The sequence below is a fragment of the Paramisgurnus dabryanus genome, chromosome 8, assembly GCF_030506205.2.
Source record: "Paramisgurnus dabryanus chromosome 8, PD_genome_1.1, whole genome shotgun sequence".
NCBI lineage: Eukaryota > Metazoa > Chordata > Actinopteri > Cypriniformes > Cobitidae > Paramisgurnus > Paramisgurnus dabryanus.
Genome location: NC_133344.1, coordinates 35,585,848 through 35,874,205, shown reverse-complemented (window position 1 = coordinate 35,874,205; position 288,358 = coordinate 35,585,848). Strand labels below are relative to the sequence as shown.

Here is a 288,358-nt window from a genome sequence, read left to right as displayed (position 1 = left end):
AATTGCAGGTAACATATATAGCTCATTAATGCACCAACCCCGTTCACTTTGTCTGAAGGTGCTGCTGCTCAGCTCACTCAAATACATTTATTTTTGTACAGTGATTTATTTTATTGAAGACCATTTATTTACATCCCACCATAAATGCAAACCATCGCGGAATCAGGCAGCTTACCGCATGCACGATTATGCCGTCTGGATGCAGAGAGATGAACAACATCTCCTGGCCTGACTGCAGCTGGGAGAGACTCTGCTCTGCTGCGCGAGGACTAGACCGCCTGTGAGTGCTTTGGGATGGGGGTGGAGCCCACAGAAGCAGCAGTAGCTGCTCGTTGAGAAGAGGGAATGATACGTGCTTTCAAGTCAAAAAGTCGCTAGATTTGTCGCTAGTCGCTTTTTTGAAAATAAGTAGTTAAAGGGGTCTGAAAAGTCGCTAAATCTAGCGACAAAGTCGCCAAGTTGGCAACACTGTTCACTAGTTTAGCATTTAAACTAAATGTCTATTACAATTTCAAGAATGTCTTTACTCAACTTCAGCAAAACAACTACGATTTTACAAACAACAGACTTTGGAGAGCTCGCACGGCCAATAGTTAAACATGAAAGGTGGTAACTGAAAACAAGAAGGTACTATATGGTTCTTCCAGTGGTGTTAACAATAAAAACTTCGCCATCAACAAAACAACAGAGCCATTATTTTCCACAACACTGCGCACCGCCTGAGGAAATCTTGAGTTTCGTTGAGCGGAACCAAAAAGTCAGCCGCGACAGTTAGTAACATGCCTACTAAAAATCTAAAGAGACATTGAGACTCCTGTTACTGAACAAACACTGTAAACAAAGGAACGTATATTTAAAAAAACATATGTACAGTAAAATTTTGTTGATCACTACACTATCACTGCAAGGTCTTTTTCCATTGGCCAGGTGGTTACATGACTAATATCTATTTCATCCATAGATGCATACATAATTGACAAATAAAACATAACAATTCATGGCACTACTTCTTTAAAGCATCATGAAGCACTAACCAACACTTTTTTTTTTTGATGTTAACAAAGTTAGTTATGTTGCACATCATAGAAGACAATGTTAGTATCTGTTAATTTTAACATTAGGAGAAAACTAGTTAATTTTTAGCTTTTTTGTTTTCTTGTTTCCATCAGCACCACCACCACCAAAGATGTTGACGACCACCCCACCAAAGATGTTAATGACCCTAATGCTGAGAGTGACATCTCAGGTGAAACGTCACTTTGCACACCTAGCAGACCTTCGAAAGTATTTATTAATTGGTAAATTTCAAATAAACATTAGAACTTAAAGCAGTTTCTGCATTCTATGGCTTGTGGTGAATTTCCTTGTTTATTTGTTTGTTTGTTTACAAAAGGTGCAAATTGGAAATCTCGTCACATTGTTGGGAGACTGCAAAAGCTTGTACCACCCCCAATGGGATGGCAAGGGTGCTACTGATGGGGCTCTTCAGTGTGGATGTCCTCCTTAAGTCCAATATGAAAGGAGGGGTCAGCAAGCTGGATCCAACTGCTGATCGTCGACAAGCTCTAGAGTCTAGACCCAAGGAAACTTCAAGCTTTACAAGGTACATCGTTTTCAAAACTGTTGCTTTCCAGTTTTAATTGCATCTCTGCCAGGAGAGATTTTCGTGAACCAAAGGGGTAAGAGAAGGAGTGATGAGGGAAATAGTTATCATTGTTGTTTTACTCTACAGATGCTGTTGTAAACCATTTTCCGACAGCCAAGGGAGCTGATGTGAGAAAGCCCATAAACAATAAAATATGTCAGCTAAGGCACCAGTTGAAGGGCAAAAGTAAGGTTATATAAGTCGTTTCAATAAGTGAAAAACCAAGATGGAACCAAGACTGTTCTTTTGGCCATTTATTTCCTTAAAAGTTTGTTTATTATTTATTATTATCTGTGCATTTAGTTTATATCTTATGTATATTGTATAACAGCACAGCTATATTTTTAAATAGACATTGGTAATTTTGCTTTAATTTATATTTTGTAACTTTTCTGTTAAATGGCATACTGTAAAAATGTAATTTATGTGATTCGATTAAAATAAAATAAAGTTGATAGCTTGATACATTACCCATTATTCTGTTTTAATATGTGGTATTGCAGGTTGCAGATTTATGAAGATTTAGATGCATATATGTACTGTATATCACTGTATATGTGCATACATTGTATCTTCATGTTCTCATATATGTACTGTTACAGCCACTGCCAAAACACAAAGGCTCGGTCTATTATGGGTATTAAAATAATACAATGTAGGAGAAAATAATCAGGAAAACAATAGGAGAAACAAAAAAGAGCATAAGTCCATGTTGGGGATGGCCGCTCAACTTGGGTTGTTATATACACAGCAGCTTAATGGCCCACAGGTGTAGCAAATCTGCTTAAAAACAGAGCACAAAAACACATTTTCCTGCCCCCTAGAGGGCAGACAAATAAACATACATGGCACATGTACACATATATTGTTAATACATTTTCCCATATACATACATATATTTCACATATATTTCCATCTAATTTTACATATATTTTTACATATAATTTACATATATTTTACATATAAACAATCAGTAAGCTTTACCTTCTTTTATTCTCTATTATTGTCTAAAATGCATCTTTAAGGCATGAAGTAATATTTTTCTTCTCTGTTTTACAGAGTATCCAAGCATCTAGCAGTGCTGCTGATGGCTAATTTTCAGCTGAAGCCATACAGTCAACGGTCAAAGTGGCTTTCCAACGTCAGGCTGCATATGGACTGATGATATTTTGCAATTTAATAATTTAAAGCACAAAAGTTGACTGCTTTTGCAGTTTGGACTTTATTTTGTTTGAATCTGATTGGTTCTGTTTACATATTTCAACTGGGTATTGTTTTATTTATATCATTTTAACAAGTTTAAGTTATTAAGCCTTTTACTTAAACTATAACAATGGCCGTTGCTCATCTTAACAACTTGTTTTTGTAATGCATTTCAACACTGTGGTAATACCATCTACCGTAATAAAACCTTCATAAATCACCGCAACATAAAAATTTAACACCGGCACAAGCCTAGTGTGGTCATAAAGATTGGGCTTATTCAGAGATGGGACCAAGTCACACATGTGCAAGTCTCAAGTAAGTCTCAAGTCTGAACCTTCAAGTCTCAAGTAAGTCCCAAGTATTTTTTTTCTTGGGCAAGTCAAGTCAAGTCCTGTAGTAGGTCAAGTCCAAGTCAAGTCACCTTATTATTGTAATTTTACCTGCAGAATCTGATCTTAATAAAGTGACAAGATATACAGTAAGTAACTATCAGTAAATTACAATAATTTGGATTTGCATTGTAAATACTCATGTTCAGTAAAATACATCATGGAATCAAACAAAATTGTTCCTTCATAAATTATTTATTTTTCACTTCTGCCAACCGTGTTTGAAATTTTCCACATTGAGTCCATAAAACAAATAACAGCTTAACATCCAACAGACCCCTCTCTGAACACCTCCCTCTCTCTCAAACACAGTTTACGTACAACATTAAACTTTGTTACATTTCTCTCCCCCCTCTCTCTCTCTCTCTCACACACACACTCTCCCTCTCTCTCTCTCAAACATGCGCCAAGAAAAAACGAGCGCGTCGCATCTCTTCCGTTAGCGCGCCTACATTTGAAATAATGAACTTGAGCGCGCAAAAGACGCGACATGTGAACCGCCCCTAACATTGTAGAATTAAGTAATTTTTCTCTGTGTGTGTGTGTGTTCAGGTGGCAAACTTGAAAAAGAAGTATTCAAAAATAAAAATAAGTATTTAAAAAAATAAATCACAATTATTTTGCCCACATTTGTCCCCAACACAGTATGATGAGGGCTACATTAGCTATTATTACATTAGCTAACTACCAACTAACCAGATATTAACAAATTGACAAGCACTTACTGGGCATAATGGCTCTTCAAATGATGAACGAAATTGGAGGTTGCCGTCTGGCTGCCTATGATTTTAATGTTGCATATCTTGCAACGCACTGTTCGTCTTTTGCCATCTTGTTGAAGCCGAAAGCGATGATCCTCGGTACCCCTCCGGCTGACATGTTGATATCTGATCTAAGTGGGCGTGGTGTGCGTGTGCTTACGAGAGGGCATGACGAATGATAGTGTCCTGATTCAGTCATGACAACACCATTCTCAGCCTGCACTCCAGCTGGGTCAACTTTTTTTTTAAATAATTTATATATTTTATATTTAAACTGAAAACATGATGTGATTAACAATCAAGTCATTCAAGTCATCGTGTCTCAAGTCAAGTCAAGTCCCGAGTCTTTAACTTCCAAGTCCGAGTCAAGTCTCAAGTATTTTATTTTTTGTCAAGTCAAGTCACAAGTCACAAAAATAGCGACTCGAGTCGACTCGAGTCCAAGTCACCAAGTCACAAGTCCCCATGTCTGGGCTTATTTCATGCGATTAATAATGAGAAATGATCGCAATTCGCAAATCCAAAGATCGCAATCCGATTCGCAAACTGACTCCTTTGAACAGATTCGTTTGAATAAACAGTTGAAACAACAGATCTGTCCAACACTGAACCCACAAGATGTCACTGTCAGCACAATCAGTCTCTCATAGCGCCTCATAACGTGTTTAAAAAGATTTTCCCTTAATAACAGTCTAAACTTAAAAAACTTAGATGTTTACTTTTACTATGTTAACTTTATGATGATTAAATAACTCATCAGGTCTACCAAAGAAGGATTTTATCCCACAAAGCAATAAAAGCCATGGTAAAACACTGATCAAAGAACAAGAAATTATCACAGCAGAGTGTCAGTTAATATCTGTGTCTGATAAATGCATGGTGCGGAGGAGGTTTTAAAACGCTTCAGAAATACCATTCATAATTTTTTTACATACTTTGGCTTAAATAGTGACATTTTTGCATTTGGAATATCTGCTTATAATGAGGACATTTTGATTATAATATACAAATAGAAAAACGGCCAAACATATCGGCCAAGAAAATCGGCATCATGTAACGGCAAAAATTCAGGAGTTATAATAAGACTGTTGAAAGCACTTATGTTGAATTTGCAAGGGAAAAGGAAAATCTGTTTGATCATTGGTGTACTTCCATGAAAATTACAACTATAGAGTTTATAAAAGAGATCGCCTTTTGCCTAATTCTTGGGATACATCTATTGATTAGTGTGTAACTGCCTCTGTTGATTATACGCCCTTAATAATAATAATAATAATAATAATACATTCAGTTTAAAAAGAAAAGCGCTTTTCTAAGTACTCAAAGACGCTTTACAGAGAAAAAAAACCTAAACATGAAAAGCTGTTTTAAAAAGATGGGTTTTTATCATGATTTTGAATTTGGGAAATTCAGTGCAGTCTCGTATTTTTGGGGGTAAAGAGTTCCAGAGGGAAGGGGCAGCAACAGAGAAGGCTCTATCACCCCAGGTTCGGCGCTTGGTCCTGGGAGGTAGAGTCAAGAGGTTTGCATCAGAAGAGCGGAGGCAGTGTGATGGATTGAGACGATGAACCAGGTCGGTAAGGTAGGAAGGGGCTTGGTTATGAAGAGCTTTATGTGTGAGGAGAAGGATTTTGAATTGAATTTGTTGTGGAACCGAGTGCCAATGGAGGTTCTTTAGGACTGAAGTGATGCGGTCACGGGTGCGGGTGTTGGTGAGTAGACGAGCAGCAAAATTTTGAATGTATTGGAGTTTGTTTAAGCTTTTTGATGTTATGCTGTAGAGGATGCTGTTACATTAGTCAATTCTGGAGATGATGAAGGCATGGATGAGGGTTTCAGCAGCGGAGAAGGAAAGAAAAGGACGGAGTCAAGCAATATTTTTAAGTGAAAAAAGGCAGTTTTGGTGATTTGTTTTATGTAAGGAGAAGTTGTTGTCAAAGGTGACTCCAAGGTTGGGACTGTCAGTGGTTTTGGTGATGGATTTGGGACCGATGATGATCATGTCTGATTTTTCACAGTTGAGCTGATGTAAATTGGTGTGCATCCAGGATTTAATGTCAGTGAGGCAGTTGGAGATAGTGGAGTGGGTGGCGGAGGTGATGGATGTGGTAGAGATGTAAAGCTGAACATCATCGGGATAACAGTGAAAGTTGAGACCATGATGGCGGATGATGTTACCAAGAGAAAGTAGATATAATATGAAGAGAAGAGGACTAAGCACCGAACCCTGGGGGACACCTTGGGACAGTGGAACAGTAGAGGAGTGCAATTGTTAATATGGATGAACTGTTTTCTATCTGTGAGATACGATTGGGGCCAGGAGAGGGCAGTGCCAGTGATGTTGAGGGAAGTTTTAATGCGTGGTAGAAGAATGAAGTGGTTTATCACAGAAGGAACTGTATCATTGCTGGGTGTGAATGACACTGTGCTACTGGAACCAATGTATGCCTTTGCACAGAATCCATCTTTCCTCTGCAATCATATCTGGTGATGTTGTAGTTGGTGTCCCTTCTGCACTTCCAGTTCTTGGGATTAAGTTTTTTCTTGGAAAATATTTAACTGGGTGTAATGTTTGGGGGAGGAGTAGTGTGACCACTCCGCCCATGGTTGTATCTGTACCCAGAAAATCTGATGTTGGAAACTTTAAAGAATTCCCTGTTTTGTTTTCAGCTTGTGCAGTTGTTACCTAACCCATCAGTTGTTAAGGTTCCACTTTATGACACTTTGTTTTACACGGTAACTACAGGTGAACACAGATCGGGTGTGTCTTAATTTCCTAAACAAACAGACCTGAAGACCTGCTCTTCGCTGTCTTCTGACCAGAAGGATTCTACAATACTGGGATCGGTTCTGTCAGATGAGGTTCTTTCCACTCCTGAGAAAACTTATGTTACTTTCTCTGATGTTGATGACTGTTCTCTAACTTCCCTGTTACAGATCTCTCGAGAGGACTTAATAAGAGCCCAGCAAAGCGATGACACTCTTAGACCTTTATTTTCTGCAGCAAGGTCTAAGAAGTATTCTGATCATCTTTCTTCCTTGTACATCCTTGACAATGGTCTGCTTTGTCAGACGGGGGTCATGCATAAATATGCTTCTTTGGAACCTAAAACCCAGATTGTAATTCCTCTTCCAGTGAGAGAAGCTGTGTTAAATTGCCTTATCAAGGACTTGCTGGTCATACCGGAGTCTGGAAAACATATGATCGTGTTATGCAACAGTTTTATCGACCTAAAGTAAAATTAGATGGGGCTAAGCTATACGATCTTGTCATACATGTCAGATTACCAGTAAGCCAAACCAAAAAGTGCCTGTTGCTCTGTTGCAGCCTATTCCTGTTGTTTCCACCCCTTTTGAACATTTGATTATTGACACTGTTGGTCCTCTGCCCTGTTCTAAGACTGGTCATTAATATCTTCTCACTCTTATGTGTCAAACTATCTGTTATCCTGCGGCTTATCCATTGAGATCTATAACTACAAAGTCCTTACTAATCAGCCCTCACTAATTTGATGTCAACCTTTGGAATTCCCAAAGTGATTAAATCCAATTGGGTTCAAATTTTATGTCGAAACAGTTATTAAAAGCCCTGCGTCAGCTTCGAGTAAGCCACAGTATTTCTAGTGCTTATCATTCACGTCAAGGAAGAGTCATGGAGCTCTTGAAAGGTTTTATCAAACCTTACATCTCTTTTAAGGTCATATTGTGTGGAACTCGATGTGGATTGGGAGAAAGATCTGCCATGGATCTCACTGGCTATACACAGTGTTGGGCAGTAGCATTGCTACCATTAGTGAAGCTACTAGTTTTACTACATTTTTCAGTAGCTTGGCGGTAGCTTTGCTGCTTTCTAAATCAAATATCTTTTCAGTAGCGAAGCTCTTTTTTTTGACCAAGTTGTGGGGAAGCTTCCATACAAGCTACAATTTCCCAAAGATTTTTTGAAGTCGTCCTGAATTTGAGAATAAGCGCGTCCCGTTTTTAATCAATACAGTACGTCCTTTATCCTGTATTTTCGAGTTGTGCAGCATTCATTCATAAAAACCATTCCCTGCCGCATTCTACAAAGACTATACCTCTGATTGGGTAATGTCACTGCCATCATCAGTTTGATTAGTTGTTTAATACAGTCAGGATCAGGTTAGGGCCAATCAGGGTCAAAGGGAGCGCGGGTGTCTTGGCAGAGTTGTGTCTGTCGATTTTAAATGATAACCGAGACAGCTCCAGATCCGTGTCCAACTTACAAAACTTTCAGAGCTGAAACTAAGCTAATGCAAAAGTACCGACAAAATTAAACCAACAGCACTATTTGTCGTCGAGTAACAGTTACTGTCTGAGGCGCTTGCTGGTTTTCAGATGCGCAACAGCAATCACATGATGCATCAGAAGAGCAACAATCCTGCAATACTTTAACAGAAGCACCGTCTCACAATTCAAGCATCTCCAGAGGTACAGTATAATAACAGTTTTCTCCTTTTCACATTAGTCATTTTCTGTTTTTTTACATAACATTTCAAGTGCTGCCTATTTGTTAAGAAATAATGTTAAAAATGTACATGAACCACATCCCCACCTTATGATATGTCTTTATGAATGCTGAGATGTAGCCTTTATAGTCAGACACATAAGCATTAATTTAATAAGAGTTAAAAGAGATATGATTTTAATACTGATTTAATAAAATCTAAGGGCTGTTTTCAGTTCAAGGTTTAGATGAATCCAGGACTAGGCCTTAGTTATATTAGGTAATTTAAGTGTTTTTTACAAGCATATCTTACAAAAACAATACTGGTGTGCATCTTGAGACAACCCTTATGAAAATTAACCATGGTTTTACTACAGTTAAAAAAAACATGGTAACCGCAAAATAACCATGGTTTTGGCAATCATGGTTTAAAAAAACATAGTTTAACCATGGTTAGTGTAGTAAAACCATGGTTTTGCTGATAGTAATCAAAACACCAAAAAACATTGTTACTATAATTTTCCACAATAAAACCATGGTTAATTTTCGTAAGGGAAAACAATGGCACTGATATATGTTATGATATGTCAGTGCATGGTGTTTTTAAATAAAGGCAACTTAAACATGCATATTATTCTGGGAGTGGGATAAGACCTGTCCAGAAAACCACCCTGTAATGTGAAGTACCTATAGGCCTATGCTTTACTTGCCTATAATTACCAAAATGCCATATGGAAAATGAAATAAATAATTACATAATAAAACTGGTTAAAATAAATAAAAAATCTGGCAAGATCTAGCAAGCTACTATTGATGTAGCTTAGCTTGCTACATTTCCCAGGGGTTTAGCTTCAGTGTAGTGAAGCTTCATTCAATGTGAAGTAACTAGCGTAGCTCACTACATTTTCCAAGGTGCTTGCCCAAAACTGGCTATACATGAGATTGTCCAAGAAAACATTGGTTTCAGTCCAAATGAACTAGTGTTTGGAGGTACAGTAAGATGACCTATTGCTGTTTAGCTGATGAGTGGTGTACTTCTAAGCCTTCTGAAAATGTTTTAGACTATGTGAGTGGATTTCAGTGTAGACTTTATGAGGCACCAGCTATTGCTAAAAAGAAGCTGAGTAAGTCTCAGACAAAGGTGCGAAATTTTTTTGACAGGAACGCTAAGCTGAGAAATTTTCATTAAACAAAATGGTTATAGGGTTGATCCTTTGAAACGAGATTATCAAAAAACTTATTGCTATGACAAACCCAGACTGTTTCCCTTTACCTTGTGTTGATGATTGTGTCGATCATGTTGGCTCTGCCTGATACGTCAGTAAGTTTGACCTTCTAAAGGGGAACTGGCAGGGGCCTTTGACTACTCGTGCAAAAGAGTTATCCTTTGTTATGCCTGATACTTTTACTACAGTACACAGTAATGCCTTTCGGAGTTTGTAATGCACCCGCAACTTTCCAATGATTGGTGGATTGGTCTGGATGTGAGGCGTATCTTGATAATTTTGTCCTTTATAGTTCTTTCTGGTCTGAGCATCTTAACCAGATAAAGAACTCTTCTCCCACTTAGCTAAGGCCAATCTCACTATCAATTTTGCCAAATCTGAATTTGGAAAGGTTACTGTCACGTATTTAGGTAAGGAAGTGAAATATTGATGTGTGAAACCTATTGGGACTAACGTAGAAGACCTTTGTAGCTTTCCAATTCCCACCACTTGTTGTGAATTGTGTTGATTTCTAGGCATAGTGGATTATCATAAGGAGTTTTTGCAAGAATTTCGTTAGTGTAGTTTCACCTCTAACCGATCTATTGAGTCAGAAAATAACTTTCAGTGGTCTAAGATATGTCAGCAGGCTTTTAAATTTGTAAAGCTTTACTGGCATGTGCCCCTGTTTTGAATTTTAAAAAGTCTTTCAGCCTTGCAATTGATGCTCCTGCTTGCGGTGCAGACACAGTACTTTTGCAAGAAGGTTCAAATGGGATTCAACAACCTGTTAGTTACTTTTCAAAGAAGTTAAACTGGCATCAACCGGTCTACTCAACTATTGAGAAGGAACCTCTCACCCTGGTGTTGGCTGTACAACATTTTGAGGTATATTTGGAGTCAATTGCTGCGTCAATCATTGTTTATACGGATCACAGCGGTTTTCTTAAATCGGATGAGAAATCAAAATCAACGACTTTTGTGATGTAGTCTCATATTACAATCTTTCCACTTAGACATCAAGCTTGTAAGAGGAAATGACAATGTAATAGCTGACACTCTTTCTAGAGTGTAACATTTGTGTTGTGTGTTTTCCTCTTCTCTGTGTTTTTTTTTTATTTCTTGGGCCCAGAGGTGTTCAAGGTGAAGGACAAAGTGGAGTGAATAAGCTTCCTGGACTTCTAGATTACTTGTCCTTTTGGGTGGTGCTTGATCTTTTTCTTTTTTTTGATTTGTTGCCGAATATTTTTTTTAGGAGGGAGGTGTTATGACTCTGCGCTCCCTTTTCTTCAATGTTGTGGGGGCAGAATGACCTGGGAGGGTGTGGTTGATTGTACACCCCTACTGACTGACTACAGTGATTGTTAGTGATGGAAATTTTAATTCATCTAACTTGTTAATTTTCAGCTTATTCACCAAAATGATTTATTTAGATTCGTTCAATGACCATTTCTTTATTTTACATAAATACAACAGTAGGTGGCGAAGATGTTTGTCTTATGTGCTACAAGACAATGAAGTAGACTTTTTACAAAAACTCATTAGGCTATAATAAAGCTCAAATTGTGAAATACTAAGGACAATTTTATCAAGCTACAGTATATAATAAAACACACATACAATTATATTACATCTAATCTGGATTTGTTGTAATAAAGACTGTACTGAGTAATTAGCATGCCTCCTTTGGTTCAGTTGGTCATTAGATCCTCGTTCACAAATCATGTAATTTCATTCATGTAGTTAATGTATTCGGTCATCAGATCAATAGTCGATCATCAGATCCTTGTTCACGAATTATGTAATTTTGTTCATGTCATTCATTACGTTCAGCCGCAGATGACTGTTTAACGTTCAGTGAAAGGGTGGATTTGTTCAGCAGCTCAAACCAATTATATTCTTCCTAATAGCCCACACTCAGAGACAAATGGCATATGCTATCCTCTGTCTTTAACAACAAAAGCCACACATTTACTTTGTTTTTACTACAGTAAACAGAGTGACCAAAATAGTAAAACTATATTAAACAGAATTACCATGTTTTACAACAGTAGTTACCTTAATAGTAAAAAATTTGTATTAAGGATTAATTTTCATAAAATTGTTTGCATTGCACCTGCTTTCTGTACGTTATTACCTCTCATTTATTAGGTTGTACCAGTCATTCAGTTTGTTTCCAAACGCGATCTCTCTCTCGTTCAGACTTAAAACAGCAATCAGTCAGTAAGGGGCCTATTTGTTCAGCACGTTGAGCCAATCATATGCTTGGGCATAGCTCATATTTGATCGCCATTGGCTCGCACTTTTGTCACTCTTTGAAGACAGAAGTAAGGCCGTGCTTTATTTGTCTGTGCTCCTCAAGAGGGGAGGGAGATTTCTGTGGAGAAGAGATATGAGTCAATGGATTGCATGAACAAAATCGTTTTGTTCACCTAAAAGATTTGTTCAAAAAGAACGATTCGTTTACAAATGTAAAATCACTACTGATTTTAGAGAGAATAAATAGTGAACTAATTCATCTCACGTTACGTCCTTTGGGGAACGGCAATCTTCAGAGAAGTCATTTGTTTTCCAGCATTTTCTTCTGATTTGATCATTTTTTCAACATTCCTTCAGCCTGGTGCACACTGTGAGATTTCAGCCACGATTTAGCTGTCTGGGACAAATTTTTAAATCCTAAAAGATTTCTGGAATCCCAGGCTAAAATCTGCCATCTTAGATCTCTAGTTTGACATGTTCACAAACAGCCGATTAATGACCGTTGAGATCAAAATTATCCTCCGACAAAATTCTGGCAGTGTCAGAAATTTTGAGACACAATCCTGCTGTGTGACATCTCCCTACAACAACCGGCAGCTCAATAACCAATAGAAGCACAGAACCAGATGACGCAATTAGTGCGACAACAACAATCAACGCAGACAAATGTAAAAAAGAGCCATGTAGACTGTACAGCAGTAGTAGAAACTTGTGGAGTTAGGGAAAGAAAAAGAGTGTTTTCGCCACGTACCATGATACGATAAAAATGAAGCAGCCTGGAGAGAAATCGCGCTGGGAATTCAAATGCCAGGTACTCGTTTCCTTCGTTTATTCTTCTTTTTATGCTCGAGAAAAGTCATGATTAAAATGAACAGTACATGTTGTTTCGGTTTGCTAGCCTTCACTTCAGCATGTGTTTATCCAGCAGTCGTCGATCGATGGAGAAAAACTGCGGACGCGTTTGTTTGCATGTGTCTAATTTTTAAAAGTCTTTAAACTCGTAGAGTCTGACATTGATGGAAACTGAGATCAAACAGTGTGACATGGACTTAACTACAATCTTGATCGCACAGTGTGGCAAGCAACAATCCTAAAGGACTATTTAAAATCGCACAGTGTATACCGGGCTTTACCCTTTGAAGTATTATTTCTTTTTACTCCCCTAGTTTGTCTATTATATAGCATGGAAGTAGACAGTTTCTGACAGGGTATTAGAGTTTTTACGGTTTGGTCTTTCTTTTACTTTCTGGGAAAAAAATTGTGAATCAATCTGCAGTCTTTAAAACTCATGTCAAACATTTAAAGGTCACCTTATATTAGAAACTTACTAGCCTCCTAGTTTTCATTAAAAATATCATAAAAAATGTGTTCTGAAGATAATCGGAGGACTTGGCGATTTAGAACGACACGGTGATTTATAATAAAATTGTTGGGGTAAACCAGGGGTGTCCACTCCTGCTCCTGGAGGGCCTGTGTCTCTGCAGAGTTTTATTCCAACCCTAATCAAACACACCTGATCCAGCTAATCAAGGTCTTACTAGGCAGACTAGATACTTTGAGGCAGGTGTGTTGAGGGAAGTTTTAGCTAAACTCTGCAGGACACAGGCCCTCCAGGACCGACTTTGGACACCCCTGGGGTAAACTAACCCCTTAAAATTGTGTAACTAAAGCAGTTAGTATGCAATCAATTTCTCTTTCAAGCTCATGTCAAACATTTAAAGTCACCTAATATGAGAAACTTACTTTTATGTTGTTTCACCCTTAAAGGTAGGGTAACACATTTTGAAAAATGCTAACGGTAGCCGCCTAGCAATGAAATCCCGATCCCACCCTCAAGTCAAATCGCCATCCAAAGTCACGCCTCTTTCCAAACACATGAACACGCACAGATCAGACGGTCACGTCTCATGTCTCATTCACCAGTGAGAAAACTTTGCAGTACAAAGTGAATAACACTTCCAAAATAACCAACATAAACAACTGGTTTACATCAGAATTAGTTTAAGCACACGTTCGATTGTGTAGACGTAGTAACTATATATCGTTATGCTAATCCGGAAAACAAACACAAATTTCATAAGCAACACAACGTTTCATCAAAGTAGAATATCTGAATCCATCTCAATACAAACATATCGCGTACCTACCTTAACAAAATAAACAGTGCAACGACCCTTTCAGACCCTTTGCCTCCTGTAGCTGTTTGCATCTCGCGGTAAAACAGTAAAGTTACCGATGTTAATTTGGGTTTTTGCTCTTGCTGATCCAGGCAGTTTTTGCTGTTGTTGTTATAAAAGATGCATTTAGTTTTGTTGCTCCTGTGTAGGTTGTCAATTCAGCAGAAAAGTTTGGTGTTCTCGCTGTTTACAGCCAGAGCGCACGTGAACGCGCCGATGACGTATGGTATCTGCGTGGACTCGCTGCGCGGTGGGAATTCAAATTACGCTTACGTATGAGGGACATAAAAGGAAACGTCCGTTCGGAACGAAATCTATGATTTGTTGAACATTTTTTGGTCCTACGCCTTTCACAGATGACATAAATTTTTACAAATACATTTAAACAACTTAACACAGTGATTGCTATCAGAATGTGAGGAGACTTTTAACCAGCATCTAAAAATGTTTCAGGATCAAATCTGTTACCCTACCTCAGTGTTGGGGAAGTTACTTTAAAAAAGTAGTGTTTGCTCGTTACTCGTTACTTTTTAAAAAAGTAATCCATTACTTTACTTAGTTACCCCCTTTGGAAAGTAACTTTTTACGTTACTCGTTACTTTTACGTTACTTTTATGTTGCCTGTATTTTGAAAATATTTTGGAAACACACACAAACACACGAACACATACACACAATACCCTGTTACTCAGGCATTTGATCTTGACATTGTTAAAATCTTGTCTTTTTTACATGTTTTAACACTGTACATTTAACTTAAAATATTTAATTTTGTACAAGAAAACAGCTCTTATTAATGAATTATTAGTAGCATGTTGTAGTGTCTCGGGAGATTGTGCTCATTGTTAAATAGCTTTGTGGCTATACTGCACTGGAGCGGCAGTTTAAAATATAAACCCAGAATTCAGCGAACACAAGAACAAGAAAAAAAACAATAAGGCCAAGACGCGGGATTTAAATTACGTTACATGGACCATGTATACATTTCAATGTTTCTGGACAGAAATACCAACTTTGTCTGGTATTAATAAGCTGCACATTGGAGTGCTGGCTGCTCCCCGCGGTGCTGAAGATGCGTGATGGCACATATACACAGATATCTACGTGCAATCTATTGGAAAGTGGAGGAGTCATTAGTTGGGTCAGTAAAATAACGAAATTACAGCTTTTAAATAGAAGAAAAAAAGTTTTTTTTGTAAAGAGATATATTTTTTAAAGTTTAAAAGTGCAGAACTCTTCTCAAGGGGAAGAAAGCTATACTTTTCCCCTTACGTGCAACCTATCGGAAAGCCCAGATGAGTTAGTTGGGTTAGTAAAATAATGAAATTATAGATTTAAGTACAAAATAGTATTTATATAAAGAGAAATATTGAAATAAAAAGTGCAGAACTCTTCTTAAGTAGAAGTAATAAAGTAAAATAACGAATAATAATTATGCTATGCTAAGATACAATTAATATAAAACGAAATTCACTTCAAACGGAGTGGGTAGACATGATTTTGACCACTTTATTAAGTTTGTTTTTGTAGAAACCTTTCTCTAAAGTGAATTTCGTTTTGTATTAATTGTATCTTAATTTCAATCAATGTTTTATCAACCAATTGCTTGAATTTAATAAATAAGAAATAAATAAAAGAAAACGATTTAGTTTTATATTTATGTTTAAAAAAAATTATTTCATTTAAACATAAATATGAAGCTGAATCGTTTTCTTTCATTTATTTCTTATTTATTAAAATCAGGCAATTGGTTGATAAAACATTGATTAAAATTAAGATGCCTCCATCCCTCAAAAGTTAGCGTCAGCTGCTTCTTGCTTGCCTTGATTTCTTTGCAGACTGATACGAGCCTCTGTCGTGTGTGGATCTTGTGACTATTGTGCATTGCACAGATGGCAGTGTCGCTGTCAAATCTAACCAAAAGTAACGTTTTGCTGAATTGGAAAATGAACTACTTTCCCCTACCAAATTTTCAGTAGTAACGCGTTACACTTTTTTCTCAAAAAAGTAGTTACGTTACTGTAACACGTTACTTTGTAACGCGTTACACACAACACTGCCCTACCTTTAAGAGATCCTTAAAAAACGTATGTATTTGTCCCTAAAAATGTACATGTATATGCCAAAAAATGACACCTTTACAAAATCTGCTCTAAAAACATTATACATTAATATTTTAATTCACTTTAAATGATTGAGTCTTTAAAATTGCTTCTGCCTGAAACATACATATCAAATATTTGTGTAAAAATGTTAACCCTTTATATGCAGGGCTGCATTGATGCATGGGCTTACCTGTGCATAAGCCCAGGGTCCCAGGTTTGGAGGGCAGTGATGCTAAAAAAAAGAATTGCATTTTATAAGAAGTTAATAGTCCCTTTAAAATGCATTTTTTTGCTTTGAATGTTTATGCGTGAATGCAGTCCTGCACAAGAAAATCTCTCACTTACTGAACCCTACAATAATCAGTGAGCTTTATTTAAATTTCCGTCTGAAATCCAATAAAAAATCCACTATTGTTTAACATTTCTGAAGGGGTCCAAGAATTGGCCTGTATCGAAACTTACACGTGATGAACTTATGTTGAATTCTTAATAAGCAAACTGCTGAAAGGTCATTGAAGTTTCAAGACATTGTCTGCAATCCCTGCATAGGACGCCAAAGCCTGGGTTTGACACATTTCCAACAGTTTGGTAACGCAAGCACAACGGTTAAGCAAGGTATGGTTCAGTCAGAAATCCAGGCTCAAGAGGAACAGAGGCTGTTGTCAGGAGCAGTGGAACAAGCTTCCCAGGGAGCATGGACAAAATGGGATCTGCCTAAGCTTAAGATCACATGGGCAGAATTGAGGAAATTGGAGCCATACAGTATCTCCTTCCTGCTGCGCTCTGTGTATGACACCTTTCCTTCACCATCTTATCTGCACACATGGGTTCTGAGAGACGATCCGTACTGTAAGCTTTGCGGTCAAAGGGGGGCACTGGCACACATACTGTCAGGGTGTAAAACGTCTTTAACCCAAGGGCGCTATAGGTGGTGCCACGACAAGGTACTCTTGCCCCTTGCTGATACAATAGAGCGAGAGAGGTGCAAGAAGAGGCCAAAATGCATAGGTGACAAAGCTTTTACCTTCATTAAGGAGGGATCTAGGTCTATCTCAACTAATGCGTCAGCAAAATCCAACCTGCTGCAGGCCACAAACTCTTGGATAATGAGAGTTGATGTTGGAAGGAGGCTGCAGTTCCCGGAAGTGGTCCACACAGCTCTTCGCCTAGATATCGTTCTGTGGTCAGACAAAGATAGCAAAATCATCCTAGTCAGACCTGCCAACCTGTACGCATTTTGCGTAGCAGGTACTCATTTTGACCTCAAAGTACGGTGGTACGATTTGTCACTCTAAACTACGCAAAAACCTGATGACGCCCTTTGCCGCGCGAAGTACTCAAAAGAAGCAACAGAAAAAAGAAAAATGTGTCCAATCATAGCACTGGGCTCATCCACCACATAGAAAGTGGAGATGATTGACAAGTCTTATGGCCAATCAGTAACAAGAGTCTGCTATCGATGGAATCACAAAATCCAGCGTGATGATCTCCTTCCTCCACCCGCAATTTCTGACCATCTTTTTCAACGGAGAGTCAAGACGTCTGACCCGCTAAGGTAAACTGGTCAGCGTGGATGTGCAAATAATGAAATAATGCATTAGCTTAATCCTTTGAAGTCGACTGTCGCGCGGGCTCCGTTTCATAACGTGCACTTGACCGCAAGATGCGCTAACATTACTTCTGATTTGTAAATGAGCATCATTTATAATTGAGCGCTTACGAAAAAGTACCATGATTTTACCATGGGGAGAGCATCCAGTTTTAGTCAAATAAAAACGGAAAGTTCACTCTCAGTGAAGGGAATCCACCTGACATCCGAATGAAGCGGATTAAATGCGTTCTGAAATAACGCGCTCTTATTAATTGTCAATAAAATAAAACGTCATATACAAACCACATCAAATAAAGTTTTATAAATGGAGAATATCTCGTGTCTCGAGCGCCCACGTGATAGGTGCCTATGCCGTACTGTACTGCACTGTAAACAAAGCTACAATAAATTAGAGACAGACACACAGTTAACAGCACTACTGTCACTTATGGTTGAATTTAAAGCAGTGTTAACTCTAAAATACTGACTTAAAGGTATAGTTAACTTAAAACATGTAATTCAGTCATAGTTTACATAACTGAACAGACCATCCAAACATTTATGAGTTTCTTTATTGTGTGATACACAAATTATTTTAAAGAGTGTTGATAACCACAGTGTCTGGTGCCCACTCCATTGTATTTTTTGCTAGTCAGGGAAAAACAACAAAGTTTTTCTCAATTTGTGTTGTGTGTGTTTCACTCAAGAAAGAAATCATGAAGGTTGGACACAATATGAGGTTGAGTAAATGATAACAGAATGTAATTTGTGGGTTAACCATCTCCCACTATTTAACAGTAATATCACTTTTAACAGTGTTTGTGCAGACATGCTAAACTTTAGAGAATACAGTATTTAACATTAATAATGTTATTAATCACCATGTAAGGCAAATTTAGTTAAACATGATTTTATTTACATTTATAATTATTTTTAAAGCAGATTATGGCAGGATGGGGAAAAAAGTGAGTGCAATGTGCAGCATGTTACCTTGAAAGTTACCAAATGGTGTGTGTGCGTGCATGTGCATGTGTTAAATTATATGTTAAAAACCCGTGTTCTGTCCTTTCGGCCGATGCTACTGTACTCAAAAAAAAATTCCAAGGTTGGCAGGTCTGCCTAGTTGACGTGCCATCGGAGGAGACTGTGAGGTGGCAAATGAGAGAAAAGCCTTGAAATATCAGCCATTAATCCAAGAGTGCAAAAACAAGGGGTGGAAATAGGATGTAAAGGTTTTCCTGCCAAATCAGCATGATGGTTGCTATCAGCTTTAACCATGGATGACAGGAGTAAGAAGCATGCAACTCATAGTATGGGTTAAGAGGCTGAACGAGCCTCATGTTGGATATGGAGTAAGAGAGAGGAAGAAAGCTGGAAGCCGGGAGCAGGTGGGCAATGATTTGGCCACCACTGCCGACCCACCAACTGGATAGCGTTATGGTTAAGGGTTAAAACACTCAAGGAAGGTTGGGTAACACCTGATGACATCTCCTGCTGGCAGAAGGCTACGGTTACCTAAATTGGCAACTGAAGAAAGCACCTAATAGGTTTATTTAAAATGTAAATATAAGGATATGATAAAGAGGAGGCCGATATCAGGAATCCAATACTGCATTTGAGTTTGCAGGAGTTAGGGTAAATAGCTGCTTTATTCTCTATCAAAAGGATGTGCATTTTGTTTCGTGTGCTTCTTGTTTTCTGAGAAGAAAGATTCCCCATTTTCCTCCTGCGGCTTTAATGACTGGAAGCATGCACAACAGTGTGTGGCTGAGCATGAGAGGTCTAAGTCACATCACAGATGTATGTATGGTTGGGCATGTTGAACAGCACAGAAAGGAAAGATTGACAATGATTTTCGAGAACAGTTTCAGACAGAATGCCACTACTGGGTTAGTGTACTCCAAAGGGTTGTGGATCTTGTGAAGTTCCTAGCTGAGCGTGGACTCGCATTAAGAGTGGAGACGCATGTTTTTGGTCAGTAAAACAATGAAAATTACTTAGGATTGCTTGAATTGATAAGTCAATTTGATCCATTTCTCTGTGATCACATTGCTTGCTTTGGAAATGCTGGCAAAGGCACGCCGTCATACTTGTCAACCACAACTTGTGAATAATTGTAAAAATAAATGGGAGAAAAGGTTTACTCAGAAATAATTAACAGAGTCTGAACTAGCTAAGTATTTTGATGTAAGTGTTGACTCAACCCCTTCTTACCTGAGGGTATGGTTCAAGAAGGGTTTGTAACCTTTTTGCCAAAAAAAAGTCACACTGGTGAATCCATTTTTAATTCAGCAATTGAAGTTCTGAATAAATACAGTATACTGTTGCCTAGAGACAAATGTTTTTTTGTTGCTTTTATTCAGAATCTTTTCAACTTTTTCTCAAAGTCTACTTGGCGTTGGCAAAATCGAATTGCTGGACTACAGTGCTTTGACAAAAGCAGAATGGAGACACTTAAATCTTTATCAGAGACAAGATGGCCAGTACATTCCCAGGCAGTACATGTCATGATCCTGTCAGCACTGTATGTATTTTCCCTTGTTTCATGTGACAGGATCATGGCAGCCCTTATTACTGTTAGGTGTGTTCGACATCGGCTGTGGCTGGATGTAACCGATCGGCGAGATTAGCCGCGTGCAGGCGGGGAGGAGCTGAAAACGGAGACGTGAAGTCGGACGCGCTGTGGTTCCCGTAGTTTGCGGCATTTACGTCAAGCATGGCTGATCACGTGCCTTTTGCTTGCTTAATCGTATTAAACATGATTGAAAAATGTAAACTACATAAAAAAGTGAATTATACTGTTTTGAATGTCCGTGTATGAGCATGAGTGGAACTGAAGAGGCTTACAGCATCTGTTTTTACAAGAATAAAGTTCAAAATAAGCATAAATTATTTAAATACCAATGTAGTTGGGTCTACGTTTTTTATCCATTTTATTTTGATGAAGATGAAACAATATAACATCGCGACTACATGAAAATAGCTTTAACTGTTATGAAAATACAGATTTGTGAGCATTTGTGGAACTGAGGGCGTGAAAATAAGCACGAAACACACGTGATTGTTGTCATGTGGTGAATCTGACCAATGGTGAAACAGCTGTGTCGTCATTACAGCCCGTGCAGCTCCTCTTCGCAAACTGCGCTGGCTGACTCGGGCGGCTGATCTCGAATCGCTCTCGCGGTACTTAAAAACCACATGACACAGTCACGTGTCTGCAGCGCCAGCTTAAGTCGGACAAAAGTACTAACCGGAATGCACTGCTTTAAGTCAGCCGCCGATCGGTCTGCGCAGCGCTGCATGAAGTCGAACACACCTGTTGTCTTGTTTTGTGTGGAGTCACGTGGCCTGTGTTTGTGTTTTGTGTGCCTCGTGCTCTCCTGTCTTAAGTCTTGACCCCGCCCCCTCGTTCCCTTGTTAATTATTCATTATTAGTTAACGCCCTTCACCTGTGTGTCCTCGTTCCCTAGTTTAGTTCTCCCCTATTTAATGCCCTTGTGTCTGCTGTCTCGTGCTGGATCATTGTTCATCTATGATGATGTTGTGTGGTCTTGTTTGTCTCATCCTGCCTTTTTAGTGTCATGTTATTCATTTGGATTATTGTCTTTGTTTTACCCCCTCGAGGGTGTTTTTGTTATATAATAAAAGTCTTTTGGTTGAGAGCTGTCTGCACTTGGGTTCTGTCTTCCCACTCATGACAGAATGATCCAGCCATTCTAGAACCCAGCAGACAGCTCTGTTTTTTGTTTTGTTCACCAAGTTTAGTTTCGGGTCCGTCAAGTGTGTTCCTGTCATCTGGTGTCGTCTTGTTTGGTGTCCGTGTCCCGGTATGGTGAGCCATGGCTGCATTCCCGGGCAGCGAAACGTGAGGCCCGTGTTCCTGGTCGGTGAGCCGCGGGTCCCTGGAGGGAGGACTGCAAGAAGGCGTTCCTGTTCAAGGAGTCGTAAGATCCTGGGCGATGAGAAAGCGGGCACGCGTCCCGGGACTGTTAGCCGTGGGTTCCTGTTTCGGGATGGCTGTTTTGGTGCCGGTTCTGGTTGGGGAGCTAAGGAGGAGTTCCTGCATCCCAGACGGCATGCCGCGAGTGCCGGCTTTTTGGAGGGAGAGTTCCGGGTGCCTGTTCCCGGCCGGCGAGCTCCGTGAGAGTGTTCCCGGTCTGCAAGCCCCGCAGGTGCGTGCCTGTTCGGCGAGCTCTGCGGGCGTGTTTCTGGTTGGCGAGCCCCGCGTGGGCGTGGCTGGCCGGTGAGCCTAGAGCGGCGTGGGATCCCAAGCCCACCTCCTTGCGGTGACAGGTGTCCCGCTTCTTGTCTTGGGGGTCCGGATCCCTGGCACTGTTTTGCCCCATGGACTTTGTCTTTATGTCATGTCATGCCTTGTGTTATGTACTGTTTCCTGGGGACGCCAGGAGGCGTCCCTTAAGAGGGGCGTACTGTCATGATCCTGTATGGATTTTCCCTTGTTTCATGTGACAGGATCATGGCAGCCCTTATTACTGTTGTCTTGTTTTGTGTGGAGTCACGTGGCCTGTGTTTGTGTTTTGTGTGCCTCGTGCTCTCCTGTCTTAAGTCTTGACACCGCCCCCTCGTTCCCTTGTTAATTATTCATTATTAGTTAACGCCCTTCACCTGTTTGTCCTCTTTCCCTAGTTTAGTTCTCCCCTATTTAATGCCCTTGTGTCTGCTGTCTCGTGCTGGATCATTGTTCATCTATGATGATGTTGTGTTGTCTTGTTTGTCTCATCCTGCCTTTTTAGTGTCATGTTATTCATTTGGATTATTGTCTTTGTTTTACCCCCTCGAGGGTGTTTTTGTTATATAATAAAAGTCTTTTGGTTGAGAGCTGTCTGCACTTGGGTTCTGTCTTCCCACTCATGACAGTACATGCACTGTAAATAAACTATGAATGCATTAATGGCACTCTTAAAACATTTCCAGAAAACGAAAACCAAAATATGACAACATGATACAAGTATCAGAATGCAGCATATTGGAATAGCCTTTATGCCCAGCTGCACTACTTCCTGAACTTCAGCCAGCTCCCTGTTTCCTGTCTGCCATTACTGGACAAACTGATTAATCCAGGTGTGTCTGATTATTGTTGTTGTGACTACTGAGGTCAGGCTGATCTGGCTGAAGTTCAGGAAGTAGTGCCACCAGCGACATAAAGCCTATTGTATCTGATTTAAACCACATTTGAAAGTGACTAGGGGTGTGCAAAAATATCGATACAGCTAACTAGTATAGTTAGCTGTATCGATATTTCAATCTCTACTATCGATATTAAAATAAAAAAAAAACATAAAATCCCTTTGTGTGCGTCAAACGACCTTCTCCCCTGCTGCTGTAGTTGTCACTGTCCAGTTGTCTGCCATATACGGCCATTCGGCCAATGTCTCAGAAGTTAGAGGGAGTGAGAAAATGACAGAAAATTTAAAAACACCTGCAGCTTTCAAAGAGCTGCAGCTCTATTTTCATATATTCAGCTCTACTTTTTTTTACATTTTTGATATAAAAAAGAAAAAGTATTGCAATTTATCGCAAATATTATTTCCTTATTTCAAATGTATTTAAAAATCAAAGCATTAACATTTATCAAGTCTGCCTTGTTCTTTTAAGGGAAGCAATGAAAATGAATTAAGCTTTCAGCAGTGTCAACATTTTTCTCTGTGGACACTTACAACTGAAGAAATTTCTTAAGATTTAACTTCAGCTAAAACTATTGAATTACTAAAATTTAGTTGCATAACCATTGTTGTTGATAACTGCTGCTCATCCGTGTCAAATCATTGCGTCAACCAACCTCTGGCACATAGAAACAGATATTTCAGGTTTTGCTTCAGAAACTGCCATTTTAGGCCCTGTTTACACGGGAACGCTCGAGGGTGAAAACGTAAAAATATTTTATCGGATGTGCCTTTCGTTTACACGGCGACGGCGTTTTTGGGGCTTAAAAACGCAAAAAAGTGAAACCACCCTCCAGAGTGGAATTCTTAAAAACGATCTACCCTCGCATTCTCGTCTAAAGGGTAAAAACGCAAAAGTCTGCTCACGGTGGCTCTCGTCGCGTACGCGTTTACGTCACAGACAAGCGCCAGTTCAAAAAAAATAACAACAAACATGTCGGATTACTTCCATACGTCGGACCTTCAAGTTACCATAGCAGCTCTGATGAATATACAAGAGTCTTTACAGCAGTTGTACGAAATATTCACAACTAGAATTACTGATCAGAGAAGGCGCATTAATTACCTCCATCAAATTGTTGATGCGCCGACTCGTCGGAGGCAAATCAGGCGGCTTTGGACGAGACCTGGGAGAACCAGTAAATGGTGGGACAACATTGTGGAAGGAGTAGTTGATGACCATGCATGGCGTGAAAACTTCCGTATGTCCAAAGATTGTGTTGTCGCCTTAAGTGAAGAACTAAGCCCTTACATCAAGGGTGAAACAACGAACATGAGAACACCTGTTGGAGTACTCAAAAAGGTAGCTTGCACGTTGTATTATTTAAGCGACGAGGGGCGGCTACAAAAAACCGCGAACGCCTTCGGCTTATCACGGTCCACTGTGTCGGTCATCATCAGACAAACATGCAAAGCTATAACGGTCCACCTCAGTCCGAAATACATACATTTGCCATTCACTGTGCCCGAGGCAGAGGAGCTCGTTTGCGGATTTCTGCAGGATCATGGAATGCCTCAATGTTTGGGAGCTGTAGACGGGACCCACATTGAAATAAAACAGCCAGCCGTCAACGCCATGGATTACATAAACAGAAAGGGCAAGTTTTCCCTAAACGTCCAAGCTGTGTGCGACCACAAATACAGGTAGGCCTAATCAAGGTGTTTAAGCACTCTTGTGCTCTTTCTATATCTCATTTACAGTACAGGCCAAAAGTTTGGACACATTTACTCGATCTTTATTTACGTTAACGTTATATATTTGTACACATAACAGAATAATAATAAACTTCTTCAAACTATGTCATAACACAAATGTAACTGTGAGAATTATGTTGGTGACTAAAAGCATCCAAAATAAATCAAATCTCTGTTAAATTTTATCATCTGAAGTGCAGTCATCCTTTGCCTAGAAATTGCAAAACCATACTCGTGTCATTTTATACTAGTGTCATTTTATCAAGAAATTTTTATAGTTTTACTTAAGATGAATTTTAAATAATATAGAAGGACTTCACATTTAATCTGGGCTCTTTTTGACAGCTTTTTCTTCAATATTTGGTGTAAGTAATCTATTTAAAAAATATTATTTTAAAATTAACAGAAATTAATGTTTTGCACATGTATATGTTTGTCTTTAAATGTAATTTCAAGCATTTAACCATACACCTTCAGATTAAATGATTTTTAATATCATCATAGTTAACATTTTAGTCAAGTGTGTCCAAACTTTTGGCCTGTACTGTATTAACAATGCTGTGCAACACTGTATTGTCATTGTCTAAAATTGTAAAGCACTTGGGATGAAAATATGCTATTTGCTTGCCTTACAGATTCATGGATGTGGTCATAAAATGGCCTGGAAGTGTCCACGATGCGCGTGTCTTCGCCAATTCCAAAGTGAACACCTACTTCAAGACTGGGAAGATACCTTCACTCGAAAAGCAGATTGTGGATGGAGAGCAGCCCATACCTATCTTTATTTTGGGTGATCCTGCCTACCCCCTTCTCCCTTACCTTATGAAAGAGTACTCAAATGGAGGCTCTACCCCATCAGAACAGTACTTTGGACTTTGTTTGTGTAAGGCCCGTATGGTGATCGAATGTGCATTTGGTCGGCTAAAGGCCAGGTTTGCAGCCCTGAGGCGGCCCATGGACATAAATCTCCTTGACCTGCCAAGTGTTATTTACGCTTGCTTTGTGCTCCACAACTACTGTGAGGCCTGTAACGACACTGTGGATCACCATGTTGAGCAGGAAGCCATAGAGCATGACAGGGATGTGCAGCCTCCCACCCAGACAAACAGCTATCTGACTGACTGTAATGAGGGAAGTGGAAAGAGAGTGCGGAGAATCCTCACCAAATACCTTGACCCTTAATAGCTTATGGACTAGCACGTGTGGACAGTGACCAAGGTAGCTGACTATTGGCTGTACGTTCTCTACAGCAAGGTGATCAGTATACCTACAGTGTATTCACATACAGCACAGCATTGTTTAAATGACTATGATTCTAACAAGCCAATTGTATTCCTTCAGTTATTAGTCAACATGAACAGTGTTTAATCTCAGGTGTGTTTAAGATATGCTTGTTCAAGCTGCAAACTTGTCCTTTACTATTGCAATAGACAAAAAAAAAAAACAATGCAAAGAATAATAAAGTGCCATGTCAACTAAAGCATGGGGTCTCTTTTATTTTACTCCATAACTGCAACACAACAGCCTGGTAAATATTGTTAACAGAATTAACACCTCTGATGATACTGTAAACATTAATTATTTTTGTACAGTTATCCTTACACATTTTGTGTACATTTAACTTTGTGGCTCATATCACTTTGTGATTGAGAAATAATGAACTTAAGTGCTTAAACAGTAGGCAGGTACTGCACAGTTTAACAAAATGTAAACAAGTTTAATTTAACTCTACGAACTCAAAGTTTTCCTAAAGAGACACAGGTTAAGTCTCTTCCTCATCGGAGTGTTCCCCCAGCAGGAATTGTCTGTAGGAGGATGGAAGTGCAGGGCCCATCGGCTGTGTTGCGTACGAATGTGCAGGGCCCATGGGTGCTGGTGTGTATGAATGTGCAGGGCCCATCGGTGGTGGTGTGTACGAATGTGCGGGGGCCATGGGCTGAGCTGTGTATGAATGTGCAGGGCCCATGGGTGATGGTGTGTATGGATGTGCAGGGGCCATGTGCTGTGCTGTGTTGTAGTGGTCAGGTGGGGCACGATTTGCTTGTGGCTGAGATGTCATGTGTCTCACAAGGGCATCAAAACTATGGCTTATTCTAATTTGAGCCTCTGCAATTGTGTCCAGCCTATTGCTGTTGCTTTTTTCAGCCTTCTCCAAAATATCTACAATCTTCTTCTTTATGTCGAGGTCAGTCTGCACTGGATCCACCCGAAGTTTCTTCTGGAGCCTTTCACCTTTATGGCCATCAAGCCTTGCCTTTAAAAAGAACAGAGGGAAAGTATTAACGTTCATTAGCTAATGATATCTTTGGTATTGACAATGATAAATAGTATGGCATGGTCAGTGGTGCAGTGTAATGTATTGTAGTGGGTATACTGTACTGTATATATGTATATGTTTGTCTTCAAATTAGAATAAGCCCATTGTGTATATATGTATATATATATATATATATATATATATATGGGGGGTCTGGGTGTCCTCCCCCAGGAAAATGTTCACCGTCAAAAACTTCATTTCCAGCATTCTGACACACATTTTTTTAATAAATTTTTATGGAGTTGTATCTTTATTAACGAGGGAAATATCTTTTTATTTAGCCTAGGTGATGACAAAAATAACACAGATGACAAATTTATAATTAAAAGTATGTTGTTACATGTTATTGGACGGAAATCCTGGAGCTTAGTGGGTATCCTGCGTATAACTGCGTATTACGTCGTAGACTTACGTTACACCACTGGGCATGGTTTGTGTAATAAACAAAAACATACCTGAAGTAGATTTCTCCGCTTCTGGGCTGAGGTATGGGGGCTGACAATTGATTCTTCTGTGTTCGGCAGATCAGACAATGTAATGCTCGCGTTTGACTCACTACTAGTGTCCACGGTTTCGTTCACCTCTGATGTTTCAACACCGGCCTCTATTGCTGTGGTTGCTGGCGACCCACCCCATATTTCGTTACATAAATCAAAATATAGAGTGATTACTCGCCCATGGCCACTCCGCCGTTGGGTATCCACAGCCTGCCTATACTTGATCCGGATGGCTTTCAGCTTTGATGTTATCTGACTTTTGCTAATAGCGTCTTTCTCGTGTGGATATGAGGTCCCTCCAGGTATAGGATACTGCTGAAGAAATTCGGTCCATATGTCTGTATATTTTGCCTGGCAGGACTCCCAGTCCACGCCCTGATGTGCCTTTGTTGTTTTGTAATTTAAGGTTGTTTGCAGCAATAACTCCACCTCTTCGTCTGTCCAGACAAAATTGTCAGCTTTTGCTGTTCGCTTCGCCATGTTGTATTTCGCGCTACTAGGGAGAGAAGTAGTAAGAAGTTTGTACGCAGGCGCGCAGACTTGGTGTTGTTGTGTGTCAGTGCTTCACATTGCCACCTAGCCGTCTGGAGTGCACACTACATAGAATATCACACACTTTTGCGTCACCGTGTGCACGCAGATTTCCACCCCCAAAACCCTCGTATAAACGCGAAATAAAAAGTGATAACGCAACGCCACTTTTGCGTTTTCTCTTCAGATAGTTTCCATGTAAACGTAGCCTTAGTTTTCAATGGGGTAGAGATCAGGGGACCCCAATCCTTTCTTTCTGGAACGAAGATTTGGCCCTCCTGCTTGTGTTTGAGGTTGTTGTCTTGTAGAAACACCCATTTTAGGGGCATTTCCTCTTCTGCATTCGGCAACATAATCTCTTCAACTATTCTGATGAATTTAAACTGATCCAGGTTCCCTTGCATACGATAAATAGACCCAACACGGTAGTGTGAAAAACATCCCCATACCATGATTTTTGCGCTACCATGTTTAACTGCCTTTACAGTGTACTGTGTCTTGAATTCAGTACCCAGGGGGCACCTGAGGTTCTTTCGATAACCAATAGACCCCAAAAGACTAATTTTACTCCCATCAGGCCACAGAATGTTACACCATTTTTCTTTGGGCCAGTTGATGTGATTCTGCACATGCCATTTTGTCTACAATGCTGCTTTACAGGGGATTCTTGCAAACAGCTTAACTTCAACCTGACGTCTTCTGACTGTCACAGTACACTCAAAAAAACTGGGTTATTTTCAATTTGGGCAAATTTTCCCCCCAAAGACAATTCTAAGTAAAGTCTTGATCGTCTAAGTGGTTGCACAGATTATCTTATTAGATTTTCCTGTGGTGTGCGGTATGTTAAGAAAGCCTGAATCTCTCGTTATGTTTGTGGTGTCTTACATTTTTTAAATCTGATAAGTTTTGGTGTGGTCCTAGCTTTAGTTGCTAGAGAACTGTCTGGGTGACCTGGTAAGTTGGTAGAGAGTAGGGGTGTGCATTGGCACGGCCCTCACAATTCGATTCAATTACGATTCACCAGGTAACGATTCAATTCAATTCTACGATGCATTGCGATGCATCAGAATTCTACTGTACACAACAAGGCAAATTTTTTATCAGTCAAGTAGTAAAGTCAAGTGCAACTATTCTCAACAAAAATGGAAGCTTAGCAGCTTTAAGACAATGACAATTATATACTGTACCTGAGATGAGAATTTTACACACAGGGTAAGTCTTGTCTAGTTTCCCATTAACTTCATAGAATCCGAAATGTGCCCATATGTCCACTTTCCATGGAAAAGGGTGCGTTTTTATATACCAGTCTATCACTGTCATCTCTCTCCGCCTCAGCCATCTTGATTGGCGTTGTTGTTATCCCCCGGAAGTAATTGAAACTTAACAACTTTATTGTCCACTCGAGGCCAGAAAATAAACAGTGACATAATCGATTATGGCACTTTGCTGCATTGATGCTGAATCGTGCATGCGCACATTGCAATGCATTGCCGAATCGATTATTGTTGACACCCCTAGTAGAGAGCTGGTAGGGTGCTCTGCGTGTGTGTTTGAGGTTGTTGTCTTGTAGAAACACCCATTTTAGGGGCATTTCCTCTTCTGCAATCGGCAACATAATCTCTTCAAGTATTCTGATGTATTTAAACTGATCCAGGTTCCCTTGCATATGAGTGTGCTGGTTGGGTGCTCTGTTTTGGTTAATGGAAAAGTACATATTAATAAGGGACAGATACTGTATGATGGGAACAGGGATGAAACTACACAAGTCACCTCTCACTGGTCATGTGCAGTTCCTGTCATAAATCGGAACTTTTGTTTTAAAGGGACACAAGGCAGCATTTTTATGTTAATAAACCATCTTCGTAAGTCGGTATATGGTTAAATGACTCATTACCATACGAATGAAGACTCTCTCGCCCGCCCCTACCGTCTGTAGGAAGAATACCCCACTTGCAAGTTTGCTATATCCGAACTGGCGTCCTTCAGTCTCGCAAAGTCTCAGATATCGCGAGAAGCAGGATCACTTTACGGCAAACAACAGAGAGGCAGGTGAGCGAAACACGGCTAGCGATTGTTGCAAATGGCAGAGCTGGGGAAGAAGCATCGATAACCCTTGACGGAAGATTCCAAGAAAAAAAGAGCCTCAGACCTAATATATATATATATATATATATATATATATATTAGGGTGACCGTGCCATTCTTCCCGGAAGCGTTGTGGCCAGGATTTTGGGTGCGTCTTCCGGAAGTCATATTTGTCGACTGCATACGTCATAGAGGATTATTATTATTATTACAGAAAAGAAAGTTACATTTTAAGGTAAGAAACGAAACTACGATTGCATGTCTTATGTTTTCTCATGAAAATACGTATCTATTTGTACGTAAAATGTGTCTATTGCAAACATATGCGTGAAACGTTTAAATAGATGCCTATACGTACAACATACACGTATTAAGGCTTCAAAAACGTACAATTCCTACGTTTTTTCACAATAATTACGTGTAAATGCTTACGTATAGAGAATGTGAGATGACGGCAGGCCGTGTCGCATTTTGTTGCTGCAGCGCTGCTATGCCAGGAGGATTTTTTTGTCTGAACGTTGAAATCTTTATGTACACTTAATTAAATAGAGAGTGATCCCTACTGGGAAAAGCTGTTATCGCAAAACAACAGTTTTTAGACAAATTAAAGACTAGCGACACGTACACGAGTTGGCAGCCTAATAGATAACAGACTTGACGTACCGCTTCCAACGTTACTGGCATACTCGGACATTTCGTTTTTGGGCTACACACATTACGAGTTTAAATGTTGCCAATCCCTGTATTCGTATGAACAAATTTGCTTTTACTGGGTGCAAGAAGTTGCAACACACGTCAATAAACTATAAGAGCACCAGTTTTACTTACAAATGTAAAGTGTCAAGGGTGACCATACGTGCCATTCTTTTCGGACGCCTCCTGGCCAGGATTTCGGGTTCGTCTTCCGGAAGTCGTATTTGTTGACATCATACATCATAGAGGATTATTATTTTTATTACAGAAAAGCAACCGTTACATTTTAAGGTAAGAATGAAACTACGATTGTATGTCTTATGTTTTTAACTGAATGGCGTATGTGTTCAACAAATACAACTTCCGGAAGACGCACCGAAATCCTGGCCAGGACGCGTCTGGGACGTACGGTCACCCTAAGTGCCTCTGTTGCTACTCAATACCCAATAAAAAACTTTTCTGGTGTCTGTTCTACTCCGAGACCGGTGTTTTTATTTGAGATGTGTTGATATAATTCTCCTTATCACTATTTTAACGCTTTAAGCAAACAATAAAATAAATAGATTCTTTCAGGTTTAAAGGGTTAGTTAAGGTTCGTTATGGAACTTTAGTAGAAAAATCTGCATGTATTTTTGGGGGTTGTATAATATTTAACTTGCTATGTTATCAGGTACACATTTTTCCCCCTTCGCTTTGCTTGGACAACTTCCGGTCACGGTATTTTTCCTTTTGCATCTCCCGCGCATCTCCGTGTGCTGTGCAAAGAAATATAGCTGTACAGGTAAGCAATTCATCCATCCATCCAACCGTTTTCTTATTTATATTATTTGTTAGCTGATATTGTATTCAAAGTAAACTATAATTTTAGTATGTGTATAGTTGCATGGTCCTCAAATGTAGTTTCTCGTTTAATGCGGAAATCTTTCAAATTTTATAATGATTTAAAGTGTCTGCGGCATGTGCTAATGTTATTCCTTACACTAAGTACTGTGCTGTGCTTTAACATGTTTAATTTAAGTAATTGAAGTAACCTTAACACATCACCCCACCAGCAACGTTAACCAGCATGAAAATTGTATTGATCTATGCTATTTTGTAGAAGCATATGATTGAATGATTTTTGTTCTCATGCGTGTGTCACAGGATGCCTGGATCAACTTTCAAAAAATGTAAATCATACAATGTCCAAATTTCTGTGGCTTGCAAAACCTGCAAACACTGCGGACAAAAGCAAGAAATGAAAAAAGCAATACAAGTTGCCAAACAAAAAATAAATGAGCAATGGAAAGTTGCAAATAATTTCTGTAAACTTGTAAATTCTGGGTGTACATGTTCTGGTAGGTCATTATTTAATACATTCCATGTTGAAGTTGCCCTTTATTGTGTCTGAATGTTTATATGTGTGTGATAGTGTGTCTATACGTTAGCATGTGTGTTTGGCCTCTGATAAAGCTGAAATGTGAAGTAACCACTGTTTGTTTTTAAAATGATTCCAGAAATCTTTCCTGTCACATACATTACCTATTTCACAGCAGAAGACTCCAGTTCTGATGTACAAACCTCTTCTGCTGTAGCCAATGTCCCTCATCTGTCTGTCTCACAATCACTTAAAGGTAACACTTATACTACAAACTCTCTATCTGTCCGACCTCCCATCCATCCATGCATACGTCCAACGTAGACCTGTCCGTCTGTCTGTCCATTCATCATCACTTTACACTTTCTTTAGGTCCAAAAGACTCCAGTGCTGCTGTACAAACCTCTTCTGCAGCAGCCAATGTCACTCAATGTCACACAATCACTTAAAGGTAACACTTACGCCGGTTTAACACCACAAGCATGAGTATGCGTATCGTGAGCAGCGCGTATGCGTAGCGTGAGCAGCGCGTGAGGAGAGCGTTTGCTGCACATGTCCATTTTGCTTTCACAACGGCTGCGTTTGCAGCACATACTGTGCAGTTTAATAACAGTATAAAAATCTCAAGTTCTCATTACTTTATTTTACATGCATTAATGAGCAAAACCTCTTCAAGACGCTTTTTGACGGTCAGTGGAATTGATATAACTGTGATTTGTTCAACCCACATTGTTTTCGTGCTGTTCTGGTCCGTGTAATGACAGAAATAGACACAATACACAATTATAGCCATAAAAAGCCCATGGCACATTATTAAATCTGTTTCTCTGAAGTTTTACGATAAAATAAAAAAAATCACTCGGTGATTGACAGCATGAAGTAGTCGATCGTGTTTCCCTTCAACAGTTTAAAGAGCACCAATTATGCTAATTAATTAGCACGTTATTGTAATATCCCATAGTACATACATTTTATTAAAACTTGAACTAATGCATTGTGAGTCTTATAAATTGCTTAGATACCTCACCGATTTTTGCCTGTCTGGGAAACGCTCGGATTTAGTTCCTGTCTCCTCCTCCCAAAATGTCTAGTGTACTCGGATTGGTCAGACGACCTACTCAGCTGTTATTGGTCAACTGGGTTCAGTGTGTGTTTGAAAGGCCGTTACGATATAAACGATGTCCGTCAATGAACGCGATTGGATTTAACTTTTGTAGGTGTCTTTAGCTCTGCCAGAATGCTAAACGAAGACGAAAATGTGTTGCAAAGACATCCAAAAGGTAATTATAATGTACTACATTACTGTGCAAACTATATGGAAACACCAAATGTAGCACATTGAAAGTATTCGTTGAAATGATTATAAAACTATTTCATTTGTTATTTTATTTGTAAACATTATTTTACTATAGTAAACTTTATTATAAAAGATTGCTTACATACTAGATTACTGTGCAAACTATATAGAAAGTATTCATTGAAATGAATGTTAGTTCTACATTATTTCACTATGGTAAACTTTATTATGAAATATTGCTTACTTATAAGTGCTATGTTATTACTTATTAGGTTTTAAGGAGAATCCAAAGGGTTCCAGGGCCTCTTACCTGCGTGATTCATCATCCAGGTTTTGCACAAATTGTTTAAATCCCAACACAGAACATTTCTTATAAAGACTATGGGCCTTATAAAGACTACGGGCCTGAGGCGCAGGACACTAGAGTAAGTGTTTATATGTTGCATTACATTTTTAAACTAATAACACTAAAGTAGCATTACAGTAACAAAGTCCCCAAAAGAACAAAAGATGTAACCAAAAAAATATAGTACTCAGTCAAAACAATTTTTTATTTATTACAAATATATATTTAAATGTTAAACAATATACAAATAAACATACTTTAACCATATTGTGCTCTTCTTTCAAAAATTGTTCAATTCACTTCTTACAGCTATCTATTCAGATAAATGGCATATCAAAGCTTTGTCAGCTGGTGCTATCTAAGACGTGTGGGATTTTTATGTTGTTTTATTAATCAGTATGTTATGTTATAATTCATATGTGCCATTAGGTTTTCTGTGCTGAGATATGTGAGTAAATGTCTGTGTGTAAAGTTGAGAGGCTGTGGTTTCGGTTGGGGGAGAGACCAGCAAACGCTGATAACAAAGCCCTGAAGAGAAAACACGCAGAACAGATGGTTTCAATAAACAAGTTGTTTGCTTTATAACTATGTTATATTTAGAGAAAGTGAAAATTAGTATGTTTAACTAATGAATGCATTTAACCAATTCATGAACAATGGAGTACTGTTGTGTTGTTGAATAATTATGTTTTACATATTTACTGCCTACATTTCATGCTGATTGCTAAAAGTGTTAAAGTTACAAAGATGTCCAAATAAGGACTGTGGAAATTGATTTTGTTTCATGTTATATTTCTTTAATTAATCATTTTATTCTATAAACATTGTGTGTTTTATATATGCACTGAGCTATTATGTAGAAATGAGGTGTTTATGTTTGAGAGTGGAGAGTTACCAGTTTTTGTGTGTGTGCTGCAAGGAGGAATTTAGGAATTTACGCCTGGCATTGATCAAGATAAGAGAGAGGCCTGAGGGGGAAAGCAAACAGGCGACTATGTCATTAACTAATGCCTTAATGTTCACAGGATAAAATATGCAATGTATTTCTTACTTAATCAGTATTAATCATTGAATAATTGATGTAATAAATATAAGATGTTGTCTTTGATAAATTTGTATTAACCAATGAAATGAAGGTTGCATATAGAATAACCTAATGGGGGCAGGGCAGCTCATGAAGAACAGAATCTCCTGTGTGTCTGTGTGTTTGTGTTTTCTTTCCTAACAGATGGTTTTTAATAATGATTAAAGTGTTTGCTTAGAAGTAGTATTGCAGTAAAAGATTTAATATGTGTTTATCTATCTAAAGAAGTTAATGTGTGCCTTATTTATATAACCAATTTTACAAATAATGAAATGATGTCATGATATTGAAATATGTTTTACATAATAATCACTTTCATCTTACAGCTTATGTTTTTTATAAATGAATGTTTTATTAATGATTTGTTTTTAAGAAAGCATTATAACATGCTATTCAAAGTGGAGGAGTACAAGAGAGGAACTGCAGGGCTCCCAGGGATGAGAGGAGAACAGTTTGTTCTTCTTTGTCTATGTGTGTCCATCTTTGCCTACAGGCTAAAATTGGGTGTGGTGATGGAGTCAGATGGACGAGGGGAACGGCCTTTGTGGGTGGAGATTTTCTGAAGAAAGATCGACGTCACATATTTTATAAATAAGCATGTTACTTCCTGAGCTGGTTGTTCGCTACTTGAGAGGACCCAGCGCTGTTAAACTTTTTCAATCTGATCAATAAATATTTGAACTTAGATATTCGTATCTTGTGCCTTTCCTCTAAATTATGAACATGCAAATGGACGCCTTAAAGTCCAACAGACGACAATATAGGTTTATCATCCTGTTGTGTGTTGTTCTCCAGATACGCTTGGAGCTTCCTGATCAGACTGGTCAGTATGTTGGCATCCGACGACCCCTACACTGAATCGCGTGAGATGGCATGCAATCACGTCCTCCTTTGAAGGTCTCTCAAACTCTGATGCCAGGTCCATTGGAATCGGGGTTTCCTTCAGCTTATCTTCAAATACCTCATCAAACACAAGCCTGATCACATCATCCACATAACTGTAAAAATATTGCAGTCAATAAATCTTTTGTTTTGATCATTTATTTCCCTGCTTTATACATTAAGTTTTACTTATGAATATATTTGAAATAATAACATTCCTGCTTACAGTATGTCGCTTGTGTTTTTTGGGAACATAACCTTGTACTTTCCCTCTCCTGCTTTTGTTACGGCTTGGTGACATTGTAATGGATGGCTGCAAGGTACAACCTGTAAAAAAATAAACAAGCAATACATTTATTGTAAAAGTAAATACTACTTTATTTAACATAGTTACTAAAATACTTAAATACCTGCACAGCATTCCAATAAATGGGAAAATCACATTTTTTGATGCAAATCTGAAATCTCAGGCTACGGACGGCAAAGGCATCCACTGATGATGGTGATGGAAACATTGTGAAACGATGCTACTGTCTGGGTTCCTATGATTATGCAGAGGAAAAAACTTTGTCATCATCAGTTATACATTTAAGACTGGTAGTGAGTATCACTAGCTAAATACATCATATGTGTTACATACCTTTGCTCCTCATATGCCAGTCCGACTCCTTGTTCTCTGTGCCCACTGTCATGTTGCATGTTTGGCAATTTACATCACGTGTACTGCTGCATACACTGTAAAAGAGTGTGTCCTGCTGCGATTCTAGGATATAGACAAATAAAACAAACATGTATTCAGTCAAAAAGTCATATTATAATAACAGGGTACAACAACTATAAATTGTTAGACTATTCATTAAAACGTTCATGTATTACATATTACATGCCTCAACATTAGCAGCACACATGACGTGTTTACTTTGTTTCAAAATCTAAGAAAGCTTCAAATAAAAACAACAGTAAAATACATAAACAAATCATCTGTACTTAGAGTTTCTTAACTTTGATCATGAGAACAAACTTTACCGATAACAGTTTAGCTGATAACTTAGCAAGTTTGTAAACACGTCTAAATCAACATTTAAAAACAAGTAAAAAAAACGATAGTCTGCATAATTCAACATACACGTGGGTAAATATGGTACGTGGTTTATGAAATACAGTATTAAAATACAAAAACATCACCTTGCAAGCTCGCTCTACACGCACACAGGGTTAAGCTCCAGTAACCGGTAACGTAAAAGGCACATAATAAACATGAATACTTACAGCCTGTGATCCAGAAGTGCACAGTAATCCAACTTTCAGGAGGAAACGTCGCAAATCCAGCTTCAAATTCGTTACGGTTCATGAAGCAGTCATTGTGAAAACTCTGTGAACATATAAACAACGTCTGACTGGATTGTCCCGCAACCGTATTAAACATGATGTCCTCTGTGGAAGGCCATAAAGTGCTATTTTGCCCTCGCATCTAAAGAGACAGCGTCTACTCGAGAGATTTAATCGCTTAACACTTCCGAAACAGATGGACTCCAAACCTCCGCCATTTCAGCTCTGTCTTCGGAGCTCTCCACCCCCGTCTATGAGGGCGTACCCTAGCAAAGCAGAAAGGGCCGAACTATGATAATGTTAGTCTTGTCTACGTCACCAATCCCAGGAAGTAAACTGTTACCTACAATCCGATGTTTTTTTTGTAGTCCTAGAACGTTAGAGACGATAACTCGCGTCATCGTTTTCTTTGAGGTATGTGTTTTTAAGTATTTCATTGCTTTATTTTAAATTGCTCAAAGTCATGACTGTTTGAAACACACTTGGCATCACATTTATGATTTTATGGTAAAATTACATTTTTTCGCGTCAATCCACGACCATTTAAAACATTAACAATGCACTGTCACTTTAATTGAGCGTGAGCAGCGCGGCAAAAATACAGTAGACGCCGAAATGATTGCTTCAGTGACGCTCCTGCCACGCGACCACGGGCTGCTCACGCGTGTGGTGTACATGCTTTAAGTTGTTAACATGGGCGCCGAAAAAAACATGTGCCGCTTACGCGCTGCTCACGCTTGCGGTGTGAAACCGGCGTTATACTGCCAACTCTCAGGTAATTCCCTGAATGTAATTTTTAGGGCGTTTTCACATTAGCACTTTTGGTGCGCAACCGGGTTCGATTGACATCAGAGTTCGGTACATTTGGATGATGTGAACGCTGTCTTCCGAACTCGGGTGCGCACCCGCGAAACAAACCGAGTCCGCTTAAAAAGGGTGGTCTGGGGTCCGTTTCATGTGAACTCCAGATCGGTTCGCTGCTAATGTGAGCGCAATCGTACCAAATCGCGGAAGTGAACCACTGTTAATTACGTATTATATGGAATGTCCCACCAAACAGACGTGTGTGTTTGTGTGCCTGCACTTACCTTGACAACAAAATGCATAGAATGGTTGCTTGACTTTTGTTCTTATTTTTTAAACCTTTGGTTTTGTTTTCAAAGAAATAATACAGAAACGCACTTTTGTCTGTCTGCCGCAAACATACTAAAGTCGTTTCGATGACAACGGTCTGTCCGCCGACGTCAATTTTTGCGGAGGCATTCAGAAATCATCTCTCTGCTTGCAGTTCGTCAATCACGCTTGTCGTCTTCTCGTTTACAGTGGTTGTCAAGCAACATGAGAACGCGCTGGCTGCAGCTTGATGATGCAAGCGTACCGCGGTTCGAATGCAAAAATAATATGTGAACACAGTGCAAGGGGGGCATGGGGAGGGGGGAGCAATCGAACTCGGGTTCGGACCAGGCAATCGCACCAAATGTGAAACCGTCCTTACTTGCTTATTACAATATTTAACACATTCATGTTTACTGAATCTATAGACACATCAAATAATCTATGAACACATCAGGCAAAAAGAATGTGGTCTGCAAAATGAAAAACATTTAGTTGTAACCAATTAAAATAGTTTGGCCATATGTACACTGAATAAGATTATAAGATTGTTTTGGTCTTTTCAACTATTTATAAAAATAAGAGATGTGACGTGTGAATTTTATTGTGGACTTGCTGGCATCATATCAGCATTCAAAGCCAACACATACTAGTTTTAGTAGCTATCATCCTATGTTAGTACCAACATGCAAATCAGGCTTATGCTGGTGAACAGGAGTGTTAGATTTTTTTAGTAGGAAAATAGATCCATTGTCATCATTCTGCATCTACACTGTATATGCCTTTTTATTTTCTATCCTACATCCGGCATTGTGTTGTTTAAAGCCTCAGTCCTTCTCAAATAGTAATATGATTGTTTATGCTCTCTTCCTATTAGACTGTCCTGTGCATTTACTCAAAGAACACTTTCCATTTGTAAAAACCATGCGAACGAGAATAACAAAAAATGTAAGTAACATTGAGTTTTTATTTGGCTTGAATTTTAATTTCTTTGCAGGATCAGAGAGCTTTGTGATATAATTTCTTGGTTAAAAGAAATAGTTAAAATGTCGAAAATAAAACATATTATTTGCTTATTTTCAGGGAAATAAAGAAACAAAGGTTTCGCTGGCAGCCTTGCTCTGGCTGGTATGTACTTTTTATATTAGTTAGTAGATTTACACAAGTTTGTGTAATTTTTATTCTCTCTGTCTTCTAATATTTTGCCACTTAAATGCTACAGTTTTACTTGCATCTTTTTTTAATAAATGTCAGTTAGGGTGAAAAAACAATGTACTTTTTTATATTTAAAATTTATATTGTTTTTCAGTGGAGTAAAGTGAAAGGAGCTTCATTCGGATAAATAATGTTTTTTTTTCAAAAGCTTACTGCACTAAACCCTTAAATGTCTATTAACCATTTATATTTTATATTGTTTTATGTTTTTCTATACAGACATTTGAAAACATATTACTATGTTGATTGATCTGTGTATCGTCTGTGTATCAAACGTCTGAATACAAAACAAGGGACCGCGGGTTTTGATTCACGGAAGAGAATCATCAGATGTCACATCACTAGTTATACCAACGCACTCTAACTCTTCTTATTAAGGAAAGTTATGCTTCTTACCTCACATTTTTTGCAGCGAAAGCGTTAAGAAACAGTGTAGATCGCTGATGCAACTCTTTTTTTCCCGCATAGCTGCTAATGCGTGAGCATTTTCCATCTCACACTCAACACAAAGTTTGGGCTGTTCGTTTACCCGGAGTGGTTTACCTTCGCACTCAAACTTGCTTGGAAAGGAAAGTTGTTTGGCTAATTGTTGCCATCAGTGTTTGCACAGTGGCGTAGATTTCATAGCGGCCACGTCAGTTGGTTTGTTTACTCCGCGTTTTCTTTGTCTTCCGTAGTACAAACTCAATCAGCTGTTTTCCCGTCTCCGTGGATTCCGTACGGGCACATCGCTGCAGACCAACAATGCATACCGTACATCTCCTGCTTCGCATTGTTCTCTTACTTATGACTGTTAAAAGTACTACATTTTATTCTGTTTCATTTGACCAAGTCCCTGAGGATAAAAATGACTTTCACCCTGAACTCTCTTATATTACATTTATGCATTTTTCGTGCACTGCATTTTATCAACCAGTCACTAATTATCATTTCTTTCCCTGTGACATATATTTTTGTGTTTTTAGTAAAACTGTCACAGAAAGTTTTGATGTTTTAATATCAACTGGCCAGCCTCATAATCATGATTCTCACAGTTCCAAAGCTGTCAGATTAAAATATCGTTTGTTAATAATTTTACTTCTTTTGATGTCAGGTAACATTAAGCCGAATCCTGGGCCTACACCCCCATGTATTAATTTACCTACCCCATCCGATTTTAAAGTACGAAATGGTCTTGGCTTCCTCCATATGAATGTTAGAAGTCTTGTCCCAAAAATGGACTTAGTTAGGGTTTGGGTGCAGGCCCGGTACTAGGCTTGCTGGACTGGGGGGGCAGTCAGGATTTTTGGGTGGGCAGCCATTTCTCGACTAAAATGATTCGTACACTAAAATTATGGATGTTTCAATCCAATATTACTTTGCATGTCGGCAATTTATATGTCATTTTGCACTTTCAAATTTTAAAAGTAGATGCAATTAGATTAATGATTTATAATGTTATAATGATTACACTAGTTGGACACATTTAGTCACAGTTAATGAAATCAGGCAAGCAGGTGATATAAATATAAAGCTGTACATATAGCTATATTTTATTAATGTTTACACTGCATTTAATCTATTATTTCACTTATAGATAAATTAAAGCCATTCTTATACCTACCCTACCCAACATATGCCTTTATTCTAAATAAACACTTGTTAGGAACTTTATTTCCACTTCTCAAACATTTTCTTCATGTAAAATAATGTATTTTCAATGTGATAAGCTGTATTGTCATTAATTCCTGACCCTATCATGCTGCTGCAGCAACCTCAAATATCACAACAAAGCACAATAATAATATATTATTAATTGTTGCATCATGTAAGCAATTTGACATGCATGACAAATTCGTCAAAGGTTATCCTGTTTGCCTATATCAGCACCAGACAAAAGCACAAGCCCTAAAATACTGTAAGTGTGATTTGCGACGAGACCAAAGATAAATCACACTGCTTTGTTCATAACACAGCAAATTAGATATTATAATACAACGCAACATTATAAAATACAACGTTTTACCTTACGATGACCTTGCGGAGTGAAAGCTCCTCTTGAACTTAAAAGTCTGTAGATTTTTGCGTGTGCAGTTTTTCTCAAACGCGAGCTGAATGAGCTGATGAATGACGATGAAAAAACCGCTAAAATTTGATTTTAAAACTGCACTGCATGTGATGCTCAGCTGTTACAACACTGTATATTTACTGTATAACCATCTTATATCATTTATATCTACTATATAGTATGCCACAACCAAACTGCATATTCTAATTTTAATAAACAGAACTACGTCTAAAACAAACACATTAAATGCTGCTGGAGACTTGCCATTGGCTGTTGTATTTGCATGAATAAATAATGAGGTGAGTCTAAGAAAGGATAAGCAGAGGTGTAAAGAGTAGCTGAAAGCCATACTTGAGTAAAAGTACAAATTCCTTACTGTAAAAATTACTCCACTACAAGTTACAAGTCACCAATTTAAATATGACTTGAGTAAAAGTATTAAAGTAACCCAATTTAAAAGTACTCAAGTATTTTTACTCGTACTGAATGTTGGCTCAAAGATGCACTAGTCCTCAACACAAAGAGACATTGTAGGTCTGGGCAGTGAAAACTAAGAAAGTTTATTTATGAGGTTTTATTTCCTAATATAGAAAAGAAATCAAACACCTCAAAATTTTGACCTGGCAGAACAAACACAGATTAAACATAGTCATAGTCTTTTGACTAAAATGTAATTTAGTTTAAGTCATGTTGTAACACAGAATTGATTTAGCTTTAGTCTAATTTTATTCAACTAAATGCCATGAGATTTTGGTCTAGAAATCTACATAAAATTTAAATGTGCCATGCTGAAAAATATATAGCCTAACTTTGTGAGATAAATATATGGTAACACTTTACAATAAGGTTCATAAGTTAACATTAGTTAGCTACATTAGTTAACATGAACTAATAATGAACTTCACTTATACAGCATTTATTCATCTTTGTTAATGTTAATTTCAACAATTACTAATACTTTATTTAAATCTTGTTAACATTAGTTAATGCACTCTGAACTAACATGAACAAACAATTAAAGCTTAAATTTTTATTAACTAACATTAACAAAGATTAATAAATAATGTAACAAATGTATTGCTCATGGTTTGTTCAAGTTGATTAATACATTAACTACTGTTAACTAATGAACCTTATTGTAAAGTGTTACCAAATATTCTTATATAGGCCTATCCTAAAAAATATATAATTTTAATATTTTTAAAAAATCCAGTAAACTAAAATTACACCAACAGATATATGATAATGCATATTAAAAACGTGAAGTTGTTCATTTGAAAGATTAATTGTAAACACATGTAGTACGTAACACCACTCTCTCACATTAAGTGCACTACATTTGAAGACAGTGAAATTAACTTATTATCAATCTTATAATGTACTTAAGTTACTCGGGCAATCAGTACAGGACCTCGCTGGTTTATTTTGGCTTATATAGTAAGTTATATCAAGTAATGTAACTCAGGTTAGCTGATAAAGTAGCATCAGAGTATACAAACATTTGTGCTTGCCTTTGAGTTGCGGGATGACCCTCCTGCAATCGCGCATCACTTTTGTTTTGATTGTAGCATCACATGTTTAACAAAGGGTCCCTTGACTGAAGCAAATGTGATATGCATCCATATGTTTGCTCTTTATCTCTTCTTTCAGTCCAGACGCGAACTTTTCTCTACAGTTTATGACATACGCAGCACGCAGATGTCCCGCTACGGTGGCTCAACGCAAGCCATTCAGCGTTTGACATCAAAGTACCGCGAGACCAGACTTCTCCATATGCATTTGATTCGCTGTCGCAGTACTTTGATTTCATACGATTGCTCTGCGCAGCGCCAAATGAAGTCCCTCAGTTGTGTGTGTGCGTGTAACGCCTCGCGACCACAGATTCTATCCATCATCACCCTCTGACACTTTCGTCTCGTTTTTATTTGACGAATAAACAATGTAGCGAGTAACGTTAAGTGTCATTTCAAATGTAGTGGAGTAAAGAGTACAAATACCCAATCAAAAATGTAATTGAGTAGAGAGTAAAAGTTGCCTATATTTTTGATACTCAGTACAAGTACAAAGTAGCCCAAAAAATACTTAAGTACAGTAACGAAGTACATTTACTCGAGTACTTTACACCTCTGAGGATAAGGGGCTATTTTGGGCATGTTTTACAATAAAAAAAGTTTTAATTTAATATGTGTTGGGCTATTACGTTTATGTAATACTAAATTGCATTGGTTTTGATATATATTTTAAAGATGCGTTTTTTTAGTTACCGTCATAGAAAACAGTAGTACTTTTTCTGTGACTTAAATACTGCTGAAAATGCCTCAAAGGTTTGAATAAACTAATCAGCCGATAGTGGGTGGGAGCTGTAAATGCGCTTGCCTAAAAATGACATTTTTTGTGTAAAGACAAGAGACTCCGTTATTTTAAGGTTGGCTGGACATTTTTGGGGGGGCAGAAGGAAAATCTGGGGGGGCAATGCCCCTCCCAGCCCCCCTGTAGACCCGGCCCTGTTTGGGTGTCAACTTCAGACCCTGATGTTTTGGTTTTATCTGAGACTTGGTTGAAGAAATCTGTTTCTGATTCTTCTATCCATATTACTGGTTATAATTTATTTCGTAGTGATCGTCAAAATAAGGGTGGTGGTGTTGCTATTTACATTAAAGCCAGGTTTAATTGCAGAGTAACTAGATCTATATCTCGTCCTAAAATGTTTGAGTTTTTGTCTATTGATATCTCTTTCTCCTCCACATCACTCCTTACTCATCACTCTGCTGTTAAGGAGGCCTTAAATTCTTTGGCTGATATATTAGCTGAATTACGGGATCGGGAAATTGTGCTTATGGGAGATCTCAACTGGGACTGGCTCTCTGCTAATTCTGGCTGCCTAAAAGATATATGTAATGAGCTAAATCTTACTCAGCTTGTTTCCTCTCCTACCCGTCCTAATAGAAAATTTCCAGATAAGTCAACCTTAATAGATTTAATCTTCACTAACTCTCCCCAGAAATATAAAGCAATAGGGGTATTCTGTAATGATATCAGTGACCATTGCGCCATTGCATGTGTCAGGGACACCAAGCTCCCTAAATCCAAGCCTCGTATTATCATGAAAAGAAATTTTAAAAGGTTTGTAGAACAAGCCTTTTTACATCTGTGATTTTTCTAGAATTAGTCTTATACCAGATATCAATGTGGCATGGAACTACTTTCACTCACTTTTTCTCTCGATAACTGATAAACATGCCCCCTTAACATGCTATAGAATTAAAGGGCGTGATAACCCCTGGTTTACCAATGAACTGTCTTCGCTGATTCATGAGAGAAATGCAGCCTGGGTCTTAGCAAAGACCACAAACCTCCAATCTGACTGGACTAACTATAGGTATCTAAGGAACAAGTGTACTTACCTTATAAGAAAGTGCAAATCTGACTTTTACCTTAAATCAATTTCCTCAAACCTAAATAATACATCTAAATTTTGGAAGACGATAAAATCCATTGAACTAGCACCCAGTGACTCTGTTCTCCCTAAGCATATAGTTAAAGACACCCAACAGATCTCAAACAAAAATGATATTGTTAATGCTTTTAATGATCATTTCATTAAGAATGGGGACATATTCGAACAATCATATCCTGAAGAAGTCTCTAACAGACAGGTTTTTTCACCCCTCCAACACAATTCACCTGTTTCTGTAGTCAGTGATGGATATGACTTTGAACCCATTACTTTATCTGCAGTGCTTAAGGCTCTTCAGGACATTGACACTAGGAAATCAGCTGGCCCTGATGGCCTAGACCCTGCTTTATTGAAACTATCTGCACATATTATAGTGGAGCCTATTACATACATTTTTAATTTGTCCCTGTCTTCAAATGTCCTACCAGATGTTTGGAAATCAGCACATGTGCTGCCTTTGCTGAAAGGGGGGACCCCTCCATTCTCGATAATTACCGCCCAATTTCTAAATTGTCAGTACTTGCAAAAGTCCTAGAGTCTTTAGTGAACAACCAACTTAAGGGCTTTTTACAAAATCATAACATACTTAGCCTGGCACAATCAGGCTTCAGGGCCAAGCATAGCACCATTACTGCAGCCGTCAAGGTGCTTAATGATATCATCTGTGACCTTGACAATAAGATGAGCTGTGCAGCCCTGTTTATCGACTTGTCAAAGGCATTTGACACAGTTGATCACTGTATACTGCTTAAGAGACTCCATGATATTGGTTTGGGCACTAAGGCAGTGGATTGGTTTAGAAACTATCTTGCCAACAGAACTCAAACTGTTGTTGTCGATGGGCATAGTTCTGCCCCACTGGGGGTCCGGCGAGGTGTCCCTCAAGGATCTATCCTTGGTCCGGTCCTATTTACCATCTACATAAATACCATTGCCTCTATAGTAGACAATGGCAAAATACACCTTTATGCAGATGACACAGTATTATATTGTTCCGCCCCTACCCTAGCTCAAGCTTATCAATCACTACAGCAGTCATTTAATTTGTTACAAGCAACTTTTATTGGACTTAGACTTGTATTAAATGCTGGTAAAACTAAGGTGATGCAGTTTACAAAGTCTCGCACAGCACCCTCATCAACCGCCCTATCCATTTTCACATTGGATGGGAAGTGTGTAGAAAATGTTTCAACTTATAAATATCTTGGTTTGTGGATTGATGAAAAGCTAACTTTTAAAGTTCATATTGAGAAATTAGTGAGGAAGTTGAGATTAAAGCTTGGTTTTTATTATAGAAATAAATCCTGCTTTACTTATCAAGCTAGGAGGAAGTTGATTAGTGCCACTTTTTTACCAGTGTTGGACTACGGGGATGTTATTTATATGCATGCTGCTTCTACATTACTGCATACACTTGACACAGTTTACCATGGTGCATTACGGTTCATTACTAACGCCAAGTCATGTACTCATCATTGTCGTCTCTTTGAGGCAACTGGTTTTAGCTCTTTAGGTTTGCGTAGATGGTTCCATTGGCATATTTTTATTTACAAAGCTATTAACGGTAATTTACCCAGTTATCTTAACAGTCTGTTGACCTGGAATCATTCCGTTTACAATCTCCGCTCCATTAATATTCTGGCGTTAAAAATCCCACATAAAACAACTGAACTTGGTAAGACTGCTTTTAGTTATGCTGCTTCTTGGTGTTGGAATTTGCTCCAAAAAGATTTAAAGCTTTCTGATTTTATTTCACTTGAACATTTTAAACAATTGCTTAAATGTTATCAATTTGAACAATGTACATGTTTTTAATGACCCCTTTGTGTTTTAAATTGTTTTATATGTAGGCTGTAAATTTGTATTGTCTGTTGTGTCTGTTTCGGTGATTCTGTGTAATTTGTGTAATTGTTGCTCCAGGGCTCCCTTGCAAAAGAGATTTGAATATCTCAATGGGACATCACCTGGTAAAATAAAGGGTAAATAAAATAAAAAAAAATCTATTGGCCAGGTACAGTTATGTTTATCTTGACTACACCCTCTTATAGTATTTGTTAATTTGTCCCGCCACTCTATTCTCTGTTACCCTTTTGTTTTCCTATGTTTCTCATTTTGTCACACTGCATGAGTCCTTGCCTCATCTGTACCCAACTCTAATGCATATTTTTCAAAGAACTGAGCTAGTTAAAAATAAGTGTAGCAGTTTATACATGTTATACACAGACAGGGTATATACAATAGTGATGAGAAGTTCGGATCATTTTTCTGATTCGGATCTTTGAATCTCGTTCATCAAAATGAACGAATCTTTTTTTGAGTCATTTCGTTCTTTTCGTTCATTTAAAATATGATTACCTATAATTTCACAAATTACCCCAAAATAACTTCTTATGCAAACAAATATGACATTTCTAACAAGTTATGAGAAATAAAAATCCTTATTTCATTATTTCTTGACACAAGCTCTGAAACATACACAAGAGATAGAAATTATTAGCTTACTCCTAAGTCAGTCCTCGTGTACAAGTCATGGTAATGCAGCCAAAGCCAAAATTTAAGAAACGGAACTCCATATTTATCACATTTGTACGCCTCCTCTCGTGTCTAACTTACAGATGTTAGTTGTCAACTCGTCACTGTCTTACTGACTCTCTGTGTTCGGCCAGGCTGTGCCGTATGATATACAGCACAGGACCGGAAAGAGAAATGATTAGTTCATCATTCTCTCGAGTTCGGGACGACTTCGAGTCTTTCGTTCTTCCTGTCAGCCTCATAGAGGCTATGCTGTCAGTACCGGAAAGATAAATGATTAGTTCATTCAAGTCTTGAGATCGGGTTCGGCCGGGTCCGAGTCCTTATGTCACATGACCGCTGGTATATCACATTAAATACAACATTAGATTCGTATTATTGATTGCGTCTGAATGTATCCTATATTGTTTTATATTTAGTAAATTAAATACAAAATATGTGCAAAAACATTATTTGAAAAATAAAAGTTCCATCTTATTGAAGAACGAAAGACTCGGACCCGACCGAACCCGAACTCGAAAGGTGAACTAATCATTTCTCTTTCCGGTACTGGTAGTGTGTAGCCTCTATGGCACCTATTCTTAACCATAGGGCCGCGGCCCACACTTGGTCCGCGAGCGCCACCTGGAGGGCCGCAAAAAACTTTACGTTTTTCACCTGTGGGCCGTGAGGGCCGCGGGACCAAATAAGTTATCAATTGAAGCCACCAGAATGACCACTGTTATAAATGAGACAGTTACAATACACCATCCCACCGCTAGTGGCAGTAATGCCTCAGTGGTTTAACAAGCACTAATAACCAGAAGAAGACAGTCAAGCGTAGCATGTAGCAAAAGTTATGGAGAAGTTTTTAAAGCGTAAAAGGAGAGACCAAAGTTGCACGAACCCGCCTCAAAAGTCAAGATTTTGCCGCAAATACAATCCTGACTTCATTAAATACGGATTTGTGAATGGAGGTGACGAGGCAGAGCCGAGAGCCCAGTGTGTGGAGTGTGGGCTAATGCTATCCAACGAAGCACTGAAGCCTTCAAAACTAAAGCGGCATCTAGAAACCAAACATCCATCGCTTGTGGGAAAGTTGGTGGAATTTTTCAAGAGAAAAGAAAATGGGCTTCAGATGCAGAAAAGGTCTGTCGTGTCACTGACTGGAAATTTTAAATGCGCTTTGAAAGCCAGCTACCTCGTAGCCAGACGAGTGGCACAGACTAAGAAAGCATTCACAATAGTGGAGGAGTTGGTTTTACCTGCCGCTGTAGATATGTGCCGTGAGATGATCGGAGAGGCTGCTGCCAAAAAACTGCTAACCATCCCACTCTCAAACGACACTGTTAGTCACCGTATCACGGACATGGCCACAGACATACAGAATCAGTTGCTAGAAAGAATAAAAAGCAGCCCATTTTTCTCTTTACAACTAGACGAGTCAACTGACGTCACAAATGCCGCACTGCTACTGGTTTTTGTTCGCTATCGCTGGGACAGTAGTTTGCACGAAGACATACTGTTTTGTGGAGAGCTACCCACACGGACTACGGCTCAGGAATGTTTCCGCTACATGGATAACTACTTCAAAGAGAACAGCCTAGACTGGCAGAACTGTGTTGGGGTGTGCAGCGATGGTGCAGCGTCAATGACAGGCAGGCATCACGGTGTCGTCAGGCAGATACTTGATCGTGCACCAGAAGCTAAATGGACACACTGTTTTCTTCACCGTGAAAGCCTTGCGGCAAAAAAATGTCACCAGAGTTACACGAGGTGATGGATGTAAGTGTAAAAACCATAAACTTCATTAAAAATAATGCTGTGAACTCCAGATGTTTTGCCAAACTTTGTGAAGGCTTGGAAGCAGATCATGTCCAGCTGCTCTATCACAGTGAGGTGAGATGGCTCTCAAGAGGACTGGTCCTCAAGCGTTTGTTTGAACTGAGGAATGAGGTCCTATCTTTTCTCACTGAGAGAAAATCTCCTTTTGCACATTATTATGCCAATGCACAGTTCACAGCTAAACTTGCCTACCTCTGTGACATTTTTTCACTGTTGAACCAGCTGAATGTCTCACTTCAAGGGAGAAATAGCAACATATTTTTTGTTGCAGATAAAGTTGAAGCTTTTAAGAGGAAACTTGCTTTGTGGATTAAGAGGACTCAGGAAAAAAGGATGGACATGTTTCCTCTTTTGTCTGACATTTTGGAAAACTCCCCCCAGGTGAAGATTAGTGACTTAGTCTCACAGCACCTCTCACAACTGGCAGTAAAATTTGATGACTACTTTCCTGAGGATCCCAGAGAGGGACACATGTGGATTGCGGACCCATTTTCTGTGGATCCCACTAAAAATGATGTTGCTTTGCCCTCACATCTGGAATCCCAGCTTCTGGAAGTAGCCACTGACAGTACTTTAAAATTGCAGTGGGGCAAACAGGATCTGGGCTCCTTCTGGATTGCTGTCTCAAAAGAGTACCCATGTCTAGCACTGAGGGCTGTGAAACTACTCCTCCCATTCACAACTACATACCTGTGTGAATCAGGATTCTCCATTGTGGCCACAACTAAGACCAAGGCCCGAAACAGACTCAAAGCAACACTGGAGGCTACTCTGAGAGTAAGCCTTTCCCCCATTCCACCCAGGCTGGATCTGATAATGTCTGTAAAGCAGGCCCAAGTGTCTCATTAAGAGGGGAACATAAATAGGGAGTTGTAGCTTGTTCATATTGGACTGTTGTGACTGTTATTGTTCATTTATAACCTATATGAAGAGCAACTTCAGGTTCAGTTTCAGGTTCTGCCATGCAAAAATGTAGTCTGCTGAAACAATTATTTTTTATTATTTTGCAGATTATAAAGTTATATTTTTTTCATTTGCACTTTATTTCAATTTTCATTTACAACTTATTTATTTAATTTGAAAAATATTATTTAGAATTTATTTATTTTAGCAACACATTTTATTGTTTTTATTTATTTTATTTACATTTTCTATTTTTTGTAAGTAAAATTTGTCAATTCTAACTGATTTTTGTGTTAATATGGCTGACATGAGCCTTTAAATTTGTTCTTGATACAGATTGATTTGTTCCATGAATTGTTGTGTGTTTGGCATCTTGTTGTATATGCAGGTTTGCATACAAACGAATAATAAACAGCAAACTGCAAGTGGATTTCATTTATTTATTGAATACAAATCAAACCAAGGGTGAGATCAATAAACCAATACAGTGCTAATATTTGAATGGGCCCTGGGCCACTTTGTACTGTAAAATTTGGGCCCCGACATCAAAAAGGTTAAGAACCCCTGCTCTATGGGACTGACAGGAAGAACAAAAGACTCGAACCTGTCCCGAACTCGAGACTCAAGAGAACGATGAACTAATCATTTCTGTTTCAGATTCAGAGCCCATATGTTGCGCAATGCGCATGCGCGGTCAACACAAAATGAACGAATCACTCTCTGTGACAACTCGGTAGTCCCGAGTCATATTAAAGATTCGTTCAAAATGAACGAATCGTTCATGAACGACACACCACTAATATACAACATATTGTGATAACTATAGTTATAAAATTGATCATTATTTGTTTCCTTTTACATATTATTTTTATATTTACAATATTGCATTCAATAGTTATTATTAAATGTACTATTTTACTATTGTTTTTATAAAGGTATCTCATAAATTGTAAATAACAAATAACATTAACAGCATGACCATTTAGTAGCGCTACAATCAGTAACGTTTGTACATAGTTAAGAAAAAAGTTTTTTTTGTGGTAATTAGACCAAAACTGTAGTCTTTTGCAGACATTCTGTTACATTCACCTTCTGTATTTCTGTATCATCATCAGAATTCAAATCGTTATCAAATTAAATTTTATTTAATTGTTATTTAAGGTCATTTCTTACTGACAATAAGTTAAGATTCAGGTTTACAAAGTAGTGTTGTTGGGGCTAGGGGACATCTTACATGAGCATTTTAGTATATGCACAGTTTTACCACTGGAAGGTCCACAACAGAGGATGTGTATCATATAGACCATAAGGGCATTCAAGATGGTAAATTTCTCTGATATAAATGTCCAAAACTCTTTAACAGTTTGTATAAATAACAGCATGCAATGGTTTACCTGTAAAAGCCTGTAACTATTCCTAATCCTTAGTCCAAGTATTTATGTCAAGAAACATTTCTGTTCTTACAGAAACAGAAAGTAACACTGTTCCAACAGGACATTTGGTCCTTGAATTTGGGTAAACCTTGATACCTACATAAAGTGAAGGAATGTGTGACATGCTTGTCAAGTATGCAACACAAACCTGAAATGTGACCCCTGCATTTAACCCATCCCAGTGAGTAATGAAAAGATGCACTGCAAGTCCTGAACACACACCCCCGGAGCAGTAGGCACCCCAGGAGCCAACACAGGTGCCTTGCTCGAGGGTACCACAGTCGCAACCTGCCAGCTCTGAGATTTAAACCAGCAACTCTCATGGGGGTTACAAGCCCAACTCTCTAATCACTAGGCTATGACTGCCCGTGCACACGTATCAATCGCACACATGTCTCCAAATGTCTTTTAAAAAGCCTGTACAGTGCACAAAGATGTGGTAAACTACTTCTTTATAAAGTCAGAGTTACTTACAGTCTCTGGGTCCAAATATGCACTTCTATAGACCAATTTAGAGTAGACATCACAGTTACGTCACTGCAAGCTGCGTGCGCAATGCCGTTGCAGAAAAACAGTGGAAATGAATTAGACACGAGTGAAAAGAGCAAGATAACTCACTAGAAAATGTCCTGTTGTGCTGTTAAGTGTCAGAATAAGAATGCCAAAAAAGATGGCGTTCATTTTTATAGAATACCATCGTCAAAAACATCATTTGAAGATAAACGTAGGTGTTATGATTACAATAAGCCCTTAAACGGACAGAATGGAGCCAGGAAATCATCTGGGAATCTTTTAATAATTAGAATAGAAAATAAGTAGAGAAGATGTCCAGTGTTCTGTCGAAGTCCGTTCCCTAGCGTTTTTATCACGTTACAATTATAATTTATTCAGAATAAATGTTTTTTTTATACTGAAAAAGCAATAATATCAAATTTTTTTTTAATATTTCATCATTTTTTCATTTTCTATTATTTCTTTTTATTTCCTTATATCTTAGCTCATGTCTTCCTGTTTGTTCTAAAATTATTATGTTTACATACTTAATAAATATATAAATAAAGCACACACACACACACATGATGTAAAGTGTTATTAATATATAAACAGGCCTTTTTAATGTATGTTTAAACATAATACTTTTATAATAGTTTAGAACAAACACGTAAGATAAATATAAGAAAGAAATAATAGAAAACAGGAAAATTATGAAATATTTAATAAACGCTATTATATATAATACATGATAGTATTGCTTTTATATGTACTTTAGCGATTCAGACTGTAAAAATAAATGATTTAGCAAAAAAGAACAATACATATACATTACATACATGCATATCAGTAGCCAAGCCATTTAAACTTTTTATCTATCTAAAAAATAAACGTAACGTGATTAAAACCCTATAAGAAACATTGCACTAAAGGGAAACATAGGGGAATCAAACTTCGACAGAAAAACGGATCCATAAAAATCACGGTTTAATGCTAAAACACTTCACAACCCTACTGCGGAGCAGTCACTTTCTGCAACCAGTTTGGCTCCGCCCACAAAAAACGTCATCTCGGTTTGCAAACAAGAAATTGGTCTATAGAGAAACATCATAACCTTTATGGCTGGCCACAGCTCCAGGGGTGGCTTGAAGTGTGTGTGTGTGTACCTGGAATTTATCACGTTGTGAATTGTCCCTACAAAGATAGGAAAGGCAGTATTGTTTTGACCTTGTGGGGACATTTTGAGGTCCTCATGAGGAAACAAGCATATCAATCAAAAAGAATGATGTTTCTTGAAAATCAAAGGTAGCAGAACATTTTCTCTGGTGTTAGGGTTAGGGTTTGGGAGTAGAATATACAGTTTGTACAGTATAAAAACCATTAGGCTACGTCTATGGAATTTCCCCACAAAACATGGAAACCAAAATGCGTGTGTGTGTTAACTACTTTGCATTTAATCCATCCAGTTGCTGTACACAGAGGACACAAATGGGTTACCATATTTGTCCTTAACATGTCACCTTCGTGTCAATTTTTGACCAAGATTTTAGACATTGCAAGAGGTGAGCACTGGAATGTCTAATGGAGATGCTTTACAAAGACTTTCACTGAGGCTAATGTCAGAAATCAGCTTTATTATTTCATGTGTGAAAATGTTTCTCCCCAAGCATGCTTGTTTAAGTTATACACCATTGTTTAGGATAAATGGTATGCGTTTTTGGCGTGCTGTCCGAAGAGAGGGCTCCGAGCTTGATATTTGACCCGAACCCGGAGCACAGCACACACGCCCCAAGGAAAGGGCTCCGAGCTCGGTATTTCGCCCAAACCGTGAGCACCCAAGCCCCGATGAGGGGACATCGAGCTCGGTATTTGACCCGAACCCAAAGCACTCCCCTCATATTCTGGTTAGGCAAGTAACCAGACGAGTGTAACAGTTTTTGGAGGGATGCTGAAAACTATCAAGGCACGTAATTAGGGTCGACTGCAGCCGTTTCCTAATCCGAAGGCTGAACCCTCCGGAGGTCACATTTGCAGGCTTTTACTTCTTATTTTACAATATTACCAATTATAAAGTTGACTGTTATTCTTGATTAATCGTAAAATGTGGTAATATGCCTTTACTCAGAAATGTCAAATATGAAATACAAGTATATAACACAAAGTGTATTAACAATAAAGTTACATCTAGTCATCTGAACAGATGGAAGAGAAGAGCAAAAAGAAGGAAAAACCAAAACAAGCAGGCAAAAATCAAAACGGTAGCCTACATGAAAGGTCTCATCGTATTTCTAAAAAAATAAATACAATGCGAATGTAATAGTATACTTAAACCAGGCTTGATGACGTATGCAGCCTGAATATGCGAGCTCCGGAGGCTGCGTATCTATTCATGCTGGTCAGTGGAAACACGCAATACATGATGATTTAGATTTATTTAAACGTGTTCATCCAAAACTTTGTTATTAAAACTATAAGTACTGTAATGGTGACCTAAGTATTTGCCCATCAAAAACTAAATCCTTGTTTGTAATTTATTTATTAATGTCACAAAGAATTGAACATTGTAATATATATTTCCCAATTTACACTTTAGGAATAGTGTACACGCATGCATGTAGATTATATGAATTTACAATTTAAAGCAATTTTCTTAAAGAATACAGCAAGTAACAACGAGTAAATATAATTACTTTTTATTTATCATTGTTTAGATTTTGAAATAAATTTCTGTTGCACACAAAATAGAAACATTTCTCAAAACTACTCTTACAGCCCCCAATCCCAGCAATCCACTGTAGGACATGTCTGTAAAAAACGCACAGGATATATGTCTGTAAAAGTAAATCCCATCAGAAACACCCAAATTAACATTTTAATCCATCCCTTATTAAAAAGTTAATCTTTCATCTCCCATTGTATAAGGCAAGCACACATGCAATCAGAGGGGAAAAAAGAGAAGACTGATGAAGAAAGAAGAGGAATAGATAAAGTGAAAGAAAAAAACTGCAACGTATTTAGTAAATAACTACAGCAGACATGTATCATCTTCATCAGAGCTCAGATCAGTACTGCTTGAATAAAGGGCTTCTGAGTCTTCTGGCCAGCTGGGATATTTACATTCTTTAACAGTGATATGTTCGTTTATGGTGTCCATTGCCTGATAACTTTTTTTACAGTGTCCTGGTGAGCTCTTAACTGATATAATTTTCTCTTCAACACACATTGAAGTCCTTGAATCCCATAATCTGGAAGATTCCAGGGGTTAACTGTAAAACAAACACAAATGAAAATTAGGGTTAATTTCATGTAGCATCAGGTGAATATGAAAACATGGTTACATATATGAATACATAACAGGTTATAAATACTTACTTACCACCTGAAATGATGGTATCACGCAAACTGTTCAGTTTGTGTTCCTGATTTCCTAGATAAAGCCAATGCTGCTTTGCCTCTTGAACAAGAACAGTCTGTTCTTCTTCTAGGCGTTGAATCAGCATTACCTTGTCAAATACTTTTTTCTTTGTCAAGAGATTGACATCTACATAATACAGGTATGACACGTAAATCAGATTAAGACAGTGACTGAAAATTTCAATGTAAATATCTATGTTATGCATAACTGACCTTGCTCCGTTAGTTGCCAGGGGAAAACGAAGTCATTTTGAAGGACCTCTTCAACAGATGCTACCTTAAGGGCGAGGTCAACAAGGGCATTGTGCTGTTCAATAGCAAAAGCCAGCTTCTTTTTCTCCTCATTGATTTTTCTTCTTATTTTATTCCGTCCTTTGTTTGTGGCTGAAACATAATGAATTAAAATTGGGATTTTTTTGCAGTAACAGCAGCAGGAGTAATAATGCAGAAGACAACAAACAAGTAGTTCTTTACTAAATATTTAACATACCAGTGTGTGTCTATAAAGACGATGCTGCCGTTGTTTAATGCACGAAGATAATTCTTCTATTGTGTTCCTTGTTGTCTGAATTGCAACATCACTGTCTCCTACAGTTGCTGTAAAAAGTGTCAAAAATTGCAATCAATGAAAAAAATAGCATTTTCAAGTTGTAGCACACTTGTTTTTGCAAATGTATATGAAAAGACATGTTATAGCTTTTACATACTAGTGTGAGCCCACTCCTGAACATCTGTGAACCACTGATGGAGTACACCATCATCTACAACCAGTTCATTTTTCAAGTCTTGTAGGCTTTCGGTCTCTTTCTTTAGATTCAGCTGAGTCTAAAACATACAAACCAATAAACCAGTGATATGGTTAGTTACAATGGCAAAAGTATGTGAGTGAGTTTGTGCGAGTAAGTGAGTGAGTTTGTGCGAGTGAGTGAGTGAGTTTGTGCGATTGAGTGAGTGAGTGAGTTTGTGTGAGTGTGTGAGTGTGAGTGTGTGAGTTTGTGTGAGTGTGTGAGTTTGTGTCAGTGAGTGAGTGAGTGAGTAAGTGTGTGTGAGTAAGTGTGTGTGTGTGTGTGTGTGTGTGTGTGTGTGTGTGTGTGTGTGTGTGTGTGTGTGTGTGTGTGGGTTGGTCTATGTGGTTTACGAGGACATGAATAGTGTATAATGACATGTTTATTATGCTATAAAGGTGGTTTACGGGGACACAGAGAGTGTCCTCATAAACGGAAAAGCTAAAAAAACATACTAAATGATAGTTTTTCATAGATTAAAGACTGGCAACAGGTTTTTGTGACATTGGGGTTAGGGATTGGGGTAGGTAAGGGGAATAGAATATAACAGTTTGGACAGTATAAAATGCATTGCGTCTATGGAGATGTCCCCGTAAACCACATACACCAACATGTGTGTGTGTGTGTGTGTGTGTGTGTGAGAGTGAGTGAGTGAGTGAGTGAGTTTGTAAGAGAGAGATAAAGAGATGGAGAGAGAGATATATACAGTATATATAAAGAGATAGAGAGATGAAGGTGAAGATGAGATGACATTTTGTAAGAAATGCCTGAAAATAAACTAATTAAAACACTTTAGTAATTCAAACACTTTCAAAAGCTTGATGCTTTAACATTTAACAGAAATAAGAAAGATTAATCTAAATAAGGATTGCCTTTTGATATCGTGTGCAAATAGTTTGGCACATATTTTGAGTCTTTACCCCCCCCCATACACTGCAATGTGAGCAAATCTGTGCCACCTGTCAATCAAAACAAATGAACAGAACACACACACACACACACACGAGCACACACACACCTTACTTTTGGGAAGTTTTACTTAATAACTTATCTAAATTATTTAATTTTGAAATTTTGAGGCCAAAATGACAAATAAACATACTAACCTGCTTTAGACATGAACTTCGTGCTTATACCAATTCTTGATAAAAAGCTATTTGTTTGTTCTACTTCTTCCCCCATGGTATATGCAGCACCCGTTTGAAAGCTACCACTCCATTTGATCTACAAATTGAGGAAAAGTTTAATTTATGCAGGCTTTATCTGAATATACAATATCATTTTGATATTTGGTAGAAATATCCCTTTAAACAAAACATTAAAACAGTCATAAAAATATTATCATGGACCTAATTGTTCAACCAAAATAGCACAACGCCCATTCAACAATGCTGTTCTGTTTACAATTTTACAAAACAGTTATGAAAGCTGTCAGACTGGTTCAAATTTACAAAGTCTGTTATTCTGTCATTAAGGTGTTTTTCCTCACAGAACAGCTTCGCAGAATTATATTTGGTCACCATTCTGGGTAATTGAGTGCGTTTTCATACACAGTCGTACGCCGATTATGCTTAATAAACTGATAACACGTGGGGTCATGAAAACGCATAAAACGGTTTTCTTTAATCGGGGAAAGCCCATAAACAGCGTAAGCAAAAACCGATGCACAGGTAGTTTTTTGCTCATTACCCCGATTTTGCATAGCATGTAAACACCTTAACCCGCTTTCTCACAGTTTTGTCCATGTGCGCATGTCTCCGCGTGTGAAGTTCCTATAGATCTCATATTTATTGAAACCATAGAGATCTTCTTTCATTGAAAAGTAAAGAAGAGGAAGCTTGTGATAATGAGGTTAATAACTCAGTGGAACATGATGATCTGGAAGAAGAGTTTTCTAGGACTGATTTGGTAGACATTATTAACTGCTAACTTTGTGCAGTAAATCATCTGTTCTATCTAAAACACAATCTTTGTCTCTTAATTTTGAAATTAAGAGAAAAGCATTGTATTGCTGCCACAGTTCAATTCAGTATTGTGGAGAACCTAAAAGTCATCTTTGAGGAGTTCACTGCTCATTACACTGATAAACTAAGATTCCATCTTCGGCAACAACATAAAATTGACACTGATGATGATGATGACCTATCTGAACTGCTTAATCAGCTAAATGTTTTTGGGCCTTTTTACACCTGGTCACTTCATGTGTTTTCTCTGATCGGATAGCTATCTGATTTGTTAAACCTGTTCCATTTACATTTGGCCACATAAATGCGTCTTGGCAAAACGAATATGAATCTGATCTTTTACCCCCGCCCAAAATGCAAATACACTATTTATTACTCCTCCTTAAAAAACTTAAGATGACGTTTACGCAACAATATGCAGCACTTACTGTATGTTGTACTGAATGTTGGGCAGGGGACACGCGTCTCCTTGCTCGGCATGAGCTGAAGCTCGCAGTACAGCGCAGCAGGAGAGTGACAACGCGATGATTTAATGCAGGTCCATGACGGGAAAAGCATTCACAAAACTCTCTCTTAACGTTATATTTCTTTGTTAAATATCATTTGAATTTGTCATTAGACTCTTTTAATGAATCTAGGAAGCTTTTTACCCGCTGTCATCTCTCCATAAAGCAATAGGCGTGTCAGCTTTGTTTGTTTGGCGCTCTTCCAGCTTACTTGCGAGTGACGTGCTGACGTTTGGGAGGAGTCAAGCGCGACTTATGTGGTTTCATCAACCAGATGCATTTACACTTCTCTGAAATGCGTCCCAGACCACCTCCTGAAGTGGTTTGAGCGATCGGATTTAAATCCGTCTCGAAATCGTTTCAGAGGGCATTTACACCTGGTCTTTTTACGATCAGATAGCTATCCGATCAGAGAAAACGCATGAAGTGACCAGGTGTAAAAAGCCCCTTTGATGAATGCCTCAAACAGATTAGTAGTAAATAGATGCTGGAACGCTACTCTGAAGATGAACTTGAATACAGTATTGTTCAAAATAAAAGCAGTACAATGTGACTAACCAGAATAATCAAGGTTTTTAGTATATTTTTTATTGCTACGTTGCAAACAAGTTACCAGTAGGTTCAGTAGATTCTCAGAAAACAAATGAGACCCAGCATTCATGATATGCACGCTCTTAAGGCTGTGCAATTGGGCAATTAGTTGAATTAGTTGAAAGGGGTGTGTTCAAAAAAATTGCAGTGTGGCATTCAATAACTGAGGTCATCAATTTTGTGAAGAAACAGGTGTTAATCAGGTGGCCCCTATTTAAGGATGAAGCCAACACTTGTTGAACATGCATTTGAAAGCTGAGGAAAATGGGTCGTTCAAGACATTGTTCAGAAGAACAGCGTACTTTGATTAAAAAGTTGATTGGAGAGGGGAAAACCTATAAAGAGGTGCAAAAAATGATAGGCTGTTCAGCTAAAATGATCTCCAATGCCTTAAAATGGAGAGCAAAACCAGAGAGACGTGGAAGAAAACGGAAGACAACCATCAAAATGGATAGAAGAATAACCAGAATGGCAAAGGCTCAGCCAATGATCACCTCCAGGATGATCAAAGACAGTCTGGAGTTACCTGTAAGTACTGTGACAGTTAGAAGACGTCTGTGTGAAGCTAATCTATTTTCAAGAATCCCCCGCAAAGTCCCTCTGTTAAAAAAAAGGCATGTGCAGAAGAGGTTACAATTTGCCAAAGAACACATCAACTGGCCTAAAGAGAAATGGAGAAACATTTTGTGGACTGATGAGAGTAAAATTGTTCTTTTTGGGTCCAAGGGCCACAGGCAGTTTGTGAGACGACCCCCAAACTCTGAATTCAAGCCACAGTACACAGTGAAGACAGTGAAGCATGGAGCATGATATGGGCATGTTTCTCCTACTATGGTGTTGGGCCTATTTATTGCATACCAGGGATCATGGCTCAGTTTGCATATGTTAAAATACTTGAAGAGGTCATGTTGCCCTATGCTGAAGAGGACATGCCCTTGAAATGGTTGTTTCAACAAGACAATGACCCAAAACACACTAGTAAACGGGCAAAGTCTTGGTTCCAAACCAACAAAATTAATGTTATGGAGCGGCCAGCCCAATCTCCAGACCTTAATCCAATTGAGAACTTGTGGGGTGATATCAAAAATGCTGTTTCTGAAGCAAAACCAAGAAATGTGAATGAATTGTGGAATGTTGTTAAAGAATCATGGAGTGGAATAACAGCTGAGAGGTGCAGCAAGTTGGTTGACTCCATGCCACACAGATGTCAAGCAGTTTTAAAAATCTGTGTTCATAAAACTAAATATTAGTTTAGTGATTCACAGGATTGCTAAATCCCAGAAAAAAAAATTTTGTACAAAATAGTTTTGAGTTTGTACAGTCAAAGGTAGACACTGCTATTTTTTTGAACACACCCCTTTCAACTAATTGCCCAATTGCACAGCCTTAAGGGCGATTTATAGTCGTGCGTAGGTCCTACGGCGTAGCAGCGACGGCGTAGGTTCCGCGTCGGTTTTCATTTATACTTGTGCGTCGCCGTCCGCGTCGACGTGCAAACACACGCGAAACCGCTGGTTGGCAGTAATCACGCGTGTAACCACAGTAGCAGCAGAAGTCGTCAGAGAAGAAGAAGCTAAGCAAGTTAACCCACAAACGAAGAAGAAATAGCAACTTGTTGTGTATAATTTGAGAAGACCAGCAATGATGGAAGTAAATAAACAGCGACTTATGTTTCAGTTTGAGTTAAATCACTCCTCAACTTGGCTCACCTTTGTTTTCACCGTCTCAAACGGAAATACCTATGACGCAGTTTTTTTTACCTGACGGGAGGGGTTCTGGTGGACCAATCACAGCGCTTACGGTCCGCGTAGAGCCGACGCGCTGTTAGAAATTTTGTGAGGTGCGCGTCAGGCTACGCAGAGCTACGCACAGGCTACGGATAGCCTACGCCGTAGCTACGCCGTAGGACCTACGCACGACTATAAATCGCCCTTTAAGAGCGTGCATATCATGAATGCTGGGTCTTGTTTGTTTTCTGAGAATCTACTGAACCTACTGGTAACTTGTTTGCCACGTAGTAATAAAAAATATACTAAAAACCTTGATTATTCTGGTTAGTCACATTGTACTGCTATTATTTTGAACAAGATTGTACATTGCACCAGTGCAGGTTCCTCTAAATCAAACAGAACAACATGGTGCACATTTTCAGTATATACCTCTGCAGGCTCTGCTGAGTAACATTGTACAGAATGAGGATGAGGATGTGTGGGCGATGCTTAACCAAGAGGTAGCACCCAAACATCAGGATATGGAAGAATATGCCGGTTTTGTTTGGCCACAGTAGACAACATTACCGTCAAATTCAGGGAAGAAGACTTTACTCTAAGAGACAGTCCCAACTACAAATACCATCTTCAGGCTGTCAGTGAAAATCCTGATTTGGGAAATGTTTATGGTGTGCTGAGAGAGTGCTGTTTTTCATCTCTAAACTATACCCCTTCATTGATAACTCACTTGTTTCCACCTGATGTGATGCATGATGTTTTGGAGGGAGTCATCCCTAAAGTTCTGAGGTTGACTCTTTATCAGCTTATTCGAGATAAGCAAATCACCCTGGCTCAACTGAATTTTGAAATTAAAAATTTTTCATATTCTGTAAATGACAAATCATCTAAGCCACAAACCTTCACTGAGAGAATGCTGCGAACCCATTTATCTGGTAAAGCTTCAGAAACCTGGACACTGTTTCGACTGTTACCACTGATGGTTGGATCGTATGTCTCTCCAAACGAGTACTGGAACTGCTATATTTTACTGCGAGAAGTTGTAGATGTAATCCATGGCCCCAGTGGTTAGAAGATCATGGATATCATATCTACAGGAAAAAAATTCTGAGTTTTTATCAACATTTCAAACAATCTTTCCTGATGGTGTCACTCCAAAAATGCATTTTTTAGTGCACTACCCTTCACTTTTGCTGAAATATGGTCCATTAGTTCATTTATCTTGTATGCGCTTTGAGGCAAAGCACCAGTATTTCATGAAGGTGTTCATTGTTGTTTGCAACTTCAAGAACATCACCAAAACACTTGCTAGAAGACATTAGCTGAGACAGTGCTGGGAGCAAGCTGAGAAGAAAAGCATTGGATATGAAGTTTGCAATGCCTCAGGATCATCTGAAGTTCCATCAAACACCCTGTCCTCTTTAGTTCTGGCTACACTGGAAACAAAGATTGGCAAACGTCTGTCTAATGAAATCCTACAAAAAACAAATTCCATCACAGTTAATAATACAAATTATAAAACTGGTGAATGCAAAGTGATTGACACTGTAGAGATTCCAATTTTCTTCAAGATCAAGGCAATATATGGATATATTGGTTTGTGGTACATTTTTGGAAAAATTCTTACTCCAGTTCAATTTGACAGCCATCTCCATGCATACAAATGTTACTGAAGCATCTTGGTGTGCCCTTGAAGTAGGGGATGAGTAAGCTTGCCATGGACTGGACTCTTATAAAGATCTAGAAGGAAATGTTTTCATCCTCTTGCGACACACCATCACTAAACATTAGTAAATATATGTTTGCTGCAATATATAATTCAGCATGCAATTTTGTTTAGATGATCATCTTTTACTCCTGTTGACCTGTTGTTTTAGAGAATGAAATTGATGGGGATACGTTAATCAACCTAACTGAGAATATGATAGCTAAAATATTTCCTAAAATGAAGGCTCAAGTTAAATTCATTAGACTACAAAAACAAATAAAGACTGCAATGCCTACCAAGACTACATACACAAGTCATGAGTAAGTATATCTAATTACTTTTTTATGCTTATTACTATTTATATTTACTATCTGCTATTTTTGTAACTCAAAATATTTTTTGGTGCCCATACCATGCAAACATACCAAACACTTACTTACAACTTCCTTGTTTTCCTTTTTTATAGGACTTCATCTAGTTTTCCTTTTGGGGCAATCTCAACACACTACGTTGCTCGAACAGGGTGGCCAACAAATTATCAGTTACCAAACTTCCCCATGTCAATCCAAAAAAGACTTGATGAGAAAAAGTGGAGATTTTTTTTCTTCAACAGGATTAAGCAAATGGAGATCAAAAATTATTCAAGCACTGTTTGATCAGATGTGCGCATATACATTGTAATTATAATCCAATAATTCACATATGAATAAGTGATATGCAGAAATATAATTATATTTATATCTATATATTAGGAGCTCAGATACAAAAGCTGCTTAAGACCACCTTTGTCTAAAATAAGATGATATTAACTGAAAGGTCCCGGCATGTATTACATGTTCATTTAATACTTCTGTCTCAGGTCATTTTAAAAGTAATAGTTTGTTGGCAGAATTCATTAAGAGTCTGATAAAAAATGCTAATTTACAAGAAAACATGTAAAGGCGCACTTAGAGGGTTTTGCATCTGAACTCTTATATATCTTCCGTTTTCAGGTATCCAACAAGTGCCCAATACAACAAGGTGTGCTTATCCCTTGTCACCAAATACCAGTTCTTGAGAGACAAAACTGGAAGAGGATATGTAAGAACATGTCAGCTTTTTAGTTTCATTAAACCTATAGATCTAGGATGTTGTTGATACTTAAAGGTGATACATGTTAGAAATCAACATTGTTACTTTTCTGTTTAAGGAGTCATGGCATGAAATGCTTAAAAATAAATTCAAAAAAGAAAGATTACCCTTAGTTGAGGTCAAGAGATAAAGGAAGTTCAATGCAAGTTCAGCAAAGTAAGGAACCACAAGTTTTCATCAAGGGTTCAACAGATACCCAGTGCAGAGGTAAGCATGTCAGACAAATTGACACCTTGTTTATTTTATAAGACTGAGGAAAACCAAGACATGAATAGGAAGAGGCCATTGTCTGAAGGGGTAAGTGTCACAAACAGACTGATCTTCAGGATTCAGTAAAAAGAGTATATAGTTAAGTTAATAAATGCATACATTTGTTTTTGTGGGTAGTCTGAGTCAGGGGAAGATGATTACAGCATTGGGGTCCACTTGGAAAAAATGAAAACAGAATGCTTGAAAAAAACACCAAATATCAAACTTTTAGTGGACTACATGGCACGGACAAGGAATGAGAGGACAGACTTCATAAAACATAACCCCATAAAGGATACATTAACACGATATCCAGCCCTTAAAGTCCCTTTGCTTGTAAGTAGAATATTGTTCAAAATTAAAAAGCAAGAAAATAAATATTGTATCTTTTAATATTGTTATTGTATTCTAACAGCTTGCATTTGAGGTCCAAAGCATACTTGACATAGATATAAAAAAAACATCCTGAAGAATCTAGGCCTGGTGGCACAGAAAGTGATTAATGAGTGCCACAGAAGACAGGTTGGAGTGGATATCTGTACCGAATTGGATAAAGCAAAACAAGCCTACGTTGATTTGGCACACAGAGGTAATGTAGCATCAGACTAAGAATGACAATAAAAAGTGACACAATATGTCATGTGCAATTTCATAATTTTTCATTAAAGGTCTCTCAAAGCTGTTGCTGCCCTGTTGCTTCCATTTCTTGTTAAGGAGAGCCCAAAATTCCTTTATGTCATTAATGAGGTAAGTGTATGTGGGTCGGTTTATCTTTAAATAGTTTAATATTCCTTTTTCAACTGCTCCTTTGGGCCCCATCTTTCAATATCAAATTTTCACAGCCGGTATATTGTGACAGGTAAAAAAGAATATGAACTGGGAAGTTGTAAAGGTTTTAAAGTTATTATTTATAATATTAAACCCACCCAACCCGGTTCTATATATAAAAGGAAGCCCTTTGGGTACAGATTCAATCCTGGAGATAATGATGGAAGGTGAGAAAGTCTGTGAGGTAGATGATGTCACCATAGCTCTTGTGGTTCTAATGGAAGTCCACTTCATCTTCAACATTGAATATGCTCCAAAGATGAGAAATACTCTAACATTCATTGAGAAGTATTTAATGTGCCACAACGAAAATGCCACCTGCAGTCATTAAAATGGCCAATTTCTTGTTTAAATGAATGTATGTTTATGTAAATGCATAGAGTGGGGTGTAAATACATGATGTGGAAGGAATCAACATTATTTTGAATAATATATTCTAAATATATATATTATTATTACATTCTGTTAAATGAACTTGTTGAATGATTGACTGAATTATTTAAGTTGTTTTTAGAGAATATTTTGTCTTGTGTGATGTCATGTTATGTATGCAACGAAACAAAACAAAAATGTCACTTGCAGTTATTAAAATGGACAATGTTTAATGTTTAAATTAACGTATGTTTATGTAAAGGCATAGTGTAGAGTGTAAAGACTGCCGATGTGGAGAAATCAACATTATTTTGATTAGTTATTTAAAATATATCAATGATTCGGTTACATTCTTTTAAATGTTGAATGAAATTGTTGAATGATTTTGAGAATTATTAGGGTTGTTTATTAGAAAATGTTTTGTCTTCCACCTATTTGCTCAAAGTGCTGTCATGTTGTGTATGCAATAAACATTTAATGAAGAATCATGTTGTGTCTGTAATGAAAAAGTGTAATGGTAGTAATTAATAATACTATAATAATAATAATAATAATAATAATAATATGTATATAATAATGTCTTCTAAAAGGTTCAAAAAGGAACTCTGCTTGTTCTTTAAAGCACCTTCAAAAGAGGGTTCTACCTTTTCAAAAAGGTTCAAAAATAAACCTCAAAGGTTCCCCCACAGTTGCAATCTCCAGGAACTTCAAAAGGTTCATTTTAGAACCTTTACTTTTTAGAGTGCATATTATTAACTTGGTTCGAGAGAATCAAATTATATTCCAGTTTAAGTGCTGTAATTTCATTGAGCACATCTGGTTCTGCAGAATCTCTATAAGCATCCTCCAGCCGAGTGAGACAATTATCAATTTCTTTAAGGCGTTTTACCCTTTGCTTTTTCAGCCTGGACTCATATGAAATTATATGTCCTCTCAGGACAGCCTTTAGGCTTTCCCATAATATTGAATCAGAAACCTCGCCAGTATCGTTAAATTTCAGAAACTCAGCAAGTAACTGTTAATTGTTCACAAAATGTTTTATCTGAAAGTAACGTAGGATTAAAACGCCAGTTATAGCTAGGGATGCACCGAATCCAGATTTTTTAGGTTCGGCCGAATCCCGAATCCACCGTTTAAGATTCGGCCGAATCCGAAACCGAATACCGAATCCTACTCGCATCCTTATTCCATTAACACAGTAAAACACATTAATGAATTATACAACGTCCACAGCATGTATTTTTTTATTTTATTTAATTTTAACTGTACATTATGCCAGGATGACAAGTTGGAAAACTATTTTGACAATTACCATAAGCCTATGCATAATGAAAGCGATGCGTTGCGACACGCTCGTTTTTCCAATAAGCAAGCAGCTCCGCGCTGAAAACAATATTTAACTTTGAGTGAGAAGCTCCGCTCGTCAATGTCAGTTTTCACACGACCGTCCAATTACAATGGAGGAGGGGCGGGACATTACCACAGCAACCAACCGGCTCACAGCTGAAGCATCACAGCTACCAAGCGCTCGGCTGAAAAACAGCTGGCATTTGGTGTCCTCAAGGCATTTTCAGCCGTGTTTAAAAGTTTTGGTGTGTCCAGCCCCTAAAGCTCACCGAAAGAAAAAGCTCATCTTCACGTCAGCACCCTATGTGTTTAATCAACGGCCGCGTGACGTCGACCATCGTAGCGCAAGCCTAAGATTCGGTTCGGTGGAAAAAAAATCTAGGATTCGGCCGAACCCGAACCCCGTCAAAAAGCCTAGTATTCGGCCGAATCCGAATCCTGGATTCGGTGCATCCCTAGTTATAGCTGGGCTTAATTTCTAAGAGATCTAAAGATAATAGGGGTGTGACGAGACACTTATCTCACGAGACGAGACGAGACACGAGACTGGGTTCACGAGAACGAGACGAGACGAGACTTTGAAACAAATTAAATTTTTTTAATAAAGTATATTATGCACTAATGCTGCAGTAATAATAACAGTAAACACTGCAAAATGTTTTGCCACAAAATCACAGGCAAGTAATTGCACAAAAATTGTAAACAGTATAAATAAAAATAAATAACGAATATACCTGCACAAATATCAGCAACCATACTGTAACCAGTAGTGCTGTATTAAAACTTAAAGTGCAACAAAAATTGTTTACAGAATAAATAAAAATAAATAACAAATATACCTGCACAAATATCAGCAACCATACTGTAACCAGTAGTGCTGTATTAAAACTTAAAGTGCAAAGAAATACTGAACATTTGTTTCTTCAAGCATGAAAAACAGCTACAAGATTAGAGGAGTAGTCCACTCTTAAAATGGGACCCACTGACTTCTCATAGTAGGAAAAATATTACTATGGTCAAGTCAATGGGGACCATTTTTGGGTGAACTACTCCTTTAAATACACAAAACAGCCTAGGATAAGGACATGTTCTTTTTTAAGAATATTAGCATATCAACATTTTCTGGCAACAATTGTGACCTCTGGGCAGTAACTATGTCTCCTGCAGTTGAAGAGACACGTTCACTTGGAACAGAGGTAGCAGGGATGGAAAAATATGCTTTGACAAGTGGAGACAGCAAAGGATATTTGGAGCTGTTTTCTCTCCACCACTTAAGGGGGCAACAACTGAGTGAGATAGATGGCTCTCTTCTGTAAAGTTCAATTTCCCTCTCAATCCCTTTGCTGGACTGTTCTGTCTTAGAGAAAGCATCCCCTAGCAGATCCTCAAGTGCAGTCTTCTTGGTAGCAGGTTCTGTCTCTTCTGACTCAGGTCCACCCTCAGCTCCACCCTCAGCTCCAAGAGCTCCATCTCTCCAGTGTGTGGAACAGTGAGCTGATGTCTCATCTGTGGGCTTTGAACAAAAGAAACACTGGCTTAACCTTAATAAGCAGCAAAGCAGTCCCCCTCTCCCTTTCAACACACACACACACACACACACACACACACACACACACACACACTTGGGTAATTTAAATGTTCAAGAAAGAAAACATTTCTCACACACACAAAAAGGAGAAAAGCAATTAAAAATAATTTTACCTGATTTTGCAGCAACTGTTCAATCCTTTTCTTTATACTCTGGAAGACAGCCTCGCGCTGGTCATGGTCTAGCTGAGGTAAAGTCTGGAATCTCGGGTCCAGCGCTGTGCTTTCTAGCAGGTAGTTATATACATCCCCACTGTATCTCCCTGAAATATTAGTGAGGATTGCTCTCTTGACGTCAGTCACAGTGGGGGAATCGCTGTCATTTGGTGCCATGCTTTGTTCAATCATGTTCTTTAATGGTACAATGAGAGAAACTGTGGGAGTCTTCTCTTCACACAAGACTGTGGTAGCTGTCTTTAAAGGATTCAGAAGCTTTACAAGGTCTTCGGCATTCACGATGTCGCAGGTATCCAGTGTATCAATGTTACGGGCATGCTGTCTTACCTCTGGGCCGGTGAGCGCTGCTGCTATGGCAGCTTGCTGCTCCAGGTAACGAACGAGCATATCCAAAGTTGAGTTCCATCGCGTAGTGACGTCCATTATTAATTTGTGTTGTGGCAGTTCTAGCAGCTTCTGCTTAGACGTCAATGACGCGGCAGCCGTAGAACTCCGGTGGAAAAAAGCAGTTACACGTCTCACCCGCCCGAGCAAACGAGCTACGCGCGCAACACCGAGGCCAGCCTGGGTAGCAAGGTTTATTGTATGTGCAAAGCATTTGATGTGGGGCTCAAATCCTGCCTCGCGCACAGCCACATCCATATTACGCGCATTATCTGTCACAATAGCGATGGTGTGGTTTGGCTTTCTAAGATTCCAGTCAGTGACAGCTGCTTGTAAAACTTCAGCGATGTTCGCTCCTGTGTGGGATTCGTAATGTGGGCGAGTCTGCAGTACAAAATTTACCATTTCCCATTTACTGTTGATCGTGTGGGCTGTAATTGTGATATAGCTCTGTGTACACCTAGAAGTCCAGCCATCAGTAGTTAAGGCAATGGTTTCTGCATCTTTAAGTGTCTGTACAACGTTCACCTTGCACTCGTTGTAGAGGGTTGGGACCACCGTGCGCGTAAAATGTGTGCGCGACGGAATGGCGTACTTTGGTTCCAGTGTGCGGATGAGCCGCCGAAATCCCAGATTTTCCACCACAGAAAATGGCCTCATATCAGCAGCAATAAAAACGCCGATGTCTCTCGTTATTGCGGTGGCTCTTGCACTTGACGTTGGAAGTTTAGCTGCAAAGGCATTTGCTATCGTTGTTTGCCCTTTCATGCGAACTAAATTGCTCTCCGTTTTCGCAGCTTTCTGTAAATCGCTGTGGTTCTTTTCGATGTGCTTCTGCATGGTGGTCGTGTTAGCAGAGGTGTATGGCATTAATTTCTTACAATGTTTACATATTGTCTTTGTCTTGTCTGTTATTCTTTCACCGTTTTTGTTTTCCACTGGAAATCCAAAATGTTGCCACACAAACGATTTAAATGTGGCGGGGGCGTCTTCGATCGTCATTTCTCCCTCCATGGTGCCAGTCGCGTGATGATTGTTATGTTCTCGCGAGACCAATCGGATTTCGCGAGACCAATCGGATCTCGCGAGATATTGTGTCACGAGATCTCGTCACACCCCTAAAAGATAATGTCACTGGTGAATGATCGGAGATGATTCTGTTGTGATGCTTCAATGATTTTACACAGGGAATAATTTTAGAGTCGACTAAAAAGAAATCTATCCTAGAGTATGATTTGTGGACTTGTGAAAAAAGTATCTGTTGGATTTTTTAGTCTCCAGATGTCAACGAGATCAAAAGAGGTAATCAAATCATTGAGAACAATGGTAGAATTGGCGGAGGGTATACCCGGGCTGGAAGGGAATCTGTCTAGGGAGGGGTCCAGGACCGAGTTAAAATCACCGCCTATTATCAGGTGAGTGTTCAAAGTATTTGGTAAAAGATTAAAGACTTTGCGGAAAAAAGCAGGGTCATCAAAATTAGGTCCATAGACATTAAGCATTGTGACGTGAATTGAAGAAAGTAAGCCAGAAACAATTATATAGCGGCCATTAGGGTCGCTGATAGTTGATATATGCTTAAAGGGGAATGATTTACGAAACAAAATAGCTACTCCTCTGGCCCTGGATGAGAAAGTAGATTGAAACACCTGAGAGATCCAATTAGCCTTTCGCCGAGCCCCGCCCCCCTTAGTTACTGTTGCTACTTCCGACAAACAAATGACCAGCGCGACAGATTGCCATGATGGAAAGCGATATACCCGTGCGTGTCAGTGACCTTTTTTGGAGCAATACCTCCGCGATTTCCTCCAGATCGAGGCAAAAGGGGTTACAGTATGCAGTGGAGGGATATATAAAAATACGCAATGAAGGAGACCCGGCGAGGCTAATGCTTACCGGTCTCAAGGAAAAAATTAGAAACCACATGACCGGTAACTCAAATGCAACCAGCACAGCCTTGTGGACCAGTCATGCTCTTGCACTGCCGGGTAAGTTCTCTTTCATATGGTACGGTCTATTAATGTCTATTGCAAATACAAGGGTATGTTAGCTAGCTAAACCTACATGTGTTTCAAAGCCATTCAAAGCTTACTAACATTTCTGTTGTTTAGAGGATAGCCGTTTTGAGAATCATAATGTTGTATTTCCTTTGGTGATAACCAGAATTCACAAATAGGAAACTGCTTTGGCTTAAAAGTTGCAGGACAGATAATATAATAAATAAAATGTATAATATAATAAAATTGCACAGCATTTACGGGATTGTAAGGGGTAAAATAAGGGGTAGGTTTTCCGTTCATAAAATGCTACATGAAAGATAAAAACAAATTATTTAAAGTTGATTGTTAGGGCGCTATGTTCGACTTTGTCATAAACTGACGAAAAATAAAGTTTGGGAGCTGAAAGTCCTAACACAACAGCAGCTAATGTAGCTAGCGTTAGCTAACATGTTAACTAATGTTGGCAAAATAACTCATTAAATTATCTTAGAGAGTAGGTTAACATTCTGGCAATTATATTGATGGTAATCATAACTTTGGTCCAATTTGTGTTCTTGCTTCTAGTTAGTAGATTTAGACCACACTGTAACTAGTTAGCTGTAAGCCTTACCTTTGTGCAGACGTATTTATGCTTCGTAAATGTTCGACACATTTAACTGGATGGGGCAGTCCACATTGTTTTATCCATTGTATGCACCGCTCACAAGCGCTGCGGGCGTGAATGTTTGTCGGACGTGCTCGCATAGTAACGGTTGCTGTGATGTGTGATTGGACAATGGCCGTTTTGGGGGAGGGGCCGGCGAAAGGTCAATTGCATCTCAGTCGCCTTTGTTCAAAATGTCTAATATGTGTCTCTTGTAAAAATATTATATCAGCAGGGATGGACTTCAAATATGAAAAAACTTTAGCTCTTTTAATCTGGTTATTTAATCCCCGGACATTCCAGCTGGCAAAGGCAAAAATCCCTTTAAAATCTAACATAATACCAGCTGCAAAAAGAATTTGCATGGACATTAACTGATGAAGGAGGTAAACAAACAAAAAACACAAAAGGAGAAAAAAGACAAAACCACCCACCCACCCCCTCCCTTCAGCTTCCCCAAACGAAGCCGGGAAAAAAACCCTCATAAGAACTGGAGCTGCCGAGCAGCAACCGAAGAAATCCTGCCTTACAAAAATAAGTTAACCTCTAACAGAAAGACCTGGGGCTCCCCAACAGCCTCCACAAAACTAAGTGATTAACAAAAGAATTGCCCAATAAGCTTGGTATGTAGTGCGTATAGCACATAAACATTATATATATATATATATATATATATATATATATATATATATATATATATATATATATATATATTTAAAAAAATTAGCATATTAAAAAAACTATTTAAGCAATATACATTAGTCTCAAAATGTACAATAACGCATAGCAAGTGTAACCCAAACAGATAATATAACAGTCTGTGAAAGCCAAAGTCTCATTTGTTCATTCTTTTTTTTATATATATACACACACACTCACAAACTCGTGTAATAAACTGCCAGTATACAGAAGGAACAGCGATTTTAGCCCTTAAGCCATCCATTGTACCAGCATCGAAAAAAGAGTCCTGAATGGCAGTTCAAGAAGGTTCATGCTGAATGATGGTGTTCACATAAACCTCAGCCTCCGCAACTGAACCAAAGATTTTCTTGCTGTTGCCCTGGGTGACAATCAGATGTGCGGGGAACAGCATTCCGAAACAAATACCGGTTTGCTTCAACTTCTTTTTCACTTCGTCAAACGCCCTTCGTTGCTTAAGAACCTCTGCTGTGAGGTCTGGGAAGATGGAGATTTGTACTCCATCATATTTTAAAAGTGAGTGTTGCCGCGCGAGCCGAAGGATCATCTCCTTGACTGGATAGTGATGTATCCTCGCAATCAGAATTCGAGGACGCCCACCTTTCGATGGCAAAGGCCCGGTGCGGTGTGCGCGGCACCCAACTGTGTGCGGTCGCATATCTTTCCAAGGGTTGCAGCAACAGCGCGCCCTTTTCTGAGAATTTATTTTATTTTACTTTTGGGTATGCGCCATATTATCTTAGTTTGATCTGAGAATACAGAGACACAACAAATGAGTAAAATAGTTATGAATTTATATTAGATTGATCAAATTAAAACACTAATCATTTAATGACTATCACCTGTTAAAACCTAGTATCACTTCAGTCGATGCACTTTTTCGATTAACTTACCAGTCAAGTTATTATCTGACAAAAACCAACAACTGACTAAGAATATATTTCATAAAATAGAGCAGACATATAAATTAAAAATGTAAATAAATTTCCTCACCTGGAGAAGAAGAGATGTCGCAGAAATTCTGAATCTGTTGTAACCCTGAAATGAGTCCGGTCGGGAATGCGGTCTGTTCTGGTTTTGTCCGATCATTATTTTAAATAAAAAAGGAATTACATCGTAAAGTGTATAATGCTCTGTAGCAAGTAAGTATTAAAGTGCAAAAGTGTTTTAAACTGAGTATTAAATCTAATGCGCATAAAAACCCTTCAAAAAAAGCGGCTTCATAAGCAAATCTGTACGTATTTTAGGACATTTAATGTACATTTAGATACGTATCGATCCTGCAATTACGTCCAGATAATACGTAAAGGCACTATGAATACATAAAAGCACATACGTATAGGACTGTTTTAATTTACGTGTAAATATGTACGTTTTGTTTGTGAGATAAGGCTGGTTTTTAACTGAATGGCGTATGCGGTCAACAAATACTTCTTCCGGAAGACACACTGAAATCCTGGCCAGGACGCGTCCGGGAAGAATGGCATGTAGATAGATAGATGGATGGATGGATGGATGAAGAAGGATAATATTTGTCTAAAGTTATATTAGTAAGGTCTATAAGTTCATCTGGACGAATGACGTTTTCACTTTGCTTATCTATATATATTTATTAATTTGTTTAAAATTATATTATTCTCATGCTCACTCTCCCAATAAAAAACAAAACACGAAAGCAGTAGTTTGCCTCGTTCATATCGGTCGTTCACGGTAAAACTACTATTATGCATGACAACACAATAAAAATAAAAAATCTGTTGGAAAGGAAATATTAGTTACCTAACTTGAGCCCTATTCGGACGGGATTAGTTTTACAGGGGGACCTCTGAGAAAATCGTGCTTCTCAGAGGTCCTCTGTGTTTTTAATCCCGTCCGAATCGGCCATGTCTGTGTTTTTCTCTGACGACCTCCGTAAAAATTCCAGAGCAATTTACCTACTGTTTTTCGCCGAACTCAGAGGTCCTCTGAGAAATTTAATCCCGTCCGGATGCAAATGTCTGTGTTTGCCCGCAATATCTTTTGAAAACGCGGTTCATTTCGTGTTTTGGCCAACTTGATCTGCCGTAAGGTCTTACTAATGCGCGTATATTGTATTTCCTGAGTCCCATTCATTCAGATATGAATGTTTTTTCGCATTCGGCAAAATAAAGTAATTAAATCAAGACGAGCTGAATATCATACACTGTTAAGACTAAACACTGATATATCATTAACATTATAAGAAACTCCGTTCAAAGTTGTTCAACTCCGGAATGGTAATGTTAATTAATAAAGATATTAAATTGTATTAATCATTATTTCTTCATTATTTTGTGTTTGTTATAAGCAGACAGTTATATAAAACACGTAGGCTAATGTAACTTTAGTAGGATTTGTATATTTTATTTTGATTTGTTAAAATTAAATTAATAAATGACATGTTCTGTCATGATTTTACATTTAAAGCAAAATATTAAACATTACAAACACGCGTATCCAGAGCACGTGCTACTGCAACGCCCAAATGCATGAAACAGACACTCCCATCTCTGGAATAGCCTGCATCATTTTAATCCCGTCCGAATCGGTACATAAAATCACAGACGTCCTGGGGGACACGCTGAAACTCAAACGTCGTTTGGAAAACTAATCCCGTCCGAATAGTGCTTTGGATAGCGTTTGACATAACTGGATTGGAAATATGCTGATAAACTTGGTTGCGAGGGGGGAGGGACAACAGTTTGTTTTTACGACAGTGTGTTTGAAAGCATTTACTTGCAGACACTAGGGGGAGCTCGTAAAGAAATAATACGCAGATTTGCCTGGTTTCCCTTTAAATAAACACATAAATACTGCATGAAAAAAACTTTATTAATGTACTCTTATTCCTGCTAATAATTGTACATAGATGTAGGTAATTTTTAAATTTAAGAGTATTCTGTGAGTTTACTACAGAGGCAGGCCTGCTGAAGAATAAATTGCAAAAGGGCAAATAGAAAGACGTTGAGACTCATTTGAGGACACTTCTGTAGGCCAGTGAAGACAGATGTGGACAGCAATGGTCTGGTATCTGTCAGTGCAAGCAAAAATCAGCTCTTATCATTATGCAGGTTGCTATGGTGTTCTGGTTAGATGCTACATAGCTGTTGGGGTGCTCTGGTTATTTGCTAGGGACCTGTCAGGTGATCTGGTTAGATGCTAGAGAGCTGTGGGGTTATCTTGTTAGTTGCTTTAGAGCTGTAAGTGTGCTCTGGTTAGTACAGAGTTGGCAGGGTGATCTGATTAGTTGGTAGAGAACTGGTATGGTGCTCTGGTTAGTTGCTAGAGAGCTGGTTCAGTTGTGGATTTAGGCATGGGTGACATGGGCAGCCGGCCATGGCAGGCATTTAGCAGGGGGTGCCTGCAAAATCTCAGTCCCATGACTTAGATTTTTACGGTTAACCTGTTTAGGACTATAATACTATTCGGACGAGATTAGTCGGAGGTGGGGTAAACCCATTTTTTATCAGAGCTTCTTAGTGATTTTAGTCCCTTCCGAATGCTCCATGTCAGTAATCATTACGGACAATGTCAGTAAAGCTTACTGCGACTTTTACCTTCTGTAAAAAGGTCCGGAGAAATTACCTCAGGTAATACTAATTTTAATACAATACTGTACAAAGTACTTTAAACTTAGTTTATTTATATAACAAGCAAAATAAACAACATGTAGATTACCTAGGAAACCAGAACATTTGTTATTTTCGACGAGGTATTTGTTCAAGAGTTCAGTTTAGCAACTAGTCAGACCATTAAAAAAACTTAAACCGGAAGTAAAGCTCGGACCAGACGCGCATCGCGTTACTGCACATGCGTCAGATGAAACGGTCTATAAAGAAGTATTCAGTTGCGTTCTAGGCGGTGGAACAACTCGGTGGCAAGTTAGTTCCTGCATACCACTACACAGACTTTTAAAATAACTTCTCAGAGGCACCAACCTTTTTCTTAAACTGACGTTCTCCCAAACCAAAATTAAACAGAGTGATTAATCCCTGGTCCAATTTTGAGGTTTCTCGTCAGTGTCATGTTGCGTGTTTGTTTGCACATGTAATATCAGAGTAGGGGTGTAACGATTAACCGTGCAAATGCGCGTTTTCTCAATGAATGAATTTGAATGAATTACGGTGAAATCCCGGCACATCCGAACGCCAGGGGGCGCTCTCATGCAGAAACTCCCTTTGTGCCACACAAGAAGTATCATTGCAAACACTATTCCAGGAAATGTCTACACAGGAATATTTATACGCTGTTCTTCAAATGGTTTTGGGTATTTTCATGATAATAAAGAATATTTTGAATGATTTTGCTTAACGAGTGTTGCTTTTTTAAATGCACGTTATAAACGACTCCGACTCATAATGATTTTAGATTGATAAGGACTTCCTACTGACCAAATGCCGTAGTACACGCACAAGCTGTGCATATAACAAAGAATCAGAGCCTTTCGATTCAGAATCGATTTCAGACAGGCATTTTTAATGGGGACCGCGATTGAATCGCGATTGAATCGTTACATCCCTATATCAGAGAGCAAGGTAATGTGCACATGACGACGAGGGAGTTGACGTGCTGCGTTGTCGAGTTACTCCTCCTACTTCTGAATGCTTTACTGAGATTTATAAGCACGTGTAAATTGACTATCAATATAACAGATGTCCTGTGTTAAAATAACATTACTCCATGTACTCCCGTAAAACTAATCCCGTCCGAATAGGGCATATGAGTGAGTGCCCTGCCGGGGCTCCAGAGGTTAAAGTTCATGCGGCGCTGCACAGATTGATCAGCGTGTGAATGGGGAGGGGCTCGAGGGTAATAGGTCTCATACGCACAACCGGCGCAACGTCATAGAATGTCTCTGAACAGGTTCACGCCCACTTTTGGGGGAAAAACACTAGACTTCCCATTGACTTCCATACGCATATTACTATATGTCATGACATGTTTTTCATAATCCGGTTCCTTACACTCAATTATTCTATTGCATCAGACATTTGCTTTACCTACCGATTTTCATGTTGTCTTGATTTGATCCTGCTTGTTTTTGTTTCTGTTTTATGTTATTTTTGGTTATTGTTTATTTCACTTGAAATGGGAAACGCAACCGTGATCGCTTGGACTGGGCAATTGTCCATTGTCTGCTACTGTACTGTTTACTCCTAACTGTTATTGTGAAGCGTCCTTGAGCTATGGAAAGGCGCTATATAAATTAAACATATTATTATTATTATACAAAATAGTGCTTGGAGAATGAAAGGGACATGTTTTTATATTGACCAAATTAAATGTGTTAGTGTATCTTTCGCGATCTATGGCAGGCAGGGTGGACAGATAATTACTCGACATGTTTAATTTGAGTGATTTCTTAAGTTATTTACGCCTGCCGGCTGTGTACGAACGTTGCTTTGTTCCGCTATTTTGTATGGAAGTCAATGAGAAGTCTAGTTTGTTTTTCCCCAAAAAGGGGCGGTGACGAAATTACAGTCAAGTTCCCGGATGTGCTGGTAGTCCGTATTCACCAAGCAATTTGTTTGTGAAATATGCGTTCGGACGTTTTAACTAACAAATCATTAATCAATTATAACTTTCATACTAAAACTTCTTTTAAATGTTTGCAAAAACGTAATAATAACTTAGACCACCTGTACGCAATAATCATGAACAAGGAGAAAGAACCCTATAATATAAACATGTCATATATTTTTTCCTAGATTATTGCATACAGGTGGTCTAAATTGTTCTTACGTTTTGCATACATTTAAAATAAATTTTAGTTTGAAAGTTTTTGCTGAATCATTATTTGTTAGTTAAAACGGCCGTATGCACATTTTACAAACAAATTTGTGCGTACATTTGTGTGTTTTTATTATTGTGTTCTTTTTTTAGTTTATTCCTAATCATTTATTTACATAATCATTATAATCTATTTATAATCATTAGTTATCCATATAATTGTTTATTTTATTATTTAATAGTATTTTATTATTATTTCATTATTATCATTATATTACTGTTTATTCATTTATTATGTTCTTTCTATATTTTATTATTTATTCATTTATATTGTCTATTCATTTATTCATTATGTTTATTCATTTATTATTATATTTCTATATTTAATTGTTTATTCATTATGTTTATTCATTTATTATTATTATATTTCTATATTTCATTATTTATTCATTATGTTTCTATATTTTATGTGTCTCATTAATTTCATGGTGGTTCAGTCTCACAATCTGTTATGTCTGTGTGTAAACAGAGATAAATAAAGAGAATGTTTATGGAAGCTTAAGGTCTATGGGATGTTGCTTTAAAGCAATTTTGATATAACAGCATGCTGAATTCACGCGGGTTTAGACGAGGTTTGAACATCAAGACATGCAACTGAAAATGTTCATCAATAAAAACTCTGTTCCTATTTTATCATCATAAACTTCGCCTCGTGTTCTGCTTGTGTTCTTTAGCTTCGATCAATCAACCTGTTAAATGAGTAAATTTATATTTTCTGACATGATCTGGAGTCCGGGGCTGGATCGTAAATATTTTACTTTGTCTGGTGTGGAGACCTGATCTAACAGGGGTAAACTTTTGCAGATTTCAATTAGTAAAAACATTATAGAAGAGAAAATGTCTAGTCTAAGCCATCAGGTGGACATGTTAGAAAGTAGAATAAGGAGAAACGTGAGATGTATGCATGTATGAAGTTATGTCACTCATTATAATTATAATACGTGTGAAATACATTAAATAAATCACTCATGTTCAGAGGCGCGGGAAGATATTTTCGGTAGGGGGTGCGGGGGGGGGGGGTTATGGAATGTAGAGTTAAAGAATTCTAATGTTGTTCACAAGCTGCAGACCACTCTACCTATGTCTTCTTTTAAAAACTCACTCGCCCCTCCCATCCATAAAGTAGCCTACAGCTGAGCTGACGGAGCAAACCCTATTGCAACATAGTTGAGTTTAGATTCTCTGCCCGAGACGTCATTTTCCGCTACTATCCTCGGGCCGGGCCCATATAAGGATATTTTTAATCATTACTTTATTAGTCCAATTGGGGAGAAAGCTATGCGATATAATCAGAAATATTATATATAGACTATGTTTGGGCCAAAGTAACAAATGTGTCCAAAAAGTTACACAAATGACAAAATAATCATTTGTAAAAGTTACAAAATGCAACGCAAGTCATGTGCGGAGTCTCCTCTGGCACGCATTACGCACCGGGCATGCTGTGCTACGGTGGAGCTTAAGTGCAACATAGAGTTTGAAAAACAGGAGAATTAACTTTGAGCAAGTTATGTAGGAAAGTCGGAGGTATGGAACCAGTTTATGTACACATATGCATTCTCACTGGTGCCAGTAGTACGCCTTTTTTTGTCCTTTGGTTACATTTTTAATATTTCTAAACTCTAACATAATAACTTTATTGACATTACTCGAGTTAAGGCGATTAGTGGACCTTTCAATTCAGGGGGTTTCATTTAATTCTATTTTTACACGTAAACGTAATATTTGTGTTTCAAGTTTTGTTTCACTTTGCCATGCCTCCTGCGGTGTAAAAATAAGATATTTTTCGACTTTAAAAATTCAAACATCATATCCTAAATTGTCAGAATATTTTCCATATGGATTCATTTAAATTTATAGACGTTTAACATTAAAATCGATGCATGGGAATAATTTATATTATTTTTTGAAATACCCACCACTTTTAAATGTCGCATGCATGTTCCTTATTGTACATATATATAATTTAGTTCCTTTTACATCGTTTTAAACATTTAATTCAATCGTTTTTACTTTCATTCAATAAAGCACATGTTTTGTAACATTTACAAGTGCGTTAAACACCGCGAAACAATTTGGCTATATTTTTAAATATTTTTGAAAAGATGATGAACTAGAAAATCGTTTACTGAACCTAGCTTAGCTTAGACACATTTTTCCATCGGAATATGCTTAAAATCTCAAAATAGGCCAACATATTTTGATTAAAATATATTCTAAAACCATGTTAAATTATTTTAGAGTAGAAGGCCTTCTCCTATAGGCCATCCACTACAGTTCATTCTTGTTTATTTTATATGTGTTTCATTGTTGCATGCACACCTTTTTACGCATGCAAACTAAAATGTTATTATATAGTACGACCATTGTAAATCATGTATTAGCAATACATGCATTAATAACTAGTCTAACTAGAATTTTGCGCTGTGTGATTGAAAAAAATCGAAAATTCTCTTCTGAGACATTGCGAAGCTGATAGATAAACTCATTCGTCGTACAGTATGTGGCTGTGAGTGTGCGTGCTTGTGTTATGCTTATGCCTATTACAGCATATCAGCTGAATGCAATCACGTTAACACAAAATCTGATTGGCTAATACACTGAAATAAATTAAATAATTTTAAAATTACTAAAATTATCCCTCTCTTCATCACACACTCAAAACATGGCATACAAAATGTCTTTGTACAGAAACAAACAAAATTCAAGAGATATTTATAAGATATAATTTTATTGTCATCGCAGTTTTAAATCTCTACCACCAGGGGGTGCTGCAGCACCCCCACTTCCCGCGCCCCTGCTCATGTTAGGCTATGTCGCATACTATGCAATTACACAGAGCAACAATAGTTGTTGTCCATCTAGCTTACATAACACTGGGTAATAATTTTATTATAATAATGTATAGCCTGAAAAATTTCAACCACACTACTTTCATTTGGTTGTAATTAACAAATTAGAAAAGTTATCAAGTTATTGATTTAGTTAACTTTCGAAGTTTGATACATGCGTAATGACATGCATATTTGGTTATAATTTAACCAAAAATCAACATTTATCAGAATTGTGTTAGACTGTATTTCCGTGCACATTTACAGGCTCTAAACAAGAAGACTTCATTGCTATTTTTTTTATTTAAGAAAAGTCAAGGTTTAGGAATGTTTAGAATTTAGTGAAAATAAATTATTTTGTGTGCTTTTTATTTAGTGCTTGTTTATTTATGTCATTAAAGTAGCTTAAAAAAAACTGGTGGTGAGTTGGGGGCTCTGAAGGGGAAGACTCACAAGCTAGAACCGCTATTGCTCTGATTAGGTACTATAGAGCTGTCAGGGTACTTTGGTTAATTGGGGGAAAGTTGGTAGAGTGCTTTGGTTAGTTGCTAAAGAACTTGTGGGGTGCTCTGGTTAGTTGCTAGAGAGCTGGTAGGGTGCTTTGGTTAGTGACTAAAGGGCTGGCAGGGTGCTCTGGTTAGTTGCTAGACAAGTTTAAATGTAGTTAAATAAATGTAGATTTCACACTGAGTTTGCTGGAATACCTGAACACCCAGTCTGGACAGATAACGGTTGCGCAGGCCAAATGGAGACAGAGGTTTCAGATGATCTTGATCATCCTGTGACTGCTGCTGGCTGGGCAGACGTTGAGCATCCCTGTCGATTAACACCCAGTATAGTATAATAAAAAAATAAGATACATCAAACAGATCTCCTCAAAACAAGACAATAAACAACAATTGGTCTTCATCCGTTAAACTGATCTGTATTTTTTTTTTGGCAAATGACAGCATTTTAACAGAAACACTATTATAGATTTAGAAAGATCAACATTTGTCTGTACATGCTGCCCTGCAGCTAACAAAATCAAAAAATATCTATGATATCTTCAACAAGATCTTTGAGATAAAATGTGTATAAGCAGTTTCAAAAGAAAGTCTTTGTTTACTGGCTGATTAAATGACATAAAAAAATTAACAAAAATCCTTATAAAAATAATTAGTATATATAGTTGTTTTAGAGGCAAAGCAAGTAATTATATTTTAACAAAAGTAGATCAATTTCAGCACTAATAATAAATGCACAATAATTCAAGAACTGTTAAGTAGCCAATTTTAATGTTTTCACATTATTTGCAAAAACCTCTTTCTGGAATATAAAATCATTCAAGTAATGCAAGTGTGCAAAAAACACTTAAAACAATTAAAAACAGTAGATAAGTGCAAAAAAGAAACCATAAAATCCCAGCTGATAGCAGATGAATAGTGGAGAAGAGTATTGTTTTGATCAAGTGACTCTAGATTCTGACTCTAAAACTATGAATTCATTCAGTATTATCAGTGATTATGAATGAAATACCCTAGCAAAGACAATCCTAAAGAGCTGTGACGAGAGTAAACTGTACATATTTACTATTAAACATTTAGCAATACTTCATTAACAGATGAAGTAAATGAAAGTCCACCTGCTCGTCTGTTTTTTTCAGTAACTGAGGTTTGGTTAGAGGAATGCTGTGTGAACCGACATGCTAGTTCAAATCCGGTGAATCTGCTGTGAGCTATTTTCTTATTCCAGCTTGATCCCACAGGAATTGTGAACTATTTTGAGGTGGCTAATTTGATTATGAATTTGTACAATGTAAAAGTATAGTGTTTTAGATTATTGAAATAAAAATCCAGTGCTGAAGCCCTGTCCCTAAACCCAATGTTTAAGTAAAACAGGCTCCCTATCATTAACTATGGTATTGAACTCTGATATATTCACTTGTTGAATATATTCTGCATAAAATCTAAACAAATTATTGTTGGGTAAAGTATACATGTTAACTGTAGACACAAACATCTCTGTGATCTCTGAAGGACATCGCTTATATGTGTAGCTATGTTTAGCTTTATAAAGCGGGTAAAATAAGTATTGAAAGCATGAAATTTTCACCAAATGTTGGTAACAACCATTGCAATAGATGTCCATAAATTAAGTTATGTGTGATTATGTAAAATGACACAGGGAAAAAGTTATTGAACACTATTATGTATTTTTTTATACTTTGAACAAAAGCCTTTGTTGGAAATAAAAGCTGTAAGACGCCTCCTTTACGGAGAAACTAGTTGCATGCATTGCTCAGGTGTGATTTTGATCCTTTCATTCTTCTGTGGGCCTCTGGCTGTGTGTTTGGGTTAGGATTTACACATCATGAGATGTTTCTAGCATGACAGCTTGGTAATGAAATACTATTTTATATTATACAGCTGTTATTATTTGCACGGACAAGGGACAGGATTGCTTTGCTGATTGTCTTGGCTTTCCATGCCTTTTTGCACCTCCTTCTCTTCAGGGATCCAATACTTTTGCCTGTGTCATTTTACATGATTAAACATAACCTCCTTTATGGACTTCTATGGTTTGATTTCTTTGCATGGGACAATTGTATAGGTTGTTATCAACATGAAGAATGAAAATGTAGAAATATAATAACTAAAAAAAATGGTGACGTAATAACTTATTTTAACCGTTGTATATGCAGTCACTTTACAGACTTTTGTCTGTAGATAAAATGGGGTGGATAACTGAGCTCTGGAGGCCCAGAATCAGTTCAGCTCTTAAGTGATGTGAGATGATTCAGATGTTTTATCTGAAGTGCTCAGTGATGTGTGAGAGAAGAGAAGGTGATGAAGTCCCGTGATGAAGGACGCCAGTCAGGTGCTCAGAGAAGAGAAGAAGAGAAGAAGCTTCACCTGAAATACATCAGCACATATTCAGACACACGAAAAACACCACAGGTGACAAAGAAGAAAGATCACACGACTACGAGAGATATTTTGTTTATACTACAGTTCGACGGCACAAGCGTGTGAAAATAAATCAAAAACAAATTTTTGAATGTCATAAGTGATTTCACAGGCATGAGTTTGCATTTCATGCGACAACAGCGTGAAGATCGTGAGCCTGAAAAATGATGAAAAACAAGCAGGTATAGGGCCTTATTTTAACGATCTAAGCGCATTGTATAAAGCGCACGCCGCATGGTCTAAATGGGCGCGTCCGATGCCACTTTTGCTAATTTAATGACTGGAAAAATGGTTTGTGGGCAGAGCACAAGGTCAAAAATTTCAATCCTTTAATATTTCATATTTCCTTTAATCTTTCATATTTAAAAAACGTCTTTGTGCTGCTGCGCATTCATGTATGTGATAAGCAAACCCGCGTTGTCGTCCTGTTTATAGGCACGTATTACTAACGTGCACTTTAAATAACAAAAAAAAAACATATTGCACCATTGACTTTAGAGCTGGTTTTTGTTGGTCAATGGCGTAGTCTATTTTAGTTGCCTCAAAACACACCTCGTTTTCAGACCATGGGCGAAAAATTGGGCACAAGTGCATTTGCTATTTAAACAATGTGGCGCTAAACGTGAAAATTATAATTGTACCGGGATAAAAACTAGCAATGGACACTTTGCGCCAGGTGTATGATGGAGCCCATAGTGTTTATAGTCTATACTAGGGGTGTAACGGTACACATATTCATACAGATTTGGTTTCGGTAAAGGACTTCCGGTTTGGTGCCCATGCATACCGAATGCAATCTTTAACAATACTTCAAATCAGAGCTTCCACACGGACCTATTAACACTTTCCTCGCCATTGACGAGTTATCTGGTCAATCAAATGAAAACGCTTCCCTGCCAATGACAAGTTTTCCAGCAGCATGTCTGTGTATGTTTTGATCATCGCTCTGAATCTGATCTTTTCAAAAGTCCTCCACAAAAATTTAATTATCCCAGCTTTTTGTTCAAAATTGTGTGTTTTTGAAGAAACCTACCCATATTTGAGATGTGATTACAAGAGAACTAATAAAGGTAGGATTAAACTTTTTTTTTTTAAGCAGATGGTCTGTTCTTTTTTTATATATTGTATGTTTATATATTTAAAGAAGAACATTTTCTGGAAGGCATTAAAATTTGTGAAAATCATGAAAAATGCTGGCGCTGGCTGGCAACTTTTTAAAAAAACATTGGCGGCGAAAGAGTAAAGTAGGGGTTTGTTGAAAATGCATTCTTTCGTTCCACTGTCCTACTTTTCAATTGCTTTTCTATGTAAACACGCACTAGACGGAAGTGTCTAAATGTTATACGTGTGTTTCGGGTCTTTTGCAGCGTACGAGTACTAAGTTTTAATACGCAGCGCAGATCATCAAATGGCAGGTCCAGAACAGTGGACCAATCACGAAACCCTGGATGCTGGACAAGCGTTGCACAGTTTTGTGAACAGTAGCAAGTTGGCATGGCAATTTCCATTACTCCCTAATGTTTTTTCAATTTATTTTATTTATAGCAATAAGTGCACTATTACTCTGCACGTACACTGCCAGAGACTAGCAATGGCAGAGCAATGTGTTTTCTTTCATTTCAATGAAAGCGCAGCAACCTCGAGCAACATGTGCAACAATGACCTTTGGTGAGAGGAAGGGGGCTTTTTCAGCACCGAAGTGGCTTTTAGGGTACAGACCCCCATTAACCCTAGAGAACCCAAGAAGATTTTGGGTAGCAGCAATTAACAGCGGCCAAATTTGACCCCGTGGGTTCTCCAATGTTAAACAGGGTTAAAATGATGCGCTGTCACTTATAGAGCTGAAATGGTAGAGGTAAGCAGTGTTGGCCATCACGTATGATTAATGCATTTGTTCTGGTTTACCATAGTGCTTATGCTCTTGTCTTAAGTGTCTGTGACATTAATAAACACAGTCTGCGTCCGAAACCTAAGGCAGCTGACTTGTTGCCTCGCTGCCTCATGAGTAGGGTTGCAAAGCTTGGACATTTTGGAAATATTCCAAGTTGGAAAAATATTCCAAGTTGGCAATTAAAGGGAAACTTCACCCATTTGCATTAAGCTTTGTACCGTTAGAACCCCAGTCATGTTTTTGAATGGTCGTGCATCATTCCCTCAGTTTCCCCTGAGAGGGGAGAAATACTCATTTCAGTGAGGCACTTCCTTCTTTCAATGATGTAAAAATCGTCATTTTGCGTCATTGAAAGAAGGAAATCCTGTATCTCTGTTCAGTGTGAAAGACTACAGACACTCATTCCTCATTTTTCCAAGGTGGGGGCTATGGGTGGGACCCACTCACGCTTCAGACCAATTGCAAATCAGTGGGTGGGACTTACGAAAATATACGAACACAGACGGAAAAAAACGATCAGCCGCCATCTTTATGCTAAGCTAAGCTAAACAGAAGTTGTGGAGCGAGCCAGAATTCATGTTACAATAACAGTGGAAGTTAATCAATATTACATGGAAGAGGGTGATTTTGCAAGCGTGATGCTCTAATCCGCTGTACATTGCACCTTTATGAGCCACAATACTGCAAAGAGCTGAGGCAGATGTAGGAACAGAAGCCCGAGGAGTAGGCCGGAGCCTGGGCTTCGGCTGGGTAGAGGAGCCCGTGGAAGACACCGCAACCATCGACCTCTGCTGCGTAGAGAAGCTTGGACAGACTACTGCCTGTTTTCTCGCTGTGTGCTTGCTTTATTACATTTCTGCATCAGATAAGGATATGGACGTTTGTTTGGTGAAGGTTTCTAGGCAAGTGAGGAACTTTGCGCGCGTTTGGACATGTTTATTTCACGGACGTGTTTGGGTTACGAGCAGACGCGCTGGGGAGTATATAAGCTTGGACGGACTCGCGCTGTTTGCTTTCGGTTTAACATTTCTGGATCAGATAAGGATATGAACGTTTGTTTTGTGAATGTTTCTGGTCGCGTGCTTATTTCAAAGACGCATTTCGGTTTACGAGCACAAGCTCCAAGAGCTGAGGCAGCGCGTCTGTGGAGATATTGTGCAGGGGACGCGTTTGTGTGGAGGATGCAGGGATAAACGGACGTCTGACTAAATGGAGTGTTTGTATTTTCTTTGTTATACTAACGTGGCATTTATGTACATAATAGCATATCTGAGCGGTGTTTTATATGTCTATATTGTGAGAGCAGTGAGGCCAATAATAACACAAATGTAATTACAGTAAACAAAAGACAAAAAGAAAATTGGTAAAACTAAATAAACATTTAAAATGCATACCCTTTTTTTAAGTACTTGTAAAGACATTGGTACTGCGGATCTGAAACAGCACGTTACTGTTTGAATAAGACTTTGCTACACACCAGACCAGAGTGTTATTGTGTGTAACACAATGTAACATCACGTTTAAAAGTAAATCATGATTGTGTCTGTCAGACACAGTGGTGATGGCTATATTCTTTGTTTTACTAACGTGGCATTTATGTACATAATAGCATGTCTGAGCCGTGTTCTGATTAATGGGAGTGGCTTGCAGAGCTGTGCATTGTGGTGCATAGTGGGAGTTGTAGTTTTTCATACAAATGTGCTCTAAAGTCACGTTCTGTCTTTTCTCGGTCAAATAGACACAAAATTCTACATTTATGTTACATTTTGACTACAAATATGACCCACTTTCCATAAAGATTAATGCTCTTATAGGTGAAATGGCCCTTTAAAGGAAATAGGCTTTATGCCCAGCTGCACTACTTCTTGAACTTCAGCCAGCTCCTTGTTTCCTGTCTGCCATTATTGGACAAACTGATTAATCCAGGTGTGTCTGATTATTGTTGTTGTGACTACTGAGGTCAGGCACACCTGGATTAATACATTTGTTTGTGACTACTGAGTTCAGGCACCCCTGGATTAATCAATTTGTCCAATAATGGCAGACAGGAAACAAGGAGCTGGCTGAAGTTCAGGAAGTAGTGCAGCTGGGCATAAAGCCTATTATTTGTAAATTTGGGTTAATTTATACAAACTGCATCACATACAACCATTAGCTTCTCAACATCTGACTGATCTTCATTATGTCTGCTACAAATCCCATATATTTCCATGGAAAGTTTCCAAAATTCCCAGAAGTTTGCCAACCTGCTCATGAGGCAATGACTTCGGCGGCATGAACGCAGCTCTGGGAAACGCATTTCAAGACAGCCTTTATAGCCAGCGTAGTGAAATTCTGTTTTAAATATAAACAGAGAGTGACTTTGTGACAACTAAACCCATATTTTAAAACTACAATACTAATTTCTTCCTAGAAATGCAATTAAAAGGTATAAAAAGTGAAAATATAACCTTTTATACACAAAATGTGTGATCCGGAGGCTTTTGGCCAGCATATTATTTTTTCGAACTTGACCAGGCTTGACCAATCACATTCCCCGCGCATAGAATTGTGGGACAAGACGATGAAGGTATCTCAGGAGACAGGAAGTAAACCTAACATTGGATTTGGACGTGCATTGGTGCCTTCCTGCCTTGGAATGCTGCCTCTAAAGGGTTTTCAGACACAGCCTCAGTGTGTTTAAAAAAAAGAGCATTTGTGCGGCTGAATGTGTGAGTGGTGGCAGCTTTTTCCAGTCAAAAATATGTGACCTATGGTCAAACAAGCCTCCGTTAACATCTCTAAAATGACCACTGAATGATACAAACCCTGAAGCGATTCCCGAGATAATACTGAGGGAATATTACATGGATTCGAAAACCAGAAAGAAGTGTTGTATAATACTGAATATGACATTTTGGGCCAAAAACCTTTTAGGAATTTTGATTAGACCATACAGAAAACAAATTAAAAAGACACAAAAGACACTTTTGAGAGAGATTTTCAAGTGTGACTCTGTAGTGATAAGTGAAGTGAGATTGAACTGTATACTCACTCAGCTTTAGTACGTTGAGCTCTTGATGAAGCAGACAGATTCAGTTCTCCATCTGATAAACAACACATGTCAAGGTGAATACTGGAAATGACTCATGAATGACTCATCATTTATTAACACTGGCTCAACACTGACATTACCTTTATAGGAGTTATACAGATACAACAAGACTACAGCGATCAAAGCCACTGCAAAATAAAACAGAGAAGAAACATCAGACCACCATAAGCATCATCACATCACATGTGTAACATCGATTTAATACACAATCATCACATCTACATAAGAATAAAACATTACAGGAATCTCTCATTCCAGACTTATGCTTTTTATTTCATTCAGATATCTAACCACATACAGATTAACTGACAACTTCCTTCCATCAGAAAGTATAGACCTATGACAAATATACAAAGCCGGTGGTCCAGTAAAAAGATCCATCCCACTGCACAAACTTGCTGGTTTAATGTATGTACCTTTAAATGCAAATGAGCTACAGCTCCCTACTTCCTTACAAACAGACAGTGAGCGCAATACTCGGAGACGATAGGATCTAGTGGACAGAGTACAACTCGCTGAGGGTGGAAACTATGGTAATGCAGGACTGTCAGTGGGCGGGGCTTTATCATTTATGTGTGACCTCACATTGATAAGCGAATCAAAACGAAATGTCTAATGAGACTGTCTAATGAGTCTAATGACTGTCTAATGAGATGGTTTAATGGGGATTAACAAACAAGGAGCAGGTTGATTTTTCATCTTAGGGTGATTGTGTTCACACATTGCCAACACACATTTTCAAACACCTTATAAAAGTGGATATTGCATAATAGGTGCCCTTTACCAAGATGCATCACTGGTATTGATATGCATGGGGGAGATCGCAGCGGTCAGAATGGCCGCTTTCCAGTAAAAAAAGGGAGATGGACTGCACATGTGCAGAATCAATAGGTCTTCTTCCAACAAGACCTGGAGGTGTCGCAAATATGGTGGTGCAGTGACGCGACTTCCTTAAAAGGACTTTTATGCAGTTCAACAGTGGATTTGCTTTTCCATGTGTAATAAGAAAACAGTTTCAGAGCTTTATGTTATGTATACTCACAACACACGCAGGCAATGAAGAAGACCTCAAGGAAGAGATATCCTTTGGTATCTAAGATAGTTCCTGCGGCCATCGAGATGAGAGCCAGACCCAAGTTCTGTATAGACTGCATACTACACCAATCAAAAGAGCAAGAACAATTCAAGAACATAGTTATATCCAAGTTAAACCTACAACTGAATACTTGAGATCTGTTCATCTTTAAGATGTAATCATCTTATAACACATCTGCTGTTTCCTCATTCAAACCTTTAAATATTTCACACTTACAATCCATATGCAGTTCCCAGCTGATGTTCTGGTACAACAAATGCCACCATTGGCCAAAGTGCACAGGCCAGAAGAGAATAAGACAAACCTAAGATAGACTGTAACACAAACATTAGTCAATACAGTTGTGTTAAAACACACAATACTGAAGATATAACTGCACTCTACACATAGTTTATCCTCAATTCAAATCTTTTCTAATGATCAATGTGATAAGATTTTTGATTCGTTTTCATGAAGTTATAACAGTAAACAAGTGCATTTGTTATCCCACCCTTATCATGCAAATCATCCTACTGACATACTGTAGTTTAGTATGAGGTTACCATAGCAATCCAGGGGTTCCAGAGGGTAAAGGCCAACATGACGTGAGAGAAGAGTGTGGTGACTACAGCCAACAGAACCCACATGATGTTCCGGCCCGTCTTATCAACCACAAAGCCCAACAAAGGTGAAGCAGGGGCTGAGATGATGTACACTACACTACAATTTTACAAAGTTAAACAAAAGCTGCGTGTTAAATATACATTTATAGGTAAGAAACTTAAAATGTCCTAAAGATTTACTGAGAGAACAATAAATATGGTCTAGAGTCAGATTGAAACACAGTCAGGCGATCTAGAGTCAAAAATGAATGCGGCCATTAGGGCTGGGACGATTAATCGCGATTCATACTAATAATGTGAATTCTGAATGGCAAACACTGCAAAAAATGACTTCCTTACTTGGTATTTTTGTCTTGTTTTCAGTAGAAATATCTAAAAATTCTTAAATCAAGATGTTTTTTCTTGATGAGCAAAATTACCTCTTTAGACAAAAAATGCATAATTTAAGTACATTTGTGCTTAAAAAATCAAAAATATCTGCCAATGGGGTGAGAAAATTTAGCTTGAATTAAGTGTTTAAGAAAAAAGAAAACTTATTTAAGATTTATTTTCTTCATTTTAAGATATTTTTTATTGTTTTCAGCACAAATTCACTTAAATTGTATATTGTTTGACTTATTTTCATAGGTTGTTTAGCTCATCAAGAAAAAACGTCTTTATTTAAGAATTTTTTGATATTTCTACTGAAACCAAACAAAAATACTAACTAAGAAAGTAGTTCTTTCATGTGCTACGGCTCTTTGATCAGTAGGAAGTCCTTATCAATGTAAAATCAGCAAGACTCGTCAAACATAATCATTATAAATATTCTTTATTTTCATTAAACTATCTGAAAAGGTCTGATGAACAGCAAGATAAATATGCTTATAAAGGGTTTCATCGGACGCACGTGCGCTGCCGCGATACACGTCTGGATCCGAACTTTACTTTCGGTTTTGTTTTTTTAATGGTCTGACTAGTTGATAAACTGATCTCTTGAACAAATGCCTCGTCAAAATCGTTTTTGGTTTCCTAGGTAATCTATGTGGTTTTTTTTTTGCTAGTTATATAAATAAACTACGTTTAAAGAACTGTGTTCTTATTTATTCTTAGCGGAGTTTACCGGAAGTTACGTGCGGACCACGACAGCCACTTCTTTATGTTGTTACTGCTGAAACCGTCAATAGGCATTTTGTGGTTTCTGCACAAGAGCGCCCTCCGTCTTTTGGATGTAGTGGCATTTTAGCATAATTCATTGAGAAGCATAACATGCAGAATCGCAGGATTAATCATCCTAGCCCTAGCGTCATGCGTTCTGGAGCCAGATTCAAATGCGGTCGAAAAACAAAAGTTTAACGGATTGTTTCAATTGATAAGCCAACGTGTGTGTACCTGTTGATGGCTCTGGCCTGGACAGGAGTGAAACTGAACTTCTCTATGAAGAAGACTCTGTAAGTGATAATAACAGAGACATGACAAAATGACATATTATTCCTTAAAGGGGACAGAGAATGAAAAACCATTTTGACCTTGTCTTTGTTGAATAATGGTAGTCTACCCACATTCACGAACATACAAAAAGTGCTAGACATGCTAAAAATCTTAGTCTCATAGAAATCTTCTTTTAGAAATCTAAGCCAGAAAACGGCCCAATCTGAAAAACTGATGCTTATGACATCACAGGCATCTCACCGCCCCTCCACTTTAAAATAATTGGCTACATTTTTTGAGTGGCAGCTAAGTCAGCCAATCAGTAATGAGATTGCAAGTTAAGCCAGTAGGGGGAGCCAAATATGTGCAAAAGCACTTGTTTAAAATCCCCCACCGTAATACAGCTATCTGAGAGAGGTTTTTAGGAAGCTTCTAAGGCATTACAGACCCAAACAAAAACAATTTTGTCTACATGTCACATCACAGAACAAGGATAAATACCCCATTCAATCATTCTATGTCACCTTTAATCTCATGGAAACAGATTTTGACAAAGGTCTGGTATATGCGTGCGTGCGTACTCACTGGCCGAGTCCAATAAATGGAAAGATGGCCACGTAATATCCCACACATATGATGAAGATAAGCCATAGAGAGAGCGGAAAATCCTTAACATCTGTAAGCTTGATCACTTCTCCTAAATCACAAACAAATTCCTCTGATGTCAGACATCTCATGAAGTCATGAGCAAAAAAAATATTTTGGTTATACACAGCACAATGTCATATTGCTGTATGCTGAGTGAAATACAGTACATGTTTGTTAGATCTGGATGAGCTGTATGTTCTCACCAGTTTTTCCCTGCTCCTTGTGAAGGATCCTCTCTGCTCTTCTGTCCAGGAAACCCAGAACCAGTGAACATATGAGCGAGAAGAGACACGTGGACGCCGCTGTCCCATCACAAATGATAAATTAAATTAAACACATGACATCACACGATATAAAAGAGTGAAGTGTATGTCTGAAGCTCATCCACTCACAACAGAGCTTCTGAACTTCTCAAGTTTGAAACTACCCAGAATTACACAAACTGATCTATTAAACACAAATAATACATCTACATGTGCTCTCATGGTACACACTCAAATAGTAATACTGCTTTGATAAACACAACAGTAATGAATGATCACCAAATGGATAGATTACATGAAAAGATCAAATTCCGAATATACATTTGCAATCCTTTCACTTTAAGATCCATGTTCACATCAGACACTAAACTCTCATCTGAATGTGTACTGCGAGAGGGAAATGAGATTTAATAGATAAGCAGAAGCAAAATGAAACAATAAGAGAAGTGAAAAAACTCAACACCGTATAAATGGCTGAGTGCCTGAATGACAGAAGAAGATTCTAGTTTCAAAACACATGATATGATCTTTGCTTTGACACTTCAATGACTGATCTCATCTTACATTATACGGACTCATATAGCAAACATGAAGAGTCTTATAAGAGCTGTCTGGATCAATTTAACCCCCAAAAAAGAAATAAGAGCATTTTCTTACAGATCATGAGTGTTATTCCCAGTGTGGTGTATCCGGCTGAGCCCACCATCATCTGAATACGACCGTATACCCAACCAATGACATTCATGTTTACTGTACTTCCCTGAATCACACAAGGGAGGGGGGTGCGAGAGAGAGAGGTTATGATACTGTACAATGACAACTTCAGATCTTCACACATACATGTGTGATCCTGGACCACAAAACAAGTCATATGGGTAAATTTTTGGAAATTTATACAACATAATAAATAAGCTTTCTATTGATGTATGACAAGGATACGACAATATTTGGCCGAGATACAACTATTTGAGGGTGCAACAAATTTTTTTAAAATATTGAGACCCTCCGAACACTTATTTAGAATTAGCACCCTTCGGATGAGCAGTCACGGGCCGCCACTGGCTATACCTATGATTTTTTTACCTAATGGTAAAAAAAATTTTACCACTGCTGGTCTCTTACCAGTCTGGCCATGCTGAGCTGAAGACCGAACACCAGGTTGAGCTCTTTGCCTTTAAACCAGTTAACTGCATATGTGTTCTGAGCCACAGCCAATGACTCTCCACCAATACTGAGAGAGATATAAACATACAGAGAATCAGGCCAGTTTTCATTCATAAACAGATTTGATCAACAGACACTTCTTACCCAAAAACAAAGCGTCCGAATTCCATCAGCCAGAAATGATTGACCAGTGCACCAGCAGCAAATATGATCTGTACAACATCAGAGTACAGACATTTAACAGCTCTGCTATATATAATCATCATCACAGACACAATTCAATAAAGCCTGCAGGTTTACTGCAGAGTGCAGACCAGTGGTTACTTAAATTTTTCAGCATATAGAATGCATCACTTTGCGGCCCCCCAAAGAAAATTTTACCCTTGTGAAATAACTCACCTGTCCTAATAACACAAATGATGCAAAGATTATCGTTCCCCACCTGAAACCAATGTAAACATTGTGTTATACATTCATAAAGCATTATCAGAACACAATCTCTTTGGAGAGCTGCAGACATGAATTTGAATTCGTATAAAACTTAGTTTGGACCCACCTGATGCCAAAGACCCTGTCCAGCAGAAACCCACCCAGAAAACACAGAACCACGTTGGGCCATGAGTACCACGCATACAACTGCATGAAGGAAGCTGTGTTCAGATTCATATCCTGAGAGAGAAAGAGAGAGAACTTCAGAGTTCAGGGTGATGCCCAGAACACACACCACTCTCAGACAGTGTCAACATTACGTCACATGACACAATGGTAAAAGTTCCTACAGAGTTTGAACCTGTCAGGATCTCAGCTCATCACCCAGAAGACAGACAGACAGACAGACAAACCTGTATGACTTGAGTTTGAAGAGCAGCCGGGTTGTCATAGCAAAAATAACTTCCTGTAAAACAAAAAAGAAATCAGTGCATGGCACAGTAAATATATCAGTAACGTTAGGTGATCAGTAACACGATAACATGACTGTATATCTCACCGAAGCCCAGGAAACACATGAAGCACAGAACCACGATCCGGTGCAGCAGGTGACGCGGATCACACAGCGGGCTCATGCTCTCCAACGCACCTTCATCATCTTCATCGTCATCTTCATTCAGAAGAGACCGGTGCTCGCGCGACGCGGCCATCTCACAAACACTCGGTCATATGACTGTCATGTGACAGCTTCTGGTCACGCGACAACAAACAGCGACCATAAGGTGTGTTCGACTTCATACAGCGCCGCAAGAACTGAAAGCCGGATGACGTCAAAGTTCCGCGAAAGCGATTTAAAAGCAAACTCTTCCATACGATTTCGCGAATCGCTCTCGCGATATTTTGACGTCATCCTGCGGTCGATTCTTGCGGCGCCGCATGAAGTCGAACAAGCCTTATATGTTTTCTCACTCCGAAGCCTGCAACCTCTGGAGGTCACACATGGAGGCTGCATACACCATTAAGCCTAGTTTATTTCAGTTAAGTAAGCATTACTTTCGCAAGTCATAAGCATATTACAACAATTTACGATTAACTAAGAATAAGTGAATTTTATAATTGTTATTTTTCTGAAATAAGACAGTCTTGATAATATTTGCAGCCTAGAAATGCGACCTTCGGAAGGCTGCAGTTAGCTTTCGGATTGAGAAACGGCCCATGACGTTAGGTGTGTTCGAATTTATGCGGCGACGCAAGAACCGACATCATAGATGACATCAAAATACCGCGAGAGCGATTCGAGAAATCATACAAAGAAGCCGGCTTTTAAATAGCTATCGCGATACTTTGATGTCATCAGCTTGAAGTTATGCTGCGTTCCAGGCAGGTTTTTAAACTCGTGAGTTACGACTTCAAAACCACGACTCACGACCCTATGCGTTCCAGGCAGCCTGTAACTCGTGTTTTTACAACCTTCTACCGGTGAAAGTGCACTGGAACGGCAGTCAAACCCGTGACTTCCCACCCGTGAACTCGTACTAGATCGATGTTCTCCCAGTTCAAAGTCGTGAGTCGTGGTTTTGAAGTCGTGAGTTACGGGTTACAGGTTGCCTGGAACGCAGCATTAAAACGCACCGAATGACTAAGGTCGTTTCTCAATCCGAAGGCTGCAACATCTTGAGGTCGCATGCAGACGTCTTTAAGCCTGGTTTATTTCATATTAACTGAGGAGTACATTCACAAGTCATAAGCATATAACAATAATTTACTATTAACTATGAATAAGTCAACTGTATAACTGGTAATATTCTAAAATAAGACAGTCTTGATGACGTAGGCAGGCTACAAATGCCACCTCCGGAGTCTGCAGTCTTTAATTCTTAGAGAAAATAATAAGAAGCATTTTATTTTCAAATCTGAAAACACTTATTACAGATATAAAGTCTTTGCTGTCACAACACTAAAATAATCTAATAAAAACCTAGTGATGGCATAGTCTGGCAACTAATCAACTACCACTGGAGGGAGAAGAATTTAAAAACTTGATTGCTTGGGGGATAAAAGCATTTAGGAACACAATATCGTCAACCTGATGGTAGCAGTTCAAAAAGTATTGGATCGTGGGTGCCTCTTATAATTCACAATGATGTTAGCCATTATTCCTTTATATGCTTTTATTGTCCATAATTACACCAAGGTATTTATAATTTGTTACTAATTGTATTTGCTCCCTGTTAATTAGTGTAGGATAAATTTTACTTAGCTTTTTCTCTCTAAAATCAATAACAATTTCCTTAGTTTTTGAAATATTTAAAAAGATTAGAATGTTTACACCATCATAGAAATGCATTAATCTCAAATCAACTCAATTTACTTTCATGCATTTGGCAGACACTTTTATCAAAAGCTATAACAAGCTACAGTATACATTCGATCACTATGTGTTTCACTGGGATTGAACCCATGACCTTTTGCACTGTTAACCCAAATCTACAGAAACACTGAGAACACTCATAGACAAACTTCTTTTGCAAGCACAAGGTTGAGTATATTTGGTGATTTATTGTCTTTTTGGAAATCTCAAAAGCTCTGTCTTATAATTTCCATCAGTTTTTTTCTGTTTGACTGACACACTGCTGCTATGTACCTTGAAAACAATGTTTCAACACACGTTTAGAGCTGCTGTTCAACAGCCAGCACATATTTCTTCACAGAGGTTTGGTCAGGAGATCTTGTGTAGGTTTACTGACAGGGAACAGGTCATCTGGAAAGCGTCATCCCACTGCTCATCTAAACAGGCTGTTATGCAACAGACCCTTAGCTTTATAAACAGCAGAATTCTTCAGAGAAACCTCATAGTTCAGTGGGAATCCAGAGCTCCAGCAGTCTGAACTCATCCTGGTGTGGATCGTGAAAATGTTCTGCTTTGTTTTGCTGGTTTTCTCTTTGTTTCAGCTCACACCAGCTTTACCCGTCTATCAGAAACATCTGCTGTCCTGCTGCGAGTCTGCAGATCTCGTGAACAACTGTCTTAACACCATTAAAGAGTCTGAGGTAAAGCAAGCTTTAGTTAATGTTTACTGAATGTAATTTGATTTTCTGAAGCAAATGTGAGTGCTGTTCACCACTGGCACAACAACTGAAAGATGCAGAGGTCGCTGGGGTGTTTTTAACGGATGACACAGAGGCCGCTTAGGTCTTTCTTATGGTTGACACTGAGGTCTTTCTAATGGTTGATGGTGAAGTCGCTAAGGTAGTTGTTATGATTGACGCAGAGGTCGCTGAGGACTTTCTAACAGTTGACGCTGCTGGTCGCCAAGCTCTTTCTAACGTTTGCTGCCGAGGTCACAAAGGTATTTTCTAACGGTTGCTGCCGAGGTCATGAAGGTATTTTCTTAAGGTTTGACACCGCCCGTTGCTTAGGTCTTTCTAACGGTTGATGCCACTGGTCGCTGAGGTCTTTCTAACGGTTTATGTCACTGGTCACTGGGGTCTTTCTAACAGTTGACGCCGCTGGTCACCAATGTCTTTCTAACGGTTGATGCCACTGGTCGCTGAGGTCTTTCTAACGGTTTATGTCATTGGTCGCTGAGGTCTTTCTAACGGTTGATGCCACTTGTCGCTGAGGTCTTTCTAACGGTTTATGTAATTGGTTGCTGAGGTCTTTCTAACGGTTGATGCCACTTGTCGCTGAGGTCTTTCTAACGGTTTATGTAATTGGTTGCTGAGGTCTGTCTAGCAGTTGATGCCACTGATCGCTGAAGTCTTTCTAACGGTTTATGTCATTGGTCGCTTAGGTCTTTCTAACGGTTTATGTAATTGGTTGCTGAGGTCTTTCTAGCGGTTGATGCCACTGAACGCTGAAGTCTTTCTAACGGTTTATGTCATTGGTCGCTGAAATCTTTCTAACAGTTGACACCACTGGTCACTAAGGTCTTTCTAACCCATCACCCTATGGCCCAAGACACCTTGCCCACTAAAGCTAAGCAGGGCTGAGCCTGGTCAGTACTTGGTTGGGAGACCACCTGGGAAAACCAGGTTGCTGCTGGTAGAAATGTTAGTGAGACCAGCAGGGGGTGCTCACCCTGTGGTCTGTGTGGGTCCTAACACCCCAGTATAGTGACGGGGACACTATACTGTCAAAAAGCACCGTCCTTCGGATGAGACGTTAAACCGAGGTCCTGACTCTCTGTGGTCTTTAAAAATCCCAGGATGTCTTTCAAAAAAGAGTAGGCGTGTGCCCCGGCATCCTGGCCAAACTTGCCCGTTGGCCTACTAATCATCCCCATATATACTAATTGGCTATATCATTCTGTCTCCTCTCCACTAATATGCTGGTGTGTGGTGGGCGTTCTGGCGCAATATGGCTGCCGTCGCATCATCCAGGTGGATGCTGCACATTGGTGGTTGTTGAGGAGACTCCCCCTTTCATATGTAAAGTGCTTTGAGTGCTGCAGAAAAGCGCTATATAAATGTAATGAATTATTATTATTATTATTATTATTATTATTAACAGTTGACACCATGTCATTGGTCGCTGAGGTCTTTCTTACAGTTGACGCCGCTGGTTGTTAAGGTGTTTCTAATGGTTGACACTGCTGGTCACCAAGGTTTTTCTAACGGTTGCTGCTGAGGTCACAAAGATATTTTCCAACGGTTGATGGCGCCGGTTGCTGAGGTCTTTTTAACAGTTGACACCACCGGTCACTAAGGTCTTTCTAATGGTTCATGCCACTTGTTGCTGAGGTCTTTCTAACAGTTGACACCGCCGGTCGCTAAGGTCTTTCTAGCGGTTGACACCGCTGGTCGCCAAGGCCTTTGTAACGGTTGATACCACTGGTCGCTGAGGTCTTTCTAACAGATGACACCATGTCATTGTCATTGGTTGCTCAGGTCTTTCTTACAGTTGACGCCGCTGGTTGCTAAGGTGTTTCTAAGGGTTGACACCGCTGGTCACCAAAGTTTTTCTAACAATTGCTGCCGAGGTCACAAAGGTATTTTCTATTGGTTGATGGCGCCGGTCACTAAGGTCTTTTTAACAGTTGACACCGCCGGTCGCTAAGGTCTTTCTAACAGTTGACGCCATTGGTCGCCAAGTTATTTCTAACAGTTGATGCCACTGGTCGCTGAGGTCTTTCTAACGGTTTATGTCATTGGTCGCTGAGGTCTTTCTAACAGTTGACACCAATGGTCGCTATGGTCTTTCTTACGGTTGCTGCCGAGGTCACTGAGGCATTTTCTAACGATTGAAGGTGCCAGTTGCTGAGGTCTTTTTAACAGTTGATGCCGACGGTCGCAAAGGTCTTTCTAATGGTTGATGCCACTGGTTGCTGAGGTCTTTTTAACAGTTGATGCCGCCGGTCGCAAAGGTCTTTCTAATGGTTGATGCCACTGGTTGCTGAGGTCTTTTTAACGGTTGATGCCACTGGTCGCTGAGGTCTTTCTAACGGTTAATGCCACTGGTCGCTGAGGTCTTTCTAACAGTTGACACCACTGGTCGCTATGGTCTTTCTTACGGTTGCTGCTGAGGTCACTGAGGTATTTTCTAACGGATGAAGGTGCCAGTTGCTGAGGTCTTTTTAACAGTTGACGCCTCCGGTGGCAAAGGTCTTTCTAATGGTTGATGCCACTGGTTGCTGAGGTCTTTCTAAAGCAGTGGTTCTCAACTCCAGTCCTCGGGACCCACTGCTCTGCACATTTTGGATGTCTCTCATATCTGACACACTCAGTTCAGTTCATTATCCTAATGAGCTGATGATCTGAATCAGGTGTGTTAAATAAGGGAGACATCCAAAATGTGCCACTGTTCTAAAGGTTGATGCCACTGGTCGCTGAGGTCTTTCTAACGGTTTATGTCGTTGGTCGCTGATGTCTTTCTAACGGTTGATGCCACTGGTCGCTGAGGTCTTTCTAACGGTTTATGTCGTTGGTCGCTGATGTCTTTCTAACGGTTGATGCCACTGGTCGCTGAGGTCTTTCTAACGGTTTATGTCGTTGGTCGCTGAGGTCTTTCTAAAAGTTGACACCGCTGGTCACTAAGGTCTTATTAGCGATTGCTGCCGAGGTCACTGAGGTCTTTTCTAAAGGTTGATGCCACTGGTCGCTGAGGTCTTTCTAACAGTTTGTGTCGTTGGTCACTGAGGTCTTTCTAACAGTTGATGCCACTGGTCGCTGAGGTCTTTCTAAAGGTTGAAGGTGCCAGTTGCTGAGGTCTTTTTAACAGTTGACGCCGCCGGTGGCAAAGGTCTTTCTAATGGTTGATGCCACTGGTTGCTGAGGTCTTTCTAAAGCAGTGGTTCTCAACTCCAGTCCTCGGGACCCACTGCTCTGCACATTTTGGATGTCTCTCATATCTGACACACTCAGTTCAGTTCATTATCCTAATGAGCTGATGATCTGAATCAGGTGTGTTAAATAAGGGAGACATCCAAAATGTGCCACTGTTCTAAAGGTTGATGCCACTGGTCGCTGAGGTCTTTCTAACGGTTTATGTCGTTGGTCGCTGATGTCTTTCTAACGGTTGATGCCACTGGTCGCTGAGGTCTTTCTAACGGTTTATGTCGTTGGTCGCTGAGGTCTTTCTAAAAGTTGACGCCGCTGGTCACTAAGGTCTTATTAGCGATTGCTGCTGAGGTCACTGAGGTCTTTTCTAAAGGTTGATGCCACTGGTCGCTGAGGTCTTTTTTAAAGGTGATGCCACTGGTCGCTGAGGTCTTTCTAACAGTTTGTGTCGTTGGTCACTGAGGTCTTTCTAACAGTTGATGCCACTGGTCGCTGAGGTCTTTCTAAAGGTTGAAGGTGCCAGTTGCTGAGGTCTTTTTAACAGTTGACGCTGCCGGTGGCAAAGGTCTTTCTAATGGTTGATGCCACTGGTTGCTGAGGTCTTTCTAAAGCAGTGGTTCTCAACTCCAGTCCTCGGGACCCACTGCTCTGCACATTTTGGATGTCTCTCATATCTGACACACTCAGTTCAGTTCATTATCCTAATGAGCTGATGATCTGAATCAGGTGTGTTAAATAAGGGAGACATCCAAAATGTGCCACTGTTCTAAAGGTTGATGCCACTGGTCGCTGAGGTCTTTCTAACGGTTTATGTCGTTGGTCGCTGATGTCTTTCTAACGGTTGATGCCACTGGTCGCTGAGGTCTTTCTAACGGTTTATGTCGTTGGTCGCTGAGGTCTTTCTAAAAGTTGACGCCGCTGGTCACTAAGGTCTTATTAGCGATTGCTGCTGAGGTCACTGAGGTCTTTTCTAAAGGTTGATGCCACTGGTCGCTGAGGTCTTTTTTAAAGGTGATGCCACTGGTCGCTGAGGTCTTTCTAACAGTTTGTGTCGTTGGTCACTGAGGTCTTTCTAACAGTTGATGCCACTGGTCGCTGAGGTATTTTCTAACGGATGAAGGTGCCAGTTGCTGAGGTCTTTTTAACAGTTGACGCTGCCGGTGGCAAAGGTCTTTCTAATGGTTGATGCCACTGGTTGCTGAGGTCTTTCTAAAGCAGTGGTTCTCAACTCCAGTCCTCGGGACCCACTGCTCTGCACATTTTGGATGTCTCTCATATCTGACACACTCAGTTCAGTTCATTATCCTAATGAGCTGATGATCTGAATCAGGTGTGTTAAATAAGGGAGACATCCAAAATGTGCCACTGTTCTAAAGGTTGATGCCACTGGTCGCTGAGGTCTTTCTAACGGTTTATGTCGTTGGTCGCTGATGTCTTTCTAACGGTTGATGCCACTGGTCGCTGAGGTCTTTCTAACGGTTTATGTCGTTGGTCGCTGAGGTCTTTCTAAAAGTTGACGCCGCTGGTCACTAAGGTCTTATTAGCGATTGCTGCTGAGGTCACTGAGGTCTTTTCTAAAGGTTGATGCCACTGGTCGCTGAGGTCTTTTTTAAAGGTGATGCCACTGGTCGCTGAGGTCTTTCTAACAGTTTGTGTCGTTGGTCACTGAGGTCTTTCTAACAGTTGATGCCACTGGTCGCTGAGGTATTTTCTAACGGATGAAGGTGCCAGTTGCTGAGGTCTTTTTAACAGTTGACGCTGCCGGTGGCAAAGGTCTTTCTAATGGTTGATGCCACTGGTTGCACATTTTGGATGTCTCTCATATCTGACACACTCAGTTCAGTTCATTATCCTAATGAGCTGATGACCTGAATCAGGTGTGTTAAATAAGGGAGACATCCAAAATGTGCCACTGTTCTAAAGGTTGATGCCACTGGTCGCTGAGGTCTTTCTAACGGTTTATGTCGTTGGTCGCTGATGTCTTTCTAACGGTTGATGCCACTGGTCGCTGAGGTCTTTCTAACGGTTTATGTCGTTGGTCGCTGATGTCTTTCTAACGGTTGATGCCACTGGTCGCTGAGGTCTTTCTAACGGTTTATGTCGTTGGTCGCTGAGGTCTTTCTAAAAGTTGACGCCGCTGGTCACTAAGGTCTTATTAGCGATTGCTGCCGAGGTCACTGAGGTCTTTTCTAAAGGTTGATGCCACTGGTCGCTGAGGTCTTTTTTACAGGTGATGCCACTGGTCGCTGAGGTCTTTTTTAAAGGTGATGCCACTGGTCGCTGAGGTCTTTCTAACAGTTTGTGTCGTTGGTCACTGAGGTCTTTCTAACAGTTGATGCCACTGGTCGCTGAGGTCTTTCTAAAGGTTGAAGGTGCCAGTTGCTGAGGTCTTTTTAACAGTTGACGCAGCCGGTCGCAAAGGTCTTTCTAACGGTTGATGCCACTGGTCGCTGAGGTTTTTCTAACGGTTGATGCCACTGGTTGCTGAGGTCTTTCTAACGGTTGATGCCACTGGTCGCTGAGGTCTTTCTAACAGTTGATGCCACTGGTCACTCAGGTCTTTCTAACCTTTAGTGCCGCTGGTCACTAAGGTCTTTTTTAACGCTTGACGCCACTGGTCGCCAAGGTCTTATTAGCGATTGCTGCCGAGGTCACTCAGGTCTTTTCTAATGGCTGACGGTGCCGGTCGCTGAGGTCTTTCTAACGGTTGATGCCACTGGTCGCTGATGTCTTTCTTACAGTTGACGCCGCTGGTCGCTAAGGTCTTTCTAACGGTTGACGCCACTGGTCGCTTAGGCCTTTCTAACGATTGTCGCTGAGGTCTTTTTAATGGTTGACACTGGGCTGTTGAGGTCTTTTTTAACCGTTGACGCCAATGTCTTTCTAAGGGTTGACGGCAAGGTCGCTGAGGTTTTTCTTATGTTGTGTTCACATTGGAGTGTGTTTAAACCACTAACTATAAATGTTTGCACAATTGTCTCTTTTTGCAAATGTTAAATCCTAAATCTTTCTTTCCCTTAATTAGAATTAAAACTCATCAATTTAACTTATTTTTTTATTATTTCATAATTACTACACCTGCAAACATATGCTGTACAAATACATTTACAATAAATGACAGAACCCAATTTCTCAGAACCATTTACAATAATTATTTGTAAAATAAATGTAAAACCAGTTAATAAGTCAGCATGTTATCAATGTTCTTATCAAGGATCCTCTGAAAGATGTGTTTGATAGATCTGTGTGATGCGACTGTTCAGTTCTTCCATTTGTTCTTCTTAGCAGGCAGTTGGCCTGTTGCCTCCAAGTATTTATTGATGAGTTCTTCTTGTACAGATGGCAGGCAGGGCTGATATCTGCTGTAGTCCATAGTGTACTCGCCTTTACCCTGAAAAACATACACAGATACACAATAAAGACCAGGACCGTGTATAATTAAATTACGTTTATGTTGACTTTGAAGTGGTTTACCGTATTTTGTACTAATCTGTTGTAGTATTAAATGTTAAGATGTTGGGTTTTTACCTCTGTACTGGAGCGCAGTTCTGTGGAGTATCCAAACATGTCATTCAGTGGAATCTATAAATATAAACCAATAGAGTACATTATGTCAATACAGATGTATTATGACATCTTTACTGTCATTTGTGAATACGTCTAGATTGCATTTCACCAACAAAACATTACAGGCTCATCTAGCTGAATGAATAACTGTGACCTACTGTACCTCATGACAATATAATCGCGGGGTAAAATATCTACATTTTATTTATAGAGTGAAATGATAAAATCTATGAATTCATGTTAGATATCATGAAGGTACTTACATCAGCATACAGTGTGAAGTATCCCTCGGCTCCATCCTGCCCTGTAATGACACCATGGCGACGATTGACCCCGGCTATAACTGCCCCCTGAAATTCATTAGGGGCAACAATCTCCACAGACATTACTGGCTCCAAAATCACAACATTTGCTTTCTCCATCGCTGTGAATAAACAGAAAATTATAATGAATAAACATACCAGTAATGAGAAAACACAGACATTCATACAAAGATTTGATTCTGCTCCGTAATCAAACTGAATCCCAAGTATATTGACCTCTATATCGAGCAAACACTTTCAAGTGTTTTCATGTCCACTGTACTCTATATAATCTTTGTGAATGACATATTAAAGAGTAACTAAACCCCTGGTCAGAGCCTGACTCTACCCACTGCAATATTTGAAAAATGCAAGAAAAGTGGGCAGATCCCAACGGAGATAGAGGGGACGAACTAGCTCGTACCAAGTGTGTGGTGAGATCGTAACAAGGGCGTGGTGAGCTTGAACCTGCTTACGTCACGAGTTATTTCTTGGACCCAACATCCAATAGGAAAATTCAACTGCAGTAGCCACCGTTCAACCTGAAGAGGGCAGCACTCAGACGGTTTTACACCATATATTGTAGTATTGAAACACTTTATATCTAAATGTCAAAAAACTTACTAAAATCAATGAACAGCACTAATAAAGCATCATTCTTACAGATCATTAACTAAAAAGAGTTGGTTTAGGGTTTAGTTACTCTTTAACTATTTTTCACATCAAATATAAATCATGCAGTAATTATATTAATGACAATGTTTAAAGGCAGTATCTTAGTATGATCTGTATCTTAAATCGGACTTTTTCATGTTTAAGTGCCATAAATGGGTCCCCAGTGCTATTATTAGAAAATAATTGACAGCACAATTGAGTTTGGTGATCAGTGTTTGCATTTTATCAGCTCATTTGCATTTAAAAGGACACACCCCAAAATGGCACATTTTTGCTCACACCTTCAAAGTGTCAATTTTAACATGCTATAATAAATTATCTGTGGGGTTTCTCTTTTGAGCTAAAACTTCACATGTGTACTCTGGGGACATGAAAGACTTATTTTACATCTTCAAGAAGTCTTGTGAAATGTCCCTTTTAATGTAAAGAATTAAGATGACAACATTGTTGTGTTGGTCTCCCAGAGGCTGTTTACACTTGGCATTAACATGCGTTTTCGTCGATCGGATCACAAGTGGACGACGTTAATGCCAGGTGTAAACGGTGTTCAAAACGTTTTGAGCTCGTCCACTTTCGACCACTTTCAACCACATTCAGAGGTAGTCGAAACCACTTTCGATCGGATCGCTTTGGAGTTGCGGAACGCAATGTGGTTGAATGCGTTCGAACAGCCACACGCGACCGCCTTCTCTCCGCCCATTTATCTAATCTGAGGTATTAAACACAAGTTTTACGTCTTTTTTAGACTTCTGGCGTAAACATACGGTGAACAGCGCTATTTTTAGCCTTTCATTGATACAACTAAAGCGGCTGATCTCCGTAGTTTCGTTTTGAAAGCGTGTGAAAGTTGCGCGATCCTATTTCATCAATTGCGCTGAAAATTCAGAGAAAGCTCCAACATATAAACGTACAAAACACTGTGCAGCATGTATACTTGCTAAACAAGCAGTGGACTCCGACATAATATAGTTTGCGTCCATATAAACTCATAATTACTCCCGCTCGGGTTTGAATGACAGCAGAGAGACTCGCCCACCGTCTCACAGACCACCCCCTCACAGTATTCAGGACAGAAGCGGTCGAAAGTGGACAAAAGAGACGGATATAAATACCAGGTGCAAACGTAATGTGTCTCTCTCGTCCACTTGTGATCCGATCGATGAAAACGCATGTTAATGCCAAGTGTAAACAGCCTCTCAATGAAGTTACAGAAGAAAATGTCATGAAACGATGATGATGTATTAGAGCAATAACATTTGATTCATCCCATCAAATTAAAAGACTTTCACTGTGGTCACTGTGATTCAGAAAGATATTTACTGTTCTCATACCCTGTTTAACAGCGCCCTCTCCTGCACGAATGAAGGAGATCTCATTTGAATCCACCATGTGATTAGCACCATCATCCAGCACGAACCGAACACCAGATATCTTGTGTCCTGTCAGAGGACCCTTCTCACACGCTTCCCTAAAACCCTGACAGAGAAAAGACGGACAAATGACAGGACTGATACTTACACTTTGTGTGTGTGTGTGTGTGTGTGTTTGTGTACGTGTGTGTGTGTGTCTTTGTGTGCATGTATGCGTGTGTGCGCTTGTGGGCATAATTGTGTGCGTACATGTGTGTGTGTGTGCATGTGTCTGTGTATGCATCTCTCTGTGTGTGTGTCTGTGTGTGTGCGCGTATGTGTGTTCATGTACCGGTATGTATGGGCGCGAAAGTATGTGGGTGTTAGCGCGTGTGCATCTCTGTGTGTGTGCCTATGTGTGTCTGTGTATGCATCTCTGTGGGTGCATGTGTGTCTCTGTGTGTGGGTGTGTTTGCGTTTTTGTCTGTGTGTATGTATGGGTGCATATGTGCGCGCGTAAGTGTGTGTGTGTCTGTGTGTGCATCTCTGTGTGTGCGCATATGTGTTTGAGCTCCTATGTGTGTGCATGTGTCTGTGTATGCATCTGTGTATATGTGTGTGTCTTTACAGGCATATGTTTCAATCCTTGTACAACATTGTGTTAACATTGTTTAAATTAAATTAAAACAGCATATCTTACCCTTTCCACAGCAGGGATAAACTGTTTTGGGATGTTAGTGCCGATGGTGCGATCCTTAAACTCCAGTTTGGTGTAACTGTCAGAATCCAGCGGTTCGAGGACACCTATCACTTTACCGTACTGTCCAGACCCTCCAGATTGCTTCTTATGTGTGAAGTCAAACCTGCATTCATTAAAACCCATTCACATTATGTGATATTACTGAAAGAATAATCAGACAGGGAGAAATGAAAAATCACAGATGGAACAAAAAGTGTGCAAACACTTGATAGATCTGAGCTATTTAAAAGCAATCTGTAACAAATAAAACTCATTTTCTGATGGAGAGAAATCTAATGAGCTAAAATAGATTCAAACTGTTGGATAAAATAAATTGTGCATCTTTAGCCTTAAATACACAAAATATATTTTGCAGACCATTTACTCACTGACTTCTAGACTGAGGAAACACCAGTATGAATTTTTGTGTAATGGTAATTTAATGTATTATTTCTGCTAAATAAAATTTCTTTGAATTATTAGCAAACATTGAAAACTGTTAAAGATATAGCAATGAGTGAATCACTGTCAGCTGCTGAGAGATAAAGGTCACTGTGTCTTTAAGAGAGGGCGGGACTACAGCACAACTCACAGACAGGAAGTACACACAACCCTGCATTCTTCTCTCACACACAGTTTGTTTATAGAGTGATCACATGTGGTGTTTAGGGTCAAAGTCAAACAGGAGTGTCACACCCATTCATTCTCCTCTACTGCGTGCTTGATTTGTCAGACGGAAGCTGATGCTGAAATGGCCACAGGAGATTTAGAGCCGACACATTTCCCAGCTCGCCGGGCAGCTAAAGTAGCCCTACATTACATCAACACACAACACGGCTCACCCTTCAAAGTGTTTGGACTACAGACGGTGCACAAAGCCAGAGCGGAGGTACTTTATCATCTCAACCAATCAACATCTGAGCTGCTAACTGAAGGATTGAGGGTTCTAACCCGACCCAGTCTGTAATAATATTAATATTGCTGTTTACTATACGTGTCTGTGAATGTAAGTGTTTTCTGAATGATTTCAGGCTGTAGAAACAGGAGGCAGGAAATATAACCTGGACTTCTCTGTGATCAACTGGGCCAATGAGGTAACGCACACAACATCTCAGTGGCATAGTAGTTTGAATGCTTTAATTCACTGACACAAAACCAGAATAATATTTCATCTCAGTCAACTGTAATGTAGTGTTGCTTTGCTCTTTTTCTGACATGTCATTTACATAAAAATCTTTCTGTCTCTCTCTTTCAGGGTTCAGGTTTGTTGAGTTGTACAGCCGAGGTCTTTTTTCCTCAGAATGGTCCACCTGAGGTTCAGTATAACTGTGACGGACTACAGAAGGTCAACTTTACGTCTGAAGAAACAGATTTCTTACAGAAATACAGAGAGCCTGAGAGCCCGCTCACGGCACAATACATACCAGGCATGTGTTAACAACTATATTAGCACATATACAACACAATGTATTGTATCTGTATTACATCACTTCTGTAACCGACGGCGGTGTTACACAAATCTTCCCACACAGTGATGTGGAAAGTGTCGGGTGTGTTTGAATGAGGTGTGATAGGAAGGCGTGGATGAGCGTTTACTTTAAGGAAGAAGATCTCTTTGGGTTAAAGACTAATCTTTGCAACATTACTGATCTTCTATATGCACAGACATCTTAAAACACTCCAAAGACAAAGGAAAACATGAACTAGCATCATACGATCCCTTTCAAGTTTCTCTCCATCTCTGAAATCTGTTGAACTCCTGTGGGAGTTTACTGAAGTTAGGATTAAAGGTTTTTTAAGGTTTTACAATTTTTTTTTCTTAATATAATAGTCCGGCTTTAACCTTATAGTTCCTTTTGCATATCCATTAATGCTAAATGTACATATTAGCTATACTGTTATTGTATTATTAGTCACATACGTGAAAGCTTAAAGGACAAGTTCGGTATTTTAGACTTAAAGCCCTTTTTTCAGATTGTTTATGGTGAAATAGAATGGTTTTGACTGAAATTTCGACATTTTCGGCTGCCCTGAGAATTTTCGCGTGTTTGTGTTTCAGCTCAGACCTCTACAATGGGTTTAATGGTGCACTGGAACAATCCTTCCTAAAATGCATTAAACTTTCGTTTACAAAGACGTGAAACTCACCGAGTGGTCAGGGGTGTTCACTGGTATGCTCACACAAAAATCGCTGCAAAAGATGCTTTCCAACAGCTGTTTTAGTTTCTGACCGAATTACAATATAAATACTGTATACAATTAGTTATCTAATGGACATTTGTTCGACTTTTCATTCACGATTTACAATAATATATTCAGATGTCACATTTATTGTGCAACGTCTGAGGAACAAATACGCCCCCTTGTGGGATTTCAGCCGGTTCATAAGAGGTTAAGTATTAATATACTGTATATAATATAAATTATACATAAATATACAAATGTATATACACATGTAAACATTTCTAAAATATATAAATGCATGTTTGTGCATTTACCTATATGAAGTTATTATACACAGTTTACACACATATATATGATTTAAACAAAAACTTTTATTCTGCTATAGATTAATAGCGAATAATCATTATGCATCCCTAATTATCATAATATTTCATACATGCGCTTGACTGATGGCACTATTTATATAACTGATTTGTTTTTTTTTGTGGTTTTTTTTGGGGGGGGGGGGGGGTTGCTCCTGGAAATCTAGATTTTGTATACCTTCATTTATTCTCATATATTGCCAGTATGATTTGCCATAAGCCAAAATGATCAAAAGCACTACAGTAATACATTGAATTAAGAAACTGAATAGAAAGCTCAGTTAAGCTGAAGTGATGAACTTGATTTTTCCAGAGCTTTTTTGACTGATCAGTCAACACATTATTCAGACACATTACAGGACTTGAACCAACACTCGACAATCTTCAGCATTGAGAGCATGTTCACATATTATTATTCTCTCTACAGACAGCTACGGTAACATGACTGATGAAATGAAGCCGTTTTGGCATTTGGCTCGTGTGGCTGCGTCCTTCATCATGCTGAGAGAATCCAGTGAGAAGACAGAGCTTAATATGGCACAGGTGGCAAACATTACACAACAGGTGAGTGAATACACAGCGTCACCTGATCTAAAGCACACAGCCAATCATCACTGCTGCTACTACTATAGCCACCCTGACCTCTGCAGCATTTTTGCATACTTTGTTATCCCATCATGCACCCCATAAAGAGAAGTTAATGTGTACTCAGCTGTACTTCCATAAGACATTATTTATCACCAGCAACCGACACTCATTAATCGATTGTTAACCAATAAAGATGTTAAATTATAATTGAATAAACCCTTAAAAACACCTACAGTGTTAAAGTAAGGGGTTATTTTTACATAATATTTGCTAATAGCAGCATGAACAACAAGAGAACATGAGGATTTATTTGAACAACAGTACTGTGGACTTGTTTATCGTAAATGTGTTTATTGTTAAGTTTTATGAATTAATTTCATTAATGGTTAAAACTGAATAAATTGATCAAAACTCTTATTGACGATTAACTGTTAAGCAGTTTATTATGTTCATCTATAATAGTGAAGCTTTGCTTGTGTTTATGGGGTTTTAATGGTCCACTCATTTTTAATACGTGTCTGTGTCACAGCTCATCTGTACGATCTTTATATTACAGGTGACGCATGAGAACGAGTTGAAGTTGAACTATTATGTTCTTCTTCATGACATGCCCTCACAGGTAACAAACGTACACAATCACATAAAAACAATTATACAAGTGCTTCATATAACTTATGTGCGTTCTTTTGAATCTTCTCAAGTTGCTCTTGAATCTCATGTTTCTATGTTTACATGCACAAAATTTCAATCCGACTAAATTAAAGGTTACACAGGGTTCTTGCAGGTTTCAGCAAGTTAAATTTAAGACCTTTTTAAGACCTTTTAAGACCATTATGAGTAAAATTTAAGACCAACACGACACATTACTAAAAGCATTCAAATGATCTCAGAAATTCTTAAAACTTTCTATTTTTATTGATTCAGTTATAGAAAAATATAAAATGAACGCAGTTTTAAAACAGATAATCAAAATACATGGAAATACATTATGCTTAACTCTATTAGACCAGGAGTGTTGGCGCCGACAAATTTTACCCATAGCCCTTTAGGAAGAGACTTCTGACGATGGAAGACCAAAAATGGCTCATAGTGAGCCATTGAAATACATTGAGTTAGAGGCAAAGAGCTGTGATTTTTCTTAATTAATAGTCAAGAAATGCATTGATTTACAATATTTATACATCACACTAATATGTGTAAGTAGTATTTTTTATAAAATTCTATCAACAATGTTTTTTGACAAATAAAATTCACTAATATTAGATCATTTAGTATGGTCAGCTGCTGGTTTCTGCCTAGTTTTACACTGCCTCATACAACTTTAAAGCTTTAAAATGCATCACACTCTGTAGTACGTAAGCTTATAGGGGAGGTTTCCCAGACAGGGATAAGAGCTTTCCAAACTTGAAAACAATTTGCACTGACATATCTTAAAATACATCAAAATGCACACAAGTAATGGTTTTAGTAAGGCATGTTTATTAAAACTAGTTATATGTCATAATTAAACTAAGGCCTAGTCCTGGTTTAAGCTAATCCCTGCCCGGGAAACCACCCCATAATGTTTAATGTACAACTGACTGTGTGCTGTGTATATATCTTGTGCCTGTTTATAAATATACAAAGGACAAAAGATCACTTTCAATTATTATTAATCCCTAAAAGCATTAATATATGCATTTTATTAATACAAGTTATTAATAAATTAATGTATTGCATTCAATTGAATACAGAATCACAGAGCCCAAAAAACCCTCAACCCATACGTTTTATGCATAAATATGCACTATATACACCGCCATCAGGTTTAGTAGCTTCTCTAATTACACAATAACGGATGAATCTGCATTAAGAAAATGAAATTTAACCATTACGAGACCGTTTCTCAATCCGAAGGCTGTAGCCTCCGAAAGGGCACATTTCTTATTTCAGAAATGGTCTTATTTCAGAATATTAACTTTGAAATTAACTTTAAAATATTGATTATTATTCTTATTTAATCGTTAATTGTTGTAATATGCTTATGACTTACGAATGTAATGCTCAGTTAACTTAAATAAACCAGGCGATGCCGTATGCAGCAGCCTGCCTATGCGAAAGGGCTCTGATCTACCGCTGTTCATTTAACCGTAACTCCTGAAGCATTTGCGCAATCAAAAAGTTTGAATTGTTCCTAAAAGAAAACAATTGCACTTTTTTGAAATATATGGTTTATTACGGTACTTTCTTGCTTTCCGTCTGCCAATCGCTGCTGTTTGGGAAAGCGCGTTAGGTTCAAGTGCATCGCAGCAAAGAGCAATATTAAAGTCTAAAATATAAAACTGTGTAACACTAAAGTTGATACGCTGTTGGTGGCTCGGGACTCGACGGCCCGACTGTTTAAGTTGATTTTCAATAAACCAGCATTGATTTTTGTTCGCTTCTGTGTCCTCTATGTTTCAGAACCTGGCAAATGCTCAGGTAAGCCACAGGCTTATAAATTACCCCCAAAAAGATTTTTGCTTATACAAAACTTAATTTAAGGATTGTTTCTCGCCAAACCCACAGTAAACAATCAGATCACAACACCTGAAACATAGTTCATGGCACGATTTGCGTGGATTATGACAAAGAGCGGAACGTTTCTTTTTAGAGACCCACCATCATACACTTTCTGCCTCCGCCACTGATTAAGTTAGTTCTTCAGCGTTTTAAATTACTATTTTATATTCTGCGGACAACGCTTTTTGGGAATGAAAAGAGGTAAGAAATTTAAGACTTGGGTAAATTAAATTTAAGACCTGGGATAAAAATCTGGGTGTTTTTAAGACTTTTTAAGGCCTTAAATTTAACATTCTGAATTTTAGACTTTTTAAGACCCCGCGGGAACCCTGTTACAACAGTACAGTTTACATGTCCCCTTAACATTGCAATCTGATTAAAATGTTTGTTTACACGTACATTCAAATAATCTGAACCAAACGTCTGCATAAGCGCACAGCCTGGGTTGCCAGATTTGCGTATCAAAACCATTCAAAACTAGCCCAATAGACTAATGCTGTTCCCTAATGACTATTCACAGCCTAATGCCAATAACTAATAAAGGAAATCCTTTCATCTTTAACCTGCAAAAAAAAAAAAATCAACTCGCTGAAACTGAAAGGTAGCCCAAATCTGATGTCTGCAAAAATCAGAGGACTTGGCAACACAGCATCTTTCATTGAGTCGGCACTTTATCTCTGGATAAATGTACAAAGTCAAAGTTGAGTTGGAGAAAGTTGTTCTTAAGTGTTCAGATATGGTAGGGCTGGGCGATATATATCGGGGGATTGTCATGCGCATCTCGTCAGTAAAACCGGTTCCTTGATTAGTAGTAAATCGGCATCCACTGCTTTAAGATAGAGTGGCATTTATTACACAGAGCCGTTGTTCACATGGCACAAGCTGGACCATATTCCATTAATTATCGCAAGTGAGACATCCTCAAAAATTAATGCAAAATTGCCCCGATTGTCAGCAAACTACGGCTCTGTGTAGTAAATGCGCTTCATCTTAAAACAGGTGATGGTGATTTACTACTAATCTACATCTCTAACTTAAAAAAATACCTTAATTTATCCTTTCAGTTTCGTTTAGTTTGTCTTTACTTTTTACACTTTGTTCTAGTTTGAGTTGAGTTTTTTTAGGGTTAGTTTTTATTTTAGTTTCAGTATTTAGGGCTGTTATTACAGAAACTGAATTTAATTTGAATATGTTTAACAGTCAATGAAATTGCCACAAGATTCTTAAGTTTAATAATGTTATGGACTTTATAATATACTGTTTATCAAATAAAAACATTTATTTCAAATTTTGGAATGAGGTAAATGTATATAAACTGATGTAAATGTTTATGAATGAGGTTGTGTAATATGTTTGTGATTTAGGAGATCATTCATTGGAAGCTGTTGATGTCTTGGTCTCCAGATGGGGGCGTACGAGTGCTGAACAGTGAATGGCAGCCGAAATGCCCTCACGATGTCCCACCCAACGATAACAATACTGAACCTGTGTCAAACTAAGCTCACAGTACATACAGTGATCTGATCATGATGACTAAATAAAGTCTAAAATCTTACTGTTGACTCACAGGTGTCTGCAGTCTGTATGCACACGACACGTATAACTATTGTGTTATTCTATTATTAATCCATTAAAATAATCATTAATAACACGTGTACACTTCCAATGTACAAATAAATCTAAACTAATGCACTATGAATGTAAATGTGCTTATATTGTGTGAGACTTACGTCACAGCATTGGTCACAGTCTCTCTGAAAGCGACCTTTGGTTTTCCCATCACACATGGACAGTTATATTCTCTCTCCATCCTCTATAACACACACACAACAACAGCAAAACATCATTTACTTTCATTCGTGTTAATTTGTCTTAACCAGCTGTAACAGTCACATGTTGTCAGTCTTAGTTGAACGCACAGCCTTGCAAAGCATAGTTTATTTCACTTGTATTATATTACTTGAATTATGAAAAACTACATAAGAGTTAAATTACAAAAAAGACTAAGTGATAATATTCTGAAAACATTGTGTAATCTATCCATTTTGTAATTTCCTGTTTTTGTATTTTTTGTAGGGCTGTTAAAAGATTTATCGCATACAAAATAAAAGTGTGTGTTTGCATAATTTATTTGTGTGTGTATTGTGTGTAATTGTTATGTGTATATACATACATACATACATACATGTATACATTTAAGAAAGTTTTTATTGAAGTAAAATAATATATCAAAATCTAAATAAATAAAAATATATACACACACATGTAAATGTTTTTTTAAATACAGGATCTAGAATTACAATTCGAATTTGAATTAAAGGAATCAGAATTGCAATTCAATAGAAATTCAAAGAAATTCATATACATATTACACAGTAAGTAAAGTGTTAAAAATGAAGCTTTCAGTATATGTCAGATATGATTGCATTACATATTCTATAAATTATATTAGTTTGAACTACTTGTACAGATTAGATTAACAGGAAATGTTTCCCCCAGCAATTAATGTTAAAAACTCTAGTCACATAACAAAGAATTAAGTTTGATTTTTTGTAATTGTAATTTTATGGAACACGACTTTGTTTCCCAGAATGCTTTACTTTAACCAAGTATTTAAAATTTTCCAAAGTAACTTTCCTAACACTGAATGTATGTGAGATTCTTTCTGTTGTGTGACTGTGGAATTTCTTTGAATTGCCTTGAAATTAATTCCACTTTCTGTCATTCCAATTCAAATTCAACTTCCTATAGGGTGGAGTCAATTCAATTCAAATTCAAATTCATGAATTGAATGGAGGCCAATTCTGAAATTCTGAATTGTGCACAAGCCTGGTATTTATATATACAAAATAATTAGACACAGTGCACAGACATATATTAATGCAAAAACAAACTTTTATTTTGTATGTGATTAATCGCGATACATTTTTTGACAGTCCTGTTTAGGCCATTCTGCTGATAATAAAATCAAACTGAATGATTGAAAGTAACTCTCCAGGACATGATCTAATCGTCTTCATCCACAGCTCTTTCTCAACAAACAATAACATGTGTATAATACACACACACACGCACGCACGCACACACATGATCTGTAATAATAAAGTTTTCATGTAATGTACCTGTGAGTAGATCTCCAGATGAAGTTCTCCCATTCCAGAGATGATGGTCTCCTGACTCTCAGGGTCATACTGAACTCTGAAGGTTGGGTCTTCTCTTGTGAATCGATTGATTCCCTTTGAGAACTTATCGGTGTCGTTCTATCAGACAGAAGTTGACTGTTATTCATCTGGATTTATTCAATATATGACAGTCAATAAAAGAGAACTGGACTGATTTAGTACCTTGTTAGAAGGTCTCATGGCCATCGAGATCACTGGATCGGGGATATGAATAGATTCCTGGAAACAGACTTAGCATTATCAGCTGAATGTCAAACCACATGTTAACCAAATGTTAGATCATGTGAATAATTAGGGACGTGCACGAATAGTCGAATATTCAATCTGCAAATAATTCAAATAGAAAAAAATGCTTTGTTTCCGCCGCATCAGCGCATCATGAGTGAATTGTTAGGTTCCTGTTAAATAGCTGACTTTATTTTGTTAATACAGAGCTTAAAGAGACAGACACTAAGAACGAAATGACAGGAGAACATTTATTATATAGTAGGCTAGGTATGGTTGTCTTTCTTTACAAAAACATGTCAAACTAAATAAAGAAGATATTCATATGCCAATTGTGCAGTCTGTTATGTAGCCTGTGTTTTTTCGTTCGCTCTGGGCTCTTGTTGTTTTGAGTCTGTTTACATGATGATAGCGTACTTACTGTCAAGTCCTCAAACTTTAAACTTCGCTTGGGGTTAGGGTATAATATTTGGTATAATATAATTTCTGTAAGTTCAAGCAGTATTGATTCTGTACTTATAACCGAATTTAGACCAAAGATTTGTCTTCCGTCGCTCCGCTTGGGGTTTTAACATTTTTCTGTAGGCTATTTTTTAAAAAGATTTTCAACTTAAAAATACACATATATACAAAATATAAGCTTAGCTTGTTGTAGATATTTCCTAATTATAAGCCTTCTGTGAAGTTGTGACAAAATGAAAAATACATAAAACTTTAAGTCATAATTAACGTCATTTAAATAAACTAAAATATTAATTTTGATGAGCTTAAATATTCAAATATTATAATACTGAGAAAAGCTCATCCCTAAAATAATAAATAAGGGTTCATGAAAACATCCCTTCACATACCATGGAGAGGTTGGCATTATTCCGGGCCGTGAACGTATCTCCGCTGGCACAGTCAATGCCAAACAGAGCACAGATGTCTCCTGCGTAAACCTCCTCAACATCCTAAAGATCAACATCAACACATTTCTCATTTAGATTAGTACCAAACCACAGCATTGAAAGTCAACTCGCTGGTTATCTGAACATGACTAATGTTGACTTAAAAAACCTGCACAAATCAAACCTCTGCAAACAAGCTAACAGTACAAACACACAGAGACAAAGGTCTCTCTCTTACCTCCAGCTGATCGGCATGAAGTCGTACCAGTCTCTGAACTCTCACCCTCTTACCCGTCCGTGTGTTGTAGATATATTCAGTTTTCCTCAAACAGCCCTGATACACGCGCACGTACGTCAGCTGACCGAATCGACCCGCCTGGACAGCACACAAATACAACACAGAGTCGAGATGAAGATCAAACATTACTGATGTAGTAAAACATGGATTCTGTAACTCACCTCCAGTTTAAAAGCCAAACCAACAAAAGGATGTGTGGCGTCTCTGCTTGGATCCATCAACATTTTGGAGGTGTCATTTGAATCCCTGCATAAGTGATAAGAGATGGAACATTATAAAAATTTACATCAAGGTTGTAGTGACCAAAATCATTATTTTGTTATTAATATTATTATGGTTTTGTGAACAAGTTCTAAAAATGTAAAAAAAAAAAAACAATTCTGATGAAAACCCAATTTAAAATTGATTTTACATGTAAGTGCACTAAAAATAAATAACATTAATCATGGCATATTTGGGGTTTGAAATGTTCATCTAGCTCAGAGTAAATCAGTTTTTAATATTAACTAGTCTGCATATGTTGTGAGAAACAGGGTGTACTTTAGGACCCAGGAGTAAACTGTATGACACCTGTGCTCACAGCAATCACAGAAGAAACAAACAGAGCTTTAAACTCATCGGATCACATCATTTTATGAAAAAAACATTTTTAGTGGCATATCACAGATTTTGGGTGTTCTGTGGAAATTTGTGTCATTTTAAATACATTTTTTATTTGTCCTAATATTGTCTGTGTCTTCTACATGGAGATGTTATCTAATCTGATAATAAAGAGGTTTACTCACTCTTCGTTGAGTATGGCGTAGTTCTTCACCTCAGTGGGATTAGGCAGATACTCCAGCACAGCGTCCAACAGAGGCTGAACTCCTTTATTCTTCAGAGCGCTGCCCACCAGTACAGGAGTGAACGATCGCTGGACGGTTGCCCTGCGTACGGCGGCCTGAACACACAAATATCATCTTGTGAACAACAGATACTCATAAACGCTTAGCTTCAGCATAAAGACCCATCAGTTTCATCTTCAGACCTTCAAATCATCCACACTGGGAACTCTCTCTTCCAGAAACATCTCTCCAAGGGTTTCATCTGCATTAGCAACACACTCCACCAGTTCCTGTCTGCGGTCCAACGCCTCCGCTCGCATTTCAGCCGGGATCTCATCGAAACGAATCTTCTCGCTTCAAAAGACAAATGAAACCAACACGTGTGACACAAGAGTGTGAGGAGGATCTCCAAAAATTCTCGCACAACCACCACTTTACTGGACTATTATACATGCAAAAGTCATTTCATTCATTATCTTTACAACATCAGCGAGTGATGCGCACATTATCCTGCTATTATGATCTTAGTGGAGAGAAGCACAATTTCTCTCCAGTCAGTAAAAATTAATTACACATGATTTACCCATAAGGGCCTTCAAATAAAATGCTGCGTTCCTCGATCAGGTCTACGATCCCACGCAGGTTTCCCTCTAATCCGATGGGAATATTGACAAAGGCAGCGTTATGATTGAGTTTAGTCCTGGATTAATAAACACAGAAACAAAACTCATGTTAGCTCATGATGTCTATGACAGACCTATCACATTCAAATCCAATCCCATCGCTTAAACTGCTGCTGAATTTAATAATAATGTTACCCATCGGTATCAACAAACAGTCACAATAATGATGACTTTATCAATGTATAAACACGTGGCATATGAAGATGACCTCTGTGATTTCTGGTGATGTGTTATATTGTCATTGTTGTTGGATGTGTGTTTGTTACACTACACAAAGGTGGAGTGAAATCATGTGTTACCCTGACAAATACAAATTTAGTAAATGGTTGGTTTTAAAGTCATAATTCACAGCTCTGACATGAGAACATATTGGCTGAAAAATTACGGTTGACTTAATGAAAAGAGCAATACAACTAAACTAAAAACAACCATAACACCCAAGCCATGAATGAAACCCAAGTTCACAGCCTCGGCCATCCTGATACTTATTGTGTGGTCTTTAACGGCTGGAAATTTTAAAATAAACATTAAAACCTTGTGTGTATTTTGCATTGCTGTTTTAGTATTATAAATAATGTTTTGTATTAATGTTATATCTGCAATACTGTGTATGTTGGGTTTCCCTTACATATATTAATCATGGTTTTACTACAGTTAAAAACAAAAAACTATGGTTACTGTAGTAAACCATGGTTTTGCTAATAGCAATTAATGCATCAAAAACATAGTTACTTTTTGTAAGGGTTTACTTTTTTTAAAGGTTGTTTAATGTGATACACTGATGGTCAGTTTAATCTATGTCAACAAGTCATATTTTCTCAAATAAAATTATTATTTTTCTGGTTCCATATTTTAAAAAGTCAGAAACGCCGCTCTGCTGTGAGCTGCTCTCAGGTGTGGAGGGAACAACAGGTGACACAACAGGCTAGGGTTCTCAAAACCACCCTGGTGGGCCGGTATATTAAAGCAAAAATCTGAATAAATTCATTGTAAACCACAGATTCACAGGGTGAAATGTTTTTTCAATCATATTTTATATACTAGCAAAGTTTTATAAAACACTCAACAACAAAAATGTAGTGATATCAATATCAATTATTTTTATATCAAGTGTTTTAATAGAAACGCAGTAATACTGAGGGCCTTGCTTTCGCGGCTTTACTTCCTGCTCACTACTGCGCAGGACTGATCCTGAAATCGAATGCGCAGACTCGAGACCCAAGATGTCAGCGCCGTATCGGGACACTGCCGGCTTCACTTTTCACCAATGGAAGAGAGCGAACAGGCGTCGTCCATCTGTTTTTACAGTCTATGATGTAATGACATCACACCTCAACCAATCAATCACCTGTCTAATTTATAATTCATATTTATTAATCTTTTATTTATTCATTTACATTAATTTTATCAAAGTTTTGTTCTTTAAAAGGATGTACATGCATTATTATGTGATTTCATTCTTATTATATGATCAGTGACAGCAAATGATTACAACATGAAAATAATATCTTGGACAATTCATCACCAAATTTAAAGCAGTTATAGTGACAGACATTGACATCGATTACACTGACACAACATTATTCAATAAGACTTCAGTATTTTGTTGAGAAGCAGTTTCCTCTATACAGTAGCATCAGCTACTGCAAAGTCTCATTCTCAGCCCTCTGGAAACTGAAGTTAACCAGAGAAGCTTTACGTCACCATTCTTTAACTTCTGCTGCCTAATAAAATCATTTACTGTATAATATAACAACTAAAAATATAATGATCCTTTCAAATTGTGAATCTGAGGATTTTTGACTGACCTCAGCTGTTGTAGAGCTCGGCTGGGATTTGCACCTGTGCGGTCCAGTTTATTGATGAACGTGAGGAAGGGCACACCGTAACGTTTCATCTGTCTGTTTACGGTCATGGTTTGACACTGCACGCCACCGACCGCACACAGAACCAGCACGGCCCCGTCCAGCACACGCAGAGCTCGCTCCACTTCAATGGTGAAGTCCACGTGACCTGATGAGAAGACGACGATCAGATCATATTTCTCACCATCATCATAATGAATCTAAACTATGCAGTGTATACTACCTAGTGCATATTTTTTATTATTCACCTTACTCACAGTATACAATACAAAGTAGAACAATACACTAGTAGTGTGATATTTGTCAAAGTTCACCTGGTGTGTCGATGATGTTAATGTTGTGATGTTTCCACATGGTGTACGTGGCAGCAGACTGGATTGTAATTCCTCTCTGTCTCTCTAACTCCATCGAGTCCATGATGGCACCCACACCATCCTTACCTTTAACCTGACAATACATTCAGACATACACAGTGAACCAATCACATCTCCTCTATCCAGAGAAATAATTACTATATGATTATTAGTCAATTACTATGATAAGTTATTTGTTCAAACAGGCTGTCTAGGTCAGTGGTTTTCAATTCTGTTCCTGGTGATCCACTGCTCTGCACATTTTGTATCTCTCTCTTATTAAACACACTTATCTTAATTCAATGATCTGATGATCAGATGTGTTAGATAAGAGAGATACAAAATGTGTGTGCGCGTGCGTGTGTGTACCCTACATCACACTTGGTTGACCGCATATTAGTTAACCCTTACTCACCCATCCAACCTGGCACATGTGCTGCTACAAATAAACTGAAACACCTAAATATTCATATGACCTCACATATGATGCCTTAAGATGCTAATAAGACAGCACACTAGAGACTGAGACACCTTCAGTGGTCGTTTACCTCATGCATCTCTGCTATCCTGCCTGTGTAGTAAAGCACCCTCTCAGTGAGTGTGGTCTTCCCAGAGTCTATGTGAGCCGAGATACCGATGTTCCGGATCCGCTCGTTTGGTGTGAACCCATTTGAGCATGACCGACAGCTGTGGATCAACACCTGAGACATCACAGAGAGATATCAGTGAGAGACACACAAGACAGAAGATGTACTGTAGTAAAAGACATCACAGAAACAATACAGAGACATCACAGAGACATCAGAGAGACTTCAGAATGACATCATGAAGACATTACAGAGACATCTGAGAGAAATCAGAATGACATCACAAAGACATCACAGAGACTTCAGAATGACCTCAAAGAGACTTCAGAATGACATCAGAGAGACTTTAGAATGATTTCACAGAGACTTTAGAATGACATCAAGAAGACTATAGAATGACATCACAGAGACTTTAGAATGACATCACACAGAGACTTTAGAATGATATCACACAGAGACTTTAGAATGACATCACACAGAGACTTTAGAATGACATCAAAGAGACTTTAGAATGACATCACAGAGACTTTAGAATGACATCACAGAGACTTTAGAATGACATCACATAGACTTCAGAATGACATCACAGAGACTTCAGAATGACATCACAGAGACTTCAGAATGACATCACAGAGACTTCAGAATGACATCACAGAGACTTCAGAATGACATCACAGAGACTTCAGAATGACATCAGAGAGACATCACAGAAACATCAGAGAGACGTCCCAGCAAGAGAGAGACACACAAGATAGAAGATATATACCGACTGTAGTGAATGACATCACAGATACAGTACAAATACATCAAAGTGACATCAAACAGACATTACAGTGACATCAGAAGACATTAAAGAGACTTCAGAGTGATATCATAGTGATATCAGAAGATATTACAGTACATCATAGAGACATCTGAAGATATTAGAGCGACATTAAAAAACATACAGTGACATCAGAAGACATTACAGTGACATCATAGAGACATCAGAAGATATTAGAGGGAAATCAAAGTAACATCAGAAGACATTACAGTATATCAAAGAGACATCTGAAGATATTAGAGAGACATTAAAATACATACAGTGACATCAGAAGACATCACAGAGACATTACAGTACATCAGAAGACATAAGAGTGACATCAAATAGAGAAACAGCAGCACACACGTGATTATAAGTAAAATGTAACACTTGTACCCGTTTAAACGCGCTGTTTGCTGGTTTGTGCAGATGTAGTTTTGATAAAGTTGATGCTGCTCTAACGAGACTCATTGTGATACATACGGTGAATGTGAGTGTGTGTGAGATGTTATACACACATGAGCTGAATGTCACGCCGACCGGCAGCTATGCAACAACTTCCGCTTTCTACAGCGAACCGCGAGGGACAAAACACACGCGCGCAAAAAAACGCACTTTAGCTTTCCTTTCATTCCCTTTATCATTTTTTTTTCTGTTTTATTCTTTTCTGTATTATATCTACCAGAGGTGGACACTACTTGAATATTTTAGTTACATTTTCCAAGCATCTGTGCTTTATCAGAGTGTTTCTTGGGAATTTTTTTTACTTTAGTTTATTTAAAAAAATCACTACATTAAAGAATAGAATCATACTGTGTTCCTTTTATATTGCATATTAATATTGATTTAAAACCAAATTACATAAAAATTGTGTACTTTTACTTTTCTTGAGTAAAAGTACGAAAGTACTTTTTACTTAAGTAAAAGTAAAAATGTACTAGATGTATAATGTACTTAAATATTAAATATAAACCAAAAACTTGAAATTATGAAATGTAGTGGAGTAAAAAATTATGATAATATGCTTTAGAATGTATGTTTTTCAAAGTAAAACACTGATTAAATACGAATACTTGCACATTTACTTTTATGTAGAAAGTAACATACTTACGTAGTGTCCACCTCTGATATCTACTTTCGTTTTATCAAGACTGTAAATATTATTAGCCCTGATCTTGTATAGTACTTTTACTATAACGTTACCTCTCATGTGCCTCCGTAAATGTACATTTGTAAACTTCAAATGTTTATATTTCAAAGTCTGTTTTATATTTTAAATATCATCTGACTCTATTTTTTTTTACTTTATTTGCAGTAGTACTTCATCCATCACCCAGCACCACCTTTATTCCACATTAATGTTTGTTACTGTTGTGTTTTTTATGTTTCTTGGTTTATGTGTAATGCTTTGGCAATATTGTAAGTGACACACAATCATGCCAATAAAGTTCCTTTAAATTGAAAAATTAAAAATTGAGAGAGAGAGAGAGAGAGAGAGAGAGAGAGAGAGAGAGAGAGAGAGAGAGAGAGAGAGAGAGAGAGAGAGAGAGAGTTTTATTTTAAAAGGACTATTTAATACTGCAACCTCATATTATTTTACCATTACTTCAACACATTACTAATAACATTGCATCACACATCACATAAAGAATAACAATAACAAAACCAAACCAAAATACTGAGTAAAATTACATCACATTTGTAAAAAAACAGCTCATCATCGAACACAGAACATAAAGCTCCGTTACTATACCATATCATCTCGAAAGTTAAAAGATCTTTTGTGGACTTATAATAACAATTTTTTTAATTAAAATTCTTGACTTTACTAGATTAAAAAACGTTAACGCCACATCATCACTTGCCAACTTTTCAATTCAGTTTTTTCTACTAATATAAATGGCAAAGAGAGAGAGAGAGAGAGAGACTGGGACTTAATGACGTCACAAAGCAGAACACCACCCCCTTGTGGCAGGCAAAATTATGACGAGGATCTAACAAATCTGAGAATAGGTCTTTAATAAAGCATTAATAAAATGAAAACGAAAACCTCTTCTTTTACTGATATATGACTGATACGTTATTGATGAAGACTTTTTGATGAAGACTTTATTTAAGCCTACTGGAGAACACAGGTAGAGCTCTGTTTGAGTTCTGTATAATTATCTGACCACATATGAAATTAAAGCTAAATCATTTCTTATTCTATCTCTTACAGAGTTTTTACAAATAAATTTGCTAAACCTGAAATTCGAACTATTCAGACATAACTATAGAGACAGCAATGAGTCAAAAGCTCAGCAAAGTCTTTTTTATTTGTTAAATGATTAACATGAAAGAAATGCCGGTGAGCTTAAACACAGATCTGCTGAAAAGCAAAGAACATAACAGCATTACACAGAGTCAACAAACAAAAACACTTTGAGAATAAAATATATCAAAAGTCTAATCCTTGAAAAAGAAAAACTGTACAGAGAGTGTACAGTGATTATTGTCAAATAAACACATTCACATCATTCATAAGTGCATTAGAGGTTTTGTCTTGCTTTATTTCATCCAAATAGATGTAAAGAAGAAACACTGAGTGACAGAGAATTTAATAGTAAAACATTTCTCTATTTAAATCATTTTAATGAGTAAAGACAAACAGAGTAACACTGAAGACACATTTATGAGCAATACTTGAGTCTGTGTAGTAATTGACAGACAGATTAAGAGTTTTATTGCTTCTTCACACTGGATCCTGTGATGTTGAGCTGCTCTCTGTAAGAACAGAAATACAGAAAAATGTTCAGAACAAGAAAATATTTTCCCCCGGGTCAGACTCGAACTTGGGTCTCCTACTAGCACCACAACTCAATGTGCTCAATGTCAAGCTAATGATTGTAAAACCCTAGATAATCCTTCATATGTGACCTTATGATGTCATGCAGTAGAACATGTCTCATTGGCTAGTTTGGTTATTTCAGCAGTACTGTGATGTCATGAGCTACCCCTTTAACTGCCTGCTTGTCCAAATGGTTGAGCACATTTTGAGTCCATATATGTTATTGAGAGGTGTACCTAACTTAACTCAAGCTGATTGAGCCATCTCAACTATTTGGTTGAGCTATGTTATGCCAAACAAAATCCACTAGATGTCAGTGTCAGCTTTTAAAAAGGCAACATTTCGAACAGCTGTCTGTAGTGAAAGCTCCACCCACTGATGTCACATTCAATGGTTCAATGGTACAAGTGACTTGCACTGACCTGTGTGTCTCTTGTGGACCTGTAATGGCTGCTCTGTGTACCGCTCTGTGTCTGGGTGCCTGCAGGCGGGCCATGGGTGCCGACACCTGGAATCTCGACACTTCCCGCTGCCATTCCTCATCGAAGGACTGTGCCTCAGCTGAAACAAGAGAATAAGAAATAACTACTCTGCTGTTTGTCCGTATGAACCATATGAATCTCTCCTTCAATGTAAATTATCATTAAAGCCGCAATCCGTATCGTTTTCAGTTAAAAATAAACCAGACATGACTATGTTAAATGCAAATGATCTGTCATTGGTTAAAGAGCACACACGTACTCTCATCCATGTTCTGAAAGTCCTGGTTGAGTTCTTTCTCTCCTGTCTTCCTGTTCTCCTTCCTCTCAATGACATGGCCTCTGTCCTGGATGTGATGGCCGATGGACATCTTCTCCAGTCCACTGTCAGAGTCCTTCAGACTTCTTCTGGTCTCTTTTATCTGAACACACACACATGATGGGTTAGTGTCATGATCATCTCAGAGATGAGATGAGATGTTTGAGAGCATCACTACTCACGCCTCCAGGAGCACAGCGCGTCTGAGAAGATGCCTGGAAGACTTTAGCAGGTTCATCTCCCACCTTACTGTACGTCATGACAGATGAGGTGGACATTGAGTGACTGTTGGAGTCTGATGTTATGTTCCCCTGAAACACAGTTATTATAGTCATCAGTGCTGCTCTTCCTGTCAATGTCACACAAGAACTTGATGCTGTGTCGTGTTGCTGCTATAGCATCATTATAAATCATCTGCAAATCAGAGCTTGCATTAGGTTGTCAATCTAAAGTAGGAGTGTGTGTCACCTTTTACATGTTCATCATCACATGAAGCAGATAAATGAATGAATGATTCAATCGTTTGTTTGTTTTTGTATTGACAGTGAAGGTCGGTCAAATGCACAACTTTTGTTGAACAGACAATTATTAACAATTAAAAATCTACAAAATACAATAAAAATATGAACAAAACAAGTCAAAACTAAACTCAGATCTTTCTCCTGATCTACACTGACTTAAACCAATTGACCTATGGCTAAGCCACGCCCCCTCCACTCACTCGGACAAACAATCAACATTTGGTGACAGGCGCTATGTCAGCTGTCACAGTAGAAGACGTTTCACAGGAGGCAATTGATGCTTTTTGGAGATAAAAAGACTATATATCATCTCAAAGCCCCCCAAAGAGCCTTATCTATGCATTGGAGGGTTATATTAATAATTTTATTGTTGAGAAATTCGATGAAAAGCTTCAGCTCCAAGCAAAAATGTACAGGTCACAGTGTAAATGTGATATATCGCATCTCGTTGCCATCATGATCAAATTAAATAAGTACAAGTCTAAGTTGAATACGTTTTCAGGACAGGCCTTTTTACTGTCTTTACCAAGAGTAAGTCTTCGTTAGTTTGGTGCTACTGTATTTACATGATTCATTCAGCACAACATTGCTATTACAAATAAAATACAGTGCCCTTTTAGGTAAGTATTATGTGGAGTTTTAAGCAATTTATGCAATTGCTTAAAATTTTAAGTAAACCTTAGTCCTACTTAAAAAAGTGGATGCAAAAAGTTTAAACTATATTTTTAAGTAAATCCAGCATATTATTTTTAACAGTGTAGGTTACATATTTATGTAATGTGTTTATTTGTTAAGATATTTTTTTATTACCAAAAAATATCAAATTACTTCATTATCAATTAGCAAAATAATTCCTAGGGACAGTCCTAGATTAGTTAAAACATTTCAAAATAATGTAATTTTAGTTTCCCATTCTTATATTTTATCATTGAGGATTTCTTAAAAAGTGTAAAAATCTAATCTTGTTCATTAAGTGTCTCGTCACACCCCTACTATAGGTCATAAACCCCACCCTCTCCTTGTAAATGAATGGGACATGAGCCAAACTTAAAAATCAAATTACACTTCAACTTAAATATTTTCCCATTTAAGATAGTTTCTATTATTTTTGTTATTTCTTACATGTTGATGTACTTTGAAGCGTTCGTTTTTTCAACAAGTTTGGTTGAAGTTAGTTATTATTAGATGCTAAGGCTCCACCTCATGATTACTACTGTGCAGATTCTAGCTCCAAATTATGTTATTGCCGCAAAATGTCAGCCATTTTTTATTTGGCTCCTTTTTTCTTTTTTTTCTATGTCATCCTTTACAATCTACAATTCATACAGACAGACACCATTTCCATAGCCTGGTCCAACCAGACTCTTGTACATTCATTTCATTTGTACAGAGAGTCTGGCCACGCTCCATTGCAAAGCGTTACTTCCGTTAAGGAGGGTCCATTGTTGAAGTTTAAAACTACTGGATCTGCCCAAAGTCACTCAGGATCTGCCAAAGCCAATCTCTAACGTGTGGTCGTGACGTATATCATGCACAGAAACCGTCTGGAAACAACAAGTCAGAATAATCAGACAAACAAGACTTAGCAAACCTGGTTCTTGCTCCGGCTTTGACTTGTGTATATTCGGCAGTTTTGCAACAACAGCCCGAATAGCTTTTCTCACGTCTTTCTCCGCTGCCAATACTGAACTACAACTCAAACTGACGCACAACCTCAACGTCATCGTTCTTAGCCACCCCCATCTGTTCGCTGATTGGTCCTGCAGATTTTTGCAGGAGAAAACGAAACTCTACAGAGCGGTCCCAGACGTACTGCTGAAGCGAAATGAAAATTAAGCGGAAGCACGTAGGAGGGCGGAGCCAGGCTACCATTTCCACTGTGAACACATCATTTCCAGAATCACACTGGTATGTAAATGCAATTGTTAACAGAATGGCTTAAAGAGGACATATCATAAAAACCTGGGCCCCGTTCCTCAAAACGTTCTTATCGCTAAGTAGTTCTTAACCTATTCCTTAACCTCTCTCATAACTCTATGGCACGATTCCCGACACGTTCTTACGCTAAGTATATCTTCTGCAAGTCACACTTTCGTAAGGTTGGTCTGGACCATTCGTAAGCTCTCTCTTAGCGTTGTTTGTGTGCAAGACGCTATCGCCGCGCAAATAAAAATAGCGTTTTCGTCACGTTACATTTATAATTTATTTCGAAAGATTAAATATTTGAATTGGTTATACTAAAAAGCAATAATATCATGTATTTTATAATACAATTTATTAAATATTTCATACATTTTACAGTTTTATATAAGGGTATGCCTTTTAACAACTGTAACATGTAACTGTAACATATAGCCGGCTTTTTGTTTAAATTTTTTTATGTTTGCATACATAATAAATATATATTATACATATAATATGATTACTGTAAAAATAATCGACTTCCCATTAAGAACAATAAAAAAAACATGACATAAATGCACACATATACATCTCAGTAGCCATTGAAACTTTCAATGTATAATGTGATAAAAACGCTATACTAAAGGGAAACATAGGGGGAACAGACTTCGACACAACACCAGCCGCGGAGCCGTTTAGTCCATGCCAATTTTTTTATTTGGCAACACTTAAACCCTTTTGACATTTTGCCTGACGTGGCTATATTAAAAAGAATTTGCCTCCCAAGACAACTCATTATGGAGCTGCTGGATCTTCTCAGACCATATTCTTTATCTAACTCCCTCTCTCTGTTCATTGTAGGTTGCTTTTTATTGAAAACATTAACCAATAATAATCCTGAACACAGAAATGTGGAAAATCTTAACTCCACAATTCGGTATTACATAGTTCACAGCAGGGCGTTTGCGTATGGCAGGGTATGGCAGTTGCATTCAGACAAAACACCAGAAATCATTCAGACAAAACACCAGAAATCAATAGGCTATAATAATGCTCATTAAAGATAATTTTAAATATTTTTAGTAAAACATATCTGAACATGGGTACATCACTAAGAGGGATAATTTACAGGTGTGTTCGACTTCATGCTATAAGTAACATAGGAACCTACAGGCGAATGACATCAAAGTGCCGCGAGAGCGGTTCGAAAGCAAACTCTTCCGATGATTTCTCGACTCACCCTTGCGGTACTTTGATGTCATCAGCCTGTTGTTCTCGCAGCTTAAAGTCGAACACAATCTATAGTGGGGTTCCCTCTGCAGGAGGTCTCATGATGACCGCTGCTTTTATGGTCTATATTTTCACAAGTGAAATTCTGTTTTATTTTAACATTCAAACAAACTCACGGTTATCCCCCACACTCGTGCTATGAATATTATTCCAAAAGTAATATGATTTGTTATCTGTGGATAAATAAACATGTTCTCTTCCACTGGGATTGTAACACCGTCGAAGTGAATTGTATTAATTATTTGCACGCATTTTTGAATATGGCTAACGTTACTTGTCAATGAAAACTGCACAACGACAAAAGGTAAGATTTGTTTTTGCATTTAGCCCTCTTTAACTAAGAGTTTTATTTAGTGTTTTAGTCTTAGTTGGTTAACTTAGTTGTGCTCTATCACATCATTTAAAAGTCTCTATTGAGTGTTTATTGGGGGTTGCCATGACGAGATTTGTGAAGGGATGTTACAGTATGTTTTGTTTTAATATTATCTTGTTTTAGTTTATCTGTTGCTGGAGTTGCACTTAGTTAAGAATTACAACATTTGAAAAGCATTATTAAACAACTAGGATTTTCAGTTTCTATTTTTGCTACCGTATTGTTGTCTGTAAGTGTACATCCGTGCAATCGTAGTATGATTTTGTACAGCTTGGTGGAGTATGTACACATATAATGTGGGTTCATAGGTTCGTTATTTGGGAATGGCCTTCTTGTACGATGAAATTTTGCCATACCCTAGGTTTTGGTGAAACGCAGCCACTGGTTCACAGTCTTTGTTACATGTTTCAGCAATACATTTCTAACATTTATTATGCTTTTACAAACAATTAATTCTCTGAATTGACTTTACATGGACTTTATTGTGCGCCTTGTTAGTAAATCACAAACAGAAATTTCCACTCCCATTTGCGCTTTTTTTAAATTGCGCTCTCATGCTAATTTTACCTGTTTAATAAATCTGGCATTAGGCTGACTGTAGATGTCAAGTGTAGATGAAGAACATAACTTTATTGTATATATAAAGATAAGGAGAAGTCAATCTTACAACATTTCTGTGCATCTTTTCCATTCTGTTCCTCATGCTGTCCATCAAAGAGAAAGGATTGCTGAAGAAATCCACCTCCTGTAAACAAAATTTTTTTTTAGATAATACAGCATGAAGAATCTCATCATTTTAACACTGTACTGATTGAACTCTACTCACAGATACAAGCTTAATTTGATACATGCTTCAATGACAAAAAACATAATAAACTGTGAAAATTATGTGCACGTCATAAATATACCTTCACAATGCAAATTTTTTTAATAGGCTTTAAAGTAGGTTTTATTTATAAATATAATGGGGTGCAAGAATCAAGAATTGATTCTTAAAGTCACAGTATGCACAATATATTCAAGTTTTTGTTGTGTGGAGAAAGAGCAGAATGATGTTTATGAATATGTGTGTTTATGTAAGGCATGCTCTGAATAACGTTCACGATATTGGTAGCTGTCACTTCTAGTTATCAGGTTTAATAATGGAGAAACAGCAGCAGGTGTTTGTGTCATCACATCAACTGTGCGCTGTCTCAGCATCTTCACCTATCAAACTATCAACACAGCTGAAAACAGAGCGAGTTAATAATATCACAGTCGGCGGTGTATTTTTAACGTGCTGGACGAGAGGTCGAGAACACTATGTTAGGTCAGCTGTGTTTGGAAGACACAGACCTCATGAGGTCAAGACTCATTTCTGTTACAGCGCTGGCTCAACTCATGTGTGTCATTCAGGATTTAGTTATATGATTCGACGGTCCCGTTGGGAAAAACACGTCTGATTTAGCAAAGCTCAAGCTCTAGGAAGATCCAGTACTTCTGAGAAACACTGGCAAGACTTCAAATGCCCACTAACATAAAAAATAACCATGTGTCAGGTTACTAAAAACACATACACTTCTACGTACTGTAATGTTGCCAAAACCGTTGAATTATTTGATAGCATTTGAAGTAAACAACCAAAATGGCACAGTCCAAAAACTCTTTGCTAACTGCTTTGGCTGTTAGCTGAATACTAACTAGTTAAGTAAAATATTCAAACAACTTGAATAATCTGATCGAGTACGTGTGTTACATTTTAATTTAAGAAGGTCTGAAGGTAGGGTTAGCTTGAAGACATCACGACCACCGACTTTATCGTTCGATGCATACGGCACACTTAACTGAAAACACTTCAGCAGATTCAAAGTCGTCCTCTGATTGGTTGAATTCTACAGGATTTTCAGGATAAGTTTTGTGTTGCGTCCTTTAACGGTCCGCCTAGAAACAACACAAAGCTGTTTGATCGAAGAAAAAAGCTGTCATGTTTACATCAGTGACAATAAGAACTTATCAAGAGCAATTAAACACTGTGTAGTTTCATAATCAATTCATATTGATTACTTGTTGCAGCCCTATAAAAGTGTGAGGTTCACGGCATAAAATTATAAAATGTTGTTATTAACTTTTGAGAAGTTCATGAATGTACAGCACAGCACAAAACAAAACATGATTGGTTGCTATACCTGTCAGTCATATGATCTGTCCTTGGCCATTTAAAGCGCCAATTCCCAGACCGATTCAGAGATGTCACCCTTCATATGCTTGCAGTCTGTGACCATCCACTAAACATCTAATGTATATTACACATAGGACTTAACTGATAAAAGCGGTTCATATCTGATTGACTGGTGTTGGGCTAACCAAAGTGTCTGGAAACAAAACCGAACCCTACATTTGCCAAAGTTTATAAATCACTGACATTCAATTATTCAAAGATACTCCAGAGTTTTGTTTCGGGTACTTGATAGTCTACATTCACTTCCTTTGGCCTGTTGTTATGATATCTAATTTAGTATTTTTTATTTATAATCCTTAACTGAAAGGTGCATGAAACCCCAGGCAAACCTCCTCAAACTCTCTAACCCTGACCTATCTGTACACCACATCTTGCTTGGCCTTTACCAGGGTTATATCACAAGTTAAAAAAAGACATGACAGTGCTGTGAATAGACTTACACCAGATGAAAGTAATTAGCAGGGTTAAATATACTAAGAAGAGAGGTGGGGGATTACAGATGAACACAGGAACTAAATTTAGCCATCTGAGCTACCAAACTATCCAGCCGGTCTGACACGATCCACTACTGACAACTTTAAGCCCAACCTCAGACACTTCTTCTGTTTCCAAATGTTGCAAGAAAGTCTTTCACCTTTAACATTTTTAGTTCACAAAAAAAAGATTTTACCTCAAACTAATACAGAGGTTAACTTGTAAATTTGGAAAATAGGAGAAACAATTAACATTATTTTACAAAGTTAATAATTTGAACAAACAACTGACTTTAGATATTAAAAATCAGCATGTAACTCGTCCTTCACCGTTTACACTACAGACATGAATGATCTTTTAGTCATGTGGATTGTTTATATGATCAGACTTACAGTTCTTACTAGTTGAACAAGAAAACAGACTAAAATATCCCATAGATACTGAAGGATGGTCTTAGATTATATCTACAGATCAAAACATTATCAAAGATAATTAAAGGTGCATTATGTAACTTTAATAAGGATCTCTTGCCAAAGAATGCAATATAATATACATAACTATATTATCAGTAGTGTAAACGACCTTAACCTCTTGAAAAGCACCCCCATTCTGGCCCGAAACCATGAAAATACCTACTTTCACTAAAAGGGCTGTTTTTACTAAACCATTTATAGTATAAGCATAACTGTGGTATCATTAGATAGAAGACACTTTGAGCTTCGTTTTCCATGTTTCAAAATTATTTTAAGATTAAAAAAAAAAAAAGTTAGAGAGGCTGAAGTACATTGTAATAAAATTTTTTTTGCATAACATCTTTTTTAACACTAAAAATCTTAATGATAAATATATGTGTGAAACCTATAAATGCAATGAGGCCAAAGCCACAAGTCTAAAGAAGTTATATTTCACGTTTGAAGTCAATAGACCCAAAAATGAGGTTCTTGCAAGAGTTTTTGTAAGACTAGTGCCTTTTCTAAGTGCCAGTCAGCCACAAAATAAAAGTCTTTTGTTTACATGCATACACGTTCGTTCTTTTTATTGTTCATCCTTATATAAGCGTATAAAATGCCGTATCCACACCAGGAAATAAAGCTTCACACAAAGATCGTTGAATTCGTGTTCTAATTGGCTACACGTTCTGTCTATCAATATTTTCCATGAAGTCATTGGAGGAACGCGCGAGTCAGATGACGTCACGATATTAGACAGCGCTGTTTGGATATTATGTATTATACTCCCGCCTACTTGTACAATCAAGTATGAGCGCTGGTTTTGAACGCGAGTGTGCTCTCATATACAAGTGTTACGATGTAAATAGTCCTCAGATTGTATATTATAATCTATTACAAGACGTGCATCTGAAATTTGATGTAAACAATGGAAAATATATCCATATTTCACGGATTATACGCATTTGTGGACAACAGTGGTCATTGGATATACTTTGTTGGAGAGTTTTTATGGGTTATTCACACATCTGAAACAGACTGGATTCGATTCGCGTTCCTTATACCAGCACAAAGGTAAGGAGTCAGTTTATATTATGCATGTTGTTATCTGGACTTCTGTAATAAAATACTATATTTATGATACTAGAGCAATTTAATCTCAAAACGGACACCATACACTGATGCTAAACCCTTAGACCTTTTAAACGATGTATAGTAGTGTTATTATTATTGTTGTTTGTACACAGTAGGCTATATATATATTGTTAGCAGCATTAAAAAAAACTGACGTCCTTCCGTCCGCGAGCTAGTGCGCGTCGAGAGGTTAAATAATGAACGTCTCGGTTACGTATGTAACCCTCGTTCCCTGAAGGAAGGCGTGACCGACGAATTGGGAACTCGCTTAGAGAGACCAATCTGCTTCGTACTCTACTAAAACGCCAATGAACTTGGCATTGAGATATTTGCATAATGCTGGCGCCGCCCCGCCAGGTGCGTATATAAGCCACAGGTGCAAATATGGAAATTAGCTTCATTTCGCTGAGAAAGCCGGAAAGTGTGACCGGCCGATAAACAGCAGGGAGCAGCCCTGTGGCGACGGGACGTGACGTCTCCGTTCCCTTCCTTCAGGGAACGAGGGTTACATACGTAACCGAGACGTTCCCTTTCAGTCGGTCACTACGACGTCACGTCGTGACCGACGAATTGGGAATCCCTACCAAAACGCCACTGAGGGCTGACCTTTTCCAGTGTCTGCGTAAAGCCCTCCGGTTCCACTTAAGGATAAGGAGAATTAGGTTTTAAGGCAGAAGGCCGGGCACTAGATGTTCCTTTAACCCCACAGTAGTGCCAGCGACTGGGAAGCGCCCTATCTGAGCGGTATAGGGACGCTGCGGAAGCCACCGCCCCGTTAAGGGCTATTGGTGGGCGAAAGTCAACCGTAGTTGAGGTATAAATGACAGCCGTGGCTGTATAAGCAAAGCAGTGCTCTGCTGAGGGAAACGTGGGCTAGTAGGATTAACCCCACGGAAAAATACTCACAAAGGAACCCGGTGGGACGCAATGTGGATGCCCGAGCCAAACACAGGTTTGTGAGGATGCAGCTAGTGAGAGGCTGGCAGCGGATGCTCCGCAACATCAGGCTGCCAAGGCAGCGGAGGAAGGCAAAACAATTTATTACGCGTTTTTGCCTCGAAGGCCTTCCATACTGAGCTCAGTTTGGAGCAGCAGTCGGAGGCTGCAAGCCGACCTGCGAGCCTGTTCTCTGTGCTTCCCCTAACGAGGAAAGAACACGAGAGGAGACAGGCTCGACACGAACACTGTAAAATCTAATGAACGTATTAGGTGTCGCCCAACCAGCAGCTCTGCAGATGTCTGTTAGCGAGGAACCACGAGCGAATGCCCAAAATGAGGCAACACTTCTAGTAGAGTGAGCTCTCAAATTAAATGGACAAGGAATGCCCTGCAGATTATAAGCAAGGGCGATAGTATCAACTATCCAATGAGACATCCTCTGCTTAGTGACAGCTTTCCCTCTCTGCTGACCACCATAACAAACAAAGAGCTGATCTGAGGTCCTAAGGCTTTGTGTGCGATCCACGTAGATGCGTAACGCTACGGGGCATAATAAAGCCATGGTTGGGTCTGCCCTCCTCCGGGGGGCAGCGCTTGCAAGCTCACCACCTTATCTCTGAAGGGAGTGGTGGGAACTTTGGGCACGTAGCCTGGTCTGAGTCTCAGTGAGACAGCAGGACCAAACTGAAGGCACGAATCGTCAACAGAGAATGCATGTAAATTCCTTACTCTCTTCACGGAGACCAATGCTAGCAGGGTCAGAGTTTTCATTGACAAAAACTTCAGACTCGCAGACTGCAAAGGCTGGAACGCGGAACCTGTAGTAGGGCTTCAGCACCATGGACAGGTCTCAGGAGGAATAGAGGGAGGGCGCGAGGGGTTTAGCCTGCGAGCGCCTCTTAAAATCTAATAACCAAATCATGCTGCCAACTGATCTGCCGTTAATAAGCGAGTGATGAGCAGAAATAGCGGCGATATCAACTTTAATGGTGGAGGGTGACAGCCTACCATCTAACCTATGTTGAAGATATATAAAAGCACAATGTTAAGCATTCTCTGGAGTCCTCGCGTTGCGAAGAGCACCAGGTGACGAAAAGGGTCTCATTTAAGCGCGTAAGCCCGTCTTGTGGACGGTGCTCGTACCGCGTCGATGGTGTTAGATACGCTTGCGATAAATCACCTAAACCTTGCGCGCACTCAACGACCATACATGGAGATCCCACAGGTCGGGGCGCGGGTGCCATAATGTGCCCCTTCCCAAAGAAAGAAAGTCCTTCCTAGGGGAATTCGCCAGGGAGGGGCTGTTGCGAGGAGCATTAACTCTGAAAACCAATTCCTGGTCGTCCAGTATGGGGCGACTAACGAAAGGCTCTCCTCGTCCTGCCTGACTTTGCACAGTGTCTGTGCGATTAAGCTCACTGGAGTGAATGCGTATTTTCGCGTCCCCCGCGGCCAGCTGTGTGCCAACGCATCCACGCCGAGGCTGCCCTCGGTTAGTGAATAAAAACCGGCGACAGTGGGTATCGTCCGGCGACGCAAACAGATATATCTGCGCACGACCGAACTTCTTCCAAATTAGCTGGACCGTCTGGGGGTGGAGTCGCCATTCACCGGGAAAGCGCGTCTGCCGCTGTATTGAGCGAACCCGGGATGTAAATGGCACGAAGGGACCTCAGATGCTTCTGACTCCAAAGGAGGAGATGACGAGCGAGATGCGACAGGTGACGAGAGCGCAAAACCCGCCTTAACGGTAAATAACGCAACAGTCCCAATGTTGTCGGTGTCGTCTAATACATCCTTCCCTCGCATCTCCATAGCGGAGCGTACAAGTCCCAGATATACAGCGCACCGCTCGCGGCAGTTGGGGTGCTATGCACACCCCTGAGACTGCAAGCCCGTCATACGTGGCTGCTCATCCCGTGCTGGGGGCATTGTATGTGCTACAGAATGCCAGGAGACCCGACTCAGGGGCATATCTTGCTATCAGAAATGCTGGGTCTGCCACGGGGTAAAATTGAAATGACACGCAGGTGTAATGGTTACACAGGGTATGCCGTTGCGCCACGCTCTCCTCGAGACTCGATCGTAAAACCAATGCTGAAGCGGTCTCATATGAAGCAGCTCGAGCAGTGTCACAGCCGCAGCATGCTGTCATATGTCCAGGAGCTTCTGAAATTATTTCAGAGGGACCGCGTACTTCCCTCGAATTAAACCGAGGCAAGTCAGAACTGACTGGTTGCGCGCTCTTGTAAAACACGCCAATAAATCGATCGAGTCTATTTCCATACTGAGAAAAGGATCCTCTGCACGGGGCAAAGTTGCTCTTTTCCCAGCTGACCTGATGACTTAAACGAGCGAGATGCTGAACAATTAAATCTCTGTGTTCGCGCACGTCTGCCGAGAACGAGCCATTATAGTTGACGTAAATATCAGCAGAATGCGAACAACGCTCTCTCTCTCTGAGATTTAAATGCCATGACTAGCACTTTCATGGAGACACGGGGAGAGAGAGACAGCTCGAATGGTGTACTTAGTATTAGTATGTCCACTCCATGAATGCAGAGCGAAAAACGGTCTAAGGCGAGGGGAGATGGACACATGAAGTACACGTCTACAGGTCTATGCTGCAAACCGATCTGAATATTGAAATACGAGCCTCGGCGTATCATCCTAAAGGATCACATTTGTAGAGCCGGTGCGTAAATAAATCGGTCGTAACCCACCGCGTAATTTGGGTACTATGAGATAAAGGCTGGAAAAACCCTATCATCATTCTCGGTAAGAGGGACCGGCTCGAAACGTCCTTCGCCAGCAGGACATCGACTTTTGCACGCAGTACATGTGCATCGGACGCTTTCACTATAGTGAAACGAATGCCCGAGAATTTGGGGGAGTGCCGGTAATTGTATTACGTAACCGAGGCGGATAGTGCGTAAAACCCAACGAGACGGGCTGGGAACTGAAGCGAAGCATCCCGCGACCGTACGAGGAGTATTAACGACACTACGGAAGTACCCGCGGTGGGGCAGCGAAGCGAGACAGGTGATACTGCCGGTGCGTCTGCTGTGACAGCATAAACATCTACAGTATGTGTGTGTGAGACACTGACCTGAGCCCGCTGAGGGTGACGGTCGTCTGGTCTCCTCTGCGGAGAGTGCAGACTCCGATGAGGGTGCTGGTGGTCCGGTCTCCTCAGTGGAGAGCTCGGACTCCTCAGGACACCCACTGGCGATAGAGGAGAGGTAGGGTGAGCAGGTGTACGCTCACGGCTCTCTCGATCCTCCGGAGACCTGGAGAGGAAAGAGGAATGCACTCTTATGTGTGGTTAAGTGGGTACCGGCTGGACAGCCGGTGGAACATATGCAAACCAAGGATTTTCCACCCGACCCTCTACCGGGGGAAGGAGCGAATCACTGTCTCCTGAAGAGTGATCCTCTGCCACTCCGGGTTGCCCGTCTCTGGCCACTTAAACTCCCGATTTTCACGGGAAGCGGCTAAGCGGGCGGGGCAAGCTGCTGACGACCGGTTCCCCTGCGCTGCCGAGATGGGGTCCGAGGAGGGGAACGGAGGTGGCCGCCGCAGGACGCCGACGGCGAGAGGCAGACTGAGGAGCCGGCGTTGGTGGACCAGGGCAGCTCTTATCTGCCGGGGCACGACCTAGGAGATCGCCTCAGTCTGCGCAGCGGAGCTGTACGACTCCCCGGGCTCGCCGAAGAGGCCGGTCTGTGAGACAGGAGCATTCATGAAGTTGTTCCGTCATATAAGCCAGACATAGCCAAAGGTGGCGATCTTGAACACTGTGGTGGACATCGCACGACTGAAGGTCGCGGCTTCCCTCGTATATCTCTAAAGCCTTCGTTTGGTGAACCTGCAGTACGTTAATGCGTGCAGGGCTGAAGCCGCGTCTCCGCATGCCTGATGGGCAGCGCCCGTAACCGGACGACTGTCTATACAAACACGGGAGGGAAGGGTTGGGTGGTCCCCCCGGAACGCAGCTGCATCGCAACCCCCCGCTCAACTGAAGGGATCCCCCCTTAGCGGCTCCGTTAGTGAGGGAGATGAGGGGTGAAGCTGAACGGCCGAGACGGCCGCAAATCACGTCAGCTCTTCGTGCCGTCGGGAAAGGCAGGCACAGGAGGTGAGGACCGTAGAGGCCCGGGCAGCTCCGAAGTACCAATCATGTGGGCGGGACGGTTCGGGCGGAGAGGGATTAACCCCTCCAACTCTACCGTTTCCGCCGCTCGAGCGGGCACGGCCGCCATCTCCGGGACGACTCCGCCTCGGAGGGAAAAAATGGGCACCCCTCTGATGCTGTAGAAGTGACGGGACCAGAAGGAGGTCCAATGGATTCGGCAGAAATCGCAGAACACGACTCTGCAGTCTCCACCGGAGCCTCAACCGGCTGAGGATGAGAAGGCCGGTAGGTGAAGGACGCATCCTCCGTCCTACTCAGCGTAGTGATGCGAAGAGCGTCCTGCGAGCGCTTGACAGCCGCACCATGGCGGCGTTCAGCACTGCAAAGGCGCGGACGCCGTTCCCGTAGAAACGACAGTCGTCTCCGCAATCCAAGAGGGTTATGCTCTCACAGAGAGAGCAAAAGCTCTCCACGAACGCAGCCTCGGAGTGCTCGATGCCATAGCACGAAGACAGCGCTCGTGACCGTCACTGGAATCCCTGTACTTCTCGCATCCAAGATCGCACGGAGGAAAAGCTATCCTGAAAAGGACGCTGATCTCCGAATATACGAGAGTGGCTGTCTTTAAAAAGACACAGAGCTCTCACGTATCACTCTTTAGGGAAATCACTCTTAGGTGCTCAGATGATGATGCGCACAGGGAGAGGCAACGCACACACTAAACTCAAAACAAAAAAGATGCAGAGCAGTGGAATACTGCGAGCGTCCGCTGTGTCAGTACTGCTTGTCAATCAACTTCAGCAACCGTTCCCAGAAGAGCAGAGAGTAGCTTCTCAGTAGCAGATAATGCCGGCTTTCGAAGCGAAAAAGCTAATTTCCATATTTGCACCTGTGGCTTATATACGCACCTGGCGGGGCGGCGCCAGCATTATGCAAATATCTCAATGCCAAGTTCATTGGCGTTTTAGTAGAGTACGAAGCAGATTGGTCTCTCTAAGCGAGTTCCCAATTCGTCGGTCACGACGTGACGTCGTAGTGACCGACTGAAAGGGAACTTTTATTACCTTATTATTATTATTATTATTATATTTATTACCATTTTATTAGAATGAACCAATTTATCTACATACACCGTCTGTACCCTAACATGGAAGTCGGCGTCATGTTTCTACAGTAGCCCTAAATGAACAAACTTCTCTACAGAGCGCGTTTCATCACTACGTTGTCTCAGACGATGACATGTTTGTCCTGTGGCGGCAACCATATGCGTTTTATAAATGAGAGATGAGCTGTTGGTTGCAATATTACAATCTCACCACTAGATGACGCTAAAATCTACACACACCACCTTTAAGACGGATTTATGTGTCTCTGGGTTCCCACTGATTTAAAATGTGTTCATGTTTGTAAATCATCTAGTGAAGTGTTTTCCTGTTTAAATCAATTTGAGTCCTTTCATTCTTAATGCACAATTATACTTCATACTCGTACACAGGCCGTACACAAATTGCCATAATCACGTACTACATACTTCTGTATGCTCATTCCTGACCTGTGTGTATAAAGTATGAATGGTTACAAAACTCTGGCAGTGTGCGTACAGTGCGCTATTGTGATGATGAAATTTTCCCCACGTGCACAGTATTTGACCCTCTCTACACATAAAAGTGTAGTACAGAAGACCTTCATCTGCTTTATCACTTGCACTAGGCCAGGGCTAGTCAACTAGCGCCCCGCGGGCCAAATAAGGCCTTCTAATCATCTTTATCCGGCCTGCGGGTCATCTTTGTCTCATTTAAAATCTGTTTGGTTACTTTTACCTTTCCACTGTACATGACAAATGACGGACGATAAACCATAAGGAGAGTTGAAAAGGGCTGCGTGGGATGCCAACCATCTGCAGATGTGTAATTGACCTATGGCTAGGCCACGCTCTTCCACTCACTCGGACAAAAAATCAACATTCGGTGACAGGTGCTATGGCAGCTGTCACAGGAGGAGACATTTCACAGAAGGCAATTGATGATTTTTGAAAGACAATCTATCATCTCAAAGTCACCAAAAGGGCCTTAACTTACATTGGATGGTTATAATAATTTTATTGTTGAGAAGGTCGATGAAAAGCTTCAGCTCCAGGCAAAAATGTACAGGTCACAGTGTAAAAGCTCTAGACTCAAGTATCTTCACTATGGATCCCTCCTAGGGCTGGTTTTTCGATTAATCGTTTTTTAAAACGTGGTCGATTAAAAATCGATTCTCAAAGAGCAGAATCGATTTTTTTTTCCGTATTTATTTCCGCAAACATTGAACGGAGGAATGGAAGCATTTTAGATTTCGAAAGCAAGACGTGTTGTGGCTTTTAATTTCTTTTTATTAATGACCCACTTGTAAACTGCTGTTCACTGTTCTTTTTTATTAATATAGTATGTGTATTAAATCTATATTCATTGAGTCTGAATCGATACCCAGCCCTAATCCCTCCCAAGCTTTACTAGCCAAATGTGTATACACCATCGAGGTCAAACACTGAAAGACAACAACACAATGTGCTATACGTAAATTGTCTTGTCTGTCTGTCTGTGGTGTTTACTCACTTGGTCATTTGGTCGAAGGGCCTGAGTGGTGTTGGCCTGACCCTCGCCTCTGTGAGTCCTGTGTCGCCCATCTGTTATACAGGGCATAAAACTCTGTGAGAACGGGTCTGGAAAACTCCTCATCATCTGCCGCATGCGCTCATGATGTACCTGGAATGGATCGCTGGAAACGGAGGGTGTAGAAATAAAAACAAACAATAAGACATTACTGAGAAGACTGGAAAGTGTTGTCGTGATCTTCACACAGTGATTCACAACTGACCTAAAAATAAAGACAGCAGGAGAAAAACAAAATATTGATCTATACTGAACTAATATAACAAAATGAATATTCCCATGAATAGCTGTCATTTTCAGTGCGTTCAATCATACTGTCTATATCTCTTTAGTCACATGTTTACTATACTATCATACTACTAGTGGATATCTTCACGTCATGATAATATTCATACATTTCTATTATGTTGGTTTCAAGGACATTTTTGCCATCTGATCAACATATATTGGATATGATATGGTGTTAAGTTACGACTTGATGTCCAGTCAATGGAGAAGCTCTGATATTTCAGACAACATCATGAACAGAGAAAACCCAAATGTCCAAACGTCATAATTTATCATAATGAAATAAAACCCGATATTTTAATAAAGTTATATGGAACATGAACACTGAATCTAATAAAGGGATAGTTCGTCCAAAATTTAAATTCTGTCATTATTTTCTCATCCTTATGTTGGTCTGCGCATGTATAAATGTCTTTGTTTTGCTGAACACAAATGAAGATATTTTGATAAATACTATCGCAGGTCTCGCAAAATTTTTAAATCCCTGGTAGCCTTTCGAGCAGGTACTCTTCAATTTCTGGTAGCCTGAAATGAATATACATTATGTTTAATGTAGAATATTGATAAATCCTGGATTTCCATGCAAGTCCATCGCCACATTGGATCTAAAAACCATTTTATAGTGATTCAATGGATCACAAGACTCACAGTTGGGATCAGATGTTTTCCAGTCACAAATTGGATAATTTTCCAATCAGAAAAATAGAGGCTACTGTCGCTTTAAGAGCAAGTTCTGCACGGAGCCACATAGAGCCTAATGTCACAAATCTGATTTATTTCTCAATTTATTATGTTCACTTCAAGACATTCATAATTGTGTTTTACAAGAATACATGCAACATTGCTTTGTGTTTATATGTCCGGTAAAGACACAATAGAAAAACAGAATTTTGTTAAAAATGCTACTCTCTGTGTGCAAGCTTCTGAACGTAGCTTGCCAGTACAGAAATATCCATATCTCTAATGTTGGGGCTATATTTTGTCATAGCAATCCTTGATAATGATATTTGACTTAGCCTGAGCAACAGAAAATTGCACTTCTCTGCTCTTTGTTCTTGTCGGGGATTTTTTTAACATAATTCTCTTTACTACGCATGCAAATCAAATCTAACTCTTTCGCCGCCATTGACGAGATATCTCGTCAATCAAGAGAAAACGCTTCCCTGCCAATGACGAGTATTTCTGGCTTTCCGCAATACCGCTATTATTCCTTCCGCAACTTTTTAAACCTGGAAGTATTGCACCAGAGCATCAATGACAAATCAGTTCTGCTTGCTTCCTGTACAATTTGAGCAATCACGAATGGAAAGTGAAAGTCAACGCGAGTGCGCATTTAAACGCGACTTCAATACCCAATGCCTAAATTACATACAATATAATAACCTAACTAAATCTGAGAAAATGCAAAAACATCAAAATATATTTGCCTCCTAAGATAGCCTGACGGACATGGGGGAGATACATTTTGGTAGCCCGACAGGAATTAACAATAGCCTGGGATGCTGGGCTAGTGATTTTTTGAGCATTGCTATGGATGTGAATAGGCACAACCAGTGCAACGTCATAGAATGTCTCTGAACAGGTTCACACCCCCCCCTTTGGGGAAAACAAACTAGACTTACCATTGACTTCCATACAAAATAGCGAAACAAAGCAAGGTTTGTACACAGCCGACAGGCGTAAATAACTTCAGAAATCACTCAGATTAAACATGTTGATTAATTATCTGGCCACCCTGCCTGCCATAGAGCTCGAAAGATACATTAACACATTTAATTTTGTCAATATAAAAACATGTCCCTTTCATTTTCACAGCGTCAAATTTGTGTAACAACGCTCCCCATTGGCCAGAGGTGTCTTACCCGGACATTTACTCGTACAACATTGAAGCCAGTGAATGATTTTACTTCGTATTTGAAAGGTACTTTGTATTATTATGTCTTTATATATAAAGTACTGAGTGCACTTTTCTGTCCAGCCATACAACTAACTGGCTTAGTAATATTTTCAGCAATCACTGGATAGCGTTGTTACACAAATTTGACGCTGGGGAAATGAAAGGGACATGTTTTTATATTGACCAAATTAAATGTGTTAATGTATATTTTGCGAGTATATTTTTAGAGTGATTTCTAAAGTTATTTACGCCTGCCGGCTGTGTACGAACGTTGCTTTGTTCCGCTATTTTGTATGGAAGTCTATGAGAATTCTTGTTTGTTTTCCCCAAAAAGGGGCGGTGACGAAATTTACAGTCAACAACATGAGGGTAAGTAAATGATGGCAAAATACATTTTTCTTTTGGGGTGAACTATCCCTTTAAGAAGCATTTCAGCAGTTTTATACAGTAAGTAAAGGCAAAGACTCAAACACATAAAACACTGTTCACCTGATCTTCATTACAACTCATCATTCACATGTATGTAGACATTTACAGGCATTAATTATTTTAAAGGTTTGTTTTAAATTGTATAAATGTCATCATGTGGGAAGTTTTCTCTTTAAACAACACTGCTAATAAAATATCTTATTCATCTGTCACAACATAATCTTATTGTTATGAAAGGTGGATAAGTTTAAATGTTTTCATATATATTTATTTTTTCATCAATATTCAACATTAGAGTAATTCAAGACATAGCTCAGCTCTGTATGGTTTTCTGTATTGAAACGTAATAGTTAACATGTTATGTATTTCGTGGACTTGATTCTATGACTTTAATCAAATTTTAATGAATATTGTGTGGCACTTGACATTACAGGATCCATTAAAAACATAATGAAATGACATTGACATATCACTAAAACTAATGTAATAACGACATATAGGCGTTTATTATTATTCTCCACTTACCTGTGAAATTATCTATGTAAATGATCGATACATTCAACAGTTTTATCTGACAGACATGCAGCAGACACATACACAGTTTGAATAATAATCTTGAATTGAATATTATACTGTGTGTAATAACCAAAAACACACAAACAGACAGACACACATTTACATGATCAGTATGCTGTGTTTATATAAAATAAGATAGAGAGACTCACGAGAAGAACGGGTCCTCCTCAAACTGACGACTGTTAAACATGTTGTTCACGCGCACCACCGACCCTCACTGTGACGAGCTCCTCTAGCGCGCCCGCGGTGACCATAGAAACTCGACACTCTGCAGGGGGCGGAGAAAGTGCACGTGACGTTTTAGTAATATTTTTTATTGGTGTAATAATAGTGGCATTACCCCGCCTCTGTGCTGTGTATTTGTTGTCATAGCAACGCACGCGGTTTCGTTTCCTCTAGAAATTTCCAGACTTTTCTTTATTAGTTATTGACCTTGTATTTGAGATTTGGTGGAGACAGAAGACCACTGACTGTTTCACTAACGCTGGTAACACTTTACAATGAAGTGGTATTTGTTAACATTAGTAAATGCATTAGCTAACATGAAGAAAATATAAGCAATATAGTTTTTCATTATTTATTAATTTTTGTTAATGTTTGTTAATGCCAATTATGTATTCATGTTAATTCATAGTGCATTAAAGAGCCCCTATGATGTTGCTTAAAATAACATTAATTTGTGTATTTGTTGATGTTAAATAGACCTTTCTTTCTCACAACTTCCGTATTTATGACCGGAAATACGCAATCGTCGCGGAAATCTACTTCCTCCGCAGTAAAGGCAATGTAAAAAGCCGTATCTGTTCCATCAATTCCCTGTTGATGGTGAAGTTAGACAGAAGTGGATTCAGGCTATCCGGCGAGACTTATAATGTGTCGTTTTAGTTAACAGTTCAGTAACAGTTAGACTCGCTCTCTACTTAGCCTACCTAGAAATTTATGGACAAATTCTTCATGGAAAAAGTTTTCCTCCATTAGTCGTGTCACATCAGCAAATGTAATATTTGGCAAATCCGTTAACGAAGTTGTGTAGACTCTTTGATCAATTTTAAACTTGCCCGGGGTTATGTTTTTCTAGTGTGTTGACGCTTGACAGGAACTCCGCTTACACGACGATTACGTATTTCCGGTTACTGTGAGAAAGGTCTATACAGAACTCTCATCTCACAGCAAGACACGATGGCTGTCATTCCCATGTTTTCAGACTTGAAAACATTATTTTTGTCACAGGAAAAACCACCCTTTTTGATCATAAAGCTTTTAGAAGATGAGTCCAGGAAAGTTTACCTCTGGCACACATGGACTCACTCATTTGTGTGTTTCATTCACACATTCAGATAATGGAAAGGGAGAGCAATTCAATTGTGGGGGCAATAAACATTTTGAAAAAAGTTCACACATGCTTCTTGAACACAAGACCTATAGCTTTATGTCCCTTAGCATGTCTATTAACAGGTGTATCTTTATTGATGATGGTGGTCACTAGAACATGTTATGGACAACTTAGGGAATATATTAAATTATGATTAATTTTGTGGTAAATACATTATAAATTGTTCCCCTAAAATATACAATATAATTATCAAGAACACACCATTACAAATGATTAATTTGGTTAAGGAACGAGTAAAATATACAACAATAATTCCAATGAATTCTATCCTTATGATAGAAAATGTCAATTTTTCAAATAAATATGTTCTAATAGATTTTTAAGAAAATGTTTATTGCAACGCTGTTTTCCAGGACCAGTAAAGAGATCTTATATATTTTGTCATTTTGATAAAAAAGAAAGGTCTAAAATTAGAACAAATTTTCTTACATTCCCTGTCAACCCTAAATGTAAAGAGGTGCACTTTAAAATTATGAATCACATTTATCCCGCAAGCAAGATATTACCTTATTACAGGATTTTAATTTAAGAATGTGAAACCCCCCCTACTACATTGCCTTTATTTGATGTATTTTATATATATATATATATATATATATATATATATATATATATATATATATATATATATATATTCTCTCTCTCTCTCTTTATTTTTTATTTAATTATATATTTATTTACATTTTATGTACATAATATAAATGTTAATTGAGTGTAATCTCAGTCTTCTTTTGTAATTCTCCTAGTTATAAATGCCTTTATTATTTCTTGTTCAAAGCATTGAATAAATGTCTGTAGTATCTGGAGAAATGGATCTTTCATGAGGATGGATCTGACTGGAATGATAGAACCCTGTATCAAATACCATCTGCAAATGCAATTGATGATGCAAAGCGTTTTGATCAGGTCACAAACCTGAAGAAATACACAGAAAGGTGTATCAGTGTCGGCAAGCACACAAAAAGTGGAGAAAATATTTTTGCTATTCCTTCTCACAATGCAAATGTAGAAAGAGAGAGAGTTTTTTACTAATGACTATGATAATTACCGTCGTGCCCATGTCAACAGAAAGAGGAAGTAAACTATTGCCTACAATCTGTGTGTTTGTCCAAGAGAAGAAATTTACGTTGGAGTCTCGCGTCATCTTTTACTTTGGGATTTGTTCCTTTTGCATATCATTAACTTGTATTAATACACACTTGCACACCAATGTTAAATTTTGTGGAAATGTTAATTCATGAAGAGGAAAACAGGGCATCGTCGGTTGTGTACCACAACATCACCTAGTGTTTTGGACATTTATCACAAGACACCCTCTGCTGGGGTTGGCCCACCACAGGTTGATCAAGCCTGGGTGTAAATCACATGATAAGGTACCTGCCTTATAAGTTGGCATATCTCCTCTTCAACCATAGCCAGTCCTATCTGCAGTATCAGCCAGCTATTTGACTGGTTGTCTGTGAGCCTGACCCCTGACTCCAATCGCCCTAAGGGTCTTTGATGTTGATTTGGCCACAAAATCTCTACACCCCACCTCCACCGGGCACATCTTAACCTTCCAGCCTCTGTTCTCTGCCTCAGCTGCTAGGTTGGTATATCGCAGTTGTATAATTATTGTATTTAAATGCTGTAGAAGTACTGTTTATTGTTAGTTTATGTTGGCTTAAGCATTAACTAATGCTACCCAACCTTATTGTAAAGTGTTACGGTTTTTAATCAATGACTGGACAAATTCAAGTCCAGTCATTGATTGACTCAGTAATGTCACACACTGTCCTGCTAATGCTATATAAAAATGTGCTCACTCAATAGATGATGATGTGACAGGATTATCTCCAGTCTGAGAAGTACTGGGATGATCTACTACTTCCATCTATAAGTGTGCATTTGATGGACACTTTGAGTTCACGAGCCGGCAAATTCAAACAAAAAAGAAATCTATGAAGCAAGCAGCTCTTTAACTGATTTATGGTTGCAGTTCTTATTACATCATAGATCAAGGACATGACAATGTGTGGATGCAGTATGTCCAAAATGTATTCATACATAATGTCACAGTACACCATTTCAAACACAGCGATACCAACAGAGAAACAAGAATATACAGAGATTTTTAACATTGGCAGTGGGTTGCCTCACAGCACAAAGGTCCCTGGTTCAAGCCTCAGCTGGGTTAGGAGGTCTTTCTGTTTCCGTTCTCCTTGTGTCTGCATGTGTTTACTCCAGGTATTTTCATCCCACAATCCAAAAAGATGCAGGTTTGGTAAACTGAAGATGCCGAACTGCCCTTTTACCAACTTGTGTGTAGATCAACGTATAGATTAACTTGTTCTTACACTGTAAAAGCTAACAATCAACTTAACTCAAATCATTTAAGGAAACCGGTTCCTTAAACCATTTAAGTTTTAAAACACATACATTTAAGTACTGTGAACTTGAGTCATGTGCAATTATGCAGTTATATTTAAGTAGAGTGAACTTAAATATAAGTGCATAACTGCATGTGACTCAATTTGTTTAAGTTCACAGTACTCAAATGTATGTGTTTTAAAACTTAAATGGTTTAATGCAGCCGGTTTCCTTAAATGGTTTGAGTTAACTTTTAGGTTTTACAGTGTACCATAAATACAACCATAGCCATGCTGAAACAGGGTAAAGATTAAGAAATAAATAAGAAAATCAATCCCTTTAAAGATACTTCACCATCTTATAGAAATTCTCCTGGTAAAGTTCAGAACGCACTTCCGACCATCATTAAAATAACTTAAATGACTCTATTGGGTTAATATAATATGTCATGTGAAGTAAAAAAATACGTTTGTGAGAAAAATTATTAATATCTTGAGGTTATTTAGCAATTGATACGACAGGTATCAATACAGCAACATCAGTGTTGTAAATTAAGATATGGCAGACATTAACATTGTTATTAAACTCATATCTGGATTGATGACTGATAGATGACAGGATGGCATGAGACTGAGTATATAATGAATTTCTGAGAACTAAAGGCAACATTTCAAAGGCCTTGACGTTTTCTGTTATTGTTAATTGATAGCAGCTAAAGCTATAGACACAATACATAGATAGATGGGCTGTTGGATGCTTTATTGTAAGACAACATTTGTCTGGGCAAGAGTGACCCAAAACCACATTTTATTAGACAAACATTTCAATAGACCTCTGTGCAAAAAAAGATGAAACATCATTTTGACATTTTTTTATTTTCAGAAAATATTAAAGGGGCTGTATGTAGTTTTCAGTGGCCTCTAGCGCTGATGTTTCAGATTGCAACCAATAAGTTTATAAGCGCGTGCTCGAACTCATGAGGGACGGCCAGACTGAGATGCAACACACCGGAGAAAGCACCACACAACATGCTGGAAACTCAGGTAAACTCCCACTGCAACGTTTAATTGACTGCATTTATCCTATGTAATGTGGTGTTACATAAATTTACGGTAAGATAACGAAAACGGTAAGTGAACTACACTGAACAATATTAGTATAACAGGCAAGCCCGGTATATACTGTGCTGTTTTAAATAGTCCTTTAGGATTGTTGCTTGCTACACTGTGCGATCAAGATCGTAGTTAAGTCCATGTCACACTGTATGATCTCAGTTTCCATCAATGTCAGACTGTACGAGTTTAAAGACTTTTAAAAATCGGACAAATCCGACCCGGTACTTTCACATAAAAATAATATTTATTTTCACAGGTAATAGCAAAACCCACAAAGTGGATCATTTTAATGTGAGATTACAACCCCTTCACACACAGGCAATTGAAAAGTGATTAGTTTAAGTAGAAACACTACATACAGCTCCTTTAAATGTACTGGTATGTATTTTAACATGCATCATTGAAATGAAATGTTGCCTTTTCAATATTGAAAAAATACGAAAAAGTGTGCACAATAAAAAAACAACAACAAAACAAACAGGGCTTAAATGCTCAAACACAAAAAAACTGAACAGTTATACACTCTAAAGGGTTATACACTCTAAGAAAAGATGTGTTCCTTTTTTAACACATTTTTGTGTTATGCTATTTAAGGCATTGTGTGTCATTTTAACACATTACAGGTATGTCATTTTGTGTTGATTGTGTGTGAAAATAAAACAGAAGTTGTGTTAAAATAACACAAAATAAAAAATAGTTTCAATAATAACAACACATAATGTGTTTATTCTGGGACAAAGCATTTAGTGTGTCGTCCCTAAACTAACACTGCATGTGTTGTTTTTAACACAGTTCTAAGTGTGTATATCATATGTATCATAACTGTAGAGGACACTGTCTCGCACACACGCACACACAGGAACTGGATGACATTGACGATTACTGGATGAGAAGACAACTGCTGCATTTCTAGATAAGAAACCAAACATTAATCTGCCTGTCACAAATACGGTATGTAAAATTAGGTTCCCATAAAATGCTGTAATGTTGTGACTATCATTATTACATTTTCGAGAATATCCTACAGATGTTTTCTTTATTCATGTGGGGGTTTTTTTTTCAGAAAGAGAGTCATGACAGTACACAGTACAACATTTTACAGTACTGTACATACACTTAATTTTCACTTGAATTCACTGGCACTCATTTGGCTTATGGTAGAGAAATGAACATTCAATTCACTGGCAACAACTTTGGTCGACATTCCTGCAGTAAACATGCCAATTGCACGCTCCCTCAAAACTTGTGACATCTCTGGTTGTCTAATTGTGCTGTATGATAAAACTCATTGGCCTTTTATTGTCTTCAGCCTAATGGCCGTTTCACACGGTACGCGGTAAGCGGCAAAATCGTCGCGCGGCTTCAGCTTTTCTCTTGTATTGGAAGCGTTTTGTGCAGCATTTAGTGCAAATATGTTTATCTTCAACGGCGCCTGTCATGAAGTACCATGTCTGGAGAAGGAATAGGATTTTGGGTGCACGAGCAAGGCGTGTGGACCAACTCCGCTTCACCTCTGTAACCGCCCCCGTTTTGCCGCTTTCCGCACGTCTCCTATTGAAAAAGAACTAAACACTCGCGGTTGCCGCGTACCTTGTGAAACGGCCTTAAGGCACATCTGTGCCATAACCAACATTATTTGAGAGAAATAGGCCTTTTGTGTACATAGAAAAAGTTTTAGATCGTTGAGTTCAGCTCATAAAAAACCTTAAATACATTAAATAGTAATTATGTTAATAACTTATTATTAAAAAATTACAAGACCTAAACTCTAGGGGGCAGGCTTGTTTAAATGGGTGTAATATTCAAATTACGATTTTCGTTCAGCCATTACATTTACCAACACCCATTCATTCGTGTGACAGAAGTGGTCGTGAATCACACTTGAGCGTTGGTGTAAATGGATCTTTTCGCTCAGATGTATGCTGGTTTCTACGTTCATTCGATGAATGACGGACACTGTTCTGACCTCTCACCAAACCTCACAGATTTTATTGTCTTAGAAAAAATGATGAACATTCAAGGCTTTAGCAATGTTTTGTTTTTAACCTTTTTTTAGCATCTCTGTGATGCATCTTGTAAGGTTCTGTGACAGTCACTGTGTTTGCAGGATGCTTTCTTGAGAAGAACAGGTTTCTTACGTAGAGTCATTAAATGATAATATATGACTTTAATTTTGAGTCTTATGATGTACAGAAAGCACATACAGTAAGAGAAGGATGTTATGGACAACACACATCCTTACTGACATCAGGAGGAGACAGGATGGGCCTCTCTCTCCTTGTGCTTGATTCGGTCACAGAGCTCAGTCCATGTGGCTCGGGACGACGGCTCAGTGTGGCGGTGAGTTTTCTCCGGAAGACTCGACACAGAAAAACATAAATAAGAGGATCCAGACACACGTTTGAGGACGACATCCAGAGTGTGATCTCTTTGGCCCAATACAGCTGGTCTTTGGCCCAACACAGGGCAGATGTGTTTCGGGTTTGACTGAGGGTGTAGGGGATTCGGGCCAGGTGGAAAGGAGCAAAGCTTATGAAGAAAACTCCCACTACAACAAACACCTGCGGAGGACATGAGAGATGTTTAACATGGATCATATTATTGCATCACATTTTCCCACATTATTGGCATGATTCAATAAGTTCTCTGTTTTTAACGTCAGGCAGTTGGACATTTGCTGTACCTTGGATGTGGTTTGATTGCTGGCCGCTCCTCTGTTGCTGTGTGAACTTCGGTACGACTCAAACACTTTTCTGCTGATGAATGTGTAGCATATGACCATGAGTGACAACGTGCCCCAAAACACCACCTGGCAGAAGTAGTTAAAGCCTTCATGCCACATGAGTCCCACCTCGCCCTTCATTCTGGTGCACCGCAGTAGAGTGCCCGGCGGGATCTGAGGTACGCGGTTACTCAGGAAAACATTGGGCAGAGCCAACAATAACATAACCACCCAGATAACCGCACAGAGGACCCGACCCACCCTGACTTTCTGGAGACAGCTCTTCCCGAACGGATGCACAATCTTTTGGTAGCGATCCAAGCTGATGAGTCCCAGCAGAAGGATGCCGATGTACATGGTGGTATAAAAGAGGACCGCCGAGTAACGGCAATAAAAGGCCCGGAGATGCCAGGAGCCCAACCCGGCATCGGTCAGAACCTTCACAGGCAAGGTAAGGGTCATCAACAGGTCTGCAACCACCACGTTCTTCAGGTACACGATAAACGTTGAGCTGCTGCGAATTTGGAAGAAGATCCAGGCGGCCAGAGAGTTCAGCACAATAGCAAACAGAAACAAAGCTGCATAGAGGCAGGGGAAGAGGATGGAGGTGATGCTCGTGTCGCGCTCGCACTTGAGAGAAGTGTTCGCCTGACTGCCGTTCATCTCCATGTCTGATGAAAGAACATCAATATGGCTAAACATCATCTGCAAAATTGTGTGACTGTGACATTCAGTAGATATATTTGAAACAACACAACCATAATGATATAATGGCAATAAAAGAGTCATAATAATATTCATACGCAATATTCAATATCGCAGTTGAGTTGAATAATATTTAATATTCATACTGGCCAAGCAGCTTCTTTTTTGGCTGTTGCACTGTTGCTGTGAGTTACATGCATGGATACTGACGACTAACAGTCTGCATTTGTAAATACCGATCGAAGCGGACGGGTTTTACAGTTAGGGATATATCGCCATCTGTTGGTTCGGCATGCTACTGACGGCACTTCATATCAGGGTTTTGCGTGTTTGTGTGGACGCAGGAGGGAAAACTGCTTATAGAAACACCTGTGTATATGTGGACTAGGCCTAATACAAAAATTAAGATATCATATGACTGCAAAAAAGTGATTAATTTAATATATTTAAAAAACAAGTAAATATTTTGGGACTAACATTTTACACAAAAAGTTTTTGTTCTGTTTTAGTGAAGTAAAAGATCTGTTGTGTTTCAGAGCAACATCTTAGGGTTAGAGTTATGTGGATTTTTGGAGTCTTGGTTTTGACTTAGTCTTGGTTTAAAGTCCCCATGAGATCAAAACGGACGATTCTTATTTTTGATAGAATATTGAAGTGTTCATTATAAACAATTTATCAATGTGGGTCATTTTAATTTTTCTCTATGAGTTCCATTTCTGAATGAAATGCCAACTTTTCTATATCCAATAAATGCACAGAGAACAACACAAACCACAGCAACTTGTTACCATTTTACTTGAAGGGGTGTTTTTTAATGAAACTGTCATGACACCTTCATAATCATAACACAACACCTCTCATGAACATAAATGAGATTTTATGCACATTTATGACAACTATAATTAAGTGTCATTCACTCAAATATGTAATTTTTTATGCAAATATGACATTATTTGAATTATCTTTGTTATGACAACTTGACATAAACCAATACATCAAAACTTGCCATAAATCTGTCATAAACATGATATAGCAGAAGAATTATCAAACTTAACAAACTACCTAGCTTTATGGGTTAACATTACATAACTATAATTTAAATGTCATTAAGTGTTAATACTATGTCAAATAATTTTAAATACCTTAACAAAATGCAACAGACACGTCAAAGATTATACTTAACTTTATGTTATTAATTAATTTAATTTAATCAAATTAACTTTTCAGCGATATGGACCCAACGCTGGATGGCTTAACCCATTATTGTACTGTTTTCATTTAATTTGAGGTGAATCAGTCTCCAAATTTAATAAAACATAATCATCAATTTAAATTATTATTATTATTATTATTGAATGATTGATTTTATTTGTTGAACACATGGAAGAAACTTTAAAAACATTATGAACTAAAGAATATTCATGACACTGTTAATACTCCAACTATATGACAGAGTATTAACACTTTATGACATTTTAATAACAAATTTAATTTGTATCACTGGTAAAAAGGTGGTCAGTTATGTTGTTTTGGTAATGTCAAGTTGTCATAACAAAGAAAATTTAAACAATGTAATCTTTGCATTTAAAAAAAGGACAATTATTGAACTAATGACACTAAATGACAGTTGTCATAAACTTGCATAAAATCTCCTTCATGTCCATAGCACGTGTCATTATGATTATGAATTAGTCATGTCAAACATCCCTTCAAGTAAAGTGTTACCCTATTTTCTTCTTGTGTTTTTTTGTTTAACTCAAAAAAATACATCACAATACAAGTAAAGTCAATCACGACTTCCTGTTCACAGGGACTTTAAGTAGTCCTGACTGCAACATCTGCCTGTTCTTTAAACATGAAGCATAAATGAAAACTATATTTCTGATGAGCATTCATTTCTTGAAATGGTTCAAATTGACACAACTGTTTTCAATTCAGTTATATTTTCATTCAGATATTTCACATTCCGATTGTGCAATCATGTATTAAGACACAAATACCTGCTAAAAGCACTGTTAAATATAATTAAATATAATATTAATTTAATATAATATAACTGGCTGCAATGCGATATAGACAATTAGAAATAATTAAAATTATAATTAAACACTCACCGGCTCTGAGACTCTTGTCCACTGCTCAAACACGAGTGGATAAATGTCTTAACTCCTTCCTGCAGCTTTATCCTCAGTCAATTTTTCTCTCTACAAACGCACACACGCACATACTCTCTATGTCTCTCTCTCTCTCTCTCTCTTAAGATTGTCAGGTCAATGCAGTAATCATCTTTTACTCTTCCTGTCTACCCTTGAAGAAAAAATTCTGAGAAAATGAATTTAATATACAGAATCAGCAGCACATTATAAATTTAGGCAGTGGCGTATGGGGGGGGATATGATGTTTAGGTTTGTATAACACTATGTACTATACAAATGTGACTTCTGGAGGACACACTCGTAGTACTGGCCAGGACGAGTCCGAGGAAAATGTCACGTATGGGCATATATGTGAAGTATATACATATAGTAAATGTCAGTTTCTAGTTAAAGAGCACCATTTATCCGATCCAATATATTATATTTCCTTTGGTGTGAAAGTATGTATTAGTACATGATAACGATATGCAAAAGATTCAAACCCCAAAGTAAATGCTGACGCGAGTTATCGTCTCCAACGTAAATCTCTTTTCTTTGACTACAACAAACACACAGATTGTAGGCAACAGTTTACTTCCTGGGATTGGTGATGTAAAAAAATGGACATAAACATAATTCCTATTGCTTCAGGCTCAGCCTGTAAGTTAACTCCTGTTAGCATTACATTGTGAGCGAATCTTTCAAACATGGTAAGGAGCGTCACATTTCCGGCTGATGTCAGAGGTATTCAGGCCAATCACAACATACAGATTAACTGGCCAATGAGGGACATGGAGCTTTACAAATCGATGAATTTGTACAAAATCAATGCGTATGAGGAAAGCAGGTATAGTACTGAAGGGGAGATCATTTACTAGCATGACAGTATAGCACATCACATGCTCCTTATGATCTTGTCATAAACAAAACTTGCATGAGAGAAATCACGGATAATTGGCAAACTTCAGATGCTTTGTAAAAAAAACAACCAAGTGCAGGACTGTGAATGCCCACACAGATTCAGGAAAATCATCGGCAGTGTAAATGAACCAAAAATCAAACGATACCCAGACGCATTTTCTGTAATTCCGTAAAAAAATTATGTTTATGCACAATCTTAGCCCACAAATGAGTTAATTGAATTTACCTGGGGCACGTTCAAGTTCAAACCGGTGCACGTAACGTTTTGCTACGGTTTTCGGGTTGAACAACTTGTTTCCTGGAAACGGTGTGTACTGGTGTGCAACAGGGTTTGAGATACGTTTTCTCTTGTTTGGTGGGTGTGTCAGAACTGCAGTCCAATCGGCAGAAACATGTAAATAAACCATGCGGTACTACTGTAAAGAGACAGCTCGCACTATGGTTCCAAGTTGGAGTGTTTTTATTCTGGACAGCATTGGCAGTGACTGTAACATTGAGCACATTTTACAGTGTTAAACACATATTGAAAAAGATTTCATCAGGCTCCGAAAACATTTAAAAATAACGAATAACGAATGGCCTCTCAGCTACTGTAGTTGCAACTCTTACGTCATCACAACAGGGTGTTCAACGCATTTCTGTTTAAAAAAAGTTTCTGTTTAAATATCCCAGAAGATGCTCCAATGAAAGATATTGTTCACTCACTTTTGGATTTGTATTTTATTATATTTGTTTGGTTGATATGCTGCAATTGTCTTTTCTTAAAGCCACAAGATAAGCACAAGCTCTCAGATGTAACGATAGGTATTTGTGATGCTATAGAAGTAAATTTAAATTAAATACAATAAAACACATGACAAATAAAACAAAAAGTAAAGTTTATATTGAAAGTTTATATGCTTTTTCACATAACAATACAGATCATATAGGTCAGATGAATGTTATTACATTTATATGGAACCCTTATGTTTGCAATTATGTTGATTTTTTAACAAAATCTATATGCTGTCTCATAAATATGGCAAAGATGTACACAGATATAATATAAGAATCTAAATTGTTCCTCTTGGCATCCTCTGTGGATCACAGTAGGTTGAAATGGCTCAGGGCAATATCTTAGCTCAATCCAACGGCTAGTGCAATGATGACAATGAGTAGACAAAGAGCCACACAGCCCCCTATCAGGATCAACTTCTGTGGGGAAATACAGAAATCAATTTCATTCACAATATCCATTTTCTAATCTTTATAATTTATAAATGACAAACCTTACAATACTGCCTTATGTGTAGGCCTACAAAATCAAACGATCCCCGGACAAATCCTGGACACATTTTTAGTTTATTTTCGTAGTCTTTGTGTGAAAGGGGCCGCTAAACCCTTCAACCTATACACAGGTACACTGTAAAAAGATTCCGTAGAAATTACATTATTACTGGCAGCTGGATGCCAGTAACTTACTGTAAATTTAAATTTATGTTATTTACTGACAACAGTTTGTTCAAAGTTAAATGAACATTAAACATTAACAAGTCTTTGTCTTACAGAATAAAAATATAAAATAACAGCCTCATGCAAAGCATTCTGGGAACCAAAAATCCTCATCAACCTTTTTCTGGGTTTTTCTTTCAGATTTTGTTTCCCAGAATGGTTTGCTTGAGGCTGTTATTTTAGTTTTATTCTGTAAAGATACAGACTTGCTAATGTTTAATTTTCATTTAACTTTGAACAAACTGTTGCAGGTAATTAACATAAATTTAAATCTACAGTAAGTTACTGGCATCCAGCTGCCAGTAATACTGTAAATTCTACGGAATCTTTTTACAGTGTACTTTACAACCTTCTGAATGCTCCACATACTCATCTCTCACATTAGATGGAAAGCAGCAGAAAACAGACACAAGATGATTTTAAAGAAGTTTAATGGATTGACTGTGCTGTATCTCACCGTCCTGTTTGTTTTCTGAACTTTAATAGCTGCCTTGGTTGTTTCTTTGGCCTTCTCCACATAATCCTGTGCACAGCTCACACTTATCTCTATATTATTCATCAACTTTCCCTGCAAGAATGAAACAAAAAGTCATACTAAACCAGCGATCTGGCAGCACTGCCACTGTAATGCGTTAGTTATTTGCTGGATTCTTGTTTAGTCCAAAACAGTTGGCACATAGGTCAGCGCTGATATAACAGTACATCCAGTAAAAATTAAACAACCTATTTCTATTAATCAGGATCCTTTAGAAACCTTGAGATGCTCTGTTTTTTTACTTTAACACATTCATGTACTCCAGCACACCACAATAATAAAATTAAAAAAGTTTTATGAGCATAATAGATGCTTTTTATCTTGACATTTAGCATGATTTAAATGTGCTCATGGTATTTACACTTATGTTTTTTGCAAACACTTTTATCGAAAGTGACTTGCAGTGCATTTAAGGTATACAATTTAATCAGTATGGTCATTGGCGATCAAACCCATGATCTTTTGCACTGCTAACCCAATCCTCTAGCAATGGGACTACCAGAACACTGTAACGCAACGATACAGCCCTCATCTGTGTAAGTGCAATTGCGTTATCTGAATAACCCACAAATCTGAGAAAAATAAAAGATTTCATTTAAAGCATCACCAAAGAGTTTTGGCTCTTTGCTCCCCCTACAGGTTAAAAGCGTAATTGTCCATTACCCACTGTCATAAATACTGAGGCATAGCTGGCTCTGATTGGATTGTAGGTCTGCCGTAAAGCAAGTTTTTGTAGTATTCACTCGGACTACAGGACCGCTACCCGACGTTTGGAAACTTCTTTAGTGCGGTTTTGGCCGAGAGGGCTGCAAAGCGAATGTGAAAGTGCTGTTCATCCTGTTTTGAGTGGATGAATGACTGAAACTGTTTTGGAAGCGTTATTTTAAGGTAAAAAAAACTCTTTGGTGTTGCTTTAAAGGCATGAAATAGTGAGCAGTCATGTTCTCTGACCTGGCTTTCTATCAGCATGGCCATCTGCATGAACATCTCATGCAGCTCATGGAGACTCTTCTCCAGACTGATGATTTCACTATGTTGGAGCTCAATCTCCTTCATGGCCTGTTCAGTGATGCTGGACTCTGTGATTATCTGCAGGGAAATGTAAAGCACTGAAGTTTATGCAAAGGGAACTTCATTCAAAAACTACTGTAAACATTACTGTAAAAATTGTTAGAAATATCCTGTAGATTTGTACATTGTACATTTCTACAACATTCATGTAAAAAATACTGTAATTATTTAAAGCGTAACTAAACCCCTGGTCAGAGCCTGACTCCACCCACTGGCAATATTTGAAAAATGCAAGAAAAGTGGGAAGATCCCAACGAAGATAGAGGGGACGAACTAAGCTCGTATCAAGTGTGTGGTGAGATCGTAACAAGGGCGTGGTGAGCTTGAACCTGCTTACGTCACGAGTCATTTTTTGGACCCAACATCCAATAGGAAAATTCAACTGCAGTAGCCACCGTTCAACCTGAAGAGGGCAGCACTCAGACGTTTTTACACCATATATTGTAGTATTGAAACACTTTATATCCAAATGTCAAAAAAATTACTAAAATCGATGAACAGCACTAATAAAGCATCATTCTTACAGATCATTAACTAAAAAAAGTTGGTTTAGGGTTTAGTTACTCTTTAAACAGTAAACTTGTGATGTTTGTGTTTTAGTAGTTTAAAAAGTGGTTCCTGGAGCTCAATTGGTAACAGCGTAGATAACTTGGGATCGATCCCAAGGAATGCATGCACTGTATATTACTTCTATATAAAACATCATGTAAAGAGCACATTTTCAGTTTACATATCTGGGATCATTTCACTGCTGTCATGCACTGCAATTTTCAACATCACCACAAATGAAAGGTGCCATGAATAATGAAAAGACCCAGGATCCAAGTGCAACCAGAATTTCAATTAATCCAACAGAAGTAAACTTAATTCATTTGTCACTGAGTGCATTTACTTGCACAGAATAAGCAATAATAAGCGTTTACATGCAAATCAATAAACCGGCTATGCGATTTGGGTATTTGTTAGGGTTCTCGCCTGTAGTGATGTCATAGTACATATAGCCATTCAAAAAACCAGATGGAAAATCTATCTGTGTGGTAAATGCCCCTCCATCTGAAAGCAGCTGATGGCTTTACTGATGAAACACGCATGAGAATCGCAGGTGATTTTTTGCACAGCCCTAGGTGTGATCTTGCCTAACCCTGCCATAGGGAGATACAGTATATTGCTAGTTACATCTCAGAACTGTTAAGAGCATTAACAATAAAAAAAAAAACACAAAAATGGCCTAAAAATTGTAGACTACATACATATGGGTCAAATTATTTAAAAAACTACCATGAGAAGAAAGCAAAAGACATCATGACAATCCCTGAGATTAAGAGACGACATTATTGTCATGTGTGAAAGATGCTGCACACTTCCACTCACCCCTGATGTAAAGACAGATGGACTGCCAGATTCCAACATGCTCTCCAAATCAACATCTGTTGTATTTATTCCTGCTGTACACACACAGACATAAACATGCTATCAGCAGCTTGCTGGTTTTATAGGACATAATGTACCAGTTTCACAGGTTTAAGGTTTAGCTTTAGCCAGGACTATTTTTTTAGTTAAATTAAAATATTTAAGTCACTTTTATAAAACATTACTGGTGTGTATCTTGAGACGAAATTATGACACTGACATATTTTAAGATATGCAGGGCAAGTTATTTTCAGTTAAAGGAACACGCCCAGATTTTGGGAATTTAGCTTATTCACCGTATCACCCAGAGTTAGATAAGTCCATACATATCTTTCTCATCTCCGTGCGTGCTGTAACTCTGTCTGACGCAGCCCCCACTATAGCTTAGCACAAAGCCTGGAAGTGAATGGCTTCAGCTAGCATACTGCTCCCAATAAGTGACAAAATAACACGAACATCTTCCTATTTATGTGTTGTGACGTCATTCTGACCGCTAGATTATAAACTCTATTATCTCTAATGATAAATTCCCCAAATGAGAGATTAATGTATTAATTGTGTGAGGATATATTTTAAAAAACCAAATAACCCCAACATCTACATTTTTTATTTAGTTAAAAAGATAATTATACATTTATAAATATTCACACCATCTCATAAAGTAAAATGTAATTATTGCATACGCTATATTCAGTATTTCTCTGTATTTATTAAACATAACTCGGAACAACAAAATAACAAATTAAAGGATCAATTTGACTATGAAAAAATGTGTTTTAACACTTATAACACAGAACATAAACGGAAAGGCTGAAAACAAGCTGCTATAAAGTAAACAAAAAGAGCCACGAACGAAGTTTAGAACCATAAAACAATTAGGCTACAAATTTTATATTAAATAAACAGATCAATACCGTGCTCGGCTATTTAAGCTTCACAGTCAACACAAGTCACTTTTGTTCTCCTCGCACAATTTCCGCACAAGGGTTTGTGGCATCGTCAAACAAACACAGAAAGGCCGTGAGCGCATCTTCGATGTTACGCTTCGTGTGCACGGTGGGGCCAGCAGCTTCAGTCAGGACAAGGCTCTGCCTTCTCCCTGGACGTTCAGTTGACTGAAAGATGGTCCTAATAATAATAATAATAGTAATATTCTAATAATAATAAATGACCAGCAGAACTAGTGAATATAACTTGCGCAGAGCAGCACTCGACAGGACAGCGGTGCATAGCGGAGAGCAGGGCAGCCGCAAGCTTGTCAGATGTGAATGAAACATCTGGATCCCTAATCTCTGATGAAGGTAGCCGCATCTTTTTACTCGGTAAGGACTCTGACTCATTCTTTGATGAGGATGAACTGTTGTCTTGCACCCAGGAAAGGTCGCTGTCACAGCAGTCATATTTCTCTTCATGTTATTTTTTGTATCACATTTCTAAAACGCTCCCTATAAACTCTTTATAAACCTATTTTTTAAAAGGCAATAATAATTTGTATTCCAATAATTTGCATTTGTAAGCAAACAAGCATATGCTAATAGTACTGGAGACGCTGACAGAGAAAATAAACCGCAGGAAAGGACAATAGAATTGCGCGAAATTTAGAGCGGTCAATATGACCGCTATGGCTGAAATAGGTAGAAATGGTCAAATTTTCTTTGCCTTTTGTGTAATTTATATAAAATCTATTGTAAGTAAAAATACAAACACTTTTAGGAAAAGTCACAAACCAGCAAGATTGTATTTTTTTAATTAACAAAGTTATTGTAAATATACATTTCAAAACGGTCATTTTGACCGTCATGGCTGTTCTAGTGTTAAATAGGAAAATGTTTGCGTTATTTTGTCAATTATTGGGAGCAGTATGCTAGCTAAAGCCATTCACTTCCAGTCTTTGTGCTAAGCTAAGCTAGCGGGGGCTGCGTCAGACAGAGTTACATCACGCACGGAGATGAGAAAGAGATGTATGGACTTATCTAACTCTGGGGGATACGGTAAATAAGCTAAATTCCCAAAATCTGGGCGTGTTTCTTTAAGACAATATAACCCCTTTAAATTGAACACTACTTTCATGTGTAATTTAATTTTGAAACATTTTTTATTTGTACATTTTCAAAGAGACTCATGTAATTGGTGCAGTACCATTCCCGCCCATTAGAGGGCAGTTGACTTAAGTGTATTGAGTGAACTGGCTGTGTTTAGTTCAGATGAAGAAGCCAGCTGGACATGCATCCATGAGGTCGGAGTGATGTTCCAGAAAAAATCATTTAATCTTGATATTTTTTATGTTAAAATGTGTTAATTCTCTACTTAATGATGTTATAAATCATTCAGGTTGGAAATGCATCCCAGATCTGATGAAAGATTTGATTTTTTCGGTTGATTTTCCGTGTTTCTTTATGAGAACTCTGGTGAGTTTGTTGTTTATTAACTATTTTAGTTAATCTAATATCAATCCTTCTCTATATGTGTTTTAAAACCCAATTAGAGTTACCTATGAAGTTTGAGGAGCATTTTTTATGTATATTAAGAGAGTTAAATTTGTGAACGAATCTAATAAGGCTGTGTTGGTTAAATGATTTCATCATTTATGAGTATATACATGGAAATGAGAGAAAGTAAGTTGTTATATAACAATATTGTCACATATTTGTATACTTTTAGCTGTTTTAAGTGTTCACATTGTCATACATTGCGTTTATATTTGTACTGGTGAGCATTTCATGTTGCTTAAGGTCAATATATGTGTTTAAATGTTAAAATGAAGAGATCTGCTTAATGTTATCTGCATTATTTTGTGCAGATTGGGTTTTATGAGTGGATTTTGATTCTGCATCGTGACCTACTTTTGATTGGCGAGCCAGAGCCCTTTTTGATCTACACACGTGGAGTGAACCCACGCCTCCTTGTGGATTTACTGGATATAACAGCTAAGCTGTGATCTCACACACTTTGTACACACTACCCGGGTAGAACATATTTACAAAAAGGCCTTTACACACATTCACATTGAGAACTATATTTACACACATGGATATCTGAGGACCGTATATATACACAGGATACAAGAGACTTTGGCACATTTAATTTTATTTTTATTTCCTCTTTATTCTATTTTGAGCTCAATATCAAGCACTTTCTCCCACTCTTAATTATGGTATTAAGAGTATCTGTTTAAATTGTGGGAATAGTTATTTCTAAAGTTTTATTCTGAATTTTCAATTAAAATGCCGGCTGTTAAATTTCATTTATAATTTGGCTCAGTGTCATTCTATCCTCCTTGAGTCGAACCTAATTCACCTGTGAACTCTTGAGTACAAATTAAGTTATTCTTCTTTGTACAGTGTTACAGTGTTACAACAACAAACACTCAAACATTCATTTTAGTCTGGGACTAGCCTTAACCTTATCTTTGAAACCGAGCAAATGGGTTCCAGTCATGTGAAGTCAGTTACATAGAGATGGTAGGTAAACTTCATTTGCACATGTATTTGTCAGATAATTGCATCTGTTTGTGACTGAACGGCTGTGTAAAAAGCCACCACTAGAAACAGCACAGTTATTTTTATAGGAACACATGAGGACCAATATTAACAATGATTTTACTGTCTAACATTTCAGAGATTTCAGAGCTTCTGCAAAGGGAAAGATTATTGAATATCATTTTGTGTTACTCAAATGACCTCAAACAATTTGTTTGGAATATTTCAATGACTTTTATATGACCTCAAACAATTTGTTTGGAATATTTCAATGACTTTTACTATACCCAGAGAAATCTCAAAGAAATTAAATGAATAGTTCGGCCAAAAATGATATTAAATCCATGATTTACTCACCCCCAAGCCGTTCGATATATATATATATATATATATATATATATATATATATATATATATATATATATATATATATATATATATATATATATATATATTAGGGTGCATCAAAAAACACATTTCTTGAATTTTGATATGGCTGGGTGCTAAAAGTGTTCCAATATATGTATAAACAACACATGCAAAATATTTTTCCAGTACATGATGATTTAGAGGTGCCACCGCAGATCTGTTTTTGTTGGACAAAGAGGTTAACAGTGCTCCATGGCCGCCATGGAGATCTGAGGTAAACAATACTACAGCTCAAGAAAACTGAGCTGGGGCCCGTTCTTCGTACGTCGCTAACTCAGTTAGCTGGATTTGATTGTTGATGATTTGGCATGATCTTGGATTATTTGGTTCTTCGAAGCTCATTCTAAACTTGGTGTCATAGCAACAGGTCCCTAAGCTCAAACCTGCTCGGGAGCAGGCTTATTTCATGTAAACAAGATTAGTTTGTACCTTTTTAAGCGGATGTGATACGGAAAGTCTGACGCAGTCGCGTATTCTTCATTATACGAGCGCAATCTGCGTAAGATGCATGATTAATATAAAGAGCTTTTCAAATTCAACACGTAATAAAAAAAGAATATATTAATTAAATCTTTTAGCGATGTTATTTAAAAAATATATAATATAACAAATATATTTTCCTGTACTTGTGCGACTTGTTTTTGTGTAACAGGTGTTTGATTATTATTCTTAAACGAATGACATGCTGATCACATTCATTTTAAATTTGTTTGAATTTTCCTTAATAAAAACAGCAATTAATCATACCCAGCACTAATAGATGTTATGTACAATAAAGACTATTACTCAGTGTGAAATAATTTTCATTTGAATAAACTAATCTCCTATTTTAGTTTTGTCTTTAGATTGTCAAGTAGCTTACAATGTCATGCATAAAAAGGGTTTTCGTTTAGTAATTTATCTGTTCTATCTTTAAAACGTTGTCTACAAATATGTTACCCTGTCCCTGTTCTGTGACAAAAATGACCAAAATAACCAAATAAGTTTTTTGCACATATTTTCACATATCTTTATCTTCTTTACTACACTTTTCTGTGCAGACTCAGCAGATGCAGGACTTTCGGTTAACGTGGAATACTGCTAATATAGTCAGAAATCAGTTAAGAATAATGCAATTGAAGTAAACTTATTTAACCACTTGCATATAGTTTCTCTAAAGGACTACCATCTGAGAGGATTTCTTTACTGTCATGTGCATTGCTATCAGAAACGGTTGTATTTTATAATCTTTTGATGTAGAATAACATTACCATTCCCTTACTGCACATCATACTTTATTTACCACATTATTGGAAACTGCTAAAAGTGTTGGTGTATTATCTACAACTGCACAAAAGAGAGGAAAACACTATCTTATAATACACTACAATTAAAATTTTATTTATCAGGAATTAAATTGTTGCATTGGCTGTCGGTTTAAGAAAGAGCAACTGCTCCAGAGATTATCTGTACAATCAGCCAGTTTAGAGACATCACTCCTGCCAGCACATCACATGAAGATGGAGGGCCACCACCTGTGTTTTTTTATTCTGCTTTTTAAGTTGCTGTTACAAACAGACAAAATAGCATTTAACTGTTTTTAAAAGAGACTTAAAGTACTTTAGGAGCATCAAATTTTAATTACAATCATTAATTTCAATCTTTGACAAGCATAGCAAAGATATCAAGATTATATTTTTACAGAAAATTTTGAATTATTTATGGTGATTTATGTACTAAAGTAGCTTTAACTGGGTTTTTAAATTCAGTCACATAAAACGTTCACAACCTTCCATCAATAGCTCTCAGACTGCAGGGGTTAAAAATGGGCGTGTTCTTGGCCATTGTAACAACTGGCCAATCACAGCGTGGCTGATCAGTGTTTCTACTATCGATATGTATTGACTTTTCTTGCAGTGCACGAACGCGCAGTGATCTCAGATAATTCAATCCTGCCATAATAATCATCAACAGCAGTGGTGTTCAAAGAACCAAATAAGCGAGATTATAATTAGCCAGATCTAAACTTCTCGGATGTCTCATTTGATCTCGGATGTATTAAGCGACGTACGAAGAACGGGCCCCTGATCTTTCTGTTTGAGGTGATCTTTCTGTGTTGGGTATGTATTATTACATACTATTATACCAGTTGTATCATCTTACAGTGGTGGTTGGAAATGCAGAGTGGCTGAAACTGCAAACCAATGAGGCATGTGGAGTGATCATTGCCTGGTTGACATGCAAGTTGCTGCGGGACTGGTGCTGTGCTACACAGGTTGTCAACATGGCATTTGACACCACTGCGTCAAACACCGGCCATCTCACAGCAGCCTGCATTGCCATACAGCTCTCACTGGGCCGACCACTGCTTTGGTCTGGGTGTCGGAACCACTTTGGTGAGGTTCTCCTGAACCAGGTTTTCACAAGTCATCAGGAGTCATCAAGGTTACCTTGTTCAAAACTCTGAGAGAAAAATGAAACCTGTTACCACAAGAATCCAGCAGCCAATGGTCCCGCTACATTTCCGGCAACACCGAGCAACCACTCCTGGGCAATTTACGTGTTGAACTTGTCAGGTGCGCAAAAGAAGTCACTGACCACAAGCGAGTTGACTACCATGGGTTTTTGTGCATCTGTGTGTCTTGTGTTTCTGAATACAGATAGTGAAGAGCAGACTACAATGACCTTCCAATGACCGAGAGGCACGATGGATGCACTATAAAAAATTTCTGTAGAAATTACAGTATTACTGGGTATTAGTGGCAACTAGCTGCCAGTAACTTACTGTAGATTTTACATTCATGTTATTTACTGGCAACAGTTTGTTCAAAGTTAAATGAACATGAAACATTATCAGTCTCTGTCTTCTACAGTAAGTTACTGGCAACCAGCTGCATAATTACAGCAAATTTTTACAGTGTGGGTGACCAATGCTGCATTCAAAAAAAGTGAGGTCAATGCACATGCAATAAACGTCGTCAATGACTATGGTGAGCGCGGCGTCAAGCTCATGTCAGACTTCTTCACAGTGGCAAGGAAGGAGCAGCACCTGCAAAAAGTGCTGTACACTGTCAGAAAAAAAGGTACAAAACTGTACCTTTTTTGTCGCTGGGGTGGTACCCCCAAGGTACTGTTTTGTACCTATACTGGTATATAAACAAAGTACAATGTTGTACCTTTTGGGGTACATTACTGTTCCATAAGGATCTATTTTGTACATTTAAAGGTACAGTTAACTGTTTTGTACCCCTAAAATTTAACTGGTACAAAATTGTTCCTTAAGGTACAAAAAAGGTCCTTAGGGTATAATATTGTACCCCATAAGGTACAATATTTCAATGTGTTTTATACTCATAAAGGTACAAAAAGGTAACTTTTAGGGTACCACCCCAGCGACAGAAAAAGGAACAACTTTGTACTTTTTTTTCTGACAGTGTAGGCAGTTTAACGTGAATGCAACCAACAGCCAAACCTTTGCCGCTGCAAACAAAAATGGCGTTACTCTTGGGTGGCAGGTGGGGAGACATATCTGGAGAGAGAGGCACTGGCTAGGCTCAGAGTTCAGCTTCCAGCTCTTACCATTAGGCCTTGTTAGTTGCCAGTAAGTTAGCCACTATCACTCTAAAAACAAACTGTCTTGGCTCGTTATCATAGGGGAACCATTTTAAGTGCCATATAACACCTATGTAGCACCTGTATAGAACCATATTGTGCTATACAGAACCATATGTGGTGCTATATGACCCCCGTATGGCACTTAATAGCACTATATACTAAAAATGGTTCCCCTACGATTATGAGCTAAGAACCACTTTTAATCCTATTTAGCTGTCCAAACTGAAAACAACTTGCACTGACATATTTTAAAATACATCTGTGCCCTTTGTTTTGCCTCAAAATGCACACAAGTAATGTTTTTAGTAAGGCATGTTTGTTAAAAATAGTTATATTTCTTAATTAAACTAAGTCCTGGTTTAAGCTAATCCCTGTCCGGGAAACCACCCCAACATGTGTGTCCAACATCCATCACTGCTGCACAAAATTCAGGGTAAGGCCACTTAAACATGTCCCATTGACTTCCATTTATTTTGTCTATAGGACAATTGAATAGAGAATTGTTGAAGTTGAATTCTGAGAAATTCCCAAGTTGCCCAAAGGGCAAACAAACAAATTTTACTTTGATAACCCTATAGAAAATGTTACTGTATAAAAGTTCACTGTACTCAACATTTCCAGATCAACCTTTTGGCAATTATACTAAAGTTTTTACATTTTTCGAAATTTCGCCAAAGTTCATGTGTTGGGTGGCACCCCTAAATCTCAATGGAATTCCTCAAAACTTTGCAAAAGTCATTTTTATGTTAATTGGAACAAAATACAATGCCAGCCAAATTGATATTTTGAAATTAAAATTTCCCATTCAAATTTGATGCACCCTAATGTAATCTGTACATACATCGGGCAATAACACACAGCCTGCAAGCCTATAGTGGTGCCTTTTAGTATTTGCAAGGAAACAATCACATCTTCATCTGAACTTATTTACTCTCTCTCTCTCTCTCTTCGTCAGTTGTTATGGATGTGGCTGTATACAGTACTCACTAATCTCCAGCTGTCTCTGGATGTGACCTTTACAGCGCTCCCTGTAGTCTGATTGTATTGCATTATAATCTGACATCACTTCAACAAATTTACATGACAGGATGGAGTGCTGAAAAAAAAACGCAACATATTTTGCTGATGTAGATAGGGAAAGATTTCTGTCACACAACAGTTAGTGAAGTCGTCGTACACTGAGTGATCTCACCTGGTTTTTGCGTATTCTCAGATTCACTGTCTCCTCATGCTCTACGGTCTGCTTGATATCTGCAAAAACACAACAGTCACTTAGTTATATTGTCATTCATTCACTAACAATATAAAAATGAGCTGCATTACTTTTGTGCCAACAACAGTTGTGTTACTTAGGACATGAGCTAGAAAACAAAACAGACACTCTTCATGACATACTTAAAACATAGAAAAACATTAAATAATTAATTTATTGCACATATTACACTGAATATTTCTAAAAAAAATTATTTACTTTCTGCTACTTCCTTAAAGTTGCAATGAAATTAAAACGAAAAACTGTAATTTGTTTTGATATATTGTTGTATTCATTTTTTTTTAAAATTAATGTGGCCTCATAATCTTTCATCAAAAACGTTTAATCAAAGGTGTTTTAGCTACTGCGCATGCACATGGGTTGACAACTGCCTCACGTGAGTATAGAGCCATCCCCTAGAGAATCTGCAGTCTTTATCAATTGATGATTGGATCTTTTAACTGGAAGTTGAGATTTCTGTTATCAGAGCAGCCATATTGAGCGTTACGTTGTCCCCTAATTCATAGTAAGATAGCTCATTCATGTTTTATCCAATATCATGGACTGCAAATAATTCTCTTTAGTACAATTTTTCTTCTATTAATTGCATCTGGGATTTCTGGTCCTTATTCATCCTAAATGATCTTTGGGTCTTGACTTTAATTTCCATACACATCATTGTTGGTCAAGCCGTATCAGTCCTGTGTATTCCTCCCAAAAAGACAATTCTATGATCTTTTGTCCTGGATATACATTTTCAGTCGTTAAAACCATGTCGTCCACAGTATTTTCCTAAATTGTCAAGGAACTGAATGAACTGCACAAGGGTATGACCAACCCGACCTGGAATTATGCAAGAACTTTTAATCTCTGAAAGAACTCAAGCAACTTTGCTCTAAAGACGACAAAGATAACCTGCACCCTGGGTTGGACAATGTCCATGCTTGTGGCCCCTCTGGCTTGTGGAGATAAATGAGGCTGAGCTATTTCTTTCGAGTTAAGCTTTTTGATGATACTGTCGAAGACTTCGTCTAATGTTTTTCTGAAAACTGAGTAAGACCCAATGACCAACGTGCTTGGACAATAGTGCTGACCTGCCTGTTGCCCAAAAGACAACGGTTCCACTAAAAGTGGCTCCTTGTGCATGACACCAGGGTGAAAAGTAGAAACAAGATTTTGAAGTGTGTTCTAGATGAGGGACTCACGGTTTAATTTTGAGTGCACTTCATAAGCCAGCTTCTTGATATCTGTCATTAGCTTCTCCAATTCAGCTTTTGTTTCTGTTAAAAATAGGAAAATATAAGACAAAGACATACTTATAAAAAGTCTTTCTGTGTTCCACAGTTGTTGGAATAGCACAAGCTCATTCTTTTCACAAGCTCCTCATTTTGAATTAAATGTTTTTGTTTGGAAATTGATTTATTTCAAACAACAATTTCTTTTCTTTTAAACGTGGCATATTAAATATGCTGTAGAAAATGCATGCATTGCAGTTATATCCTCGGACACTGCGGATAATGCATGGGTTGGGTGGGCCAACTAATAAAAAACATTATGATTAATTGGGGGTGGATTTAATAAATCTTAATGATGGGAATATCAACTACATTGTCTCGGCATGTGATATGGGTCTGAATCATATGTGACAGCCACAATAATTTTAAGTAAATTTACTTAAAAGCAGCATACTTCAGTGTGGGGTCTGTTGCAGATAGGATTTATATTAAAAACAAATCATAGGTTTGAGTGTAGATTTGTGTAGATTTATTTTAAAACGTGGATTTGGGTAAGGTTAGAGCTGATCCGTGCATCTCTAATTTATTGGCTTTATTATTATCACCTTGCAAATAAAGTCCATTGGTATTTTTGATTATTTTACATTAAACAATCTTAGAAAAGAGGTTTGTGATATTTTTAAAAAAATAATAAGAATGTACCTAAGCATAAGGAGCGAAAATATGGAGTAAGTGAGCAGGGAGTGAGGAACAAAAATGTAAAACCTGGATCGGATGTTAATATAAACTGCATTAAGAACGGAGGGGAAATAGTTGCCGTTCCAATCTGCTCACATAGTCTGATGTGTATTGAGTTTACTGATGTTGTGGAGAAAGTTTACATGTTAGTAATATTTACTCTCACCTGGGTTTGAAGATGCCAGAATGGTGCTGTGATTTTTTTTTACTTCTTCAACTTTTTCAGCCAATGAGTGGATGGATCCTTGAATCTCTTTCACCTAAAAAACATAACACAAAACTGAGCAGACATGAGCAACACCTTCAGCATCGTTACATGAAACAACTTATTAAGAAAACAAGACAACAGTATCAGAAAACAACAGAAAAAGACAAATCCACAAGGCAAGAGAAAACAAATCAACAAGCTTTTCTCTTTTATCTACAATTTTTTTCTATAGTGCTTTTTACAGTTTTGCATTGTTCCAAAACATTTATAGAAAACACACTATGGAACAAACTAAATAAAATAAAAAGACAATAAAATTATATAAAATATGGAAAAAGAAATAATAGAAAATGTCTCCTTATGGATGTAACCCTAGTTCTCTGAAGGTAGGGAACGGTGACGTCACATTGTGACCAACGAATTGGGAACTCGCTTAAAAAGACAAATCTGCTTTCGATTGGATTTGCTGCAGTGATTTTTATGATATTCGGGTCGCGGTCGGTTGGGTCGTTTGAAATAAAGATGTCAATTAACTTTTTTTAAAATGCGGGCCAGGAAGCGGGTCAGGTACAATATATTTTTTTATTTTATTCCGAGTTGTGTGCGGGTAAGTTGAAAATATCGGTCGGGTGCGGGTTGTTTACACCCCCCGCCATGTGGGTGTAAATGCCAGCAGGTGAACAGCATTCATCAGTTTTTCGCTAAAGAGCCAATCCTAGTGTAGAGTGACCATATGGCAATGGGATGTGATGTCTCCGTTCCCTACATTCAGAGAACAAGGGTTACATCTGTAAGCGAGACGTTTCCTTTCAGTCAGTCACTACGACGTGACCGACGAATTAGGAATCACTACCAAAGTGCCACTGAAGCCTGCCCCTTCGAGTGCCCTGTATAAGCCTTATTTTACGTATGGCGGAACAGGGCCTTATGCAGAGAAGGCCGCTCACTACTGTTCCTCAGTAACTATAGGCCACACTGGGATGTGGCATTTTACAATATGGAATAATCACATAGGGTTTTAATGCATATTGAGGTCTCGGGTGGCTTTTTAATAAGACTAAACTGGTACAGAGACTGCAGAGATAACTCTGCTAAGGGAAAAACGTGGGCTTAGTTTTTACTTCACGGATAATAGACACATGGAATCCCTCCTGTTCATTTGAATGCCAAGCCTTTCATAGGTTTTCAAGAATTCAGCTGATGAAAGGCTGGCATCAGAAATGTGAAGGCTCACCACCTGATCTCTAAAAAGTGTGGTGGGAACCTTGGGCATGTAGCTGGGCCGGGGTCTCAGTGTTACACTGTAGTCAGCAGGCCCAAATTGTAGGCACAAATCGTCGACAGAGAATGCTGGATGTGGGTGCCATATTGTGCCCCATCCCTGAGAAGGTCCTTCCTCAGGGGAATCCGCCAGGGGGGTGCTGTCGCGAGGAGCCAAGTCATGGTGGGCCAATACGGCGGAACTAGTAGGACATGCCCCTCATTCTCCCTGACTTTGCACATTGTCTGTGCAAGAAGGCTCACTGGGGGAATGCGTATTTGTAAAGACCCAGAGGAGGCAATGAGAAGTTTCTGGAAAGGCAAACAGGTCTACTTATGCTACTCCAAACCGTCTCCGAATCAGCTGATGCCAGGGCTTGCTGCTACCCACCAAACATGGAACTTCTGTGAGACGTTCAGATCATGTCTGTATAACGTCCATTAGTTCAGACCCACTTTTAAACGTCTGCTGGATGTGCAATAAAGGGTCAGTGTCTGGACTTCGCTCTAGCACCCCTTCTGGATGTCCATGGATGTGCTAAAAAGGTTCAGTGTATGAACGTCTGTTTGGTTCACCTAATGGGCGTCCGTGGATGTGCAGTACAGGTGCAGCGTATGAACGTCAGACTACAAACCCTTATGGACATCTGTGGACATGCAAAACAGGGTCAGTGACTGGACGTCACTCTTGCACCTTTTTTGGATGTCCGTGGATGTGCTAAAAAGGTTCAGTGTAGTCTGATTGGTTCCCTTTCAGTCAGTCACTACGACGTCACGACGTGGGCCTTTATGGACGTGCAGTACAGGTTCAGCATATGAAGTCAGACTACAACCCTTTATAGACGTCTGTGGACATGCAAAACAGGGTCAGTGTCTGGATGTCACTCTTGCACCCCTTTTGCATGTCTGTGGATGTGCAATACAGGTTCAGTGTATGAACGTCAGACTATGACCCCGTATGGATGTCTGTGGACATGCAAAACAGGTTCAATATCTGAACATCTATTTGGTATACTTTATGGATGGCTATGGACATGCAAAATAAGATTAGTGTATGAACATCAGACTACAAGTGACAGCTCATCGGCCGCACGATTGAGCGTACCCGGGAGGTGATGACACGACGGGACCTCAGGTTCTTCTGACTCCACAGGAGGAGATGGCAGGCAAGTTGCGATGGAAGCGTCTACCACCCTGATGGTTGATATAAACGACAGTCGCAGTTTTGTTTATACAGACTAGAACATCTTTGCCCTGTAGCTCGCCTTCCTGTTCGTTTGAATTGAGAGGGTGGGGTTTATGACTTGTACTAAAGCCAGCCACCAGGGGGCGATCAAAGAGCCAGAGGCTTCACTTTTCAAGATGTATGAGGCACACCCGGAATGAACCAAAAATCAGACAAATACCAGACGCAATTTCCATGTATTTTTCGTAATCTGTGTGTGAAAAGGGTTAAAGTAATAGAGAGAATACTGTACACAGTCGATATGTTTATATCTCACCTGCTCAAAGAAGTCCTCCATGAAGCCTGTTTCAGTATGAACAACCTCCTCAACCTCCTCCTCTGGGGCTTTTCCCTGAGAAATATAATACATTAGTTCTGCACAAGGAATGTTGGATTATTGGCAATGCTGATGTGGAATCTGAGGGTTCTTCTCAATACTCAAACTGATGTTTCCTTACTCCCCCATCCTCAAGCCTGTGACCTGGAAACCGATCAAGCTCAGCCAAGGCCTGTGTTTAATGCCCTTCTCTCGCTAACTTCCCTCCATCTCATTCAGTCAGATGTATGTCATTGCTTACGATTCACAAGTGCACACAATACTGGAATTTCCCCCAGTGTAATCAAGTGTGTAGGGTATGGATGGGCAACTTTGGTCCTGGAGGGCAGGTGTCCTGCAGAGTTTAGCTCCAACTTGCCTCAGCACACTTGCCTAAACGTTTCTAGTATGCCTAGTAAGATCTTAATTGGCTGCTTCAGGTGTGTTTAATTATGGTTGGAGCCAAACTCTGCAGGACACCTGCCCTCCAGGACCAAAGTTGCCCATCCATACCCTACACACTTGATCACACTGGGGGAAATTAAGTGAAAACCCTGCAGGTGTGTTCAAAAGATTTCTATATTACATCAGTGTACTGAGACAGTGATTCAGAAACTGCACACAGTACAGCACATACAAGAAGCTACAGGTGAGACTGATCTTCATCTTCTGTCTCTTCTATCTCTTTTAGGTCTGGCTGCGCTGTGCCTGCAGCTGTCAGGATTTTAACTTTTCAGAGCCGTTTGTCACAACAAACACTCAGACAAGACGAAACGCAGATGATTTAGGGTGACCATACGTTCCAATCTTCCCGGACGCGTCCTGGCCAGGATTTCGGTGTGTCTTCCGGACGTCATATTTGTTGACCGCATACGCCATTCAGTTAAAAACATAAAATTGTAGTTTCATTCTTACCTTAAAATATAACGGTTGCTTTTTTGTAATAATAATAATAATAATCCTCTATGATGTATGCAAGGAGTGGGGAACCCTGGGTCCTGGAGGGCCACTGTCCTGCAGAGTTTAGTTCCAACCCTATTCAAACACACCTGAATTTCATTTTCAAGTAATCCTGAAAACTTTAATTTGATTTTTCAGGTGTGTTTAATTAGGGTTGGAACTAAACTCTGCAGGACAGTGGCCCTCCAGGACCAGGGTTCCCCAACCCTGATGTATGCGGTCGACAAATACGACTTCCGGAAGACGCACCCGAAATCCTGGCCAGGACGCGTCCGGGAAGAATGGCATGTATGGTCACCCATAGATCATTGTATGTTTACAGGTATAAAAGATGGAGTGATGATGTGCAGTGATTCAACAGTACAAGTCCATCTACTGCTGCCATTAGTTTACTTTTTCCATACTGGTCAGTGTTTACTTTCTAGCACAAGAGGAAGATGCTGTGTGTGTGTGTGTGTAGGGAGTCTCTCTAAACCTAAAACACATGCAAGCACAGCACACCCACGCACACACACAGTAGATTTTAGCTGTTTTCATGAATAAATCAATAGATGAAACAAGACAGAGAGAATCTCTCATGTTTGTTCAGTGGTCAAGACTAGTCAATGATTATAAGTACTGTGCTGCTTTCAGATCAGTCAACAGTTCGGATTCAGAGAGAAAATGAAATATAAATCAACTTCTGACTACACAACCATGTAGCTTGGATTAAATCTTTCATATGTCATGACTATTTTATTTATACTAGAAGCGTCAGGTCAGTAATTCACTTTAAGTACTTTTCGAAATAAAACGCCTAAAACGTATATCTTTTGTACATCAGCTTCTAACACACAAATCCAGTTCATAATGATGAATTTTGATGTGTTATAATGTTGTAACACATATATAATGTGTTAAACACATGATCAGACACTCATCTGAGTAAAACCCATGTTGTGTGTTCTGACACTCGTCGGGTATGAGCTGATGTTAATAATAATATTCATCTTGAAAGAATGGACAGAAGCTAAATGAGAGTATTAGGATTTTACTTACCTGTCTGAGTTCTTGCAGGCGATCCTTCATGTTTTATTTGAGCAGGTAAGATGAGGTAGTAAGCGCCTGCTCAGTAAACTTAACCCCTGCTTACCTGCTCAGTTAACTTAACCCCCACCACTTCTGCTCAGTTAATTACATTGCATTTGGAAAACACTTTTATCCAAAACCACTAACAGCTTTTCCTCACCTTCTCGGTTAACTTAAACCCTGCTTTACCTTCTCAGTTAACTTAAAGGGACAGCTCACCCGAAAATGAAAATGTGCTGTTATTTACTCACCCTCAGGCCATCAGATATGTTGGTGAGATTAAAAATACCTTAAAAAGCAGATATATCCAATACAAAAGTAATTCCCACAACTCCTGGGGCATTTATAAAGTGTGCATATGCACAGATTTGATTGTAAAGTGTACGTACCCAAAAATCCACAGCAAAGTCCATATTTATAAAAACTGTCTTTGACGTGGAAAAGTTCTTATCGCCATGTCAGGGTCTGAGGATTTTTGCTTGTCCAATTGCTGCAGGTTTTTGGAAATATAAACCATTCTTGTGGCTCATAAAGGATTTAAACATTGACAAGTGGTGTTTTATATGTCAATGACATTAATTAGGCGTTGTTTAAAGGCGGAAATCTGCAACTGCTCAGCTGTGCACAAGTCCAAGCTCATTTGCGATTTATTGATCTCACATCTAAAAGTGAGGCATATGTGTGTTTTCTATGCGTACATTTGTTTTATGAATCACACATGCTTTTGAGAAATGATCGTAAGATCAAATTTAGGACAATTTGTATGTAGCATTTTTAAAATGAGGATCCTATTAATGTCTTTTAAAGCTCATGTTTAGCAAAGGCTCTGCATGAATTCTTTCATGTTACATGTAAAACAGTGTAATACACACTCAAAAAAATTATTCAAGCCCTTTTTAGAAATGACACATTAAAATCGTGTTCAAATAATTTAAAATACCTTTTAAGAGCAATAAGTATATATATTAAATCAGTCTAACACAAAATGAATATGTACTATAATTTATTGATTTCTTTTGAATTGTGTTAACACAATTAGTTTGAGTTTGGGTTCTGGAAAAGAATACCTTTTTTTATCTCAACCTAATTTTGTCATGTTCAGTCCACTTAATCATTTTATGTTGGGACAACCTGAATGATTTTTGTTGCCATTACTAACTGCGCGGTGGGTCTGTATTTCCCAGCATGCTTTGCATGCAATTGCTTTTGAAGACATTTTTTTAAATTAAGTGTTATTTTATGCTTTTTTAGGTAAAGAGAAAGACTTAACAGTGTTTAATGTTCGTTTATCTTATTGATTTAGAAGCGTTTGTGTTATATTTTTTCAAATTGTTTGGTTACCATCGTGCAGAAGAGTGGTGCTTGTGGTTAAGTTGTGGATGTGACGTATTTCTCTCAATGAGCACTAACTGGGTTAATGCCTGTTTGGAGATCAGTCTCTTCTCACAAATGCTCATCCAAAGCATCGTATGTTATTATTATTAGCATGCTAACATGTGCTCATGCTAATTAGTATGATATAAAAACTTTTATATAAAATAACTGAATTGAGTTATTTAGACTACACTACATTGAGTTATTGAAACTACAATAATTTGAGTTATTCAAACTACACTAAATTGAGTTGAGGCAACTACACTTAATTGAGAATGCCATCTACTTTAAATTGAGTTGGACAAACTCAATATATTTTAATTGTGGAAAGCAGTTTTTTATGAGTTAGGGTTACACATTCATATTGGATGGAAATCCTGCCCAAGGCCTTTTAATTGAGTTAATTCAATGAATAATTTTTTAAGTGCACATAACCTTGGCTACTTTAGGTTGTTTTCACATATATTGGTGCGCACCGTGGTGCGGCCTCGGAGCGCACCAAAATACATTGTATCATTTTTCAGTTAGTGCGGTCCGTGTTCACATATATATATTTTTTACTTTACTCGAAATGCCGCACCGTACACCATGTGACAACGGTCAGCGCTGTCATTGGTCTCTGACAGCTCTACCGTCTCATGACCACCCCCACGTTTCCACGACAACCAGCTTGACAGAGAGAGCGCAGCTATCAAGATGTGGAGATAAACGATGCACGTCTTTGTGAAGTTTCTTTGCTTTAACGCGAAATTGCGTAGCTGTTCTATTAAAGCCTTTCTCACGGAGCCGTTTGCTAAAAGCCCGTAATGTCACTATTTGTGTGTGAAGGACAGCTATGCATTTATAAAATCATCAGCTCAAACGTAAAGGAGACAGCGAATCTCTATGCAACGGACCAGGATTGGCTTGTTTGTTGTTAACCCACAATATAACACCCGGCTCACGTCACAACGAAAGCCCAGTGGCTCAAACATGTGGAGAACTTCCTGTATTTGGTTCGGCCCGAGGTCCAGCAGTGTTCACACCACAGGTGGGTCGCCCCAGAGTTCGGCAACAGCCGCTCCGAGACCACCTGTTTAGAGCGGTCTCGGAGCGGTCGTTTAGTGCGCACCCGAGTGCGGCTGTTGTGTTCACACTGACCCAAACGCACCGTAGTCGGAGCGACACGTCATTTGGGCCGACCTAAACAGTGTATATGTGAAAACACCCTAAGGTTCTCTTGTTAACTGTTATTGTTTAAGTAGAAACATTTTTGACAATGTAAGTACGCATTCCTGTCCTTTTAGTTTACATGTTAAAATAGCAAGCATTTTACAGGGAAAGAAGCCCCCAAACCCACATACAGTCTTTACATTCATAAACTTGTCACCTTTATCACCTCTGGTGAGTTTGCAGGTATGTGCTCAGTTAACTTAACCCCACTTTACCTGCTCAGTTAGCTTAACCATTGTGCTTTGTTCCAATTCACTACCCTTTCATTTGGGATGAAAACATCCACTGACTTAAACTGCTGTAAAAATGTATCAGATCAATATTTTTTTGCGCATAAATCTGTTAATCAACCTCAGTCCTGATCAAAACTTCCAATTAAAAAAACTACTCTTTAATTTTCAAGGTCATAAATGATGTCCCTGATTTAGAGGAAACAAAAACACAAAATGACTGATTTTCAATATAAAAATAATTGTGGACTGGATTTTTTTTAAACGTTTTTCACATTCTAGGGCATGTCAAAGATTAGTAAAAACATTGGCTTTGATGCATTGTTAGTTTTTGTGCAGCATCAGATTTCATTTTTTTCTTCGTTATTTGCTCTTCGTGGCTGTTTTTGCCCCACTGACTTACATTATAATTACATTTTATCATAAAATCATACATTCTTGATTGTTGGTGGTTTTTTTCCTGTTGCAAAGAGGTAAAATTTGTTAGTAAATGTTTAGTTTCTGGCTTGTACATGAAGTTATATGAAGTATAACAGCATATAATTGTGTGTACAGCACAGTTCATAATTTTACAACATAACACTGTAATTTAATTACCTTATTACATTTACTTAATAGTAAAATCAGGCAAATTAATGTTAACACCTCATAGAAACCTTCACGATCTTTGTCTTGAAATTAAAGTAATACCAATTTAGCACTGTTTCATTCCCAAAATAATTATCTTCACAAGGCAAACGGGTAAACCTGGTACAAGCAAGAGTATACAGTGTCCAATGAGTGTACACTACAGACAGAATGTGAACTCGCACACGCACACTCGCACACACAGAGCAGTTGGCCTCTATCACTGCAGCACCCGGGGACTAGTTAGGTGCCTTGCTCATAACCAATAGGCTACAACTGCCCGTAATGAGTAAAGTAAATAATATAACGCAGTTGTTTCATGACCAGTAAAGTACATCAATTACTCATACTAGTTATTAGGGATTCTGAATGGATATTTGAACCTGGTTTATTAACAGATCTGTTAACACAATAGTTATTTAAAAATGTGCCAGATTTGCAGATTTCCTGAAAGTCTGTAAGTCTCTTTCATCCATTTCAATACATGACATACTGAAGCAAAGGTCATCTGGACGTGTTATATAATCTCTGAATTAAACAGACAGACTGTAGGCGTTCATGCAGCAGAGAATTCAAAAGTGTGGTCTCCTCCGACGCCCCGTGTATTTTGTGTCAGCTCTTACATCCCTAAAGAGAAAGAAAAAAATGAGATATAAAATTGTTTTGTGTATCAGATCTTTGACCACAGTTACACTCTGCGTTAACTGATGATCATACTGATCTCTAATCAAGCAGATGTGATCATCAGATCAGCCTGTCAGGACGTAATTGTGATGCATTGCAACACGTGTGTGACCAACTTCAAGTATTTGCATTTTTACTAGTTCATTGAACAAGATGCATGAAATCGTGACCCCATCCCAATGGAAATCTTTTACAGAGAATTAATGGTTGTGCAAAACTCTCCTCCATTATACACACATCTACTTTGCCTTTGAGTTTCTGAAGAGAGAAGAGGGAAAAATGGTAATGGGTGGGCTTGTATTTGATGTTTAGATCTGTTGGCTGAATTGCATTGACATTCCACTGAGATCTGATCACTAAATGTCCTCTGAACTCAAAGATCAGATGATAATATCCCAATATATTCAATGAGTATGTGGACATCTGGATATGGGACATATGTTAATGTCAATTGTAAATGAAGCATAATACTACTGTACTTACAACATTCACAGGTCAAAAAGAAAAACTAAACATGAGTGTTTAAAACATCAAACAACAGTGCATGTAGGGTTAGAGGAAGTCTGCCTTTCTTGTGTGCATGTAGATGTAAAATCCAGGCACATATAAGAAGGCACCGCCTCCATCTTACTGTGATTGGCTGATTATAGTGTCAATGAGATCATAATGAAATGTTTTTAACAGATCTAGGGCCCTCAATACACATAAAGTCTTTACAGAGAAATTAATGAATAATAACGTTAATAACTGAAGATGTGTGTACAGCACATTGAAAATAATGTTGAAAACTAAAACATATATATATTTAAAAGAATCTCAGTCATACTTTCCCTGCCGGCGTCGTCGTTCCTTCTTATCTACAATCCAGTCTTTACTCTTCTTCACAGACTTCCCTTTCATATTCTTAAAACGTGACCTAAAAAAATTGTTGGGAAAAAAGAAACATTGGTAACAATTTTCAATACAGTGTCATTGTTTTTATTAATGTAAAGATGCTTTGGAATTTAATTTACAATAAAATTTCATTCCTTCACAAAGTTCTTTACCTACATTTAACAAATAACAACAATTTTACAGCAGTGGTTCATTTTGATGAAATAAAATCCTTATTTAATACATATTTAAAATGAAAATTTGTTCATGTTAACATAAGTAATGAACAAACACATACCCACTATACTAGCATTAACTCTTTCACCGCCATTGACGAGATATCTCATCAATTAAGAGAAAACGCTTCCCCGCCAAATGACGAGATTTTCAGTTTTTCCGCAATACCATTATTATGCCAGGTGGCGCCCTTCCGCAACTTTTTAAAACCGGAAGTATTGCCCTATGGCAAGCTGCTGCATGTCCGTGTCTGTTTTAAAGATCGCACTGAATGGGATCTCTATGAAAAGTCCGTCACAAAAATGGAATTCTCTCTGCTTTTTGCTCAAAATATGGTGTTTCTGCAAAAACCTACCCATATTCAAAAGCTGATTACAAAACAACCACTGAAGGTAGGATGAAACGTTTTTTTTTTTGTTTGAAAGCAGAGGGTCTGTTCTTTCATTTGGTATATTGTATGTTTATATATTTAAAGAAAAACATTTTCTGGAAGGCATTAAACTTTGGTGAAGATCATGAAAAACGCTGGCGCTGGCTGGCAACTTTTTTTTTAAAACGCTGGCGGTGAAAGAGTTAACTAATATTAAAGTTCCTTAGACTATATTCACACGGTCAGTTTATATCAGATTAACATTTTTTTGCATATCCGATTTGGAGGACTGACTGTCCACACTATGTATCACAACAGTTTTTTTTCTATTGGTTTCGTGGAGGTGTTTAATATACATCAAAATACAGACTGATCAGCGTGTGACATCAATACTGCGAGAGCAAAGTGTTTTTGAATCACTCTTACGGTACTTTGATGTCATACGACTCTCGACTACTGTTGTCTTACAATATGACAATGTATACACACGGTTCTGGACTACTGTCTGGACTAATGATGCAGTAAAAAGCTGGCATACGCAGTTTTATTCCTTTCTGCAGTCTCGACAATAACAACCTCGCGTCTGACATGCTTACGTTTTACATGAAGTGAGAATAAGTGAAAAGCTAAGCCAAATATGATCAGAGTGTTCACAACCAAAACAATTTCAAGAAATGCGATTTCAAATCACATATGAATGTTGCTTGTTTTTTTACCATTCACACGTGCTAAATATGATCAGAAACCACTTGAATATGTAAAAAAATTGGACAGTGTGAAAATGGTATTAGACCTCATGACTTGGTTTTTGCTCTGATCTGCACTGTAAGTTGTGAGGTCTTTATAGAGACGCGTGTGCCTTTCCAAATCATCTCCAATCAATTTAGTTTACCACAGGTGGTCTCCAATCAAGGTGTAGAAACATCTCAGCAAACCATCAAGAAAATTGCGAGACATCTGAGCTCAATTTTAAGTGTTGTTACAAAGGGTCTCAATATTTAATACATGTACAGGCACTGAAAAGTGACTGACTACTTTCTGACTGTACTGTAATAACATACAGATTAAAAAAAGTACACAACACAATCTTCTCTTTATCTGAGATGACACTTTGTCTCTCAATGATTCAAGCAAAAATTTTTTACTGTTCTGCTAAAGGATCAATGTCACCTCCATTTTGGATGCCCTGAGAAAATTTTCATGTTCAGGTAGGGCTGTGCAACAACAACAACAAAAAAACCGCCTGTGATTCTCATGCGTGTTTCATTAGTAAAGCCGGTTCCTTGATTAGTATTAAACCGCCATCAGCTGCTTTCAGATGGCGCGGCATTTACTACACAGAGCTGTATTTCACAGAGAAGCTAGGCAAATCGATTTGCCTAGCTTCTTTGTGAACTACGGCTCTTTGTAGTAAATGCCGCTTTTGCACAGCCCTATATTCAGGTAAATTAACCCTTTTAATAAAACAAAGAAAAAAAATACTAAACATTGATTGACAGGTCTATGACAGTGTAAATCAGTGAACACCAACGTCTGAATGAAAAGTTTATATTATATATGATTTGATTTTGTAGGATGGTAGCACCTCCAGATAAGCACTGATTTACACACAGAACACAACATGAGATGTGTATGTGATTACCTCTGTGTTGTAAACTGAGCTTGATTTGAAACAGATCTGTCAGCGCTCTCTGAATCCAAACCCTGAAATACAGCGCACACACACACATACTTCAATCAGATCACATTCTGGATTCAATCCTCAGTGTAAGGACACATTTGTGTGATGTATGTACATACCTTGGGTAATACACCTGACACTCCAGCAAATAAACATAGGAAAAACCTTTAGAAGATGTAAAGATGAGTCACAATCATAAAACTAAACATTACAAGTTAATATATCTGTGCGCTGACCAATAATAATAAAGGACAATAAAGGCTGAAATTACTTTTTGGCTTTGCTGCTGTTGGGATAGTCTACAACCATACCACCTGTGAAACCTGCCTTCATAGCCTGACCTGTTATCAGCTCCAGCTGAGGAGAAAAACATCAACATTAGGATTTGACCATACAAGAAATAACAAAATTGTCTAATGTTATACTGTTGTAAGGTGAGTTTTGTTTGATGTATCCTGACACATGACATGAAACAGGATAATTCAAGTTTGTATCTGACACAGAGATTAAAGATGGATTGATATAAATATTTATTTGTATGATGCTATAATCGGTTGTTTGACACAATCAAAATCCCTGAAAGCCTTTTGTTTGATGCCATCAATGACACGAACGCCTATAAACGGACGAAAAGCCTTTGATGCTATAAATGTCCCAAACCTTCATTTGACGCTAGAAGTCTGCGTTCACACAGCAAAATCTCAGGAGTGACAACCACAGTGTGAGTACACAAATAGACCACTGGTACCATCTGTATGAACAAGGAACTGACCTCAGACCTATGATATTCGCACGCTGCACCTGTTACCATAGTGATGGACGTTAATATCAAACAGAAAGTATTATTTGTGCAAAGGACCAACCTTTATTTCCTGGAAGTTTCATGACCGGCAAGGCGCTGCCGCCATCTACTGGTTAAACTACAACAACAGCAGCAGTTCCCTTTCTGAACACATTTTATCATACGCTTAACATTACATTAATTGTAAACTTTTAAGGTTTTATATTTTTGCAGTGCAATACTCTACATATCTCACTTATTGTGCTACACACAATTCTATATGTAATGTAGTAATATGCTCTGTGGTGTCTATTAAGGCTTATATAATATCTCACTGATAGCGCAGATGTTTGTTGTTGTGAGAGATCAACTGTGCATAACGTTATGGACAAAACCTGTTGCAGTTTACAGTCATTTTCATGCACAGTATCTTTACACTATAACAAAAAGCAACGGATGACGTGACAGACAACAAGCTGTCCATTATGATAAAGTTCACACACATCAGGGCTTCTCCGTAAATGTGAGACACAAAAATTCAAAATATGTAAATAACCCAACTCAGTGTGAATGGAAGTGTGTTAAAGACTCAAATACAGGTTTGATAACTGTATTTGATGCCATGTGATGCCCTTGAAGCCGTCATTTGATGCTATAAATGCCCCTAAAGCCTTATTTTCACAATATAATACCCCAATTGTTCAACACTATTAATGCCCTGAACGTGTTTGTTTGACACTATAAATGCTCTCAAAGTGTTCATTTGATGCTATAAACACCCTGAAAGCATTCACTTTGTACTAGAATACCTAAAAGCATTGTTTTGACAATAAATGAGTGTTTGACACTATGAATGTCCTGTGGTTCTTTAAATTAAAGTTTAGATGATTGTTCTCCTAAGCTATAGCTTTAAAATTGATGCGTTATCAAACACTATTAGCAGTGCCATTATTCCTATAAATTGTATAATTTTTTTGGATCAACAAAATGAATCAGAATTGTAAATATATGTAGATACAGACCTGCTCTGAGTTTTCAGGGTAAATCTGAAAGATGGCACGTGCGCCTCTTGCCTTAAGAAATGAGCATTAAACAGTCAGTTGTTCAATTCATAAACAAACAACAAAACTATTGTCCGTTTCCTGTAGTGTTAACTTGATCCTTTATTACAGTACAGTATAATTATTAACATATAAAGAGTTAATCAGTCATAACTAACCAAGTATAGATTCACTAGTATTGATAAATAATTACTTGATGATAACTCACCAGTGAAGAGTATAGTGTGCTGAAGAAGAGGTAGAGCCTCTTTGGAGGACTGTGTGTTTTCTTATCTGCATTACATAACCACTGCAGAGCCGAAATACTGACAGCGAAAACATTCAGAATCAACTTATTAAATTAAAACATTGACTTAAATAAAAAACATAGATTTACATAAAGTTATGAGGAGCTGATGTAAAGGAGGATCTTTACCTTACACAGCCATCAAACATTCCCGGTCTGAATGGCATTCCTTCACCCATGTCTCCCAGTATAAGATCTCCCTCTACATCTCTGTCCAAAGCAACATCTGCAAAAAGACAATACTATGAACACATGAATTATACAAGTCTCTGGTAAACTTTATTTCCATTGGTAAAGCCAGATATCTCTGAATAGTCACTATTGTCCATGACAATGCTAAATATATGAGAAGACTGCTCATCCGGGTAACTGGTCCCCTTATATCTCTCGTATAACACAGTCTCTCTCATTTCATACCAACACAAGATTTGGATTTTAATAAAACTATTAATATTTAATAAAAACTCCTTAGCATCTTATAAGTAAGGGATAATGTATAGGTGTATATAACAGAAAAAAGCTCCGACAGTGTGAGCAGAACATAAAGCAGAGGGTCTGGTATCACACAAGAAAGCAGTGTGGCACACAAGACCAATAAGTTAGACATCAGATAATAATACATCAATGAATATTTTTGCAGTGATTTTATTATTTGAAGACTTCTTGTTTAGCATATATTGTATACACAGTATTGTAAAGGGCTGTTTTTTTTAAGTTAAAACATTTTCTCTTGATAATCTTTAGCGTGTGTAAATATTTACCCAGCATGGCTGTACTAATGTCCACACCAACCCAGTAATGACCAACTTCAGATAAATAATCTCCACTGAGTCCAGAGCCGCAGCTGTCAATCAATGTAAATATTTTATTAGGAACTGAAGAGTGTAATATCTGTTCATGAGGAGAAGTGTAAGGCTCATACCCAACATCCAACAGATAACAGGGCTGATCCTCTGGAAGACAAAGAAGCTCGACAGCTCGTTCTGACATCTGTGTCTGGATCTCTATCATACGAGAGCTACACAACACAAACACACAATCAAACAAACTGTGGATTTCATGTACAGTGCTTTGAACAATTTATAAATTAAGTACGATAAAGAAGATATTGTGGGTACTTCAATTCATTGCAACTTTTTCTTTGGGTTTTTTAAAGCTTGTTTTATAATTTTGTGTAAAGAGAGCAGTATGATTTGTATACCTTGATAAAGTTGCTTTAGATAAAAGTGTCTGACAAATGCATGAATGTAAATCATTTTAAAGACTTTTTATAACTAGAGTTTCTGTGCAGAATAAACTAGTGATTTTTTTGTCATTTACACTTACTTCTGTGAGTATTTTTTAGCCTCCTCCTCATTGTAGAACTGTAAATGAAAACAAAACAGGCAAATATGATACAAAACTGTAGTGAATAAAATGTAAAAGCCATTGATTCTTACGATTTTGAGTTTTTACAACAAAAACATTTTTATATTTTCCCAGGTGAGGATTTGACATTTTTACTTCTAAGCTGTTATAAAGTCAACTAGAAACAACTAGAAAGAGTTGTAACACGTGACGTAAATAAACAACGTAAAACATGTATTTGTAAATATGACAACATAATAAACTTAGCATATTTAGCCTACCTAGCACATTTATGTATACATGCATAAGTTATACGTAAAGTAAAATTATGAAAGCTACAAAAACACTGAGAAAGTAGGTGTGATTGTCAGAAATTTCTTCAGTACTATTACTTCATTTCCACATCACATCTGTAGAGTTCTGGTATGTGGATCTGTCTCTGAAGCGTTAATAAAGGTGTCCAACATGAAGCGATGAGTTAAATAAAACAGTGAAAGTTCACTCACCACCTCAGGAGGAGCAGAATGTTCAGGTCTACGACAACTTGAAGACATGTTGATATTGAACTGATTCAAGAGTCTGCTGCTTAATACAGATCAAAACACTACTGTAATAATCACACATGTGGTGAGCACGCAGATGACGTCATTGACAGGCGACGACACGGGAGTGTCTTCTTCAGTATACACTCGAATAATGATAAATATATCATGTAATAATAGACATAAAAACAAACTTATGAGAGGACTCAAACGAAGACATGAATGACTCAAATATCAATAACACACAAAAGACGGTGATCAGTGCATAAATTACTTAAATCTTTAGGAAGAGATTGTTTTACGCACCTCTGGTGAAGTTTCAGTTATTTTTGGAAACACAAACGTTACTAAGATTTGTAAGCACGTTTTTAATTAGACATTTTACAGATTTTTATTCGATAGTAATGAAAACCCACCCTTGCAAAAACTCATATTCCAAATAGAAAAGTTAATCACACACTGTGATTGGTTTAATACCCTGATCAGCGCTGCGAAAAACAACATATGTCACGTGACATAAATGTGCCGCTGGAGACAAACTTTTAAGTTTGAAAGATTTTGAAAGTTTAACAAAAATACACTAATACATAAAATAGCGAATACCCTGTCTTTTTCATTTAAACAACTTAGATCCATTCTAGTTTAATATCTATTTCCGTCTACCCTACTACTCATTGGTCTACGCAGATTCCTGAATCTGATTGGGTATCAGTATGCCGGAAATATAAAGTGACTACAGAGGTCACTCACAAGCCGGTGTCGATCACAAACTCTTCTTTTAAAAAACAACTAGATGAGCGCATGTTCTTCAAGATTATCTGCGATCAGCCACCTCTTGTGTATGCGAGTATAAATGAGCGACATGCTAAACTAAAGGAATCATGATATTATTTGCCTGATAGGACTTACAACAGACTTCAGATCATGTTTGTTTACAACAGACCTCAGATCCGAGGCTACCTCATGTTTCTGAGGGGAACGCGAGCTTACAGCCGCAGCACAGCCGGTGACGCGTCAGCTCCACGCCAGATGAGCAGAACCGCGTATTACGACATTCTGCAAATTTCCCCGAACGCGACGCAAGCGCAGATCAAGACAGCTTATTACAAACAATCTTTCATGTATCATCCGGATCGGAACCGCGGAGAGGAGGCGGCGCAACGCTTCGTACTCATCTCGGAGGCGTACACCGTGCTCGGCAGCGCGGCGCTCAGGAGGAGATATGACCGCGGTATTCTGACGCACAGTGACGCGCAAGCCGCCGGGAGACCACCAGAAAAGCATCAAAAGCCTAGACGAGCGTCAGACGCGTCCATGAACGCGCACTTTAATTTCGACGCGTTTTATCAGGCTCACTATGGCGAGCAGCTGCAGAGAGAGAAAGAGATGAGACGCACACGAGAACAAAGTCAACAGTTGCAGCGGGAACATTTCAAGAGATGGAAACTGAACAAATGTACTGAAATAGCAGCCAGCTTTCTGCTGCTGTGTGGAGGAGTCATTCTTATTCATTTAAAATCTTAAATTATATATGAGAGAGACAGAGAAAGGTTATGTGTCTAATGGGGTGTGATGCTCTGAACTCTTCTATTTGGTTTTCTTCAGTAAAGTGTCATATTTTCATATTTTGGTTGTTTGTTTTAAGCTTTGGGGCCTTAGAACACATCAGACTATGTGCCAATGTTTTAAAAACAAAACACTTAGGGGCGGTTTCCCGGACAGGGATTAGACTAGTCCTAGACTAAAATGAATGTAAGAGCTGTCCAATCTGAAAACGAGTTGCATTTTATCTTCAAATACATCCTTTGCTTTGCCTCAAAATGCACACAAGTGATGTTTTTAGTTAGGCATATTTGTTATAACTAGATATACTTCGTAATTAAACTAAGACCTGGTTTAAGCTAATCCCTGTCCAGGAAACCATTATTGTCATAAGTGATCTCTGCACGTGCTCACTCTTGCGAGCACTGACCACCACTAATAAAAGATGAGTTCACAAAATGTATGTTTTACAATTGAATACTCTAAACATAAAAATAGCAATATTATTTTATTGTGACCCAGGTGTTAATATCATATGGCCAATTCCCAGTTGACCAAAAAAGACCTTTACATTAACTGAAGCTACACTATGGGTGGTTTCCCAGACAGTGATTAGTCCTAGACTAAAATAAATGTAAGAGCTAGTGTGCCCCCCGAGGGGCTCCGAGCTCGGAAATTTTAGAACCGAGAGTACTTCCCCCTCTTTAACTGGGATAGATGAAACTAGGGGCACGTTCAATCTCACACCGGTGCGCAACGTTTTGCTACGGTTTCCGGGTTGAACGACATGTTTCCTGGAAACGGAATGCAACAGGTATTAGAAGCGTTTTCTCTTGTTTGGTGGGTGTGTCAGAAATGTCGGCCCAATCAGCGGCAAGATGTATAAAACCACGCGGTAGTAAAGAGACAGCTCGCTCAATGGGTTCAAGTTGGAATGTTGTCTTTCATTCTGGACGGCAAGGTCAGTGACCGTAAAATCGAGGGTATTTTACAGTATTAAACACACATTTACAACGATTTCATCAGGCTTCAGAAACATTTATAAAAGAACACAAAGAATGGCCTCTCAGCTACCGTAGTTGCAACTCTTGTGTCATCACAACAGGGTGTTCAATGCATCACCGTTTCTGTTTAATAAACGTTGTGCAACGTTTTGTCGGGGCTGAACGCAGCCTAGCTGAGAGTGAGGTGATGGGGTGGAGGAGGGATGCTGCATAAAAACTGTCACGGGACAGAGGTGAAGGACAGCTATTTGAAGGGCACCTCTTCACGCTGATTGGTTGGATCACGTGACCATGCTCCTCCAGAACTTAGTTAAATAAGCTTTATTAAAAGTCTACACTATAATCTACTTTATTAAAGCCAAATTCGGGAAAGACCGGAATTCGAATTCGAGTCATTTGCTCATACTTTTGACCCGAACCCGCGGGTCCCGTCATTGAGAACTCTAATCATGTCAAAACCTTTTTCGTCTCTATTGGAAATTTCTACCTATATATTAAAGTGAATAACAATAAGAATCATTTAGGGGGGATTTTTACACTAATCTGGTTGCATTAAAGTGCAAACCCTTTTAAATGTATAGATATGTACCAATTAATTAAAATGACAGATAATTCCTTTAAGGAAAACACCAATATTTTACTATTTTCTTACTTTAACTTAGATGAAATAATACATACCTGTCTTTTTTCAATGGGTGCACTTCACCTTTGTCCAGCGCATCGTGACTGTGTTAGCATTTAGCCTAACCCCATTCATTCCTTAGGATCCAAACCAGTGTATGGTGGCTTCTAAATTTATCCAGTTTGGATCCTAAGGAATGAATGGGGCTAGGCTAAATGCTAACACATTCACAACGCACTGTACAAAGATTAAGTGCATGCATTGAAAAAAGATAGGTATGTATTAATTTGTCTAAGCTGAGGTAAGAACAAAGTAAAATATTAAAAAACGATGGTGTTTTCCTTTTATAAAGTGTATTGGTATTAAAGTATTTTTGTATAATATCCAACTGAAAAAGCCATAGCCACAGATAGCTCCCTCAGCAGGTATGGGATCTCGTTGAAAAATATAAATCAGGAGAGGGTTACAAAAAAATTCCAAAACATTAAATACACCCTGAAGCACTGTAAAAACAAAAATATCCTGAATTCTTCATGTTTGGACTATGAGCTTTTTTAACCCAAATCTTAAGTTTGTAAAAATATTTATATCTCACAAAACCATGTGGAATAATGAATTATAGTCGATGAGACCATGGTTGAAATTTGGCGATAATACAGAAAGATATATTTGGTGCAAAAAACCCACAGCACATCACCAAAAGAACACCATACCCACAGTTAAGCATGGGGGTGGCAGCAGCATCATGGTTTATGGCTGCTATTCTTTAGCTGGGACTGGGGCTTTAATCAGGGAGGATGGAATACTGAATAGCTCCAAATAAGTCAAGCCCAAAACCTTAAGGCTTTTGCCAAAACACTTAAGATTTAGAGGAATTTCAGCCTTTTAGCATGACATTGAGACAAAGCACACCCCCAAATCAATCAACAAAACAAAACTGAGGTTTTGGAATGGGACAGCCAGAGTCCAGATATACTGTAAATCCCATAAATCTGTGTGGTGATCTGAAGAGGGCTGTGCACAGGAGACACCCAACCAATTTAACAAGAGTTAGAATGCTTTTCCCAGGAAAAAAATAGTTAAATATTGCAAAGTCAAGATGTGCGAAACTGATTGACAATTACTCATTAAGATTGCATACTGTGATAAAATCTAAAGTATTAGTTTAGGGATGTGCACACTTATGTAACCTGGTTATTGAACAATTTAACTAGGCATTTTTTCATTCCATATTGTTATCCATAATATATAGGTTGTAGTTTCTCAATAAAGGTGGAACAGGTTTGGACATGATTTTGAATCCACTGTATGTGTGTGTCTCTTTTCTCTGGCTTTGCTTTTTTATGCTGTGCTGGATTAAAGAGTGCATATACTGAATAAACTCAATACACATTAGTTACTTTAAGTTTTATCACTAAAAATCTTCACGATTGTTTGTTCATTTTTTATTGTTCACCCATTTTATTCACAGAAATATAAAGTTGTGTCATTCATCACTTTATACAAAAGCTCAAAATGGTGAAAACGTTCCATTATTAGCATAATTATTTTCCTATAAAACAAAACCAATAGTAAACAAATCAACAAACAGAGGATTGTTTTGTGGAACTAAACTTTGTGGAATGCAAATGTTGAGTTGCTTAAAATTCTCTACACAACAACACAAAATATGGTTTGTGACTCTAAATGCGAGTGATTTGAGAAATCAAAATGAGAAATATTGAATCATAAAACGCATGAAATAGCAGCAGATACAGAATGAAAGACTACAGATTGTGAACTGAGGTGTAAAACATCTGAGAGATAAACTATCCTTAACTTCTCTCTCACACACACACACACACAAAAACCATCATCATGAGCTGATCACGAGTTTCAGAAATCAACAGTTTCCTCAGCAGTAAAATATCAAACTGTTATAATACTCAACACTGTTAGATTAGTGATGAACAAACATCCTTAAACTGCTAATAGGTGTATATATGACCGCAGTGATGGGATCAGAAGGAAGACGGCTTACAGCCTTTGGAAAATTTGAAAGCTGTTCTGCAGGGAATTTGTGGCCTTAAGAGTTAGGGTTACAGATCATTTGTTTATGCCACCAGTGAGATTAACATCTGTTAAATACAGAAGTGTGTGGATTAAACATAAGAAACACTGCAACACTTTAACCTTCATGAAACACAGATCCAACAACTCATCAGTAAACATCTACAGTAGGATCACAGAAAACCCATTAAGTGAGGTATTAAAACAGCAATATCTGTCTCGGAGTCAGGAAACATTTCAGCCAGGTCTGTTTTATGAGAAAAAAAATAAAATAAAACACTGTACAAGACAGAAAACATGAAGAAAACACACTATGATGATCATACAACAACTAATAAATTAATCCCGACATTCATTCATTCATTTCTGTCAAAACACTGGCAATACTCATTTCCATTTCCATCTGTAAACACTGAACTCAAGTAATGTGAGTCAGATCAAATAAATGGCCTTACGTGCAAATACCTTAAAAAAAAGTTTAATGTTGAGCATTTAGCAGTATCGTCTATCAGGGAGAATTTAAAGACAGCAGTGTGTATTTCATTATTCATGATGGTGAGATATCAGTGATTGACGATGATGTCAATAGAAGGAGTATTGATTCTCTACTGCTCGAGTCCGACGATCGCTGTCATGATAATCATCAGTGCTGCCGGTGGCGGAGGGTTCGAGGAGTCTCTCTGCGCTGTTACTGCGACTGTGGAGTCCGGTGGACATCGATGCTCCCGTACTGGACTGAGCCATCGGTGATGAAGATGAGCTGGATGAAAGTGCGGTGTCTGACAGCGGGGCGGTAACCCCAACGGACACCGGATGAGCGGACGGACAGATTTCGGTCCGACAGGCAGCAGCATCTCGCAGGGGTGCAGCGACATCTGACCACAAACAAATAAGACTTCATGAAGTCAATGTGATGGCAAACAGCACACTTAAAAACAGCCATTATGAACAAACACTTGTGCTTTGAGAATGTCTCTACTTGACCGGGTATGAAGCACTTAAGTGAAATCAGTCCCATAAAAGTAATGAACATCATAGGCGGGATGACTTTGGGACCAGGAAGCATTAAAGGACATCCAGTGAGCAACACAGTTTGGAGTTGCTAGTGGTTTTTCTAACCCTAAGGTACCTTCTGCCCCACCTCAGGTCTCAACATGTGCTGGATCACATAGATCAGTGGTTCTCAACTCCAGTCGAGAACCACTGAGTCCTCGGGGTAAACACACTTACAAGCTGATGAACTGAATCAGGTGTTTTATATATAGAGACATCTAAAATGTTCTGGGAGGGGGGCCCGAGGACTGGAGTTGAGAACCACTGACATAGACAATACGCTAAATCAGCAGGTGGTGTTACGCTCACAATGCCTGTCCAAGCTATTGAGGTGTATCCTCCTCTGGGCTCAGGGTAAGCTGCTCTTGCTTAAAGCAGTTTACATCGCTGAGCATCTGAATCTGGTGGCAGATGTCCTGTCAGGACAGGGTCTTGTGCCAGGGAAATGGAGTCTCCACCCCCAGAGATGGTGGAGCAGATTTGGCCGAGCAGAAGTCAATCTGTTTGCAAGTCGCCAAATGACGCATTGTGCTCTTTGGTTTTCTCTCATCCAGCCCCATTGGGCTTGGATGCTATGGAAGAAACGTGACAGAGGCTATGCCTGTACACCTCTGAGGGGTAGTAGTCGATACCATCACTCATTCCAGAGCTCCTGCCATGAGGAAGCTTTATACCCAGGGCTTGACATTAACACTTAGCAACCCACCAAAGGTGGGTAGATTTCCACTGTGGTGGGTAAGACAGCCAATCCCACTAGCCACTGTGTGGCAGGTTGAAAATAATTTTTTTGTAGTTTTCTTAAAAGGTATGATAAACAATGCGTAATGCGACACTGGGAAACTTCAACTCCTATGAGCACTCCCTCCGAACAGCTAAAACATCTAAAACATTAGGGGTACAGTAGGGGTTATTCACCATAGAGAGCTCGAGTGCTGATGGATTTGCGAGTGCACGGGACGCAAATTTAAAGTGTTTGCCCACACTCTGGGCAAGAGCGGAGATAAATTCATAGCGCATACCTGAATGCACGCGTCCCAGTTTTGTCCAAAGTCAAGGTTGTCACCGCTTTTTCTACCACTGCTATGTGGATAACACACAACTCCACTTGCCATTCCAACCTGATGATCAGACGGAAAGCTCTGCTCCTGGCATTTAAAACCACCACTGGGTCAGCTCCCCCTTACCTTCACTCGCTTGCACAGACTTATGTACCCTCTAGATCCCTGTGCTCTCCCACCAAGCGACAGCTAGTGGTGCCATCCCAAAAAATGAAAAAAAAAAAATTCACTATCGAGTACCTACTCTGGTTCTGCTCCACATTTGTGAAATGATCTGCCGGTTGCGACAAGATCTGCTTACTGTCAGGATCCTGCCAGAGTCGTGTCTTGTATTAATATCTAGTTAAGTGCTTCCCTATCCTGGTCCTCGAGTACCCCCTTCCAGAATATTTTAGATTTTTTTATTTAACGAAACCTGATTGTTAGTTTACCACCCCGGTAGGAGGCTGATAAGTTGAATCAGGTGTTTTAAATAAGAAGACACCTAAAACTTTCTGGGAAGGGGTACTCGAGGACCAGGTTGGGAAGCACTGATCTAGTTCATTGTGGCAGGGTTTTCTTTAGCCTTGTTAATTGTCATTTTTATTGTTATAAATCAAGCGTCAAGTTTATAGACCACTTTTAGCATAGCTTATCTATTGAATCTGATTAGACCATTAACATCGTGCTCAAAAATAGCCAAAGTGTTTCGAAACTATGTAAACGTGAATTTGTGATAACAGCGACATCGTGTGCATGTGTTTCTTCAGTCCATAGGCATGCGTGAGTATAACCGACACAACAATGGCGTCCTACAGGAGTGCAGCTCAAGATCCTGAGTTTGTGAACGCTTCTCCAACAAAGTGTACAAATAATAAACTTCTCTCATCATCCATCTAAAGTAAACTGCCCATTCTTTCACCATCTTGATTGTTTGTATTTACTGCTCTGAAGAAGAATGCGTACGTGCGATGTCTAGTGAGAACAGGACATTATTCAAAATCGCAAAAGAAAAACACATCTCAATTTTTTACTACATCATTGTTGTGTAATCAGTGCGTATGGAACAGTTTAATGTTTACTGAATGACTAACGAGTGAATCATCTGATATTTATTGAACATAATTGACTGTTAATGTACAGTAATGCGTTTCTGATCTTTACTTATAGTAGAGTATATTATCTCTTGATCACTGGACAATATATCAGATTTCAAAATAAACTAAACATTGTGTACAACTGATTCGTCTCCTTCTGTGTAAATGGACATTTTAAACACAAATGCATATTAATGAAGTTTTTCAAAAAGTGATCTACATCCTACATCAATCTGGTTTCCCTGAACAGCAATAATATAATTTCCTGACATCAGGGTACCTGTGAGCATTTGCTGGACTTGTACATATGATCGTAGCGTGATGTCCGTTGAGCCGCCAGACTCCAGAGGTATAGGATGAGCGTGGAAATGTCGTAACATGTCCGAAACGTTTTGGAACCAGAGATGGTGCACGTGACACTGACCGTTTTCATTCACAGACAACCGCAGGTGCTACAAACACAAATATCAGATCAGATGAGATGATACAACGAAATATTAAACAATAACAGCCGTGTAGTCATACAGGAATCATAAACTGTATCTGTAATCAATGTGTTACACAACATCCCTCTGTAATAAGCATTTGCAGCTTTCCATAATTGCACACTACCAGGGCCGACACATGAGGTTATGGGGCCCTAGGCAAGACCTTGAAAATGGGAACCGACCACATTCTGAGCAGAAAAATATCATAACAGGCTAATGCATACAACTGTTTGACAAGCATGTTAAGCGCTCAGTCATCAATGGCACCTTTAATCTCACCTTGGCTTTACCCTGGAAATTAAAGGTGAGGACGTATTCTCCGGGGCGCGTCTCGCTTTGGCGAATGACAAACAGACCGTGACTGCGAACGCCACCGGTGAGGACGAGCTGAGCCGCTCGCACCCGCGACAAGGTCCCGTGAAACCACGGGTAACCGGACAAACTGGGTTCTCCTTCAGTCTCTCTTGGGGTTTCACCAGGACTTCCTAAATTTAAGGCAAAATGTTGAATTGAAGAATTGGCTTCTTTCAGCATTCCTGCTTATTACATTAACTCCTATTCAGAAAATCAGCAGGATCAGAAAAGGCATGACAATGTACCTGATGTGATGTTTGTCTTCTGTGACTCTGGTGACTGCAGAAATCTTTCTAAGGGCACGTGTGAGGGATGCTGGGTAACAGTCAAGTGATCGCCTGTATTACTGCATGAACGCTCAGACCCACGATGTGATTCTGAATGAAACATGCAGACAAACGCATTATAAACAATACAGCCATCAACCTTTCACATCATTACATTTTCATTTGAGGAGTAACGATATGGTTAAAAAAAAACTGAAAATTATGACAATGACTAAAGGAGTTTTTTAAAAACAATTTTAAGATATAAGGAAGACCATTGGAACATGTAATATATAATTGTACACCATGGGTTATCAAAGTGGGGCCGGGGATCCCTGGAGGTCCTCAATGCTTAGCCAGGGGGTCTTTAATTTCTTAAAGTTAAATAATTATAGGATTGTGTTCCAGTGTAAAGAAGGAGATAATTACATCTAAGAATCATGTCAGTCCTGCTACTGTTGATTTTATGAACGTTTTTAAGATTATGTTAAAATTATAACTGTTGAGTCAAAATTTTATTTTAAACAAAACAACCCTCCTAAAACACATGAGTTGAACCACTTTGAAACTTTTTGAAAGTATAAAAATAAGCTTTAGTTTAAGGTAAGAATATGCTGTTAGAATTTTAAAAGAGGTCCTGGCAACCTGGCCGCAAAAAGTTTGAGAAGCCCTGGTGTACACTATCACACAAAAGTTTAGGATTAAAAAAAAAAATCAAAACAATAAAATAACACATGGACTTCTGTGACAAAATGTTTTGTTTTTGTATACCTTTTATAATTATACTTAGGCATCTTTAAACATAGGCACTTTATGTCTAGAGTTTGCAGAAATCATCTCGTCATTTTGTCAAGCAGTTTGTGATATATTTTCAATATCTATTATTGGCTGCTTTTCTTCATTATTTACTGAAGGGCATTCACTTTGAACAAAGTTTCAGTTAGTAAAAAAGTGAATGTAATTAATGAAAGAATATATTAATTTTTTTGTCAAAATAAATCATTTCAAATATTTAAGGAGCATATCGTTGCTGCCCGATGAAACTCACGTATGTCCAAAACGGTTACTTTTCAGGAAGTGAAAAAACCACCGTATTTCAAAAAGAAGTTGAATGTAGCGTTGTCATACTTGGTACAGCATCTTTACATGTAAACATATTCTTGCCAGTGTAATGATATAATCCACATTTAAATGGACATATGTGAATATTTTACAGTAACGGTCGAAACGCGTTCTTCCAATCATTAATTAGAATGACCAAGTCCCGTTTCATATTGACAGATGAGTAACCTGAAGATCGCCGGTTCGAGTCTGACAGCTAGCAGGATGTAACTAAGGTTGCTCCCGGGGTGCTGCAGTTATCACATTTCGAGTATGTGCCACCATACCATATGCATCAGATGTTTTTTACGAAGGTGAGTGGTCGCACAATTGACGTCTCTCCTATTGAACAGCGCTCTGGCGGTAGGACGAAACGTTTTTTTTTTTTTTTAAAGCAGGGGGTCTGTTCTTTCATTTGATATATTTCATGTTTATATTTATATTTAAAGAACAACATTGGTGCGGAAAGAGTTAAATTGTGAGTACCCAAGTGACCCAAAATATTTAAGCATTAATGTCTTTGTATGTAAAATCTGAAGGTATGAGAAGGCAGAATGAGTGAATGTGCTGTGGACTGTTTGTAGTCCCTTTGTAGGACATTGAGTCGAAAGAAACTGCGCCTCAATAGAAAGTGGTATCAATATCTCGATCAGCACATATTCGTAATGTGTGTGTTGTGCAGCATTATGAAGACATACCATCACAAACCATCTCACAGCTGCAGGATGAAACCAGTGAGAGGTCTTTAAGCAAATGGTTGTGTGAACATGACTCCAGCTCAATGTCATCTCCACTGTCCCTGTAACACATGGCACACAATCAAATATATCCAAGGACAGTCCCGTAAAAACCATAAACCATCTACAGTTGGCAAATAATCTCTTTTTTACCCAGGGTCTATGCAGTCTTGGATATCTGCCACCCACGAGTTCTTCTGCAAAGAATCGATGGTCTCCAAAATGTATTCAGCACCATTTTCTACCTTCAACAAAAAATACAAAACAACTAATTTTACATGGCTTTTTGAACTGTTTTGTGGCATAGCAAGTTTGCATTTTTAGTGATAGTGGACTGTAAATGATGATTTGTTCAGTGTAGAACAATATGTGCTTAGTAATTCCTCATAGTACACGGTAATGGAGTAAGATTTAATTTTACCTTGAGCACAAATGTGTTGTCTTTATCAGGCATCTCCAGAGGCATTGTGGTCCTCACCTCCACGATAGCAGATAGAGGAACACTCACTTTGGGTTTAGATGACTACAAACGAAACACAAAAGTAATGCCATTTAAATAAACAAGGTCTCTTGGGAAATATTATAGGGAGTAGTATTAGCTGATACTCAGACTGGGGACACAAACAACTTGATTGGGACATTCCTATATTTTATATACCACATAAACACCCTAACCTCAACCTGTCACAAAGCTTTGAGATGTTGAGTGTTCCTTTACCTTTGGTGGTACATAAAACTCAAGCAGAAACTTCTCCTCAGTGTCCATGCACGCAGCGGTCTTCCTCAAAAGTAATCTGCATTTCTGCCATTGTGTCGCTCCCATGCAATTTGTGTCGTCGGCTACCATGTATTTCAGCATACCCTCTCTCTGGATTTCTAACAGCTCTGTTTTCTGGCTCTGAGAGCCCCGCGTTAGCCGTAGCTTCTGGCTCCAGTGGTCTGACCCCACGACCTCAGCTCCGTTGGCCCTCCTGGAACTACCCGAGGGGTCCAGTTCTGGAGAGGCCCTGCGGTGCCAAATTTCTTTAACACCGTCAACCACGCTTAGACTCATGTTGCGCAGGGAAAAGCCCTTTTTAAAGCGCGCTTTGCGATGCCCCAGAGACACATCCTCTGAACTTCTGGACTGGGTTACAGCACCCATTTTACGGGTGGGAGTTTGCTGTTCCTGTCCGCTCGCTCCACCCTCTGCACTGTCCATGCTATCCAGCGATTCACTCGAGGCCCCCAAGTCTTTGCGGCGATGGTAAAGGTCGTGGCCGTAGGGCGACGAGCAACTCTGAATGCCTACAAAAGGGACAATGCTGTATTTGGTGGTCAAGGTGCCACCAGGCAAGCAGGGCTCTGGAGCTTTCTCTAGGAGAGAGGAGAAGCAGGTCAGGAAGTGTTGGGCGAAGTGTTGGGAGAAGCTGGCGTCAGCACCAGGCGAGTCGTAACATGGGTTCTCGCTGATGAAACGGCGGAACTTGTGTGCAAAATCGGCTGCAGAAGCACGAGCGTGAAGCTCGCAAAACTCCTTCCAGTCCGGCAGCGTGCAGGAGGAGTGCTCCGGGCTGCTAGGAGCCACGTCACCATTCATTACTGGGCCATGCTGATGCCCTAAAAAAACACTGACAGACAAACAGGAAGACAGAACGACAGGTAAAGCACTATATGTTTGAAAGCATCCGTTATTGCTATTCAATTTAAATCATTTGTTTATTGTTGTTGTCATTACTGATGTTGTAATTACGGTCCTTCATTGAATGAAACCGACTCCCTTAAAGTTTCTAGTGTAAATTTCTAGTAAACAATCTCTGCATTCTCATTCCTTGAAGTAACGTCCATCTATGCAATCCCGCCAAGCACACATTTTCGTTTATTTTCGTGTGCTAGTGTCAGCAAGTGAATACAGTGCAGCAACAAAGCGGAAAAACACAGAGAAGACGTTGTGATTGCTATCAGATGCAAATCGTGAGTTTGGAAATATTTGTATTTAGAAAATGTATTGGACAAACAGATTGGCAAAAAACATTTTCCAGCACCAGCTGAAACGCTAAAGACATTGACAGTTACCACCATAAGCTTGATTTTATATGATAATTTCCCCCAATATTTATTTTTACTTATTTATGTGTATTTGTTTCTTAGTTTGTTGTTGTAAATGTCCCAATTGGTAGAGATTGTGCCTTTTTTATTTTTTTAAAATTAATGTTCATGTTATATATTTTGGTTGCATTCTTTATTAAAAATGTAACTGCTTAACTTGGCATATAAAATTAATGTATCTATAAATGAATCAAATCAAATCGTAATTGCATCGAAGAAATGTTTGATGTATCGGCAAACATCGCATCACTGGTGAAGATAACCGATACTGTATCTTATCGCAATGAGGGTAAGGTTAACCCTTTGCCATTTTAAAGCGTTTAAATTAAGTAGCCTGGTAGATCCCAATCAGACACAACATATGAAGAGTTTTGTTGCAAAACGAGATAACTCAGTTTTTAACAGTTTTGTCAAAACATGTTTATTATTATGTTATCATGTTATTATTTTGTTTTAAGGTGCTACTTTTTTTTGTGATTTTTAAGTTATGAAGGTTTAAATCAAAACAAACCAACTGCAGTTGAATTGATATTAATTGGAATGCACAACCAAAAACGAGATTTCATTTTGCAACGAAACTCTTCATATATTTAACGTCTGAAAACGATATGCGCACTGCCCTGCCTTTCAAGGATTAAAGGGCAAGTGCTCTTGATATCTTTCATAACGCACCTGCAAAAAACGAGAGGTGCTCAGGGCTCATAAACAGCGAGCAAAAATCTCACTGCCAAAACAAAAAAAACATTAAAAAAGGTGCCTTTCTCTGCCTTTATATTAATATAATCCTGGTGTCAGTTAAGGCAAGGTATTTTCCATAAAAAAAGGAACGTAGCCAAAGTGGATGTAAAATTGACAGGTTTGTGTGGACTCTCTATGGAGAGCCCAATGTAAACGGTAAACCGTCCAAGCCCCCTGATGAGTCATGTGACTGAAAACTATCAATTGAAGAACCCTGCTATCGATACATTATCGTGGAAGATTTTTGTACAGCCCTTAAAGGTGTAAGGTTACATTTAAGCTATTCTAAGGCATTGAGAAATTATTACAAGATAAACTTTTACAAATGCCATTTTATAGCTCAAAGATGCGTTTAAGGGATAAAAATTAGCCAATGCTAACAGGCCTAAAAGCAAATATGGCAAATAGTTCAAGAGTTCGTTTTTACCATTTAGGGCCAGATTTACTATCAGCTTGCGCCAGTGCAAACCATCATTTTGTCGTTAAATAATGACTGTGGGGATTTACTGAAGATGCGCAGTGGTTAATTAGCGCTGAAAAGGTGTGGTCTAGTTATTTTTGCGACTAACCTTATTGCATATGCATTTCTATGAGTTTTCCTTTCAGACGCATAATTTATGGAAGGAGATAATTTAAATGATTCACGTAACGCAATTTACCAATGTTTTGCGCGTGTGATATTACTGGTATTTGCACCATTATTTAACACCGAAAAAAATTTCTTAAATCATTTTGTGCTTGAAATGACAGCAATTGTACTTGATAGTAGGAGGCTTAGCAGAGATCAGAGAGCCCGTGGTACAAGGAAGAGGATATTGTCCACACGTAACAGTTAAGTTGGAATGCCAGGGGAACATATTATTCAAAAAATATTGTTTGCCAAACAAAGCGATAATTTGCACCGTTTAGAAAATCTGTCCCTTAATCATTTACTAGTTTCTATTTTTTAGTTACTAGTTCTAATTTTTTAGTAACTATTCAATTAAATACTAGTTACTACTTCATTAGATACACTGTAAACCCGAATGCTCAAAGTAATGAATTGTATTTAGTACTGTTAACTTAAATCATTACAATTAGTTCAAATTAATTAACCTTGTTAAGAAATTAGAACTTTCTGATATTTATGAGTTTGTAAAAATTTAACTCTTTAAGTTAGATGAATACATGTCATTTTGCACAAACTGTCTTTTTAAATGTACTCCAACTTAAAATCCCTCAGTATAGAGATTTTGCGTCTGACGTCATCCGTGTTCACGTAAGCTGCTCGCGTTGAGTTCTTCTCCTCAAGATTACGGATCGCTCGCTTCATGCGGTGCTGTAAGTATCACCTTTAAACTCAATGTATCAATTCTAAAGGCCATTATGTTTACACTTTTCATGTATGTAATTGTGTTTAACAGTATGTAGATACAATATTTTTAGATGCGTTGCAGGAAAGAAAACGTGTGCTTATCCTGTTGCTAGCTAGCTACTGTTTAGGCGGATGGATAGCCAAATTTTGTGTAATTATAAAATATCATCCTTTAATTCGAACCTTATTAAATAGCACAAATTATTTATTTGTTGAAACTGTATACAATTACAGTCCATACGAAGACGTAACGTTACAGTTCCGATTTTCTGTGCGAGTAAGTGTAATGGGTTAAAATTACTGGTATAAACTGCTTTATTTTTTTGTGATTATTAGGGTCACATTGTTGCTGTCTTTTGTGAGTAATGCCATATTTGGCTAGGGAATTTAGTGACTGCAGTACTGGAAGATTCCAGAAGGGGGCGTGGACAGGCGACTAGGTTCAAGCATGTGTTCCTTTAGTATCATAGAAGAATACACTGATCGAGGGAAACTCAGGTGTTTGTTTGTCTCTAATAACCTGTTCCCTTATTGTAGGTAAAATCCCTACAAAACCTATTATTTATTGCTTTAATGCTTCAGTGACTGTTAAGGGAATTATTATGAGTTTGTTTTATGCACTTTATTAGTTAAAAAGTAATGTTAAAGGCGCTCTAAGTGAATAATGTGCGACGTCACTTCCTGTTGATGTTTGAACTGTTTTCAAACAGACAGAGCGTAGCTAACTCCTCCCCCTCCCCCTCCCTTCCGTGCTTTCATGAACGCGCCCAACCCCCACCCCCAAATCCTTCTTGTCATTTATTGGCTGGAATACTTTGTTTCGTTTTGTGCTGCTAGGTTTGGCCATTTGTTGATATTGCCGTTTGTGAAGCCTGGGCTGTCTACAGAGATCGCGTTTTTTTACAGTTTGATCAGCGGACAGGCAGCAAGCAGATAGTGAGGAGATGTTTCCGGTATGTAACAAAAAATGTTTTATGGTCTAAAACGCTTCAATTCGCTTAGAGCACCTTTAAACTGTGTTTAATGAAAAGTAGGTCGCGCATGGCGCACGTGAATTCCCCCCCCCATGTGATGATAACTTGAGCGTAACTAACGAAAATCCACTTTTCCTCAATAAAACGTTATTTTCATCATAAAAGAAATTATTTTGTACTTTCACCCAAACAGCATTAATTAATTATTATTATTATTTTAATTACATGATCTGCTTTCACTTGAAAAGATCTCAAAATAATTCAACAATATGGGACCTTTAGACATTGTAATGTAGAAGGGTCCAGTAGGGGTCAATCTTGGGCAACAATTCACAGAGTATAGGTAGAAACCTTCCTTCAGGTAACAGGTGCACACTGTTTTTTTGACTGCTACACAAGGATAAGCTATGACACTAAGCAAGCGAGAAATATGTACCTATGTATTGGTGAATGATTTAAATTCATTGAAATTCATATTCTTGCAATTATGCTTGAGTATCTTCTCCAGTTTGAGTTTCCATTTAAAAAAAGACATGTGCTAATGCTTTGTTTTTATTAAGCCACCATGACTACTATGCACCCCCATTACAGTGCTTGATAAAATCGGTTTGTCTGCCAGTTATGGATCTTTTGGCCTGCCAATAATAAAATCCAAACGTCATTAAAGGTGCCATAGAATAAAAACTGTATCTACCTAGCCATAGATGAATAATAAGAGCTCTGTACATGGTAATGACATGGCATGAGCCTCACACGCTTTTGTTTCCTCATTTTTATGTAATCCTCGTGCATGCAAAAGACCGCTGGAAAACAGACCAATCTCAACATGACTGTGATGTCAAAGTCAAGACGTACGCCCCAACATTAAATTACACATTAAATTAATTACAAAGTTGTTAAAATGCTGAGTTAGTGCTATATGCTAGTTAATGCTACATGCTAGCGATTAGGCTGAAGTTCTACTATTGACATTACAGTTACATTTGCAGGTCCATACTGAAAAAAAAAAAACAATATTTTGTCTGATACAGACTCAAACATAAGGTCTGTTTACTAATGTGAGCTACTGGCATAAGCCTCAGAGCAGAGCTCAGGATTATTATTCATGACCCTTCTAAATAGGACAAAAATAGACCATTTTATTCAAAGGACAAATCCCAGGGTTGTAAATGGACATGTAAAAACATTTCTGGATAACATTTTTGCACTTAATTGTTACATACCTTCTATGTAAATATCAAAGAACAATTTAACAGATTATTTCAATGCATTCTTTGGCACCTTTAATGTGATTAAATTCAACTCTCTACCATGACAGAGTCAAACATTTTACATAGTATTGTACATCCAAAACAATAAATATTAAACAAATGTCTTTCTTTGTGTCTTTATGCTAACCAATTAGCCAGATAAGCTAACATAATAATACAGATCAATATCACTTCAAATGGTAATAAGTTATATTACTATGTAAACTCTGATTGGATGACTGAGGGGTACTTATGTTTATGTAATGATTGGTTTGAATCACGATCTCCAAACAGCTCCTTACTAGTTCATTTTAAGGTTAAAGACATCTCAGAATAAGTAAGTACTAGTATTTATTCTAGTACTAATCATTTCTGATTAGTACATACTCCAACAATTACATTGCAAGTATCTTTTTAAATAGTAATAGTAACTATTCATTATATACTAATAAGTATTATGAAGCACTGGTACTTATTCATTAGATATAGTACCTATTTAATGGACACTGGCAGTTATTCATTAAGTACTAGTACTTATATATTAGACACTAGTGTATTTTGCAATAGTTACTGATAACATTATTTATCTTACTAGTCGCAATTGTAATGACATGTAATGACTAGTCAAAATGGCCACTGTAGAGTAAATAAAAAAATCTTACTAGTTAACTAACAAAGTTGTAGAACTACAGTGGTAGAAATCTAACATGAAATCTGCTTACAAATCCTCTATATTGGGTTAAAGTAATCGTTTATTTATACCATTTACTGAAATATCTACTGTAAACACGTTGAGGTACACAGTGCAGTTTTATACTGTCATAGATGTTTAAATAAAAAATACTGTGAAATCTTTAAAAGAAAAAATAAATCTTACATATTATCATGAATATTGTGTGGCCACGATGTATATGAGATGAGATACACAATGAATAAAACACTACATAACAGAATTATCAGAAAGGATCCTAAATAAAGAGAATACAAAGAAAACGAGTGTGGAAAAGACAATCTAACTGTGTATACAGATGATCCATGAGGCCTTGTACTGTACATCATCTGTTATTGTGCTAATGATGATGATGATGATGATGATGATGCTAGTGCACGAGTCTCTTGAATGAAACCCGTCTGTGTGTATCAGGCCTGAATCAATAGCACACACACACACACACACACACACACACACACACACACACACACACACACACACACACACACACACACACACACACACACACACTGTACAGATGATGAACACTACATCTGATCATTCGCATTACAATAAAATCATTACAATATTAACACATATAATTGCACGCGCGCGCGTACACACACACTTACCTCAAATCTAGAGGTTTATTAACGCGTCGTGTAAACGCGCACGCTGAATATAAAGGCGTTTTTTCTTACCTTCGTGATTAACGCATCCGTGCTGTTATTTAAGAAGATCCCCGCACATCTCATTGCCATATGAGCCGCAGTATCTCACAACATCTCCATCCGCCTGACGCGAGCTCAACTATTCTCCAGCCCGACCAGCTGCTCTTAAAGAGAAAGTGCCGTGATTTGATTGGTCCCTAACTAGGACACGTCATGAAGTCATCGGTCACTATTGAATGAATGTGATTGAGCCTTTATGCTTGCAATGGTGCTACATGATGCTTTGATTGTACAATTATTTTGATATAAAATAAAGCACAAAAAAAAAATGAATGTGATTGAGCATCATGATTCTCTGTCAGGCACAGGGATTACTGTAGATCACATTTAACATTAATGAAGAAATCATTTAACCCTTGTGCATTGTTCAAATTTACTACCCTTTCGTGTTGTTAGTGGATGAAAACATCCACTAAATTCAACGGCTATAAAAATGTATCGGATGAATATTTTTTCCAAATTTTTTTACATAAATCTGTTAATCAACCTCAGTACTAATCAAAACTACCAAATCTTCACAAAAATTCAATGATTTTAACTCTTTAATTGCCAAGTTTATAAGTGGTGTCACTGATTTGGGGAAAAAACACACACAAAATGACCGATTTTCAATATAAAATGTGATTGTAAACTGGATTTTTTAAAACCTTTTTCACAGTCTTGGGCATGCCAAAGATTGGTAAAAACATTGGCTTTGAAGCATTTTTAGTTTTTGTGCAGCATCAGTTAAAAAAATTTTCTCCCTCATTTATTGTTATTGGCTGTTTTTGCCCCATTGACTTCCATTATAACCACATTTTTTGATTGCAGAGCTATGACACCTTTTTATCATGCATTTTTTAATGTTGTTGTTTTTTCCTTTTGCTAAGAGGTCAAATTAGTCATTTTTACTGTTGATCACCATGTGGCACTATTAACCCTTTAGTAGCCCTGTGCAAAAACAAAGCTTAATTTCTGGCTTGTACATTGTGTTTTATGGAGTATAACTCCATAATAAAAGCATATTTGTGTGTGTGTGTGTGTGTGTGTGTGTGTGTGTGTGTGTGTGTGTGTGTGTGTGTGTGTGTGTGTGTGTGTGTGTGTGTGTGTGTGTGTGTGTGTGTGTGTGTGTGTGTGTGTGTGTGTGTGTGTGTGTGTGTGTGTGTGCGTGCGTATGTGTGTGTATGTGCATGATAAAAAGATATTCTGTAAAAATCTTCCCTGCATTAGACATTAGATTTATGAACATCATTATTATGAACACATAATTGTTTAGTCATTCCAACAGGACTTGCAGCATATCACTTGGTGCTCTCTGCAAGTTTGTCTGGAGGGACAGCAACTCATGCACGAGGGAGGTGAAAAGCTGTTTAGGAGAAGGCTTTCCTAGAAGACCTGGGAAAATCTCTGCAGCAATATTGAGGAGAGAGCATCACCCTCGCACACCAGTTGCTACTGCACTGGTGAGAGAGATTCAGTCTCCTGCAGCTGTCTCTCCAGACAGGAATCCACAGACACCAGCAGCTCAGGAGTGAAGAGGGGAACATGCAATTGGTGCAAAGAACAAACATGTCAGCACTTGCATCTGTTGTGGTGGACACACTTGCAGAGAGCACCAAGTGATATGCTGCAAGTCCTGCTGGAAATACTGAACACACACACACATACACACTAAAAGTTAGTTTGATTGTTTAGTTCCCCATCCATCCTCTACTCTTGCTTCATTGTTCAATTTATTTGAAGTTGTTTTTGTGTTCATAATAAATGATGTTCATAAATCCGATGCAGAGAAGATTTTTACAGAAAATTTCCCTAACCCCAACCATCACAAAAACCCTTCTCCTACTTCACATTTTCAGGAAACATCATTTTGTTTGATTTATAAACTTGTTTCCTCATGGGGACATCAAAATGTCCCCACAAGGTCACAAAGACACTGGTATTCCTATCTTTGTGGGGACAATTGGTCCCCACAACGTGATAATTACCAGGTACACACACACACACACACACACACGCACACACACACAATAATATGCTTTTATTATGGAGTTACACTTCATATAACTCAATGTACAAATCAGAAATTAAGCTTTGTTTTTGCACAGGGCTACTAAAGGGTTAATAGTGCCACATGGTGATAAACTGTAAAAATTACAAATTTGACCTCTTAGCAAAAGGAAAAAAATCCAACATTCAAAAGTGCATGATAAAAAGGTGTCATAGCTCTGCAATCAAAAAATGTGGTTATAATGGAAGTCAATGGGGCAAAAACAGCCACTAACAATAAATGAGGGAGAAAAAAATTAAAACTGATGCTACACAAAAACTAAAAATGTTTCAAAGCCAATGTTTTTACCAATCTTAGACATCTTCAAGACTCTGAAAAAGGTAAACAAAAATCCAGTTTACAATCACTTTTTATATTGAAAATCTGTCATTTTGTGTTTGTTTTTTCCCCAAATCAGTGACACACCTTATAAACTTGGCAATTAAAGGGTTAAAATCATGGAATTTTTGTGAAGATTTGGTAGTTTTGATCAGTACTGAGGTTGATTAACAGATTTATGAAAAAAAATTTGGAAAAAATATTCATCTGATAAATTTTTACAGCCGTTGAATTTAGTGGATGTTTTCATCCACTAACAACACGAAAGGGTAGTAAATTTGCCCACGGTATATCGTTGAGTTTTTAAAAAATTTCAAAGCATTTTCTTAAAATATATGTAAATATAAGATTTGTCACCAAAAATCATTCAATTTGCTAAAACAGAGAGAAAGTTACGGCCAAATTAAGAGTAAAAAAAACTCTGTAGTGGATGAAAACATCCCCAACAACACATGAGGGTTAAAAGTCCACATGTTTTCTCCAGAGGGAGGGAGGTAATTTATAGTACAACATAACAATATACACATAATAATGAATTAGAAACAAAAGTATGTTTATAAAATGTGTACAGCACAGAACATTACATCACAGTAAAGTCTTGCTTCAACATGTGATCTATCTGTGCAATCATATAATAGTGTTTTAAATGTTGTATAGGAAGGTGACGTTCATCATGAAATAAAGATGTTGTAAGTGATGTCATGCCTTTACTCCCTCCTTATCCACATAGAGGTGAAATATTATTGTACGCAAGGAATAATTATTATGGGTCATTTAATTATTAGAAAAATATCAATATTAATGTATTAAGGTCTATCTGTTCTTAATTAGGTTATCAACATAAAGAGAAAAAAATAAAAAGTAAGCTATCAGTGTTTATTTATTCATTTCCTATTTAATTATTTAAGTTATCAAAATCTTGGAAGAACAGACAGGATTTGTCACAGTGGTTAAACTGTGTTCTGTGTATGTGTGTGTGTTTGCTGTTTAGTGTTGTTCCCTGGGTGCCCACCAGATGTCTCTTCCCCAAATGGTCAGAGTCTTCAAGAACTGCAGTTCCCATAATCCTGTCTGTGTCATGGATCATTGCACTCAGCTGTTCCCACTTACCTTATTAGTGTTATATACCCTATCTGTTTAGTTCTTCTCATGGAGTCCCTGTTGATGTCATACCACCTTCTGTCTTCTTGTATGTTTCATGTTTTGGAACGTTTGTATGGATTTTGACCTTTGCCTGGCTGGATATGATTTCGGATTACCCCAATAAAACTGGTTTTGGATCTTACCTCATTTGTGTGTGCGTGTCGTGATAGGATTCTCTGCTTTCAAACGCTGGGTCCATGTCCTCTGTTTCTGCTCATCTCATGTTGATCTTGAGTACCTATTAGGGATGTGCATCGATGCATCGCGTTCCCATTAATAAGACCTGTCTAAAATCGATTCTGAATCGTAAGGGTCCGATTCAGTGTTTCATGCACAGCTTGTGCATGTACTACGGCTCCGTGATCAGTAGGAAGTCCTTATCAATGTAAAATCACTAAGAGTTTGACTCGTTTATAACGCGCATTTAAAAAAGCAACACTCGTCAAACACAATCATTCAAAATGTTCTCTATTATCGTGAAAATACTTTAAACAATCTGAAGAACAGCGATATAAATATGCCTCTAGATATTTCCTGGAATAGTGTTTGTAATGATACTTCTGTTGCGGCACAAATGGAGTTTCTGCACGAAAGCGCCCTCTGGCTTTTGAATGTGGCGGCATTTCAGCGTAATTCATTCAAATTTATTCATTGAGAACACGCACATTTGCCCGATTAATTGTCACAACCCTAGTACTTATAGAGTATGATTGCCTTCATATCTCTGAAGAGTCTTTAGTTTTATAAGATTTATAAAAGACAGATCTGCTGTACCGATTTTTCTAAAAAAAAAGAGCTCTGGAGGCATACCGTGGGCGAGCGAATCCCGAGCAAAACATTGTTCCGCTATCTCACATTTGATACAGTTACCTACCGCCTGCGACTCATGACCCGGTTGTTTTATCCAGTGTTGGGGACAGTTACTTTTAAAAGTAATGCATTACAATATTAAAGGAATATTCCATTATCTTAAAAGAAAAATCCAGATAATTTACTCACCACAATGTCATCCAAAATGTTGATGTCTTTCTTTGTTCAGTCGAGATGAAATTATGTTTTTTGAGGAAAACATTGCAGGATTTTTCTCATTTTAATGGACTTTAATAGACACCAACAATTAACACTTAATTCAACACTTAACAGTTTTTTCAACGGAGTTTCAAAGGACTATAAACGATCCCAAACGAGGCATAAGGGTCTTATCTAGCAAAGCGATTGTAATTTTTGACAAGAAAAATAACAAATATACACTTTTAAAGCACAACTTTTCGTTAAGGTCCGTTCCAGCGCGACCTAACGTAAATGCGTAGTGACGTAGGGAGGTCACGTGTTACATATATAAAACTCACATTTGCGGACCATTTTAAACAATAAACTGACACAAAGACATTAATTAGTATCAGTTGACATACAACAACGTAGGAACAGTCCTCTTTCACCACATTTGTAAACACTGGGGCGGAGTTTCGCGTTCGTCCTCTGTGACCTCTTGACGTGATGACGTATTGCGTCGGGTCACGCTAGCGCATGACGACCTCATCTAAACGAGAAGGTGTGCTTTAAAAGTGTATATTTGTTATTTTTATTGTCAAAAATGACAATCGTTTTGCTAGATAAGACCCTTATGCCTCGTTTGGGATCGTTTAGAGTCCTTTGAAACTCCGTTGAAAAAACGGTTAAGTGTTAAGTGTTAAGTGGTGGTGTCCATTAAAGTCCATTCAAATGAGAAAAATCCTGCAATGTTTTCCTCAAAAAACATAATTTCTTCTCGACTGATCAAAGAAAGACATCAACATTTTGGATGACATGGTGGTGAGTAAATTATCTGGATTTTTCTTTTAAGAAAATGGAATATTCCTTTAAGTTACTCCCAAAAAAGTAACTAATTGCGTTACTTAGTTACTTTTCATGGGAAGTAATGCTTACATTACTTTTTAGTTACTTTTGCGTTACTTTGTCTTGGCCTGATTTCTTTCAGGCCTTGCAAGTGTTTTTATAACTGAAAAGTTCTGCATTCAGAAATTGCATATTTCATCACAAAAATGTCGAACTCTGGCCATCTCAGTTTAGAGTGCATAATGTGACTACGTTTAATTCAGTACATAATTTTTTTTCAAATAAATTAATTAAACTGAAAAAGTAACTTGCATTTGCTTTTTTGAAAAAGTAACTCAAATATTAATGTGTACATTTAAGAAGTAATGCGTTACTTTACTCGTTACTTCAGAAAAGTAATATTATTACGTAATGCACGTTACTTGTAATGCGTTACCCCCAACACTGGTTGCAACACGCATTTGGAAAAGCGAGCTGCTAGAGAGCACTATACATTTGAATACAAAATACAATTTCTCTAGCCTGGCTCCGCCCTCCTGTGTGCTTCCGCTTAATTTTCATTTAGCTTCAGTACTACGTCTGGGACTGCTGTGTAGAGTTTCGTTTTCTCCTGCAAAAATCAGCAGGTCATCAAACCACTTTCTCCTTGAATTTCCTCCTCTTTATGTAAACCTCATGCATGCAAAGACCGCTGGAAAACAGGCCAATCTCAACATAACACCAATTTTGATATAAGAGTGGAGATGTACGCCCCAACATTAAATTACACATTAAATTAAGTACAATTTTGTTGCAATGCTAAAAACAAAGTTGTGAGTGTTATGTTAGCGCTATACGCTAGTTATTGCTATATGCTAGCGTTTAGGCAGAAGATCTACCATTGACGTTGCAGTTACGTTTTGCAGGTCCATACTGAAAAAACACAAACTTACATCTCAGAAGCATCCATTAACAATCTCCAAACAATTGATTATTCCTCAAAATCTGTATCTTTGTCTAATACAGACTCAAACATAAGGTCGGTTTACACACACACACACAGAGCCACTGAAGGAGCTGCTCTGAGAAACAGCCAATCAGAGCAGAGCTCAACATTGCAAAGACAGTACTTAGTTTGAAGACAAGGAGTGCATATGTGGGCCTTTCTGTTCCTATGTTTTGCTCAGACACAAAGCGATCTCAGCAAGTATTCTTGTAAAAACAATTATTTATGTTTTAAAGTGAACGTAAACATTTGAGAAAGAAATCAGATTTTTGAGAAGACACAGAGAAAATCAGTCTTGTAGCCTTAAAAATTAGGGATGAACGATAGAAGAAATTTCATCAAACCACTGAGCCGTTAAGCTAACATACTGACCGGACTAACATCAGGGGCCCTATTTTAACGATCTGAAACGCAAGTGCGAAGCGCAACGCGCAAGTGAGTTTGTGGGCGGATCTTGGGCGCTGTTGCTATTTTCCCAGCGGGAGAAATAACTCTTGCGCCGGGCGCAAATCAATAAGGGGTTGGTCTGAAGTAGGTTCATTATTCATAGGTGTGGTTTGGGCGTAACGTCAAATAAACCAATCAGAACGCTATCCAACATTCCCTTTAAACGCAAGGGCGCAAGTTCCATGGCGGGTTGCTATTATTATGACGGATTTACCAGGCGCACGCCAGGAGCGGTTCACAGCCGAGGAGACCGACGTCCTTGTACGGGGGAATCCCACGCTTGCCAGCATAAATCGGGCACGCCGTGTAACGGGAGGTGGATCTGCCTCAGGACCTGACGCCAGCATAGGACATCGCTGCGTCCACCCTCACCGCTGAAAGGGTTTGGGGGCTTTGAAATCGGACCCAAGAAACGCAAGGTCCAACCCCAAAGTAGACTAACAAATCAAGTTCATATACATTAAGGTTTCTTATGAAAACATTTAAATTATTATTTACGTAATACAGCCACACAACAAACTTATGAAAATATTTTAATCGTTATTTGCATGAGAATTTTTTAACGCAGCCACACAATAAATAAAAACTATCACCACAATGATTCCCCTTATCTCGTGTATTAATATGTTTTAGTGTAACAATTTATGATTTGCAAAAATAACTGTTGCATCTGTGTAGATTAGATAAGCAAAGTGTATGCGCGTTGTGCACGCTATACATTATGGTCAAGCATGCGCCCTTAAAATAGCATAATGAACAACGCGCAACGCGCCACTGACTTTAAACTTTTTTTTTCTGGTCAGTGGCGCAATTGTTTTTTGAAACTGCAAAATAGCATCAGGGATGGTTTGCGCCGGAACACGCCTCTTTTTTTGCGCTGAAACGCCCAGGGAGCGCAAGTTCATTCCCTAGTTTGTCGACGTGCGTCTGTGGAGGGAAAAACCCGCTGTGCGCCGTTGCAAAATACGAATGATACATGCGTCACTGACAAAGTCAATTGCGCTGGGTGCAAGATAGGGCCCCAGATGTCCAAGTGAAACTTGTGTTGTCCATTTTTGTTGAAATTATAAATGTGTGTGGCAGCCAAATTGTACAAGGCAGGGATAAAAACAATTAGAGAAGAAAACCCGGATCCTCTACCATGGAGAAAGATTGTTCTTTGAGGACTATAAATTCGATAACTTTGTCGTTTATAGCTTTAGCTTTTTTGCTGTCTTTGGAAAACTTAGCATTCTCAAATACTTGTTGAATGGATACATAGACTTCTGTGTTATCACCGCAAACGTGAACAGCGTATAAGCAGCGTATGTTTTTTCCAGTTAACAAGTTAAAGCATGCACACCGCACTTTGTTTATGGTTTAAATGGTCGTGGATTGACGCGAAAAAAATATTTTACCATAATATCTTAAATATGAAGCCAAGTGTGTTTTAAACCGTCATGACTTTGAGCAATTTAACTGAAAGCAATTAAATATTTAATTAAAACTGCAAGCAGTGATGGAAGGGCCCCCGCACACATGACACCGCCATGGCATAAGAATTCAATGCAACAGTGATAAATAGGCATTTAAGCATGAAAACATAGGTGAACCATTTAAAAGTGTAGAATAATGTGCCACATTTCCTGTTGCTAATTACAAATGACAGCGAGGTATCATCATGTAAGATTGCATGAGAGAGAAAGAGTGAGTGTGAGAGTGATGAGTGAGTGAGTGATGAGTGTGTGTGTGTGTGTGTGTGTGTGTGTGTGTGTGTGTGTGTGTGTGTACCTGGTAATTATCACGTTGTGGGGACAATTGTCCCCACAAAGATAGGAAAACCAGTGTTTTTGTGACCTTGTGGGGACATTTTGATGTCCCCATGAAGAAACAAGCTTATAAATCAAACAAAATGATGTTTCTTGAAAATGTGAAGTGGTAGAAGGGTTTTTGTGATGGTTGGGGTTAGGGACTGGGGTAGGTAAGGAGAATAGAATATACAGTTTGTATGGTATAAAATGCATTACGTCTATGGAATGTCCCCACAAAACATGGTAACCAGAATGTGTGTGTAAAATGTAGGGCAGATCTGACATTGAATAATCAGTGTAAAACATGTCACTTCTTCTTGCCAGCAGGTGGCACTATGGCCAAAAGTGACTATCGGCATGTAGATGTGTCCAGTCTAGGACTCTTGTAAATCATGTAAAGTTTGGGACAGATCAGACATTGCATAATCATGGTAAACATGCCACTTCCTGTTGCCAGCTGGTGGCGCTATGACCATAAGTGACTATTGGCATGTAGATGTGTCCAGTCTAGGACAGATCAGAAATTGCATAATCATTGTAAATATGTCACTTCCTGTTGCCAGCTGGTGGCGCTATGCCCATAAGAGACTATTGGCATTGTTATGAACTGTGCCAACATCGTAAGAACATAACACATAGGACGGCACCCGTGAATATGTGTCGCCCGGAGTCCCGTCTCCTGCTCTCACAAACACACCACAACGTATTTAAACAAAATAGAGGAAGTTTATTTCTTCTCTTTTATAGAATGGATATTTCTTTTAATGTGTAAGAAATGTGGCTCCGAGTCAGTGGGCTAGTCGGCCAACACAATAAACAAAAAGGGGAATGTTCTGTCTAATTTTAAAAGGGCTTACCTAAACGAAATAACCAAAAACAAAATACAGGCGTCTTACCTCCCTTCTAAGCCTTAAAACAGGAGAAAAAGGATTATAACCAAAAAGGCCTCCCACTTCTCACACTTGGCCACAAGAAGAATAACAAAACTTTACATAGATGACATTTACCGGCCTATACCGCTAACAGTCTTTCTCCACACAAGGAGATTCTAACACTAAGCCGGCACTCCGGCAAATAGGCTACACACAATGCCTGAAGCGAACACTCACATGCGTGCAACACCCAGGAAAGCAGGAGAGTGAACTCGCCAGCCAGGCTTTTCCGCAAAGATTATATAGTAAGCCGCTGATCCTTAGCTCCGCCCAACAAAATCAGCTGCACCTGCTTTCACACAAACGAGCGCGGAGCTTGAGAGAGAGAGAGAGGGAGAGACAAGAAAGAAAGCACTACACACAACTTGTTCCAAACTATACATTTTAACACAACTCTGGAACGTTAAGACACGTAACAGGCATGTATATGTGTTCAGTCTAGGACTCTTATCAATCATGTTTAGTTTGGGACAAATCAGACATTGCATAATCATTGTAAACATGTCACTTCCTGTTGCCAGCTGGTGGCACTATAACCATAAGTGACTATTGACATGTAAATGTTTTCAGGTCAGGACTCTTAGCAATCATGTGTAGTTTGGGACAGATTGCACACTGCATGCCTGAATTCCAGCAACCGGTTTCATAGCGAAACATCAACTTTGGCGGGCCGGAACAGACACAAATTTTAACATAGAATCAAATCCTTCACAATTTAGCATAACAAAGGCCTAAAATGAGACTCGCCAAATATGATGTTGATCCGATGAAAACTGTAGGAGGAGTTAGTTAAAGTATGACTGCTGAAAATTATAAAAACTGAGCCAAAATCTGAGAAATATTTAAAAATAGCTGACTTAATGTTTTAAGATTGGACATTGCATGCCTGAGTTCCAGCAGCTTCCTCTTTCATGACAAAACATCAAATTTGTCGGGCCAGAACCGCACAAATTTTTATGTAGAGTCAAATCCTTTACAATTTAGCATCACAAATGCCTTAAGATGCGCTCAACAAATATATAAAGATGATCCAACGAAAACTGTAGGAGCAGTTCATTACAGTATGACGCCTGGAAATGACAAAAACTGCGCCCAAATCACAAAAATAACTCAGAATAGCTGACTTTCTGTTTGGTTTACAGCTTCGCTACAGAAGTGTACCGAATTTCGTAATTGTACGTCAAACACAGTTCGAGGCCTGCTTTGTTGAAAATTTGTAGGTGGCGCTATAGAGCCATTTTCCCACGGCTAATTCCAAAGCCTACACCACATATACATTTTCATCACTCTTGACATCTGTGCAATATTCGTGAGTTTTCGAGGATGTTTAGGCCCTCTAAAGTCCCGCTGAATTTGGAGAATAATAATAATAATAATAATAACTCCTTGAAGAACAATAGGGTCCTCACACCCCGGTGTGCTCGGGCCCTAAAAACACACTGTTGTCTAAAGACTGCACTGCCATTCCCTCACTGCCCAGATCTAAATTCATTTTCATCTATCATAATCTTCAGAGAAACATATACATCTATAAATCTAAATCTTATGCTTAAACTGTTGAAACACGATCTACTGCATTATGCTGGCAATCATTGAGTGATTTTTTTATTTCATCGTAAAACTTCATAAGGTCTATAATTGTATAATTTGTCTATATCTGTCATAACACGGACCAGAACAGCACGAAATTAATGTGGAGTTATATAAATTACACTGATTATCAAAAGGCGTCTTGAAGAGGTTTTGCTCATAAATGCATGTAAAATAAAGTTATGTGAACATGATATTTTGGTAACATTAGTTAACTACATTAGTTAACATTAACTAATAATGAACTGCACACGCTTGCGATGTGAAACCGATGTAGGCTGCGCGCTAGTAACCACAGCTTCTTCATATTCACATCTTTGCAGCGATAAAGATCTCTCAAATGAGATGAGATTGGTTGTATTAACTTGACACCTTTTTTCCTCCTCTCGGAATCCTTGCTAAACATATATAGCAAAAGCATTGTCCTCCACTGCCACAGAGAAAAACTTCCATACCGGAGAAAGTTTGTTTGTTTACAGATGATGACGTAATGAGCGTGACCCTTTAAGTGGTCTCTCGACATTGCGTCCGCTGACACTATGGGTTAACTCCTCACACTTCACCAGATACTGAAATCTTATTGAACAATGGCATTGCAGGGCACTGTCCAATTGTTGTGGACCGCGTGACCGCTGGAAGCATATAAAAGTGGTGTGAGAGCGATGAACATCAGTATTCTCTTCTTCATTCAGAGATGAAATCATCAATCAAAACTACTACTAAATCGACTACTTGCCTTCTCTGCGCGGGACCCTAGGAGCACTGCGTCGCCTGTCTGGGGTTGGCTCACACAGAGGCTGCGCTCGAGGATTCTACGTGCATGGACTGCGCCGACCTCCCTCTTCGCGTGCTTAAGGCTAGGAGAGCCGTTGCTTGAAGTCTCGCAGTGGACCTACCCACCGCCGCATCTGTGCCGCTGGTGGGTCCTTCCTCCTCTACCTCTTATGCTCCTCCTCTGTGAGCAGCGTTCCCCCGCCGAAACCTTCACGCTCACCCGTTGTGTTTATGAGGACTCGTTCCGCCCCCCTTCAGCAGCAGATGTGGCCGTCTCCTTTGGAATAGGTGAGGACGACGACAACATGTCCCTGTCAGCGTCTACCAGCTGGTCGGAGGCGGAGTGCCCAAGGACCTCCAAGGAGAGCTTTCGAGGATCTTGGAAATGGCGGCAAAGGAGCTGGACCTTAGTTGGTCCCTGCGGGATGAGCCAGCTAAGAGCAAATTGGATTCACTTGCACTGAGCCCGACGTGTGTCAAAGGAACTGGCAGTTCCAGCAGAGAGGACGTCACGGACGCAGTAGGAGCTCTCGGCGCAGTGGCGGACAGCCCCAGGCTTAAAATGCGTCTTCCTGACGTGATGGAGAGGTGGAGATCGCTCAAGATGGGGCGAGCGTTGATGCGCCGGGTTCCTCTGCACCCCTCTGTTCCTGTGGGCGACAATTTGAGTTTAAGTTTGTCCAATGTTATTTGTGTGAATTCAATAAAAATACAAACATCATCACAGAAAGAGCTATTTCCTCCTCACAGCCTTTATACAATGACGGATGCCCTGCCGGCTGGCATACAAAGAGCTTGTTAATCAAACTCGAGCACCACCAAAGAGCCGTTAAATGAGAACCAGTTTCTACGTGCCGTTTCCCCGCCGACACTTCTAACATTGCAAAGGTCTGGCTCGAACATAGAAAGGATGTCGCATGTGTCAACGCACCGCCCGCTTTGCCAGCTGTGCCAATAGACGCGTGGAAAGCGATCCCAGGTGTGTCAAAGTGGGTATTAAACATTAAACATTAATTACTCTCTGCAGTTCAGACACAAACCGCCCCGTTTCAAAGGTGTGGTACCGTCATTAACAGCACCTCAAAATGCCCCTGTCCTGAGACCAGAGGTACAAAACCTACTCAAAATAGGAGCGATAGAACAAATACCTCACAGCGAACTAGAGAGCAGTTTCTACAGCCGGTATTTTGTAGTACCCAAGAAAGACTGCGGATTACGGCCGATACTAGAACTGCGAACCATCAATTGCGCACTATGCAATGTGCGTTCTAGATGATAACTGTGAGATAGATCCTCGCGCAAATTCGCCCTGGGGACTGGTTTGCAGCGATAGATTTAAAGGATGCTTACTTTCACATTCAAATATCTCCTTCGCCACAGGTGTTTTCTGATGTTTGCGAAGGCACAGGCTATCAATACTCCATTCTCCCATTCAGACTAGCTATAATCTGTCTGATTATGGCTCATTCACGCAATATGTTAAATATGTTAGAAACACTGCTACCCCACCTAGATTCGTTAGGGCTACGAGTCAATACACAGAAAGGCGTTCTGTTGGATTCTATGTTGATGCGTGCTCATCTCTCTCAACGTGTACAAACATTTACGCTGTACCAGCGTCGTTTCAGATCCGACCCTATACAGTATCAGAGCCCCCTTAGGACAGATAGCCTCACGTATAGTAGTCACCACGGACATGCCAACATCAGGTTGGGGAGCAGTCTGCCAGGGCACACCTGCGTCCGGCCAGTGGTCAGAACTGATGAGCGATTGGCACATAAACCGTCTGGAATTAAGAGCGTTAATGTTAGCGCTCAGGGCATTTTAACCGCAACTTGAGCGTCAACATGTTCTAGTGCAGACAGACAACATGACGTGGTTTCATACATAAATCGCCAGGGTGGTATTCATTCAAAAGCCCTATTGGAGCAGGCAGCCAGCCTCCTACTATGGGTGGACAGTCACTTACTTCCATCAGAGCAGCGCATATTCCAGGCACTCTGAACAAGGGCGCAGATATGTTGTTGAGGAACATCCTCCCCCACGGTGAGTGGAGGCTTCATCCTGACTCGGTTCAGCTGATCTGGGACCAGTTTGGGAGAGCTTCGATAGAGTTGTTTGCAATGGGAAGCGTTGACATTGCGCTGGCCAAAAGCCAGACTGTATGCCTTCCCTCCTATAAAGCTCATACTGCTAGTGCTGTGCTAAACTTGCCTTGAGAGAGATGCTAATAAGCCCCCGTGGCAGATTCCCTTAAGGAGGGATTTGTTCAGGTGGAAGGTTTTCGAGAAATGGTGTCATGACAACAGCATTGACCCGTTTAATTGGCCCGTTTTAAACATTGTGCTTTTCCTACAACATAGGATGGACACCGACAGCTCGCTGTCTATGCTAAAAGTCTATGTGGCTGCTATTGCTGCGATAAGTCCCCACTTGGAAGGGCAATCAATAGGGAGGAACACACTCATTGTAAAATTACTAAGAGAAGTGAGAAGATTACAACCCCACTGCACCCCTTCGGTGCCGCCACGGGATTTAGACATAGTGCTGAACACGCTTTCTCGGTTGCCGTTTGAACCGCCAGAGTTTAGCTCTCTCAAAGATCTGTCTATTAAAAAGGCCCTTCTTCTCGCCCTGGCTACAACAAAATGTGTTGGGGATTTACAAGCGCTCTCCATCAACGAGGACTGCATGTGCTTCGGTCCAGGTGACTGTAATGTTATATTAAGACAAAAGGTCAGTTATGTACCTAAATTTCTTTCCACTCCCTTCTGGGATCAGGTAATTTCCCTGGCGTTATCTGCAGCACCTTTAACATCACAAGATGCATCTGACCGGGAGGTGATCTGCCCGGTCGGAGCTCTGAAACGTATGTGTACTGTAGAGCTGAATTTAGAGCGTCGGATCAACTATTTGTTTGCAACAGCAGCGCTGCTAAAGGCAGAGCGGTATCTAAATAGTGGCTATCGCGCTAGGGTAGTGGAAGCTATATAATGCTTGCTTACGAAAGCATTGGACACGAGCCCCCTTTTTAAACATCAGAGCTCACTCTACGAGAGCCATCGGCTCATCGTGGGCTTGGTTTCAAGGTACGACTATTCAGGATGTATGTCGTGCAGCGGGATGGGCTTCACATAACACTTTCGCAAGGTTTTATTTGCTGAATATGCAGTCATTAGCTGCGAAAGTCCTGTCGGTGAGTACTGACCACTCTTATGCTTCGATGTCATGACACCCATGTGTTCTCGCAGGTCGTCTTGATTGTGCGTAGATGTCTGCGTCATTATGTGGTTAAGATGTATGTGTGATTGTGCCACTAGTGATGGGCGGATCGATCAAAAGAATCAATTCTCAAATACAAGTATCGATTCTATCTATTTATTTATTTGTTTTCTAAAAAGTATTTTTTATTTTTAAAATGAGAAGTACGCTTAAATCGTAACGTCAATGGGAACTATATGTTCTTCCGCTGTATCACCGCGATGCTAACTCAGTTACGTCTCCCTCCGCTGTCAACGGCGCGTATTACAGCGTTCGCTCACTGTCCACTACCACCAGCAGAACACTCAGTCAGCGCAGGCAGGCAAGATTAAGAAAAGTGTTCAAGTGCATGGCTACGATGAGTGAAAGGAAAAGAAGTGTAACTTTATTGCACTCCAGTAAATACTGATGAAGCGTCGTGTGATGTTTGTAAAAAAAACATACCACTGTGGTAATACCACAAATTTGACTAAACATCTTAAAGCAAAACACCCTGCAGAGCACGACGAAGTGCAACTGATGCGAGCAGAGGAGGTAACACAGACACGACCCCCATCTTCTTGCTCGAGGCAGAGTTCATTAGCAGAATGCTTTCAGAGAGGTCAACGTTATAAAGGTATCAAGAGGTGGTTAGTTTATTGTAATACAAACGGGCAAGTCACATTAACTATAGGCTACTTTGTACAATACAGACTGTTTCAGATATAAAGATTTTAGGTATTTTATGTGGAGAAAAATATTAAACTGGCTATTTTGCTTTAAACATTTTTTAGCCTATATCCATTTCTGTTACCTAGCAGCCTATCAGGTGGATATTCTTAATTAAATAATTGATATATTATTTTTATCAATTAAAAAATGTTTTTTAAACAAAAGACATAGTTATCAGGGTTTTGTGTTTCATTCAGTTCTGTTCATTGTTAATCATCTTGTTTAGTTAATTTGTTATCTCATTTCATCATTATTTATCACACCTGTTTTCTATTATAGTAAAGTTTTTACAACTGTGTTTAATTAGTCACTCACCCTTTATATTCTTCCCTCATGTGTCTTTCCCTTGTCCGTCGTTGAAGTTGCATGTGAATGGATACGTCAAATGTTAAACTGTTCATCGTCCTCATTGTGTGTTTTTAAATAAAGTTCTCCTCGTCATCGTTGTTGTATTTTGAATTTATAGAGTTAGAGTCTGTGACAATAGTTAAAGTTTCAAGTAATAACTGGGAGAGATTTACAATCATTATAAATTTGTAATGCTTGTAACACAGCATTAAGAACATAATATATGTATTATACCTTATAGATGACTCACAGAGAACATCAGAAATTACAAGACGCATAGGAGAGATGATTGTAAGGGACCTCCAGCCAATCTCAGTTGTAGAAGAAAGAGGATTTTTTGCTCTTCTCAAGATTCTTGATCCACGTTACCAAATCCCGGAAAAAAGCTGATGGAGTGTACAATTAACAATATGTATGCTGAATGTAAAGCCAAAGTAATGACAACATTACCACATGCAAACCATGTCATTTTCACAACAGATATGTGGACCTCAACTCAAAAGGTGCTTGCAGTTGTCACAGACAACGGTGTAAATATGGTTGCTGCAGTGCATAAGGCGGGGTGGAAGAATTACCCATGTTTTGCCCACACATTAAACTTGGTGGTCAAAGATGCAACAAAAGCATCTCCTGAGACCTTTCACCTGCTGGAAAAATGCAGAAGCATTGTATCCTTTTTCCACCACAGCACAAAAGCCACAGAGAAACTTAAACCGATACAAAATCAGCTGAAAGTGGCAGAACATAAACTGATTATTTCAGTTGAAACCAGGTGGAATTCAACTTTTTACATGTTGGAGAGGCTACATGAACAAATATATCCAGTTACCACAGCCCTCTGTTTACTTGAAAAGAGTGACCTGTGCTTTACAACTGAAGAGCGGTCTGTTATCTACCTCACCATTGAGGCCCTGAAACCTTTTGAGGAGGCAACACGTGAAGTATCAGCAGAAAAATAAATTTCTGTCTTAAAGGTCATTCCCCTTGTATCATTCCTGCTTAGAGCAGCTGCTGCCAGTGAGCATCAAGGAAGCTCTTTTGCCACAGAACTGGTACAGCAATGTCAGCTGAGATTTCGTGAAATTGAAACCATACACAGTCTTGGTGCCAGCACCTTTCTTGACATAAGGTTTAAGCACCTGGCATTTCATGACAAAGATCACGTAGAAGCTGTAAAAAAGCGACTACTGTCTGAAATGCGGTATGTCCACTTAGCTGCTAAACCATTAGAAGCAACCTCAACATCTGCCATAAGGTCTGTGCCAGTACCTACAGCAAGCTCTGCATCATCAGTGACAGTTACTCCTCCGATGACCCAATGTAGTGCATCATCTACAGCTAAAGGAGGCATGTGGGGGGATTTTGACTTACAGGTTCTATCAGCACAACAAACAACAATCAGGAAGCAGCGATTCCCTAATTGAAATGCGTCGCTATGCTGAGAGAAAAGTAATTCCCTGAAACCAAGACCCATTTTTTTGGTGGAGAAATCATGAACAAACCTTCCCAGCTCTCAGCAAACTAGCAAGAAAAATCTTGGGGTCACTGCATCATCTGTCCCTTCTGAAAGAATTTTTTCCAAAGCATGGGGAGTTGGTCAGTCAATGAAGAAACAGACTAAAGGGGAAAATGTCAACATTCTCTTGTTCCTTAATAATCTATGAATCTGTTCAAAATAATTTAATGGCTTACTCATGATGGCTGTGTATATCAGTAAATGCACATATGACGATTCCAAGTTCAAACTTAAAATTCAACCTGAAGTTCAAATACAACCCCAAATATGAAATGTTGGAACACTGTAGAAATTGTGAGTAAAAAAGGAATGGAATAATTTACAAATCTCATAAACTTATATTTTATTCATAATAGAATATAGATAACAAATCAAATGTTGAAAGTGATACATTTTAAAATGTCATGCCAAATATTGGCTCATTTTGGATTTCATGAGAGCTACACATTCCAAAAAAGTTGGGACAGCAATAAGAGGCCAGAAAATTTTAATGTACATATAAGGAACAGCTGGAGGAGGACTAATGTTTAGTATTAGGAATGTTGTCCTATTCTTGTCTAATACAGGCTTCTAGTTGCTCAACTTTCTTAGGTCTTCTTTGTCGCATCTTCCTCTTTATGATGCAGCAAATGTTTTCTATGGGTGAAAGATCTGGACTGCAGGCTGGCCATTTCAGTACTCAGATCCTTCTTCTACGCAGTCTTGACGTTGTAATTGATGCAGTATGTGGTCTGGCATTGTCATGTTGGAAAATGCAAGGTCTTCCCTGAAAGAGACGACATCTGAATGGGAGCATATTTTGCTTTAGAACTTGGATAAACCTTTCAGCATTGATGGTGCCTTTCCAGATGTGTAAGCTGCCCATGCCACACGCAGTCATGCAACCCCATATCATCAGAGATGCAGGCTTCTGATCTGAGCGCTAATAACAACTTGGGTTGTCCTTGTCCTCTTTAGTCCAGATGAAATGGCGTCCCAGTTTTCCAAAAAGAACTTCAAATTTCGATTCGTCTGACCATAAAATAGTTTTCCACTTTGCCACAGTCCATTTTAAATAAGCCTTGTCCAGAGAAAACGCCTGCACTTCTGGATCATGTTAGATATGGCTTCTTTTTTGCCCTATAGAGTTTAAGCTGGCAACGGCGAATGACAAGGTGGATTGTGTTCACTGACAATGTTTTCTGGAAGTATTCCTGAGCCCATGTTGTGATTTCCATTACAGTAGCATTCCTGTGTGTGATGCAGTGCCGTCTAAGGACCCGAAGATCACGGGCATCCAGTATGGTTTTCCGGCCTTGACCCTTACGCACAGAGATTGTTACAGATTCTCTAAACCTTTGAATGATATTATGCACTGTAGATGATGATAACTTTAATCTCATTGCAATTTTTCTCTGAGAAACTCAGAAAACTATTTTTCGCCGCAGCATTGGGGGAATTGGTGATTCTCTGCCCATCTTGACCTCTGAGAGACACTGCCAATCCGAGAGGCTCTTTTAATCCCAATCATGTTGCCAATTGACCTAATAAGTTGCAAATTGGTCTTTCAACTATTCCTTAAATGTACATTTAAATTTTCTGGCCTCTTATTGCTACCTGTCCCAACTTTTGTTGGAATGTGTAGCTCTCATGAAATTCAAAATCAGCCAATATTTGGCATGACATTTCAAAATATCTTACTTTCAACATTTGATATGTTATCTATATTCTACTGTGAATAAAATATAAGTTTATGAGATTTGTAAATTATTCCATTCCTTTTTTACTCACAATTTCTACAGTGTCCCAACTTTTTCTGATTTGGGGTTGTATTTGAACAGTAGTTTGACATTTAAATAATTTGACATTTAAATTAAAGTGTTCTCAGCCTATCAGTCTTCCCTGATTTTCAGTGCATTCCAGTCTTTTTACTTTTATCAAGTTTTTATTTATTTATTTTATTTTCATGCAGTAGAGTTCATCATTCAGGCTCAAGACAAAAATGTTCATGTCAACTTGAACGAAGAAATGTGGTTCACTTAAATTGTATATTTTTTGTCTAAAAACTAGTGTTATTTTCTAAGGTCATTTTGCTCATCAAGAAAATACATCTTGATTTAAGAATTTTTAGATATTTCTACTGAAAACAAGACAAAAATACTAAGTAAGAAAGCCATTTTTTACAGTGTTGAAAGTTTAGGAAAGAGTGAAGTTGAGTCGCATCTGTTGGGTCAGGTGCATGAAGGATGGCAGAAAGGTGATCCTCATCAGGTTGAATTCCTTGTGCATTCACTAGATGGCCCAGGAAGCGCAGACTGGTTTTGTTGAACTGACATTTCGATTGGTTTAGCTTCAGTCCAGCATCCTTTAAGCGCTGAACAACAGCTTTAAGCATGTGATCATGTTCAGTTTGCGTACGTCCCCAGAGAATGATATCATCCAGGTAATTGGCAACGTTCGGTAGTCCTTGCAAAACTGTTACCAACATTCTCTGAAAAGCAGAAGGTGCTGAAGCTAGTCCGTACTGGATGCGGCAAAATCTGAAAAGTCCTTCGTGAGTAATGAAAGCGGTAAGGTCGCGACTCTCCTCATGCAAAGGCAACTGAAACTAAGCACTCTCCAAATCGATAGTGGAGAATACAGTCGCTCCCCTTAACAATGACCACAGTTCCTCAATGTGTGGTAGTGGGTAGCTATCCGTAACTACAGCCTTGTTGGGTTCTCGCAGATCCACGCACATTCGAATGGCACCTGACTTTTTCTGCACTACCACTATGGGGGAGACCCACGCCAATGCATCCACTCTCTCTATAATGTTAGTTTCTAGAAGGTGATGTATTTCCTCAGTAACTTCGGCTCTAACAGAAAATGGTAAGCGGCGGAGTTTCTGGCGCACAGGCGCAACAGCTGGAGAAGTCTTAACTTTGTGCACAAAGCCTTTTGCGCATCCTAAAGCAGCTGAAGGCGTCGACGCAGACAATCGCAGAACAGGCGTTGATGACTGCGATGGCAAAATTTAATTGCTTTCAAAACGAAGATGTAACCCAGTAATAAGATCCATCCCCAGCAGAGCAGTGCCAGATTCCACGACAAAGAATGACGTAGAGCAGGTGATGTCATCCACAGAGACAGTGGCAGGTAAGCAACCAAGTACAGGAATCGGAGCACGGGAATACGCAACGAGTTTCAATGAAGGAGGCAGCAAAGCATCTTCCTTAAAATGAGTATCATACACATTTTTAGGCAATATAGAAACAGATGACCCAGAATTCACAATAAGCTCGATATGCACAGACGTAGTTTCGGTTGCGATGAGAGCTGTGCACTGAATTTTATCAGTTAGTGAGTCGTGCATATAAAGGATATGAACTTCAGGCATGTCAATTTTATGAACCGATGAAGCTTGTCCCGAACGACACACACGTGAATAATGTCCCATCTTTTGACAGTTATTACACTGTGCCGATGCAGCAGGGCAATTACAATCATTTGCGAGGTGTTTCTTAGATCCACAACGATAGCATTCACGAGAGGATGAAGCAGGTGCAGTAGTTGACAAAGCTTTGATGAACGCATTGTAGAAGGTGGCTTTGAGGGTGTTTTACGGCAAAAAAGTCCAGCTGCAGGGAAAGGCTTTGCTGCATGTATCGCTTGCACAGGAACTGAACGTGTATTCGATAAAAATTTAGCTTGTTCACCAGCAGCTTCTGTTTGGGTGGCTATAGTAATGGCTTTTTCCAGAGTCAAATCAGATTCCAAAAGTAATCTCTCACGGATTTGATGACTGGACACATTCTCCACCAGCTGATCACGCAACATGTCATCCAGAGTAGTTGCAAAGTCATAAGTAGCCCCTAAGTCCTGTAGAGCAGCTACGTACTGGATTATAGTTTCTCCTGGGGCCTGAGCACATTTTCTGAATGCATGTCGCTCAGCCACTATGTTCCGTCGAGGTAAAATGTGCTTTCAAAGCCTCAACTGCATCTTCCATTGTATCACCTTGATTAGGCAAGGAATAAAACAATCTTTGTCCTTCAGTCCCCAGACAATGCAGCAGTAGTGCTCGTTTGCGAGCAACCGGCCATGCATCTCCAGAAGCATCAACAACAAGCAAATAATTCTGGAACATCCATAGCCATGTGTCGAAAGGAATAGTTGGTTCACCAGGACATGGCAAAAATGGGGTGGAAAAAGTAAAAACAGCTGCCATCTCAAAATGAAAGTACCTCGTTTCATAACTTAGAACACTTCAATGAACAGTATTACAAAAGTAGAACAGCACTCCAGGCCGCACATGTAACACACTACTTCACTCAACATTTGTTCGTCATCTCACATATCACGCCCTCTATTGCCACCTACTGGCCAATATGCACATAAGAACACAACAGTATCTATGGCTGTTTCTCAATTCCAAGAACGCAAAGAACGGACTTGTGTTCACGTGGAGACTGGTCTTGCCAGGCGACCTCGGAAGAACGAACACAGAAGGTCGCGAGAACACAGAACGCACTTGTGAGAATTGAGATGTGTGCGATCTTCCTGTTGGTCACGTGACCTCCCCAGATTTCAGCGCACAAGTCTGCACTCGATGCATCCTCGATATCAAGAACTCATCCGGGTATTTTCATGCATCCTCTGTACTTGTGTTCTTGAGAATTGGAATTGAACTTTGACTGTTAATGATGACGTAGAGAGATGACACAAGGACGCAAGATCGCTGAAGAACACATATTGAGAAACAGCCTATGTGTTGCATTTTTTGATTTCCTATATGATAATATGCATTATGTTTTGGTATCTCTTCTTCGTAATACTATACAGTAAAACTTCAAAAAAAAAAAAACATTTAATTTCAACATCCAATCAAATTCCATATAAAACAGCATTTTGGAAGACATTTCCCTCTGAAAGTATGACCTCTGATTGGGTCACAGACCTCTTTAGGGGGCAACATTTTTACAGTTTAAAGACCACTGCCTAAGTTTTTAAGTTGTTTTTAAGTGAGAGGATCATCTCTGAGTTTCCCTCAGTCATCTCTGTCTTTACATCTCAGTCTTTCTGAATACTTTTGAGTCATTTCAGGACTCTCATCAGGGTAAGGAAGCAAAACTAGACATTTTCAAGATCAATTGAAGCTCATCAAACTGCATGAGGACACTTTCTTTTAATGGGCAAGAGATACAAGTATTATACTAAGTCTTATTCACTGATGCATCACGCATCAGTGACCTTTTAACTTAGGAGCAACTGCTGGTTCGTTTTAGGCTTCCAGGAATTTTCTTCTAAAATACATATACGCATACACATTTATCAAATGAAAGAACAGACCCTCTACTTTCAAACAAACAAACAAAACGGGAAAAAACTGTTTTATCCTATCTTAATTTTTTCTCTGTTTATAAAAGTTTTTTTTTAAATAAATTGGTAAGTCATCTAGTGGATAATCGCAGTATTACAGATTACCATAAAAATTCATCAGGAACATGTTTTTGTCATGCAAATGTTTTCTCTTAATTGACAATATAACTCGTCAATAGCAGGGAAAGAGTTAATTATCGTAATAAAACTACAATGTTTGAAGCAACATTGTTCTAACCCCCTTTAAATTTGCTACACACATGAGGTCAAAAACATAACAATATTGATTCATTGATTGTATGCAGGTTTGGCCTGCGCCTAAGACACACACACACATATGAACGAAATACAGTTTTTATTTTTTAATAAATGGTAAAATGAGTAACAATGAAATGGTATGGCAAAATTATTTTATTTTGTACTTTTTGCACTTCTTTCCTGCAGAGTTACAGCCATTATCAAACACACCTGAGCAAGCTAATCAAGGTCTTCAGGAATACCAAACATTTGCAAGGAGGTGAGTTTGATCAAAGTTAGAGCTAAAGTCTGCAGGAAAGTGGATCTTGAGTAGAATTTTCGATTCCAATTCTGTAATCTGGGGCCGTATTCACAAAGAATTTTAAGGCTAAAAGTAGCTCCTAACTGGCAAATTTAGGAGCAACTCCTAAAAATAATGTGACTCCTATTTTTTTCACTAAGAGTAATTCACGAAGCATTTTAGCCCTAAAAGTAGCACCTAAGTCTGGGACAGCTTAAAAGAAGTCGAGAGGACTCCTAACTCACTAAGACATATTCACAAAGGATCTTAAAATGGCTTAGGTGCTGTCTGATCCTCCTTAACACATACATTGACAGTTTCACCAACTCAAAAGCATTGCCTACATAACACTTAAAAGCACACTTTAATGTAAGCATATTGTTTATGACATTTGTTTCATAATTCTTTACATTCATGACAAGCAGGAAGTTTTTAGAATTACATGAAACAATAATGATATTATATATTTATTATAAGCCAACCTGTTGCCATTCTTGCCCGTTTAAAGGCTGCAATCTCAACCCTTGACTGCGATTGTAATACATACCACCGCCTCTCGCAGACGTCCGGGGTCCGTGACACAAGTGGGAATGCTGCATTGATCTGCAAACAAATCCTCTCCCCAGTGATGCGCGGGTTGATCCGAAATGAGCGGGTGCCTGCGGTTGCCTGCGGTTACGAGTCATCCAAAAATATTTTTATGATATTCGGGTCGTGGTCGGTCGGGTTGTTTGAAATAAAGATGCCAGTTAACTATTTTAAACAATTACTACTTTAAAAAAAAACGCGAACCAGGGAACGGGTCGGGTACACCATTTATTTTTTATTTTTTTTGCGGTCCGAGTTGCAGGCGGGTTAGTTGAAAACGTTGGTTGGGTGCCGGTTGTTTTGTACATTGATCCGCGCATCACTGTCTCCCACGTCTCACGCTTAGTTTTGCTTGATATCTCAGTGCCGAATTTCCCTTTAATTACGTTTCTTTTTTCCAGCACCAACTGGGCCAGCAGCAGTAACTGATCCTGCATCCAGTTGGGCTTTCTTTTCCGTTTTGGCGAGTTCATAATCCACCGTCATTTATTTATTACATTAGGCTTCTTCAAAATGGGCAACATTTCCTTGCTTTAAGTAGTCTATTTAGGCCAATAGATGGATTTCAGTCACGTGACCTTTTACATCATGCCGCCCTCTTTAGGACCTACCGAGTACCAGTAGGCTATTGACAAGCATTGGCTAACTTGCTACGATTTACGGATCTCTTATCTTTTACTGTCTATCCCTGCTGAAAAAAACAGCATACCAGCAAGACCAGCATATGTTGTGTTTTGGTGCTGGTTTGCTAGTGAAAACCAGCTAAACCAGCATCAAACCAGCATCAGCACCAGCATTAGCACCAGCACCAAACCAGCATTAGCACCAGCTAAACCAGCATTAGCACCAGCATCCCATGCTGGTCATACCAGCATATGTTGTGTTTTGGTGCTGGTATGCTGTGACCACCAGCTAATCCAGCATAGACCAGCATAATTCCCATTCTGGTCCATGCTGGTTTGATGCTGGTTTTTTCAGCAGGGATGATTCTTACGGATACAGTAAAGGGCTACAAAAGACAACATGTCGCATCTCGACTCTCATGAAAAGAAACGCTACTTTAAAAAAATATATCTTGGTTAGATTGTGATGCCTACTCGATCCCTGATGCGTTCTTCCAGCCGCTGTCTGCTGCTACCGAACTACCACTAGTTTTACAACATAAAGAGGCACGACACAACATGAAACTTTGCTCTCTGTTCACAAACAATGTTCTCAATGCTCGAGTTCACGTGTAGAGACATAGGCGATACTTCGACCAAAATATCATGTTGTGTTGAGCCTTCTTAGTGTTGTTAAAATAGCGATTTTGATGCTCACAGCATATTGAAGGCATAGCTTCTAGTTCTTTTGCAACCACTTCAAGTCCTTAAAATGGCGGAAGACAAGTGAGTGACGTCAGCTGATATCCATGTATAGGATGTAAATTAATCAAGCAAGTGTTAATGCAATGTCGTTTTTTTATTATTACGCAATTGGCAGTTTTCATTTGGGTATTAGGCTACCTTGATTTAATACAGTATATGCATTTCGATAGCATTACTATTATTACTTTGTGCAGGACACAGACATATTTCGATGTTGCAATTCCATGATTTGGTGCGTCTGTGTTATGTTTCACATGACAGCCCTGTCATCTAACAACCAATCACTGTGGTCATTCAAGGAAGCTCGTGCATGAGAATTGAGGTCATCCGTAGCAACGAAGACTCACTCTTAGTTTAGGAGTTATCATTTTTTCTTACTAAAAGTAGGTCTGAAAGGCGTTGTGAATAACTTTTAAGAGAAAACTCCTAGCTAAAATCTTTTAGTGCAATTTAGGAGTAGTGGTAAGATAAAATTCTTTGTGAATACGGCCCCAGATCCATAAAAAAGGAATCGGATCCTTATAAAATTACAATTTCAATTACACTTAACGATTCTGGACTTCACAGTCACATCATTTTAATGTCATCTGTCAAGACCTGACTTTATAGACCTGACCAATTGCCATCTGCGCACTAAAGTGTGGCAGCATTTTGCAAAATCATAAGTGTAATTATTGTGACAAACTGTCAATATGTTGCAGAGTGGATGTTACCAGCAATATGGCATCTGCCGTTGGTTAATCATATCGAATTAAAAGAATGCGCTGTTTAAAGGGAAACCAGGCAAGTCTGCATAATATTTCTCTAGGAGCTCCCCCTAGTGTCTGAAAGTAAATGGTTTCAAACACACTGTCGTAAAAACGAACTGTTGTCCCTCCCCCCTCGGAACCAAGTTAATCAGCTTATTTCCAATCCAGTTATGTTTCCCTTCCCTCAATGGTTTTCACTGCTTCTTCCCCGGCTCTACCATTTGCAACAATCGCTAGCCGTGTTTAGCTCGCATGCCTCTGTGTTGTTTGCCATAAAGTGATCCTGCTTCTCTCGATATCTGAGACTTTGCAAAACTGAAGGACACCGGGTCGGATACAGCGAACTTGCAAGTGGGTTATTCTTCCTACAGACGGTAGGGGCGGGCGGGAGAGTCTTCATTTGTCCGGTAAGGAGTCATTTAACCATATACCGACTTACGAAGATGATTTATTAACATAAAAATGCTGCCTTGTGTCCCTTTAATGCGTTGCCCACCCAGAGTACAGACTCTGCCGAGTGCTCTTCATTAGTCACAGCCGATAGTATTGCAGAGGCAACGCCGGCACATGCTACATGTGAGACTCCCTTCGCAGCTCGCTTTGAAAGTAAAGATCTCACACGGAAAAACTGAGCTTGACAGATCGCAAATCACATCATTTAGGTAGTTGTTACATTAGGGAAAATATATTAAAGCATCTTTTTGAGCTAGCATAGTCAAGTTTCTATATGTTTTGTAACTCCTAAATAAGGTAGGGTTAGAGTTTTTCACTTAATAAATAAAATTATCATACACTTACTATGTTTTTAGCTGCATTGCAAAAATGCAAAATCGTCCAAATTGCTAAACTTGAATTGAATGTAGTATGTTTACTATGAAGCAGTTATAGTACTGTTACATCTTCCCCATAGGTGGGAGAGGAAACCAGCTAAACTGCACTTCACAAACACAGCTTACCAAATTTAAACCCCCGTGAACTACTACAGAAGCCTCATGTGATTCACCACAGGAGACCACATCTCAGAGAGCTAAAAATATATCAGGAAAGCACGTGAACCCATTTTATCTTGTTAATACATTGATCTCTTTAATGCTGTAGTGTCTTATATTCAGCATTTGTGCTTTTATACAGTTACATCGATACTAAAAATATGCTGATGTATTTTATCAGTAGTATTTACACTGTAAAAAAATTAGCTACAATTTATAGTTGAAATAGGTCAACTTCTTTTATATTGTATAAGTTAAAACAACTCATCTGTGGTCAACATAAATAATAGTAAGTTGAAATGACTTGTAAATATAAAATAATAATAATAAAAAATTAAGGCAGCAACGACAGTTTACAGTGCACTTTGGCAGTCAAAACATCTTTAAAAGATGGTGGCACATTAAAGAATACCTAAATTTAAAAATCATTTTCCACCCCCTTATGACTTTACACACAATTTAGCAGTGTCTAAGCAGATCTTTTCCATATATTAAAAATTATTATTAACATTTTTAGGAAAAAAACAATACTAACTTAAAATAAGCACTTAAAATATTATATACAGTATTATATATTGACAGAAGTAATGCATGATGTTGTATGAACCCACTATCATTAAAACTAGAAGAAAAAAAAAGAAAAAAAAATGTGACAACAAGGCCAAGGAAATACTGACCAAATAATTTTTAATTTATGTACATGTACTTCTTAGTCACTAAAAAACATTTGTGTCCACCTTAAGGCCCTGTCCACACGAACATTGATATTTTCAAACTGGTGAGATCCTGCATGAGAACCGGATGATCTAACAAGGAGGCTAAAGGCCATGAGTTGTAATGTCTGTCGCTTACGTTTATTTTTACTGCACACTTTTACTGCTCTCACACTCTAAAAATGGCTGGGTTATTTTTTAGCCATCTTGGGTAAATATTGGACAGAACACATGCTTGGTTAAAAAGACCATTTTTTAGAGTGCACTGACTAGCTGACCCCCATTACAGAACCCTAATAAAACAATTATGGAAGCTAAACTGTACATGCCCGAATTAATTCATTCTTTATGCATTAAACCAGACAATTTATGCTTTCCTGTGACATCCTGCAAGTTCCCCTTGATTAACGACGGTAGTTTCTGCTTTCTCAAACTCAATGGTAAAATTTCATTGGATTTGTTTTGTTATGGTCCTATAAAACAGGATGATATGCTGTTTGAAATCCTTTTCATTTATTATTTGTCTGTTTTTACTCTGGTTGGCGACATTTAAATATCCGGGCATGGATTAAAAAAGGATCATGGATAACGTAGATGCACTGTCACCTATTATCACAGGAGGGGAAGTGCTGACAGTCCTGATTTTACTGTTGTTTGCACTATTGCGTGGCAGCGTATTTACTTAAATTGTCTTTATTTTAGGCCGCTTGATGATCATTAATCATGGGGGAGATGCAATGATGTAAAGACCAAACATGATAATGATTATGCATCCTGCAGTCTCAATGGCGACCGAAAGTGCATAATGTATTATGGCTAAGTTAAACAAATAAATGCAGCAAACACAAAGTGAGTTAACAAGGTGGGTTAAACATACTGCGGTAAAAATGTGGAATTTTTAATAACATGATACAGTTAAGCAGCATCACATCATGGTAAAAATGGATAGATTTCATATGACAGTTCACTAAACAAGTAATTAATATTTAGTCACTTACATTTTATATGCAATATTGACAGTTTTTTTTGTTTCAGCAGCAAAAATAGTTCAAAGATCACAGCAGAACCATAACGTGTCAGTCTCACTGCAACACTCAATCGTGTCTTCACGTTAAGCGGTGGCGCTATGATAACAACCAAACATTTCCACGCTCATTGACAAACCAATCAAATACATTTGAAATATATATATATATGTCACAGGCCGGAGCGGACCACAGACTATTTATGTCACGCTCCTCCCAAAGTTCCACCTCGAGGAGGTCCCAAAAGCACCCCAATGACCAAACAAACAAGAGATAAGTAATATAAAATAGAAACTTTATTTAATTTAATTAAAATTAGAACGGGGAAATGGGAAGGGAATCTAAAAACTTTCTTCTCTCTCCCTCAGGGGGAACTACGGGGAAAGGGCGTTGGAGGGGAGAGAAGCCTGGCTTTGGTGGATCGGGGGCTAGCAGGGCAAGGGCTCCTTCGACCTCGGCCCACCTCCTGCAGGAAGAGACTTCTCGGGGCTCCTGGGTTCCTCCTGAGGGTAAAGTAAACACAACGTAAGTATTGCGTCGGTTTTAGTCAACTCTGTGTCTCTTCACTAACTTCCTTTTCCTTCCGCAGACACTCAGGCCAAGGAATCACAACTGGGTAAGAGTGGCTCTACTTGCGGCCAATGGAATGCCCTCTGTGCTACCACTGCTGGAACTTCAACAAGTCGTGAAAGGTAAGTTAGATAGGACTGTAATGTGGTAAGTATCTTCCTTTGTAAGTTTCCCTGAACCTTCAAATCGTGCTGGGTAGTTTAGCTTTAACTCGTAGCACAATGGTTATGTTCCTTTGCAGGTTTCCCTGGACTTTTCGGGTCCTACTGGGTAAGTGTAGCTTTAGCTCGTAACACGGTGAGTATCTTTCTTACCAGGTTTCTCTGGGCTTTCGAGTCGTGCTGGGTAAGTTTAACTTTAGCTCGTAACACGGTGAGTATCTTGCTTTACAGGTTTCTCTGGGCTTCCAAGTCGTGCTGGGTAAGTTTAGCTTTAGCTCGTAACACGGTGAGTATCTTGCTTTACAGGTTTCTCTGGGCTTTCGAGTCGTGCTGGGTAAGTTTAGCTTTAGCTCGTAACACGGGGAGTATCTTGCTTTACAGGTTCCTCTGGGCTTTCGAGTCGTGCTGGGTAAGTCTAGCTTTAGCTCGCAACACAGTGAGTATTTTGCTTTACAGCTTTCTCTGGGCCTTCGAGTAATATGGATGTTAACTAGGCACGGGGGAAAACATGGAATCTTAGACCATACGTCACCACACCATCTAGTGCAGCATGGCACGGGGCAGGGGTCCCTCCTGGCACTTAGACTGTGACCGGCGCAACGGCGCCTCGCTATCGGTGGATCCAAGCTAACCGGGTCCACACGTCCTCTTCCCGTTCTCCTAGGGCAGGCGAAGATCTAGACGAGATAGCAGGTTTGAATATACACTTTGTCACATACAATACGTACACAGCGCCCGGACCCTCTGTTCCCCCCTGGCCGCTCCTCTGCCGCTGGATGCCCAATCAACCTCTTATTTTCCCCTCAATACCTTCAACTGGTTCACACAGGACGTAGCCAAGCAGCGGGTGGATTTTGGCTGGGACCTACGTCGGCGCAGCGGCTCTTGGTGGTCTTCACAGAAACTGGTTTTCCCTGAGGGGGAGCACAAACATCAAGGACACGGCACCACACTACAAGCTTAGTGTACTCACGTCAAAAAGATCACTCTCACACTGCACAGCACACACTCCAGTGAATAATTAGGGTTTGCCCTCCTCTCTTGGCACAATCAGCTCTGGGTTAAGGGAGAGAGATCTCGTCTGCCACCCGACAATGTCCCAAACGGGCTTAGAGGCTTCGCTATCCAATGCCAGGAGAACACTCGACTTCCGGCTAACCCACCCACTTCGCACCTGGTGGGGCCACTAATAAACAAAACACACACTCCTTTAACAATGTGCAGTTGTCGTACACCAGTATTTAGGGTTACTCACGACTGTGTTGTCTCCGATCGATCTTCCCTCCTCTTCTTGGCATCCTTCAATGCCACCAACTCGGTAAGTACAACTCGCCCAGGCTGTTATGCAAACACAGCGGTAATCCAAATGTTAAAACAATTCGTATTGCTCCAATGCTCACCCTTTGGTTGACTTTAACGGTGTTTTCTCCTTTACACATCTCCAACACTCGCCCAATGCCGCCTCCTAATGTAAACAACTCAGCCCACGGATATTCCCAGCGTTATTCCGATGCAACCGAACACTTCCTGTCTTCTTCCAACTCTCCTTTATATACACCTCTGCCAGCATGATTTACCCAATCGTTGTTTGCCACGTCGATGGTACAGCTGTGTCTTGTTTTGGGTGATTGCGGGGATCCCCGGGAAACCTGGAAGTGCCGGTGTTTGTGCAACCGGGTCCGGACGGAACCTCTTCCTACTCACTTTAGTTCAGCCCCGTTGAAGTCACTCCATGACATATATATATACACAAAACAATAACTTAAAAATGTGCAAACAAGCAAGGACTGTAGGTTGGTGGGACATGGAGCTGGTGAACAGGTGAAGGGAGACCGCAGGCTCGTCCAGGGCGGGCACGAGTGACTTACAGGGCAGGCCCGGCCCCCCAAAGCCCGCCCATGGCGCATGGTCTTCAAATTGATATTCTGCTGGCACTATAAGAGAAGTCAGGCTGTTTGTGCTGCCTGGATACAATTTGGGCGGACTGAACCATTTTACTATAATCGAGTGGGGGAGAGAGGCCCACAGACGTTTGGGTTTCCTAAACAAATACTTTTTTTGCCACCAGGAAAGAGCACAAAGAATAATTTAAAGTTAAGAATTTTTAATATCAAATATTTTTTTGCCACCACAATTTTATTAGGGGGCTTCTCTGGGCCCCCTCTTAGTCATGGGCCCCAAGAATCGTCATTGTTTACCCCCCTTTACAGTGCCCCTGCACACAGGTGCAGGCCATACAGAGAATATTTATGTACAGCAGTGGTTCTCAAACTTTTTCAGCGTGCGGCCCCCCTTGTGTACAGTGCATTCTTTCACGGCCCCCCGAAACAAAATTTAGGACAAAAACTGTTTTAAAATGTAATATTTTAATTAAACAAAACATAAAATTATACCTAGTAGTGCTGTTGGTTAATTGACTTATTGTTTTTTAGGTTTAATTACACAGAATTCATGATTAATGAATGTATTTTATAAAATGTCATAAAACGGCACCATCTCACGGCCCCCAGTTTGAGAACCACTGATGTACAGCATAACTATTGTTTATGCATTTACCTTTCCTGTTTCATAAAAGTGTTTAAGCAGCACTTGATTAATTATATTATTATTGAAATATATTTTATTTTTTTACACATTAAATAAATGCAAGCAGTTGAGTAAAAAAAGTGTGTGTGTAACAATGTATTGGATCCATGCATTTAGAGTGACAGTACACCCATTTTTAGAGTATAAACCTGATGCTGTTTTTAATATTAATCAAACCACAGACAAAGTAAATCATAATTTCCTTGTCTTGACTAGGCCTGTCGCGATTAACGATAAATCGATTAATCACACGGTAAATAAAATGAGCTCGATCATTTTTTTAGGCCGCGATAATTCCCATTTGCATGCTTGTTTGTTTTCCTTGTCTCTCTCTCTCTACCAAAGAGACTGGATGACCACTCCGTGCAACGAGTGACAAGGAGTGAACCCTCGTCAGTCATTTGTCAGTCGCATGATCTGTGTGGGGAGGAGGGACTCCTGGCGTAGCCTATCACAGTAGGAGTACTGAGGAGGATGAGCGCCGCGTGAGAAGTGTAGCAGGAGAAAACACTAGTTAAGACGAGAGTTGAAGAAAAAGATGGATTTACTAGAGGCTGTTTACACTTGTCATTAACATGCGTTTTTATCGATCGGATCACAATGTTTTACGTCTTTTCTGACTTTTCTGACACAAGGTGAACAGTGCTATTTTTAGCCTTTCATTGATAAACTAAAGCGGGTGATCTCCGCAGTTTCATTTTGCAAGCGTGTGAAAGTTGCGCGATCTTATTTCATCAATTGCGCTGAAAATTCAGAGAAAGCTCTAACATATACATGTAGAAAATACTGTGCAGCATGTTTACTTGCTAAACAAGCAGTGGACATAATATTAGTTTGCGTCCATATAAACTCATAATTACTCCCGCTGGCGTTCAAATGACAGCGGAGAGACTCGCCCACCGTCTCGACAGACCACCCCTCACAGTATTCAGCACAGAAGCGGTCGAAAGTGGACAAAAGAGACGGATTTAAATACCAGGTGTAAATGTGATATGTCTCTCTCGTCCACTTGTGATCTGATCAAAAACACATCTTAATACCAAGTGTAAACAGCCAAGTTTCAAAACCAAACGCTACAGCTGCAGTGTGGGAGTACTTTGGATTTAAACCTAATGACCGAGGTGAACCACTAAACCTGAACGAGCCGTTATGTCGCATTTGTGGTAAAAACGTAGCACTTAAAAGTGGCAACACGACAAACATGCATGTGCACCTAAAACGCAATCATCCTGTTATTTTGTTCATTTCTTGTGGATATTTAAAATGTCTTCCAGTTCCAGTATTACTTATTGTTTAGAAATAAAAGTTTATAGATCTTTGAAAAGGTGTATCTGCATTATTATAATGGTCCCGGAGCATCAATGTTATCGTCTACCGCGATAAATTCCGAGGCAATTTATCGCCTAGCAAAATTTGTTATCGTGACAGGCCTAGTCTTGACCAAATAACTTTTGTAACTTTTAATAGGAATTAATCCAATATACGCAGAAAAGACTATGCCGTATTATCCGACTACTTTTTTTGTACTCTACCTGAGAATTACAGACCAGCCTGAAAACATAAACAGCAATGTTTATTTAATTTGTATGTTTGCTCTGTTGTATTTATTTGTGCAACATAATTATTATTTTTTTTATTTCTGACCATTTACTTGTCTTTAACAATATTTGAAATGTATGAGTTAGCAGACATTTATAAAGGTTACATGTGTTAAAACAATAACCAGGCAAATTTTATTATATATATTATCGTCTACCATGTTTAAACAAAAGTGATATGGCGAAGAGAGTGGTCAAGAGATTAGTGATGATGACAGCATGTAGGATGTCGGTGCTATGAATAGTGTGAGTACCAGGCAGCATCTCTAGGTGCTCCTTTGAGGACCAGGACAAAAAAGTTATGGGCACCCCTGAGGTTCAGGCTTCGTAAGGCTCGAAATGTGGTGTGATCCGCTCAGTCTCTGGATGCACGGGCCAGAGCCTCAGAACTTGTGGCCGATCTGCTTTAGTATCTGTTGTCGAACTCAGAACGAGGAGCTGTAAAATCTCAAAGAGAGATTCACAAACTTGGTCGGTTTTACAATGATCTGTTCTTGTCTCCCGCTGAGAAAGACAATAAGTTGGGTGCTCTGTTTCAGTCTCTTAGCACAGGGCCTGAGGTGTTTGTTTGTCCTGTTTCAATCTCTAGCACGCAGGCTGGAGAATTAAAACGATGGGTTTTGTACTCTGTTAGTGTCTCTCTTTTCAGAAGGACACAGAACGATGGATTTACTCTGTTAGTGTCTCTTTTTCGGGATGAGACTCAGAGCGAGGAACGTCTGGAAAAAAGGTACCTTTATAATTTTAGATAAGGAGGAGTTTCCATTTTGGCACTTTCCTGATGCAGAACCATGATTGATGTCAAAGGAAGCCCACAGAAGGCGGTCCACCTCTCTTCACTCTGAGGAACACATTTGCATAGCATAAAGTACAGGAGTTTAACCTTGTCTTTAGAATTTCATTTATGCATTTTTCACTTACCAAACCATTTCCAAAATACCACTGGCATTTTCCTGAATGTAAAAAGTATAAACATGACAGCAAAATGTTACGATATCAAACATGCATTAATTAATTTGATAATAACTCTGATTATTTGAACAGTTTCATAAAAAAAAAGATTTAATTCAGAATGCGTCTTTAAACGAGTATGAAGTCAATAGGTGATGGTTTTAAGTCCATTTTGGTGGTTGAAGGATGTAAATATTTGTCATTAGGTGTAGCCAATACTTTGAAAAATGCTTTTCCTTGAGGATTGTTTATGACCATCCTGCCTTCATGAGATGGTGAGGGGGTTTGAAAGGATAATAAGCAGAGATGGTGTGGGCAAATCAAAACGTCCTTTTCTTCTCCGCTTTGGCATGGAGGTCAGCCATAAAAGAGTTGTCCGACCAGCCTTATCTGATTGACTGGACACTTTATGTTATGTCCAAATGTAGGAGGGGTCTGGAATGCTTTGTTATTCTGCTGTTCCTACAAACCTCAAGAACCAAATGTCTGTTGTAAGAAATATTTAAAATGATTGGACTGCTCTGATGCATTTATGCATTAACACAGATGAATCAATTTCTGTAACTATTAGAATTTTTTTTTAAACTGATGAATGAATGTGGTACTTGTATCAGAATTACTGACATATTATGTACGTGTACATATGTGAATGATTTATGTGTAATTGCAATGTCGAGTAATGAACAGGGTTATGTTTGTGAAATCATTGAAACACTGGTTGATTACATTCTTGAAAAAAATATTGTGATGCGTATAAAGTTTCTACACTACATTGATGACGTATGATGTAAATCTTTCACAATAAAAACTTGCATCACTTTGAAAATCTGTGTTATTCATCTGTAGACACCGGTGTTACAATATGTCTGAAGAAGTATTGAAAAAGATTTATTACATGCCTTCAAACCCAGGTCCTTTAGGAGGTAATTTTTTTTATTTAATTTTAAAACAAATGCTGTTTTGAAAGAAACGGGTGTTCACTTAACCAATAGAGAAGTATCAGAATAACTCTCCGGTGAAGATGCTTACACACTAAATAAAACTGCTCCTTTAAAATACAAAAGGAATCGGGTGTTTGTCTATGGTATTGATATGCAGCTTCAGACTGATCTAGTCGATATGTCTGCAGATGCCAAGCAAAAGGACAACAATCATTTTGTGTTGATATGTATCGATCTGTTTATTAAATATGCTTGGCACTTGTGTTAAAAAACAAGTCGGCAGTAGAGGTTGCTAAAGCCTTTGAATCAATTCTGGAAGAGGGTCGTGTGTCGGAGAAAATACAAACAGATAAAGGAAAGGATTTTTTTAACAAACATTTCCAAAAACGTATGAAAAGTACAACATTACACATTTCCACTGAATTAAAATCATGTGTATTTGAGAGATTTAACAGGACTCTGCGAGGAAGGATGTGGAGATATTTAACAGCTACAAACTCAAAACGCTATATTGATATACTTTAAGACATAACACGAGGATACAATGTTCGCTATCATAAAAGCATCAAGATGAGACCGATTGATGTAAACAAAGAAAACAAATCCGAGGTGCTACATAATCTTTACGTTGATAGCAGATCTCACCTTGTAAACCACATATTTAGATACTAAGTTGGTGATGTAGTTAGAATTTCTAAAGTTAGAGGTCCTTTTGCAAAAGGGTATGAGGAAAACTATACGCAGGAGTTTTTCACTATATCAACATGTATCCCACGAGATCCACTTGTTTCAGATTGTGTGATTATGATGGGGATGTTATTGATGGTGTTTTTTATGGAGGAAGACCCAGGTGAAAAAAAAGTTGTATTTAATGTATTAAAAATATACTTAAAATTTAAGTAATATGTTTTTAGTACATTTGTATTCCCAACGTGCTTATTTAAAGTGTATTAAAAATATGTTAAATAGCTTTTAAATGTATTTCAAAAAAGTGTACTACAAGTACGTTGGTAATAAATATATGCTTAATTACACTTTTTATAAGTATGCTAAACTCAAGCATACTTTTAATGTATTTCTAAAAAGTATACTAGAGGTACGCTGGTAATAATTATATCTGTAATTACACTTTTAAAAAGTATGCTAAACTCAAGCATACTTTTAATGTATTTCTAAAAAGTGCACTAGAGGTACACTGGTAATAATTATATCTTTAATTACACTTTTTATAAGTATGCTAAACTCAAGCATACTTTTAATGTATTTCTAAAAAGTGCACTAGATGTAAGCTGGTAATAATTATATCTTTAATTACACTTTTTATAAGTATGCTAAACTCAAGCATACTTTTAATGTATTTCTAAAAAGTGCACTAGAGGTACACTGGTAATAAATATATCTTTAATTACACTTTTTATAAGTATGCTAAACTCAAGCATACTTTTAATGTATTTCTAAAAAGTATACTAGAGGTACGCTGGTAATAATTATATCTTTAATTACACTTTTAAAAAGTATGCTAAACTCAAGCATACTTTTAATGTATTTCTAAAAAGTGCACTAGAGGTACACTGGTAATAAATATATCTTTAATTACACTTTTTATAAGTACGCTAAACTCAAGCATACTTTTAATGTATTTCTAAAAAGTATACTAGAGGTACGCTGGTAATAATTATATCTTTAATTACACTTTAAAAAAGTATGCTAAACTCAAGCATACTTTTAATGTATTTCTAAAAAGTGCACTAGAGGTACACTGGTAATAAATATATTTTTAATTACACTTTTTACAAGTATGCTAAACTCAAGCATACTTTTAATGTATTTCTAAAAAGTGCACTAGAGGTACACTGGTAATAAATATATTTTTATTTACACTTTTTATAAGTCTGCTAAACTCAAGCATACATTTAACGTATTTCTAAAAAGAGCACTAGAGGTACGCTGGGAAAAAAATATATGTTTAATTACACATTTTAAAAAAAAGTATGTTAAACACAAGCATACTTTTACAGAGGTTTTAGTGTATTTAGAAAAAAACATATATTTTTTTAAACATGTACATTAATTTTAATAGGCTAACATTGCAATTTCAACATCATATCATTGAACTTGCATTATATATTGATTTCACAAAGTTAGTCCACATCAATTTGTTAGTGTTTATATTCAAACAACACATGTGACGGACCTGACTAAACCTCATTGGTTCTTGGGATTCAGTACGTCACATTGGCTTCCTGATTTAGTTGTTCGATACACAACGTGCGTGATCGTTGGTAAATGTGGATTAAAAGTTGAAACTAAAACTGTTAAATTATATATAGTGATCATCAGAGGACTTGGCTGAAACAACGCGATTCACATGGATTACTTCGGCGATGTTTTTTATTGCTGTTGCGATTAACTTTTTGAAATGTGAGCAGTTTTTAAGTATCAAGTGGATCTGATATCGAGGGGAAATATAACAGTTAACTGTTACGTTTCTTGGATTTCATTAAAGTACATCGGTTTTTGTTTGAAGATGAATGAGAGAACATGAGGGTAAGTTAAGTGATGACAGATTTTTGCTTTTTATTTTTAGTGAACTATTAAATAAGTAGAACTTTTAGTATTACAGTATGTCTTAATTTTAACCCAGCTTCTTAAAGCGTGTATGTTGTGTGGCTTTTGGAACATAACGTTACATTTTTTTTTGTGAGTAAAGTTAGGCATTTCATTTCTCTTGTTGTATTTCAGAAATCATAACAGCCTGTCTTTTTTTAGCACAGCGCCATTCAAATTGACCAATCAGAGCCGAGAATATCTAATAAGTCGAAGTAGAGATGAACAGATGAAGATACAGCCCGTAAAAATACTTATTCTTGGTGGTAAGTTTTTAGTTCTACAGTATTTGTATAACATTTAGATAACTTTTACGTTTTTCTAATGCTAATGTTTAAAGAGTAACTAAACCCTAAACCAACTTTTTTAGTTAATGATCTGTAAGAATGATGCTTTATTAGTGTAAGTTTTTTGACATTTGGATATAAAGTGTTTCAATACTACAATATATGTTGTAAAAACGTCTGAGTGCTGCCCTCTTCAGGTTGAACGGTGGCTACTGGCAGGGCTCGAAATTGCGAATATTTTGGTCGCATATGCGACCGAAATTTAATCTGTGCGATCTTAAAATATATTTGGGAGCATTTCTGCGACTGCCCATTTTGTTGTGGTGCGACTTGATTTAGATTGTGATGCTGCGTGCTGCTGTCCCAGGTTCAGTGTTCTCTCCAACGTTACATAACCAATCAAATTTCACCATTAAGTTCTTACGTTTAATGAAGACCGCAGATTGGCTAATATGAGCGTCAGTCATTCCTTGTTGCCGTGCTACGTTGGTACGTGAAGCGCGAAAATGAGATGCACCGCGAGCATGACGAGAACAAGCCGACTACAGCCAATGTTACTACTGTAATTAATCAGACGATCCGGATTCAAATGCGACTCCACCACCGGAAAATAAGACTTGACGTTAAACCTTTCAGAGAGAGTGGCTTAAAGATTTCGAGTGTCTCCGCTATGAAAATGGCTCGATGTAACTTAATGTGTTTACTGTAAATCCTGTAAAACGGCGTTGGTGGCGGAATCAAAACATTTTAAGCGCCAGACCTTGCTTAAACATGGCGAAAGTGCCAAAAACACAAATAGTGTCATGACAAATGTGTTCATTATTGATGGAGACACCGACTTGTCTATCAAAGAGTGTTTGATAGTGTATGTGCGCATGCGCTGGTGAATGGACATCCGACAAACATCCTTGTGGTCCATGTTGATGTGGAACACGACAATGTTGATGGTATGTTTTTATAAAAAAATATATTTTTTAAAACATATTTAGTAGTAATAGCATCCTGGTAATGCAGTTATCAATAATAATATTAGCCTTCTATATTAAGCTTCTATATTAAGGTCACTTTTGTAAATGTCCCAATTAATCAGTGTTTTACGTGTTTGCTAGATTTTCTATTGTAATCTTAATCATTTTACCTGTAATCTGTAATTGGTAAATTATTATTGCTATACTATTTCAAAAGCAGTTGGGTATTAATTTAGGAATCTATGCAGTAAAAAAAATAAAATAAAAGACCAAATTTTAAAAGCTGGCCATAGGATATGTAAAGCCTGGTGGTTGCATTTTATTTTAATAAAATAAATCTATTAACATATACATTGTAGTTGTGGTGCTTTTTAATTTTTGGATGGATGCGCCTACATTTTTGCTGGTGCTCCTAACTCTTTAAAGTTGTGAGCACCAGTGCTACAAAAAAAAAGTTAATTTTGAGCCCTGTACTGCAGTTGAATTTTCCTATTGGATGTTGGACCGGACACTTTTAGACAACATTACAAAGACAATAATATATTACTAACGTGATTAGCCTGCTGGACGAATTGTAAAAAACAGCACAATGTAAGCACTGCTAGTACAGGCTAGCTGAATATATCTTAATGATTACAGAGATAAAACAACACATAAAACTTGCAACCTTTCTCAGTTTGCACATCTGGACAATTCTTCACACATCATAGGTTGTAAATTTGGGTAAATCCAGCAAACAAGTAATTTTAGCGATTCTGCTGTCACTCTGCTTTAAATCTCCTGCATCGGAAACTTAAGAGCAGCCTTGAGTCAAATGTGGAAGTTAAGCGTGCATAGAGTCCATTGGCATGACTTCTGATTTCCTTAAATCTCCTTAAACAGAGGTGAACTTTTCTTGTAAGCAAGACCACAATAGACATGTCAATGGAAAATGCCCTTGGTTAAAATAAAACACAATTATCAAAGTAAAGAATATCCTGTAATACACACAGGTTGCATTATATCAGTGTCAGTGAGTTAAGCCTCCTATAACCCTTTGTTCAATGTAACTTGTAGAGTGCCATGTAGCGACGGATCAAACGGACACCCATGTCAAGCTTGATGAGGACACAGTCAAAGCTTTAAAAGGTAAACTGAGAAGTTAACAAAATTCTAATGCATATGTTCATTAATTATTGGTTAATTTTGTATATATTCTGTTTCCTTTTCACAGACCTTGTGATTAAGTCTTCAGTATCTGAATGGCAAGAAGAAGTGACCCTCCACTTAAACGTGACATTTAAACTTCTCTGTGTTTTGGTTCAGCCATTTGTAGGTTTATCTCGAGTAAGTTCAAATGCACTTCTGCATTTGTCCAGTAACTTTTTGTTTAGAGAATTACATCATTATGATTATATAATTATTCAATGGTTGCATATTCATAGTGTACTTTTCATATTGATGTTTTAATGTTCCACAATTTGATAAAAGTAGCTCATTGCATTTCATTGATCTTTGTTTTATATTGTAAAATCATTTCAATAGCAGTGAGTACATACTTAGTTGTTTCTTTGACATTTAATTAGTTGTTAATGATGGAAGAAACCGGTTCGTATGTATGAATACAGAATAGGTATCATTTTAGAATGAGTTAAAACATGTTTTGGTGGCAAACATGCAGGTAAAATAGTACATGTATAACATTCTAATAGTAAACTTGACTGTAATTCAAATGTCACATACAGTACATTAGAAATGATTTATTTTATGTATACAAATGTGTGGGCAATATATTATTATTTCATTTTGTATGCTATATTATTTATGTAATATTATTATATCTGAAATTATTAAATTACATTTATAAATGTTTAAAAGGTGGGTTCAAATGTGCTTCAAGTTGTAACTGAATACAATTTTAGAAAATAGCACAGTTGAGTACACTTAGATTGTCTTAAGTTTGTCTTAACAAGTACTAAATACTACTTTTTAGTATATTAAGCACAATTTACTGCACGAAAATAAAGAGCTTTTGGTACCTTAAGGTTGTGAACTTAAAGTGTATTTTAGTGAACTTTTTCACCTGGGAATACATTTGGTATATTATTTTAACATACTACTAGTATATTTTAAAGTAGATTCGTAAATGTTTAAAGGTGGGTTCAAGTTGTAATTAAAGATATTTTTTAAATACAGACCTAGTATGTTAAAATTACATTTTAGTTCAACTTCATGGTGTCTCAAAAAAGCACAGTTGAGTACACTAAGATGGTTTTAAGTTCATCTTAAAAAGAACTTAATACTACTTTTTAGTATACTAAGTTCAAAATTAGTGTGTGAAAATAGAGCACTTTTAGTATAATGTGGAAAGTGTACTTAAATAGTGTATTTTAGTGAACTTGTTTCACCTGGGAATACATTTGGAATATTATTTTAACTTACCATTAGTATACTTTAAAGTATATTTAAAAATGCTTAAAGGTGGGTTCAAGTGTACTTCAAGTTATAATTAAATATATTTTTTTTAAATACAGACCTAGTATGTTAAAAATACATTTTAGTTCAACTTCATGGTGTCTCAAAATAGCACAGTTGAGTTCACTAAGATGGTATTAAGTTCATCTTAAGAAGTACTAAATACTACTTTTTAGTATACTAAGTTCAAAATTAGTGTGTGAAAATAGAGCACTTTTAGTATATTGTGGAAAAGTGTACTAAGTGTACTTAAATAAAGTGTATTTTAGTGCACTTTTTTTTCACCTGGGGAATTACAAAAGATACTTGTAAGTGAAAACAAAGCATTTAAAGTTGAAACATTTTTAGACAAGAGAAGGAAACAAAACATTATTGCTGGTACAATGGCTCGAAATTTGCATCATGGATCGATCAAAAAGAGTTTGTTGATGAACAGCCATCAATAAAATAAAGGACCAGCATAGGTGGCACACATTTGTGCAAAAACCTACCATGGCTGAGGGTGGCTTTTGTTACATTCCCCTGCAATGCTTCGTTAGCAGCTTCTTTATTCTCGACAATGGTATAAAGCATATCACTGATGACCCTGTTAAGGGCAAAGAGATTGAGATCTTCATCAACGGCGATCAAAAGATATTAAACGTACTTTGAAGGATAAAGTCCGGGTATTATGATGACATTGTTTTCTTGATCAGGGAGTTCAATGCAAATCTACCATCGGGGTGAGTCTTGTTTGTTGAAAACAAGGTATTTCTAAAAGAACCCCCAAAGACATCACTAAAGTTTTTCGGAAAGTTGGCTGTAATTTTAGGATTAAAACCCAGGTTGCAATAGAGACAACACCTTCACCTTCAGCCTTTTAAGAAGGAGTCGGAAGGCCCTGTTGATCCGGCGGGCTCAAAGAAGCGAAGCGGAAAGAGGACGGGGCTGAAGGAGACGAGAAGTGTGTGTTGTGTTTATTCCGGCCAATGCTGTGGGTGAGACGGAGCGATCGGTGAGCTTGGAGAGACGTAGTGTTGTGGATATTGCAGACTGTGCAAAGACAAAACGGAGGATTGAGCTGAAGATAAACGGAGCTAAGTATTTAGAAAATCCCTGTCGAAGTGTTTGTGTTGACATGTACTCTTTACCTTGAAGAGATTGTGTGTGTTGAGAAGCCACTGTGAAACACATTGGAAGGAAAGAAGGAGTGTGGTACTAGCAATCTTGCATACACTAGACCTCTGGAAGAGAGAGGAACGCATCGAGTGTCAACAAAACTGTGAGTACGTGAAATTGCTGTCTTGTCAGTGACATCTTTGCTAACCTTACATCCCAGTGCATTTCATGTGTGCTCGCTCAGCATGAATACGGCCCCACCCGTGAAAAGGAGTGGTGGGCGAGCTGAAGCTAGCTAAGAAGAGGAAGGAGTGTGTTAACAAGTCGTGGATGTGACGTCTCCATCTGGTCATCCTCCGTACTAACCCCTTTCAGCTGTTCAGGACCAATTCCCGGCCCAACGTAGTGATCTGACCTTAATTCACCGTGAGTGTGCGGAGTGCAGTGGGTGAGTCTTTTTGACGTGTGTACACCCGAAGAATTGTAGTGTGGTGCTGTGTCAATGTTGTCAGCGATCACTCTCTAGGCCGGAGAGGAAGCCCTGCATTGGAGGAAGTGAACTGGTGTTGGTGGACGACTTTCATATATCTACACCCGACTGTACTTCCATTCGCTCTTCTGTTCGAAGCCAAGAGATGTTGTATTCAGGGTTCTTGCAGGTTTCAGCAAGTTAAATTTAAGACCTTTTAAGACCATTATGAGTAAAATTTTAGACCAACACGACACATTACTAGAAGCATTCAAATGATCTCAGAAATTCTCAAAATGTTCTATTTTTATTGATTCAGTTATAGAAAAATATAAAATGAACGCATTTTTAAAACAGATAATCAAAATACATGGAAATACATTATGCTTAACTCTATTAGACTGCGAGTGTTGGCACCGACAAATTTTACCCATAGCCGGAAGAGACTTCTGACAATAGAAGCCCTAAAATGGCTCATAAGCACTATTCGGACGGGATTAGTTTTACAGGGGGACCTCTGAGAAAATCGTGCTTCTCATTGGTCCTCTGTGTTTTTAATCCCGTCTGAACTGGCCATGTCTGTGTTTTTCTCTGACGACCTCCGTAAGAATTCCAGAGCAATTTACCTATTGTTTTTTGCCGAACTCAGAGGTCCTCTGAGAAATTTAATCCCGTCCGGATGCAAATGTCTGTGTTTGCCCGCAATATCTTTTGAAAACGCGGTTCCTTTCGTGTTTTGGCCAACGTGATCTGCCGTAAGGTCTTACTAATGCGCGTATATTGTATTTCCTGAGTCCTGTTCATTCAGATATGGATGTTTTTACGCAAACGGCAAAATAAAATAATTAAAACAAGACGAGCTGAATATCAAACACTGTTAAGACTGGCCAATGTAATATCAGTAACGTTATAAGAAACTCTGTTCAAAGTTGGTCAACTCCAGAATGGTAATGTTAATTAATAAAGATAATAAATTGTTATTAATCATTATTTCTTCATTTCTTTCGGTTTATTATAAGTAGACGGTTATATAAAACACGTAGGCTAACGTTACTTTAGTAGGATTTGTATATTTTATTTTGATTTGTTTAAATTAAATTTATAAATTACATGTTCTGTCATAATTTTACATTTAAAGCAAAATTTTAAACATTACAAACACGCGTATCCAGAGCACGTGCTCTTCTGCAACGCCCAAATGCATGAAACAGACACACCCATCTCTGGAATAGCCTGAATCATTTTAATCCCGTCTGAATCGGTACATAAAAATCACAGACGTCCTGGGGGACACGTTGAAACTCAAACGTTGTTTGAAAAACTAATCCCGTCCGAATAGTGCTATAGTGAGCCATTGAAATACATTGAGTTAGAGGCAAAGAGCTGTGATTTTTCTTAATTAATAGTCAAGAAATGCATTGATTTACAATATTTATACATCACACTAATATGTGTAAGTAGTATTTTTATAAAATTCTATCAACAATGTTTTTTGATAAATAAAATCCACTAATATTAGATCAGTTAGTATGGTCAGCTGCTGGTTTGTGCCTAGTTTTACACTGCCTCATACAACTTTAAAGCTTTAAAATGCATCACACTCTGTAGTACGTAAGCTTATATGGGAGGTTTCCCAGACAGGGATAAGACTAGTTTTAAGAGCTTTCCAAACTTGAAAACAATTTGCACTGACATATCTTAAAATACATCAAAATGCACACAAGTAATGGTTTTAGTAAGGCATGTTTATTAAAACTAGTTATATGTCATAATTAAACTAAGGCCTAGTCCTGGTTTAAGCTAATCCCTGCCCAGGAATAATGTTTAATGTACAAATTACTGTGTGCTGTGTATATATCTTGTGCCCGTTTATAAATTTACAAAGGACAAAAGATCACTTTCAATTATTATTAATCCCTAAAAGCATTAATATATGCATTTTATTAATACAAGTTATTAATAAATTAATGTATTGCATTTAATTGAATAGAGAATCACAGAGCCAAAAAAACACTCCACCCATACGTTTTATGCATAAATATGCACTATATACCGCCATCAGGTTTAATAGCCTCTCTAATTACACAATAACTGATTAATCTGCATTAAGAAAATGAAATTTACCATTAAAAGGCTGTTTGATATGTGTTGCTAACGTTATCCACTAAGACCGTTTCTCAATCCGAAGGGTCGCATTTCTAAGATGGATACGTTATAAAGACTGTCTTATTTCAGAATATTTACTTTGAAATTAACTTTAAAACATTGATTATTATTCTTAGTTAATCGTTAATTGTTGTAATATGCTTATGACTTGCGAATGTAATGCTCAGTTAACTTAAATAAACCAGGCGATGCCGTATGCAGCAGCCTGCCTATGCGAAAGGGCTCTGATTCTACCGCTGTTCATTTAACCGTAACTCCTGAAGCATTTGCGCAATCAAAAAGTATGAATTGTTCCTAAAAGACGACAATTGCACTTTTTTGAAATATATGGTTTATTACGGTACTTTCTTGCTTTCCGTCTGCCAATCGCTGATGTATGTGGAGAGCTGAAGGGAAAGCGCGTTAGGTTCAAGTGCATCGCGGCAAAGAGCAATATTAAAGTCTAAAATATAAAACTGTGTAACACTAAAGTTGACACGCTGTTGGTGTCTCGTGACTCGACGGCACGACTGTTTAAGTTGATTTTCAATAAAGCAGCATTGATTTTTGTTCGCTTCTGTGTCCTCCATGTTTCAGAACCTGGCAAATGCTCAGGTAAGCCACGGGCTTATAAATTAACCCGAAAAAGATTTTTGCTTATAAAAAACTAAAGTTAAGGATTGTTTCTCGCCAAACCCACAGTCAGATCACAACACCTGAAATATAGCTTATGGCACGATTTGCGTGGATTATGACAAAGTGCGGAACGTTTCTTTTTAGAGACCCACCATCATACACTTTCTGCCTCCGCCACTGATTAAGTTAGTTCTTCAGCGTTTTAAATTACTATTTTATATTCTGCGGATAACGCTTTTCGGGAATGAACAGAGGTAAGAAATTTAAGACTTGGGTAAATTAAATTTAAGACCTGGGATAAAAATCTGGGTGTTTTAAAGACTTTTTAAGGCCTTAAATTTAAAATTCTGAATTTTAGACTTTTTAAGACTTTTTAAGACCCCGCGGGAACCCTGGTATTTCTCCCTACATGTTTACTAAAGTAGTATATCATTAAAGGGATTCTGTGTGTTTGTCTGTTGCCCGTCTGCAGGTCTGAGCCAAGGGCTCTGTGTCGTCGTGGGATTATTCCCCTACGTGTTGGAAGCCAACGTCCAAGTGTTTTCCTGAGAAGTCTATCCTAGTGAGGAAGGCGAGAAGTTCGCTGTGTGCATACATGTCTTCTCCAGCCACCCAAGCCTCGAAGAGCCAAGAGCCCTGTATACCTACCTGTATTGTACGCCCAAAGCCAAGAGCCCAGTGTACCTCCCTGTGTACTCATCTGCATGCCACAAGCCAAGCGCTCAGCGTACCTCCCTATATACTCACTTGTACGCCCAAAGCCAAGAGCCCAGTGTACCTCCCTGTGTACTCATCTGCATGCCACAAGCCAAGAGCTCAGCGTACCTCCCTATATACTCACTTGTACGCCCAAAGCCAAGAGCCCAGTGTACCTAAATGCCCCTCCCTCGTGTGTGCCCAAGGGGCAAAGGCTGGAGGACTGGAAATCCTTTTTTTTAAGTATTTAAACCCCCCTAAATTGTTTTTAAAGATTTAATAAAACTTGTAAAATTTTATTTCTTCGTCTGTCTGGTCATTTGGGTGTTTTGCGACCTCCTCGGGGTGGAAACGGAAGGAGGAGCGTGACCCGCGACAGGGCCGGTCCGCTCCTCACCTGTGACACACACGTGAGGAAGATCTTCATTTATGTCTAGACATTGAGGAAGAGAAGCGTTTATCTTTAACGTTACCTAAGAAAAAGAACAATGGAGGACTGGAGGAGGATATATACTTGAAGTAAGTAACAGTTAATTTATACCATTTATATTTGCTATCATGTAATATGCTTATGGTAATAGTGTAATAGTTGCATAAGCAACTTCAGCAGACTGCACCCTTCGGATTAAAAAACTTTTGCATTGTTTATGTCACAAGGTGACGATCTTTTAGGGGGCGGAACCAAAGTTTGGTTCCGCCCGGAAGTGTTTCCGCCCAGACCGGAAGAACCGAACACCGGACTTCCGGTAGCGCCGTAAGAGGGAAAATCGGCGAATTGGATGCACCTGTGCCTTGTTAAGAGGAGCGGTTGGCGATTGGAGGACACGCTAAACAGGGCAGTACTTAAGGCTGAGTTTATTCACAGTCAGGAGACCTTTTGGGTGTGTAAGCACTGTGTTGTGCCCGCTGGTACGCTGTATTGTAGCTGTTTAACTCTCTCTCTCTCCCAGGCTGGAACAGTCAATTGTGGGGACATCGAGAACCTTAAAGGTTATGAGGAGAACGAAGATCGGACGGATTGTGTCGAAGTGAAAGTGGATATTTAACACGTCAACGTTGTGAGTACCAGAGTAAGCTAAAAGTGATTGTGATATTGACCGGGTTTATGCTAACTCCCTTCAGAAGGAGGAGGACGGCCCTACCCCTCATAGAGCGTGGTGGGTGAGCTGAGGAAGTATTTACCGTAGCAGACACAATAACGACATCACTAGCTGGGCCACATATTTCCACCACCAAGCCTGAACGAAGCGAAGTGAGAGAAGACGGGCGTCCTTTTTGTACACTTGAAGTGGTGGGTGAGTCTTTGTGCTGTGGATACATTTATTTTTGACGTGGTGCTGTCTATTTCTGTGGGTTGCTGTGTTTGGCTGTGTGTGTGTTGTCAGATTTACCCCCGCCTTCACACACTTCGTCAAGAGAAGGCAAAGAGGCTGCTGGCGTAGCTAGTACAGTACAGCATATGTTGTGAGCGTGCTTCGGGCTTCCAGAAATAATACGGTGCCCAGAAAACGAGTCTTTCCCCGGCCTAGCCACTGGGTGGATGTGAAGAGCGGTGGCGGAGAGCTGAAGAAGCAGCAGAGGTGTGAGTACGATTTGGGGCTATTCTTGTTGATGCTTTCCAGTGCATGAACGTTGTTGTTGCAGAGAGAGAGGTGACGTAATCCCTTCGTCCCGTGGCCTCTACAAGGGGGCGCCCCTGTCCAGAATTCGAACACCTGACGGCAACGAGGAAAGGGCAGCGCTCGGCCCGGTGAGACGCTGGGATTTTCCGCCCCTCTGCTACTACCTACTGGTCGTGAGGGTTCGCCCCCGACGCTACTTAGGAAATTACTTACCCCATCACACGTCGCGCCGATTGCTGCGAGCCCGCCACTGTGTTCCTGTGTCCAAGTTGAGACCTGTGGAGAGAAGAGGAGAGAGAGTGATTATTTTGAGGAGAAACAGAGTGAAACCTGTACTTACGGTACGCTGAGTCCAGCCAAGAGGTGAGAGCCATCGCAAAGCAAATTAACTGTGTTTCTGTGTCCAAGTTGAGACCTGTGGAGAGAAGAGGAGAGAGAGTGATTACTCTGAGCAGAAACAGAGTGAAACCTGTACTTACGGTACGCTGAGTCCAGCCAAGAGGTGAGAGCCATCGTAAAGCAAATTAACTGTGCTTTGTGTCCAAGTCGATACCTGTGAAGAGAAGAGGAGAGAGAGTGACTATTCTGAGGAGAACAGAGTGAAACCTGTACTTACGGTACGCGGAGTCCAGCTAAGAGGTGAGAGCCATCTCAAAGCAAACTGACTGTGCTTCTGTTTCCAAGTCGATACCTGTGGAAAGAAGAGGAGGAAGAGTGAATATTCTTAGGAGAAGCCGAGCCAAACCTGTACCTGCGGTACGCTAGTCCAGTTGAAAGGTGAGAGCCATCTCAAAGCAAGCTAACGGTGCTTCGGTGTCCAAGTCGATACCTGTGGAGAGAAGGAAAGGAGTAGTGAGTAACCCGACGAGAAGTGTGTAACTACAAGGGAGAGCCTCCCCGAGGAAGATTCAGGTACGCGACCAATATAATAATCCCCCACACTCATACTGGTTCTGATTCTGCCTCCAGGAGGAAGAAGGAGCGCGCCACGGATTACCAAGGCCAGGCCGGAGCCTGAGTCCCACGTCCTGGACCCCCGTTGGCCCCTTGCTTCCCGTTACCCCCGGCTGAGGCCTACCTGGAGGGCAGAGCCCGATATTAGTAATTATTATTAGTAATTTCCCTTCCCCATTTCCCTACTACCTTTTAAATATTTAATAAAGATTGTTTTAATACTTACCTGTTCTCGTGTTGTCTGGTCATTGGGTTGGCTTTGGGGACCTCCTCGAGGTGGAAGTTGAGAAGGGGCGTGGCTTAGTATAGTAGCGCCAGCCCCTTGGCCGTGACATTTACAAACGAGAACGCGTGATCTCACGTAATGGCAGATTTCACTGACTACGTTTACATGCTGTAAATATTCGGGTTATGGTCAGGTTAAGGTCGGGTTTCGGGTTTCTGAAACATTCGGAATAACCCGTTTACATGCGTGAGCAAAGAGAGTTACCCCTGTATACATGGAATTGGCAATATCCCGATGTAAACTGTGATTAAAAGGTAAATGCGGTGATTTTGCGTGGCTCACTATTGCGCAATGCGGTTTTACCGCCTTCATTTACTAAAATAAAATAATTATTTAAATCCAGAACAAGCTGCACCGATGTAGAAGCAGGGTAGGCTAAGTTACATGTCTTTCCTTTTATGAGAAAAAGATTAACAAGCTATACTAGCCTTCAGCTAAATATATTTTTGAAAAAAAAATTTAATTGAAGAACGATTTTCTAACAAGAAGGTTTTTTAAGTGCATATTTACAGAGCATCGGTAAATACAGAACACAACCGTGTCTTAAAGAAATTAAAAATTAGACAGTTTTTATGCACCTATAAATGTACAAAACGAATGCAATAGCTTACAGAAGGCAATGAATATTTATTTATGGCATTTTCAATAATATATTAGTAGATAAATTAACATCTATAAAGTATGAAAACGAATAAAACATTATTTTGGCTAAATTAAGCTGGATGGATAATTTTTATAATTGTCATCCTTTCAGAACAAGCTTATATGCTATCTATAATAACTTACAGTATATCCTGAGTGTTACTTTGCCGAAAATATGTAGAAATACATGCAAGCCCTGCTGAAAAAAACAGCATCAAACCAGCATGGACCAGCATGGGAATTATGCTGGTCTATGCTGGTTTAGCTGGTGGTCACAGCATACCAGCACCAAAACACAACATATGCTGGTATGACCAGCATGGGATGCTGGTGCTAATGCTGGTTTAGCTGGTGCTAATGCTGGTTTAGCTGGTGCTAATGCTGGTTTAGCTGGTGCTAATGCTGGTTTGTTGCTGGTTTAGCTGGTGCTGATGCCGGTTTGATGCTGGTTTAGCTGGTGTTCACTAGCAAACCAGCACCAAAACACAACATATGCTGGTCTTGCTGGTATGCTGTTTTTTTCAGCAGGGAGTAAAAAAGTACAGAACAAAAATGTTTACCTCACGCGGATAGAATGAAAAGCCGTTAATTAAGCCGACTGAGAACGTGCAGAAACAGTCGAGTCGGCAGATGATCATCAATGTTTATAATGTTTCACGCAGGTACTGTTGATGATAAACTTTCATATCTAAATGTCAGGTATAAGTATTCAGTTAATAATAAAGCCACCGACGTTATTGCAACATCCTTATTCACGGAGGGGACGCTGTTTACAAAGAAAAAACCAAAGGTTTTTATTCTAAGTGGTTTTAATGCTGGTAAGCAATCAGTTATGCCGCTTTGTATTTGTGTTGATCAGTTAAATTAAAGTAATTTTAATCTTAGAAACTGAATCAAGATGCAGACGACGCTACAGTTATTCTGTCATCTTTAACTTTTTCATTAATTCACTGTATTTAACGAAATATGAATAGCATAGTATTACATTTTGAATTCAAATTCACACAAAAAAAGCAAGTTACTCTCATAACTATTGACAATCTATTTGGCCTTTATTATACATGTACGCTTTGAAAAACAAAAATAGCTATATATTAATTTAACGTGAAAAACGCGGTTGTTGCAATTGGTTTCCTCCTTGCTCTAAAAGTGTGGCGCATCTCTCTCGCCATGCTTACCTCTACTCCCTGGGGGTTTTTTGGCGCATACAAGAAGTTCCTCTACTCAAAAGACCAAGATTCCTTGCGAATAGAACATGCGCAGTACACAAATCAATGTTCCTTTTGATGGAAATATCCCGATGCGCGTTTACATGACCAAAGTTTCGGGTTAGAAAAGAGGTAACCCAGGGGTAATATTCGGGATTTAAAAAACAGGAATATGAGCATATTCGGGTTTTTGCCGGTGTTTACATGGACGTGCGCGACCGGGTTATTGCTAATATTCCGGATTTGAACGGGTTATTGGCTGCATGTAAACGCAGTCACTGTTACATGCTGTACAGTGTTAAACACAGTTATTCACTTTCATATACTTCATGGCAACTTTGAGTAAGGCTGCACTGCAGGATCTTTTAAGTGTGTGCTGTAATATGATTCCATATTGTTTACATCCTAGGCAATTTCATACATTTCGCTTCACACGCGACACCGTTTTTATAAGCCCCACGTTGTTTACATGGAGACGCGAGCTCGCGCACATGGACGCCATATGCGATGTGTTTTAAAAGTTCATACGCGCTTACAGAAACGCATTTAAAACAGAAGCTAGACGATAAGGGGATGGGCATCTGAAAACAGCTTTTTATATAACTAATCACTGCATATGTTTATGTGAGATGTTCTGAATTTAGTTTATGTACATGATAGTTTATCTGAATGTAGTGCTATATTTACCCATCAGTTATGTATGTAAGGGTATTTCTGTGGACAATTTATGCTAACAGCTGTTCATAACTCTCTTACAGGTCTGTATCCCTCTCATCAGTACAAAACTATGAAGTGGAAAAACATATTCACACTTTTTGGACATAAAGTTATATGGTTACATTAAATGTAAGAGGCATGTCAGAACCTCTGACAGTGTCCCAAAATGGTCAGACCCAAGAGGGTTAAATCAGCTGCAAAAAAACATAAGTGATGTTGAAAGCCATAAAATGTATATATAATAGACAAAAATATATAGATATCATCATATTATAGTAATACTATTATATGTTGTATATGTATGTCTTGTGTCTTAAAGGACAAGTTCGGTATTTTACACTTAAAGCCCTGTTTTCAGATTGTTTATGATGAAATAGAAAGTTTTTGACTGAAATTTGGACATATGATGCTGCCCCGAGAATTTTCGGCTGTTTGTTGTATTAGCCCCCACCTCTACAATGGCTGTATAGGTGCACTGGAACCATCATTTCTAAAAATGGATTAAACTTTCGTTCACAAAGATGTGAAACTCACTGAGTGGTTAGGGGTGTTCACTGATATGCTCACACAAAAATCGCTGCAAAAGATGCTTTCCATCAGGTTTTATCGTAGTTTTTGTCCAACTCCATTGACTTGTATTAGATGTGCTGTGAGGTACGGTATTTGAGGCATTTGGAAAAATAGGTCCACAAGTAAACAACGAATGGTAAAACACCTGTTGTAAAGCGTCTTTTGCAGCGATTTTTGTGTGAGCATATCAGTGAACACCCCTGATCACTCTGTGAGTTTCGCGTCTTTGTAAACGAAAGTTTAATGCATTTTTAGTAAGGATTCTTCCAGTGCACCTATACAGCCTTTGTAGAGGTGGGGGTTGATACAACAGAAACCGAAAATTCTCAGGCCAGCATTAAATGTCCAAAAATTTGTCAAAACCATTCTATTTTAATCATAAACAATCTGAAAACAGAGCTTTAAGTGTAAAATACCGAACTTGTCCTTTAAGAGCTGGCCTGAGAAAGTTTGGCTTCAGTGCCTAGGGGTGGGCGATATGACCAAAATCTTCTATCACGATAGGATTAATTTTATATCATGATAACGATATGTATCACGGTAGAGTTTTTTATGTTTTAATAAGGTTTAAATCTTTAATACCATAGAAATGTTCATAATTCTCACAAAAAACATATACAAGCATAGAAAGAAGATAAAAACAAACAAAACTCAAGCTCTTTGAAGATACACAGTCAATAAGAATGATAATAAATAATTATGCATGTATGTATAGGCCTATATATATTTTTATTTAAGGTAGAAAAGTGATTTAATCAGGAGCGAGAGATTTTTTTCTCAATGCTGTTTGATTAACACGAGTGACAGACAGGAGCAAAATTAGGTAACTTCCCCTTTAAGACCAAAGTCCGGATCCAATACACTGTTACACATGCGCTTTCTCTTTTAGCTGTTTACTTTCTCTTAAGACCTTACTGGTCGTGTTTATGATGATGCTTGCAAAGACGGGAATTTTGACGCATATGTGTATTTAAGGCCAATAAAGCGGGAAAAATGCTCACGAGCTTAATAAGCAGAGGTCGCGCGACTTGCGCGCTCCTCACAGACAGAAAGAGCAGCGGTTGCGCGACTTGTCCGCTCCTGACACACAGAAAGAACGCACGCATACAGATCTGTTGTCTGTGTTTCAATGGCTTAAAATAACTTGTTTTAAAACTGCAGTGCTTAAATACGTGTACAAACGTTACGTTTTCGCGACCACACGCACAGGAGCGTGACGTGGGCACGTAACCTCGATAGAAACGATAGTCCAAAATCTCTACCGGTTGACAAATTTCTACCGGTTAATTTTGTCTACCGGTTTATCGCCCACCCCTAAGTGCCACCCAGAACACATACACCCCACACATACAAACTGGTGTTTAGTTCAAATTAATATAATTGAGTTTGTTTTGAGTTTTATGGGAATAGCCAGCCTGGGGAAGTTTGTCTTGAGTGCCACTCATACAATGCCGCCACATCCAAAAGCCAGAGGGCGCTCTCGTGCAGTAACTCTAATTGTGCAACAGAAGAAGTAGCATTACGGACACTATTTCAGGAAATGTCTAGGAGGATATTTATATCGCCGTTCTTCAGATTGTTTCAGGTATTTTCATGATAATAAAGAATATTTATGATTTTATTTAACGAGTGTTGCTTTTTTACATGCACGTTATAAACGACTCGGACTCATGATTTATATTGATAAGGACTTCTTACTGACCAAAACGCCATAGTTCAAGCACAAGCTGTGCATCAAACACAGAATCGCAGCCTTGCGATGCAGATTAATAAATTTGGCTAAAATGGGCAGAATTTTTTTGGAATGTTTTTCTGCTTCCGTTTTGAATTAAATGCTTAAGTTCTTTATATTTGTCACCTAATTCTTTGTAACTATAGCATCTGTGCCAAATAACCCCCATACTTAACCTTACTGTTGTTACTGGTTAGTCTTTAACTTATAACATGACTGAGAAATATGACAGAGAGTGAAAAGTGTGCAAACCAACCGCACTCTCCCGTACAAACTAAACATCTTGTCAGCATCTTTATTTGTGAAAAAAGTGTCAGTATCACAGGCTGTAACATTAGGGCATGCGCAAGCACTGCTTTCAACCACCGCCAAATACCCCATAGATAGAGTATGTCTGAAACATTTCTCAGTACCTACAGGATCGCGTGTCTGCAATCACGAAAACTTGTTCTTAGAATCTCTACCTAAAGAGTTAATTGCATGGCTGACATAGTGGTTAGGTACAGTGGATTATGGTATATTAAAAACAGCAAATGCCTTCAGAAACTATTTCCATCCAATAGGTCTCCATTCATCAGCAACCTTTTGCAGTCCGTGATGCTTTTAACTAAATCAAGCATGTGTACTCTGTATACTGTATACATCAACAAACGTATTTAGAGGTAATCAAACCGGTTATGAAAGGGATTGTGACACTTGAAAGAGAAAACCTAATTGTTGGTTGATAAACCTTCTTTTTCTTCCAACAAAACTCTAATACCTTCTTATCTGCAACAATTTTGATTTTGTTATTTCTCTTCAGTTTCCAATATTGTAGTGGGGTGAGGCGTACATTGCCATGAAGAACATTTAGGGCTACTTCACACAATGTAACAATAAACTCATCAGTAGTGACCTCTAAAATAACACGTCTTTGTCAGGATGCAGCCTTTAATAACAACTTTTAAAGAGATAGGTTTCTTAAAAGCCTAGCAGACATTCTCAAATATTTGATGCATTCAGTGCTTCTTTTTCATTATCTAAAATTAAAAAATTCATTTTGTTTGGTGGGAGCAAACAGTCATCATTTAGATTCTGTATAATTCCTTTAATAAATTTAATTTCATAAATGTTCATACATTTTTCATACATCAGCTGCCAACAATCGTATATGTACACAATATTTTCAATATTTTTAGAAATAATTTTCTCTGAATTTTCACAAATCCTTCTGTGTCTTGCACACCCCAGTACCCAAAAAAATATAGCCATAGGGACGTGTTGTGTAATCAGAGAGAAGCTGTCATTTGGAATAAACATCTTGAATTTTTTAACAATTGACTTGTTTTTCAGTGTGAAATTCTTTTAATCCTGACAATGGGGTCAGTGTGAGCCAGGAGGTGCTGAGTGCTTTCAGATGATGCTACAAAACTGCCAACAAGGCCTATTAAAGATTTTAGTGTGATAACTTTGGCATTTGAGAGTACATTGTTACACCCTTTGCCTTTAAACAGAATTTTGCAGTCTTTTGCAGTCCGATAACCATATGTTTTAGGACATGCAGAACAAAACTTTAATGCTATCGTCAGAATGAAAATTATTAGTGAGGTCATCTAAATAAGGTCCCAAAGAAGGTTCCCAATCTCCATTTCTTGACACATAGATAACACTATCTGTATAGCCATACAGGAGTCTATCACCCAACCTGTCCATAAGGTTGTACAGCTCCAAACGTGCATGTGCTGTTGTGAATGCACTGACAAACACATTAACGTCTCAGGTCTCATAAAAGGTTCCTTCTGCATGCTTTTATTTAACCAAAGGAACTTTGTTCGACACAAACATGAAAAATGTTACCTCGTACTGACAACCAAAGATGCAAAGAACCAAAAGCTTGCAACTACGCATGTTCTCTCTTTAAAACTGCAATTTTTTTCAAATAGTCACAAAACAGATTGTCAGATCTTTGAGGAAAATGCCAGACCTCATCAATTTTCACGACTACATAGCCCTTTTCAATAGCTTTTAACAATTCAAGGCTAACCCATGTCCCAGAAATTGCTCTTTGCTCATCTGGGTGAGTACAAAGCATGATTTTGCTTTTTTCCACACAGGTTCGATATAAGGAAACATAAGCTTACCACAACTCATGTACGGTAACACAAGATGTAGCATCTTTCTGGGAAGGAGGACTGTAGCCTTAACAAGCACATAATGATCTTCAAGGTCTTGAAAGTCCTCGAGACTGTACAACAGGATATAGACTTGTGAAATCAACATAGCTACTTCTCTCCCCCTCTGCAGCTTTGTGGTACAGCTTGTAAACATTTGTAAGACCACCAAATGGAGCATCACGTGGTTTTATTCTTTCTGGTGCAGAATATGTAGACATAAAGCTAATCACATCTGGGTTGTTCTGCCTAAGCTTTCGCCGCTGACACTCCAAGATGACCTCCATGTCAATATTGTAAAATTGACTTTTACAAAACCTTGTTTCTGTCATTAAACGCTCGGAAGAGGGTTCCAAATGGTATTCGGGACTTCTTGTTTATGCTGTCAGGATTAAAACAAGACTTACACCTGTGAAAAATAACAGTTGGCAAAATCAAACCCTTTCTGCACCCCAACTGTCAATGTATAACTGTTTGGAAGTCCCGTCGGACATGAAGGTCAATCTACAACCTTGCATGATAATCTTAAGGTTGAGACCTGCATTGCAAATATATTCTAGTATTAAGAAATTATCAAAACTGCTCCATTGTGTGCCACAAATGTGAAGTTTTTATATCTTGGCTGTCTAAACTTATGAATGTAGTTCTCTACACAGCTTTCATCTTCACATTCAAATTTCTCACCATTAAAGGTCATGGCACAGACATAATTAGCAACATGCTTTCCATTATCACAACAAAGTCGTGTTTCAAAGTAGTAAAATATGTAGCGGTCTTTAACCTCTTTGAGAGGTATAGGATGCATGAAACATTCATGATCACCATTGTGACTTACATCCTCACCGCAATGGAAGAAGCAATCTGCGGGATATGTATGTGGCTTATCAGGATTACTTGCAGCTACGTGGTACCGCCTACCGCATTTACTGCAGTATTCGGTAGTATCACAGGGCGATCTCCCAGATGCATCAGTAGATGCATTTTTATGGGCATCAAAACAATATTGTGATTTACAATATCTGAAACAGTCCGGACAGTGTAATGTCTTTTAGCCTGTTTGTAGCATTCACTGTCATTACATACAGAACATGTATATTTACAATCGTGGCCCTGTCTGTTTGTATACATGGTGTAACAGTAGTCACAGACATACTGTGATTCGACAAATGCCTTGACACGTTTTATCATATGATAATGACCATCATGCAAGTACAAAAATGCAGTCATCTTGGGTTTTATACTACTCTAACTTTCCCTCACTTGACCTGTAAAACACCACAATCTTTACATCCAGCACTCTCTCAAACCTTGTAATGTGATTAAACCCTACACTGTCTTGAGGGGTTAGACCTGCAGCAGTCTGTAGATCCCTTGCCCTACATTCTAAGTCCTGATCCTCTGCCTCGGGGTCAAGAAAGTGTGCTAAACAAAATGCAAAACACAACTTGTTTGTAATGTTGACAGGCGAGAGCAAATGCATTTTTTCTCTTAACCACAACGTCATGGGCTATATCTGTAATCTTACAAGCCCCTCCATTCCTACTTCTTGCTATGGAGACATGCAGTTGCAAGCTGTCATCTGCCAACACCTGTTCATTACTTTGTGCAACAGATTCAAACTGATCAACAAAATGCCTCTCATCATAATCGTTACCAGGACACAGTATAGTGTTAACATCAGATTTAAGACTGAGGCCTCTTAGACTGATATTGGTAAAAGAACCCTCACCACCCATCTGTCTGGAAAATGAAACCATTTATGACAAAATATTTTGGACAAATATAGTGTACGCTGCCAAATCTGTGGATACATTTTCACACAAATTCAGCGTTCTGTGGATTTCTAGACCATTAAAATATGATCTTGGGACAATGGTGTAATCACCTACTGTGCCTCCATCACGCATGAGTGTGTCTACAACACTCTGACTTAAACCCATACGGGTATCTGGAGAATTAGAAGCATTGGTAGAATTTACTCCATCATAACCTGTTTGTAACAAATCTGTTTCGAAATTTTGTTCATTTGTCTGATTCATTTTGTTGATCATTTCATGGATTTGGGCACGCGAGGATTTATCATTACAGACACAGGTTCTAAAACTTCATGTTGAAAATGTTGATTATGTATCTGTCTCATTTCCTGCATCATTTCATAGATTTGTGAACGTGAGGGCTCTATCCTTTCAGTCTCGGACTCATGCCTACCCCTTACAGTACGCATCTCTTGACAACTATGTAAATCATTATCTGAGCGCACTTTTTTACTAGCCATTTCAAAAATGTATTTAGACCGTCTCACTGATTACACAGATTCTCCTCTAATTACACCCAAAATATCAACCCAAAGAACCTTAAATTACAGATACAAAAAATAACAAACAAAAAATAGCCAAAACAAAAACATGATTTAAAATAATGAAAAACACAATTAAAATCACAGCTAGCCATAATAAACAAGCAAAATAGCCAAACAAAGACAACAATAATAGTGTGACTGTTAAAACCATACTTAAATTATTGTTAACCACGACAAAATAGCCAAAAACACATTTAAAATAATGAAAACTGTACTTAACACTAGCCAAACCAACATATCCAAACAAAAACACTCAAATTACTGTTAGCCACAACAAAATTAGCAATCCTAAAACACAGTTAAAATAATGAAAATTACGCCTAAATTTACGTTTATTAAAAGCAAAAAATCCGCACTTAAAACAACTTTAGTCACCAAAAAATAGTGAAAGTGTTAAAATACGTTTAAATTAGCATCACAAAATAGCAGAACAACAACAATAACAACACACATTTAAACTATAAACCAGCAACACGTGAAATAGCATGATTAAGGTTTTGAAGCAGAATTACCGTAGTTCCATGTATGTCGAGATCTTCTCTTAGGGTTTTGGCAATGTTCTCCAATCGGTCAATCAATATTCTTTTCACTTAACTTTGTTCTTCAGACGTCGTCTTGAGTGCATCAGATATTAGTCTGTTCACTGTCTTCTGTTCTGTAGATCTCAAAATTAATGCTTCGATACCTGCATACCTTTCTCAGTCAAACCCCGCAACAAATCATTGTTGAAATGATCCTGATTTGCAGGAAGAGATTGTTCAAAAATCACAGAAGGCTCGTCCTCAACATCGGCTCCAACCACTTGTGACAGATTAACCACTGCAGATGTAATTGGTTCCAAAGACAGAAGTATTATTCGGTACTTTTGCATCATTCCCCTCACTGTTGGCTTCTGAGACCCTTGCCAATACAGCAGATCAGGAAGTTGTGCCATCTCCATCTCATAACAAGCAGGTTTTCTGTATAGAAATCTGTTTAAATACAGTAAGATTAGTACACTGCAGCATTGCAATATTTAAACATAGCAAATCGAATATTTAGCTACATAGTCACACTTACCAAATGGTTTAATAAAATCTGTGGCAGATTATTGAGGCCGCGCTTCAGACACTAGTGTATTGTCCTGGCATGTCCTTTTATCATGGAGAGTAGAACAGGCCTGCTTTTGTTCCCAACTACGACTAAGTCTTCAAGATTTTTTAGAAGTTTTCTGTGGTGCAAACCCTGGCTGTGTAACTAGTGATACTACATCAAGTATATAAAAATACCTTTTCAAACAGAATTAAGAAATTAAAGAGAAGTAAAAAAAAGACATAATATAGGTTACCTTGTAGTTCACCGGCAACATTAACACGTTGAGAGCCCTCATTTATTGCTGGTGCATTTACTATTTGGTTTAAAAAAAGGTGTAAAGTAGAAGTTATCAAATTTTCAGAGAAAGAAAAAAAACAGAATGTTTAAATAAAATAGCATCATATTACCTTGCAGATCGCTGTTGCTAGTGTCGCTTTGATCTTCAGCATTAATCAAAGTAGCATTCACTAATTTGGAATAAAATGTGTAAATAAAATATAAACATATCTATATATAATCATTTTTTACTTGAATTTACTTGAAAATATACTTAAAAACACTCACAAAGTTGGTCGATTTGATCGTATGTTGGCAGAGTTTAAAAATTCTTGCATCGTATATCCCTGTTAAATGTTAAAAATAGTTCTAAAAAAAATAGTTAACAATAGTTCTAAGGCACTCACAAGGATATAAGTTAAAAAGCCTTTATTTTAAACTTGGCTTTCCCTTAAAAACATGCCAACATGTTTCAGCCTCTGTGGCCTTTTTCAGGGTAAATTCAAAATGGCAGTCTGTAGACTGCATGCTCTATATCTGCAAATGGTCACATGACCTAAAACACATGATCTATACAGGTATCACCTGACACAAAACAACCCCATCAAGGCTGCGTTCAGCCCCGACAAAACGTTTATTAAACAGAAACAGTGATGCATTGAACACCCTGCTGTGATGACGCAAGGGTTGCAACTAAGGTAGCTGAGAGACCATGCTTTGTGTTCTTTATTAAACGTTTCCGGAGCCTGATTAAATGGTTACAAATACATGTTTAATACTGTAAAATATGCTTGATGTTACAGTCACTGCACTTGCCGTCCAGAATGAAAGACAACATTCCAACTTGAACCCATTGTGCGAGCTGTCTCTTTAGTACCACGTGGTTTATTTACATACCAAACAAGAGAAAACGTATCTCAAACCATGTTGCACACTAGTGCACAGCGTTGCACACCGTTTCGAACTTGAACGTGCCCCAAGTCACATTTTTAATATTATATAGTAATAGTTTTAAATATCACTAACAATAAATATGTATAGCAACTGGTTACTTTATAAAGCAAGTTCCAGAAACAGATTACATCATAAAAAATATGTAATTTCATTTCATGATATGTACAGTCTCAGATGATGAATGATTTTACACTTTCTATATTTTTCACATCAGAATATAATTTAAAACATCCACATTGAAAGATAAATGTAACCAAACAATGGCATATACATATAATCAGTTACAAAAAAGTGGAAAAATCTAATTCTATGTTTAGACCAGAGTATTGATTAACTTTTATTGTATAAATCCAAAATAATTCTCTTTGCAAAAGTTTTTTTAATCTGCCCCCCCAATGATGTTTTAACATGTTCTATGCCAATGATTTTCAAAGTATCACTACTTCCATGGTTCTACTTCCATACTCACCTCTTTGTAATGTAGAGCCATAGGGTATTGATGATGACTTGTTCTTATAGCATATTTGTGCTCTGCTAAGCATTCTTTAAGTTTACACTTGGTTCATCCAATATAGAAACGGCCACACGGACATTCAAGTCTATAGACAACAAATGAGGTTCTACAATTAATAAATGAGTGTATACTGTATTCACGATTTGTTGTCACATCTGTAAAATTGCTGGTCTTGACCATATTATACTTTTAAATTACATTTTAACATTACAAAATCAAAATATCTTTTTTCCCAAAGAAATTTGGAGACAGTAGCCATCAAGTCGGAAGGCTTTGACACCTAGCAGATTTCCTAAACAGTGGTCTTACAATCTGTACTATTGTAACTCCTTGGCTCCATATTGGATGAAGACGACTGGATTGGTTGAATTTAAATATCAAGCAGGGGTATCTGACAAGTAGCCATTAAGTCTGAAGGTTTTGACACCTAGCAGAGTTCCTAAACTGTGGTCTAACGATCTGTACTATTGTAACTCCTTGGCTCCATATTGGATGAAGACGACTGGATTGGAAGGAAGCAATATTTACGCTGGATTTCCACCAACTGCGGAGCGGCTGCAGGTTGGCTCCGCTGCCTTAAGGCTCTGCACTCCGCCATCCACCAATACCCACCAGTTCCGAATTTGTTGCAGAGCGGCTGCGTGCTGAAGTGACAAGGACCCATGAGGTCTCGCAAATTCATGTGATGATCGCGCGATATCTATTTCTGTCTTCGCCCATTATGAGGTTAAATTATGATGTTTTGCTGAACCAGCCCAGATCATGACACGAGATCTCGCAAATTCAAGTATGATCACACGATATAGTCATGGCTCTGCCCTGCAGAGCTGTCCGGCATCCGTCAAAAATAGAAGCTCTGCGTATTTGTGCCGGAGGGCTGCGGATGGCCGGAGCTGTGATGGATTCGGAAGGCAGTCAGTGGAAATACACACATTGACTTAAATGGAAACCGATTGACTCCACAGCCGTTCCGCAGCGGATCTGCAGCCGTTCCGCAGTTGGTGGAAATCCAGCGTAAGACATCATGCAGGGTCAGAGACTGCACGTCTGCAGGGAGAATGTTTTAACATCTAACAGAGTTTCCTGAACTTTATTCTATAGAACTGTACTGATGAATCAGAGTTTTGAATGTGACCCGGAAAGACGTCAACAAATGGCTTGGAAGGAAAGATTTTCATTACAACTTTGAATGAAAATCTTTGAAGTTGAGCTCCTGACCTGAACTTTTAAACCTAACCTAAAAATACTATTACATGTCATTTTATATAACATTCTTTTTTCATCAATTCTTCTTATTTCTTTAAAACTTAGTATTGATTTATTCACAGACATTACGGTTAAAAGCAAAACCTAACTTTCGGCTAGGGATGTGCCCGAAGCCGAATACGTTATTCGGAAAGGCGCGGATAACGGCTTCACGAATAACGAATTCATTCGAATAACAGAAAAAATATTCGGCCAGACACAATCAAGTGTTTGCTGGAACAGAGCTATAAACCCCCTAAAGCAGGAATAATATGTGTGTGAAGTGAATTAGTGTAATCTATGAAATGACATAAATTTAATTTTCTGTGTCTCTTATTTAGAAACCCAAGCTTTTTTGGAATTAATTTAAAAATCTTAAAAATGCTGCTAATATCAAACTTCTCTTAAACAAACTGTAAAACTCTGATAATAAAATATTCTTTAATAACTCGTGTCTCCGCGTGACTCCGGTCACAGATGATCTTTTAATTACTTCAAGCGGAAGCAAGCTTTATTGTCAATCAAGGTGAATATAAAACAAATAAGTAAATAGATAAAAATATGAAAATTTAACATTTTAAAAGCAAAATTTACCCTGAAGATTTCTATGACACGAATTGCAATTAACCTAAAAATAAGGTAAATAAATAACAACTAAATATTTGAATTTGAATTCTGAATTTGTTTTTGTTTTTAATTAACTCATTGTTTAAAATCATGTTGCTTGTTTTGAACTAATGGTCAAAACTGATTTTAAAATAATATTAGAAATTTTAAACGAATATCTGATTATTTATTTAGAGATGAAGATTAATGAGAATTTTTTTTAACAATTTGTTATGTTCACGCAAACGCTATATGGACATAGATAATAATGAGCTCAGCAATAAAGCTTATTATGTAATTTGACAAACTTCCGGTTTAAGACCCACCCATTTCCGGTCCCATCCGAATACAAATACTGGCTTCGCTGCACACCCCTACTTTCTAACAAGTTCTGATTTATTTTCACCACCCTGCGGGGAGCCGTGAAACAACAGAGGCTAAAGGACACCTGGAAAACGCTTAGGTTACTCACGTAACCCCGGTTCCCTGAAATAACGGGAACGAAGCATTGCGTCAGTTTGCTGACGCTATGGGGGAAACTTCTGTTTACTCCGTGATTGAAGCCTATTGGTTAACGTCTGTAGAAAATACAGACCAATGACGTTTGAGCCCGCGCGGGGGCGTGGCACACGTCCCTATATAAGACGGTGAAATACTTCAAGAGCTCATTATTATTCGACTGAAGCGCGCAGCCGAATAACACTCGCTGCGTAGACGTTTGTAGCACGGCCAGCGACGCAATGCTTCGTTCCCGTTATTTCAGGGAACCGGGGTTACGTGAGTAACCTAAGCGTTCCCTTTCAATACGGTTCACTTCGCATTGCGTCAGTTTGCTGACGCTATGGGGGAACGTAATCCCATCCCGCCGTGCATACACAACGGACTGAGGTGCCCTTACCGGAGAGACACTGCATGTGGCCCTAAGCCAGAATATACATAGCTCTAGCGAGCGCAAGTGTAAGCACCATATATGAGACAGTAATACGCATACAGTGAAGTTTCTAAACGCACCATGATGCATATACAATAGAGCACGAGACGGCGGGTTCCCTGAGCGCGCCGCGAGCTGTGCATGATTTATTAATAGGTAGCCATGACGGTGAGCTAGCAACGCACCGTGAAGGCATACAGAAAGCAGTCGCGTGAATCATTAAGCCGATAAGACCTGTGCTTGTAAGGCAGGGACATCCAGGCTATAAAATCTGACAAACGTAGACGGCGAGGACCAGCCGGCCGCGTTACAAATGTCAAAGATAGAAATCCCCGTAGACCAAGCCCAAGATGAAGCCATACCCCTCGTGGAGTGAGCTTTTAAACCAACTGGACAATGTTCATTCAGGGAGGCGTAAGCCAAAGCAATGGCTTCGACGATCCATTTAGATAGCCTCTGTTTAGTGAGCGGCATACCTAAGGAATGTTGTGCGAAGCTTACGAACAGCTGATCTGACTTGCGGTATGAGGCAGAACGGTCCGTGTATATTCTTAACGCTCTGACGGGGCAGAGCGTGTTCGGGGTTTGTTCGCCGTCCGCCGGCGGTAGGGCGAGAAGTGAAACCACCTGAACTCTAAATGGCGTGGTCAAAACTTTAGGAATGTATCCCGCTCTCGGTCTAAGGATCACTTTGCTATCGTTAGGACCGAATTCCAGACACGACGGGTCAATTGAAAACGCGTGTAAATCGCCCACTCGTTTAACCGATGCCAACGCCAGGAGGAGAGCGGTTTTAAACGAGAGAGCGCGCAGGTCAGCCTGCTCGAGGGGCTCGAAAGGGGGACCGCGCAGCGCTTTCAGAACCGTGGACAGATCCCAAGACGGGACCGTGTTAGGTCGCGGTGGGTGTAGTCTGCGAGCGCCTCTGAGGAATTTAATGATGAGATCATGTTTTCCCACGGTGCGACCGGCGATAAGGGCGTGATTCGCCGTTATCGCCGCCACATACACTTTAAGCGTCGAGGGCGCGCGACCGCTGTCCAGCATTTCCTGCAGAAAGGAGAGAATATGCTCCACTTCACAGGTGTTTGGGTTTAAGTCTTTCGTCGTGCACCAGTTAGAAAAAATAGACCACTTTTGAGCGTAAAGGCGCCTGGTAGATGGGGCCCTAGCTTCAGTTAGAGTATTTAACACTCGTCCTGAAAGGCGTGATGGTTGCCGTTCAGAGACCAGACGTGTAGATTCCATAGCTCCGGCTGTGGATGCCATATCGTCCCTCTCGCCTGAGATAGGAGGTCTTTCCTCAGCGGTACTGGCCATGGTGCTGATGTTTTCAGCTGCCATAGGTCGGGGAGCCACGGTTGATTGTGCCAAAACGGGGCGACCAGAATTACCGCGCATTTCGTCTCTCTTATCCTCTTAAGGACCTGTGGTAACAGAGCCACCGGAGGAAAAGCATATAGAAGACACGCCGGCCATGTTTGCGACAGGGCATCGTGATGTCTCGAGAAGAAGATCGGGCAATGCGCGTTCTCGTCGGATGCAAACAGATCGATCTCCGCCCGGCCGAAGACGGTCCATATTCTCTCGACCGTCTGAGGATGCAGTCTCCATTCTCCCGGCGGCGGACCGTTGCGCGAGAGAATGTCTGCACCCGTATTGGCTACACCCGGTACGTGAGTCGCTTTTAACGAACGTACGTTCGCGTGAGCCCATAATAAAAGCCGTTTCGCCAGCCTGGATAGGGAGCGAGATCTCAGCCCTCCTTGGTGGTTTATGAACGAAACCACCGTCATACTGTCCGACCGCACTAGAACGTGTTGATGTTGGAGTTTCGGTCGAAAGTGTCGTAGCGCTAAGATAACCGCCCACATCTCGAGGTGGTTGATATGTAGCTGAGACAACTGGTTGTTCCACGCACCGAAGGCGAGTTCGCCGTCGCAGTGAGCGCCCCAACCCGTCGCAGACGCATCCGTAGTCACCACTTTCCTCCTGCTCACGGAGCCGAGCTACGTGCCCGAGAGGAAAAGGTGAGGGGATGTCCATATCGAAAGCGCTTTCACGCAGCTGTACGTGATTTTGATTAATAAGCGGCCCGACAACCAAGCACGGGGCGGAACTTTCGCTTTCAACCAAAACTGAAGCGGTCTCATGAACAGCATTTCCAACGGTATTAGTGGGGATGCTGCTGCCATCAGACCCAGCATTTTTTGGAATCGTTTGAGAGGGAGATGTGAACCCGCTTTGAACGATGCCGCCTCGCGTCTGACCGTGAGCGCGCGTTCCTGTGTAAGCCATGCCCGCATCTTTAATGAGTCGAGCGTCATGCCTAAGAACGCGATTCGCTGCGTGGGGGTGAGCAAACTCTTCTGGAGGTTGATTTTGAACCCCAAATTCTCCAAATGCTGGAGTACAACGGTCTTGTGCGCAATAATTTCCCTCTCTGACTGTGCTAGAATAAGCCAATCGTCGAGGTAATTCAATATGCGGATGCCGCTCTGTCTGAGAGGGGCGAGAGCCGCATCCGCACATTTGGTAAATGTGCGTGGTGCCAGAGATAATCCGAAGGGCAGAACTTTGTACTGGTATGCTGTCCCGTCGAACGCGAATCTTAGAAACGGCCTGTGACGTGGCGCTATCGGAATGTGAAAGTAAGCGTCTTTCAGATCCACTGATATGAACCAATCGCCCGGTCGCATTAACGCCATGATTCGTCTGGCTGTAAGCATTTTGAACGGCCGTTTGGCAAGAGCGCGATTCAAAACGCGTAGATCCAATATCGGTCTGAGGCCGCCGTCTTTCTTTGGAACGAGAAAATAACGACTGTAAAAGCCTGATTCGCTTTGATCCGCCGGGACCGTCTCTATCGCGTCTTTTAGTAATAAAGAACGCACCTCTTCCCTGAGGATCTGCATACGATCGTCTGGGACAGTGGTGTAGAGAACGCCGCGAAACCGGGGTGGTCTCCGAGCGAATAACCGTGTTGGATTACGTTTAGAATCCAGCCCGGCATACCGGGGGTGGATTGCCAAACGTGAAGTTTGACGGCGAGCGTCGATATGCTTATGGACGTTAAGCCGTGTGTGTGTGTGTACAGAGGAGGAAATTTGCTCTTTTTGTGAAAAGGTAAAAATTTGTGTTTCGCTGTTACAGCGAGGGTGTGTCCAGCGCCCGAGGGGACTGAAACACGCAGAACTTTCGAGGGCGGGCCGGCCGAAGCGGGACCAGAGCCTCTTTTCCTCCTCAGACTCCCTTCAGGGAGGCGGCGCCGGCGTCGGGTCCAGCGTGATCCGAGGACGGGGACCGCGGCGTCGAGGCGGGCCAGCCGGTCGTGCAGGACGCTGGCGCTTGACCTCCGGTTCAGCTCTCTGCTGGGGCTGAGCTGGTGCTGGCTTAGGGCGTTGAGCTGGCGGCGGTTTTGGGCGGCCGGTCTCAGACGCTGAGGCAGATCGTTTTGGTAGAAAATGCCGCATAGCCTGCGACGATTTCTGTGCCTCAGTGAAGCGCTGGGTGAACCCCTCCACAGCAGAGCCGAAGAGCCCCGACGGTGACACGGGCGAGTCAAGAAGGGCAACCCGATCCGTATCCTTGATCTCCGTCAAGTTCAGCCACAGATGTCTCTCCAGAACAACCAGGCTGGCCATGGCTCTTCCTACAGCCTGAGTGGCGACTTTAGTGGCGCGAAGGGCCAGATCAGTCGCGCTGCGCAGGTCTTTAAAGGTCGACGGGTCCGGACCTGCCTCGTCCATGTCACGGAGGAGTTTTGCCTGGTATACCTGCAGCACCGCCATCGTATGGAGAGCAGATGCAGCGTGGCCGTCGGCGGCGTAAGATTTCGACGCCAGGGTTGATGTCAGACGACAGGGCTTTGATGGATGGTTCATCTTCGCTCTCCATCCGCCGGCTGAAGATGGGCAGAGATGGGCGGCGACAGTTTCCTCGAGCGGCGGCATTTTGGAGTAGCCGTGTTCGTCGGCGCCGTCCACTACAGAGAGGATGTGGGAGACGGCGCTCTGAGCTCGGGTGGAGTGGGGAGCACGCCAAGATTTGGTGAGCTCTTGGTGAACCTCAGGAAAAAACGGCGCCTGCCGTTGGCGGGATGATTGACGGCGCCCGGGCTGCAGAAACCACTCGTCCAACCGGCTGAGTTGAGGGTCTGACGGCGGCGACCACTTGATGTTGAGCTCCGCCGTAGCTTGCGTCAAGATGCGGATGAGCTCAGAGTCGTGAGGACGCGACTCGGTAGGTTCATCAGCGGCGGTTGCGTGGGCGTCGTCATCCGAGGCCGCCCAATCCTCTAACTCCTCAGAGGATGACATCATCTCCAAGTTGTCACCGGACCCAAAGGAGACCATGCCGCTAGCACTCGGCAGGGGGCGTAGGTCCTCATGGGCGAAGGTGACAGGGTGACGGCGGGGAGACAGAGCACGCGGGGGATGAGCCGGCGTGGACTCGGTCTCAGGGCGTCTTCCAGCTTCACGGCTCCGCTGCTGTTTAGGCGGGAGAGCACGGGAAGCCTTCCTTTTAAAGATCTCAAGGCGGGAGCGCAGCACCGCGATGGGAAGGAGCTCGCAGTGGGCGCAGCCCGCCTCGGTGAGTACGGCCTCGGCGTGGGCAGGGCCCAGACAGATGACGCACTCTTTGTGGAAATCCTCCACAGGCAAAGGGGCTCGGCAGGAGCCGCAATGCCGAAGCGACATTATCTCAACGCGCTTCTGCTCTTTTAGATGAAATCTCTCTTTTTAGGCTCACCGGAAAGCGGCAGGGGAACACGCTGGTGTGTAGTAGTCCGCTGCAGTGCTTGGATCGACGGCGAGTAAGGGCTTCTTCTTCGGAGCAGCGAGAAGGTTCGCGATGAAGGAGAAAAGTAAATGAGCTCTTGACGTATTTCACCGGCTTATATAGGGACGTGTGCCACGCCCCCGCGCGGGCTCAAACGTCATTGGTCTGTATTTTCTACAGACGTTAACCAATAGGCTTCAATCACGGAGTAATCAGCAAACTGACGCAATGCGAAGTGAACCGTATTGAAAGGGAAACATAATTTCCTGAAAAAACAACAAATGGTATCATAAACATTTATACAGGAAGCAAACAACTCATAAAGTGAAAAAATTCACACCTCACATAGGTGTTAGGTCATAAATCCTTTTTGACACATGGTAGTGTCACAGTTCTCATAACTCAAAGATGACAAACAGGCAGGAATATAAAACTAACAGGACTTTAATCGCGTAAGACAGCAAAACACGATGACAACGGTACATTCAGACGAGATCAGACCATGGACAGGAACGTGAGGGTAGTGATGTTACGTCTGACACCGAAGCTTCGATGCTTGCTTCGGACTCGAAAAGTCCTCGCAATGAACCACTGTTTCGGAGCTTGTATCGTTACGTCACTAGTCACGTGAAATATGACGTCTGAAGCAAACACACTGGTTCATTTCTCTAGTAAACCACACGACATGCTTTGACAGCCCAATCCGGCGTTGACAGGTTTGAAACTTGGCGGCTTTATTTTTCACGCAAGTGAAGCCAAACCATAGAAAAGCTTTCTAAACAATTTTGTGTACTCCAGCATCATCTGTTTCATGCGAGAGAATATTCTCCAAAGCTGGTGAATTTGTAAAAAAAAAATCGCCCACATCACCAAATGTATAGCCTAACGTTAGGCTATATTATAAAATTATTAAAAATATAAACATGTATTATAATTAATATAAAATTATATTTCTGAATAAAAACCACAATATTTAATGAATACTCCACATTATCCAAGCCCTGTCCAGTTGCCCTCTGCCACATTATAAATACATTTTTAAATGCATAAATGCCCAGTTAGTAAGTTGTAGAGTGCTGTATCCTACAGCTAAATATTCACACACAAACACATCTCAGGCTCAATGTTTTATTGAGGGTTTGAAACATGAACACAATGTCAAAGCTCTGACAGCCAAAATGGGGCGGGTACATTAGCCTACTCGCATTGTCAGCTTTGTTGCATTACATTTACTTCACCAGCAGATGGTGGTGTGCATTTTCTGTTTGAATGAAGCTTCGAGTAATGAACCATTTTCGGCACAATTGTATCAGAAAGCAAGAATGCTTCGAAACGCTTCATTTGGCCATCACTACGTGAGGGCAAACTATAAAGGGTGAGTGATAATGACAAACAGCTGAAACTAATGATGAGTGATTAACTAACACAGGTGAGACTAATTAAAGGTAACTAACACAAAGAGCAATGATGAATAATGATAACAATTAACTAAACAGAACCAAAACCCTGACAGGTAGATCATATTTTCTTCTTTAACTTAACTCAGTAAACTAATTTACCTTAACTAACTAAACTAAGTATAGTTACTAATTTAATTAACTTAACAAAACTTAGTAAACTAAGTAAACAAGTTTTACTTAAAGGTGCCCTACCTCTGTCATTTTTATTGTTTTATACTGTTGTCTAAGGTCTACTCATGACGTTTGCATGGCTTTTTACATCCAAAAAACATCAAAAGCAATAAGTAATAGGCCATTTTGTACCCTGATTTTGAGGCTGGTTAGAGAAATGATCCGTTTTAATGGGCGGGCTGCATTGACGACTTGGAAGTAAACGCCCACTGCTATGATTGGATAACAGTTTTTCGTTCAAACTAACTTTCAATTTAATCTCATGTGTAATCAGTTTAATGTTAAGTGAGTGTCTTAAGACACAGTGTCTTTCTTACACACATAATCATAAACCCTTTTGACACACACACACGCGTGTCTTTTATCGTCAGTTTAATGTTAAGTGAGTGTCTTAAGACACAGTGTCTTTCTTACACACACATATTTTATCATAAACCCTTTTGACACACACACACACACACGCGTGTCTTTTATCGTAAACCCACGCACAAAAACACACACACAAACACACACACACACGTCTTTTACATAAATCCTTTGACGCGCGTGTAACGAACGCACAAACACACACAGGTGTCTTTTATCACATTCGATGCGTGTGCATCATGAATTCGCGTGAACCGCGTTCCTCTGAAGAGAAATCCCGGCCGCAACTGATAACACATAGTACTAAAGTGTTTTACTCACACAAACACGCGTGTCTTTTATCATAAACCCTTTCAAAGCAGCATGAATTCGCGTCCCTCAGAAGAGAAAACACCGGCCGCCACAGTGACACATATAGTACTAAAGTGTTTTACTCACACACACACGCATGTCTTTTATCATAAACCCTTTCAACGTGTGTACAGCATGAATTCGCGTCCCTCGGAAGAGAAAACACCAGCCGCCACAGTGACACATAAGACTAAGTGTTTTACTCACATAAGCTGCGCCATTCTGTCCAGATCCAATATTGATGGAGGAGCATTGCTTTTTAATCGCAGTCTCTCTTCAAATCCAGCGTTCTTCTGAACATCCAAACATGTAGCAACTGTTATGATTCCCTCGTTTAATAGGAATGATGTCTCGACGAAAAACAATGGCCCGAATACGGTACGGTTGACGTTTAGCCATCCTTGCTGTAACTTGTTATGAAAACTAACACAAATACACGTAACATGTGGGCGCTGTCTCAAGCTGAAGAGCTCATGAATAGTAATCACCTTGATCAGTTCCACGTCACACTGATAAGCTTTTCTAACTGACCTGATTTCTCCGCTTATTTCTTTTCAGTGGCTAGAGCTGACAGAGGGAGGTGGAAGCAGGCCCGGATTGGCCATAGGGACAACCGGGAGGATTCCCGGTGGGCCGGTCTGTTTTTTTTGGCCACGAGGGCCGGTGTTGTCATGCCACCGGGATGACGCGTATTTGCGGGTGAGAGATGTCCCCGCCGCTTTATGCACAAGTTGATTGTGTCCCGAGTCCCGACCACTTATTGGAAGAATTCTTGCATTAAGGTTCATTGACATCTAAAACGCATGGGAAACGCAGGACGTGCCGCTGTCTTCTGGTTTTCAAAGCGCTTACTTGAACACGAGTTTTGTTTCAGACGCGTCTATATTGAGTGCGCTTGCCGGCCGCGCGTCTACATTTTAAATAAACTTGAGCGCGTCTTTTAACAAACGGGCTGGTCTCTAAAAGGAAAAGAATTTACAAAACGTATTTTTTTATCCAAGTCATAGATGAACTCTCTATGAATAGTCATTATTCATCGTTTATTGCAAGGAACAAAAATCTATTTGATGCAAAACTCATTAGTTTATTTGAAAAAAGTCGTTTCAAAAGTATATCCATTATGTTTTCTTTTTTTTAACACAATGTACCTTAGCCTACGTTATTTAGCAATAGACATGATCTAAGTACTAAAAAAATAAGATACAGATTTTTTCCATTTGTTTCCAATGCATACTTGATAAATCTTGCTTGTGTATTGTATATCAGGGGTTTCCAAACGTTATCAACCCAACAGTTAATCTCAAGACTCACCATTTTTTAGAAATAGAAATATAGAGGAAAACACAAACACATTTGTTTCCTTTAGTTTTTGAATAAGTTTACTTTAGTAATATTATGGTCTTATGGTAGGGATGCATGATTATGGCAAAAAATATAATTTCATATTCCTGCATTTGCACGGAATATGAAATTATTTGAAAAATACAGTGAATTGCAAGGCTGCAGAGAACAGTGCACTACTGCAGACTTATACTACTGAGGGTTTAAAGATATTATTTTAATAGTCAGTCGTGAACTAAAGTGGGCCGGTCTAAGGCATGAAACTCCAGGGCTGAAAATGAGTCCCACTCCGGCCCTGGGTGGAAGTTAATTTTCACATTCACGACACACCACAAACACATATGGACCTAACACATATCAAAAAATACAAGTAAAAACGGTTTTATGTGGAACGGCCTCTTTAATTTAACTTAACTTAGTAAACTAACTTACATTAACTAACTTAACTAACTTAACTTAACTTAACCAACTAAATTAACTTACCTAACATGCCTTACTAAACTAACTTAGCTTAACTTAGTAAACTAATTTATCTTAATTAACTAAACTAACTTAACCTTACCTAACTAAACTTAACCTAACTAACTAAACCAGGAGTGGGGAATCCTGGGTCCTGGAGGGCCACTGTCCTGCAGAGTTTACTTCCAACCCTAATAAACACACCTGCATTTCATTTCCAGGTAATCCTGAAGACTTTAATTCGATTTTTCATGTGTGTTTAATTAGGGTTGGAACTAAACTGCAGGACAGTGGCCCTCCAGGATCAGGGTTCCCCACCCCTGAACCAAACTATCTAAAACTAACTTTAGTTATGTTACTAACTAACCTAACTAACAAACCTTACTAAACTAACTTAACTTAGTAAACTAATTTAGCTTAACTTACTAAACTACGTAAAATAACTTTTTTAATTACCTAACTAACAAAACTTACTACACTACTAAAACTAAACTTAACTTAGTAAACTAATTTACCTTAACTAACTAAACTAACTTAACCTAAATAAACAACCTAACTAACTAAACTATCTTAACCTAACTTTAAGGAACATGCCCAGATTTAATGAATTTAGCTTATTCACTGTATCCCCCAGAGTTAGATAAGTCCATACATACCTTTCTCATGTCCGTGCGTGCTGTAACTCTGTCTGATGCAGCCCCGCTAGCTTAGCTTAGCACAAAGTCTGGAAGTGAATGGCTCCAGCTAGCATACTGCTCCCAATAAGTGACAAAATAATGCGAACATTTTCCTATTTATGTGTTGTGATTTGTATAGTCAAATACTCTCAGGTTCGGTCAACTATCTCTACATGCATTCCCTGCCAGTCCAATGATGAAACTGCTGTGATGCATCCAGCACCTCTGCTGTCAGTTCAGTTTCCTGAGGGCCCATGGAAAAAACAGGGTCTAGATATAGTCAGGCCTTTTGAAACACCTACGCCTGCATGCAGATATGTCATTACCCTCACAGACTATCACTCCAAGTAGCCTGAACTTGCATTTGCTAGAAGAACAACTGCTGAGGATGTTATAAAATCTTTGAGTGCTACCTTTAGTCATCATGGCAATCCAAAGTGCATTGTTACGGACATGGTACTCATTTCACCTCAGCTGTCTTTGCTGAGTTTTTGAAGGAATGAGCCCACATCACCATGATATATAATGACCGTCTTAAGGCATATCCTCACATTCTTTCTCTTCACTTTGTGATACTGTAGAGCAGTGGTTCTTAACTCCGTTCCCGAAGGCCCAATGCTCTGTACATTTTGTATGTCTCTCTTATCTGACAGACTCAGTTCAGTTCATGGAGACCTCTACTAATGAGCTGATGATTTGAATCAGGTGTGTTAAATAAGGAAGACATACAAAATGTGCAGAGCAGTGGACCTCCAGGAATAACTTTGAGAACCACTGCTGTAGAGTACCGCAAACGTAATGGACATATGCTGCGTCCCTTACATGTGTTCTGGCTGACATTTAAGTGGATAAATTGCTTCGCTCCTCAAAGAAAAAGGCAAGCAAAGAGAATTGCTAGAGGTCTTTGCACGTGACTGTGTTCTCAGCAGCGAACCACCGCCACCAGCATGGCGCTGGTGGGTCACAGCCAACCTGGAGATAACGCCACGTGCCGTTTCAGCACACAGCTCTCAGCCCCGCTCTCGAACATGCTTGTTACACATACGTTGCAGTGAGAGAAGGGCAGACTGTGCAGTGCGAGGCGCTCCGCCCTATAAGCTTCCCACCGAGGTGTTCGAGGCTATGGAAGCAGGGCAGCCACGTGCATAAGCATTCCTTCCCCACCTATGCAGTGTGGAATATGCCACAGTGTGCACAATACATTCACAATAAACTAAGCCCCATGGGTATGTGATTGTGTGATCACATAGTGCTTCGGCCGCTTCCCTACTTGCTTCAGTCACTGCTCATACATGACAGACCCGGTTTCTTCTGGGCCTGTTGTGGAGGAGAATGGAGCACTCTCCCCTTCTTGTATGTTGCAAACTCCTTTATAAGGCATTTACCTGTATGAGCATTGCACTTTGGCTTTTTACTTGAGAAGACATAATTTTTTGGTGTTGGCCTTGTACAATAAGACGCCCTTTGACCGATTCTCAGAGTGGCTGGCCTTGCTTATTAGCACATGCTTCCTGGCTACATCACTTACGTGTGCCCTCGAACATGATGTCATAAGTTAGAGGGGTTTGGTGTTGCAACTTGACTATCAGCTAAGAACAAAGAGTTAGCATTGCCCTCATCGTCTGTGGTTAATACATGATGTATTGCACTAAAGAGTGATCACCAAAGGGGCTGTGGCACGCACTGGAATTCCTTCTGTCACCCTTTCGGTTGACGGCGGGAATTCATGTTAGTTATGTTGGGCTCTGAGAGAAAGAGGGCAAATTATATTGAGTGTGATCCCTTATGTAGCGATCCTTCCCTATATTTAATGCATTACATTCAACCCTACTCACAAATATGCCTCTCACATGGGCTGCATAATGTGGGGGGCATCTGTTATGTAGACTTTCATCAAGGAGAGGGATTTTCTTTTTCCTTACTCATATCCTGCGTTTAGTTAAGCGACAAGCTGATAGATGCATACTTTTAAAGGGCTATGCCCCGAGCTGTGCAGCAGTGTGTTGCTACCATGTTTTGACTGCATTGTTCAGAACAATTTTGGAGTTCACAGGAACACTGTACAGCCAGTGACTTTCTGTCCTGCATTCCATGGTTTCACAGAATTCACAGCACACAGTATGTAACTGGCACCTAGCATGTGCGTGGCAAGCTGTTACTACATGTTTCAGTGCATAAAGAGATTACACTCCTTTCTGCACTGGTTCTGCACCTGGATTAATCCAAGTAGTGAGATGTTGCCGACCCGGACTCGGTTTTCCTATGGCCTTGTGTATCATTGACACATAAGCCTGTGCTCAACAGTGCTCACTCACTGCACTGTTAATACACGACTGTGCTATGCTCTGTGTGGTACAGATCAGGAGTCCACAAGTTCACAGCATGCAGAATGAACTGGCACCCGGCGTGCATGCGGCGAGTCGTTACTATCTATTCAGTGCATAAGGAGAGGTCACTCATTTGTGCTCGGGTACTGCACACGCCTCAGTCCAAGCGGCGAACTGCTGCAGACCCAGACTCAGTGTTTCTACAGTTCTGTGTATCTACAACAGTATACTGGCAATGTTCTATAAAAAGCTTCAGAAAATCGGAAGAAGGGAGGACCTCCCATAATGTCAGCTTCTGACGCAATGTCTCACTCCCGTTTCTCAGGAAACCGAGGTTACGATAGTAACTGTAATATAATAATATTCTATAATATTGTATAATAATTTTCTTGTGTCCATTGCATATTGCAACATTTTACTTTCTTTGTGGTTTAAGCTGTTCTGGGTCAGAATGTCTACCTTGAATTGTTTTGCCAAGTGTTTAGTGTAAATGCAGATATTGGATGTGAGTCATTCGGAATTGGCATCAAGATTTGCAGTGTAAATCCAGCCTAAGAGTTTATTTTGGTTCAGGGGGAGGCATATCTAAGAGTATAATTAGTATTTTTAAGTATCATGTTATTTCCAGATGATATTTCTCCCATTACTATTGCAAATTGCTTAGGGGTAACAGGTATGTTATATTTTAAAAAAATAAATGCTGTGTAAGTCAGTAAAAAACCTCTCTTATTAAAAAGCTGATTTACTGTTGAACCATTGGTAAAAAAAATAGAGTTCTATATTTATAGGCTATGAGTTCTATTTTTATATCTTTATAAGTTGTTCCATATGAAACTCTTATGGGGGTAAAGTTATGCTTATATATTAAAGCCCATGCCAACAATATCTGTTGATGAAAGTTTGAGAGCTTAACTGGGATTTTTGAAATGTCAATTATCCATTAACATAAATGTTATGCCTCCAATATCTGAGCAATTTTTTTAGTGAGATAATTAATCAGAAGAAATTTTGATTTTTTTAGTAATAATTTAGCCAGTTTATTTTAAAAGTATAGTTTAAGAAATTGAGATCAATAAAATGTAGACCTCTTTTACTATAAGAGTTTATTATAACCGATTTTTTTATATAATGGCATTTGTTTTAAAAAACAAACAAAACATTTGGTTAGAACTCTATCAAACAATTTGCCTATATGCCAGTTTCCCCTTTGTTTTGCTTCCATCTATCTCTGTGACGACGTATGCGCTAAAAGGTATGGTGTATAAATTAGGATTGTGGTTTTCTTTACTGTTCTGTTATTTACTTCAATGTTCTGTTATTATCTTCAACTGTGTTCCTAAGCATCTAACTATAATAAAAAATATAGGATTGGGTCTTAAAATACATAAATACACATTTGTTTGCATCAATTCATTTTTTAAGTCGTATAAGTGTAAACACTGCAATTACTAGCCCTGGTCACCCCGATATATATTATAACCTAAAATCTATTAAGAAGAACCTACCTTTTGTGGCAATATTGTGGCTTTTATTTTGAAAGTCTTTTGTACCAGTGGGCTCAGTGGCTTCACATCCCATATTAGGACTCTTATTTTGAAAATCTTTCGTGTCATTGGTGTTTATGGCTTCACGTGCAAGAGTAACAAGGCGCTAAAATACTGGGATTTTGTGGCCTAATAGGTAACTTAGATGTGAATTTAAACAGTTGTTTTTGTGTTTCTACGCTCAAATTAATTAATAGTTTAACAGTTGAGACGATCTATTTCAAACGATAACTTCAGTTTTAAGTGATCGATCTCTATGTTTAAGTTGATTATATATATATGATGAGATGTGCTGTTTAGCATAACAACTTAACTTTAGACATAAAATCCGCTGTAGTTCATTTGCGCATTTGTGTCAATTTTTTTTTTCAATTTTAGAAATTATAATCCATTCTGCACTGGTTGTGGTAAAATATTTGAAAGCTTATAGGCTGCTGTCATGTACGTTTTGTAATTGAACTGATAAACAAGTATACACAATAAAAAAATTCATTTTTCTTTTCCAGTTTACTGAGTATGTTTTAATATAGCACGAATGATTAGTTATTTGAGGTTTACAGCACTACTCATGATGACTATTAGTAATCTACAGATTTGTTGAAAAAACTTGAGTGTGTGATGTTTACATCAGATCGTCAAATACAGGAGTTGTGAGTTTTTCTTTAAAGTTTTTCAGCGTTATAAATTAACCACTGTGTGTTTTTAAATATTTTGTTATTGTCATGTCTTTCAGATAATTGGCATTTGTGGCTTATAAATCAAAGACCAGAAACAACATCACTCATCATTTAGATAGAAAGGCTTCAGGATGCCCCCAGTGTCTGAAGTGGACATGGGTCCTGTTAAAGAAAGCTCTGATGGGCTGACACGGTCAGACTGCGTGTGTACCATTTGTCTGGACATATTTATGGAGCCTGTCACCTTACCTTGCACGCATACGTTTTGCAAACCCTGCTTTCTGGAGACCGTGGACAAGTCCAACATGTGCTGTCCTCTTTGTCGGAAACGAGTGTCCACTTGGGCACGACTCAATAGCCGGAACAAGACTTTGGTCAATATGGAGTTTTGGAGACGCATACAGAATGCTTTTCCAGAGGAATGTGAGCGGAGATTACAGGGAATCGAAGATGTTGATGTCGACAGTAAGTGTGACTGAATTTTGTGTCTCCAACATTTAAAAAGTGAACCACTTTATGGCAAAGTTGAACAGCAGTTGCTTTAAAGGTATAGTTCACCGAAAAATGTAAATTCTGTCATCATTTACTTACCCTCATGTTGTTACAAAACTGTATACATTTCTTTGTTCTGATGAATACAAAGGAAGATATTTTAAGAAATGTTTGTAACTAAACTGTTTGTGGACCCCATTCACTTCCGTAGTAGGAAAAAATAATGCAATGGAAGTAAATGGGGTCCACAAATGGTTTGGTTAGAAACATTTCTCAAAATATCTTCCCTTGTGTTCATCAGCACAAAGAAACACAAAGATTGAGTAAATTATGTCAGAATTTTCATTTTTGGGTGAACTATCCCTTTAAGATCATATGTTTTGGTTCATTCCAGGTTAAATCAACCAAATTTGAATTTTCCTGCTCAAATTTTTTATTTTGATGACTCTTTCTGGGGAATGTAATACTAAAATAATTAAGAAAACAAAGTTATTAAATGCAATTCAAGATTCTGGTTCTTAATGTAGCCTACTTGTTTTTTGGTGTAGTAAAAAACAAGTAAAAAACAAACTTTTTGGTGTAGTAAAATATATTAGATTAACCCTCATAATGTCTACATAGTAATATATTAACATTTATTGAGAACTAGATTTTCCTAAGTAAATTTTAAATACATACACAATTAATTCATGTACAAAATGAACTGTGTGGGAATAGTAAGTCGTATTATATATTTTCCTGTATTATTTAAATGCTTTATAGTCACTGCATAGTAAATTTTAATTAAAAAATTGAGTTCATTTAACTTAAGCGTATAAAATCCATTAAACTAAAACATTCAAGTGAAATGAACTTAAAATTATTTAAGTACATGTCATTCAGTACATGTTGTAGGGAATACACGTAATCCTTGTTTTATGTTTTTAAGCTTTTTCACAGAATAAGAACTTTAACTACTCAAACATTTGTTAATA

At 38.8% G+C, this 288,358-nt stretch overlaps 11 protein-coding genes and 2 long non-coding RNA genes across 18 annotated transcripts in view; 5 read left to right on the top strand and 8 right to left on the bottom strand.

The window, feature by feature from the left end:
* The first annotated feature begins 64,024 nt into the window (after positions 1-64,024).
* LOC135770512 (uncharacterized) lies at positions 64,025-64,499 on the top strand. Its single transcript, XR_010542660.2, has 3 exons — positions 64,025-64,148; positions 64,191-64,238; positions 64,329-64,499. It is a non-coding gene; the product is annotated as an uncharacterized lncRNA (long non-coding RNA).
* A 2,833-nt stretch (positions 64,500-67,332) lies between these two features.
* LOC135770511 (E3 SUMO-protein ligase ZBED1-like) lies at positions 67,333-69,873 on the bottom strand. Its single transcript, XM_065280188.2, has 2 exons — positions 68,439-69,873; positions 67,333-68,250 (listed from the first exon to the last, which is right to left on the bottom strand). The coding sequence occupies exons 1-2, from the start codon at positions 69,753-69,755 to the stop codon at positions 67,810-67,812; spliced, it is 1,758 nt and encodes a 585-aa protein (XP_065136260.1). The 5' UTR covers positions 69,756-69,873; the 3' UTR covers positions 67,333-67,809.
* A 5,258-nt stretch (positions 69,874-75,131) lies between these two features.
* Positions 75,132-95,157, bottom strand: mfsd1 (major facilitator superfamily domain containing 1). 2 transcript variants are annotated; one of them, XM_065281691.2, is made up of 19 exons: positions 94,971-95,157; positions 94,825-94,877; positions 94,539-94,651; positions 94,382-94,424; positions 94,127-94,194; positions 93,941-94,049; positions 93,476-93,578; positions 92,759-92,857; positions 92,493-92,604; positions 91,869-91,925; positions 90,438-90,594; positions 90,112-90,209; positions 89,842-89,954; positions 88,880-88,927; positions 88,740-88,791; positions 87,565-87,569; positions 84,657-84,681; positions 81,571-81,661; positions 75,132-75,276 (listed from the first exon to the last, which is right to left on the bottom strand). In XM_065281691.2, exons 1-19 carry the CDS (start codon positions 95,119-95,121, stop codon positions 75,217-75,219), a joined length of 1,557 nt encoding a protein of 518 aa, XP_065137763.1. In that variant the 5' UTR covers positions 95,122-95,157; the 3' UTR covers positions 75,132-75,216. The 2 variants fall into 2 exon arrangements, with proteins under 2 accessions (XP_065137763.1, XP_065137762.1); XM_065281690.1 differs by lacking the exons at positions 75,132-75,276; positions 81,571-81,661; positions 84,657-84,681; positions 87,565-87,569 and adding an exon at positions 82,125-83,760 and having other exon boundaries at positions 94,971-95,156.
* A 1,996-nt stretch (positions 95,158-97,153) lies between these two features.
* lxn (latexin) lies at positions 97,154-115,127 on the top strand. Of its 2 annotated transcripts, none has more exons than XM_065281688.2 (7): positions 97,154-97,462; positions 108,056-108,211; positions 108,354-108,416; positions 108,578-108,753; positions 110,300-110,432; positions 111,013-111,075; positions 114,362-115,127. In XM_065281688.2, exons 1-7 carry the CDS (start codon positions 97,325-97,327, stop codon positions 114,494-114,496), a joined length of 864 nt encoding a protein of 287 aa, XP_065137760.1. In that variant the 5' UTR covers positions 97,154-97,324; the 3' UTR covers positions 114,497-115,127. The 2 variants fall into 2 exon arrangements, with proteins under 2 accessions (XP_065137760.1, XP_065137759.1); XM_065281687.2 differs by having other exon boundaries at positions 97,169-97,462; positions 108,578-108,749; positions 110,296-110,432.
* On the bottom strand, positions 103,732-123,271 carry gfm1 (G elongation factor, mitochondrial 1). Its single transcript, XM_065281686.1, has 18 exons — positions 123,103-123,271; positions 121,866-122,018; positions 121,279-121,411; positions 120,908-121,112; positions 119,000-119,116; positions 118,620-118,770; positions 118,378-118,532; positions 117,754-117,838; positions 117,533-117,670; positions 117,256-117,357; positions 116,342-116,398; positions 116,120-116,257; positions 114,728-114,810; positions 107,284-107,446; positions 106,566-106,710; positions 104,521-104,681; positions 104,219-104,272; positions 103,732-104,081 (listed from the first exon to the last, which is right to left on the bottom strand). Exons 1-18 carry the CDS (start codon positions 123,175-123,177, stop codon positions 103,950-103,952), a joined length of 2,247 nt encoding a protein of 748 aa, XP_065137758.1. The 5' UTR covers positions 123,178-123,271; the 3' UTR covers positions 103,732-103,949.
* A 1,732-nt stretch (positions 123,272-125,003) lies between these two features.
* mlf1 (myeloid leukemia factor 1) lies at positions 125,004-145,900 on the bottom strand. Its single transcript, XM_065281685.1, has 7 exons — positions 145,757-145,900; positions 142,361-142,523; positions 131,085-131,162; positions 126,514-126,642; positions 126,275-126,434; positions 125,956-126,094; positions 125,004-125,469 (listed from the first exon to the last, which is right to left on the bottom strand). The coding sequence occupies exons 1-7, from the start codon at positions 145,795-145,797 to the stop codon at positions 125,427-125,429; spliced, it is 753 nt and encodes a 250-aa protein (XP_065137757.1). The 5' UTR covers positions 145,798-145,900; the 3' UTR covers positions 125,004-125,426.
* Positions 145,901-150,186: 4,286 nt separating this feature from the next.
* p2ry13 (purinergic receptor P2Y13) lies at positions 150,187-156,088 on the bottom strand. Its single transcript, XM_065281684.2, has 3 exons — positions 156,006-156,088; positions 153,148-153,857; positions 150,187-153,025 (listed from the first exon to the last, which is right to left on the bottom strand). Exons 2-3 carry the CDS (start codon positions 153,853-153,855, stop codon positions 152,684-152,686), a joined length of 1,050 nt encoding a protein of 349 aa, XP_065137756.1. The 5' UTR covers positions 153,856-153,857; positions 156,006-156,088; the 3' UTR covers positions 150,187-152,683.
* A 1,744-nt stretch (positions 156,089-157,832) lies between these two features.
* On the bottom strand, positions 157,833-177,362 carry stx1a (syntaxin 1A (brain)). Of its 3 annotated transcripts, none has more exons than XM_065281682.2 (10): positions 177,189-177,362; positions 175,152-175,226; positions 172,348-172,441; positions 171,414-171,488; positions 170,149-170,207; positions 169,944-170,052; positions 161,416-161,486; positions 159,925-160,062; positions 158,896-159,006; positions 157,833-158,141 (listed from the first exon to the last, which is right to left on the bottom strand). In XM_065281682.2, the coding sequence occupies exons 1-10, from the start codon at positions 177,216-177,218 to the stop codon at positions 158,064-158,066; spliced, it is 840 nt and encodes a 279-aa protein (XP_065137754.1). In that variant the 5' UTR covers positions 177,219-177,362; the 3' UTR covers positions 157,833-158,063. The 3 variants fall into 3 exon arrangements, with proteins under 3 accessions (XP_065137754.1, XP_073671728.1, XP_065137753.1); XM_065281681.2 differs by having other exon boundaries at positions 157,834-158,141; positions 161,416-161,489; XM_073815627.1 differs by lacking the exon at positions 175,152-175,226 and having other exon boundaries at positions 161,416-161,489.
* Positions 163,517-164,509, top strand: LOC135771440 (uncharacterized). The gene is made up of 3 exons (XR_012337225.1): positions 163,517-163,690; positions 163,786-163,862; positions 164,255-164,509. It is a non-coding gene; the product is annotated as an uncharacterized lncRNA (long non-coding RNA).
* A 3,671-nt stretch (positions 177,363-181,033) lies between the features above and the next one.
* On the bottom strand, positions 181,034-188,666 carry bud23 (BUD23 rRNA methyltransferase and ribosome maturation factor). Its single transcript, XM_065281679.1, has 12 exons — positions 188,488-188,666; positions 187,961-187,998; positions 187,557-187,652; positions 187,396-187,478; positions 186,764-186,860; positions 186,557-186,653; positions 186,310-186,360; positions 184,778-184,863; positions 184,626-184,671; positions 184,468-184,529; positions 182,172-182,261; positions 181,034-181,288 (listed from the first exon to the last, which is right to left on the bottom strand). Exons 1-12 carry the CDS (start codon positions 188,533-188,535, stop codon positions 181,234-181,236), a joined length of 849 nt encoding a protein of 282 aa, XP_065137751.1. The 5' UTR covers positions 188,536-188,666; the 3' UTR covers positions 181,034-181,233.
* Positions 188,667-188,855: 189 nt separating this feature from the next.
* On the top strand, positions 188,856-190,146 carry dnajc30b (DnaJ (Hsp40) homolog, subfamily C, member 30b). The gene has a single exon (XM_065281680.2). The coding sequence runs from the start codon at positions 189,448-189,450 to the stop codon at positions 190,045-190,047; it is 600 nt and encodes a 199-aa protein (XP_065137752.1). The 5' UTR covers positions 188,856-189,447; the 3' UTR covers positions 190,048-190,146.
* A 2,818-nt stretch (positions 190,147-192,964) lies between these two features.
* Positions 192,965-207,810, bottom strand: LOC135771436 (SH2B adapter protein 2). Its single transcript, XM_065281676.2, has 9 exons — positions 207,691-207,810; positions 200,592-201,483; positions 200,295-200,396; positions 200,027-200,118; positions 199,835-199,935; positions 198,015-198,146; positions 197,695-197,900; positions 197,208-197,379; positions 192,965-194,615 (listed from the first exon to the last, which is right to left on the bottom strand). The coding sequence occupies exons 2-9, from the start codon at positions 201,450-201,452 to the stop codon at positions 194,323-194,325; spliced, it is 1,959 nt and encodes a 652-aa protein (XP_065137748.1). The 5' UTR covers positions 201,453-201,483; positions 207,691-207,810; the 3' UTR covers positions 192,965-194,322.
* A 78,462-nt stretch (positions 207,811-286,272) lies between these two features.
* The window catches only part of rnf168 (ring finger protein 168), a 9,297-nt gene continuing 7,211 nt past the window's right edge, over positions 286,273-288,358 (top strand). The window contains exons 1-2 of one of the 2 annotated variants that reach the window (XM_065281674.1): positions 286,273-286,351; positions 286,949-287,357. In XM_065281674.1, the coding sequence (XP_065137746.1) occupies positions 287,024-287,357 (334 nt within the window). In that variant the 5' untranslated portion in view covers positions 286,273-286,351; positions 286,949-287,023. Of the gene's footprint in view, positions 286,352-286,690; positions 286,866-286,948; positions 287,358-288,358 lie in introns of those variants that run through there. The other variant, XM_065281675.2, reaches the window with a different exon arrangement.

Coding starts and splice junctions, on each gene's coding strand:
- mlf1 (XM_065281685.1), bottom strand. CDS start 145,797: ATGTTTAACAGTCGTCAGTTTGAGGAGGACCCGTTCTTCTC. Junction 126,643..131,084: donor AAAAGATGCACAGAAATGTT/GTAAGATTGACT, acceptor ACTGTGTTTCAG/GGGAACATAACATCAGACTC. Junction 126,435..126,513: donor CGCGCTGTGCTCCTGGAGGC/GTGAGTAGTGAT, acceptor GTGTGTGTTCAG/ATAAAAGAGACCAGAAGAAG.
- lxn (XM_065281688.2), top strand. CDS start 97,325: ATGTTCTGCTTTGTTTTGCTGGTTTTCTCTTTGTTTCAGCTCACACCA. Junction 108,754..110,299: donor GCACAATACATACCAGGCAT/GTGTTAACAACT, acceptor CTCTACAGACAG/CTACGGTAACATGACTGATG. Junction 111,076..114,361: donor TTCATGACATGCCCTCACAG/GTAACAAACGTA, acceptor TTTGTGATTTAG/GAGATCATTCATTGGAAGCT.
- p2ry13 (XM_065281684.2), bottom strand. CDS start 153,855: ATGGAGATGAACGGCAGTCAGGCGAACACTTCTCTCAAGTGCGAGCGC. Junction 153,026..153,147: donor GCAATCAAACCACATCCAAG/GTACAGCAAATG, acceptor TGTCCTCCGCAG/GTGTTTGTTGTAGTGGGAGT.
- LOC135770511 (XM_065280188.2), bottom strand. CDS start 69,755: ATGCCATACACCTCTGCTAACACGACCACCATGCAGAAGCACATCGAA. Junction 68,251..68,438: donor AACAGTTGCTGCAAAATCAG/GTAAAATTATTT, acceptor TTTTGTTCAAAG/CCCACAGATGAGACATCAGC.
- stx1a (XM_065281681.2), bottom strand. CDS start 177,218: ATGAAGGATCGCCTGCAAGAACTCAGACAG. Junction 171,489..172,347: donor TCTGGCATCTTCAAACCCAG/GTGAGAGTAAAT, acceptor TATTTTTAACAG/AAACAAAAGCTGAATTGGAG. Junction 159,007..159,924: donor CCATGCTGATAGAAAGCCAG/GTCAGAGAACAT, acceptor TCATTCTTGCAG/GGAAAGTTGATGAATAATAT.
- gfm1 (XM_065281686.1), bottom strand. CDS start 123,177: ATGAGTCTCGTTAGAGCAGCATCAACTTTATCAAAACTACATCTGCAC. Junction 118,771..118,999: donor TTATTTGAAGGCCCTTATGG/GTAAATCATGTG, acceptor TGTCTTTTGAAG/CGAGAAGATTCGTTTCGATG. Junction 104,082..104,218: donor AACTGCGCTCCAGTACAGAG/GTAAAAACCCAA, acceptor TATGTTTTTCAG/GGTAAAGGCGAGTACACTAT.
- bud23 (XM_065281679.1), bottom strand. CDS start 188,535: ATGTCTTCAAGTTGTCGTAGACCTGAACATTCTGCTCCTCCTGAGGTG. Junction 186,361..186,556: donor GCACACTATACTCTTCACTG/GTGAGTTATCAT, acceptor TCATTTCTTAAG/GCAAGAGGCGCACGTGCCAT. Junction 184,530..184,625: donor TGTCAGGTGTATTACCCAAG/GTATGTACATAC, acceptor GCTGTATTTCAG/GGTTTGGATTCAGAGAGCGC.
- mfsd1 (XM_065281691.2), bottom strand. CDS start 95,121: ATGGCCGCGTCGCGCGAGCACCGGTCTCTTCTGAATGAAGATGACGAT. Junction 94,425..94,538: donor GACAGGGTCTTTGGCATCAG/GTGGGTCCAAAC, acceptor CATTGGTTTCAG/GTGGGGAACGATAATCTTTG. Junction 94,195..94,381: donor CATTTGTGTTATTAGGACAG/GTGAGTTATTTC, acceptor GATGTTGTACAG/ATCATATTTGCTGCTGGTGC.
- LOC135771436 (XM_065281676.2), bottom strand. CDS start 201,452: ATGAATGGTGACGTGGCTCCTAGCAGCCCGGAGCACTCCTCCTGCACG. Junction 200,397..200,591: donor AGTTTTATGTACCACCAAAG/GTAAAGGAACAC, acceptor TTTCGTTTGTAG/TCATCTAAACCCAAAGTGAG. Junction 199,936..200,026: donor CAAGACTGCATAGACCCTGG/GTAAAAAAGAGA, acceptor CATGTGTTACAG/GGACAGTGGAGATGACATTG.
- dnajc30b (XM_065281680.2), top strand. CDS start 189,448: ATGTTTGTTTACAACAGACCTCAGATCCGAGGCTACCTCATGTTTCTG.